This window comes from Podarcis gaigeae, assembly GCF_964106915.1.
Source record: "Podarcis gaigeae genome assembly, chromosome: 14".
NCBI classification, from domain to species: Eukaryota; Metazoa; Chordata; class Lepidosauria; order Squamata; family Lacertidae; genus Podarcis; species Podarcis gaigeae.
Genome location: NC_139690.1, coordinates 44,818,069 through 45,065,661, shown reverse-complemented (window position 1 = coordinate 45,065,661; position 247,593 = coordinate 44,818,069). Strand labels below are relative to the sequence as shown.

The 247,593-nt window shown below is 47.7% G+C and overlaps 7 protein-coding genes across 18 annotated transcripts; 3 read left to right on the top strand and 4 right to left on the bottom strand.

The window, feature by feature from the left end:
- Positions 1-1,367: 1,367 nt before the first annotated feature.
- LITAF (lipopolysaccharide induced TNF factor) lies at positions 1,368-40,845 on the bottom strand. 2 transcript variants are annotated; one of them, XM_083711844.1, is made up of 4 exons: positions 40,238-40,845; positions 7,337-7,527; positions 5,753-5,909; positions 1,368-2,907 (listed from the first exon to the last, which is right to left on the bottom strand). In XM_083711844.1, exons 2-4 carry the CDS (start codon positions 7,521-7,523, stop codon positions 2,799-2,801), a joined length of 453 nt encoding a protein of 150 aa, XP_083567970.1. In that variant the 5' UTR covers positions 7,524-7,527; positions 40,238-40,845; the 3' UTR covers positions 1,368-2,798. The 2 variants fall into 2 exon arrangements, with proteins under 2 accessions (XP_083567970.1, XP_083567969.1); XM_083711843.1 differs by lacking the exon at positions 40,238-40,845 and adding an exon at positions 12,146-12,424.
- Positions 40,846-88,419: 47,574 nt separating this feature from the next.
- Positions 88,420-98,453, top strand: SNN (stannin). Its single transcript, XM_083711920.1, has 2 exons — positions 88,420-88,554; positions 96,536-98,453. Exon 2 carries the CDS (start codon positions 96,627-96,629, stop codon positions 96,888-96,890), a length of 264 nt encoding a protein of 87 aa, XP_083568046.1. The 5' UTR covers positions 88,420-88,554; positions 96,536-96,626; the 3' UTR covers positions 96,891-98,453.
- A 4,850-nt stretch (positions 98,454-103,303) lies between these two features.
- TXNDC11 (thioredoxin domain containing 11) lies at positions 103,304-143,319 on the bottom strand. The gene is made up of 12 exons (XM_083711385.1): positions 142,557-143,319; positions 138,577-138,793; positions 136,710-136,807; positions 134,461-134,590; positions 130,782-130,875; positions 122,260-122,372; positions 118,095-118,295; positions 113,923-114,682; positions 111,610-111,758; positions 111,035-111,144; positions 107,308-107,388; positions 103,304-104,249 (listed from the first exon to the last, which is right to left on the bottom strand). The coding sequence occupies exons 1-12, from the start codon at positions 142,781-142,783 to the stop codon at positions 103,601-103,603; spliced, it is 2,829 nt and encodes a 942-aa protein (XP_083567511.1). The 5' UTR covers positions 142,784-143,319; the 3' UTR covers positions 103,304-103,600.
- Positions 143,320-145,352: 2,033 nt separating this feature from the next.
- ZC3H7A (zinc finger CCCH-type containing 7A) lies at positions 145,353-177,465 on the bottom strand. Of its 2 annotated transcripts, XM_083711369.1 has the most exons (23): positions 177,329-177,465; positions 171,883-171,986; positions 169,293-169,332; positions 167,919-168,116; positions 167,042-167,200; positions 166,575-166,655; positions 166,453-166,491; positions 166,119-166,152; positions 164,752-165,023; positions 162,443-162,650; positions 161,252-161,316; positions 160,757-160,955; positions 159,361-159,522; positions 158,103-158,299; positions 156,942-157,036; positions 154,660-154,841; positions 153,548-153,624; positions 152,856-152,989; positions 151,538-151,643; positions 150,728-150,836; positions 148,599-148,732; positions 148,053-148,216; positions 145,353-146,297 (listed from the first exon to the last, which is right to left on the bottom strand). In XM_083711369.1, the coding sequence occupies exons 2-23, from the start codon at positions 171,948-171,950 to the stop codon at positions 146,108-146,110; spliced, it is 2,913 nt and encodes a 970-aa protein (XP_083567495.1). In that variant the 5' UTR covers positions 171,951-171,986; positions 177,329-177,465; the 3' UTR covers positions 145,353-146,107. The 2 variants fall into 2 exon arrangements, with proteins under 2 accessions (XP_083567495.1, XP_083567496.1); XM_083711370.1 differs by lacking the exon at positions 166,453-166,491.
- Positions 177,466-177,792: 327 nt separating this feature from the next.
- On the top strand, positions 177,793-196,380 carry LOC310831233 (alpha-N-acetylgalactosaminidase-like; the record flags this gene model as incomplete). Of its 8 annotated transcripts, none has more annotated exons than XM_083711683.1 (8): positions 177,793-177,895; positions 180,532-180,703; positions 181,767-181,941; positions 184,133-184,310; positions 184,946-185,040; positions 186,565-186,726; positions 189,553-189,750; positions 195,517-196,380. In XM_083711683.1, 7 exons carry the CDS (start codon positions 180,549-180,551, stop codon positions 195,775-195,777), a joined length of 1,224 nt encoding a protein of 407 aa, XP_083567809.1. In that variant the 3' UTR covers positions 195,778-196,380. The 8 variants fall into 8 exon arrangements, with proteins under 8 accessions (XP_083567809.1, XP_083567811.1, XP_083567814.1 ...); XM_083711685.1 differs by having other exon boundaries at positions 177,793-177,910; XM_083711682.1 differs by lacking the exon at positions 177,793-177,895 and adding an exon at positions 177,900-177,986.
- A 12,442-nt stretch (positions 196,381-208,822) lies between these two features.
- Positions 208,823-227,798, top strand: PLA2G10 (phospholipase A2 group X). Its single transcript, XM_083711921.1, has 4 exons — positions 208,823-209,054; positions 219,807-219,972; positions 224,061-224,167; positions 226,946-227,798. Exons 1-4 carry the CDS (start codon positions 208,988-208,990, stop codon positions 227,092-227,094), a joined length of 489 nt encoding a protein of 162 aa, XP_083568047.1. The 5' UTR covers positions 208,823-208,987; the 3' UTR covers positions 227,095-227,798.
- Positions 227,557-244,801, bottom strand: BFAR (bifunctional apoptosis regulator). 3 transcript variants are annotated; one of them, XM_083711661.1, is made up of 10 exons: positions 244,625-244,787; positions 243,198-243,383; positions 242,584-242,642; positions 240,575-240,902; positions 239,407-239,608; positions 237,770-237,939; positions 237,257-237,401; positions 231,505-231,675; positions 229,156-229,358; positions 227,557-228,523 (listed from the first exon to the last, which is right to left on the bottom strand). In XM_083711661.1, exons 4-10 carry the CDS (start codon positions 240,832-240,834, stop codon positions 228,331-228,333), a joined length of 1,344 nt encoding a protein of 447 aa, XP_083567787.1. In that variant the 5' UTR covers positions 240,835-240,902; positions 242,584-242,642; positions 243,198-243,383; positions 244,625-244,787; the 3' UTR covers positions 227,557-228,330. The 3 variants fall into 3 exon arrangements, with proteins under 3 accessions (XP_083567787.1, XP_083567786.1, XP_083567788.1); XM_083711660.1 differs by lacking the exon at positions 243,198-243,383 and having other exon boundaries at positions 244,625-244,801; XM_083711662.1 differs by lacking the exon at positions 243,198-243,383 and having other exon boundaries at positions 244,602-244,787.
- Between the last annotated feature and the right edge of the window lie 2,792 nt (positions 244,802-247,593).

Here is a 247,593-nt window from a genome sequence, read left to right as displayed (position 1 = left end):
ACACCGAAGTCCAGCCCAGAGGGCCTTCTGGCAGTTCCCTCCCTGCCAGAAGCGAGGTTACAGGGAACCAGGCAGAGGGCCTTCTCAGTGGTGGCACCCTCCTACCAGATGTCAAGGAAATAAACAACTCTCTGACTTTTAGAAGACATCTGAAGGCAACCCTGTTTAGGGAAGCTTTTAATGTTTGATGTTTTACTGTATTTTTAATATTTTTTTTGGAAGCTGCCCAGAGTGGCTGGGGAAAACACAGCCAGATGGGTGGGGTATAAATAATAAATTATTATTACTGCATTAAGACATGATAAAGGGGGGGGGAGGTGGGCAGATGGAGAGGAGAGCCTCCCCATCCTCTGTGCGAATGTGGCAAAATACCTTATTTTCAGCAGCAGCAGCAGAGAAGACATGCCTTGCTGTATAAGACCAAAGGACCATCTGTTCCAGCATCACACACACACACACACACACACCCCATCCTTTCCATGCCACTTCCTGTAGGACGGGAGCGGGGAGCCTTTTTGACTCCGGCGATCAGATCTTTATCATGGTCCCAGCCCAGGTCCAGCTTTGACAGGTGGGTGGGGCAGCACACCTGCCAGTCACATGACATCACAATAAAACCACATGTCTGGCAGGTGGGTTGTCCTGCCTGCCAAAATCCCTTCCCCCCCCCCCCGCCATTGCCAGGTTGGAAAAAAAAACACCTTTCTCCCTATCAACTGATGGGGACGGGGGGGGGGAGCCTGCATTTTGCAAGCACCAGCTGCTTGAGGGCAAAGTCCCTCTCATAGCAGATGTCTGCCCACCCCCACCCCTCAAAAAACAGGGCTGCTTGGCTTTGGCTGTTAGAGAGATTGCGGCCTTTACTTAAGAGGAGATGGGAGAAAAAGTTTGCCACCTGCAGATCTCAAAAGCACACCATACCCCCCCAATTCAGAAAGCAAAATCTAAAGTAGGAAGAGCGTGCAGGATGAGGAAATCAGTCAGGCATCTGTGAAAAGTTTACACGTCAGGGTGGGTGCGTGGGAGACCTCCAGCCAGGGTGTGGGTTCGGAGTGGCTTTCCAGGCTGATTTATTGAGGTCTTGGGGCTCTGGAAGGCCACGAACCCTCCCCTCCAGAGCTGCAATAATGCCAGAACACAATAACAGAAGGCTGCTGGATCAGGCCAATGGCCCATCTCCTGCAGCATCCTGTTTTCCCAGCGGCCAGGTGGGAGCCTGCAAAGAAGACTGCAGTGCAACAGGGCGTTCTCCCCTCCTGCAAGTTGCAGCAACTCGTCCTCCAAAGCATGCCGCCCCTGGAACACAGCCATCCGGGTTAGGAGCCACTGATGGCTTCATCCTGCACAGAACCAGCATTAACAGCCAATTTACAAGATGCACCTTTTTATTTAGAGGACGAAACCGTTGTTTAATTCAAACTAGATCACGTGTGTATAGCCTATGCAAAATAAAACACACACCAAAAAAAAATGTATTTAAAAATCTCCAGCAGTCTGCTTTCCTTTCAGGCTTAGGTGGGGTGAATCTGGTGTAGATAAACTTGCCCAGATCTGCAGCGGCAGAGCTAAGAGTCTTTTGCAAGCTGCATCCTGCTCGTTACAAAAGAAATAAAAGCATCTATCCAATGCTACTACCCACAATTCCTGCAGGCGAGTCTTCAGCTCTCTAATGCGTTGTACTTTTAGTTCAGAATAGAAGTAGGTTTCAAGTATCTCCATCATTGTTGCATCTGCTTGCGATGAACTCGTTTGGCAGCTGCTCGCCTGGCCTGCAACTTGCCCGTGGGGACGAAAGAAAAGCAGAGGTTTTCTCCTGTCGGGTCACTGGGGCAGGAAATTTCCGATAGCTGTCCCAACAGAGAATCTAGCCTCAACATTCACAGCATCGGTTTATCTAGATCACCTATCTGGACATTATTTTCTCTAGGATTTGCTCTACACTCTTTGGATACATCAGAAGCTGGTCCTGTTCTAGCCAAACATGTAAAGAGGAGGGAAGGATCTGAGGCACTGAGATCTTTGGCTCTTAGCAGAAAGATGATCATTTGGATCAGAAAGACAAAATTCTAGGCCTGGAACCTATTTCCTCACATTTACTTCTCGCCGGTAATTTTAAAATGCTTTGGAAATCTCGAAGCACTTATATAAAGCTCCAAATGAATACAAAAACAGATTTTGGAGCGCCTGGGTAGCAAACAAGGGCACTACCAGGGGGTCTCTGAAGTTGAAGAGGCAACCTGAGGTTCTGAGGACCCCTGCAAAATAAAATTTAAAAAACCTGGCCACCAACTTGAAATCAGTTGCTACAGAAGCCCTGAAGTGCCTCATTTTGTTAGAAGCTACCTTTAAAAAATAGGATTTTTTTTCACAGGGATCTCATCAACATTCCCCAGGGAGAGAGAATTTTGGAACCAAGTGTCTTTTGAGGCTGCATGAAAGGCCTTAGCAATTTACACACAGAGAGAGAAGGAAATATCATTGAGGTTTCCAATTGCAACGCTTCCTCTCAATGCCAAAAAAGGAGGAGAATGGGGGACAGTGCCAAAGCACAAAGATGAATTAAGACGATGACCAGTTCAACACTTTTCCGTGGACAGTGCAGGCATGATTTTTGCAAGAAAGAACACGCACTTATTGGACGTGAGGCTGGAGGAACACATCCCACTTCTTGGCCAAAGGTGGTTCTTGCAACCAAATCTTCAGAGGCAAAAAAAGGCACGGCAGAAAAAATTATTTCCATGAACTCCAGAAAAGGGGGGGAAAAGCATATATTTAAAAAAGCACGCGCCTAATGTTGCTCAGAGACGCCTGTAGGTGCCGACAAGAGCGTTGCAGCTGGGACAGTAGTGGTCAACGTCTTGAAGCGAATCCACGCAGAAGGGGATGAGACAGCAGCCGGCGACACACCTGTCGAGAGAAAGCAGTTACAGATAGGTAGCTGTGTTGGTCTGCCATAGTCAAAACAAAAAATTCCTTCCAGTAGCACCTTAAAGACCAACTAAGTTAGTTCTAGGTATGAGCTTTCGTGTGCATGCACACTACTTCAGATAACAAGAGAAAGCAGGCAGCCTTCAGAACACAGACTCTTGCCCCAGGTACTCTGTGACTGCCGTTTCTGGATAAGATCAGTAACACGGCTACAGGTGTTAACAATACTGAGCAAGGGGGAAAGGACCTTCCGGCTCAGCTCAAGGCAGTTTCCTAATGCAATAAAGCACCATCGCATCTTACTCCTGTTCTGTGGATGCAGTGTCTATGAAAACATCCGTGCATACAAGCATGCCTGGTCTTCTGCAGCTGGTGTGACAAAGGGGCCTTATCCCTCGCTCGCCAAGCTTAAGAATGCAAAAAGAGGTCTGCAGGATCAGACCAGTAGCCCATCTGCCAGTACCTTTCCGAGCATAATTCAAAGTGTCGGTGCTGACCTTGAAAGCCCTAAACGACCTCAGCCCAGTGTACCTGAAGGAGTGTCTCCACCCCCTTTTTTCTGCCTGGACACAGGTCCAGTTCCGAGGGCCTTCTTGCGGTTCCCTCCCTGCGAGAAGTGAGGTTACAGGGAACCAGGCAGAGGGCCTTCTTGGTGGTGGCACCCTCCTATCAGATGTCAAGGAAATAAGCAACTATTGACTTTTAGAAGACATCTGACGGCAACCTTGTTTAGGGAAGTTTTGAATGTTTGATGTTTTACTGGGGCAGGTTTTGAATGTTTGATGTTTTACTGGGGTATAAATATTATTATTATTATTATTATTATTATTATTATTATTATTATTATCATCATCATCATCCAGGACTTGCCGTGGTCTCTAGCCACTGTTACTTGGAAGCATTGATGCCTCCAACTGTGGAGGAAGGGCAGAGCTATCTTGGTTGGGAGCCACAGATACGCTTTTCCTCAATGAATTTGTCTAACCCTCTTTAAGTGGTTAGTGTGTCTGACTAGGACCTGGGACCCCACTCAGCCATGATTCCTGCATTGCAAGGGATTGGACCGAATGACTCTTTGGGACCCCCCCTTTTTTTTATTCATTCTTTTATTTATATTTTATACCATTATTTACATTTTTAAAATGTTTACAAAGTAATAATCATAAATAAATAAGAATAAAAATCTGCACCCCACCATCGAGACCGTTCCATTGTAACTATCCAACCTCCCAAAATTTCAACACCTCTTGCGATGGTTTTGACCCCTTTCCGTTTTTACAGTACAAATTCTACAAATGCCCTCCATATCTCCTTAAAATCATTCCTCCTGCCTTTTCTTAATGGCACGTTAATTTATCGTTAATAACTACAGTGGTACCTCGGGTCAAGAACTTAATTCGTTCCAGAGGTCCGTTCTTAACCTGAAACTGTTCTTATCCCTGAAGCACCACTTTAGCTAATGGCACCTCCCGCTGCCGCCACGTGATTTCTATTCTCATCCTGAAGCAAAGTTCTTAACCCGAGGTACTACTTCTGGGTTAGCGGAGTCTATAACCTGAAGTGTCTGTAGCCCGAGGTACCACTGTATATCCCACACCTCTTTATACCATTCTTCCATTTTATATTCTGCTTTCCACTTCCTAGCTAACATAATTTAGGCAGCTGTCAATAAATTTGTGAATGAGGCCTTCATACCCGGCGAACCTTCCGCCTCATCAAAAACCTCTGGACTTTTGGTCAGCTTTAACCCAGTGATTTCTGTTATCTCCTTAAACACCCTTTGCCAAAAAAACTGTACATATTTACACCCCCACCACATGTGAACTTAATTCCCTGTTTCCTGACATCCCCTCAAATGGGACCCCTTCTACCCCGACAACTCCAAGATTCTGTGAAACTCACTGGGTGACCCTGAGCGAGTAACTCCCTCTGGGCCTAAACTACTTTACAGGGTTGTTGCGGACGTTACATGAGGAGTGGGAGAGCACACATACGCCACTTGGAGCTCCTTGGAGAAAGTGGTTGATATATGCATAATAATGATGATGATACAAAAAATTCCTTCCAGTAGCACCTTAAAGACCAACTAAGTTAGTTCTAGGTATGAGCTTTCGTGTGCATGCACACTTCTTCAGATACACTGAAACAGAAGTCACCAGACCCTTCTATATAGTGAGAAGGTGGGGAGGGGTATTACTCAGAAGGGTGGTGGGAATGGGTGATTGGCAGATAGCTGTGATGAGCCTGTTGACGACTCTTAACGACTGCAATAGGTCTTACAGGAAAAAGCAAGGGGTGAGAAGGTGAAAAATGGCTTTGTCATGTATAATGAGATAAGAATCCAATGTCTTTGTTCAGACCAGGTCTCTCCATGGTTTTAAGTTTGGTAATAAGTTGCAATTCAGCAGCTTCTCTTTCCAGTCTGTTTCTGAAATTCCTTTGTAATAGAACAGCTACTTTGAGATCTTGTATAGAATGTCCTGAGAGATTGAAGTGTTCTCCTACTGGTTTCTCTGTCTTGTGATTCCTGATGTCAGATTTATGTCCGTTTATCCTTTGGCGCAAGGTTTGGCCTGTTTGTCCAATATAGAGAGCTGAAGGACACTGTTGGCATTTGAAATGATGATGATGATGATGATGTTGGTTGTGAATGTTCCCCCGATGTAATGTGGGAGCAGCCAAACCTGTGGTCCTCCCAGAAACTGCGAGGCTCCTATCTCCCATCAGCCACAGCCAGCATGCCCAATGGTCACAGCTCAGCAGCCCCCGGCTTAATGCATACAAGAGATCAGCATAGAAAGGCAGCTGACAAGGACCTACTTACCCCACCAGGAAGAGGCCGCCACAAGCCAGCCAGGTCAGCGCCCCAGAGGTGTACGAGAGGCGCGTCAAAATGGTTTTTTGACATGCAGGGCAGTTCATCTGGACGGGACGGTCGTGGAAGACCAGCGGTGCCTGGACGTAAACCGTCTGAACGGTAACTGGGGCAGCAGAGGAGGCAAAGAGACAAGGGTGAGAGGGTCACACTCCTTTCCTGCTCAACCTCAGACTCCCTCCTCCTCAACACCCGGGCGAAAGTGCCTTGCAAATTGTGTCTGGCTCGCCCGAAGCTCAGATCCGCCAGGAGAAAAGCCCCCCCAATGGGAAACCAAAACGAACTGTCTCAAGGAAGAGGCTTCCTCTTCTGTCTCAACTGCTGGCTTTCAGATGCCAACATGGCTGAACCCCCGAGAAGGGAACAGGGGATGTTGCTGGGCTGCAGCTCAGCCTGGGCGACGGTCAGAGACCATGATGGGAGCTGCAGCCCAACCGTGTCTGGAGGGTTATGGGGCTCAGTGAGGGCCACATACTGATGCTATAAGGACCCGGGGTCCCATTTGCACTGTGCATTTAAAGCACTACGCTACTGTCGCTTCAAGGAATCCTATCTCTCCCACGGTGGCAGCCAAGTAGAGAAACAAGAAGAGTTCTTACCAAGTCTTTTACAGTGGTACCTTGGTACTCAAACGGCTTGGCTCCCAAACAAATCGGCTCCGGAACGCCACAAACTCGGAAGTAAGTGTTCCGGTTTTCGAACGTTTTTCAGAAGCCAAATATCCGACGCAGCTTCTGCTTGAGTGCAGGAAGCTCCTGCAGGCAATCGGGAGCCACGCCTTGGTTTTCGGATGGTTTCGGGAGTCGAACGGATTAAGTTAGAGAACCAAGGTACCACTGTATTCAATATTCACAGAGAGAGACGTAGAAATGTCATCGCTCTTAGACAATGGATTTGCTCCAGTTAAAGTTCCACCCCCTCCGTCTCTCCTGTTCTACATCACCCCTGTGCTGGCTGATCTGCGTTTTCTGCCTCTGAGTTTTCTGTTCTCCTACTCTCAATGCCTGCCGGGTCCTGGGATAGTGGGGGGTCAGGAATGCTTTCTAAAGACACTGAGTCTGTCGGCTGCCTCTCCCCTGGTGCTGCTTCTTCTTCCTGCCCCTCTCCCAATATTTCCCAGCTTCTCCCATCTGCAGCCTCTGAACTATGCCCTTCTGCAAACCACTGTTCTGAATCTATACTGTCCTCCTCTTCTCAGGAAGGTTCAGGAGGGGAGGGCGGTCTCCACCATTCCTCCCAAGTCCAGTCCTTGACAGCTACCTCTTTAAACAGCCACAACTCCCACCAAGGAATCCTGGGAAGTGTAGTTTGTTGAGGGTGCTGGGAGTTGTTCGGAGGCCCTGCTTCCTCTCATGGAGCTACAGTTCCCAGAGTCGTGGCTGTTTAAAGAGGTATCGTAGTGCTGTAGATTTAGAGGGGGCTCCAGATCTGCTCAGAGGGTACCAGGGGGACCTCATGTTTATAGCCTTCAGTCTTCCAGACGGAAGGAAAGTGGGGTATAAGTGGACCAAAATGGTGCAATTGAAGGCTTACCTGGTTGGGGACCTCCTATGACTCCAGGTTGCATGCCATATGGTGGCGCCTGTTGGCCTTTCATATTTGGTCCAGGTCCAGTCCCCGGGACGGGATAGGGCTGGGGGTACGGAGCGGAATGGATGCCGGTTGTCTCGGTGTAAGGAGGAGGCTGGGCCCCCTGAAAGCCAGGAGCGGATGGGTCCATTTTTCTGGGAGACAGAAAATGAAAAGGCAAGCATGTTATTATTTCCTCAATATCTCACCCTTCGTCCCAAAGGATGCAAATGCATCAAAAATGCACCTTTAAAAAAAAAAAAAAAAAAAGTATTCTAAACGTAAGCTAGTGTTAAAAGCTTATCTTTGATATATAGATATATTATTAAATAAAATGAAGAGCATAAATAAATGTTTTTACAGGTTGAAATCAGCAGAAAGGATTCGTTCATTTATTCATTCGTCCATTCTCCACCTTTTCCCCTGATGGGATTCAAGGCAGCATGCAGATAAAACCAAGAATTGCTTAAAAACCAGAATCGCTGCAGAATTGTTGGATATTGATAAAGTTATCACTGATCTTCTTGTTCCAAAACATTACCAAAAAAATATCCATTTTTCCATAAATCTTAGGCTGGTTTATATGTATTCTTTTAGCTCAGCCATAGTTACCATGGACCACATTTCCTCAATCCATTCAGATACAGTCACAGATACCGTATTTTTCGCTCTATAAGACGCACCAGACCACAAGACTCACCCAGTTTTTGGAGGAGGAAAACAAAAAAAAAAATATTCTGAATCTCAGAAGCCAGAACAGCAAGAGGGATCGCTGCGCAGTGAAAGCAGCAATCCTTCTCGCTGTTCTGGCTTCTGTGATAGCTGCGCAGCCTGCATTCGCTCCATAAGACGCACACACATTTCCCCTTACTTTTTAGGAGGGAAAAAGTGAGCAAAAAATACAGTATGCTCCACAAAGGGGGAGCCACCACCAAAAAGGCCCTGTTATGCATCAGCACCACCTAGTGGTGACATCACCAGCGAGGTGGGCATAGAATGTAGGTGTCGTTCTTAGTAGCCATTTGTCTTATCCTCCGCTGGTTGTCTTAACTGAAAGAAGGAACTTCAGAATTAAAGGGAGATATGGATAGAGGAAGAAGGTGGTCTGAAGAACATGTGAACCGCCCTGAGACCTTCGGGTATAAGGCGATATAGAAATAAAATAAATAAAAATAAAATCAGACAAGCCATGCTGGACCAGGCCAAAGGCCTACCTACTGTCACAATGACCAATGGTGCTGTCACAATGGGAAACCTGAAAGATGGGAAACCTGCAGTCAGGAGCTTAGGCACAACCACAGTCTCCTCAATTGCGAGTCCCAGGAACTGTTCAGAGGCATCTATCCTCAAACAAGGCTCTGAATAATCCAAAGGAACAAAGGCAGCAGCATTAATTTTAAGGCCAGCTATAAATAGTCATGTTCTTAACTGGCTTTTGACATCATTGTTAATGCTGCTGCCTTTGTTAATTCTGATAAACTAAACAGAGCGGTACTTTGTACAGTAGCTCTGCAGAAAAAGCCATAAACAAAAGGTTAATTTTTTTTCAACCACATTCAAAAAGCCTAGAAACTGTGGGTGCCAACTTAAAGGAAGGAGACGGACTCGCCGGGCGACCAGTCACAGTCTCCTAGCCTAATCTATGCACAGGGTTGTTTTGAGGATAAAAGGGGGGAAAGGGAGGGGCAGAGAAGCACCTCGATCTGTCTGCTGGAGAGGCAATGTGTGAATGTACTACTAATCATAGTGAGAAGTATCCCAAAAGGAATAGAAGAGATTTCTTCTGGCAAGACTCTAAACGTGAATGCATTCCTGGCCTATTAGACCCAGGAAAGGGAACCTGTCACTCTCCAGATGTTGCCCCATCATCTCTGGCCATGCTGACTGGGGCTGATGGGAGTTGGGAGTCCAACAACATCTGGAGGGACACAACCAGGGCTAGAAAGTCATACGCAGGCACCCCCAAACTCGGCCCTCCAGATGTTCTGGGACTACAACTCCCATCATCCCTAACTAACAGGACCAGTGGTCAGGGATGATGGGAATTGTAGTCCCAAAACAGCTGGAGGGCTGAGTTTGGGGACGCCTGGTCGTATGTATAAGCTAATCGCCAAATGCCATCTTAAACCTAGGTTGTGGTCACCACAACGGAATGCCAGGCACCATGTTTTCCTCCAGTGGTGTTGTTGCTGTTGATTTCATTTCTTTTTTTAAAGAAAAAATCTCAAAGCGCTTTACAACACATTAAAACATCAAAGGAAACAATCCAGAATAAAACAAATTCGAGCTTCAGGAAAATGTTTCAGATGCTTCTCTGAGTGAGATTTGGCTTTCCCTATTTACCAACTTAATTTATAGAGCAGCCCCATAGCAGAAGGTAGGGACGCGGGTGGCGCTGTGGGTAAAACCTCAGCGCCTAGGACTTGCCGATCGTATGGTTGGCGGTTCAAATCCCCGCGGCGGGGTGAGCTCCCATCTTTCGGTCCCAGCTCCTGCCCACCTAGCAGTTCGAAAGCACCCCTAAGTGCAAGTAGATAAATAGGTACCGCTTTATAGCGGGAAGGTAAACGGCGTTTCCGTGTGCTGTGCTGGTGCCACTTCACTGGAGCAGCTTCGTCACGCTGGCCATGTGACCCAGAAGTGTCTGCGGACGGCGCCGGCTCCCGGCCTCTTGAGTGAGATGAGCGCACAACCCTAGAGTCGGACACGACTGGCCCGTACGGGCAGGGGTACCTTTACCTTTATAGCAGAAGGACTCTAGGGAGCCAGTGTGGTAAGTGGCCAGAGTGTTGGACCAGGACCTGGGAGATCAGGGTTCAAATCTCCACTCAGTCCTGAAGCTGACTGGGTGACCTTGGGCCAGTCACAGCCTCTTAACCTACCTCACAGGGTTGTTGTAGGAGTGGGGAAAGCCCTGTACTCCTTGGGGGAGAAAGGTGGGGTAGAAATGCAATTAACAACAGACACTCGCTCTTGAGATGTTGAACAGCTGTCTAGCTGTCTATGGGAGATTCAGAACTTCAACATCCAGTGGTTAACCCAGAGAAAAATATGACTTTCCACTTCCAGCTAATAGCCAACCACAACCTTTGCATGGCCGCATCCTGCATTAAGCCAATCTTTCTCCAGAAAGATCAAATGGCTGCATAAGCAAACTTGAGGCAACAGATTTCCCCACCCAGTTGCGCAAAACATAGAGCTGTCTTTGGGATCAGCGGGTTCTTTTATTGCTCATCGGTTCACTGGTATTTTATCTGCAAGTATATCTTACCGTCACTACCCAACAGCTACACATGCAATACTACCCACAAAACCCACGTAGGAAAAAAACCACAAGCTGCAAGATGGAGCAGGTTGGAGCCACAAGCCTTCAAGAGATCAGATCACACACGCAGGCCAGAAGACCCCACGGTGCCATAAGCAGAGTGAAAATGTGTTGTGGGAAGAACTGGGAGAGAGAATATGGATCTCTTTATGGGAAAACCTTGTGTCAGCAGCACCAGAGTCACTTTCATGGGGCACAAAGCTGGGCAATGCGTATGGAGGTCCTGGGCTACCCAGATGACAGCCCCCCCCCCCACCGCCTCGCTGATTATATAATACAGTGGTACCTCGGGTTAAGTGCTTAATTCGTTCCGGAGGTCCGTTCTTATCCTGAAACTGTTCTTAACCTGAGGTACCACTTTAGCTAATGGGGCCTCCTGCTGCCACTGCAGCACGATTTCTGTTCTCATCCTGAAGCAAAGTTCTTAACCCGAGGTACTATTTCTGGGTTAGCGGAGTCTGTAACCTGAAGTGTATGTAACCTGAAGTGTATGTAACCCGAGGTACCACTGAACAGTCATGTCCAACAGGTAGATTGTGGCCTACCGAACATCTGTGGTTGAACACTGGTAGCTCACTGGCTCAACAACTTTGGCTCCCCTAAAAAACAGGCCGCCTTTGTTCCTAAAAAACAACTTTGACCTGAACCCCCCAAAAGCGGGTTGATCACTGTTAGTTTTTAACTCTGAGTAGATCACACAGTCTCTTGGGAATTGGCCACCTCTGATATAATACAGTCATACCTCGGGTTACAGACGCTTCAGGTTGTGCGTTTTTTGGGTTGCACACCGCGCCGAACCTGGAAGTACCGGAATGGGTCACTTCTGGGTTTCAGTGCTTTGCGCATGCGCAGGTGCGCCAAATCACAACCCGCGCATGCGCAGATGCAGCGCTGAGGGTTGCGAACGCTGCAGGTTGCGAACGTGTCTCCCGCACGGATCACGTTCTCAAGTCGAGCGTCCACTGTAAATCCACATACAAACAAATGATCTTAAAAGCTGTAATGTTTAACCAGCTGTATTAGTAAACCAAAATGGGTTTCTTCCCACCAACCAAAGGACCCCACAATCAAATGAAGCGGCAGGTTTATTTTTAACCATTGAATCTTTAAAATACAATGGTACCTCAGCTTACATACGCTTCAGGTTACAGACTCCACTAACCCAGAAATAGTGCTTCAGGTTAAGAACTTTACCTCAGGATGAGAACAGAAATCGCACAGCGGCAGCGGGAGGCCGCATTAGCTAAAGTGGTGCTTCAGGTTAAGAACAGTTTCAGGTTAAGAACAGACCTTTGGAACGAATTAAGTACTTAACCCGGGGTACCACTGTACATAAATGTAAAGGGTGCCATTCGCTTCAGAGCCACATGTAACCAAATAAACACCCTGTGTTCCTTTATCTGGGAAGCAGGCTCAGCCGTTTCCGGAACAAAAAGAACAAGTCTGACCGCTTGGCCTGGCAAGGCACCTGCAGGTGGTGTAAGTCCTCAGCCGTTCCGGCTTCCAAATGTGAAAAGGGGTTTTGCAGAGCACAGCCAGGCGGAGCGAGGAATAAATAATGCAGATGGCACCCAGATGGTTTCAGCAGCCCAAAGTACACAGTATGATAAGAGGATGCAGCTTCCTGTCCAATCTGCTGTGTTTGCTCAGGGAACAGCTCTATTATCTTTCCAAAGATACTCGTCCACCTACCTGGCCTGCAGTGAAGCATAAACTTCCGTGTTGTAGACATTAAAGGTAAAGGTACCCCTGCCCGTACGGGCCAGTCTTGCCAGACTCTGGGGTTGTGCGCCCATCTCACTCAAGAGGCCAGGGGCCAGCGCTGTCCGGAGACACTTCCGGGTCACCTGGCCAGCGTGATATCGCTGCTCTGGCCAGAGCCAGAGCCGCACACGGAAACGCCGTTTACCTTCCCGCTGGTAAGCGGTCCCTATTTATCTACTTGCACCCGGAGGTGCTTTCGAACTGCTAGGTTGGCAGGCGCTGGGACCGAGCAGCGGGAGCGCACCCCGCCGCAGGGATTCGAACCGCTGACCTTTCGATCGGCAAGTCCTAGGCACTGAGGCTTTAACCCACAGCGCCACCTGCGTCCCGTTGTAGACATTGCATATATATAATTTATACATGCAGGCTGAAAAGGCTCCCCCCCCTTTTTTTTTACAGTACGCATTTAGCATCTCTCTAAGAAATTGCCAGTATAATCAAGCTGCTTTGATGGCACAAATGCATCTTATTAAAAAGCATATGTCAGAGATACCAGCCTCACTTCTCTATGTTTTTTTAAATTTTATTTTCTTCCTCCAAACCTTTATTAGGCACTACAGATGTAGACCATCTTAAAACATCCATATGCAACTGTCAGGACTGCCGCTAGGTCCCAGCTCACAGAGGACCAACGCCCAGTGGATGTTATATACAAAAGTCTTTATTAAAGTTTAGTTTCCATTTCCAAGCTCTGGGCGCGCAGACCCACGTCTTGACGCTAGACCGGCTAAGTCCCCTCTGACTCACTGCTCCACCCACACCAGTTTAAGATTCTAGCCCGGCTCCACCTCTTGCGCTGCTCTTTCCTGCGCTGGGTCCTTCTGCCCTCTGGGGCTCCCTCCTTCCTGGACTCCTCTGACGCTGAGCCTCCTGAGTCTTGCCCCTCCCTCCGGTGGGCTTTAGGACCTGGCTCCCTTCCCGGGCTCCCCGCTGTGCCGCGCTCCTGTACATTTGAACTTGGCGCGCGCGCCCAGCCGGTGACTTTCCTTCTGACCGTTTCCCCGCTTCCTGATGTGGGTGTTGCCAAACCTGACTCCTCTCCTCCCTCTGGTGGTGAGGACACTGGTCCCGACTCCTGGGACTCCCCCTCCCCACTGCGCTCTGGTAGAGACGCTGGTCCTGATCTCCAGCTGCTGCTCAGGGACTCCCCGCTGGCCCCTTCCTCCTGGGGCTTCCCCCTGGACCCCCCTTCGCTCTGGCCACCGGCGCTCCCTTCTGTGAGTCCTCCGATTCGCTAGAGAGGCTTGTGGAATAACTCTGGCCACTGTCACTGCCTGCGCCCCCCTCGTACTCCTCCTCCTCACTCTCCATTTGCTCCCCCTCCTGTGTCTCTCCTTCTGAACCCCTGACATCCATCCCCCCCTCGAAGCCCCCCCTTCCCCCCTCCCCCTCTTCAGGTGCGGGTTCCGGGTGCTCTAGAGTTGTCGGGGTGAGTTCAGGATACAGTTCGTCCCCCGAGGCGTGCAGCCATCGTGAGAAGTCCGGAAAGTCCTCCATGGGCTCGTCGACTGCGATTCCCTCCGCTTCCATCTCCTGGGCGGTGTGTTTGAAATCTGAGGCCGCCCCCAAATCACTCACAACCCCTTCTCCCCCTGTCGCCTGAGGTGCCGCCACTTCGCAGGGTCCCTCCGGCACGTCTCTGCGCCATCCCACTTCGGGTTGGTCCTCCCACCAATAAGATCCCCCCGTGCCAAAACCTGAGAGCGATCCCTCTGGGGAGCTGCCTCCCGGAGCCGAGTCCTCCGCTGACGAGAAACCCCGGAAAGTGCTGGCCGAGAGTGTGGGTGTGAACAGACAATCATCGAAAAAGGCCGGCATAGGCTTGTGCGGGAAAAGTGTATGGAATTCTTCCTTGAGCAACTGCTCCTCCAATGCGTAATCCGGCACCCACCTGTTGGCGCTGGCCGGGGTGTCCTCTGTGGCGAGAAGATATTCAATCCCGTCCTCCCCCCACCTTGAGTCTAAAATCTCAGTGGCTTCGTTGAGTGGGCCCCTCCTCGGCGACCCCCCCTTTTGGGGCGCTTCCCTGAGCGGGTCTGGCGCTGTCCCTGGTGCCTGAAACCTGTGGGGCTCTTTGTAGGGTGTGAGCACTGATCTATGAAAGACCGGGTGCATTCTGGACCCCTCCGGGAGTGTTAAACGGAAGGCCACTGGGTTGATCTGCGCCTCTACTTGGTAAGGCCCTAATTGCTTGTGCCCGAGCTTCTTCTTGGCCAACGATCTGGCCGGAACTGCCTGGGCTGCTAACCAGACCCAGTCTCCTACCCGGATATCTTCCCCAACCCTCCTGTGTCGGTCTGCCTGCACTTTGTAAGCCTGTTTCGCCATCTCTAACTGCCTCCTGAGCTGCTCGTGGATCTCCTGCAACTCCGCTGCCACTGCCTCTGCTCCCTGCGGCTCCCCCACCCTCACTTTCTCCAAACCCGGGAAGGTTCTGGGATGCCGCCCATTGTTGGCGAAAAACGGTGTCACCCCCGTGGACACGTGTTTCGTGTTGTTGTAGGCGAACTCGGCTAGCGGTAGGTAGTCCACCCAGGTCGAGGGCTGCTGGTTCGCGTAGCATCTCAGGTACTGCTGCATGATGGCATTGACTCTCTCCGCCTGTCCGTTAGTCTGCGGGTGTCGTGCCGACGCCAGGCTGACCTTGACGTTCAGGAAACCCATCAGCTTTTGCCAGAAGTTGGATATGAACTGGCGCCCCCTGTCGGACAGGATGGACCGTGGTAGGCCGTGCACCTTGAACACGTGGTCTATAAACAGCTTGGCGGTCTGCTCGGCTGTGGCCACCTTCGCGCAAGGAATGAAGTGGGCCATCTTGGTGAACAAGTCTACTACCACGAGTACTGCCGTCTTGCCTCTCGAGCTGGGCAGATCCGTGACAAAGTCCAGGGCCACCCTCTCCCACGGCTTGAACGGTGTGTGTAGCGGTTCCAAGAGGCCCGCCGGCGGCTGGTGTACTGGTTTGGCCCTTTGGCAGGTGTCGCACCTCCTGACGTATTCCGCGACATCCCCCCTCATCTTGGGCCACCAAAAGTCTCTGGCCACTAGGTCCACCGTCTTCTCCTTGCCGAAGTGTCCCGCGCTGGGCGCGTCGTGCAGCTGTTGCAGGACCCTCGCGCAGAGGTTGTCTCCCGGCACGTAGAGGGCTCCTTTGCGGATGAGCAGGCCGTCGCGTATTTGGAAGTCGTCGTCCCTCGCCGTTCCGCTACGCACCTCCTCCATCTTGGCTCGCGCGAAGGAGTCCGTCTGCAGCGCGCGACGCACCGCGTCCAGGTCCACCGTGGCTGACGCGCATGCCCACGCCTTGGGTGCGAAAATATGCTTGGCCGCCGCCGGCGCCTCTTCTTCGAGATACTGCGGTTTCCTGGACAGCGCATCCGCCATGATGTTGTTGTTTCCAGGGATGTATTCTATTCTGAAGTCGAAATCTGCAAAGAACTCCGCCCAGCGGATGTGTCTCTGGTTCAGGAACCTTGCCGTGCGCCAGTACTCCAAGTTCTTATGGTCTGTACGGACCTGTACCGTGTGTTTGGCCCCGACGAGGAAATGCCGCCACGCCTTGAAGGCTGCATGTATGGCCAGTAACTCCCTGTCCCAGATGGTGTAGTTCTGCTCCGACTTGCTGAGTTTCCTGGAGTAGAAAGCGCACGGCCTCCAGTCCCCCTGGTGCAACAGGACGGCCCCCACGGCCCTGTCTGACGCGTCCGTCTCCACTCTCATGGGCCTGCTGGGGTTCACGTGTAGCAGGTGTTCCTCGGACGCGAAGAGGTGCTTGAGCTTCTGAAAGGACTGCTCTGCCTGCTCCGTCCAGATGAACTTCTTCTTCTTGGAACTGAGGGTGTCAGTGATGGCCGCTGTCTGCATGGCGAAACCCTTGATGAACTTGCGATAAAAGTTGGCAAAGCCGACAAACCTCTGGACTTCCTTTCGATTGCGTGGGCTCTTCCAGTCCAGCACTGCCCATACCTTGGTACTGTCCATGGCGAGTCCCTTGTCGGACAGTTTGTAGCCCAGGAAGTCCACCTCCGTCTTGTCGAACTGGCACTTCTCCAGCTTGGCGTAAAGCCGGTGCTCCCGCAGCCGCTGCAGGACTTCCCTGACATCTCTCTCGTGAGCCTCCGGCGACTCCGAGAAGATGAGGATGTCGTCCAGGAAGCAGACGCACTTCTTGTAGAGAAGACCCGCCAAGACATGATGCATGAATGCTTGAAAACAGTGGGAGCCATTTTGTAATCCAAAAGGCATAACTCTATATTCATAGGTGCCCAACGGCGTAAACATGGCCGTTTTCCACTCGTCACCTTCCCTCACGCGAATGAGATTGTACGCTCCGCGCAGATCCAACTTGGTAAAGATGCGACCCTTCCTCACCGTCGCCAGCAGGTCATCGATCTTGGGCATAGGGAAGGCTGAGGGCTTGGTTTTCGCATTTAAGACGCGGTAATCAACTACAAGCCTCTTTTGGGGCGTGTCCCGCTTCTTTACAAAGAATACAGGGCTGCCCCCCACTGCCTTGGACTCTTGGATGAATCCCCGCTTCAAGTTGTGATCTATGAACTCCCTGAGCTCCTGCAATTCATCCTCAGACATGGAATACAGCTTCCCCGTCGGGAGCGTCGCCCCCGGCAGGAGGTCAATCTTGCAGTCGTAGGGTCTGTGGGGAGGCAGCTTGTCCGCTTCCTTCTCGCAGAAGACCTCCAAAAACTCTTTGTACTTGTTGGGTACCGCTTGCAACATGCCTAAGTGCATCTGTGGTCCGTCTTTGTGCCCCTCATCTTCTTGGTTAACGAGGATGCAGTGTTCTGCGCAGTAGGAGGAGCAGAAGGTCAGTTGACGCTGGTACCATGCCAATGCCGGGCTGTGCCTGTCCAGCCAACTCATGCCCAACACAATGGGCATGTCTGACAGGCGGGTGACGTTGAAGCTGATGACTTCGCGGTGATTACCAATGCGCATCACCATTGGCGGCGTCTGCTGCAGCACTTGCCCTCCCAGTAGCTCCCTGCCGTCCACCGTGACGACGTTCAGAGGTACCGTCGCTGGCAGAAGGGCTATGCCATGTTGCTGGATGAAGTCCATGCCTATAAAATCTGCATTGCTCCCAGAGTCAATCGTAATGGGGATTTCCACAGTGAGCCCATTGGGAAGTTGAAGGGATGCGGTGAGCTGCACTACTGGTTTGGGTGGGAGGGGGTCTGTGGGCTGTAACATTACTGGGGATTGCTTCACTGACTTGTCTGGCTGGCCGCCAGTGACTCCATTTCCAGCCAGACAGTGGAGTTTTCCTGCTGTGATTCACTCTGCTGAACTGCTTCTGTTACTGTCGCTGCGGCTGCAGTGTGCTTGTGAAACCGCTGGGGACACTCTTTCGCCATGTGCTGAGCACTGTCGCAGATGTAGCACTTCCTGGTCCCTCTAGGAGGCTTCATTTTGACTGCTCCCGGCGTTAGGGCTCCGGCTGTGGACTGAGCCTTAGCACCACCTATCTCCATCGGCTCCTCTCCTCCTCCCAGCGGAGGCATGGATCGAGCGCACGCCGCTTCCTTGGGAAAGGGGGGTGGTGCTTTCGTTGGCGTGCGGCCCCAATGCACTTCCTCTTTGTCCCAAGAGCGTCCTTCCAGCCTAACCCCAATGGTGAGTGCCCTCTCCACAATGTCCTTGGTGGTTTGGGGTCTCTCCCCCCTTGCAATTTCGTCTTTCACAGCTCCGTTCAGCCCCTCCCAGAACAGATCTCTGACGGCAGGCGATTCTCTCTCCCACCCCAATGCGTTCACCAATGTGAAAAAACGTGAATGATATTGCCTTACAGTGGCTCTACCTTGTCTTAGTCCGTGAATCTGTTTCCTAGCGATATCCACATCAATCTCAGACAAAAAACACGCATCCATCACTTTAAGGAAGGCACCCGCATCTTGGAGGGCTGGATCCTTATCTCTCCAGAGATTGCGCAGCCACGTTTTCGCCTCTCCCCGTAAATGCGAAACAATAAATCCCACTCTTTCTTCCTCATTTTTAAAGTCCTTGTCAAGCAGCTGCAGTGCATATAGTACATCTGCTCTGAAGTTAGGATACTCCTGCAGGTCCCCATTGAAGTGAGACACAAGGCTCCCTCCTCTGTTCCCCAGCCCAATCCCTTCTGGTCTGGTGGCCGGTAGCCTCTGTGTAGTTAGCACTTCTAACCTGGTTCGCAGATCCTGGCAGGCAGCAGCTGCTTCCTGTTCCTTCTTTCTGGACGCCAAAATTTCTGCGTTCAGCTGTGTCACTGCGTTTTGCAGACTCGCTATCTTCTCTTCGGTAGTCATTTCCCTGGTTTTCGTGAGCTCGCGAAGCACCAATCTTCACCCCTTGCTGCTTTCCCACACTCCACGAGGTTTTAAAATTGGTGGAAAATGAGTGAGAGGGGACTTACTGTCAGGACTGCCGCTAGGTCCCAGCTCACAGAGGACCAACGCCCAGTGGATGTTATATACAAAAGTCTTTATTAAAGTTTAGTTTCCATTTCCAAGCTCTGGGCGCGCAGACCCACGTCTTGACGCTAGACCGGCTAAGTTCCCTCTGACTCACTGCTCCACCCACACCAGTTTAAGATTCTAGCCCGGCTCCACCTCTTGCGCTGCTCTTTCCTGCGCTGGGTCCTTCTGCCCTCTGGGGTTCCCTCCTTCCTGGACTCCTCTGACGCTGAGCCTCTTGAGTCTTGCCCCTCCCTCCGGCGGGCTTTAGGACCTGGCTCCCTTCCTGGGCTCCCCGCTGTGCCGCGCTCCTGTACATTTGAACTTGGCGCGCGCGCCCAGCCGGTGACTTTCCTTCTGACCGTTTCCCCGCTTCCTGATGTGGGTGTTGCCAAACCTGACTCCTCTCCTCCCTCTGGTGGTGAGGACACTGGTCCCGACTCCTGGGACTCCCCCTCCCCACTGCGCTCTGGTGGAGACGCTGGTCCTGATCTCCAGCTGCTGCTCAGGGACTCCCCGCTGGCCCCTTCCTCCTGGGGCTTCCCCCCTGGACCCCCCTTCGCTCTGGCCACCGGCGCTCCCTTCTGTGAGTCCTCCGATTCGCTAGAGAGGCTTGTGGAATAACTCTGGCCACTGTCACTGCCTGCGCCCCCCTCGTACTCCTCCTCCTCACTCTCCATTTGCTCCCCCTCCTGTGTCTCTCCTTCTGAACCCCTGACAGCAACATTCTAAAAAATATATATACAAAGAAGCAGCCATATAAGACATATAGTAACAGAAATTGTCATGGGAGTGTCTTCCCGGCTAAATGGTGCCAATAGGAGATACTATTGACAGAAACTCAGCCACCTCCAGCTGAATATCAGATAGGTAGAATTTGATATCTTCATTGTGCCATGATGCTAAGCTACCCAAAAAGGGGGATAACACGTGTTTACGTAGCTGGTTGTACAGTGGACAGTAGAAAAGAATATGTTCCACAGTGTCCAGCACATTCAAATAACTTCCACACTGTCTATCATTTCTAGGGATGTTTAAATATCTGCCCTTAACAAAAGCTGAGGGAGAAACGTTCAGCTAACATAAATGCCCTGCGTTGGACTGGAATTACCATACTTTTCCGTGTATAAGACTAGGTTTTTTTTATTAAAAAATTATGTTCAAAATTGTGGGTCGTCTTATACATGGATACAATCTCCACCCATTTTCTCAATTAAGAGTCCCCCCAAATAGGGGGCATCTTATACATGGGGGCATCTTGTACATGGAAAAATATGTTATTAACTTTGAGTCATCCTGTTATTGGTTGTATTAAAACCATAGAACTTGAGGGAGCAGATTTGATTTACAGCTGACTCAATGTTCTGTTTTTCAATATCCCTTATCTAATTTGGATATTGCAATAAATGTACTGCTCACGAGAATTACACAATAATTCCAAGTCAACACCAATAAATTGAATTTTGCTGTATGAGTTGGAGCCATCTGGATTTATAGGAGTCCTTAAGTAAGTCAGAAAGCAGACTCAACAGTTGGGAACGGAAATGGCAATGAAGTCAGTATTTTATAGTGCTAGTCCATGCTCATCATGTGTATACCTCATTCTGTACACATTGTCTCATACTTGATTGAATTTGGGAGCCCGAGGACAGGCTAAATCACTATTATATAAAGGTAAAGGGACCCCTGACCATTAGGTCCAGTCGCGGACGACTCTGGGATTGCAGCACTCATCTTGCTTTACTGGCCGAGGGAGCTGGCGTACAGCTTCCAGGTCATGTGGCCAGCATGACTAAGCCGCTTCTGGTGAAACCAAAGCAGCGCACGGAAACGCCATTTACCTTCCTGCTGGAGGTATCTACTTGCACTTTGACGTGCTTTCGAACTGCTAGGCTGGCAGGAGCTGGGACCGAGCAACGGGAGCTCACCCCGTCGCGGGGATTTGAACTGCCAACCTTCTGATCGGCAAGCCCTAGGCTCTATGATTTAACCTACAGCGCCACCCACGTCCTCCATCCATATTGGGATCCCAAAAAGTAGAAGGGACGACACTTTAAGCTTGAAAAATCTGAATGGCAGCTGGTATAAACCCATTACATTTCTGAAAATAAAAGTGGGGTATGTTTTGCCTGTTTTATAGCACTTGTGCATTGGTTTGACCAACTGGAGTTGCTCTGGAATAAAATTCTGAAATAAATCTGCATCTTTATTTGCTGGATTTCTTGTCCTCTTATTTTCCATTTCTCTAGTGTCCGGAAATTAGAGAAGACCAGATTTTTTTGTCTTCTCATAATTTATAGAGAGTTTGTTAATTTCACAGTAAGAAACCAAGGAGAGTAAAAGATGATTCAAACCTATCCTCGTCAGTGATAATAAGGTCGCATCATCTGCATACAGTTAAAGGGGGACCGGGTTTTGGTTGATTTGGGGGACATGTGGTTCTATTTTGTGGATGTACTCTGGAAGATCTGATGTGGGGGGAATTAAAGAGAAAAGGGGCATGAATGCACCCTTGTTTTACACCTTTCATTTTAGGGATATCAGGAGAGATGACCTTTGATATTGAGTTTGATTTAGCAAATGTTATAAGGTAACTCTCTATAGGTCAAAACCGTAAGGTGAGGGAAACATAAGGGCCAGACTGAGTCCAAACCAAAGGCCAGGCGGAACAGCTCTGTCTTTCAGGCCCTGCGCAAAGATGTAAGAGGCAGCAGTGACTGAGCAGGACCCTGAATGGGAAGCTGTAACCTTCCCGTCCAGCCAAAGGCACTGCCTTTGCAGATAGGAGCACAGAACTCACTGCGACCAACCCTGCTGTCTTGACATTCCTGCAAGGCAAGTGTGTCTCGCAAGCGAGCTCACCACTCCTCGTCTTAAAAGCTTGGCGGGACAAGCAGGGGAACTCGTTGGGACGTCCTCGCCACTGTGGAACTCCTTATTCTGCTCTTAATTCCTGAGTCGTGACTCCTGGGCCCTGCTATGCTGCTGCCCAGTCTGCCTAAAGGTCAATTTCTTACCCCTAAGAGTCTACGGCCAAAACCTAACTTCCTGCCACAATGACAGTTAACTCATAACTGAGCGGAACCCCCAGCCAATTGGAACTTGCTCTCACCCAGACCAACCAGGCTGAATTTACCTGGCCCAGGCCCCGCCTTGCAATATTGTAAAGTAACAGAAGGGAGAGAAAAAGAGAGACCCTCAGAACCTGTCGCCAAGGACCTGGCTCTGTGTAGCTTTCCAACCTGGCAAGAGTGCAAAACTTCAGAGCAGATGGGTGGGGTATAAATAATAAAATTATTATTTATATTATTATTATTCGGACCTTTACAGTCACAGAAAATTCCTTAACCTCAAAGCATGAGCAGAAAACAAATAGCTTTTTTCCCACGCGGAGGAAAGAATAGCTAACTCAAGTGCTTATGAATGCAAATCTATAGTGCTCTCTGTAAGTCATAAATCATCCTCTTTTGCATGCAGTGGGTCCCAGTTCAACCTTGGCAACACCCCCAGTAAAAAGGACATGTCACCATTAAGAAAAAGAGTTAAGAACAGGCCCATGTATATGTGTGGACTATCCCTGGATCAAGTGACTTTTGTTCTTTAAGTTCTCAGAGTTCTTAACCAAGCTCAAGGTTGTCAAATGAACCAGCCAGATATTTAACTTGTCATCCATCACAGCCGGTCCATCATCTGAACAATAAGACTTGAGAGCCATCCTGCCCAAACATGGCAACTAGACATTCCATTTTGGCAGGGCCGTATTAAGTATATCCGGCGCCGTGGTGCAGAGATCCCTCTGGCACCCCCCTGCCCTGTTTCCCAGAGTTGTGGACCTTGCTGGCAGCTTTGTGGGGCTGGAGGAGGCGGGCAGCGGCTGGAGGGCAGCTTCTCCAGTGGGGAATAGGCGGAGGCTCCGAGTGTGGTGCTGCTTCAGCGAGGCGGGCAAGGGCAGTGAGCTGATGCCAGGAGCCACAGCACCCAGCCTCTGCCTCTTCCCTGGCGCCTGTGCCACGATGGCCACGGCAGGCAAAGGCCCCAGGCGCGGCATTGCTTTGGCGCAGCATGGCAGAGGTGGGCGAGGGCGGTGAGTTGATGCCAGGAGGCGCCGCACCCACCCTCCGCCTCTTCCCTGGCGCCCTCCAGAACTTCGCACCCTGTGCCACCTGCCTCTATGGGCAAGATGCCCCTGCATTTTGGCAACTGCAACCTTGGTTTAAGAAGCCATTTGGTGCCTGGCCTATACAGTGGTTTCTTGGTTTTCAAAAGTAATCCACTCCTGAAGACCGTTCAACTTCCAAAACATTCGAAAACCAAAGTATTTACTTCCAGAAAACTCAATACGGAAGCCGCATGGCATGTTCAACTTCCAAAAAGCGTTCGGAAACCAAAGCAGTTACTTCTGGGTTTTTGGCCTTCGAAAACCGAAACGTTTGACTTCCGAGATGTTCAAAAATCGAGGTACCACTGGATCTGAGTTTCCTAGTGCTGACCAGGAGCAGTGCAAACTGAAATGTTTTTTGCCAGCCTCACTTGTCAGGGATTCTAAACCCAAAGCTCTAAAACGAGGCTGCAGAATTTCATAGAGCAGCGCTCAAATGCAACCACTGAATAGAGATGTTTTGCCAGGAGAGGCCAGATAAGCGATTAGCATCTAGCCAGCCGTGGCAGATGCGCATGCAAGCATTTACTTGCGGTTTTATTCTTAGAACTGATGGAAGCCAGAGAACTCTCCACTCTAATGACTCTGCCTGCATCAGATTTTACGGTTATCTACGCTGCTTCCTTTGCCCCCCCCCCTTGTTTCCCATAATTCTTGGAAGTGTTACTGGAAATATTAACACAAACACACTTGGGATCTTTCTCAGTGGTTCTGGGACTTCATGTGCCAAAAATTAGGCAAGAAGAAACAAGGCCACAAACCAACAACCCCCTCCCTCCCAGTGTTAAGCAACTTGACATCCTCACATGCGATCTGATGCTCAATTATTTTTTAAGGATATGTTTACAGATTTTTTTGAAAATGCAGGTGCAAAAAGATGTATAGCTCAATAAAAAGAAAAGTGTTAGCTATAACTGTGACCAAGCAATATCTTCAGTACAGTTGTACCTTGGAAGTCGAATGGAATCCATTCCGGAAGTCCATTCGACTTCCAAAACGTTCAGAAACCAAAGTGCGGCTTCTGATTGGCTGCCGGAAGCTCCTGCAGCCAATCAAAAGCCACGGAAGCCCCGTCGGACGTTCGGCTTCCAAAAATAGTTCACAAACTGGAACATTCACTTCCGGGTTTGCGGCGTTCGGGAGCCAAAATGTTTGAGAATTAAGCTGTTTGAAAACCAAGCTACTTCTCTATTAGGAAATAATTATTGGTGGTATTTTGTGGTACAGTGGTGCCTCGCAAGACGAAATTAATCCGTTCCGCGAGTCTCTTCGTCTTGCGGTTTTTTCGTCTTGCGAAGCACGGCTATTAGCGGCTTAGCGGCTTTAAGAAAAAGGAAACAAACTCGCAAAACGTTTCGTCTTGCGAAGCAAGCCCATAGGGAAATTCGTCTTGCGGAACGACTCAAAAAATGGAAAACTCTTTCGTCTTGCGCATTTTCCGTCTTGCGAGGCATTCGTCTTGCAAGGTACCACTGTATCTGAAGAAGTGTGCATGCACACGAAAGCTCATACCAATAAAAAACTTACTTGGTCTCTAAGGTGCTACTGGAAGGATTTTTTATTATTTTGTTTCCAAAGTCTCTAGAAGGACTTGTGCACCATTGTTCTGGGTTCTCTCCTCCCTCCTGTGTGTGGCGAGTGAGGGAAGCACCCTGTTGCAACAGTTAACAAAGATCAGGCTTACTAGCTGCTTTGCTTCTCAATATTCTCTGGTTGGCCTCTGTTATTTTCTCCTACCGATAGGGAACCCACTTAAGGATTCTATACTGGCTCTTAGATACCCCATAAGGGAAAGGGGGCAGTTTTTTCTTATAACACAAGGAAGGTGCAAGAGAGGAACTGAAAAGAGTTCCTTCCACTTTGCCAATGTCATCGGACTAGAAAGTGAACATGGGAAGAAGGAGACAGCTGAAGCATCAAGCTTTGAAGTTCCTCTCCATCAGTTTCTGGCTAGCGGTTCCTCTTTGGGGACAGGCAGCCATTCACAGCCCTGCTGAGTCCACAGCCGATCACAGAAATATAGACACAACACGTAGGCTAATAACTGTTAAATCATATGTAATAGAATAGTGGTATCATTCAAAAGGTAGAAATAAATCTACTGGAGTTCATATATATAAGGTATATATAAAGTAACAGACTAGTGGTGCAGAACGTCAAGCCATGCGCTGAAGACAGGCGTCAAAGGTCAGTCTCACAATGGTTATTCAAAGGTTTCAAAAAGAGACGTCTCCAACGTCTAAAAAGTAAGGTTTTCTCAAATGTTTTTCAAAGGTTCCAACAGAAGACGTCCCAAAAGTCTCAAGGACAGTGTTTCCGGAATGATACTACTGTTTCGTGATAGTCTTCATCAGCTGAAAATACAGTGGTGCCTCAGGTTAAGTACTTAATTCGTTCTGGAGGTCCGTTCTTAACCTGAAACTGTTCTTAACTTGAAGCACCACTTTAGCTAATGGGGCCTCCTGCTGCTGCTGCGCCGCCAGAGCACGATTTCTGTTCTGAAGCAAAGTTCTTCAAAACTTGAGGTACTATTTCTGGGTTAGCGGAGTCTGTAACCTGAAGCGTATGTAACCTGAAGCATATGTAACCCAAGGTACCACTGTACAATAACGCCCTTGTTATATTTGAACACATTTTCTATAAACACCAACTTTGTTTGGATACTGATTTGGAATGCGCAGATTAATCTGTATGTGTAAATTAAGATGGATGCAGATGTATTGTACTCTGATGTTTTGTCTTTCTTTCTTTCTTTCTTTCTTTCTTTCTTTCCTCAATAAATTTGCAAAAAGAGAGAGAGAAAGAGAGAGAAGTAAATGTAAAGCTAGCTTAGCCCAGGGCAGTTTTGTACAACTTGACCTACCTCTGCAGCTTTCTGGTGATGTCACATTCTGGAATTAAAAGTCAAGTCGGTCATACCTACACCAACCAGACCTCATGGAATATTTGAGAAGGCAAGTTTCCTACAGTCATGTTTCTGTGGCTTTTATTAGCATGAAACCAGCCTCCACCTAGGAAACTGTCCTTTCAAGGAAATAAGGGCAGAACTCTTAGACGAGGTTGGTAGTGTATGATGCAATGCTGGAGCACCCAGATTCCTGAAAACCTCACCTTTCATTAAGTTGCTAGCTGTCACGGAAGTGTCAGAAGCCCAGCACAGTGGCTGGACAACATTTCCGGCAATCGAGAGGAGAGGGAATTCCATGTTCCAGCTGAACTGGAATGAAACACATCTTCGCTTGACTTGCAAGGGACGAGCAAAGGCTGTAGAATAACCTATGCCAACGTGGTGCACACCAGACATTTCGAACGACAAATTCCACCAGCCTGATGGGAGTTGTAGTCCAAAACATCTGCAAAGGCTGCTGCAGGATTTCCAAGCGTGCACAGGCCAAATAACACCCAGGAGCAATTGCAACCAACATAAGAAAATCTTTAATAAAAACTAGGTGTTATATACTGGGACGCGGGTGGCGCTGTGGGTTAAACCAATGAGCCTAGGACTTGCCGATCAGAAGGTCGGCCGTTCGAATCCCCGTGACAGGGTGAGCTCCCATTGCTCGGTCCCTGTTCCTGCCAACCTAGCAGTTTGAAAGCACCTCAAAGTGCAAGTAGATAAATAGGTACCACTCCAGCAGGAAGGTAAACAATGTTTCCGTGCGCTGGTCTGGTTCACCAGAAGCAACTTAGTCATGCTGGCCACATGGCCCGGAAGCTGTACGCCGGCTCCCTCGGCCAGTAAAGCGAGATCAGCGCCGCAACCCCAGGGTCGGTAACGACTGGACATAATGGTCAGGGGCCCCTTTACCTTTACCTTTACCTAGGTGTTATGTATTCAGTGTGTCTGCCTGAGCTTGAGTCTGGACTAAGAATTCTGAGCTCATGTGTTCTGATTCGATACGTGGTGTCCAATCACAGAACATTTCAGATTTGGGCCTCTGCCATTGGCCCTTGAACTCGGAGTCGTGATTCGCAGCTTGGAAGTTTAGACAGCCAATCACGGGGAGAGTGAGAGTGGCCCAGGCTTTCAGGAATGTATATAAGCAGTTGCATTGCCCCTGTTTCCCAGTTATGTAGTTCAATAAAAGTTCTTGCTGTTATCGCTGTGTCTTGCCTTGTAGGAACCCACCTACACTTCAATTAGTTCCTGGTTTTTTTGTAATGTCAAAAGAATCTGTGTTGACTCTCTCCTTCTCTCCCTCCCGCAGTCCCCAACAAAAAGCAGTCCTATCTCATCACAAGTCCCTGAATCAGGAAGTGCTAAAACTACAGGTATCAGCAATAGCCGCCATGACTCAGACCTGAAGAGGAAGTGGCAGAAATGCATGGTTCATTGCACCTTCACCAAACTTTGCAAAGCATGAGAACAGAGCTCACAGCAGGACAGCCTTGTGAAAATTCTCATGCAGGGGTGGGGAACAGGATTGAGCCACATTGGTTACTGCCCTACCCTCAGCTTGTGGATCAAATCTGACAGGCAAACAGAGCTGTCAGTCCCCTGACATCACAGTGACATCAGGCGATGTTTCTTTGCAAGACCTTTGCGGTTAAAGTGCCGTGTTAAGTGCTCAAGAAAGCACTTGGCGTACGATTTTGCTGTCTTGGCCCATCCAAAATGCCTACACACCTTCCTTGGGCTGAGCCAGGTTTTCAGCCTGGCATCGACTGTGACAACAGGTGTTGGGCAAGCAGGTGTGGCTCGGGTGAAAAGGTATCACAGGCCACACCTGGATGTATGGAATGCAGTTTGGTTATCAATGCAGTTCAGAACAAGAAGGAAGCCGAAGAGAAAAGCGTCATTCATAAAGTGGTGGGCATTTGCATGGTTATCTTAAAAGGAGAAACATTTCTGCCGGAGATCAATCCAGAGTCAGGCACCATTGTAGCACCAGGTAGCTAAAGGAGTCTCTCAGAGGCAGCATGTCCCAACAAGGAAAACAGAGAGGGAATCGGCAACTAGATATTGCCGGATGCCTCAAGGATGCCATCCATTTGACATGCAAATCCAGCCATGATTGGCAGGAACCCAAATGCTCAGACATCACACGCTCTTGCCTCTCTGAAGCAATTTATCAAGCAGCTATAAAAGAATCACTTCTCCCAGTAAGTTACAAGGCAGAAGATTCGAAAAGGAAGCTGGAATTCCCCGAAGCGAAGTTTTAAAGAATGGGCCAAAGAAACAGGCCACAAACCAATGTCCAAATGAGCAACCCACCCCAGAAATAAAAAAACTGCCCCAGCCTCTCCTCGCCGCCTGTTCCTCAAAGTGAAAATCGTGGGTTTCGTTTTTGCTGTTGGACATATGTTTCCTCCAAATTAGGCTCTCACCAAGACAATCATTTCATTCAGGCAGGGGCTGGTCACCCCCCCCACAGTAACTGCAAGCGTGAAAACTATTTTCAGAGATGAGTTGCATGTTGAGCACAGGGGCTTTTTAGTGGTGGCCCCTCAATTCTCGCTTGGTGTCGAATTCTCTTTCAATGCCGTACAAAGTCCCTCTCCCAATAACCTCTGATACTTAAGGCGTTTATATACTTGGGTGTTTCTAAGTGGCCTACATGCCAATAAACCGTGCTGGGAACAAAGCAATTTAAAAAATCACCATAAAACCCAACGGAAGCCTGAACGCTTCAAAAAAATATTTGTACAGTTCACACATTGCTACTTGCAGTTTCTGTTGCTCCATCTGCCTGCTTACAGCGGAAAGCCCCTACACCTGTCCTCACTAACTTAAGAACATAAGAGGAGCCTGTTGGGTCCACCCAATGGCTACTTTAGTTCAGCATCCTCTTCTTGATGAAGTCAATCAGATGCCTCAATGAGAAGCCCAGAAGCAGAACCCAAAGCACAAGAGTTCTCTTGCCTTCTGTGGTTTCCTGCAATTGCTATTCAGAAGTGTTGCTTCCTCCAGCCGTGGAAGCAGAGCTTAGACATCCTGGGTAGTAGCCATTGATAGTTTTCTCCTCCACGAAACTGCCTTTTGAAGCCACCCAAGTTGGTGACCACCACCATTTCGTACTGGAGCAAGGAGGAAAGGTGGAATATAAAGGAGAAACAGCTGGAATAGCTCAGCTGAGAGAGAGAGAGAGAGAGAGAGAGAGAGAGAGAGAGAGACTCTAAATCGCAGAGTCCTGGGTTTGAGCCACTCATTGGGCCAAAATATTCCTGGAAACGATGCCTTATGAGGAACGGCTAAGGGAGCTGGGCATGTTTAGCCTGGAGAAGAGGAGGTTAAGGGGTGATATGATAGCCATGTTCAAATATATAAAAGGATGTCACCTAGAGGAGGGAGAAAGGTTGTTTTCTGCTGCTCCAGAGAAGCGGACACGGAGCAATGGATCCAAACTACAAGAAAAAAGATTCCACCTAAACATTAGGAGGAACTTCCTGACAGTAAGAGCTGTTCAACAGTGGAATTTGCTGCCAAGGAGTGTGGTGGAGTCTCCTTCTTTGGAGGTCTTTAAGCAGAGGCTTGACAACCATATGTCAGGAGTGCTCTGATGGTGTTTCCTGCTTGGCAGGGGGTTGGACTCGATGGCCCTTGTGGTCTCTTCCAACTCTATGATTCTATGATTCTATGATATTCCTGCGTTGCAGGGGGGTTGGGCTAGATGACCCTCAGGGTCCCTTCCAACTGGATGATTCTGTGGTTCATAAGCAAACAATAACATAGGAAAATGGTACTCTGGGGGCTAGACGGGTATGCAAAGCAGACGAGCCTCTTCTCCATCCTGACCAACAGCCTTCACCAAGGACCTCAACAGGAAAGCAGCTCACATGGAAGAGACAACCATCCTTTTTAAAAAACCATGGTTCCAAACCAAGTTACTTATCATTTATTTGCTGTATCGATTAGGTACCTCTTAATTAAGCAAGTCCTCTTTGGGATCTCACAAATCTGTTAAAATGTAATAGATTTTATTATTGGTAAATCAGATTCCTTATATTTACATTACAAAACATTTCAATTCAAACCTACAAACGTTTTCAGATGTTTGCAGTTTTCTTTCGTATAAAATATAAATTTGTTCCAGTCCTTTTGAAACAGTTCATTGCGCTGATGGTAAAAAAGTAATTATAGAAATGTCAAGAACTCAGAATGATGTTTGGAAGTCAGAAAGAGGGAGGGAAGGAGGTCGATGCTCTGTTAGAGCGATGTATGAAGTTATAGATTTATGTACAAAACGTGAATATGACAAAGATGGAAAACTTAATAAAAATGTTTGGGGGGGGGGAATGTAATAGATTTTAAAATCCAATCCTTCAAACCCTAGCAAATGCAGGAGTGAAAACACAAGGGAATAGCCTGTAGCTCACAGGCAGAGCAACTGCCCTGCACCCAGAAGGTCCCGGGTTCAAGCCCCACAGCAACCACGAGGTGGGGCTCAGAGATGCCCTTATCTAAACCCCTGGAAAGCTGCCAGCAAGTCAGCATAGAAAGAGCTGAGATAAATGGATAAAGTGCCTGACGTAGCGAAGGCAGCTTCCTGAATAATCATATTTAGAAATCCTGCCCTTCCGCTTAACTGGAAATGTTACAATGTCTGGTTTATTGTATAGTATGTGGAGGGCGTAAAATAAAATTACGGAACCAGACTGAAGCAGCCCAAGTGTCAACAGGCCTAGAAGAATAAGGCAAAAGGTGCAGTTTGTAAATAAAATAATTTCTCCCCAACTGAGATTAGATAAGCCCCCTCCCTGATGGACTTTCCTCCAGGTGTTTTAAAGGCAGTGTTCAGGCTTCCGTTGGGTTTTATGGAGATTTTTTTAATTGCTTTGTTCCCAGCACGGTTTATTGGCATGTAGGCCACTTAGAAACACTGAGTATATAAACGCCTTAAGTATCGGAGGATATGGGGAGAGGGACTTTGTATGGCATTGAAAGAGAATTCGACACCAAGCCAGAATTGAGGGGGCCATCACTAAAAAGCCCCCGTGCTCAACACGCAACTCATCTCTGAAAGACTCGTTCAGAGGAAGACTTGGAAAAAAGCAGCTGAATGTTTGGGGGAAGTGATAACACACCCACCGGCCCATCAGCCAATGTCAGCTAATGGAGAAGGTTTAATCCTGCTGGGTGCTTATGTATGCCACTACAGCAGCAAGAATGTTGATTGCACAAAATTGGAAGGCTGGAGAAATACCAACTAAAGAAAAATGGCAAGAGAAGTTGATGAACTATGTAGAAGTGGCAAAGATGACAGACTAAGAGAAAAAGACAACAGAGGCTTTGAAAAAGATTGGGAACCATTCATATTATATTTGCAGAAACAAAGAAAGTCAGTAGACTTGATGGCAGGATTTAAATAAACATTCACATTATTATCCTTAGAAAATGTTTAGAAGATAGTGAAATGTGATGGTGTATTTACTGTTGGGAAGTTGGGGGAAGCCTTGGAGGGGAGGGAGGGAGGAATATATAGTAAATGTTAAGAATCTGAGATGTATGTAATGAATGAAAAAGAAAAATATATAAAAGATTTTTTAAAAAAAAATCCTGCTGCGTGCTGTTCTACCAGCATGTTCCGTGTGTGGAATCTGCTCGCAACACAAATCACTGTAGCGATCAGGGTTGATTCTTCCCTTCATCAGCTTGTGGGCAGAGTCCAAACTTGCTTGGTGTTACTTCCTGCACCCCCCAGCTACCCCATGGATGAACTTCTAACAGGTGGGCTCACCTATCAGTCACCTGACATCATCATGACAACCAGTGACTGGCCGGTAGGTGACTCATCCCACCTGTCAAAGTTGGCCTGTGGGTGGGGGAAAGCTAAAGATCTGCCCGGGTGGGCCAAAAATATTCCCCACCCCTGAGATACTGGGAAACTCTTTTGACGCAGAGCTGTTCCTTCGGCCTCGTCATGAGCAAAAGTCATGAGGACGTCATATGATAACTTTGGCCAAGGTGAGCCACACCCAGGCCAGTAGCAAGATGCAGGATCTGCCCCACTGATAAGGCGATGGATCATTAACCCGTGCAGTTTTGCCCCAGCCTTGACAGCTGCAAAGGAGGCAGTTAAAGGAGAGCAAAGGTTCATCTCCCAGAGAGGCTTAAATACCTATATCTTTAAGGGCCAGGCAAAAATGTTTCTCTATAACCCGAGCTTGAGATGACTAACATCCTATGCCCTTTTAAATGTGTTTGTGGGAATGGGGGTTATTGGTTTCCTTGTATTTTATTATGTATTTCGTGTTCTCATTTTGTATTTTTATGTTGTGATCTTTAGATGAAGGGCGGTATACAAATTTAACAATAATAGCTATTTTTCTAGAAAAAGAGGTGCCAGAACTCACCATGGACACTTCCCTTGTTCTCTTATAATGGCAATGGTACCCACCTGAGAGGTGCCGGAACTGAGTTCCTATGAGTTCCAGCTTTCGAAAAGCCATAATAATAATAATAATAATAATAATAATAATAATAATACCAAAGTTCTCATCAGCCCCAGCCAGCACATTGGCAAAGCCTGCTTTTTTGACATTTAAATCAGTGGGGACGCGGGTGGCGCTGTGGGTTAAACCACAGAGCCTAGGGCTTGCCGATCAGAAGGTTGGCAGTTCGAATCCCCGTGACGGGGTGAGCTCCCGTTGCTTGGTCCCTGCTCCTGCCCACCTAGCAGTTCGGAAGCACGCCAAAAGTGCAAGTAGATAAATAGGTACCGCTCCGGCGGAAAGGTAAACGGCGTTTTTGTGCGCTGCTCTGGTTCGCCAGAAGTGGCTTAGTCATGCTGGACACATGACCCGGAAGCTGTACGCCGGCTCTCTCAGCCAGTAAAGCGAGATGAGCGCCACAACCCCAGAGTCGGCCACGACTGGACCTAATGGTCAGGGGTCCCTTTACCTTTACTAAAGCTCTTATGGGGTGTTAGGGGAGAGGTAGTACCTATGGCAGGGGACACATCGTGCTCCTTCTGAGGTAGTTTGTCTACCTTTGGCCCCTCCACTGCACATTGCTTCAACTAGCTGGCTAAACCAGGTGAGGGGAGCTGATGGGTCTCAAATCCTAACTGAGTTAGGGACTCCTCTGTATGTGAAGACTGGCTCTAGCAGATTGAGCGGACAAGACCCATAGCGGGTCCGACGGTCAAGGAAGCTGTGTGACCTGCTTAAGAAAGCTGGAGGACTTCTTTAAATCCTTTAAATAAACAAAGGATTTATTTATGTATGCTACAACAACAGCAAGAGTCTTGATAGTACAAGGATGGAAGAATGAGGAAACCCTGACGAAAGAACAGTGGCAAGAGAAATTGATGAATTAGGCAGAACTGGTCAAACTGACTTAGAAGTTGCGAGACAAGGACAACTGTGAGGAATGGGAACTTTTTACAAACTATCGAAAAAGACAACAAAATGAATTGGACTCCTTGGTAGGTTTTGAGTAAACATCCAGAGTTTTGGATTTGGATTTGATATCCCGCTTTATCACAACCCTAAGGAGTCTCAAAGTGGCTAACAATCTCCTTTCCCTTCCTTCCCCACAACAAACACTCTGTGAGGTGAGTGGGGCTGAGAGACTTCAGAGAAGTGTGACTGGCCCAAGGTCACCCAGCAGCTGCAGGTGGAGGAGCAGGGAAGCGAACCCGGTTCACCAGATTATAAGTCCACCACTCTTAACCACTACACAACACTGGTTAAATAAATCCACAAATTTATTGGGTGATAACATGATGAATAGATAGGTAAGGATATGTACAATTTTATAATATGCAGAGAAAATATGTGAAGGGAAACCAGGGAGAGGAGCTGAGGGAAGTCCTTGGTGAGGGGGGAGGAGAGGGGAAAAACAATGTATGGTTTGATAATTTGTTGTGTGGAAATTGATCAATAAAAAATATTTTAAAAAGAAAGAAAGCTGGAGGAGCCAGCGAAATGGAGATGTCCACTGCCAACTTGGCATTCAGAGATCTCCGCACGGTCGCAATTGCACCTGGCTCCTGGCTATTTTCTAACACTGCCTAAGATGCCCCAAAAGGAATCACAGCTGTGGATGTGGACCCCAGCCCCTAATGATTAGTGGCAATGCCCTCCCAACTGCGTCCCTCACAAACATGCTCCCCATCACTTGCATTTCTGGGAAAGCTCATTTTCGGGAAGTGGATCGGCCGCGGCAGCGGGGGTGGGAATCATTCTTGTTTTTAAAACACAGCATTAATATCCCAGGCGCCCAAGAAACAAAAGGAGCTTTCAGAGCAGCATGAATGCAGGCCTATCAATGAATGCAGAACTGGCACAAGCGCCAGGATAGCCTCCGAGTCTCAGATGACAGCAGATCCACTCGGGGCCAAGCTGGGCACAGACAGAGCTTGCCTTCAACTAGCTATGCCAATCTTGGATCAGCAGCAAAAAGACAAGACCAAGGAGGAAAAGGAAGAGGACTCCAAGTGCTGGTTGTGTCCAACTGTAGGTCTGCAGAGCATCTGTTTCCGATGAAGAAGCATAGAACTGTAGAGTTGGAAGGGGTCCCCGAGGGTCATCAAGTCCAACCCCCTGAAATGCAAGAATCTCAACTCAAGCATTCATGGCAGAAAGTCCTGGGTTTAATCCCCGACATCTCCGGGAAGGGCTTGGAAGAGGTTCCGGCCAAAATCTCTGCACAGCTGCTGCCAGTCAGTGCGGGTAATACTAAGATAGATGGGCCAACGGCATGACTCAGTTTCAAGCAGCACCCTCTGTGTTCCCGCCCACAGATGAGTTATGCCAACCTTACATCTCAGTCCCAACCCCATATCTGCACAAACGTATTATCCCAAAATGCAGATGTGCTTTTACACTTGCAAGACGGGATGTTTTGCCATCTGCGGTACTTGAGGGTCGGTTCCAAAAGATCCGGCCTGAGAAACGTCTTTGCCCTTGTGGAGACGGTAGCACCGAAACAGCGGCACACGTCCTCCTGTCCTATACTCTCTACAAAGACCTGAGGAACGAGATCATCTCCCCACTCGTACTAACCATCCCAGGGCGCTCAACCACTGCCACAATGTCCTTTCTTCTATCAGATCAAAATGAGCAGGTAACAGCAAAGGTTGCTAGGTGCATAGCAGGAGCAATCAGAATAAGGGCCACTAACTGACTGCTGATTCAGGACTTTAATTTGTGCTCTTATATCAAATTTCCTTTTCCGCATATACTGTAATGTTTTACTGTTGTTGTGGCCATTGGCTAATGCAAATAAAGTTTTATCTCTCTCTCTCTCTCTCTCAGTCCCAAACTCCTGCCCCCCCCCCTTTCACCAAGAGCATTACAGAATCTGGCTAACCGGCTAATGAAAATAATTACAGCTTGAAGGTTTCGCAGTTCAGTGCTCTACCCTATCCAAGCTAAATTGGCTGCATTTTTAATTGTTGTAGCTTTTCATAGGCTGTGTTCCGTCCACACTCACTGTACAGTGGTACCTCTGATTACGTACTTAATTCGTTCCAGAGGTCCGTTCTTAACCTGAAACTGTTCTTAACCTGAAGACCACTTTAGCTAATGGGGCCTCCTGCTGCTGCCGCGCCGGCAGAGCATGATTTCTGTTCTCATCCTGAAGCAAAGTTCTTAACCTGAGGTACTATTTCTGGGTTAGCTGAGTCTGTAACCTGAGGCGTATGTAACCCGAGGTACCACTGTACTGGAAAAGTTCCACCCAAAAATAAAGTTCAGAGAAGCAATCCTTTGCTAACAAATACAATCTGGGTATTGACGTCTAAACTTTCTCAAACTGTTCTGCGCTTTGTGACACAAAAAATTGCCACATCCTTGAATATGCAACAGGAAGATTTGAATGTCCTTTAAAAAAAAGGCTATTGAGAACAAACAACTTTCATGACCGCTACTCACTAGCAACCAATTCATTTTTTAAAAAACCCTCCATGGAACGACTTCCAAGCTGCTAATTTTGGTGGAGGCGTCCCAATTTTGCATGAAGCCCCCATCAAGTCATTCCTTCCTTCTTCTAAGCCAGTGGTTTCCAAACTGGGTAGTACCACCCCTTGGGGGGCAGCGGGAATACTTGTGGGGGGGGGGACAGACTAAGAGGCAAGTGAGGGGCCACTGGATGTGCAAATGACTACCAAACTCTGGAAAGCTGGGGTCACTGGATCAAGTTCATTAATTTCGTTGAATTAATTACAATAAATAGTTTGGGTTTTGAATAAACCTGCAATTTATTTTTACTTCTTTAAATTTGATGGTGTTGTTATCTGTCAGGGTGGGTGTTGGAAGCAGGTGAACAATAACTCACAAAGCGTCAGTGAACTTCGTTCTTCATTCAAGGAAATAAAAGGGCTCAGGCCTAGGAAGGACAGCAACTCTTCCCAGGAAATCTCAGCCTAATGAAACAGTTGTGAGGACTGAAGGTCTCTGCCTTTCCATTGCTCCCTAAAGCTCCTCCTCCTCCAGGGTTTTCCCCCAAGCAATCTGAGACTATGCTAGCATGTCTGTCTTTGCTTCTCCCTCTTCATACCTCTGATGGTACTGGGAGAGCTGGCCACAGCAGTGGGTGGGACCCCATGGCTTCTTCAGCAGCCTGAATCTTCTCAGCCTTTTGGCCTCCCTCCTCTCCAGCTTTGACTTCTGCCTCTGGTCCATGACTGCTCTCTGTCACAGCCTCTTCCTGCTCACTAAGCCCTGTTACCCTTTCAGCTTCCAACACTTCCTCCCCCAGTCAGTTTCCTCTTATGACATTGTTGTCCCACCAACACTCCCCGGGCTCTGAGCCTTCTTCCCTTGGGGGAGGTTCCCTAGCTGGTGCCCCCACCCTTCTTCTGCGTCCAACCAGTCCATAACATCACCTTCCTTAATGGGTCATGCAAACTGCTAATTTCAATACTGCTTGTTATAGGGTAAGGGGCACTGGGGGTGAGTTTATGGAACCAAGGGGGTGGTGGCATGAAAACATTTGGGAGCCACTGCCCTAAGCTGTTCAGCCTGTTTGGCAACCAGAGGCATTCAGATTTTGTTTCACCCTTGAACTGATGACCCGCAGAATTTGGACATTTCTCAAGTCAAGCCAGGGCTGGACAAAACTGTCTTTCACAACACAAGGCACCTGCTGCCTACCTTGGTTACAAAAATGGGGTGGACGAAACTGGAACGATTCACAGCAGCACAACCGCGAATGCTTGGAAGAGATTACAAAAGGCAGCTCAGAAGAAAAGGTTTCTGTTGCACAAGGCTTCTTCGGAAATTACATATGACTCAGCTTCCCTCTGCCCATACTTATTCGGGGGTTGCTTTTCCAAGGAGCAGGACCCTTCCCTCAGCCCACAAATGGGGGGAAACCGACAAGAATTACAATGGGGAGGAGGCTGTGCTTCAAGAAAACAGGTTCCTTCGTTGCTCAGCTTCTGCTCATCAATGTGAATTTCAACCTTGGGCTAAAGGCCAGAGCAGCAGCATTCAAAATTTGCCAGGAGCATTTTGCACCTGGCTTTCGGCCACTTGCAACCAAGTGGAGATGCCCGAGTACAAGGATGGTGCCTGACGTCTCTCCACCGTCTGGAGGTGCATGCCTGGGGATCCTTGGATCTGGACCATTTTCATACACTAATTCCTCATCCTGTAGAATTCTATCAGCTCTGTTTTATCTGCACAATCAGAACGAATTTCAGGAATCAAAAAGCCCCCTTGGCCCAGAATGGCATCTAGACATTTGGCACCTAGGTTATATATCCGAGTTTCTAACACTGCGTAGCACATAGGTGGGTTTGCATACAGTAGGTCCCAGGTGTTATCACTGGACCCCTATGTAAGAAGAGTGTGCTGGATCAGGCCAATGGCTCATCTAGCCCAGCATCCTGTTCTCACAGTGGCCAACCAGATGCCTGCGGGAAATCCAAGGCAGGATCTGATCCCAAGAGCAACACTCCCCCCTCCTGTGCTTTCCAGCAGCTAGGATTCAGAAACATTGCGGTCTCCAATGGGGGAGGAAGCACAGGTATCATCTTCATCATCATCATCATCGTCATCATTTTATTTATATGCCGCCTTTCCACAGTTAAAACAATGCTCAAGGCGGCTTACAATACGAAAAGATTTTCATAGTTACATACACAGCAAAGTAGTCATAAAAATAAATAATAATAATAAAATTTTATTTATACCCCGCCCTTTCCAGTTCAGAAAACCGGGCTCAGGGTGGCTAACAACAAATTTTAAACAATTGATACAACAAAACCCCAGCATAAAATACAGTATAAAACTTGAACAACAATAAATTCAGAATTTAAAAAATCAATTTAGGGGGGAAATCCATCTAGTAAACATTAGATGATCACCAGGGCTAGCTGGCTAAATTAGTCCTATTTGGGCCAGCGTGGAGACCAGGGGAGAATTAGCTGTGGGATCCCAGAGCGGGTAATCTTCATAAAAAGGGGAGGGGGAGGGAAGGAAGGGGCATAAAAGATCAGGCTAAGTTCAAGTTGAAAGCCAAGTGGAACACGTGAAAAAACTACATAACCAAACTGAACAATTTCCACATAAAGATACAAAAAACTCATATCAATAACAGCAAAAACTCCCGGCAAAACTTTTCCCCAAAACATTCCAGTCCTTGCTGGGCAGCAGCAGCAGCAGTTCTTATGAAGCCTGCCAGGCCCCACCCTGGACCAGGTGGAGAGAGGCAGGAATGGATGGGGCCCTCAGGCTCCCAGCGGATCGGGCATCCTGGCTAGTAGCCACCAACAGCCCTCTCTTCTATGAATTTGTCTCTTTTTAAAGCCATCAAGGTCACTGCCTCCTGTGGGAGGGAGTTCCACAGGTTAACTCTGCCCACGAATTGCCTTGAAAACACCAGGGAGCCACTGTCAGTTGACAGTATGGAGTCAGATGGATCAACGGTCCAATTAGATGGGTCAATGCATACATTTCATACATTTGAAGCAGCTCCCTACCCCCAAATCCTGGGAACTATAGCTTACCCCTCCTAGAACTACAACTCCCAGCACCCTGAACAAACTACAGTTCCCATGGTTCTTTTCTTGGGTGGGTGGGTGTGCTTTAAATACGTGGTGCGTGGGCAGCCTTGGTTTCTAAACAGGCAGCTTCCTTTGCTCGGAAACATGAAGAACGTTAGCCAAGAGGAGAGTCACCCGTTGAGAAGAAGCCAAGTGCACTCTATGCACCACATATTGCAACGCCACATGGGGCTAGGGCTGCCAAATCCAGCAGAGCCCCGGAGCTATTGCGTATCAGAGCTTAGTTTCACAATCTCCCCCTTCCCCTTGTTGCTGGAGAGAAAGCAGAGCGTCTTCCAAAAGAGAGAGAGAGAGAGAGAGAGAGAGAGAGAGAGGAGTTCACTTGCCAATCTTCGTTTCACCCCCCCCCCCCTCCAACCCCTGCTGAGGATCCCAGAGCCTGGCCAAAGGAGAGCCACTGAAAGGTTGAGGTCAGGTTCTCATTATTCCCTTTAATGAACTCCTCGCTGCCCCCAGAAGCTCCTCGCAAACCGCCTGGCCATCTGGCATACTTGACCAGATGCAAAATTGGAGGAGAGGCTAGCAGCCTAGACACACACACACACACACACACACACGACCCCATCTGCCACTGCTGGGCTTGGGAGGAGCCCCCAAAGTCGCCCCCAAACGCCCTCCTAAGTTGGGAAACAAAACAGAAAAAAAAACCAATCACCTCGAGCTGCCAATTTGGGTCCCTGCATGTCTTTTGGGTAAAACTCCCAGCGGACTCAGTTTGGCAACTTTCAGGTGGGTCCCATTCCGCAGAAAGCTAGGGAAGGATCGAGTTTCTCTGCCCCAGCTCTGAAAAACCCGACGGGGGATGCTGCCTCGAAGTACCCAAACGCGGAGTCCAACCCCGCCCTGGTCCGGGTGCGCGGACTTGTCTTGTCTTCCACATTTAGAGACCCCCTCACCCCCCAACATCCCCCTCCATCAATTTCATCTCTGCAAGCCTCTTCTCCTCCGCGTCCTCCTCACCCCCAAGCTTGGGACTCCTCGACGCGCCTTGAAGCTTCGGCGAAGAAGCCTAGCTGACGCAGCTCTTCGCTGCCACTCCCGTCTAGGGGGCTTTGTTGCTGAGCCTGCTCCGACCCACCTGCCCCAAACCCACGGCACCCCCCAGGGACAGAACTTGGCAGAAAGCGAGCCCAGGAAGATCCTGCAGTTTCGTTAGGGAGCGGAGAGAGAGAGACGCAGAGCTGCATTGGCGGCCGCCACGTCTGAACTTACCTGCCCTAGTTGGGTGGAGCTGCTCTGCTGTGTCCGCTGGGCTTGTTGGGCCGTCGAGGAAGCGCCGGGAGGTTTTGGGAGCCTTCGTGGGGGGGCGGCGCCCAGCCACACCCGGTGATGTGACCGCCCCCGGCCCGCCCCGGCCCGCCCCTTCGTCGGTGGAGAAGGAAAAGCGCACGACGGCTTACCGCTTGCTAGGCTCCGCGCGGGCGCACCGGCTGCGCGCTGCCTTGCGCAGGATGGCAGCCCGGGGGGGGGGAGGTCCTGCAAAACCTGTCTACTCGGGAGTCAGGCCCGGGGAGAGCTTGCTTCTTTCTCGGATTGGGGCTGGCGGGGTCCTCGAGCAATCTGCTAGACGGTGGAGGCGCCGTCCCATCGGGGCTCACTTTGGAGCCTGGCGCGCCCTTCGGACCAGGGCGCGTTGCCTCGGAATTCTGACCCGCTGTGGATTGTTGTTGTTGTTGAGTCGTTTAGTCGTGTCCGACTCTTCATGACCCCCTGGACCAGAGCACGCCAGACACTCCTGTCTTCCACTGCCTCCCGCAGTTTGGTCAAACTCATGCTGGTAGATTCAAGAACACTGTCCAACCATCTCGTCCTCTGCCGTCCCCTTCTCCTTGTGCCCTCTCAGTGGCGTAGCGTGGGTTGTCAGCACCCGGGGCAAGGCAAGTAATTTGCACCCCCTAACCCGTGGATTTGCGCCCCCTAACCCTAACCCCCAGATGTTGCGCCCGGTGCGGCCGGCCCCCCCTACACCCCCCACGCTACGCCACTGTGCCCGCTGTGGATTAGCTGAAAATATATCCAAGCATCCGCTCTTGCCAAAGGAAGGGGGCGCAAAGTGGGATGCTGGCGCCCCTGGAACTGTTAAGAGACTTAAATTTTAAGAACACAACCGCGGGATCAGCCCATGAACCCCGATGATTTGTGTGCTGGAAAACGTACTATAACAACAACAACAACAACAACACAGTGGTACCTCGGGTTAAGTACCGGTACTTAATTCGTTCCGGAGGTCCATTCTTAACCTGAAACTGTTCTTAACCTGAAGCACCATTTTAGCTAATGGGGCCTCCTGCTGCCGCCACGCCGCCAGAGCCCGATTTCTGTTCTTATCCTGAAGCAAAGTTCTTAACCCAAGGTACTATTTCTGGGTTAGCGGAGTCTGTAACCTGAAGCGTAGGTAACCCAAGGTACCACTGTAATAATAATAATAATAATAATAATAATAATAATAATAATAATAATAATAATTTATTTATACCCCACCCATATGGCTGGGCTTCCCCAGCCACTCTGGGCGGCTTCCAACAAAATATTAAAATACAGTAATGCATCAAACATTAAAAGCTTCCCTAAACAGGGCTGCCTTCAGATGTCTTCTAAAAGTCTGGTAGTTGTTGTTCTCTTTGACATCTACTAGGAGGGTGTTCCACAGGGCGGGCGCCACTACCGAGAAGACCCTCTGCCTGGTTCCCTGTAACTTGGCTTCTCGTAGTGAGGGAACCGCCAGAAGGCCCTCGGTGCTGGACCTCAGTGTCCGGGCAGAACGATGGGGGAGGAGATGCTCCTTCAGATATACTGGACCGAGGCCGTTTAGGGCTTTAAAGGTGAGCACCAACACTTTGAATTGGCTTTTGAGACAGGCATCTACACTTCTGTTTCTAGCTGTAGCGAATATAACGTTTTAAGTGCATTATACAAATGTGACACTAGATGGCGATGGTGAGCTTATGGCAAATTCAACATATTTTTCAAAACGCTTTTTTAAAAGAAGCATTTTCACAGTGCTTTTTAAAAAAATATGTGTCTAGATTCCACATGTGATTGTTGTATTTCTTACGCTGGTCATTTAAAATAAGCCAAGAGATTTTTACTTTCGTGCTTGCCGTTTTCCATAGAATCCAGTGCCGATTACTGAGTAGGCAAAGTAGGCCCTGGCTTATGGGCCCCACACCTTTCAGCAGCCCTGCAACAATGGATCTAAATTGATTTATTGCAATTGTTGGTTGGTAAAATAAAAAATGTCTTAGGAGATAATTTGTGAGGCCCACCCCCCAAGATTTTGACAGCCTAGGGGCCTCCCCAGGGTTTAATCCAGCACTGATATAATCACAGAACTGTAGAGTTGGAAGGGACCATGAGAGCATCTAGTCCAACCCCCTTCAATGCAGGAATCTTTTGCTTGAACCCATGACCCTGAGATTGAGTCTCGTTAGCAATTGGGTGTGGATGTATCAGTGGTTAGCCTTGTCTAGGGTACAAAATCACTAATGAATTGCGGGGGGAAATGTTTAAATGGAAATTGACAGGTGTCAAAATGGTTATTTATGTATGCCACTACTGCAGCCCGCGTTTTGTTAGCCCAAAAACGAGAAACGAGCGAGGTCCCAACTAAAGAAGAATGGTAACTTAAACTGTTGGAATATGTGCAGTTTGTGGAACTGGAACTAACATACAGAATAAGAGAACAAGAACATACGTTTAAAGAAAATTGGAAAATGTTTATTGGATATATGGGGGGGATTGTGTACATTTGAAAATGCTGGCAGCATTAAGATAAATTCAACAGTGTAAATAAGTTTTGGTGGATGTAATAATGGAATACTGAATGAGTTAGTTTATATAAAATATGCAGGGATTTATGTTATGCAAAATGAACCATGGAAAGAGAAGAAGGGAAGTTTTTGATATTTTAAGGATGTTTCAATGAATTGTCTAAATTGTAAAATGGAAAATTTAATAAACATTATAAGAAACAAAACAAAATCGCCAAGCACCAGCATTGCGTATATGCAGTGTGTGCTTCGAGAACACAGGTCTCTGCCTGCAAGGAGCCTACACACCAAACCTTTAAAGCATATGATTTCTCCCTCAAGGAATCCTAGACACGTTGGTACTTTAAAGGCTGCTGGGGTTTATAATTCTGAGGAGTAAACTACAGGGTCCAGAATTATTTGAGGAGCTTAGGCTGAGAGGCAGTGACTGGCTCAAGGTCGGCCTGGCTTCTCTCTCTATAATCTTATCGTTACATTTTTCTCTTGCCCTTCCTCTCAAGTTGCTCAGGACAGTCCAAGCGCCCCACTTTTTAAACCTCACAACAACCCTGCGAGGTAGGAGAGGCAAAGAGGTTCAACCCAAGGACACCCAGTGTGACGGTGTGATTTTAGTCAGTTACTTGACATGCCACTTTATACTTCGAGAGGAATTTCTAAGCTGTTTGCAAATCGCAACAAAAAGGAATCAATATAAGAAAAAGAAAAACCCAATACAAATCCCACATTCAAAATGCAACAACACTGCCACTACCGTTCCAGCATATTGCCACATTTTAAGTACCATAATTACACATAGCTAAACAATGTTACATAAGCAAAACGTGTAGGAGCCGCAAGGAAACAGAGATCCTGGGTAAAATTGCAAAACGTATCAAGATACATCAAAATGCAACATCAAATTACAGTAGAGCACATACATTTCTTAAAGAATACCCCCGAAAGGCACATAATTCGGATTCCCCCCAGTCACAGATCAACATTCTCTAGCCACGGTGCTCTGAAATAAAGGCATGATTGAAAATTAGGGGAGGGGAGAGCCAGGATATATGTAATCCAGTACACCCCTAGTCCTCCCCACCCCCTGGTTTCAGTCTTGCTCCAGCCTCTTTGGATGGGATTCTCCCCCCCCCCTTCTCCCCTTCCACTTATAGGAGCCAACTCCAAGGGGCCAAGGTCCCTTCTCCCCCCCCTTAAAATATTGAGGGGGCCACATTACCCCCCCCCCCAAGTTGATGGGCATTGCCATTCAAATGGTGTGTGTGATTACTATTGATTTTGCAGGGCGCTGCTTACCCCCACCCAATATTTAATTCAAGTTGGCACCCCTGCCTTCCAAATAATAATAATAATAATAATAATAATAATAATAATAATAATAATTTATTATTTATACCCCACCCATCTGGCTGGGTTTCCCCAGCCACTCTGGGTGGCTTCCAACAAAATATTAAAAACAATACAGCATCAGACATTAAAAACCTACCTAAACAGCGCCGCCTTGAGTTGTCTTTTAAAAGTAAAATAGTTGTTTATTGGTGAGGGAACCTCCAGAAGGCCCTCAGAGCTGGACCTCAGTGTCTGGGCTGGATGATGGGGGTGGAGGCGCTCCTTCAGGTCTACTGGGCCGAGGCCATTTAGGGCTTTCAAGGTCAGCGCCAACACTTGGAAACGTACTGGGAGCCAATGTAGGTCTTTCAAGACTGGTGTTGGTGTTATGTGGTCCCGGCGATCACTCCCAGTCACCAGTCTAGCTGCTGCATTCTGGATTAATTGCAGTTTCCGAGTCACCTTCAAAGGTAGCCCCACGTAGAGCGCATTGCAGTAGTCCAAGCCCCATTGAGCCCAGTGGGGCTTAAATGGGAATGGGCCATAGCTCAGCAGTGGAGACCTGCTCTGCATGCAGTCGGTCCCAGGTTCATTCCGCAGTGGCAAATCCAGGTTAGAGACCTCTGGCAGAAACCACAGAGAACCACTGCTGGTCACTATAGATGACACTCAGGAGGGTGGACCACATTGGTCTGACTTCCTAGGTTTCTATGGGAACAGAATTTTAAAGGGACCCCAAGGGTCATCCAGTCCAGCCCCCTAAAATGCAGGAATCTCAACTGAAGCTTTCAAGACAGATGCATGACCCAACCTCTGCAGAAAAACCTGGGCTGCAAAGTGGATTGAAAAGAAGACTTGCCTAGGTGTCGGTCGTGGGGCTGGGATTCTTTTAATACTTTTAGAGACCAGCAGAGGTCAGTTCAGCTCCAGAGATGAGGCAGAGGAGGATCTGCTTTGGTGAGCTGGCTGAAGCCCAGCCCTCATCCTTTGTGGATCTAGCAAAAGGCCTGCTTCATTTCAGCTCTAATCGTAACCTTATTTACCTGGGAGTAGATCCCAGTGAGTAGACATGGTTAGGAATGCTCTGCACATGCATTTTTATTTGTTGCAACGTTCATTTCTTCCTCTGAGCCTCACTATGACCCTCCTGCTTTGGAGACCTAGGTTCCCCCCCTAAAGGCATCTACTGGTGGGGTCCCCTGCCTGAAAACCTGGAGAGCTGCTGACATTCAGTGTAGGTAACACTGAGCGAGATGGACCAACTTCCAAAGGGAAGCCTGTAACTCGCTCTACGTGGGGCTGCCCTTGAGACTGACCCAGAAACTCCAGCAGGTGCAGAATGCCGCAGCGAGACTCCTTACGGGGTCCTTGCCGCAGGATCACATTCACCCGGTGCTATACCAGCTGCACTGGCTCCCAGTGGAGTACAGGACCAGGTTCAAGGTTCCTTTAAAGCCCTATACAGCCTAGGACCCCCGTACCTATGGGACCGCCTCTCCTGGTATGTCCCATGGAGGACCTTAAATACGGTCTTCAAATAAAATGTCTTGGAGGTCCCGGGCCACAGGGAGGCTATGCTGGCCTCAACCAGAGCCAGGGCTTTTTCGGCTGTGGCCCCAATCTGGTGGAATGCTCTGTCACAAGAGACTAGGGCCCTGCAGGACTTGACATCTTTCCGCAGGGCCTGCAAGACAGAGCTGTTCCACCAGGCCTTTGGCCAAGGTACAGTCTGACCCCCTCCTTCGATAACCCACATAGAACTCTAGCCCAATGGTGGCCATTAATTTGATTTTGAATTGATTTTAGAAGGAATCTATGCTTTGTACGCCCCTTCATGGATCACTGCCTTGCCGTGGCGAAGGGGCTTGAAGAACTCAGAGAAGCTATGAACTATGCCGAGCAGGGCACCCAAGATGAACAGGTCATAGTGGAGAGTTTTGACCAAACGTGATCCACCTGGAGGAGGAACCGGCAAGCCACTCCAGTATCCCTGCCAAGAAAACTCCATGGACAAAGACAACAGGCATATAAAAGATATGACGCTGGAAGATGAGCCCCTCAGGTCGGAAGGCGTCCAACATGCTACTGGGGAAGAGCGGAGGGCAAGTACAAGTAGATCCAGAGCTGATGAAGCGGCTGGGCCAAAGCCGAAAGGACGCTCAGTTGCGGATATGCCTGGAAGCGAAAGGAAAGTCCAATGCTGTAAAGAAAAATATAGTGTTTTCGAGGTTACCAGCATGAGTTTGAGCAAACTGCGGGAGGCAGTGGAGGACAGAGGTGCCTGGCGTTCTCTGGTCCATGGGGTCACGAAGAGTCGGACACGACTAAACGACTAAACAACAACAACAACATGCTTTGTACGTGGAAGGTTCTAGGTTCAACAACCCACAGTGGTGTTTCCAGGTGAGCCTGGAAACGTCACTAGTCTGAAATCCTGGAAACTGCTGCCAGTCAGTGTGGGAGAAAGATGAACCAGCAAAGTGACCATCTAAGTCAGTTTCCTATATTCCTGTTTTTACAGGAAGGATCAGTGGCAGAACATCTGCTCTGCATGCAGAATGTCCCAGGTTCAAACCCTGTTGCAGGAACCCCCTCCCCATCATAATTCAGTTTGTACAAACACGACACACACAAACACACAAATCAGACGTACATCGGATCTGTACTGTTCCACTCTTTTATTTTACACCATAAAGGAAGGACTATCAAAAGGGGGAAGACTTAACAGAACACAGCCATAATCCCCCAAGCGTACCAACATGTCCTCAGCCAACCCTACCCAGTTGGCATGCCAACCTTGATGGTCCTAGACAGAAGATCATTACACTCACAAAGGACCTGCATATGGAAGTGGATTCAGTACGGACTGAAACAAAGGACAGTGACCAGCCCTTCCCTCTGGGGGCAGGAAACAGTGAACTCCTCTTTGTCCTCAGGAATGAAATCACGGGGAGGGGGAAAGGAGAAACAGGTGACAAGACACTCAGGTTACCACCACAACTCCTCCCTGAACCCCTCCTCTTTGTGATGTGTCAGTGATGTAGTTGTGATGTAGTCTTAGGGGTGTAGCATGAGGATTAGTAGCTAATAAAAGTTGGGGTCTTCTTTTGTTCAGGGCTTCCATCTTGTTCCACCTTGTGGCAGGTGGGAGTCCTGTCACAACAGTCTTCAATAAAGACCAAGCTTACTGGCTGCTGTTTTGCTCTGGTATTCCTGGCTGGTGTCCTTGGTTTTTTTTGTCCAAGGGAGCCCTCAGATTTCTCCGTTAACAACCGCAATGGGGGTGGGAAAGACTCCTTGCCTAAAACCTGGAGAGCAGCTGCCAGTCAGTGTAGACAACACTAAGCTCAAAAGGCCAAAGGATTGGCTGCGCAGCTTCGTAGGTTGCTAGGGAGGTTTGGGAAAACCTGTGCGTCTTTCTTTCCTGCGCAGCAAAGCCAGTATCCTGAGCAGTGCCAGATTTACGAATAAGCTAAATAAGCTATAGCTTAGGGTGGGCCCCCCAAAAAAAAATCAAAGGGAAAAAATATAAGATTAAAAAACAAAAACCTACATACAGTAACAGTGTTTTGTGCTGTGTAGGCTCCTATGATGTAAGTAATGGGCCCCACCTGCTAGCCTTCTCCCTCAAATATCACTGGTTTGCTCATTTCTGTATGATAAAATACATATTTTGTTATGTGCAAATGGCTTTAGATACCTGTTAGGTCCATCAATTACCATACGGCATATATTCAACACAAAAAAACAGGGACAATTTGTTGTTGACAAACGACAACTGGACATATAAAGGGCCCCCATTACCTTCAGTAGCTTAGGGCCTCATCAAACCTCAATCCGGCCCTGATCCTGAGCTGGTTTCACAGCTCTTTGCCTCTTTTTGGCTCTGTGACAACATGAAGTCACCTTGCCCTCTCCCCTCTTTCTGGCGCCTGTTACCTGCACAAACTGTTAAGTGGAGAGGAGATGCCTGTCTTTGAAAGATTTCACCATGCACTAAAACAACCTTCCACGCCCACCTCCCTCGCAGTTCATTCACTTAGTAGCCCAGGGGGCCAACAGCAATTTCGTTTGTTATTGCTGATTGACGCAAATGGCATGTTGGAGGGATAAAGAAAATGTGTTTGTGCTCCACGCCTCCCCCAGCCCAACACATTGCACGTTTTCCTCTAAGTGGAAGAGGTTGCAGCCGAAAATCTCATTGTGAGGCTTAATGGACATCTGACTCACAGCAAAAATGGAGGTCTGTATGTCAATGGATCTTGGATTTTTATGAATGAAAACAGGGTCAGAGATGTCCAGAACTCTTTGCCATCCCTTCAGGACCCCCCCCAGGGGACATAGGGGTTTTTTTGTTTGCTCTTTTGTTTGCTTGCGGTAGTTTATTTATTTGTTATGTACCGTATTTTTCGCTCTATAAGACGCACCAGACCATAAGACGCACCTAGTTTTTGGAGGAGGAAAACAAGAAAAAATAATATTCTGAATCTCAGAAGCCAGAACAGCAAGAGGGATCACTGTGCAGCGATCCCTCTTGCTGTTCTGGCTTCTGGGATAGCTGCGCAGCCTGTATTCACTCCATAAGATGCACACACACTTCCCCTTACTTTTTGGGAGGGAAAAAGTGAGTCTTATAGAGCAAAAAATATGGGATTTATTGCATTTATATGCCACTTTTGCCTCTAAGGGGCCCAAAGTGGCATACAGTCATACCTTGGGTTACAGACGCTTCAGGTTGTGTGTTTGTGGGTTGCGCACCGCACCAAACCCGGAAGTACCGGAACGGATTACTTCCAGGTTTCGGCGCTCGCACATGTGCAGGAACACTAAATTGCGCATTGTGCATGCGCAGAAGCACCGAATCGTGACCTGCACGTGCACAGACGAGGCGCTGTGGGTTGCAAATGCTGCGGTGAAGTGATGGACATTGAAGCAGGAGCTGATAATGCAGGTGAGCTGAGCACAGGTGAGCAGCAAGCAAGCTGCCGGCCAGCCCTGTGGAGCCTCCTTTTATTGAGACAAATATGCAAACCAGGCAGAGACATTTTGGGCTGTGACCTTTACACATCTTCCTGTCCTGAGATAGTGGGGTGGTACAAGGCTATTTTGTCACCTGTTTCCACCGCGTCGTTTTCCCCTTGACGAAGGAGACAAAAGGTCTCAGAGACAAAGGTTGCAGACGCGGCACCGCAGACTACTGAGACCACAAAAGGTTAGACAGAGGGCAAGATGTTCAGACAGCTGTGGCCTTATCTGTGAGGGGGAGTGTGCCCCGCACCCCAAGGTCAAGTGTGTGGGTTCCCTCCGGACCCCACTCCGCGACCATCCGTACACTGCGGGTTGTGAACGTGGCTCCCGCACGGATCACGTTCACAACCCAAGCGTCCACTGTGCATGGTTCTCCCTCCCCTCATTTTGTCCCCACAACAACCCTGTGAGTTAGGTTAGTCTGAGAGACAGTGACTGGCCCAAGGTTTGACCCAGTGAGCTTCATAGCTAAGTGGGAGAGAGGAGGGGACCTAGGCAGCTGTAGGTAGCAAGGAACCTTCAGACTTGGCATGTACTGTACTTTTCCATGTATAAGACTAGGTTTTTTTCCTTTTAAAATTATGCTGAAAAGTGTGGGTTGTCTTAGACATGGATAGTGCATAGGGTGGACGTTTGATTGGTTGCTGCCGTGGCTGTCAGCAGCGATTGGGCGTGTTATTGGTTGCTGCGTCAAGGGCTGTTGTTGATTGGCTGGTGCTGTGGGAATTGGGCGACCGATTGGCCGCTTCTGCAGGTGAGAGGACAGACAAGAGGCAGATTTTGCGCCATGGGTGGGCGAGCAATTTTCAGCAATCCCCTGTAAAAAAGCTCAACAGCCCTGTGCAATCCCTCCCAAAAAACCTCAACAACTCTGAGCCATCTCCCCCCAAATTTGAGTACCCCAAAATAGGGGGTGTCTTATACATGGGGGAGTCTTGTACACAGAAAAATATGGTACTTCATGGGGGCAAGACCTGCCAGAGTTGAGTTGCTCATTAGGCCTGGCACTCCTGTGCATATCCTGTTTTTGCTAATAAAGAGTTAATTCCAACTTGCTTGGTGTGATTTACTGCTGGCTCGCTCCTGTCAGCAGCCCAGATCCACACCCTTCTTGAGTGTTTTTGTCTGTGGGGATGTGTCCTTGAACTCTCTTCCCAATTCATTCATCTTGCATGGCAAAGGATACAGAGAAGCAATGATTCAGAGCTGTGGACAAGTATCTCACTCGTCCAAGAGGCCAGCTGGCCTCAAGTAACAAAATCACCATGCTTTGCAATAGCCATTGCTGGGCTCGTCTTGGCCTAGAGCAGAATTTTCCCTGGGGAAACAGTCAGTGACGCAGCAGTCCTGGTGCGCATTTGAGGGGTGTTAATCTTCCTCTACGCGACTTTCAATTCCAATTCATGCAAAGAGGAGGACAAACAGAATGAAGAGGCTGAAGTAATCCCCAGGCATTCAGTCGCATAAAATATTCTGTGGAAGAAATTTGATTTATCCTCTGCGATGCTCGTGGAATCCAAATGATTGCTATGAATATAATTACCTTGATTAATCTAAGTGCCGTAGCTGATTTCTTGGAATCTGTGAGTTTGGAGGGTTTTGGGTAAATAATATCAACTGTCGTGACATGATTTAACTCAGGCTTCCTCAACCTCGGCCCTGCAGATGTTTTGAGAATACAATTCCCAGCATCCCTGACCACTGGTTCTGCAAGCTAGGGATCATGGGAGTTGTAGGCCAAAAACATCTGGAGGGTGGAGTTTGCCTATGCCTGGGTTAGAGGGTGGTGCTGATAAAGCCAAGGTTGCAGGTTCGATCATAATAATAATAATAATAATAATAATATTTATACCACGCCCATCTGGCTGGGTTTCTCCAGCCACTCTGGGCGGCTCCCAACAGAACACTAAAAACAAAATAAAACTTCAAACATTGAAAACTTCCCTAAACAGGGCTGCCTTCAGATGTCTTCTAAAAGTCATATAGTTGTTTATTTCTTTGACATCTGATGGGAGGGCGTTCCACAGGGCAGGCACCACTACCGAGAAGGCCCTCTGCCTGGTTCCCTGTAGCCTCACTTCTCACAGTGAGAGAACTGCCAGAAGGCCCTCGGAGCTGGACTTCAGTGTCTGGGCTGAATGATGGGACAACTACACATTCCTGCATTGCAGGAGGTTGGACTAGATGAACCTCCTTGTCCCTTCCAACTCCAAAATTCTATTATTCTAATAAGACTGGATAAAAAAGAGCTCGCAATGGCCCTGATTCTGCATCGCTTGGTTGGAGAACTGCATCGCAAAATTCAGAGAACTGCAAATCTGAAAACATAGTTATGCTTCTATTCGCATATTCGTTCAAGAAGTACAAGTTAGGTAAGGTAAAGGTAAAGGGACCCCTGACCATTAGGTCCAGTTGTGGCCAACTCTGGGGTTGTGGCGCTCATCTTGCTTTATTGGCTGAGGGAGACGGCATACAGCTTCCGGGTCATGTGGCCAGCATGACTAAGCCACTTCTGGCAAACCAGAGCAGCGCACGGAAACGCCATTTACCTTCCTGCTGGAACGGTACCTATTGATCTACTTGCACTTTGAGGTGCTTTCGAACTGCTAGGTTGGCAGGAGCAGGGACCGAACAACGGGAGCTCACACCATCGCGGGGATTCGAACTGCGGACCTTCTGATCGGCAAGTCCTAGGCTCTGTGGTTTAACCCACAGCGCCACCCGCGTCCCACAAGCTAGGTAGTTTTCCATTAAAAGATCCCATCCTAAATTGCTTGGGAGAAAGCTCCCATCCCCCGGAAGCATGCGCACACGCAAGGGTCATGTTGGGATCACACTTATGACTCTTCCGTCGCAGCCTTGAGAAACGCCGGTTTTGCTTCTCTCCTCCAGGCACGCCTCAGCAGCAGCAGCATCAGGCAATTAAAATAAAAAATGAAAACCCTATTTACAGCTTAGGTATGTTAGCGTCATCCATGGGCTGGTTTTTGGCTGCTTTAATATGACAGCGGTAGCGTGGTGATTTGGCTAGGATTTGAGATGTCTTACATGCTAAAGCATTCAAGCTGCAACCTCCACTCTGGGAAAATGAGGCCACATGCATGCCCTGACGTGAAGGGTTTGCCGCTGACCCGGAAAAGATTCCTTCCATTCTCAGCCAGCCATCACCCCAGAGCCATTGAAACAGCTCCCTGTGCCTCTTCTGTCTACAAAGCTGGCAAGACTGTCTGGGAAAAATCTGAGACCAGTGAGACCAACCGTTTGACAAAGACTGGAGTAAATTTATTATTTATTTGAAAGAACATTGTAAACACTTCACAACACTAACAGGACTGGCTTAAAGGTTTGTCGGTTAAAATTAGAAACTTATTTACAATGTTAAGGAATTTCAAAGGAAAAGGAAAGTTAGATGAGAAATGCGGGTGAAATTATAATTGGAAGTTGGAAAGTCAATTGGGATGGATGGGGGAAGTCGTTGACTTGAGAGAGTCAGAATACAGTGGTACCTCGGGTTACATACGCTTCAGGTTACAGACTCCGCTAACCCAGAAATAGTACTTTTGCTTCAGGATGAGAACAGAAATTGCACGGCGGCGGCAGGAGGCCCCATTAGCTAAAGTGGTACCTCAGATTAAGAACAGTTTCAGGTTAAGAACGGACCTCCAGAACGAATTAAGTTCTTAACCTGAGGTACCACTGTATAGGTAATGTAAAGTTATGTAAAATCACACGGTATTTTTTGAAAATGAAAATGCCAATAAATATAATAATAATAATAATAATAGAAACAGCTCCCTGTGCCTCATTTGGGCCTCCAAACTCCAGGGTCAAAGCAGCAGCATCTCTTTTGATCCCATAAAGAGCAGGAAGCTGTCTCCTGTGGTATACTGAATGCTGGAGGTGCAGCTGCTTCTTTTAACTGATCTTGCTCGGTGTCCCTAACTGATTTATGCAGACATGTAGCCAGAGAAGCGCTCTGCACATGGAACAGGGCAGGGCCAGCCCAAGACATTTTGGCCCTTGAGGTGGACCACAAACCACACCAGGGAATAAATTTCATTTCACAGTTTTTTTTATCATCTGTATTTTGAATTATATATATATGCGTGCACCAAAATCTTTTAAGGGTTTAGAGGCTCTAAAGGTCTTAATCTGACCCTGGGAGAAGTTATGGGCTTTATAGGTATGTACACAGCCTTTGTGCCTTAGGACTGTGCCTTTTACGTGCTGTGTCCCTGGCTGGGAGCCCGGGTGTCTTTGCAACAGGGTTTTTGTGAGTGGTGTGGGTGTGTTTGTCAGGTGGTGAGATGAACAAGGAAAATTGGGCTGTGCAAGACGGCGGAGAGGTGGCGAGCGAGGAATTCGGAAGCCACATGCCAGCTCATGTCGCAGCAAATGGAAGGCAAACATGGCTTGGTCCCTGAGGACTGGATTAGGCCGTCCTTAATCCCCTCATTAGCTTGGAAGCCATGCGCCTGCCATCAGACCTGATCTGTCGCCTGACAGAAGGCCCGCAGAAGAAGAAGGCTGGTCTGGCTTTGCCATCTCAGCAGAGGAGCAGTGGCGTAGCGTGGATTGTCAGCACCCAGGGCAAGGCAAGTAATTTGCGCCCCCTAACCCGTGGATTTTAGTAGGGGCAGAGAGCTGCGAGTGCAAGCGCGCCCCCCCAGATGTTGCACCCGGCGCAGCCGGCCCCCCCTGCACCCCCCACGCTACGCCACTGATTCAGAGCACATCCAACGCACTTGGAAAGCACATGGCTCTCCTCCCCCGAGAATCCTGGGAAATGTAGTTTGTTAAGGATGCTGAAGGGACGCGGGTGGCACTGTGAGTTAAACCACAGAGCCTAGGACTTGCCGATCAGAAGGTCGGTGGTTCAAATCCCCATGACGGGGTGAGCTCCCGTTGCTCGGTCCCTGCTTCTGCCAACATAGCAGTTCGAAAGCATGTCAAAGTGCAAGTAGATAAATAGGTACCACTCCAGCGGGAAGGTAAAGGGCATTTCCGTGCTCTGGTACGCCACATGACCTGGAAGCTGTACGCTGGCTCCCTCGGCCAATAAAGCGAGATGAGCACTGCAACCCCAGAGTCGGCCATGACTGGACCTAATGGTCAGGGGCCCCTTTACCTTTAAGGATGCTGGGAATTGTAGCTCTGGGAGAGGTGAATTGTACACCTGGGGCCCCACTCAGTTTTGTCCCCCGGCTTCACCCACCCCTGGCTTGTCCTGTGTCCCTCGGGAGGCTCTGAAGCTCTTTCCCTGCTTCAGATCTCCTCTTTTTGCAAGAACACCCAGTTATATCAGCACCCCCATCCTTTCTTGCGCAGGGCTGCCATTCTTAGCTTCTCCAGGCTCTCCTCCCCCTGTTCCTTTCACGCCGCCTGAGTCTGCTGAGTGCGGCATCCAAAAAAAGAGCACCCTTCTAATTAAAGCTTGCTGGTTTGGCTCCAGCATCGCTCCCTCGGCAGCCGGCATTTTCTGACCCATTTTTTTCTCTTTTTCATCTCGCCCTGCAAGGACAGTTTCAATTGCTTGCTGGAAAGAGATGGGAATCTTCCGGCTGCTCTGCGTTGGAGACTGAATGCTGGGGAAGTCAGGTCTTTGGCCAAGCATTCCTTATAAATAATAATAATAATAATAATAATAATAATAATAATAATAATAATATTTATACTCGCCCTCCTCAGCCGAGACTGGGCTCAGGGTGGCTAACACTAAGTATAAAAACAATTGATTAAAATACAACTTAAAAACAAGATTACAATACAACGTTAAAATGCAGCCTTGTCCTGAGTCAGACCATTGCGACCCTCACAGGGCTCAGCAAAAAATTTTCAGCAGGGACCGAGCAACGGTCCACTGTCCCTCAGGCCTTGTGGGGGGCCGGACTATATTTGTGAAATATACTCAGAGTCGCAAGGTGATTTCATGCTCTTTATTCAGCTCATAGTGGTGAGGAGGAATGAATGAAAGTCCCCTCAAAGTATCTGCTTTATATACATTATTTACACAATGGGCTGCACATGATTGGCTAATTCCAGAATTCTACTGTAAGCCAATCAGGTTGTGGACTCACTTCTATCTGGAGCATGATTGGGTGGTTCCTGCCAACCAATCATACTGCTGCATTGTTCTAGGACCAATCAGACTGCTGCATTCTGAATCCTATTGTTCTAGGACCAATCAGACTGCTGCCTTTTGGATCCTATTCAATTCAGTACATAACAATTTGGAAAAATAAAATAAAAACGAATGAATTCCTATGGCCCACAAATAACCCAGAGATGCATTTTAAATAAAAGGACACATTCTACTCATATCAAAACATGCTGATTCCTGGACCGTCCGCAGGCCGGATTTAGAAGGCGATTGGGCCAGGTCTGGCCCCCAGGCCTTAGGTACTATTTCTGGGTTAGCAGAGTCTGTAACCTGAAGCGTCTGTAACCCGAGGTACCACTGTATACTGTGTCCTTGTGTCTTTCTTAACCTCAAGCGGGTGGCGGGTCCTCGACTCACAACTCCCTGCTGGCTGAGGCTGATGGGAAGTTGTAGATGGAAACAGATGGAGGGCTCCGGGATGGTGAATGATGCCTTAGTCCACATGTGGCTGCATATATATTGCAATTTCCCACAGAGGTGGTCCCGTAAGTGTGGTGTGAGTGCCCAGCGAACTCTTGGCAATGTTAAAAACAACAACAACCAACCCGCAAAAGCTTTCCTCCCTCAAATGTGGGAATTCAATGGAGCCGGCTTCCCGCACAAGCGCTGTCGAAGTGCCACACTCAATATTCATCATGCAAGTTTAACTTAATGAGGGTATAAGCTCTGAGATGCTCATGACAAAGGAATACCTCTGGGCAAAGCTGATGAGTTTAGCATCTGTCATGCTTCGGGAACAAAGCTAATAAGGAGATGGGGACAGGCATCCAATCTGTTTCCGTGTTTTTGCTTGCCGCGATTATTAGAGTCCCCAGATATTCCGAATTGCCGTGATCCGATTTGGCACGGTGCCGACTGCTTCCGCGTAGAAGAGGCCACACTGTGCCAAATGGCGAGACTGGGCTCCCGTTTTCCTGGCTGCTTTTGCTTCTAGCAAAAGTACACTGCTGGTCCTGCGGCCCTCTGGAAGTTGGCCTGGAAGGCAGTGTGGCCACCAAGCTGAAAAAGATTCCCTACCACCCAGGGCTGGAACGAATCGCAAGCTGGAATTAAGATTGCCAGAAGAAATATCAACAACCTCAGATATGCAGATGACACAACCTTGATGGCAGAAAGTGAGGAGGAATTAAAGAACCTTTTAATGAGGGTGAAAGAGGAGAGCGCAAAATATGGTCTGAAGCTCAACATCAAAAAACTAAGATCATGGCCACTGGGCCCATCACCTCCTGGCAAATAGAAGGGGAAGAAATGGAGGCAGTGAGAGATTTTACTTTCTTGGGCTCCATGATCACTGCAGATGGTGACAGCAATCACGAAATTAAAAGACGCCTGCTTCTTGGGAGAAAAGCAATGACAAACCTAGACAGCATCTTAAAAAGCAGAGACATCACCTTGCCAACAAAGGTCCGTATAGTTAAAGCTATGGTTTTCCCAGTAGTGATGTATGGAAGTGAGAGCTGGACCATAAAGAAGGCTGATCGCCGAAGAATTGATGCTTTTGAATTATGGTGCTGGAGGAGACTCTTGAGAGTCCCATGGACTGCAAGAAGATCAAACCTATCCATTCTTAAAGAAATCAGCCCTGAGTGCTCACTGGAAGGACAGATCCTGAAGCTGAGGCTCCAATACTTTGGCCACCTCATGAGAAGACTCCCTGGAAAAGACCCTGGGAAACATTGAGGGCACAAGGCGAAGGGGACGACAGAGGACAAGATGGTTGGACAGTGTTCTCAAAGCTACCAGCATGAGTTTGACCAAACTGCAGGAGGCAGTGGAAGACAGGAGTGCCTGGCGTGCTCTGGTCCATGGGGTCACAAAGAGTCGGACATGACTAAACGACTAAACAACAACAACCACCCAGGGTATTAGGGCCTTGTTTTGGCTTCCCGTTACCTGAAAGCACACCCTGCTGGAATCACTCAAGCTGGCATCTCTGTGTAAAAGGATCTTGTAGCATGCTGGCAACAGGGTCCTCCATGATGGTGGCATTGTTGTTGTTGGCATCTGTCTGCCTTGAGAGACAATGGAGTGCGCCTCCGCGGGTGAAGGCATACTATTGCGTAAGCAGCACAAAAGTGGCCTTCCTACGGCACGAGCTTGGGCAATGTTTACGGAGGTTCTGGACTGCCCAGAGACAATAGGACATCCCTCTCTCTTTTTCTTTTCTTTTCTTTTGTTAGAGCGTTTATTAATTTTCCAATAAAAAACATCCAATTAACATATCAAATCACAATCCAATAAAAAATAAAAAAACTAAAATTAAAAAAAATCAAATTGTCTTCCAAATTATAATCTTAAACTTACTGCTTCCCGCAGTCTGAATTTCGAAGTGTATCCAAATCTCAGTCCTGCCTCTTATCTCTCATTGATGTTTTCATATTTCCATATCTCAATTTTATCTCTCCAAGCTTGTCTCTGGCTCTACGATCCTCAATCATATATATATCCATCACCAGCTTGGCTGCAGAGGTTGCAGGAAGGAGGCTTACAAGGCACCGTCCAACCATCTTAGGGACTCTATTCTGGATTTGTGTAGTTTACTCCCGAGCCTTTTCTTCTCCCTAAGATATCCCAGGGGGCAGCAGAAGTTTAGGATCAGAGTTTTCCTTCTCCTAGATGGGCTACCTTCCCAGACTGATGAGCCCCATCTGCCCCTCACTCCCCTCTATGGCACATGCAGAAACCATCCAAACAGAAACATTCATCCAGAGGCAAAAATGACATGGCTGGGAAACCCTATTCCGAAAATTCAGAGAAGTGTGAATTTCAAAGGAAGGCTTTGTTTCAGTTGTGTCTTGTTTCTGAAAGCACAGATTTAAATGCAAACAGGTTGGATTTCTCTCCGCACCCCCATTCCTACTTCTGAGCAGTCGTGGTTCAGATGGTGCTGTCACAGCAGGGCTGGGGAACCTGTGGGGCGCCAGATGTCACCAAACTACAACTCCCACCAGCCCCAGCAAGCTTGGCCAATGCGCAGGGATGACGGGAGTTGTAGTTCAGCCACCACTGGAGGGCCACAGGCCCACCACACCTGTTGTAGAGGCACCCTGCATTTCAACCATTGACTATTGCACACATGACAAATTCACCTTTGCACATGGTGGCAGAAAAGAAGCAACATTTGTGCGCACTGCCTTCATGCCCACGTAGACTCACGCCGTTAAACTTTCATGGCATCCCAAGATTCTTCTTTAATGGAAGTTTAAATTATTTATCTTCCCCCCCCCCCCTTGGCAAGCCAGGCTGGGTTTCGCTCCCCCTCTGAGTCCATCTGCCTCTCGCTGCTGGCGATGTAAGTTGTAGAGAGAGTTGCAGGGGGAATCTTTTGTCTGGGAAACCGATAAGGAGGAAATCTCATGGGGTTTCAGGGGGAAAAAGATCACAGAAGTTTGAACGGCTCCTTAACCAGAGACAGTCTTCTTCGGAGCTGATTCCCAGATTTGCTTGCGAGGACAAAATGCATCTGCCGAGAGCAGATTTCATGCACAGAAATGGGGATTCGGAATATTTTTAGAGCCTATTAATATGTAATGACTCTCACAGGCTAGACAACCTGTCTGAGCTTCTGCAAAGCAGAGCTTTTCATTTCCTTTTGATGTGGAAAAAGTCTAAAGAAGGCAATGGCTTCCTTACATGCCTTGGCCTGGTCTGGGAGCTAGAAGGAAGCTGCTTTTGTTTCTTGGGCAAGCGTTTGCGTAGTAGACCAAGCCTGGGACAACTGGTCCATTTCGGTTTTCTCTCCCTGGCTCATTTCCCCAATCTTAAGTTCGTTTCTCCACATTTCCAAGTCAGCTTGCAAATTTGTTTTTCTAAAAAGCCCCCCGTGAAAATCCACCACCGTTTTGGTGCGAATGTCTCCTAAGAAACACGTTTTTGGCAAGCGATTTCCCCCTGATGTGCATTTTGAAATGGATTCATCGCTAAGAGATGCAGTTCCCTAGATGCACACCTTAAGCAACTTTAGTACACAGTACACAGCTGGAGAACTGGATTGCAAAATTCAGAAAAGCGTGGGTTTTGAAGGATGGCTACGTTTCAGCTCATCCCTTGTTTCTGAAAAGGCAGGTTTGCCTTCAAGAACAAACTTACTTGAGTTTCTCCCCCACTCCTAGTATAGTCTTACTGAGTCCCTCCAGGCTGGTGTTTATTTGCAGGTACTCTGCCACATGTCACTTACACAATAATGATGCATTAGTATTGTCCATCCACATACTCTTCCTCTTTATTAGTTTTTCTGTCATTCTTCCCCAAGGTTACCATCTTATTGTAACCTGGAGGGGCACCTTTGCGCTATAGCACAGCAAAAGAGGAGGGATGTGTGTGTGTGTGTGTGTGGTACCTCGGGTTACATACGCTTCAGGTTACATACACTTCAGGTTACAGACTCTGCTAACCCAGAAATAGTACCTCGGGTTAAGAACTTTGCTTCAGGATGAGAACAGAAATCGTGTGGCAGCAGCGGGAGGCCCCATTAGCTAAAGTGGTGCTTCAGGTTAAGAACAGTTTTAGGTTAAGAACGGACCTCCAGAACAAATTAAGTACATAACCAGAGGTACCACTGTATACTGGAAGATCTGTGGTACGAAAAGTTACAGTACTTCAGCAGGAAAGTACAGAGCATGCACTAACTTGAAATGAAACAGAATGGTCTCCCCAGAATTTTTACCAGTGCGATCAGTATTAAAAGCGGAAGAGCATATAAATGCCCCATTAACATCATGAACACAAGTTATCCTAAATACACCGTAAAAAGGATGTCTGGAAGGATCCATGACATATCTCTGTTTACCTAACAACAGGGCTTTCAGGGGATCTACTCTAACTTAGGCGGCACACTCTTGACTTCCCCCAAAGCATCCTGGGAACTGCAGTTTGTTAAGAGTACTGGGACTTGTAGGTCTATAATGGGGAAGCTACAGCTCCCAGAATTCCTTCGGGGAAACCGTGTGCTTTCAGCATGTGGTGCAGGTGTGATGCATGTTGACTGTTGTCTATTGTGTATTAGGGTCACCGTGTACACCAGAAAGTGCTGCGAGTGCAAATCACGTACCTGAAATGCTCTCAGTTTCCACAGTCGATAATTTGCCTTTCTGAACCAGACACAGGGAAATATGAAAACAGAGGGGGGGTTGAACCCCTTTTTTTGTCTTTGGTGTTCTCAGGTTGCCAACGACATCCTTCCTGAACCTTGGTTCTGAGATCGGAACGCACTCCATGCTGCTTCGAGGCGAGGGCAGAGCATCTGTCTTGAAAGCAGCAGGTCTCTAGTTCAGTGTGTGTCATTGTGTCCAGACAGTATGGGGAAAACCTGCCACTGAAAACTCTGACTCTGTATAATGCAGTTCCCTGTATTCCTATGTCTCACAGGTGCTGGACAGACAGCAGGAGAATGCTCAGACTCCCCTAAGTTACTTACAGTGGTACCTCAGGTTACATACTCTTCAGGTTACATATGCTTCAGGTTAGAGACTCCGTCACGTACCACGGTTGACTTCTCTGTTTCCAAGAATAGAATCAATGACAAGAGGTTCCGGTGAGCCCCGAAGCCCCCACTCATAGGGGGCAATACCTGCTGCATCTCTGTATGAGTCACTGCTCTGAGAGCACCTCCTTCCAGCCTTCCCCTTCTCTTCACTGCAGAAATACTTGCAATTGGATGGCCTTGCAGGAGCAGAACGTTAAAATGGTAATGCAGGAAGTCAAGGTGATAAACATGGTACTCATGCTTAAGTATGTGCTTGGCCACTGAGTTTATGGTCCTCTATAATCAGCATGTTTGCATTTGTTTTGCTCTCATAACAGGATCGATGTTTCTCAGAACGACCTTCCCTGGGAATTCATGACCGACCGCCTACCTAGCATTCTGTTTTTCCCTCATGATCGGTAAATTTCCCCTTTTCTGGTTCTTTCGTCTGTGTTTTGAGGTTAAAATGGATCATCTATACAGTGGTACCTTGGGTTACAGATACTTCAGGTTACCGACTCCGCTAACCCAGAAATAGTACCTACCTCGGGTTAAGAACTTTGCTTCAGGATGAGAACAGAAATCGTGCTCTGGTGATGCAGCAGCAGCAGGAGGCCCCATTAGCTAAAGTGGTGCTCCAGGTTAAGAACAGTTTCAGGTTAAGAACAGACCTCCAGAATGAATTAAGTACTTAACCTGAGGTACCACAGTATTTGCTTTTGGGGAGAGAGAAAAAATGCCAACAGAATATTTCAGTTTTAAAAATAAAAAACGTCTGCACACCTAAGTATGGAAGATGCTTCTTACTGAGTCACCCTGCAACAGAAATCTGCAACTCAATGGGGACCGATTAACGTCACTGCTTTTGGCTGACAGCGAGTTGCGCATCTGCCAGAGTATTGGAAAGCGATTGATTTTGCAATGTTAGAGTCCTGGAGGGACCGAAGGCTGTTATGTGACTGCGAAGCAAAAGTCAGCAGACGCCTTTGTAGAAGGAGGCGATGGATTTTTACCATGTTCAAAAGAGGACATGTAGGACATGTTGCTGAAAGGGACATTGGTTTAATTACTAGCTCTCATCCCCGTGCCTAGGGTCAGGCGGATAAGGGCTCTGGGCAGGTGGGACTCCTTGAGACACTGAAATAGAGCTGGCTGTTGGTGGCAAGCGGTTGGAGAGCAATGGGCATACCCAGTTATTTCAATAAAAGAGGGGTGAGAATCCTCAGTCCTGTGAACAAAACGCAGCCCTTGGTCCCCTTTTTATGCAACGCAGGTGTCAGGGTTGGAGTCATACGCAGGTCAGCACAAAAAAAAAACACAGGACTCTGTTGTCAGTGAAGTTAGTGCTTTTACCTTCAAGGAAGGTAAAAGTAAAGGTAAAGGACCCCTGGGCGGTTAAGTCCAGTTGACTATGGGGTTGCAGCACTCATCTCCACTTTCAGGCCAAGGGAGCCGGTGTTTGTCTGCAGACAGCTTTCCGGGTCATGTGGCCAGCTTGCCTATTTATTTATTTATTATAATTTTTTATTAGGAAATTAAACAAAACATATTATCTTAAAACATATCATCCTTAATCCCCTCCCCATTTTTCTCCCTCCCATAAAACAACCCACCCTCCCTGCCCCCCGACTTCCCTCAGTTCCAATCTCTGGTTTCTCTATAAATACTGTTTTCTGTGTGTTACAAAATTGTATAAATCCTTAATTTGTCTAACTGGTTATTATAAATAAAAAGTTTTTTGAGTGCCAAGAAGCCAAGGTGCCAAGGAATCTAATTCACTTTGTTTTGTTTTTTTAATTTTTTTTTTAATTTAAAATATAACTTTATTGAATAATACCATCAAATTTCCAGACATATCTGCAGAAACACAATTATTTACATATTTGCCAAACATAAAAAGTAAGAAGAAATGAAAAAAGAAAAAGAAGAAAAAGAAAAGGAAAAGAAAGAAAAAAAGAAAGTGCTGTCCAATTCACTTTGTTGCGTCTTTAAATACTTTGTAAAAGGTTCCCATTCATCTTTAAAGTCACAGTTATCCTTGTCCTGTAGCTTATGTGTCAATTTTGCCAGTTCTGCATAGTCCATCAGTTTATCTTGCCATAGTTCTTTAGTCAGGATTTCCTCAATCTTCCATCTTTGTGCTATTAAGACTCTCGCGGCCGATGTTGCCAGCTTGTCTAAACTGTTTCTGGCACAACGGGACACCATGACGGAGACCAGAGTGCACAGAAACGCCGTTTACCTTCCCGCTGCAGCGGTACCTGTTTATCTACTCGCACTGGTATGCTTTGAAACTGCTAGGTTGGCAGGAGCCAGGACCGAGCAACGGGAGCTCACCCCGTGGTGGGAGTTCGAACCGCTGACCTTCCGATCGGCAAGCCCAAGAGGCTTAGTGGTTTAGACCACAGCGCCACCCGCGTCCCTGTTAAAGGAAACAGCATAGAACTCAGCAACACTCTCCAGCAGGTCATGTCCCTGTGGTGCAGATTAGTAGAAACATCTGACCTCCTTCTGCCTTACCTCTTCTTCTTTCCCTCCCAGGAACCCACAGTCGCCCACTGTGATGGCCTGGGAATCTGATTCAGAGGCTGAACCGGAGGAATCCCAGCCTGCACAGGAGTCCCTGCCTCCAGGGCCGGCTGAGCCGGGGCAGGGCCTTGAATATGAAGCGCCAGCACCTGTGCCGGATCCTCAGGAGCAGACACCAGATGAATCCACTCTGGCTCCAGAGGTGATTGAGGACCCATTGCCTGCAGGTGCTCCTCTCCCAGCCCCGTCAGGGGAAGGTGAGGTTGCCTCTGGGTCCAGTAACCCTCCAGCCTCTCCTGAGCTGCAGAGGCTCAGGGCAGAGAGGCGGAGGGAACTAAGTGCTCTCAGGAGGAGTGCTCGCCTTAAGGCCAGGAGAGGTGGGTCACCTGGGGGCCGGGACCGCCCCTGGCCTCAGAGGAGATAAAGGCCAGTCAGCCAGGTCCCAGGTTGTGGGAGCAGCGTAATTGGAAACCTGTTTCTGCCAGCACCCAGACCTATTTTTCCCGACCTTGCCTGGCTCCTCGCTTTGGACCCCGCTTCCCCCTTGGTGGACAGTTTCCAGACCCTCGACCCAGGACCGGACTCTGACCACGCCTCATGGTAACCTTCCCCCCCCGGGACCAGCACACCCACCTGCTGGGAATCTAGCCTAGGGGCCCCAACCTATTTGGCGAGCCACTTATGATCCCATGGGAGCAGGTGGGTTCCATTTGGGTTCTGTGCCGGGAGCCTGAAACCTCTGGCATGACCTTCTCACAGAAGTTCTCCCTCAACTCCATCAACTGTGGAAGTTTTCCCTGAGCCCAGGCAGCATCTTTGTTCCTTATTATGGATTCTGAGGACATCCCTCCTGCAGCTCTTTTTCTGCTAACTCACCCAAAGCAGCCGAGCTCGGGAACCTGAAGTGACCCCTCTCTCAAAACAAAAGCTCCTCTGAGCAACTGTGGGCAACTGAACAACAGCCTTTGAGCAAGGAACCGGATTCTTTTGGAAATTGCTCTCTGCCACAGTCATCCTCTTCTGTTCTCTCTCCAGCCGTGTTTGCGTGTTAATTTATAAAGTGCAAAGGGAGTTCATCGTAACAAAAGCCCTCCCAAGTTTCTAGAACACAATCATGCTTTTTTTAGCGGCGCCACTTCTTCTGGTAGGAGAGCGACGCCTTTTCCTCCCGCAGGAGTTTTAAGTGGTGTCTTCGACCTTCATTCCCTCTCTCTGTGAGGTTTCCCTCACAGTCTTCTTCAGAGGATCAGATCGAGGATTCGGAGTCAGAAGGAGAATTGAACTCAATGCCAGCTCTGGATGTACTTCAGCAGGCCAAGTCCACGGTAGCGGCACACCTTCAACCTGAAGGTGTCAAGCTGTCATGTTCTGACTCTGAGGACTCCATGGCAGAATCCACAAAACAACCAGAGTCTCTCCCACACTCCATTGGAGTAAAAGATGGCTGGAGCAGGCTGGACCCCTTTGACTGAAAAGGTACCTTTCAGTGAAGGTAAAGTTAAAGGAACCCCTGACCATTAGGTCCAGTCGTGGCTGACTCTGGGGTTGCAGCACTCATCTTGCTTTATTGGCCAAGGGAACCGGCGTACAGCTTCCGGGTCATGTGGCCAGCAGGACTAAGCCGCTTCTGGCAAACCAGAGCAGCGCACGGAAACGCCATTTACCTTCCGACCGGAATGGTACCTATTTATCTACTTGCACTTTGACGTGCTTTCGAACTGCTAGGTTGGCAGGAGCAGGGATCGAGCAACGGGAGCTCACCCCGTTCTGTGGATTCGAACCACAGACCTTCTGATCGGCAAGTCCTAGGCTCTGTGGTTTAACCCACAGTGCGACCCGCATCCCTTCAGTGAAGGAGGAGCTTACAATTGGGACAGAGGAAGGAAGGAAGGAAGGAAGGAAGGAAGGAAGGAAGGAAGGAAGGAAGGAAGGAAGGAGATTGTTGCTGAAGCAACGTCAAACTCTGCTCACGTTTAGTATTCAGCCTGAATCAGGCACAAGGATGCTTTTCCTCAGAGGAAGGTTCCAGAAGGACTGAGCTCAAGGCTCTCTGCAGCTCCATACTTCCATGTGCTGCATGTTGGTGTAATGTGAACAATGGGTTAAATTACACAGTGCTTGGCTCATGTACTGAGCCAGCACCCCCACACCCCCACGGAAGACCTCTGCAGGTGATTGCGTGATCGCACTGACGTAAGATAACATGCACTACATCCCATGCTGCAAATTAAAACACGCGCATGTGGTTGTTGGAAGGTCAGGCAAGAGAGCGCATGCGCCTCCAGATTCCTGCAGTGCGACTGGGCAAGCTCAGTGACAAAGCCTCTTGTCCCAGGCCCACCCCCAAGCCAGCACCATCAGATCAGATTGTGAGGACAGTTGCCTTCAGCTGAGATTTTCCAAAGCGTATCTGCATGCATCCATTTCGCAGAGGAGCAGAAATCCATCAGTCCTGTTCTGTTTGTAAGTAAGCAATACTCTTCCATGAGTGAGCTCCAGGCCATTGATTGGCCTGTGGGAGACCACCTGACTTTAGCAAATGGGAAATGAGAATGGAGAGGTGCGACCTACTTCTAAATGTGTCTTCAAGCCCCAAGGTAAACATTGTGAACGCTCCAGTGAGAGGGCAATGTGGTAGCATCTTCTCTCCCTCCCCCTCCTGCTCCCATTCCTGATTTTTCATCTCAATTCTGGCAGCCACAGAAAACCACCAGAGGTTGCATCTCTAACGGCCAAAAACAGACGACAGGTTTTTTAAAGCTACAAAATGCTGCTTGGCGTGATGTGAATGTTCTCTTCCAAGAAAGCTTTGAGGCTCAGAATAAGAGAGACCTGTTTTTAGGAATGGGGGGGGGGGACAGTCGCTTTCTTTTCATTTCTCATTTTCCCACCATAAAGTTCAGTCTGCTACATCTCTGCAACAGTTTGTGAATTCTTATCTCTTTTTTTAATGTCCTCACGAAGGTTTGCCAACATTTTAGTGCAATTTTCTCCCAATAGCCACATTTTCGTATGCAGTTTTGCCTATTGTACACATTCCCCCAAACATAATGGTATTTTTGTGCATTGTTTTTCACTATTATATGCACTCTTAGGCACAGACTACCCTAGTGTATGCACATTGTGTCAAATTATGTGGCTGGAGATATTCATTGCAAAATTCAGAGAAGTGTGAATTTCAAAGGATAGCTCTGTTTTAGCTTCCATGATGATTCAGAAAGTGCCAGTAGACATGTTTGCCTTTAAATGAAAATAGAATCAAATTTCTCCTCCATCCATGATTTGCTGCCTTTCTCTGGTCTGTCCAGCTGAGAAAAAAAACTAACTAAAAACACATCCTGAACTTTTTTGAATAGCCTCGATTCCTCAGGCGGTGAAATTCAGAATGTGAATTGATTTTCTTTTTTAATAGGGCAGCTATTGTGTCACCTTAAAAACATCATAAAAATAAAAAAGGCATATCAAAACAGTGGAAGGCATAAAGAGAAAAATAAAATAAACACATCGATGTTATCGATCCCAGAGAAGGCTGGTTGATGAGATGCCGTGTGTGTGTTCTTCAAAATGATGACACCGGCATACCACTTTGAAAACGTTTGCCAAGAAAACCTCACTGTGATTCCACCTCTCTCTCACACTCCCCCCCCCCATTTTTTTTATTCATTTTATAACACAAATAAACAACACAAACAGAAAAAACAAACAATACAAACAAATTCTTGTCTTATCCTTATTTTTTCTATACATTGTTAGGTGAGCTTCCCCAAGTCCCCCATCTGATTTTCATTTTACCTCATCTTTAGCAGTTTACATATATCATAATTTTGAACCATTTTTAAAAATCACACTTACTTTTACCATAAAAATCTTCACATTTTATCCCTTACATATAATACTATTTTAAAATACACTATCTTCTACTTCTTACAGCCTATATCCACTTCCAAAGCTATTCTAAGATTTAAATATTAACATATTTTTTTCAAATACTCTTTAAACTTCTTCCAATCTTCTTCCACCGTCTCTTCTCTCTGGTCCCGGAGTCTCCCAGTCAGTTTGGCAAGTTCCATATAGTCCATCATCATCTCTCTCACACTTTTGGGCAAACCCGTGGCTCTCCAAATGAATTTTGGCAAACGCTTTGGATTCTGGTTCCCATCACCCGCATCCAACATGGCCAAGGGTCAGGAATAATGGGAACTGTAGTCTCTGGAGTACATGAACTGGTTGGACGCAGAGGAACAGTGAGAAGAACCCACTGGGGAATCCACAAAGGAAGAAGGCTCAGAGCCCAGGGAGTGATGGTGGGATGACGATGACTGGTCAGAAGAAGAAGAAGAAGAGTTTGGATTTGATATCCCGCTTTATCACTACCCTAGGGAGTCTCAAAGCAGCTAACATTCTCCTTTCCCTTCCTCCCCCACAACAAACCCTCTGTGAGGTGAGTGGAGCTGAGAGACTTCAAAGAAGTGTGACTAGCCCAAGGTCACCCAGCAGCTGCATGTGGAGGAGCGGAGACGTGAACCCGGTTCACCAGATTACGAGTCCCCTGCTCTGAACCACTACACCACACTGGTCAGAGGGAGAAGAGGGAGAAGATACCTGAAGGAGTGTCTCCACCCCCATTGTTCTACCCAGACACTGAGGTCCATCTCCGAGGGCCTTCTGGCGGTTCCCTCACTGTGAGAAGCCAAGTTACAGGGAACCAGGCAGAGGGCCTTCTTGGTAGTGGCACCTGCCCTGTGGACCGCTCTCCCACCAGATGTCAAAGAGAAGAACAACTACTAGACTTTTAGAAGACATCTGAAGGCAGCCCTCTTTAGGGAAGCTTTTAATGTTTAACAGACCACTGTATTTTAATACTTTGTTGGAAGCCGCCCAGAGTGGCTGGGAAACCCAGCCAGATGGGAGGGGTTTAAATAATAAATTCTATTCTATTCTAAGATTGGGAAGAGGAGGTGTTGGAAACTAAAGATGTAACAGGGCTTAGTGAGCTGGGAGAGTCTGTGGCAGAGAGAAGAAGTCCAGAAACAGAAGCAGGAGAGGGAGGCCATGAGTCAGGCTGGTGAAAAGGCATGGGTGTCTCCCACTACTGCTGACACAAGCGCCCCTCTGCCCGGTCTCCCAGAACCAGAAGAGGCGTGAAAAGAGCAGAGAAGAAATTGGCTGCACACAGAAACAGTCTCAGATTGCTTGGGGAAAGCCTTGGAGAGGAGGGGACCTGGATGGCCGTGAGGAGGTGGGGACTTCCAGTCTTAGCAACTGACTTTTCATGGCGTAAGACCGCAAGGAATGAGCTCCTTAGTCTGCTGCAAGTCTGTGGAGATCGTGCTTTTGCTAATAAAGAGTTAACTCCAACTCTGAACAGTGTGATCACTCCTGTGGCAGCAGCCAAATTCAGAGGGCTGTGGGTTCCTTGTCCCTGTTTTAAGGAAGTCCCCACACCTAGTTTTGTTGAATAGCGGTGGATTCAGCTCTTTGTTGTTGTTTAGTCGTTTAGTCATGTCCGACTCTTCATGACCCCCTGGACCAGAGCACGCCAGGCACTCCTGTCTTCCACTGCCTCCTGCAGTTTGGTCAAACTCATGCTAGTAGCTTCGCGAACACTATCCAACCATCTCATCCTCTGTCATCCCCTTCTCCTTGTGCCCTCCATCTTTCCCAACATCAGGGTCTTTTCCAGGGAGCCTTTTCTTCTCATGAGGTGGCCAAAGTATTGGAGCCTCAGCTTCAGGATCCGTCCTTCCAGTGAGCACTCAGGGCTGATTTCCTTCAGAATGGATAGGTTTGATCTTCTTGCTGTCCATGGGACTCTCAAGAGTCTCCTCCAGCACCATAATTCCAAAGCATCAATTCTTCGGTGATCAGCCTTCTTTATGGTCCAGCTCTCACTAGGTTAAGGCAATTGTCCCATCAGTGGAAGCATTTCTCTTTGCCAGATGGAACAATCTTCCTCTCTCCCCACTGTGTTCTGGGGGGTTCTCCTGACAACCCCACCAAAGCTTTTTTTGGGGGGGGGGTTGTCATATTGGGAAGAAGAGGCTTCCACTAGTGCAACAATTGAGATGAATCAGGTCCTGGAGATTTCATTCTTCTTTGCTTTTAAGGGATTATAGGCTTAGGCCATAAACAATTCAGTTACTGTCGCTCCGTCTTCCCCAAAGAGGGCAACTTGCCAGCCACTGCCTTCCTCCCACTCCGAGCCCAATTAACTGCTGTGTAAGCAGAACCGCAGCCTTTTTCTTTCCCAGAGCACAGAACCAGCGCTTTGAGAATTAGGGTCACTGCTGTAATTAACAGCTGAGCTCATGGAAAAGGTGGCCAAGCGTCGCAGGCAGCTTTCGAAGGCTGCAAGCAAACGAAAAAGAAAAACAGGTCATTTTTTGCGGCTATCAGGTGGCAGCCCTGATGGCATGAGGTACGTGCAATCTCTTTTGCCACTTCCTACCTCCTGCAGCTGGAAGAGAGACCAGTGAGAGCTGGACCATAAAGAAGGCTGGTCGCCAAAGAATTGATGCTTTTGAATTATGGTGCTGGAGGAGACTCTGGAGAGTCCCATGGACTGCAAGAAGATCAAACCTCTCCATTCTGAAGAAAATCAGCCCTGAGTGCTCACTGGAAGGACAGATCCTGAAGCTGAGGCTCCAAGACTTTGGCCACCTCATGAGAAGAGAAGATTCCCTGGAAAAGACCCTGATGTTGGGAAAGATGGAGGGCACAAGGAAAAGGGGACGACAGAGGACAGGATGGTTGGACAGTGTTCTCGAAGCTACCAGCATGAGTTTGACCAAACTGCGGGAGGCAGTGGAAGACAGGAGTGTCTGGCGTGCTCTGGTCCGGGGGGTCACGAAGAGTCGGACACGACTAAACAACTAAACAACAACAACCTCCTGCAGCAGCTGCAAAGGCTGCACATTCTCTGGACATGAGCAAGCACCAGCAAGTGCCCATATTTTTTCCATTCAGCATTTGCATTTATGTTCATAGCTGGTGGCCATTGCCATACGTCCATACCTTGCAAGTGTCCCTATTTCCCAGGGACAGTCCTGGAATTACAGAAGCCATCCCAGTTTCTGATTTCATCCCAGAATGTCCCAGTTTCCCTTTTTCCTCCTGTCCTCTTTGAGGGGGATCAGGTGCTTTAAATATGCTATTTTATTTATCCATTCTATTTAAACCACCTTTAAAGCACATGGCTTCCCCCACAAGAAACCTGGGACCTGTAGAGTGCTGGGAATTATAGTTCTATGAAGAGGAAACTGCAGTTTCCAGGTGCTTTAAACGCAGTGTTTTTTTCTGGGGGGATGCAGGGGTATGCATACTCCTAAACATTTTGTGAATCTTTGTACGTTTGTCCATTTACTGTATTTATTTTCCCTGATTTGAACTATAAAATGGTGATTTTCTTGAGTCAAAATGAGTCTAAACATTTTTTTAAGAAAAAAAGCACTGTTTAAATTCTTGTGCATACACAGCCATTGGTAGACAATTGGGAGTCAGAAGCATAGCTGTCAACTTACAGATTTGAAAATAAGGAACCAGCAGCCTCAAAAATAAGGGATCAGCAGCCAAAATAAGGGATTTTCCAAGCACAGGTATGTTCAACTTCTGAGCCCCTCCAAGCCAAAGGCAGAAAGCCCAGCCAGCAGCCAAACGAAGCCTCAAGCAGTGGTTCCCACAGCGCAGCAACCTGGCAAAGGGGATGCAGCAAGGAAAACCACCATCACCTCTCTGCTAGGAAGCGCTGAGCAAAGGCGAGTCCCCAGGCAACGCGGCCGATTTGATTGGCACAAGGCATGCAAGCTCCACCCCCCAGTCGTTCTTAGACGCCTTATTGGGTGAGCAACGCAGCCAAGCAACACAGTTGGAGCATCCCTCCTTGGCCAGCAGGGAGGGAGGGAGGGAGAGGAGCTGCTTCCTTTAAAACCCGGGAAATTTAAGGGACATCATCAATAAGGAACAGCAGCGAGACACAGCGCTGGGATAAGGGACTCCCCCACCAAATAAGGGATGGTTGACAGCTATGGTCAGAAGCCTATCTCAGTTTGCTGTAAATCACTCAGAGATTTGCCAATAGATACTGAAATCTACTAAAGAGGACAGCGGTTCTCTTCTCTTGTCATCCTGCTAATTCCCCACAGGCCTTTTTCTAAATCCAGAGTGGCTTTAGGCAGAGCCGGTTTTCCCTCGGCCATGAGAGTCAGAGTTTGAAATATAGTTCATGTCCAGAATTAGGGACAATAAAGCAATCTATAATAGATGGATGTCAACATTATTAATAGTTGTAATTCTAGCAGCGTGGCTTAACTACTGCTGCTATTAGCAAGCCTACAGTTAATAAATACCCCTGCAGATCCGATAATTACTTCCAGCCCAACGCCTTTACACTTGGTAGATTATTAATCCGGCTTCTCTTCGCTGAAGGACTTGCATCTGTCCAGAGATAATGGGAAATGCAGAACGCAATAAGATGAGGGTGGGTGTGTTTGTGGCACGGTGCGTCGTGGCACAACAAAGTTTGTGAAGTTACACACAGGAAGAGGAATCGGGATTTCCATCAATTCCCAAAATTTACACCATTTCCCATGGTGAAATTCATCCATGGTTTCTTCCATCCAAATCTTTGCCCCTTCAAGAATTCGTTGTGTCACAACTAGGGACTCACCAATATTTGCATTTTGGTTTCTTTATTTTCTCATAGTTTCCATTTTAAGTTCGGTTTCCTACATTTTCTGGATCAGTGTGCATTAAAAAAACAATACCTCACCTTTTCTTACTATATGCATGTACGAATGAAGTTTTGCCTAATATGCACATTTTTGCAAACAACTTTCCCTAAAATGCCACTTTTTTATGTGTCATTTTCCTCGATGGCCAGGGTTAATCGGAGTTCTAGTTCAATCACATCTGGAGGGCAACAGGTTTCCCACACCTGATTTTTATGACTGTATTATGTCTTTTTGGGTGGAGGGGGGGGGAGAATAATATGAATGAAAGTGTTCTGATCTATTGTAATTACAATGCATTTTGATATATGTTGATATATTTTTATGTTTTGCGCCTGATTTGTTTTCCTGATTTACTTGTTCTGCCAACGTAAACTGCTTAGAGCAGGAGTCAGCAAACTTTTTCAGCAGGGGGCCAGTCCACTGTCCCTCAGACCTTGTGGGGGGGGGCAGACTATATTTTGAAGGGGGGGGAGTGAACCAATTCCCATACCCCACAAATAACCCAGAGGTGCATTTTAAATAAAAGCACACATTCTACTCATATAAAAACATGCTGATTCCTGGACCATCTGCGGGCTGGATTTAGAAGGCGATTGGGCTGGATCCAGCCCCTGGGCCTTAGTTTGCCTACCCATGGCTTAGAGAGATTTATTTAATTACCCCAAATGTGGGATGAGTAGCAGTAGAAGTAGTAATGTTTGGGTATGGTTTCAAATGCAGAGTTTGTGATGTATTTCTTTTGCCGATGGTAAATGAATGAATGTATGAAATCTCTGCTCAGTGATGAAAGTCCCTGGGTGAACTTGGACCAGTCGTTTTCTGGGCTGCACATTTACCACCCCTGATGCTGTTGGCAAATTTCAATTTTCCTTTGAATTTGACTGCTGATAATCATATGAAAAGGGACACGGGTGGCGCTGTGGGTTAAACCACAGAGCCTAGGACTTGCCGATCAGAATGTCAGCAGTTCGAATCCCCGCGATGGGGTGAGCTCCCATTGTTCGGTCCCTGCTCCTGCCAACCTTACAGTTCGAAAGCACGTCAAAGTGCAAGTAGATAAATAGGTACCTGTCAGGGAACTGCCATCGGAGCCAGAGGTGGAGGGAAGGCTCCAGAACAATGCCGGAGAGGGTCCCAGAAGGGAGAGAGGCAGCCCATCTGCTGGGGAAGGAAATCAGCGTAACACCAGGGGTGAAGGGGGGCAGATGGAGGAATTGGAGAGAAGGCTCCAGGACTCTTCACCGGAGACCAGTGGGGAGAGCACGGGTACTCCGCTGCCCACACCCTCCCTGCGCAGAAGACTTCCGCGCAGGGAGAGTAGGAGGAGACTTGGCGTCAAAGAACTTCTTTGCTAGAAGAAGTTTAAGAAACGCCCACTGACGGATTCTGCCAGCGACTGAGACAGCCACGAGTGCAAGGCTGTCCAGAGGGAAAGGGTTCAACCAGGCAACCTAGCCAGGAGTGGCGGCAACTTACGCACGAGCAACCCCCTTAGAACCATTACAGTACCACTCTGGCGGGAAGGTAAACGGCATTTCTGTGCGCTGCTCTGGTTCGCCAGAAGCGGTTTAGTCATGCTGGCCACATGACTCGGAAGCTGTACGCCGGCTCCCTCAGCCAATAAAGCGAGATGAGCGCCACAACCCCAGAGTCGGTCACGACTGGACCTAATGGTCTGGGGTCCCTTTACCTTTACCTAATCATATGAAATACGCCCTTCCCCAGTGCCCTACAAGGAGTAGGGTTCTTCCGCTGTGTCTTTTTATAGGATCTGATCTCTTTGAAGGAACTAATGCCAGATCCTTAAGATGCTGAGCTCAAGACAATTTCAGCTTCAGGCTGCCTTTTGCAACTTGGCTGTCTCCAGATGTTGTTGGATTCCAGTTCCAGCATATGGAGGGCATCAACTTGCGATGAGGCAGCTTTGGGACATCATATGTCATGGGTAGGCAAACTAAGGCCCGGGGGCCGGATCTGGCCCAATCTCCTCTAAATCCGGCCCACGGACGGTCTGGGAATCAGTGTGTTTTGACATGAGTAGAATGTGTCCTTTTATTTAAAATGCATCTCTGGGTTATTTGTGGGGCACAGGAATGCGTTCATTTCCCCCCACCCTCAGAATATAGACCGGCCCCCCACAAGGTCTGAGGGACAGTGGACCGGCCCCCTGCTGAAAACATTTGCTGACCCCTGTCATACATCATCCCAGCTTGCAATGCACGCAATACTAACTTTCTCGGGCCACATCTTTGCATTTCTGTAACCAATTAATTCCCCCCACCCCAAAGGAAAGCGCCATCTCAGCAGACAAAGCAAAAATATTTGTTTTTGAAACGCAAGTCGCCTGCACCTGGTGAGAAATGCGAGTCTTTGCAATTTCCATCTCTATCCCAGTCTTTTCTTTATTTTGCCCTCCTTCCATTCTGCGGTTGTTCAGGGAAAGGGGGAGCAGCTCACTTATCGGGAACATGCAAAGAGAGAAATCATTTGCATCTTTGAAAGCATTGTCTGGTAAGGTAAACAGGAATTTTGCCATATGCAAAATCTATTCAAGAGGCAGTTTTATACAGCTCTAGAACAAAGGTCCGTATAGTTAAAGCTATGGTTTCCCCAGTAGTGATGTATGGACGTGAGAGCTGGACCATAAAGAAGGCTTGAAAAATTGATGCTTTTGAATTCTGGTGCTGGAGGAGACTCTTGAGAGTCCCATGGACTGCAAGAAGATCAAACCTCTCCATTCTGAAGGAAATCAGCCCTGAGTGCTCACTGGAAGGACAGATCCTGAAGCTGAGGCTCCAGTACTTTGGTCACCTCATGAGAAGAGAAGACTCCCTGGAAAAGACCCTGATGCTGGGAAAGATGGAGGGCACAAGGAGAAGGGGACGACAGAGGACGAGATGGTTGGACAGTGTTCTTGAAGCTACCAGCATGAGTTTGACCAAACTGCGGGAGGCAGTGGAAGACAGGAGTGCCTGGCGTGCTCTGGTCCATGGGGTCACAAAGAGTCGGACACGACTAAACAACTAAACAACAACAACAACAACAACACTGGCAGTGGGATGAAAACTGTACGATAATGTTTTCCCGGGAGTACTTGGGTTCTACACAGTTACAGACCTGATCTTCCTCAAAGATTGCTAGGGGTGAGGACAGAAGAAAGGAAGAAAACTCAGGAGTAGATTCTTCATCAGGGATCAAGAAGAGAGAGAGAAAGCATCATATACACACCTGTGGGAGGCAGAAAAGGAAGCTAGCCGTGTTCCCAAGCACCTACTTTCACTGTGCAACGCACCAGAAATAAATTCTTTATCACTTTCCCTACAGCAGAAGTGGGAGTTTGGGAACCCACTGCCTGAAACCAGTCTTTTTATATCCAGGTGGAAATCTTCTTTATTTCTATTTTGTGCAACATTTGGCAGGGAAGAACACCCCACTTCAGGGCATATGCACTGCTGAAGAAAAAGCAGGGGTCCAAGGGCAGATGGAGGGTTGGAGGGAAGGGGAAAAGTGAGTGAAGAGAACAACACCTGTAGTGCTTGAATCCCTAACTCCAGGTTTTGAATATTTTGCAGTTCGTGTACAAAGCAATCAGGTAAGGACCTGCAGAGGTCGGCTGAGGACAAATGGAAAACAGAGAACATGGGTTTTCAGGTGTGGCGTGGGTGAGCCTTAAATCAACGTCACCTGCTTGCAAGTGAGGACCAGCTGGATAGCTCAGTTGGTTGGAGCCTTGAGCTGATAATGCCAAGGTTGCAGGTTTGATCCCCATAATATAATAATAACAATAATTTATTATTTATACCCCGCCCACCTGGCTGGGTTTCCCAGCCACTCTGGGCAACTTCCAACAGAATATTAAAATACAACAATCTATTAAACATTAAAAGCTTCCCTAAACAGGGTTGCCTTCAGATGTCTTCTAAAAGTCTGGTAGCTGTTTTTCTCTTTGACATCTGGTGGGAGGGCGTTCCACAGGGTGGGTGCCACTACTGAGAAGGCTCTCTACCTGGTTCCCTGTAACTTGGCTTTTCACAGCAAGGGAACCACCAGAAGGCCACCGCCGCTGGATCTCAGCATCCAGGCAGAATGATGGGGGTGGAGACGCTCCTTCAGGTATACTGGGCCGAGGCCATTTAGGGCTTTAAAGGTCAGCACCAACACTTTGAATTGTGCTCAGAAACGTACTGGAAGCCAATGTAGGTATTTCAGGACTGGTGTTATGTGGTCTCAGCGGCCACTCCCAGTCACCAGTCTAGCTGCCGCATTCTGGATTAGTAGTAGTTTCCAGGTCACCTTCAAAGGTAGCCCCACGTAGAGCGCATTGCAGTAGTCCAAGTGGGAGATAACTAGAGCATGCACCACTCTGGCGAGACGGTCTGCGAGCAGGTAGGGACTCAGCCTGCGTACCAAATGGAGCTGGTAGACAGCTGCCCTGGACACAGAATTGACCATGGCAGTGGTTTTCAACCAATGGCTTCAGTGCCATCGATTTCAGTGAGATCACGGTGCAATTTTAACTTAAATCTGGATCGAGCACAGACAGGTTTTGAAGCATGCCTACAGTTGCATGCCTGGGTTTCTGAGCTTGCCTGTAGCTTTGGGCTGGAGGGCTTCTCCAAAACCAGAGACTGAAGTATCCATACAGAATGAAGACTAATAAGAATTGTACTCCTTGCATAGACTCAGGAGCGAGCTGTTGAAATTCAGCCGGGCCTCCTCTGCTTCTCACTTAACACCACTGTTTCTGGCTCTGGGTGAAATTACTCATCTCTACTCTGTAAGCAGATACTCAGCAACTTGCGGTGGAAGCATAATTCTCTTTTTAAAAAGGTTTCCATTTCAAAGGATTCCAGGTGGCAGAGAATTTACAGTGTCCTGAGAACACAGGAAGCTGCCTCATAATACTAAGGCAGGGCCTCTCCGGATGACGTGTGTAGAAAACATTCCTACCAGTTTGCTCACAAAAAAACTTACACAGTATAGGGATGACACTATAACCAGATTTTCCTGAGCATTTGTTCTGATTTGCTAGTGGGACAGTTTTGTGACAATGAGCACTCATCCCGATTGGCTTGTGGGTGTTTCCACATCTTCCCATGAGTCATTCGTTGGTCCTGCACTTTTCTAGGAATTTCCCCATCACTTTCCAAACTGCAATAAGTCATTTCTTTAATTTTTAAAGTGGATTTGTTGCCCTGGGGCAGGAGTGCAGAACCTTTGACCCTCTAGATGTTGCTGAACTACAACGGTTAAACGGTGTCCTGCCTTTTTGAAGCATTTGTCCGGTTGTTGTTGTTTTCATTTTTTTAAAAAAATAGTTTTTATTAATTTTTTTAAAAAAGAAGGTTATACAATATGCTGCAAAATACAATGTTATCAAACAGGATCTGGAGCAGAGGGAAGAAATGTCACAGTGGATCTGTAACAGTGAAACTGGACTCCTTCATTTGCCCCAGCTGCAACAAAACATGTCTCTCCCGTATCGGTCTCTACAGCCACAGCAGGTGCTGCAACTCTCCAACGATTCGACTTTACCCACAAAGGCTCACTCCTCCATTGTCTCCCGAGACAGACGAATGTCAACATATACAACTGACATTTATTCTGATTTGTTAGCAGGGTGGTTCTATGACAAGGAGCAATAATCCTGACTCGCTTGCAGGGCGAATACATATCTTCTTGTTAATTGTTTGTGAATTTCAAACCACAGTGTGTTTTTCTATCACATTCCTAATTGCAAAATGTCTGCTCAATGTGGTCAAATGCTGCCCTGCAGCGAGCAAAACCCACCAGGCCCTGATCCCAGACACTCGGTCCTGTTTTCCTCTTCAGAGTTAGTGGCAGGATTGCATCCTTTGACTTGCTGGTGCCTGTCTTATTTTACTCCACGCTGCATTGTATCTAACTTACTTGATTCTCTTTTCCTTATTGTAATATGTTTTATGAGCTTCCTATTGTATCGTGGACCATAACAAGAAAGATTTGGTTTGAAGTGAATTCGTTGCACAGGTGTAACATTCAATCCACTCTAATTGCAGAAACCTAAATTTCCAAGGATGGGCTTGAAACCGTCTGCAAAATGCCGACAGGCTGGAGGTGCCTGGAGGCTGCCTTTTTAAAAGAAAATTATTTGTGTATATGCAACTGTTCAGTTAACTAATCCCCAGGATGACTCATGGCAATTCAGAAGGGAGGAAAATTATTAGAAAACTCCACGGATGAGCAACAGACGTCAAACTCCAGGTTCAAAGGCAGCCTCTCTCCAAATACATGTTGCTAAGGGACTAAGAGGAAGGGAGATCTGTTTCCTTTGGACTCTGCCTGTGGCCCTCCTGGAGGTATCTGACAGGCCACGGTGTGATAGGAGGCCAGACTAGATCCCCTGATCCGCTCCTGGTGTTGGACCCCAACTCCCGTGAGCCACATCCAACACGGTCAAAGGTCAGAGATGATGGGAATACAACCCCATCAGGTTGAGGGCTGGATGGAAGACTGGTCCCTCAACACGTTGCCGCCTGAGGCAAATAACAAAATGGCGCCCACCTGCTTCCCCATTCCACATACAGAGACCAACCTAACTGCGGGGTAACTCTCAACACTGAGGTGTTTTAATGAGAATTTGGCGGATGAAGCAGGGGGCCCAACTTGAATAAAGCACCTTATTCTTCTGTGTATTAGACGAGGTTTTTTGACTAAAAAATCATGTCAAAAAAACAGGGATCATCCAAGAATAATAATAAGAAAAGTTTGGATTTGATATCCCGCTTTATCACTACCCGAAGGCGTCTCAAAGCAGCTAACATTCTCCTTTCCCTTCCTCCCTCACAACAAACACTCTGTGAGGTGAGTGGGGCTGAGAGACTTCAGAGAAGTGTGACTGGCCCAAGGTCACCCAGCAGCTCCATGTGGAGGAGCGGGGAATCGAACCTGGTTCACCAGATTACGAGTCCACCACTCTTAACCACTACACTATACAAAATAGGGGGGGTCTTATATATGGGGGCATCTTATAGATGGAAAAATACAGTAGTGTGGGGGCCCATATAAGCCCCGCCCCACATAATCAACCACATGATGCAGTGCACACACACCATTTGAATGCCAATGCCCATCAACTTTGTGGGAGCCCAGCCCCCTCAAATATGTTATTATGGGGGCCGATGCACCCCATGGTCCCTAGGAGTTGGCTCCTATGGGAGGGAGGGATGTGGTGGGTATACGGAGATTGCCGATTGGCTCCGACTCTCGTCTGTTCCAGCTAGCGTGGCCAATGGCCAGGGGTGATGTTGGGAGTTGTAGCTGTTCAGCCGCCTCATTCTCGGCCAATCCCTCTCTCTTTGCCTAGCTCAGTGGCATAGCGTGGGTTGTCAGCACCCGGGGCAAGGCAAGTAATTTGTGCCCCTTAACCCGTGGATTTGCGCCCCCTAACCCATAGATTTGCGCCCCCTAACCCTAACGCCCAGATGTTGCGCCCAGTGCGGCCGGCCCCCCTGCACCCCCCACGCTACGCCACTGGCCTAGCTTTACCTCACAAGGTTAAGGTGTGTTGTGGGAGTGGGGAAAACCTGAGAGACTTGGCAGTTTGAAAGCCCTGTGGGTGGCATCACTTTTTCTAGCACAGAGGAGATGATGAGACGTAGCAAAATCTGGATTTTCAGAGACGGAGCCTCTGTCAGCAGTGGAAAGAGGCTTATTTTCCTTCCCCGCTGTCATTGCAGGAAGAGCAAGCACACTTCTCCCACCAAGCCAGAGATATTAAAAGGTCTTTATGAACCTGTCACAGTTTGTTACCGGGGAGATGCTGCTTTGTGACACAAAGTTCCCTTTGCCTGCTTATCGCCCGGAGGCTCAAGGGGAGAAAATCTCTCGCTACTTCACAGCTCTCTGGAGTGATGGGGGAGAGCACCTGCATTATTGCCCGGGGTGGGGGGCTGCTTTGAATCTCGGAATCGCCCTCAACAACATTAAATTTTAAAAAACCTGGAAGACACAAGATCTACCCACCCTGGAAGAATGGAAGATGAAAGTGATAGACTATATGGAACTGGCGGAAATGACTGGCAGAATCCGGGACCAGGGAGAAGAGTTGGTGGAAGAAGACTGGAAGAAATTTAAAGACTATTTGCAGAAACATTGTAAAATTAATGAATGTTAAAATGATGTCGGATTGAAATGAAGCGGTCTTAGCAACAAGGTTAAAAGGAATATGTAAAAATGGATTGATAACGGATGAAAATATAAAGCTATAATATGTTAAGATATAGAATTAAGATAAAAACAAAGAGGGAAAGGATTTGCTGAATTAACCATGCGAACTGGAATACAAAAAGGGAGGTGTGAAGAGGTCAGGGAAACAAGTAAACGAAATATAAGATATGAAAAGATTGGTTTGTTTTAAACTGTTTTTTATTTATTCTTTTTTGTATTTTGTATTTTTTCTCTGTATTTTTGTACTTTTTTATTTTTCTTTTTTCTTCTTTTTTATTCTGTAACTTCTTTTTCTTTGTAAAACTTTAATAAATATCTTTTTTTTAAAAAAAATTAAAAAACCTGGACAAATTTTGCAGCGGCCTGTGCCTTGAATTTTCTCCTACACAATCTGAGCAGGAGACTCTAAGGGTCTCAGCAGGATCCAGGGGTTCTTAGTGGACCAAAAGCTTAAAACGAGTACACAGCAGCAACAAAAGGTTGCATCAACAGAAATGTAGGACTCGGCTGCAAATAAAATGTCTTAAGTGTGCTGCAAAGTGCATTATACAAATGTGACACTGGGTGGCAATGGTGAGCTATGGCAAATTCAATATATTTTTCAAAAAGTTTCCCCCCCCCCAAAAAAAAGCATTTTCACAAATTTTTTTAGTATGTGTCTAGATCCCAGCATACGGGGGACGCGGGTGGCGCTGTGGGTAAAAGCCTCAGCGCCTAGGGCTTGCCGATCGAAAGGTCGGCGGTTCGAATCCCCGCGGCGGGGTGCGCTCCCGTTGCTCGGTCCCAGCGCCTGCCAACCTAGCAGTTCGAAAGCACCCCCGGGTGCAAGTAGATAAATAGGGACCGCTTACTAGCGGGAAGGTAAACGGCGTTTCCGTGTGCAGCTCTGGCTCGCCAGAGCAGCGATGTCACGCTGGCCACGTGACCCGGAAGTGTCTCCGGACAGCGCCGGCCCCTGGCCTCTTAAGTGAGATGGGCGCACAACCCCAGAGTCTGTCAAGACTAGCCCTTACGGGCAGGGGTACCTTTACCTTTACCTTTAGATCCCAGCATAGTGTCCAGATCAAAGGAAGTAATAGTACCGCTCTCTTTGGGCTTTCCTGGCATGTCTGCACCTATTGAACCTCCTCCCTCTCCCCATTAGCTATAATAAAGAGGCCCCTCCCCAGTGGAGGCCAGTCAATTAGGCCAAATGAGGCACTGCCCCTCCAACATTGGTCAGCCCTCACCTTCCTGCAGCCTTACTTCCAACCAGTTGAGGGAGTTGCAATGCCTTATTGAATATATTAATATTGCACAGCTTGAAGCGATTTTTGCTGAAAAACTGACTCCTTTTGGAATGAAACATTGTCCAGACCCACTGGATATCATTCAAAACTTTACTTGCAGAGCTTTCCTCAACACAGAAGAAAAACATAAAAAAATACATTCCATAGAATATCTCGTGCAAGTCCAGCACAGGTTTGCCTTCTTCAAAATAAAAGATAATTCCAAACAGACCTATAAGCAAAGGCCCCTCTCCTTATAGCATCCTTTTTCTTCCCTGAAACTGTTTTCTCTCTCTTCAGGAGACTCATTTACACATCCATACTTCTACAGTGCCCAGGAACAAAGACTGCAGCCACCACCCTTCCAAAATGGCGCATTTGCAATTCAATACCTTTCATGTGATCTAAGGTTAAAGCACCACATCAGAGCTGCCAGACAACAATAACAGCTAATTATTGGTGGTTCCACTCCTCAAGGAGCTCAGAGAGCTCTTCTTGCTTCTCTTTAGCTGCAGTGGAATCCTCCCTTTAAACCCTTTCAGCAATACACACAGGTATTCTCCATTTCAGTGTGAATTAAACAATTGTACTTAACATGCCTGCCAGCTTCCTCCTCAATCTCAGTCTTGCCCTTGTAGAACTCAGCAGGGAGACAAAGCCAGAATGAGTACATTCTGCCTGCTGTGGGCTCTGGCGCCACCTACTGTCGGGTTCCCTGGCTTCTGCCCTACCGGGACCAGCCACCCCTGCCCTTCACCTATTCACCACCTTTCAAATCCAGCCTCACTCTTTCAAAATGCATTCCAACCCTTTTTAATTTGTACCTGGTTTTCGTACCTTAAAAGGAGGACAGTTGGAAGGGGGTTGTCAACATCTGTTGTGATTTAGCTCTTTTTGCATTGCCTGTTGCATCGGGGTCTGTTGTTAACCATGAGAGTAAGGTAAAGGACCCCTGGCAGTTAAGTCCAGTCGTGAATGACTCTGGGGTTGCAGAGCTCATCTCGCTTTACAGGTCGAGGGAGCCGGCGTTTGTCCGCTCCACAGACAGTTTTTCCAGGTCATGTGGCCAGCATGACTAAGCCACTTCTGCTGCAACGGAACACCAAAACCAGAGCAGCGCATGGAAATGCCGTTTACCTTCCTGCTGGAGCGGTACCTTTTTATCTACTTGCACTGGTATGCTTTTGAACTGCTAGGTTGGCAGGAGCAGGGACCGAGCAACGGGAGCTCACGCTGTCGTGGGGATTCGAACTGCCGACCTTCTGATTGGCAAGCCCAAGAGGCTCAGTGGTTTAGACCACAGCGCCACCCACGTCCCCTAACCACCTGAGTAGGTTGTTTTTTCATAATGCAAATTTGCATAGAAACAAACAAACCCTCCTTAAACGTTCAGCTGTGTGGTTATTGGTCATGGGCTGTTTTGGGGGAGAGCGAATAAATCTGCCTTTGTTTATGGACTGTGGGCACGGACTCCTCTCTATTTCCCTCTGGCATCTGTTCCTGGGGGGAATGCAAGCACCAGCCTGCTAATTACCCTTGTTAAGTACAATTTTGTCCCTGATTTGTTATTGGGCTGGCCTCTCCTTTATGCAGAAGCAATCAAGGATCTGCATGATGATCATCTTTGGAGCTATGTCTCCCATAATTGGTTTCCTGAAAATATATTAACTTGTTGCCTTTTGATGTGAAAGGAGAAAAGGGGGGGGGGGTATTTATTTCCCTCTCTTTAAGGCACTTTATATTTAAAGCTGTATTTAGACAGATGTTATGTTATGTTGTTATGTTATGTTATGTTATGTTATGTTATGTTATGTTATGTTATGTTATGTTATGTTATGTTATGTTATGTTATGTTATGTTATGTTATGTTATGCTATCATTACAAGCTTATTATAATATAATATAATATAATATATAATTTATATTATATTATATTATATTATATTATATTATATTATATTATATTATATTATTATATTATATTATATTATATTATCAGCCATTGCTTTCCCCAAAGAAGCCTGGGAACTGTAGTTTATTAAAAGTGCAAAATTAACATTCCTTATCGGTATTTATTTCTACATAATATATAAAGTGCTATATGGCCTCGGTCCTGTATACCTGAAGGAGCGTCTCCACCCCCATCATTCAGCCCAGACACTGAGGTCCCGCTCCGAGGGCCTTCTGGCGGTTCCCTCACTGCGAGAAGTGAAGTTACAGTTTTATATTCTGATTTTATTCTGTGAATAAAATCCTATAAAAAAATTAATAAAATATTTGTATATAAATTCCATAAATAAAATAAAATAAACAAGGCAGAGGGCATAACCAGCTGCTGGAGAAACATCTCAAGGATGATGTGAGGTGGACTGAGGCATGTGCTTTCCTCTCCTTGATCTGGAAACCAAGCCTTACGAGGAGAGGTTGAAGGAGCTGGGTAGGTTTAGCTTGGAAAGCAGGAGACTGAGAGGAGATATGAGAGACATAGTCAGATATCTGAAGGGCTGTCACATGGAAGATGGAGCAAGCTTGTTTCCTCCTGCCCTGGAGGGTAGGACTCGAACCCACGGCTTCAAGTTACAAGAAAGAAGATTCCAACAAAACGGCAGGAAGAACTTTCTGGCAGTAAGAGCTGTTGGAGAGGGGAACGGCGTCCCCTGGAAGGCTCTCCTTCCTCAGAGGTTTTTAAGCAGAGGTTAGCCATCTGTCATCGATGCTTTAGCTGAGATTCTAGCATTGCCGGGGGGGGTTGGACTAGATGACCCTCGGATCCCAGCTCTACAGTTCTAAAATTCTATAATGCCTCATTCTCTCTACTTTCATTGGAGCTACAACAGAGAGATGGAGGAGGGCGGTCTGCAACACAGAAGCTGGCTGAGCAATAATGACACACGTCCTATGCACAGTTTGCCCGAAGCTCGTTCAAGGCCGATGTGACTCTGGCTCCTTGGGCAGTGAACCATGTTGATCGACTTAGTCAGCGGAGCCTGTGCGGAGAAGGCTAACTGGAGGCTGGCAGTGTGACGACGGCGATGATGTTAAACTTGTTCAGCCGCCGGGGAAGGGAGAGCGACCCAAAGGAGGTGTGCTCAGCTTGGTTCTGCATTTTCCCTTTAAGAATGCAACACAACAACTCTCTCTTCTGTTGCAGAGAAGGTGAAAAGGCCTGGAAATCCGAAAGAAGAGCACTTACCAAATTATCACTTAATTGAAAGAGCGAGCTGCGTTGTTGCACAGCAATGAAGCCCACGAAAATGGGAAATGAAAAGCTACAAAATCTCATTCATCTGCAGCAATTTGTCAGGCGATCTGCTTTCATCAAAGGACACATGTCTCAAAGCCTTATAGCAGAGTGGGGACACCCACCTGCTGCCTAAGATCCAAGATACGGCCCTGCCAGAGTGCCGGGCATCCCATAACAGTGCGGCAGATCTGCAAAAGAGGACAAAATTTGAATGCCCTTTTAAACTGTGAGCTGGGATGGTTATTCCACTAGTTTGAATCAATCCATTTGGAGGTTCTGGTCAGGATAGGGTTTGAGCAACACCCTCAGGTACCCAGTGGCAGATCACAAACACAACACACAATTATACAATTATAACAGTCCTGGTGCCATATGGTGCTGGAGGAGACTTTTGAGAGTCCCATGGACTGCAGGAAGATCAAACCTCTCCATTCTGAAGGAAATCAGCCCTGAGTGCTCACTGGAAGGACAGATCCTGAAGCTGAGGCTCCAATACTTTGGCCACCTCATGAGAAGAGAAGACTCCCTGGAAAAGACCCTGATGTTGGGAAAGATGGAGGGCACAAGGAGAAGGGGACGACAGAGGACGAGATGGCTGGACAGTGTTCTCGAAGCTACCAGCATGAGTTTGACCAAAGTGCGGGAGGCAGTGGAAGACAGGAGTGCCTGGTGTGTCCATGGGGTCACGAAGAGTCGGACACGACTAAACGACTAAACAACAACAATCCTGGTTTGTTAAGCGTGCCAAGAACTGTGGCTCTGTGAGGTCAGCATCCTTAGCAAAATACAATGGCACCTTGGTTCTCAAACGCCTTGGTTCTCAAACGCTGAAAATCCGGAAGTAAGCGTTCTGGTTTTCGAATGTTTTTCAGAAGCTGAACGTCCAGTGCGGCTGTCGGCTATTGTTTCCAGGGCAGCTGCACTAATCAGAAGCTGCGCCTTGGTTTTTGAACATTTTGGGAGTAAAACGGACTTCCGGAATGGATTACCGTATTTTTCGCTCTATAACACGCACCTGACCATAACACGCACATCGTTTTTAGAGGAGGAAAACAAGGAAAAAAACATTCTGAATGAAACTGTGGATGTATCATTTTTGTGCTTCATGCTGTGGCCACAGACATGTGATCTGATGGTGAATTTGGGCTGACCCAATGCAAAAATCCTGAGAATCCCTGTGCATCCATGGTTTGTAACCACGTTTTTGCACCATTGCAGCCCCAGGCAACAGTGGGTGCGTGATTTTTGGGGGGCAGGCTGTAGCCATGGACATGCTATGTGCTCTGATGGTGAATTTGGGGTGACCCAATGCAAAGATCCTGAGGATCCATGTGGATCCATGGTTTGTAACCACGTTTTTGCACCATTGCAGCCCCAGGCAACAGTGGGTGCGTGATTTGGGGGGGGGCAGGCTGTAGCCATGGACATGCTATGTGATCTGATGGTGAATTTGGGGTGACCCAATGCCAAAATCCTGAGAATTCCTGTGGATCCATGCTTTTTAACCACATTTTTGCACCATTGCAGCCCCAGGCAACAGTGGGTGCGTGATTTTTGGGGGGCAGGTTGTAGCCATGGATATGCTATGTGATCTGATGGTGAATTTGGGGTGACCCAATGCCAAAATCCTGAGAATCCCTGTGGATCCATGCTTTGTAACCACATTTTTGCACCATTGCAGCCCCAGGCAACAGTGGGTGCGTGATTTTGGGGGGGCAGGCTGTAGCCATGGACATGCTATGTGATCTGATGGTGAATTTGGGGTGACCCAATGCAAAGATCCTGAGAATCCCTGTGGATCCATGCTTTGTAACCACATTTTTGCACCATTGCAGCCCCAGGCAACAGTGGGTGCGTGATTTTTTTGGTGCAGGCTGTAGCCATGGATATGCTATGTGATCTGATGGTGAATTTGGGGTGACCCAATGCAAGGATCCTGAGAATCCCTGTGGATCCATGCTTTTTAACCACATTTTTGCACCATTGCAGCCCCAGGCAACAGTGGGTGCGTGATTTTTTTGGTGCAGGCTGTAGCCATGGACATGCTATGTGATCTGATGGTGAATTTGGGGTGACCCAATGCAAAGATCCTGAGGATCCATGCTTTGTAACCACATTTTAAGTGGGGAGCGAAGGAAAAACAAAGAAGGGACATTAGAGGGGTGTGCAGAGAAGCAGCTGGCTAAGAATGCAGGAGAGGGATTTAACGGGAGGGAGGAAAGAAAGGCAAAAGTTTCCCCCCACCCAAGCCAGCCATCTATCTATCTCTCTCTCTCTCTCTCTCTCTCTCTCTCTCTCTCCCTCCCTCCCTCCCTCCCTCCCCCTCTCTCTCTCCCTCCCCCCCTCTCTCTCCCTCCCCCTCCCCCCTCTCTCTCTCCCTTCTCCCCTCTCTCTCCCTCTCCCCCAGCAGCACCGGAGCTTGCCTGGAGGGGAGGGGCTTTCCCTGCTCTTTGTTCCGTTTCAGCAAACACAGCAACGAAACAGAGGAGGGTGGGCAGTAAGACCCTGAGGCAGAATGCAGGAAAGCAGCCGCTTCCTCTTTTCAGGTTTCGCTTCTCCGTGCAGCGCCGCGATTTGATTTTTGCATGATTTTTTGGCTCCAGGGACCACACATTCGCTCTATAACACGCACAGACATTTCCCCTTCCTTTTTAGAAGAAAAAATCTGCGTGTTATAGAAGGAAAAATACGGTAAGTTTGACGCTTTTGTTTTTTGCTATTTATTTTGCATTTCTGTTTTTGAGGCTTTTATGGTTAATTTGTTTTTGTGACTATGTGGAATCCAATTCAGCTTCTGATTGATTGTGTGACTGCAGAAATGGATAAAAAGCCCCCCACCCAAACAATGACTATCTTCAGCGCAGGTAAGGAAAAAAATTAATTTTCATTTTTATCATCTACAATACTATCGTATTTATTTTATAGTACAGTACATTGATTATTGCTTTCATTTTATAGATCAGTGGTCTCGTTATACAGTAAAATCCATGTTAAATTGCTGCTTTAGGGGTTGTTTTTAAAAGTCTGGAACAGATTAATCTGTTTTGCATTACTTTCCTTGGGAAAGGATGCCTTGGTTTTGGAATGGACTTCCGGAACGGATTAAGTTTGAGAACCAAGATACCACTGTATATTGTTTTAATACTATTGAGGCTTAATTGCTTTTTAACTATTATCGTTTATATGTTTTATTTAGCTTCCTGTGTCTCTGTTGCTTTAATTTGCGTGAGAAAAGCCGAGATATAAATAATGACAATTAATAATATCAGGGGAAATCGCTTTACGTGGCTAGCAATACTGCCTGCCAAAAGAATAGAAACAAAACACGTTATATTAAGTGAAATTCCCACTGAGACGCTGATTCATTTATTTTTTCCTGGGGGCTTTAAAAAGAGTGTTATCCGCCAAACCGATTTGGAAACTTGGAGAAGTGGGGTTGGGAAGGAGAAACCCAAAGAGTGTATTTCTGCATCCTTAACGCCAAAGACTCCTGGCTGGGGAGCCGCTGGGGGCGGGGCAGGCAGGCAGGCAGGCAGGCAGGCAGGTGGGGGCTGTAAGTGGGCGTGGCCTGCTTCGCCCCCGCCCCTCGGCCGTCAGCTGTTGCTAAGCGGGCCGGAGCTCTGCCCGCGGATTGGCCGCTGCGCCGCGGTATATAAAGCGGGCGCCGGCGCGGGTGGCAGCAGTTCGGGGCGCTCGGCAGCGGCGGCTCCGGGATGGTGGCTGCACCGGCGGGGGGGCTGCAGAGGCAACGCCAGCGAGCGAGGGGCAGCAGCGCCAGGCGGGCGTCGCGGGGCGCCTTCCCGGTGAGCTTCCCCGCGGGGGTAGGCGGGTCCTTGCAAGGAATCGCGGCGGGGGGGGGGGAGAGGAAAGCAATGCATGGATGTTTGCTTGCATGTGTGTGTGTGTGCGTGCATGTTTGCATACGGGGGGGTGGGAGATAGGGGCCTCGGCAGAAAGCTAGGCCCGCACCCCAGATCCTTTTGCAAAAATAAAATAAGAGAGGCGCAGTTCAAATGGGAGGGGGCGCGTGGGAAACCCCCTCGCCACCCGCCGCCACCTCTCTCTGGATGAGCCTTGGTGGTTGCGGAAAAGTTGCGGAGGGTGCAGAGGGGAAAAGTGCGGCGCCAAGACGCTCCCCACCCCTCGATCCTGCGGGGGCGGTTGCCCGTTTTTCCCCCCTTCCCCCACCCGCGCCCCTCCTCCGCCACCGCGAACAAAGGAAGAGGCCGGCTCTGCGCACAGCCGAGCTGCTGCGGCTGCAGCCTGGTTGGTGGGGGGAAGGAAAGAGGGGCTGGAGGGGTGGCTGCTGAGGTTGCAAAAGCCGCGCCTGCGTTGCATGCATGCGTAGCAAACCTGACCCCCTCCCCCCCCCAAATATGCATGCAAAGCTCCAGTGCATGGGGCGCGGTTCGGGCAGCCTGGTGTGGAGGGGGAAGGGTCCTCCGTCTTCTGTGTCCCGTCCCCCCACCCAATTGAGAGGCCTGGTATAGCTGGCCGTAGTTGAATTGCAACCCCCACCCCACCCCACCCCGATCCCAGCCCCCTCCAGACTTGCGTGTTTCAGGCATCCTTCTCTCTTCTCCCTCCTCGCAAAATCTGTCGAAGATTTGTGGGGGGGGGGGGAGGTCCCTGCCCATGGCTGTGCATGCATGCACGCACACACACCCCACCACATTCTGCGCCATGTGCCTCCGAGCGCAGAGCCCACCCCCTGCTCACGTCGCCATCCCAGCGCATGCAAAGACATGCGGGGCCACGGCAGCGCACTCTCCTCGCGGCTCTTACTCAGTTGCGTCCTGCTTCCCCAGGGGAAAAATATACAATTGCGCCCAGAATATTTCCTTTTCGTCCTCCTGCAACAGCCCTGCTCCTATCAACCCCAAACCAAACAGACCCTCTGTTTGGACAGAGATGAGGAACCTGTCAAAGAACAGCCTGCTCTGTCTGTTTACGTTTTGCCCCCCCCCCCCAAATGTCACGCACCAAAGCTTCACATTGCCCCACAGCTGTGGTTGCATTTGTGCAGGGGGTGGAGTGTACAGGAAGGGGGTGTCAAGATGCCTGCAGCAGACAACTGCGGACGCTGGGAGTTGGGGGCAGATGGTTGTGTTTATTTCTGGCCGAGAGGGCTGTGCGTTGCATTTCCCCGGGGATCTAGAGAATTTGCAGAATCTGAAGGAGGCAGAGGGGAAACTGAACTGAATACCCCCAGGGTTTGCTTGCAAGGGGAAAGGGGCTTCCCAGGGGGAGGGGAGAAAGCTTTTGATGCCTCCAGCCAGCGGAACATCATTGGCTGGGGAGAGATGCTCAATTTTGGCAGCCTTGGTTAACTGTCGGTTGGCGAGCATAATGAGCCATTGAGCGCTTGCCCTTTCAGCAGAGGCGGTCTGTGTATTGCTTGGTGCTACCCGTCGCTGTTGGTGTGCCGGACGCTCCCCTTGGTCTTCGATGTACAAATGACCTGTCCCCTTGATTTCCTTCTGGCCAATGGGGTTTGCGTGAATCGTTTATGGTGGCAGCTTTTCGGACGCCGGGGACTGCTTTGCCGCAGAGCTGCCGTGTGGCTCGAGATAGCCAGGTTTCTCCTCCACCATCAAGGGCTTTTGGCACGAATGGGATTATGTAATCCTCTTTGCCCGCAGACTGGAATGGACACAATTATAAACACAGCTGGGACCCTTCTGGGAGGAGTTGTGGCTGAGCGGTGGGGCAACTCTTCTGCATGTAGAAGGTCCCACCTTGAGTCTCGGGCGTCTCCAGGCACAGCTGGGGAAGAGTCCCTGCCTGAGAATCCTTGGCACTGAATATTGGCAGTGCCGCCCAATGCATAGAGCAGCTTTCTGTGCACATGGTGACAGCCAAGCGGAGCTGAGCTGTAGACCAGGAGACTTCTAGAGCAGTCCCTTGAGCTTCTGCTGCCTCAGAGGTGAAGTGCTGTGATGTAAAAACAGGGCTTTTTAAGTGAGTGTGGTTTTTTTCTGCCCGTAATAGCGGCCCACCCCTCTCTTCCGAGCCAGGGAATTATTGTGGGACTAGATCCATGCTCGTAAGTGATAAAGCAACCTCAAAGGTCCTGTAGTCCAACCCATTTGAGATGCTGAAGATTCCCACTGCTACAGCATCCCTGATGGGCTGGCATCCAGCGCCGCTGCATAATTGTCTCGATGAACAAGAGACTGCCGGTTTCTGAGATGGCCTGTTCTGCTCTCGAACAGCTCATGGGCTGAAAAATTCCTGCATTGCAGGAGATTGGACTAGATGAGCCTCAGGGGTCCCTTTTAACTCTACAATTCTTCCAGATGCCAAGTCCCCAATTCCCTATTGGTGGCTTTTTTTACTACGATTGTTTAGGGACAGTGCGCCTCCAAATACTAGTTGTCTGGAGGAGAGTTGCAGCACCCCTGTGTTCTTAATCTAGAGGAAAGGTTGCGCAGTGATTTAAACTGTGGTTGTCCCTCCACCTGATAGAAGACTTTGTTGGGGTAAACCCCACTTTTGCCCCTTTCACTGTGGATGTAATGGACTGGTCTCCAACTGGGAGTAAGAGCGGCCTGCAGCCTCTTATCTTCTTTCCCATCTCTTTTTCAAAAAAACATGCTTGCAGAAGCCTTGTGACTTTGTGTCACTGCTGTCTGGGTTGATGACTAGTGCTGTGATTTGTGTGAGTTGTTCTCCTGCCCTGACTTGGTGAGGTTCTGAGAGATTTATGTTCAGTGCCAGGAGAGACTGAGCAGACCCAGCTACCTGGCTTTTATGGGGGGGACGGGACTGCTTTTCCCCTAAGAGAGAGGCTGATGTTCAAAACATGCTCGGGATAAAAAGCGCTTCGTCTAGACCCGATACAGGGTTCTTTCCCTCTTCTTTGCAGTGATTTCTTCAGAGGACAGCGAAATCTACTTCGACATTGCAGAGAGATGACTTTGACACTAGCTGCATTCACATGCCGTTTCGTTTCCCCAGCTGTTAATTTCATCATTATATCTGAGTTTCCTTCACACGGCTTTGGAAATATAGCAGAATATGGCACTCATTTCCGTGTCGTTCGCTTATTTTTTTTCTCTGGAAGCAAGTAACACCGAAATGAGCTCTGCACTTGTGCTATATTTCACTGTATATCTGGAAGTGTTTGGGCATTTTTTCCGTCCGTGTTGCCCAAGCTCGGATATAATGCTGCAATTAGCAGGTAGGGAAACATCAGGAAAATAGTGCTAATGGTTGTGTGAGTCCAGTCACCATTGTGTCGTGGTTCTTAGTCTCTGGGGAACAGCAGCAGGAGAGATGCTCTAGCACTCAAGCCCTGCTAGTGAGCTTCTTAGTTTCTAATACAGTGGTACCTCGGGTTAAGTACTTAATTCGTTCCGGAGGTCCGTTCTTAACCTGAAACACCACTTTAGTTAATGGGGCCTCCCGCTGCCGCCGCGCCGCCAGAGCACGATTTCTGTTCTCATCCTGAAGCAAAGTTCTTAACCTGAAGCACTTTTCTGGGTTAGCGGAGTCTGTAACCTGAAGCGTACGTAACCCGAGGTACCACTGTACTGCTGTGTAAAGGGCTCTTTTCTCTGTCCTGACTCAGCTACCCCAGTTTCCCTGGATGGCTCTGAGTTCTAGTCCTGTACAGGGCGACGACGTCACCTTTTAACCGTGCTCACATTCAAGTTCAGAAACTGCAGTTTGGGTCAGAGAGCCCCCTCCCCCAATGGCTGGCACCCAGCGGCTGTGAAGCGCAACAGCCATTCTGGAAACGTTAAAACGGAGCACCGGAAAATCGAGCTGGCAAGCAGCTAGCATCGATAATGACAGATCTGATTAAGGGATCCCACATTAAAAGCCTGTCAAAGCCACAATGGTCTTAAAAAATGTATAAACCTCTGGCATTTCCATAACTTTAGTCACATTTTTTTCTAGATCAAAAAGCCCAAATGTTGTAAGTCTCATGGACTTGCCAGATCCCCCCCCCTTTTTTTAGATAGGGCTACTATTAATGCCATCTTCAGTGTGGCCATGCCATAGATGTCTCCTAACCTGGGTCTCACTGCTGTGGAATGAAGCCCGGAATGGTTAATCCAGAATGTTTGCTATCCTTTCTCTACCACCTGTTATCTATCACTGCCCTGCCTCCAGCACTTGTTGGGATCTCGTTCCAAGCCCCCCACCCCACCCCACCCAGATCCCATCTGTTATTCCATCTAAGCAGCTGAAAACTCCCATCTAAGCAACCTTATTTAGCTAGTAAGGACACAATAAGCACCCAACTGACTCAAGCCAAAGGCAGTGTTAGAAGCCAAATGGCTCCTTGAACCAAGGTTTCCATTGTCCAGTTGCTATTTGGGGGCAGGACAGCTCTAAAGTCTTATTTTTCAAATGATGGACTGTGACTGATTCTCTATCTAGCTTGTTCAAGAGGACAGATTTGAGCTAGAATAAGAGTGTTGAGAACTTAAAAGAAGAAAAGTCACTTGTCCACATACAGTGGTACCTTGGTTTAAGAACAGCTTAGTTTATGAACAACTTGGATTAAGAACACTGCAAAGTAGGTGTTTTGGTTTGTGAACGTTGCCTTGGAATAAGAACATGTTTCGCTTCCTGTTGAGTGTGTTCCATTTGTAAGTTGAGTCTCCCACTGCTATGGGAAAGCATGCCTTGGTTTAAGAACGGACATCTGGAACAGATTAAGTTCGTAAACCAAGGTACCACTGTATATATTGGCCTATTCCTCTTTTTCTTAATGGTGACAAGGACCATTCATAACATAAGAGTATTCTTCACAACTGTGAGCAGGGCAGGTAAGTGAAGACAAGCGACGGCAATGAACTTAACGTTCACTGCTCCTGCCCGGGCTGTGCAGAAAAAAAGCATTTTGGTTCCTGAAATTCATTCTGATTGCCCAGATAAAATATAGCTGACAGAATTCTACTGGTTGGGGGATTAGTGCGTGAAAACAGTCCAGATCCAATGATCCCCAGTTGGAGATTTCGGGCACCATCCTGGCACCCAGGCACCAATAACTAGGTGCAAAATGTGCCTGGCTAATTTTGATCACTGGCCAAAGGGGACCTACAGCCCCTCCCCCCCCCCACGTCCCGAGGGGCACCAGGTTGACAAAGTCTGAAATAAGAAGCTCCTTCAAGCAAAGCTGAGATATCGGTGGCTTAATACTTTTCAGGGCAGAATTACAGCTTGCAAACACTGCAAGCACATTTTAAAGTTTTTGTGTCTGCACAGCGGTGGCTGGGAATTGCAAATGGGGAGAGCGCCATTGCCCGCCGGTCCTGATTTCTGGCTTTCTGCGGGCATCTGCCTGGCTGCTGTGAGGAGACGGTGATGGAGTTGGGCGCTTTGGGCCTCATCCAGCAGCCTCTGCACCCTCAGGCAGTTGCACCCTGCAGGCCAGACTGGTACCATCTCCCCTCGCATGACAAGAGCAGGTGATGCATTCTGGGGCTCCCTTTCCTTTCTTGGCATGGATCCTGCCAACCGGCAGCGCCTTCTCAGCGCTGTGCGCTTGTGGAGACGCCGAACCTGTTGCGCCAGCTTTGAGGGTTTTGTGTTCTTTGAAGCAGAGGATAGCTACTACTCTCTTTCTCCCTGGCTGTGGTGTGAGGAAGAGAACCTCGAGAGTCCTGTGAGTCAGGATGAGGGAGGAATTGGGCTTGGTTTGCATTTAATGTGCATCTCCCTAATTCATGAGGTCACAGACTTGCTGGATCAGTGACCCACAATCCTGTCCAGTATTCTGTTCTCGCAGTGGCCAACCAGCTGCCTGTGGGGAGACCAGCTGATACTCAAATGCATTGCTGCCTGTGGAGCAAAGCCAGTATGGATTCCAGCCTTCATGACTTTCTCCCATCCTCTTTTAAAGTCGTTTTAAAGTATTGCAGGGGATTGGACTCGATGACCCTTGTGGTCCCTTCCAGCGCTACAATTCTCTGATTTTAAGTGGGTGGCCTTCCCCAAGGGAGTGAATTGCATCGTTTCACTATGTGCTGTGCGAAGAAGGACTTAATCTGTCCTGAATCCATCCAGTTTCCTCTTACTCACTTTCTCAATTTCATGTTTCATTTTATAACTTGAATTTTCTGAAACAGTACGGGATCCAAAATACCCACCGCCCTTCCAGATTTGCTCTTCTCAAGAGTTTTGCAATGCCGTTCTCTAGCCAAGTAACGTGCAAAGTGCGTATACCGCAGTAACGTGTTGCTAAAAAAATTATGTGGTAGTGAAAATAAAATGCAGGCGTGAATGCGTAAGAAATTCACACTCAAAACGCTAGTGAATTTTTATAAGAACTTTGTATTTGGCCCTCGGGAGGCTGCTCGGATCGGATGTGGCCCTCGGGTTGAAAAGGGTGTAAGAGAGGCAGGGCGCTTCGGGCACAAGCAATTGCATGGATGGAGTTTGGTTTATGCCTCCGGAAACTTGTGGGTCTCCATAGGACCGCCTTGAGCATCTGCACTCCACAGTTTTGACACCCGATGCTCGGAGAGCATGGAGGATGCTGGCAAGGTTTCAAGCATCCTCTGGTAATTGCTTGGAATAGCTATAAAAAGCAAACCCGAGATCTTGGAGTGACTGACAAAAGACCAGCAGGAACGGGGCTGGGTGGTGAGCTGACAGCGATACTGCGGTTGAGTCAGGATAAGCCCCTCGGGACCCACCTGCACCTTAGCAAATGAATGGGCAGCATCTCCGCTCCACTAAGGTCTACATCTCCTTGTAGAGACTTTTAGGTATAAAGCACATTGATCTGGGTTTGGATGGCTCTCCCCCCTCCCAGTAGGGCAGTGATGGACCAAATTCAGGCCCTGCCCCAAGGCCCTCTGCCTTTCTTGGCCACACCCCCTCATCCTCCCTGCTTTGCATCCTTGAGCGTTTCTGCCTGACCGGAATTTGTCGTTCAGCTATGATGATGCTTGCCTGGACAGAGGGTACGTTGGACAACAGGGACGCAGGTGGTGCTGTGGTCTAAACCACTGAGCCTCTTGGGCTTGCTGATCGGAAGGTCGGTGGTTCTAATCCCTGCAATGGGGTGAGCTCCCGTTGCTCTGTCCCAGCTCCTGCCAACCTTGCAGTTCGAAAGCACACCAGTGCAAGTAGATAAATAGGTACCGCTCCGGCGGGAAGGTAAACACGTTTCTGTGCGCTCTGGCACTCGTCACGGTCCTCCGTGCACCAGAAGCGGTTTAGTCATGCTGGCCACATGACCTGGAAAGCTGTCTGTAGACAAACGCCGGCTCCCTTGGCCTGAAAGCGAGATGAGTGCCGCAACCCCATAGTCGCCTTTGACTAGACTTAACCGTCCAGGGGTCCTTTACCTCTTAGGTTGGAAGTCAACTTCCATCATCCCCCATGATACGCTGTTCTGTTGGGGGCTGGATTCCAAAACGTAAGCCGATAAAGCACGAGACTCTTAGGGTTGTGGGTTCAAGCCTTGCATTGGGTACAAGAGTCCTGCATTGCTGGGGGTTGGACGCAGTGGTAGAAACTCGTCCGCCGAATGCTAGGCTCCAAATAGCTCCTTCGTAGCCCTGCCAGGAGATGTCGGGAATTACAGCTGTCGCCTTCTGCCACAAAAGCAGCAGCGTTTATCACCAAGCTGCAGCCCTTAGCCCAAGGCCTCCCGGGCCAGGACCCCAATTATAGTGTGTTTTAACACCTCCAACTTAATTAGCGCCTAGCTTATACATCTTGACTTTCTAGCACTGCTTGGGACCCTCTTGTGTGTAGCAAGTAAGGGATTAATCAACCGGAAAACAAGAATTGAAATCTGTTCTCCTTATATTCCAGGAGCTAAGGAGCAGCTGAACGCCTCTTCCGACTGACCGGCTCCAAACGGATAAACCGGCAGCCTGTGGCCGGTCTTCAACAGGAGGCAGCCATGTCGATCATGGACCACAGCCCGACCACCGGGGTGGTGACGGTCATCGTCATCCTGATCGCTATTGCCGCTCTGGGCGCCCTGATCCTGGGCTGCTGGTGTTACCTGCGCCTGCAGAGGATCAGCCAGTCGGAGGACGAGGAGAGCATCGTGGGCGAGGGAGAGACCAAAGAGCCCTTCCTCCTGGTGCAGTATTCTGCCCGCGGGCCGGGCATGGAGAGGAAAACCAAGCTGACCCCCAACGGCACCGAGGCTCACAGCTAACTGGCTGTCTGGGGAAAGGGGGGGTCCGCGTGGCCGGGTTTTGGGGAACCGGTACTGTGAAGCAAACCTCGCCCTCCCGGAACGAGAGGTTTGTCCTGTGGCTATGTATGCACTGAGGACTGCTTCCCCTCTGCCCCTTGAGCATCGCCTCCTTTTTTGGCACAAGGTCCATTGCCGGCAATGGACAGTTGGGGGACACGGGGGGGGGGGTGCGGTGTCAGGAAAGGGGAATGGCAACACTCGGCCTGTTACTTGAATTATTCCACTGAGCCTCTTCGGAACGGAGCTACTGACATAATGTGAACTTCAACTGTGAACTGGCCGTGTGCATAGGCAGCCTCCGTGCGGAACGGGACAGATGCGCTTTTGCTGGGGTGGCAGGGAGAAGAGCAGCACTCCTAGACTCCAGGAAGACGCATGGCCGCCGATGGGATTTCTCCAAAGCCAAACTGGGGGGGGGGGGAGTGTTGGGAAGCGGGGAGGGGGTTCTTTTACACTTGCTTCATTTTGGGGGGAGAGGGCGGTGTTGCAGCTGTGTTCTTAGTTTTTTTTTAATGCTTCAATTTCCTTTTTTAAAAAAACACCACCTATATGCTAGAAAATCGACAATCCATTAAGGCCCAATTTTTCCTTTCCAAGCCTGCTTCCCGCCCCCCAGCCCACCCCACCCCACCTTCCGCTCTCGACAGTCTTTCTTGATTGGAGGCTGCTTCATCGTCTCCTTCCTGGCTCCTGGTGGGATCCTGCTAGATGCCATGTTTTCCCCCAGCGCAAATAAGGAAGTCTTGTTCTCTATGGCAGGCAGGATCTCTTGCTCAGTTATTTCCTTCAAGGCCTTTTCGGGTAGGTGAGATAGGAAGGTGTCTCCTTTAGTTACTAGGTGGGGACCTTGTGGGTCGAAGAGGCTGTCCTTTGAATCGTCCGCTTGTCCATTGGCAAGGAACCCTTCCGAGTCATAGTAGCTTGTTGCAGCTGTGGTTGAAGCAGGGAAGTGGATTTTCTCTGGACTTGGGGGCTGCTCAAAAACTCCTGGAATGCAGGTTGATTGTGGTTTTTTTAAAATGTGTTTTTAAGTAGGGGGGCCGAAGCCAAAAGGCGCAAGGAAAGAAATGTGCTTTTTGGTGACTCTGTGACCGATCGTAGTGCTCTGCAAGCGTAGTGGCTGTGAGGAAGCTGCCACATCTAACCAAGTCCGAAGCAAGCAGCTAATGACAGCTGTGTTTTCTCCTCCCCACCCCCCCACCCCAAAAATATGGGTACATAGTCGGAAGGCTGCTGGTGGACTTGGTAGTTGGTGGCTGAGCAGGCCTGCTTTGGTAGTAAGCATGTGAGTAAAGAAATGCTTTTCCCACCCTGCTGAGGCTCCCACTTTTAAAAGCTGTTCTCATGTAACTAGTCCCTAATTTATCTCCTGGTGCACTGATGGTTTACATGCACTCCTGGCTGCCAGGACACTTGTAGACAACCTCTTGTTTTATCAAGATCCACATGACTTTTCGCTCAGCTGTATAGAGCTCGGGATCTGTGTATTTTGTAAATAAAATGCCGTTTGCGTTCTTAAAATGACAGGGCTCCTGTAAATAACTTGACAGAGCAGACAGAGTCTTTCCTTTGTTCATGTTTCTTTCATCTTTGCCGGTTTTCATAATACCCCAGTTGTGTTTCTTTGGTAAGGTTTCGTGGTAGAAGACAGTCTCTTTCTCCCCCTCCCTTATTTTATTTTTTCAAGCAAGACTGGAGTGGGGCAGAACATTTCCCCCGTAAACTATCCAGTATTTTTCTTCAAAAGCTCATTAAGTAATAATTAAAATATGCGTGCTAACTGCAAATACATCATCAGGCGAGGGTGGCACTTTCGAAGTGCTTAGTTAGCTTTTGTTTGCTAAACAGCAGTAAAATAAAAGTTGCTATATTAGATAGCTCCCCTCGAGTTTTGGACTTTGGCTCCAACCATCCCAGCCCCCATGGTCAGTCGGCTGGGACGAAGGGAGCTGGAGACTAGCCACACATTAAGGGCACCATGTTGGCTACTGTTGTTCGAGGTTACCAGAAACTTCTCTGAATTCTCCAAATGCAAATGACTGTCTGTAAATCTAGAGTAATTTGCACAGAAAAATTGAACTGATTTGTTTTTCTGGGAAAGCCCCCTAATCACCAGTGAGGCTCTGTGCAAAATTGGGTCACCCCCTACTTTTCAGAAACTTCCCCTCTCAAGCCATTTTGCTGTACCTCGAATCGCCTAGCCAGGCCGAAAGAGGAACAGAGAGGGGCATGGCCCATTAACCTCGCTCTTGCCAGGGCCCTGCTGTTCCCCTGCCTGCAGTTCTCTTGGAAGCTGAGGAGGGCCAGCAATATGGTACAATGCCCAAGGTGGCAGACGAAGGTTGCTGCCCTATGGGGTTAGGAGGAGCCAATTCTGAGAACCTAGCACAGAGCTCTTCCCCACTGTCCTATGGACCCGGGACCGATTTGCAGCTCTGCTGGGAAACTTGTGTGTGTCGTAGATAGAAGGCAGGTCCCAGAGAGGGGTGACAGCTGGCATCCCACACTTGATAGCAGAGGGAGATTTGCAGGCCTCTTGTTAACCTCCATGCTTACATTCCTTGGAAACGAAGGTGACTTGTCGCTCACCAGGGAGGAAAACGCAAGGCTGGAGCTGGCTGTAGAAGGGGAGCCAGTTGCAAAGGCCTGTTGTGGTGCTCACTACAGAGTCTTTTGGCTACTGCTGCACCCAAATAATTGTGCTATCAGCTTCCTGCAAATAGTGCCACCCTTTTCCCCATGGGGCTCCTGGTTTCTGATCTACAGAGAGACTGGCAGCAGCTCTCCACTCTTATCAGCCCTTCCTGGAGCCTCCCAGGCTGCCATCTTGTGTTATATAGTCCTCTGTTCCTTTGGTCCAGTTGATTCCACCTTGTTCCCCTTCTAGAATATGTTGCCAGCTGTGTTGCTTAGCAGTAGGAGAGGGCTGCTGCAGGCATGTCGGGGAGAAGGAGAATAGGCAAGCAAGGGTGGGGGAATGATGCTTCCTGGACCAGCTCCTCTGATTTTAGGCAACAGGTGCTTGGGCAGCCCAGGGTGTGATCCAAAGTGGCTCGTGCAGAGGCCAGCAGTCTCATTTTCAGCAGGCCTGCACTATTCCCTCATTCATAGGACTCTCTTAGCTGCTTCTCGCCTGGGACAAGCTAACCGAGAGAGTAGTACAGTGGACGCTCGGGTTGTGAACGTGATCCGTGCGGGATGCACATTCGCAACCCGCAGCGGCGCGTTGCGATTCGGCGATTCGGCGCATGCACAACCGCCGAAACCCGGAAGTAACCCATTCTGGTACTTCCGGGTTTCGGTGGGTCTGTAACCCGAAAAAATGCAACCTGCAGCGTCTGTAACCCGAGGTATGACTGTAATGCTTCTGAATGCTCTCCTGCTGGGAACCGCAGGAGAAAAGAGTACTCTTGCGCTCGGATCCTCCTTGCGAGCATCTGCTTGGCCACTGTGAGTACAGGATGCTGGACTTATTTGGGCCATTGGCCTGATCCAGAGGCTCTTCTTGTGTTCTTGAGCCAGTGTGGTGTAGTGGTTAAGAGTGGTGGACTCGTAATCTGGTGAACCGGGTTCGATTCCCCACTCCTCCACATGCAGCTGCTGGGTGACCTTGGGCCAGTCACACTTCTCTGAAGTCTCTCAGCCCCACTCACCTCACAGAGTGTTTGTTGTGGGGGAGGAAGGGAAAGGAGAATGTTAGCCGCTTTGAGACTCCTGAAGAGGAGTGAAAGGCGGGATATCAAATCCAAACTCCTCTTCTTAACTTCTCGAGTGCTTCCATTGCCAGATCCCCTCCCAGTTTCTGCTAAGTGTGCCAGCTGCCCTTCTGAACATTTGAGCAAATGTGTAGAATTGGGGCACTGTTCTTGAACGCGGCTCTCCCTTGTCCTCCCTGCCCAGATCAATGATTGCTCAACAGGTGCGCATTCTGTGAGTCCAATGCACGGCTGATGCCACACTGTAGGATTAGTGAAGCGAGCGCTGCTCAGCTGACACTGCAAAGGTGGTAGAGCATGAGACTCTTAATATCTGGGTTATGGGTTCGAGCCCCACATTGGGCAAAAGATTCCTGCATCGCAAGGAGGTTGGACTGGATGATCTTTGGGGTCCCTTCAAACGCCACAATTCTATGTAGAAGATTAACAAGGCAGGACCCAGCTCTGGTGACATTTTGTGCTCACTAGAACAGGGTTTCCAAAACTCCACACCCCCCCCGGACCACTTGAAAACTGCTGGTTTTGGTGGACAGCTTAATGATTTTCTTGCCTGTTGCAGCAATTGCAGTGCGCTGCACTAGATGTTTTCCTAATTGCATTAGTGCTTTTATTTCTTGCACCGTATTTTATCGCATTACAATTGACGTTCTGTTGAATTAAAACTGTGGTGCAATAAAATACAATGTGAGAAATATATATATATAAATGCAACAGAAAGTTTGGACTATTTAATGCAGACCTAGTGCAGGTTGCTGGTGGGTCGGTGGGAAGCCTTGAAGGGAGAGTTCCTGATTCACACACCTCTGCTTTTAATGAAGGAGGACCTTGCGTAAGGGAGTTGGGGCTTTCTGTACCCAAAGCCTTGGGAAGTCAAGCTAGATAGACCAGTAGAACATGGGAAGGGCTGCTGGAATATGCTTTCGACTATCTCTCTTTTTCCCAAGTCACCTTGGAGCCATGGGGCAGTCACGCCCTTTGAGATTGGCAGCAGAGGCCCTAAAATGCAGGCCCCTCTGTCAACTGGGGGCATGGCTGGACATTTCTGTTTCAGTTCTTGTTTGTTGCATTTATATCCCTTTTTCTCCACGGAGCTTGGGATGGTCCTCCATAGCTCTTCTGCTCCTCATTTAATTCCCCGCAACAACCCTGTGAGGTAGGTTAGGCTGAGAGAGTGGCCCAAGGTTTCACCCAGCAAGCTTCATGGCTGAGTGGGGATTCGAACCCTGGTCTCCCAGGTCACAGTCCAACACTCTAACCACTGTACTACCACTGGCTTGCACCCTCTTCAGTCCTGTACCTGAGAGTTTCTCGGAATTATTTGCCCAGATGTTTTAGGTATGTGTTTGTCCTAGGGCTGATGGTTTTAAGCTGGCTTTTGGTCCCTGCTGCTGGCATCCCATCTGCTTTGTTGCCTCTTTTAATTTGTACTTTTACTTTAACATTTTTGTGAACAGCTGGAGGAAGTTAATACCCCCCAATATAGAAAAATGCCAAAGAAAGTGCAAAGGCAGCCCTGCTTCAAGACGCTGAAGGTCCATTTAATCCAGATTCCTGTCCCCAAGAATGGCCCCACCGGGTGTCTGCAAGAAATCTCACAAGCAGAGCGCGGACACCCCTTTCCCCTCGTTGCCCCCCAACAACTGGTCACTGCTGGTGCCATTTAGCAGCCATGACTAATAGCCACTGCCTTCTCTCCATGCATTTGTCTTGTTCCCCCTTTAAAGCCACACTCGTACCTTGGAAGTTGAACAGGTTAGTTCCTGAATGTTTTGGCTCCCAAATGTTGCAAACCCGGAAGTGACACTTCTGGTTTGTGAACTATTTTTGGAAGCCAAACATCCGATGGGGTTTCCGATTGGCTGCAGGAGCTTCCGGCAGCCAATCGGAAGCCGTGCTTTGGTTTTCAAATGTTTTCTAAGTTGAACGGACTTCCGGAACGGATTCCGTTCGACTTCCAGGGTACGACTGTATAAGGCTGTGGCCATCACCACTCCTTCGGGCTGCTAATGCGACTTAGGGTCTTCTGCGAGGGAGCATTAACATATATGCACAGGTCCTGGTAAGCAGGGAGAAAGAAGGCTCCATCAACTTTGGGATCATATGCATGCTTGGAGCTTTGCAGACTCTGTTCCCAAAACCCAGGGTTGCCCAGAAAACCACTGCTTTTATATCAGATCTGTGAGTCAAGCTACAGGAAATTTAGAACAGCACAAGTTGTAAGAACCCTCCTCCCCAAATGATAAGTAAGTTGCTAACATCTCCAAACCAGAAAACAGGTTTCGAGGAGGAGGTTGAGCTAGTTTTCTTTTCTGCCTTTTATTTTTCAAGATCTCAATGGACTGTGTATTAAGGGCAATTGTGTTTTTGTTTTAAACGTCAGTAAAATTATCAAATCCAAAAGCTCAGAAAAGGGACTGGGGGATGCCCCCCTGTTTTTGTAAAGTTGAATTTGCAGTGAAGGGGGGAATTGCATGCACCTTTTTAATCCTGTCAATTCTACAAACGAAAGTAGCAAAGGCGACCAATTTGGAAATTACCCAGCAAGCAGAAATCATAATTAATTTGAACTGTGGAGATAAACCTGATGCAGCCAAAAGGGGCTCTGGCTTGTAACTAAGGACAGCAGGGAGAAGAAGAGGAGCTTTTACACTGCCATCCTCCAACCAAATCGTTTTAATTTAGGTTAAATTGATACAAAAGCTATCAAATTAGTGCAATTGTAAAGTGCAAAGAGTCAGTCCCCAGACTGTTGTCAACATCGCAGGCTTCGTCTATCTGGTTCAGTGACTCATTATAAAAATATCCTTTGATTTTTATTTAGTCCAGCCCCCCACCCCCCACAAAAGTCTTTACAATGAAATTTCAATAAAGTTTCCATAAAGATGTTCTCAGTTGAGACTAAACTTGATTTGCATGGGGTTCCCTCTGTGTGTGCGTCTTGCTTTACAAAAGCTATTCTGTCCAGTTTTCTTTGCTGTGCTCAGGAGCTATTCTGCCCTCGATCGTGTTGGCGTTCTGCTCTGCTTCGTGGAAAGTGTCCGGAGCTGGTTCAGCAGCCAAGCCAGCTTCTTCTACCTCCTCCTCCTCCTTGGGAAGGCTGAACTCCGGCTCTGTTTTGGTCCCCAGTTCTCTCTCCACCGAAGCCACCAGCACTTTGAGTAGCGTGTTCTCGGTGAGGAGGTTTTCGGAGGCGTCGGCCAGCTCTTGCAGCTTCTCAGCCATGTCTTCCAGCTCCCGGGTCTTCTGCTCGTACAGCCCCTGCAAATGTTCGCGCTGGCTCTGCAGGGCCCCGTGCTGCTTCCTCAGGGTGCGTGTCTCCTGCTGGAGCCTCTGCCCCTCCCTCCTGGCTTCGGAGAGCTGGCCTTGGAGCTGAGCCTGCGCCTGGTGGAGGGCCTGGATCTCTGCTCGCAGCTTCTCCACCTCCCTCTGCAAGTGGGAGATGTGGCCTTGCTGCAGCATCGCCTCCCGCCGAAGGCAACCTTTGAGGCAGGGCTCCGGGCCGGACGCAGGGGAGGGCTGGCTGGAGTGGCAGAGGATGAATTTGAGGAGGTTGGGAAGGGTGACCGGGAATTCCGCAGGGAACTTCACACTTTGCTCCTTCCTGGGAAAAGTTGATAAAGAGAAATGGGTGAGATCTGCTACAAGGAAAGGGGCACATGGTTTGAACACCAGGTTCCATCTGTGGCACTTCCAGTTTAAAAATTAGGCTCTGGGAACTCGTGTGCTGCTGTGGTTGGCTCTGGGGTGGTGGAATTGTTGATGGCAACAGTCCACCTCCCAAGGGGAGAGGTTGCAAAACAAGGGTTGCTTTAAAAGAAACCACAAGCTGATCCTCCCCTTTGCCCTCAAAATGGTTCTTCCAGTGTGGAAGGGCCATTTTAGTTCAGATGTAACAGTGAGTTACAAGTGTGAGATATCCACATACCGGGGAGGAGGGTATAACACTAACAGGAGAGTTGCTGGAGGAACTGCAACTAGATAAAATACGTAAGAAGCTCTCAGTGCTTCCAGTTGGGCAGGAATGTGTTGGACGGAGAAACTCCCTGCCCTGCTATGGAAGCCGCATCCTAGGATACGATTTTGGAAGAGGTGTTCCTAGTGCGGTCTTGTGCATGTTTCTAAGCACTGGGATCCAAGAGGGAGATAAAAGATGTGTGGCTCAAACATGCCACAACAGGAGCCTCTGGAAAATAGAGCTGGAATCGCCTTACCAAGAAGTCCACATACACCAAACCATTTTTCTAGATGGCTCACTTATCCACAGACACCTGTTTCAGATGTGCTGAGAAGTCCCTGCTTGATTGCTTCGTGGGGTTTCACATGGCAGGCAACCTGGCGCACCGTCTCTTGTGCAATCATGCCAAGCTGGTTCCTCTGGGTGTTCTGGACTACAGTTCCCATCAGCCGTGCTGGCTGGTGTTGAGGGGAGCTGTAGTCCAAAGAGGGACCAGCTTGGCAGTGCAATAAACTGGTATTTCCTTTAGAACTCTGTGATAGATACTAAACTTAAGACAGCTTAATCAAATTGCCTGCAGCATCTGCCCAGGCAGTTTCCATCCCAGAAGCAAGAAGGGCAAGAAATACTGGCTGTGCTCAGGCTGGCTTGCGAAATCTTGCTTGCGAAAAAGCTGCTGCAGGCTGCTGCTCCCCCCCCCCCCCGCCTTGCCTTGCCTTGCCCTGCTCTGCTCCCATGCAATGAGAGGCTGGCAAGCTGAGGATCTTGGCCCTGACAAGTCCAGCCAGCGGCTTTTGCCCTGGCTTGAAGACGTCCCAGTTGCAGCTTTATGGGTCACCTACTGTGAGCTTTGTTTTTCCTATAGGATTGAACTTCCCTTGACTCTGCAACCAGAGCGGGAAGAGAGAGAAAAACAAAGCAGGCGCAAGAACATAAAACACGTCCACGAAAGCAGCTGCGTCAACTTTGGACAAGCACGGTCCAAGCTGCACATCTGTTGAATCCCACATATACATTATATATGTATATGTCCCCAGCCCAGAGTGGCTGGGGAAACTCAGCCAGATGGGCGGGGTATAAATAATAAATTATTATTATTATATCCCTCTGGCAACCTCAAACTTCCCCGTGGAAATGAAATGAAATGAAAATGTTCCTAATCGGCACAATGCTAGATTTGCAGAAGCGTACACTGACTCCATTACTACAGAAAACACAGAACGGACCTCTGGGGCTGTATATGAGCAATAGCAAATGACACGAACTACCACTAAGAAGCTGGGGGTGGGGGAATTCAAAACAACTGCAGGCACAGACAAGGGGACCTGTGGCTGACTGCATTCTTTCTCTTCCAAGGCAATAAAAGCAAAAATAATAATAATAATAATAATTAATTTGTCATTGAACTAGAGTCAGCATTCCCAGCCCCCCTCGAGCACTCCAGATTACAAAGCAGAGAAGGGCACACGAGAAGCATGTCTATTTTTGCACGCGGAACAAGGGGATAGCAGCAGGGTTTTGATCCTGCCACTGAAACTCTGCTGCCTTTGCTCAGAATTCCTCCGGGAAAAATAAAAATAGCAGCTAAAAGGCTGAGGTCCCTGCTTCAGACCTCTCCTCTGCTATGACAAGGTATCCTCGGGCAGCTGCTGAGTCTCTGACTCGGCTCCACCCCCTGGGCAGAGCGACAAGAAGATAATACTGACCTACTTTGCAAAGGTGGTTGTGGTGATAAGGCTGTCTGGAATAAGGTCAACAGAGCTTTCTGAAATCTTCGTGGCTGAGCGCCAGGAGGAAAGCGGCGGTGATAATGGAAATGGAGCCACCTCAATTAGACTGGTTTGTTGCACGTTTCAGGTTATGTATTGCAGGAATTTAAGCCCAGCCTTTGCAAATGATTGCTTTCTGGTAGAGGCCTACATGGACTGAGCTTGGTGCTTTGTTTTTCCATTCAGCAAGGACTTCTAAGCAGGATCTGCTGAGAACTGGCACGAGGCCCGCCTCCCTGAATGGAAAGTTAACACAGCATGCCCGTGGAAAGCCAAGAGAAGCCTTGACCGCTCTATTCTTTTTACAGCTGGGGTGGTTTGGGGCGGGGGATGCAATCTGTGCCCCATGGGCTGCATGCAGGCCTAATTTTTGAAAGCCCTTTGCAAGTGATTGGCTCAGACCAGTGGTGGCTGGTGCCCGTTGGGCGGAAGGCAGAGACATCAACAACAGGTGGAGCCAATGAAAGGCAGAGTCAACTAATTCTTGTTGTCCGCTCAGCTACCTCCCTGCTGAGTTCTACAAGGGGAACTCCAAAGAGGAAGAGGAAGCTGGCAGGCAATGGCAACCCCTAGGCAGCCTCCACTGGCAAGCCACTGGTCAGGGTGGAGAGAGGAGGAGGAGAGAAGAGTGTGTCCCTGCTTTAAGGCTATTGTCAATACAGCGGTACCTCGGTTTAATAACTTAATTTGTTCTGGAGGTCCATTCTTAACCTGAAACTGTTCTTAGCCTGAAGCACCACTTTAGCTAATGGGGCCTCCCACTGGCGCAGTGCGATTTCTGTTCTTATCCTGAAGCAAAGTTCTTAACCCGAGGTACTATTTCTGGGTTAGCGGAGTCTGTAACCTGAAGCATTTGTAACCCGAGGTACCACTGTATAGATGATGCATTTTAACCTCAAAACACAGAAGAAAGAACCAGAAAGGGGGAAATTTACCGATCATGAGGGAAAAACAGAATGCTGGGTAGGCGGTCGGTCATGAATTCCCAGGGAAGGTCATTCTGAGAAACATCAATCCTGTTATGAGAGCAAAACAAATACAAACACGTTGATTATAGAGGACCATAAACTCAGTGGCCGAGCACATACTTAAGCGTGAGCATCATGTTTATCACATTGTCTTCCTGCATTACCGTTTTAACGTTCTGCTCCTGCAAGGTCATCCTTCTAGCAATTATTTCTGCAGTGCAGAGAAGGGGAAGGCTGGAAGGAGGTGCTCTCAGAACAGTGACTCGTAGAGAGATGCAGCAGGTGCTGCCTCCTATGAGCGGGGGCTTCGGGGCTCACCGGAACCTGTCATTGATTCTCTTCTTGGAAACAGAGTAGTCAACCGTGGTACGTGACCTTTGTTTTGACGGGAAGCCCCTCTCTATTGGAAAACGTCAAGATGCCCTAAGGCAGGTACCCCCAACCTGCGGCCCTCCAGATGTTTTGGCCTACAACTCCCATGATCCCTAGCTAACAGGACCAGCGGTGAGGGATGATGGGAATTGTAGTCCAAAACATCTGGAGGGGCGCAGTTTGGGGGTGCCTGCCCTAAGACATCTCTGTGTTAACTGGTTCCAAATTTACTCCCTTGCCAACTGGTTATTAAGGATAAACGGTGCTCCATGCACCCTGAGAAGCCTTTGAAGATCTTAGGCCAGCTGCTAAGTGCCTTAAGGCGATGGTCTCTAGGGTGTACAGTGGTGCCTCGCAAGACGAAATTAATTCGTTCCGCGAGTTGCTTCGTCTTGCGATTTTTTCGTCTTGCGGAGCACGGATTCCCCGGGTATTAATGGTTTTACGAAAAAGGAAGCAAACCCGCAAGACATTTTCGTCTTGCGAAGCAAGCCCATAGGGAAATTCGTCTTGAGAAGCACCTCGAAAACGGAAAACTCTTTCGTCTAGCGAGTTTTTCGTCTTGCGAGGCACCACTGTATACACTTTTGCTGAATATTAAGTATGGGGATGGCTACTGGCATGGGAATCCGATCCTGGCCACCCAGTTCCAGAAACTCAATAGTCTGGCATGTGGTCTCGGGTTTCTCTGTCAGCTACCTCAGCACTCAATAAAGGGGCTATGCTCAAACTGAGCCACCCCTGGCATTGGACACCAGGCAAGCTCATTTACATTAGCTCTAAGTCCCCACTTCACTGGAGGGTATATGAAACACATGGGTTTTATCAATGGTGGGTGTGTTTGGAACTCCACATTTGGCTCCACATTTTTTTCTATACTTAGCTAATTAGACAAACGATTCTGCCTGACGTTCCTCTCCACCTTTTCTCAGGAGACATTCTTCCCCAGATACTGCAAACCATTAGTAATGATATGCTTAGCAGTGGTCAGACTGGAAATTGGAAGGAAGTGGGCAATCTTTCTGTTAAAACATGGTATGAGACAGTCTGGCAATTAGCACTTGATGATAAGCTTACTCAAGAATGCAGGGAAGCCAGGGGAGTGGCTCTGATGGATATTTTTGTTCAAACTTGGTACCTGCTCATCTGTTACACAACTCAAGGGGTGGGGAACACCCCACCCCCACCCCGGACACAACTTTCTGGAGGGGCATTCCTGCAACTTCATTGCCAGAATAGGGTGTAAATACTACACTGCACTATGGTGACATTGAAGTTTCTCTTTTTTGTTGTTTCTTTTCTTGTTTAATTATGGGTTTTCTATAAGCAGTTAATAAATCAACAAACATATGGATTCAGTTCTCCTGACACACGTTACTAGTCTAAAATAACGAGTATGGTACACACGGCCAACAATCATCATCAGCAGAGTCAGAAAGATATTCTTAAAGATACTGTGGAAACTACGGGAAGAGATTAAACTTCAAGCTACGAAAAGATGGAATATGCTTCCTTCAAGGGCAAGCAAAAGAGGAGGCCTGGACGCAGATGGAAAGTTTGAGAAAGCAGAAATAAATGAATAAAATAAGAGAAGAGAGAGATGGACTTGTTATTTATCTTGGAAATAAGGTGGGTGAACAAGCAAAACTTGCCGGGTGGGGTGGGGGTTTGCAGATCATGCATTTAATTAACTGTTCAGCAGTTTCTTCAAAGGGCAGAGCTTAAAATATACATCTGTATAATCTGCCCAGCAATTGTCCTTGAGTCACACTGATGCATCAACACACAGAGAGAGAGGAGGAGGAGGAGGAGAAGAGGAGTAGTAGTTTGGATTTGATATCCCGCTTTATCACTACCCGAAGGGTCTCAAAGCGGCTCACAATCTCCTTTCCCTTCCTCCCTCACAACAAACACTCTGTGAGGCAAATGAGGCTGAGAGACTTCAGAGAAGTGTGACTAGCCCAAGGTCACCCAGCAGCTGCATGTGGAGGAACGGGGAAGCGAACCCGGTTCCCCAGATTACGAGTCCACCGCTCTGAGTCCACTACACCACACTGAAGAGTGTGTCAAGCCCTGAGAGCTACTCAGGGCTTGACACAGAAGAATCTCAGGGCCATCCTAAATGCAAGCTCTCATTCTCGTACATGGAGAAAATTGAACCAACTAAGAGTGAATTACCAATAACCTTTTAAATATCAGAGTGATTTCATAGGGCAGGATGTATAGAATGGAAGGAAATGTGTGCAGGCCACAAATGGAATAGGCCAAGCTTCACAATGGCTGACAGAAACTGACCAAACACAGTTCAAGGTACCCAGGCAGTCTGGACATTTTGCACCAGAAACTACTGTTCTTCCAACCCTCAATTGGAAAACCAACACCACCATCTTCCACTTAGTGATTTGTTCAAGACCTTGGGCACATTTCTCCAAAGCTTGGTTTGTTTTCCATTGCTCATGGCTCTGTAACTTAGGAAGCATCTGGGTCAGGGTGACCAAAGAAACCAGGCTAAGCAAGGCTGCTGGGTTCAGGCATAATGCCAATCCGTAGTTACAACTGTGGTTTCTAAGCCAATGAAACGAGGTTTGCTGACAAAAAAACAAGCCAGCCATGGTACATCTGGTGGGCTGCATTTGCATGTTCAAACAGACCACATCTGTCGAAGCACATCATGACTTAGTATTATGTGTGAATCAATCCAAGCACCAGCTTTTCTCATTAAACTATTGTTATTTGTGGGGCAGTTTCCTCTAGTTCAGCACCAGCATTTGAGCTTAAGCCTCTTGCCCCCACTTGCCTGTGCCCAGTAAAAATTTTCAGTTCTTCCCTTTTTCAAAAACTAGGGATGTTACTCAGCTTAACTGGGGTCTTGTTTATGTTTGGCTTCCAGATGAAAAGCTAGAGGAGGACAGCTGTAGAATTCTTTCTTCTCATGGATGTGTTTCATTCTGCAGTTTCATTTTTTTGTACAGGCAGTGGCTTGGTAAACCCCCAAAAACAGATGGGACTGATGGAGGACTTCCCCAAACCTGGAAATGGGGCTTTGTGGCTCTGCCTGGCTCCACATGCCCACTAAAGACTCACAGAATAAAACACAATCCTCTAACTTGGGCAGCTGATCAAGACATGGAAAGTGTGGTTTACACAGCCTTTCCCAACCTGGTGCCCTCCAGATGCTTTGGACTAAAGCTCCTACCATCCCAGGCTGGAGCTGATGGGAATTACAGCCTTAAACATCTGGAGGGCACCCGGTTGGGGAAGGCTGGCATACAAAGTCCCAAGAGTAACTTAATGTAATGGAAAGAAAAGAGGAAAAACTCACCTCGCCACAAGGAAGTTATCAGCAGGCAGGATCCGAGCGAGCTGGATGAAGATGTGATTGAGAGACATGCAGAAGCCGCACCAAGGAGCATAGTAGACCAGCAAAATGTCCTGAGTTTGATGAAGGGAAGATTAGATGTTGTCGTTTTCTTTCACCGTGGCACCCCATCTCCCCACATTTTTGTTAACACCATTGAGCTATGTTTACAAGGGCCCCTTTCTGGTTTTCCACTTGCGGACACAAACGCAGAAGGGAACTCCCCACTCCAACTCACAAGAAAAGTTGTCAAGTTGGATGGGGGGGGGAATTAAAAATTAACCTTTTAGGGCTCTCAGGCTACCTCTGTTGTGGACCTAGAGCGGGGGTCTGGGGCAGCTAAGCTGTGCTAAATAAGCCTTTCTTTGCACCATGCCAGGTCAGATGAGATAGGTATTGTTTTCCAATTGCGTTTTAGGACATCGTCAAGGTGTGGCGGTTATTCCCCAGGACTTGGCCATGCCATTCAGATGAAAAACAAAGAATCAGCCACGGAGGCAGGCGGAGGCAACCGGCCGCTGGAGCCTAGAGAGCCTTACCTTTTCACTCCTCAACGTGACCTCATGGAAAGTATCGGTGAAAATTTCTCTAATGACATGTTGAGATCGGATGCGGCTGGGCCTCCTGTCGCCAACAAGGTGCCTTTTTAAAGGACTGTACAAAACGCTGTAGTTTTGAATGAAGGTTTCTAAAAAAAAAAAAAAAAAAAAGAGTCCACATTCAGGAGGTTATTTTGAGCTTCTAGGCTTGACAACGTAACATGGAAGCAAGTTTTAGCTCTGAGAAGCATCTTGGCAGGATTATGTCTGTGGGCTGTTTCAGGAGGTCGCAGGAAAAAACAGAAATATCCCCCTCAACTGTTGTTAGGGTGGTGTTATATTTTGGGTTTCCACATGCATGGAATATGGCATTAGGGTGAGTACCCTCAGAATCTCAGTTTAACAATAACAACAAACCTAAGTATCTAGTCCTTAGGTTGTCGAGCAGAACATGTCCAATGCGTAGAAAAATCTAAAGAGGTCAGAAAGGTACTGAGCGCTGCACAGCACCTCCCTGAATCCATTTGCATGGATTGTTCAAATCAAGCTAGAATTGTGCTGAACTATTTTACTCAACTCGCAGGGTTCGGCTTCTTTTTGTCAAAATTCTGCTGCTGCCTCAAAAAAATCAATAGCGTGTCTTCTACTATTATCAAGCAGTTTCAAGGGGGTGGGAGCGTTAAGTGTGTGCGAGTCTCTAAGGTGAGCAGAGAACTGCATTTGATAGGAAAATCTCTTGTTGTGTCAGAGCATGCACACGGATGTATTGCATGGCACACAGTAAGAGCAGGGGCTCCTAAAAGTCAAGCATGCCGTTGGCAATGTAAGCTGTAATTTAGGGACAGATTTCTATCCTGCCTTGCTGTCCGGGGTTGGGAACCCCACACCCCACCCCTACGAGGCATCTAGTACAATAAAAGGAAATGGTGCAACGAAACAGATTTTCTGAAAGGCAACATTTCATGTAATGTTAACAGCAGCCAAAACAGTGATGGCCAAACTTGGCCCTCCAACTGTTTTGGGACTACAACCCCCATCATCCCTAGCTAACAGGACCATTGGTCAGGGATGATGGGAATTGTAGTCTCAAAACAGCTGGAGGGCCAAGTTTGGCCATCACTGAGCCAAAATAAAACCACAAGAGAGATGGACGGTAACTGCTGTGCACTGCACCAATGAGGAAAGAACTAAGCAGACCCTCCTGAAGGAATGAGTTCCAGAGCCTCAGCAGAACCACCAGGAATGCCCTTCCTTGTATGTCCACCCATCACAAAGTGAGATTCAGAGTAGGGTGGACAACCTGTTGGCCTCCAGACGTTGCTGGACCCTCATGATCCTTTTCAACTCTATGATTCTATAACACCAGGAGTGGGGGTGTGGATGGACAGGTTTCCCATCCCTGCCCCTGCCCTTTCCAACCCAGGTTTAGCAGGCTATATGCCTCTTTGGCTATTCAGGCAGCCTTCACAGGGTCTGCTTCACATGCCTGCCTGTTCTGAGAAATCAGAACAGCCTCGGCAGTGATGCTGGCCAAATAAGTTTGAAGAGCAAGAAAAGAATATCCTCCAGCAGGAAGCCACGTGTTGAGATTCCTGCACTGCAGGGGATTGGACCAGATGACAAGTGCCTATATTACCATATTTTTTCCGTGTATAAGATGCCCCCTGTTTTGGGGGACTCCAAATTAAGAAAATGGGGGGAGATTGTCAAGAGTTGTAGAGTTGTTAATATTTTTTGGGAAGGATTGCCCAGACTTGTTGAGCTTTTATTGGGGGGGGGGTGCCGACAGTTGGGGAAAAGCCGCCAACCGCCCGCCCAATTGCCGCAAGGGCAGCCAATCGACAACAGCCATTGCCGCGGCCACCAATCAAACACCCAAGAGCTACTGACAATCTCCTGCTCGTGGCTGCAACCAATCGCCCGTCCACCCTCTGCACTAAGACGACCCCCAATTTTTAGCATAATTTTTAAAGAATAAACCTTGACTTATACATGGAAATATATGGTACTTGCTTTTCTGTGCTAGACCAAAAAACAAAAAAAGAGGTCTTTTATAGTACTTTTAACATACTTCTAAGAATCACTGATTTCATCTTTTACTCGTGGTTTTATATATCTGATGCCTTTTAAAAACCGTTAAAAGTGTCCTGGAATCAAATCTTGATGAGCAGTGGTGTTAAAAACGAAGTAGGAGAGGCCAAACAGAAACCAATTTAAATCTGTAGTCTAATTTCCCTGCAAACTTGTGTTGTGCTTTTAGTAACAGTGACATCTGCACCCAACCTTTGAACTAATGAGGTGGTATTACTATACCTAGGTTAGATTTCAGCAGGGCCTGGTCCTGATCCAGGATATAGTGTGTCTCTTCCTTGAGGTCCACAATGGCAGCAAACTCCTTCACCGGAGTAGACCTTGATGCTCCCAGCCTCTCTGCGTACAACCAGAAGAGATTGGAATCCAGCAGGTATAGGTTCAAGGTCTTGTTAGTCCTGCAACTCAGGCCGGTCACGTAAGTGTCGCAGAGGGCATTTTCCGGGATAAGACCGCTCCTGTCCTCAATGTGAGGAATAGAGCTTTGGGAATCGTCTTTCCATCTCTTCCCATGGGAAGCAAGAGCCAATTCCTCGGAGCCGGCGAAGCCCAGCGGGGTCCCGCTCACTGTCCTGCAGCAGGCGGTGTAGTAGCTGAAAGGGCTGTAAAAGCTGAGGAAGTTGCTGCACAAGGAATCCGTCTTGGACATCACTTGGAAAAAGGTCCGCTCCTTGAGGTAGAACGAGTCCAAGGCTGCTTCTATCTCCAAGAAGTTGCAGTGCAAGCCTCCCAGCCGGCTCGGCCGGACCCCCACTGTCTGGTTAATGCACAGCTCGCAGACATTGTGGGTCCGGGTGATGGAGTGCCACTGGGGAGGCAGCACCACTGTGTTGCAGCAAGGGGACTTGGCGATGGAGATGGCTTCGGCCAGAGGGAGGCGGACGCCAGAAGCTGAGGATGCTCCTCCTTGCAAATGCTCAGCACCCGCTTCCCCTGCATGGCTTCTGTTGCAGCGCTTGTATTCCAAAGCCAATTCCGAGATCTAAGAGGAGAAAAGAAAGCCGTATGGACATTTCTCCTCGTCTTACCAGGCCACCGTTATAATATCAGGAGGAGGGAGGAAACCAAAGACAATTGGCAAAGTTATCACCCTTTCCCTCTCAGTTTGTCCCTCGGAAAAACCCTGTGTGTTGCCATATTCTAGGATACACTCAAACTTCCCCACAGCTCTATGTTATGAGCCTTGCAACCTAGAAAACACCCCATTATTCTCCCCATGGCTGTGCCTTCAATACCAGTATTTACAAGTCCTTGGGAAGCTTCCAAGGAATCTCAGTATTTGAAAACCACCGAGTTTGAGCAATCTCTGCAACAATGCACGGTCGCTCCGCTTCAAATTTCGAGCACCACCTCAGCCCAGAAGCAGAAGCCAGGACACACTTTGGGAAGAGTAAATAGCATCAGCTGACCCAGGCAAGTGAGCTAATGTGTATATTACAGGCAAAGTTCCAGTCTTGCCCACTCCTAAAGTAGTTTTAGGGCTACTTAAATAATTAGCCACCTGCCCCATTTAAGTGTTTGTGTGTGTTTTTCTAAAGAAAGAAGCAAATATTGAATTCCAGGGCTGAGCTGAAGAACGGTCACAGAGAGGCCACAAAAATCTCTCTACCCTTTAGGTCACAATGCATAGTGATTTCTGTCTACTTCTCTGAGCTTGTCAGTTCCAAAGCTGTTTGATCCTGCTCGTATTTAAAGGTTTGTTGTTAAAAATAAAAAATACAGGCAAAGATCCAAACAGCACCTTTAGGCATACCCAATGGGGTGTCTGCCCTGTATACCTGAATATCAGACCACCCTTTCCATTCTGAGCGGGTGCTACCTGGGAGGAGGGCTGCTGGCGAAATGCAAGCCCCAACGAATGACGAAGTGATGCGCGTCTCTTTGGTCACTTCTCAATCCCATGCAAGAGGTGCTGCCGCTGTGCCACGAGGCAAGGGCTGGGTGATGCGCAAGCAGCATGTTGCCACATGCTGCTGGGTTTGAGAACGAGAAAGCAAAAGGGAGATATTGGGTGGTGTCTCTTATGGCATTTAGTTTGGCCCAGATGAAGCTGGTGCTGTGAAACAAGGAGGGATGGCAGAGCAACAATTCCAAGACGGCCTGTGCAGAGGGAGGTGCAGGACCTTCTGAGCTGCGCTGGCAGAGATGCTGGAACGGAGAGTTTTTTGCCATGCGGCCGCCCGGGAAGCAAAGCTCTCCCCAAGCGGGAAGGAAAATCACAAAGCAACCCTTACTGTAAACAAATTACATAAGAGGCCCCCTGAAAGCGAAAGGAAGCCGTGCAAGGCAGCTGGAGTCATCTCTGGCCAGGAGAAGCACTTGGGATTTTCAAGAACAGGATGAGGCCAGGGCAGGTTTTGTTTTTTAAAGTGTTTGGGTTTTTTTTAGTTTACAGATGCTCACGCTACTCCCCACACTTGCACGTGGCAGGGAAGAGGAGCTTGTGGCCCTCCAGAAGCTGAGGGACTCCTGCTCGCATCAGTCAGCCTGGCCCAAGCTGAGGGATGATGGGTGTCTGGAGGGTCACCACCCTGGGGAAACAGGGCGAAACGTCCTGTGAAATTATGTAAGCTTGCTGTGCATCTGAGGCAGACGGGCAAAGATGCACATTTTCTGCTTGGCTTGTCAATAGCTTCTCACCTGGAGGGAGCTACATCTGCCTCCAAGCAACCCAGGAAGGCAGTCTGTTCCTCTGCTTGTTCGTTCCAGGCTCTTGATGTGCCAGAATTGATTTCTGGAGGTGTCTGAGGGCAGGCTGGCTAATAACTATTCTGCTTACACCTCACCTTTCCTCCAAGGAGCTCAAGGTGCCTCAATTAAAAAGCACACACAGAGAGAAGAACACACAACTGCCCTCTGTTTGCCCTGCTTATGCAGAGGCTGAATAAGGACCTCCAGAAGATAGGCAGGCCGTTATCTCTAACCTGCCCTGACAGCTTCATTCCTCTCTCCCTTAGTTCAGGAAACCAATTAAACCAGCTTCAGCATCAGCAACGCTTAAGGCAGCGCAGGAGCGAGTAGAGGGTGGAAATGGAAGCAAGGAATGCAGGAGACCTTGTTCCGATTCCGAGGCTGACCTGCTGTGAGTTATTTGCAAATCCGTTAACCTTTCCATCCCTGCCTCCCAAAACAACTTATTGCTCTTCCAAGAGGGCAACGCGAAGGAATTTGCTTTGGGGACAGCCAACGTTGTTAAATGTCCATGGCCAAAATCGTTTGACTCCTCTGAAGGTGATAAGCGGTGGCTTACCTTCGACCACAGCAAAGCAAAGAAAAACTTGTGCCTGTGTTGAAGTTCACCAATACCCTAAGTGTATTTGCTTTGGTTTCCTCCTGCTAAATGAGAACAGTTTCTCACCTCTGGATAAAGCTTTGCCCAGAATCTCCTACACCGGTTTCATAGGGATACCCTCCCCCCAAACACACACCAATGCCTTCTTTTGCAGGTTGGCCCCACTGAGAAAGCCACAACTTTTCTTCCAGCTACATTTAGATAGAGAGATCACCTATCAGAGCAAGGACTGGTTCAGATCACCATCTGAACTCCCTGGAACCAGGGGCCTGAAGCTCGCACCGAGTCCCATTTTCTGCCTGAGCAAGCCTGCCTACATAGGAGCAAACGATACCCCAGTGACTTTCATTGCACATGAGCATTCAGAGCTGCCTTGTGCCGAGTCAGGTGAGGCATCTCTCGAGCCCAGTCTTGCCTCTTCTGATGCACAGTAGCACTTTGGCACTATAAACAGATAAGCATCACTCCCATCACTTGACCCTTTTAAACAGGAGGTGCATCTTAAATGCAGGCTCCCTCCCCACTCCATTCTATCTGTCATAACCTTATGGGGGGGGGGACAGTTCCAAGCTGGCATGCCAGATCTTCAAAGCTTTGCGGACTGACAATAAGAAAGCACTTCTTCACACAATTACCGTATTTTTTGCTCTATAAGACTCACTTTTTCCCTCCTAAAAAGTAAGGGGGAATGTGTGTGTGTCTTATGGAGCGAATGCAGGCTGCGCAGCTATCCCAGAAGCCAGAACAGTAAGAGGGATTGCTGCTTTCACTGCGTAGCGATCCCTCTTGCTGTTCTGGCTTCTGAGATTCAGAATATTTTTTCTCTTGTTTTCCTCCTCCAAAAACTAGGTGCGTCTTATAGTCTGGTGCATCTTATAGAGCGAAAAATACGGTAAATTATGGAATTTGCTCCCCAAAGAGGTAGTGATGGCCATCAATTTAAAAGAGAATAAGCAAATTCACAGAAAAACCTCTGAATGGCTACTAGCCACGATGGCTACGTTCTCCGAATGCTGGGTGCTGTGGCTCCCAGGTCCTGCTTTTAAGTCTTCCATAGCTATCTGGCTGGAAACTGATCCAGCAGGGTCCTCCTTACGCTCACCTCATCTACAAGGGGATGACTTTCCGCTAAGGGGTCGAAAGGAAGAAACAGGAAGAGTGCCGGTCCCTTCTTCAGCTCGTTGTTCAGCAAAAGACTTTTCCCTCCATGAGGTCTCAGCCAGCGGATGAAGGTCTCGCGATTCTCCAGGGCCCACTTCCAAACATTTTCGGCTGTGTAGTTCATCGCTTCGTGTGGATAGAGCTGGAAAGAGGGAGAAGAGAACTCTCAGCGTTTGTTATCAATTAGGGCAAGTGAAAACTTGGTCATCCCTTAAGGAATGGCAGACTGACAGGGACCCGTTGCACAATTTGGTGGGAAAACGAGGCAGTTATGGACTGCGCCCGTTCCCAAATTCTTTGCTGCTTAACTGTTTGGTCTTTGGCTGAAGAGACACTGGGAAAACTCCAGCAATGGACGCAGAACAAGCTGAGCCAAGTCATTACGTAGGAAGCAGCCCTTGGGAGAATGTTCTTCCCCCTACTGGCCACACACCCTGCTAGGCAGTCTTCTGAGGGCCACATGTCAGTGGTGTGTGGGGCCAGGAGCAAAAGCGGTTAGGACAATAAATATTGGTTCACTCACACACTGCTCTCTATCTTGGCAAGCAAGGAGCATTATCAGGGTTGAAAAGCACACTCGAGCTGGGCAGAAATCCTCAGGGAGAGTGCAAAGCAGGTTCGGTGAGAGGTGTGACCAAGGGCCATACAGAAAAGGCTGCATTCAGCCCCTGGGCCTGAGGTTCCGCATCCCTCGTATAACTCAAGGAATTGGTAGGAAGTAAAACTGTTGAAGTGAAGCGGGTCATGTCTGATGCACAGCTGCAGAATGGAAAGAGCAGGCAGAACTGTTCCCCCCACTCAGAGATAAATTTTTGGTTTTGCTCAAGTCTGACCAAGAATTCATTCCTAAGATTGGTAAGGTAAAGGTAAAGGGACCCCTGACCATTAGGTCCAGTCGTGACCGACTCTGGGGTTGCAGTGCTCATCTTGCTTTACTGGCCAAGGGAGCCGGCGTACAGCTTCCGGGTCATGTGGCCAGCATGACGAAGCCGCTTCTGGCGAACCAGAGCAGCACACGGAAATGCCGTTTACCTTCCCGCCAGAGCGGTACCTATTTATCTACTTGCACTTTGACGTGCTTTCGAACTGCTAGGTTGGCAGGAGCAGGGACCGAGAAACGAGAGTTCACCCCGTCGTGGGGATTCGAACCGCTGACCTGATTGGCAAGTCCTAGGCTCTGTGGTTTAACCCACAGCACCACCTGCGTTCCCTAAGATTGGAAGGGAGGGTAAATCTTGTGCCAACACTGCAATCTTTTAGCTGCTTGACAAAAACATGTTTCAGCAAATATCAATCTGTTACACAATTCTTTTATCTGCTCCTTTTACCATTGCTCGTGTTTTATTCTATTGATTTAATAAATGTATAGAAATGTTTTCATGTTTTTGGGGGGAAATGACGGGGGCTGTGCATTTGGATATTCCACTGTCTGTGTATGAATCTATATATCTATATGAAGGGACCATTTTCTCATGACATGATTTAGGATATTCTTTCAACCACACAGGCTATGAAGCCACTGAAATGTCTCTGCATGTTGTTAATGTGATCCTGAAGACACGGTAAATTTCCTTTCCTAAAACTGCATGTGATGCTTCAGTGTTGCTCCACTGAAAAAGGTGCCTTGAATGCTCTTGGATGGGCTACCTTCTGAGAGGCTGGATTTAAGAGCCCACATCCTTGGAATTAGCAGGCACTCCTCTGTTTTATAAAGTTTATGCTAGCGTGGATCACCCTTCCCACCCAGCCCAGCTTCAGCAAGCCTGGAGATAAAGGAGAGAGGACGAAAGGCTGGGGAGCAAAATGCACTCAAGGAGTTTGCTCATGACACATAAACATTTCAGCAACATGGGATTTTGCTTACCTGAAGAGTTTGGATTTGATATCCCGCCTTTCACTCCCTTTAAGGAGTCTCAAAGCGGCTAACATTCTCCTTTCCCTTCCTCCCCCACAACAAACACTCTGTGAGGTGAGTGGGGCTGAGAGACTTCAAAGAAGTGTGACTGGCTGCACCCAGCAGCTGCATGTGGAGGAGCAGGGACGTGAACCCGGTTCCCCAGATTACGAGACTACCGCTCTTAACCACTACACCACACTGGCTCTCTTACCTGAAATTAAAGGCGGGGGAGGGGGCGGGAGAAAACTACACACACACATACAGTGCTGTACCATCTTCCAGATGGTTCACTAAATTATTGGGCATAAAAGGAGAAAAACCGTCTCAGTAGCTCCAAACACGAAACAAATGCTGACCTTGGCCACTGTTACATAAGTAAGCTAATTTCCTTTATTAGACTCTACCTCTCCTCCCCCTCCATGCAGTAGGTTTTTGGATTACTCATTGTTCTGAGCCCTAGAGCATCGGCCTGCCAATGCAACTGCCTGTGTGACTGACTGCCGCACCTCTGCTGTATAAGATGGCCCTGCTCTGCAACCTCCTTGAGTGGCTTGGCTTGGCCGGAATGGATTCTTGAAAATGTCTCTGACTTGCCTGGATGTAGGATGGAGAGATGTGTGTGCGCACGCATCATCACCATTGTTAACAGTAACAACAACAACCTGCCTTTCACCCTAAGGTCTTAAGCAGGTTACAAGAAGTAAAATAAACACGTTAAAATTACAGAAATAAACTATGCTGAAACCTGGCAAAATTGACCGGGAAAATCAGAAACCAGGAAGAGAAGAACTTTTAAGAAGTTATGGGGAAAATGTTACAATGTATTTAAGAGAACACTGTAAACAACCAAAAACTTTGGAACGATTTGAATAATGCTTTTAATGTACTAAAAACTATGGTAAAAATGGATTATTATTAAAAACAGAAAAAAGTGAAGCAGTGGAAAAAAGATTGATAATGGTAACTGTCAGGGAACTGCCATCAGAGCTAGAGGCAGAGGCAAGGCTCCAAAGCGATGCTGGAGAAGGGCCCAGCAGGGAGAGAGGCAGCTCATCGGCTGGGGAAGGAAATCAGCGTAACACCAGGGATAAAGGGGGGCAGATGGGGGAATCGGCGAGGGGGCTCCAGGACTCCTCGCCGGAGACCAGCGGGGAGAGCACGGGTCCTCCGATGCCCACACCCACCCTGCGCAGAAGACTTCCGCGCAGGGAGAGTAGGCGGAGACTTGGCGTCAAAGAACTTCTTTGCTGGAATTGGTTCAAGAAACACCCACTGACGGATTCTGCTAGCGACTGAAACAGCCACGAAGTGAAGGGCTGTCCAGACAGAAAAGGTTTAACCAGGCAACCTAGCCAGGAGTGGTGGCAACTTACGCACGAGCAACCCCTAGAACCATTACAGCAAGCCAGCCAAGACAACACAAACACATATGGCTCATTCTTTTACTCTTACAGTAACCATGGAAGGGCAGAGAGGAGTCAAAGGATTCAGGGAATTCTAAATGATAATGGTGATGTTTAATGTTTTTATTTAAATTTGCACTGTAAAACTCAATAAAAAAGATGTGACAGTATTTTTTTTACAGAAATAAGGTGGGTCCGAAAAATATACATCTCAGATGTCAAAAGCCAGAGTCAAGGACTGGGTCCTCAGCGTTTGCCAAGAGCTGTCTAAGGAAGGAGCCAGGCTCACCTCTGTGGGAAGGGAGTTCCACAACTTAGGGGCTCTCCCAAGCCTCCAAGCCCCCAAGCGTCTGAAGGCCATGGAACAATCAAGAGGGACCCCTCTGCCATCTTTGCACCTGAGAGGATATGTAGGGAGGGAGGCGGTCATTCGGGAATTTGGGGGCTGAGTTATTTAGGGCTTTAAACACTAGTGTGAGCACCTTAAATTTGGCCCAGAAATGAACTGGCAACCGGTGCAGCTGTTTTAAAACGGGGGTTATATGAGAGCTGAAGGGAGCCCCAGCCAGTAATCCAGCTGCTGCATTTTAGACATAGATTCTTCTAACTTTTGCTTGGCTGGAATGGAGCCTGGTGTACTAAAGTAAGGGTTACACACACTGCTCCACCCACTTTTGTAACTGGCCCCATCCACCATCGGAATGTGGCCCCCAGAAGGTTGCACACTAGTAAATGTGGGCTAAAATGGGCTCCCCAGCCCTGGTGCAGGCGACACAGGCGTGCAAACGTAAAAATGAACTACTCACAAGAGAAGCGTTCACGTGTCTGTGCAAGTAGATGCTGCCTGAGCTGGTCAGTGGGACTTCCTTCGCGATCAGCTTGTCTGTGATCACTCCAAAGTGGATCGTTCCAAGGTAATCTGAAAGCACATGTTACAAGCCTTCAGGAAAGAAAAGAAAGAGGCCCAGCTGACATAACTACACAGCCTCCTTTCTCCAGAAGCCATGCTGCTGGAAGAAAAAGACTCTGAAAAACAAGCAAGCATACACACACACACACACACACACACACACACACACAGAGCACAGCACAGCTTTCCTGCCATTTTACACAGGAAATACAAGCAATATCCTCTTATTAATCCGCACTTTCCACCTGTGGGCAGAATGCTTCGGGGTTAAAATTCTATCTCAATGTTGCGTTTTAAGATTATACAACAGGATTTCGGCTGAAAAACACACTGCAATACAGACAAAATAATGAAATAAAAGATCCTCAATATGAGAAAACAAGAGAGGAGTTGGAGCAGCACTTTTGGATTCTTTAGGCCTTAAGGAGGGGAAAAAAACCCTCCCAGAGCTGGAGTTTTCCTCCCTCGTTCTTCACATCCAGGACCTGAAGGAGGGGAAAGGGGTCTGTGACAACACTGAAGAGTAAAGCCCTAGTCGGAATTAATAAAAATAAGGTGTTAACAGTAGGGACTGACGCAGGCGGTATAAGACAAAGGCTCTCTCCGCCACGTGCACGGCAGTGTCCTTTGTGGTGGTGATCTTGTTTCAAATGAGTCATGCGCTCAATGAGTTTCAACGAGTGGAAATATTGTGGGCGAAATTAAAAGGTGCCAATATGGCAAGCAGCCCACCAGCTCTGCTGTTCCAGAGGCAGTAAAGAAAAGCAAGCGGAACCCAGTCCCTTTCCACGTGCCACCAAATTGGTCCCTGCCACCCACAGCTCTGCCCTGGCCCATCATTTAGAAGTTGATGCGTGAGCAATTGCCCTCAAACAAAACGATGCTTAAGAGCATGGGTAGGCAAACTGAAGCCCGGGGGCCGGATCCGGCCCAATCCCTTTCTAAATCCAGCCCGTGGATGGTCCGGGAATCAGCGTGTTTTTACATGATTAGAATGTGTCCTCTTATTTAAAATGCATCTCTGGGTTATTTGTGGGGCCTGCCTGGTGTTTTTACATGAGTAGAATGTGTGCTTTTATTTAAAATGCAACTCTGGGTTATTTGTGGGGCATAGGAATTTGTTCATATTTTTACCAAAATATAATTCAGCCCTCCACAAGGTCTGAGGGACAGTAGACCGGCCCCCTGCTGAAAAAGTTTGCTGACCCCTGCTTAACAGCATCACATTCATTCCCCAATGCTCTTACTCTCCTCTCTCACCAAATATATTTGCCTGCCTGGAAAGCGCCCTTGAACCCCTTCTGATCCGAATGGAAGATAAGGGTGTATAGAAACAAGCCTGCTGTACAAAGGGAAGATTTACATCAATTGCTCCACCCACTTTTGCCTCTGGCCCCGCCTTTCCCTGGCATGTGGCCCTCGGAAGATTGCCCAGGTTGAAAAAGGATCCCTGGTCTGTAATCTCCAGGGTTTCCTTGGTGGGTAATCTTGGCGGGCAGCTCCTTTTAAAAGGAGGCTGCTGGACTTTAAATGATAGAAGCTTTCTAAGCAATTAGATGCGTCTTGGCTCAGGGGAGGGGGGGGGATGCAAGCCTTTTAATGTTTTTCACCATGTGGCTGATGAAACATTGCAGCAATTCCACATCAAGCCAGACAATAAACGGGAGGCCTGCCCCACAGTAACTGCCTCTCCTTTGAAGCAGTCCCACCCACCCCCACAAGAAATCCTCTCATATTCTTCAACGTGCAAAAAAAGTCAGGTCACTTTTGAGCTCGGGGTATGGAGGAGAGCACAAATACATCTCTGCTTTTAAAAAAAAAACACAAAAAAACTGCCAGCAGCCTTTAGAAACTCCAAATGGCTACAAGTCAGATCATGCATTACAACCACATTTTCTGCCACCAGTGAGCATCTTTCAAAGAGCGCTGCTCCAGGTGATCTTGAGGATTTTGCTACGTGCATAAAAATGCACACAGAGCTGCAAACTCAGCATGAAATGTGTCTAATTATCTGTTGCACTCAATCCCAGAGAGGGCAAGGCTCTATCCATTCACTTTCTTTACAGGCCTGCGACTAAACATTTAAGCAGAAATGGGGCTGTGCCCCACAAGTGTCACGGATCCTTCCTCTTGGTTGGGCTGTCAGGGCTGGGCTACGGTGAGTAAGGAACCACAAACTGCAAGGTGGGTCAGTAGGCAATACCAACCTTGGTCTCCACTTCCTAGAGGAAGGACTTCTGGCAAGAGATGGGTTGCACTGAATAAGAAGTTGGCAAGCATGGATTTGCTAAGAGTCTTGTGAAGCTGATAAGGAGAGCTTTAAACTAAATCCCGAGGGGGAGGGAGACAATAGTACAGATGACAGGGGAACACCTGGTACTGGGGATAATAGCTTCACTGATGCACATGAAACTGAGGTGGTGCTCCAGAAGCCTGCTACAGGGCAGGAAACTTACAAGAAGGAAGCAGCTGGAGGGAATGACTTGTGGTTTCAGTTGTCTCTATACTAATGCACAGAGTATGGGAAACAAATTCAGAGCTGTATTTAGTCCACACTAGCCTACACACAGAGAGACTCACTTTTCAGCATGGAAATGGACCCGATATTCTGAGAATCTCAACTTCCATTTAAAAAAAACAAAACAAAAGAAAGCAGCAGGGTGGTTTTGAAATCATAATTATGGGAAATGGTTTGGAACTGTCTCATGTCCTCTTCACTCTCCTCTGAAAACCATTCCTACAGTGGGGGGAGGAGGAGATGAGGACTATAGGAAGCAAACTAAACTGTGCACGCAGACAACTGGGAAACCCCCAGGAATCCTGTCTTGTTTGAAATTCAGAAGCCCTGCTGCAGCCAGCCCTGCTTCTGTATATGCTTACGACGGTTGCTTAACCTGCCAAGAGCAAGAGGCTTTAACCTGCTACAAGCACACATTACAAAGCTGGCAGGCTCACATTTCACTCTCCCAAACCAGTGTGGGACTCTATAATTAATGAAGCAATCAGAGAGAGTTTTGGCAACAAAGGAGGAATCGAAGAAGCAGTTATTTGCTTTCCAGAAGATTACCTTGGGGGGGAGGGGTGCGGAAGGAAGGATGCACACTCACACACACACACAAGCGTGCTGGTGACATCACTTTGGAGAAAGTCTAGACCTGAGGAATCTGAGCAGAGGAAGCTGCCCATGGATCTGCTTTGCTACCAAACAACAAGCATGGCCAACTGACCTGGGGCGTTTTCCCCAAAGCAGAGCATATTGATAGTGAGGCAGCAATCCATCTCTCAAGGGCAACCAGGTGTCTCTCGAATGGCATTCTGCTGCCCCTTGTGGCCATCCACTGAGAGAAGGCCCCACAGGTTGTCTGCCCAGGTTCCAGCCTGCCACCAAGCCAGCCTGGCAGTCTTGTGGGCTGCCTCTGGCTTGGCTGGCTGTAAATGTTTCGAAATCCAGCCTGGGTCTTTACGCCTGAGCAAAGGCTCCTTTTGATGCTTTCAAAGTCAGAAGAGCCTTGCTGGATCAGAGCAAGGGTCCGTCTTGATGCTACAGATACTAGCCACTACCACCCCTGGAGACGCGCTATTTCCAGCCGAAGGAAAGCCATGGAGAAAGTTATCCATTCATTGGATTCTAAATATTCACTACTCCATCCTGCAGAGTTGAAGACCGCCCCCCCTAAACAATGTAAGAATCTAAGAAGAGTCCATCTAGTCTAGCATCCTGTTCTTACAGTGGTCAACCAGATGCCTGTGGTAAGCCTGAATGCAAGACCAGAGCACAGGAGCCCTCTCCCCACCTGTGATTCCCAGCAACTGATATTCAGAGGCATTACTGCCTCAGATAGTGGAACACAGTCACCATGGCTATTATCTGGAGAATCTGATTACCCAGGAAGCAAATGTTCCACTAACTCTGTTGCATGTTGAGTCAGGATGCAGCCCTAGGAAATGCAGAGTTATTCGAGGCCAGTTCCTTAGATTAAAGGAATTCAGTTCCTCACTTGTCCAAAATATGTAATTTAGAGTTTATTTTAAGTGCACCGCAACCCTGTATTAATGACTCTTCTCTCTTTCAAGGCAATTTGGCACAGCTGCTTTGGAGAGCTGCAGGCATGGGCTCTGTCTCTTAGCACACCGGTCAAGGCAGGAGTCAAACCCAAGGCTACGGACACCAGGGACGAGTTGGTGGGATATGGCTTTTGGCACAGTATCTGGTACATCCTTCTTTCACGCTCTCCTTTTCAAGAGCAAATGTCATGACCCTGTGTTTGCAGGGATAAAAGTAACCCAACCTGATTCAAAAACACCCACCCCACTCACACACGAAAACAAAGTTCAACACAGCCAATCACAAACAAGCAACCGCACCCTAGGCCAACCACAATTTCTCTCACCACCAAAGGAACACAAGCAAAGAGCAATCAGAACCTGCACAAACGATGCTGAAATAAAACCCCACACATACATTAAGCAAAATAGAAATATCGCCTCCCAACCCCACCCACCATGGCCCCTTCCACCTCTTCTCCCCATTTTTCTTCCTAATGTAACCCTAATGTCTCAACAAATGAAAGTGACCTATGGAAAATGTAACTTGAAAAAAGAGACATTGCATATACCTTTGTAAACCAAGAAAACGTTAATAAAATATTTTTTAAAAAATATGGATGGTAAAGGTACCCCTGCCCGTACGGGCCAGTCGTGACCGACTCTAGGGTTGTGCGCTCATCTCACTCAAGAGGCCGGGAGCCGGCGCCGTCCGAAGACACTTCCGGGTCACGTGGCCAGCGTGACGAAGCTGCACTGGTGAGCCAGCACCAGTGCCGCACACGGAAACGCCGTTTACCTTCCCGCTATAAAGCAGTACCTATTTATCTACTTGCACTTAAGGGTGCTTTCGAACTGCTAGGTGAGCAGGAGCTGGGACCGAACGACGGAAGCTCACCCCGCTGCGGGGATTCGAACCGCCAACCATATGATCAGCAAGTTCTAGGCACTGAGGTTTTACCCACAGCGCCACCCGTGTCCCCTAAAATATGGATGGACCTGCACTTAAAACTCCAAGATGGGCAGTGCCTTTGCATCCTCTCAAATACATTGAAGCCACTTCTCCCCTTTTCTTTGCAAGTCATCAAGGGTTAAATAATCAAGTGTACATTTTTTTAAAAAACTGGCACATAATCTCTATGCAGCACTGACTTAAGAGAGTGGACCCTCCTCTCCCAACTCTTTGCCACAAATATAAATAAGGAGAATACGTAAGGGGGGAGGGAAGGGAAATGTATAGTATCCAGGCTGATTTCACCCTCCTTGGGACAGAAATAATAGGAGTAATAAGACTGCATAAAGGAGTTCATTGGGGTTTAGTTTGTTGGCCAAAGAAATGGCAAAAGAAACCAAGCCGAACTTGGTCCAAGATAAACAGCAAACGCAGATAAAGCAACTTGTTGACAGGATACAAAACGACGGAAACGGCATGTTGCAAGCGCGACCTCTGCTCTGCACTTCGAACATACATTTCAGCACTGAGTAGGAGGGCAGAGTGCCAGGACAAAGGTTTGGATGCCCCAGATTGTCATTTAAAAAGCAAATGGCCCTTTCAGAATCTGCATGAGTTTGGGAAAGCGCTTCCATTCGTAAGACTATCACTGCACTATCACTGCAGAACTTTAGGTTTTAAGAGCACCAAGATGGTGGGATCGTTAATGCTTTGTGGTGCCTGAACAGGGAGGGCATGCCCTGCCCACAACTGGTCTTCGTCAGGAGAGAGGGCGAGGCATAAAAGCAACACGCAAACTGCTTTCTTTGCATATGCAAGATGAGTGGACTTTCACAGCCGATGCGAATGCACAGAGCAAGCAATGAATTCAGGAGGGCTTGCTTCCAAGTGAAGAGCGTTTAGGACCAGACTACCAGTAATGCAGTCATACTGATGTGTGGCTGTCTCCTGAAAACGTCCCCAAAGTGGTATAGACTGGGGCGGGCTGGGTCTCCATCTGGGCAGGCATTGAATTCCACAGGACCGGCTTTCTAGTACGTATGCTTAGAAATCCTACAGCTACATCGTTCAAAGCCAAAAGACATGGCTGCAAGGTGCAGAATTTTGAGGAATGGTGTAAACCGAAAGGCCATTTCACACATTACAGGGCAGTGGACCTGGGTTTTCCACAACGCACAACTCAGCAGATAACTTTAGCCCAATCCCTGTTCCTCGATGGATCATTTTGATGCACATTTTGATGTTACATGCATGAGCCGAAAGCCACCAGATCCCATGGTTTTCATAAACTTTCCTGCCCCACAATTCTTTGACTTATAAGGCAGTTACAGTATTTTTCCATGTATAAGAGCCCCCCCCCAATGTATAAGACATCCCTTTTTTTTTTAACCCGAAATTAAGAAATTAAGTTGTTTAGCTTGGGGGGGGGTCACCACCACCAATCGCTCACCCGCCCATCACTCGTCACAGCCACTGCCAATCACACACCTTGCCGCAGTTGCCAATTGTCTGCCCACTCGCTGCCAACAGCCCGCCCACCCACACCACAGCTGATTGCCCACATGCCTCGCCACAGCCGCCAACCACCCACCCAATTGCCGCAGCCACAGCCAATCACCAGAAGGCCTTGCCGCAGCCACCAATCACCCACCCAATCACTGCAGCCAATCTCCTGTTCACTGCTGCCACCAATCTCCTGTCCCCACTCTGCATGCACTATCCGTGTATAAGAGAACCCCCAATTTTTGCCTAATTTTTTTAGCAAAAAACATTGTCTTATACACTGAAAAATACGGTGTTTGTAAGTGGAGAGTTGAGAATAAAAGGTCAAGAGCTGGGTGGAATTAGTAGTAATATGGTCAGCTGGCAGATCTACTCCAGGCAGCGCGATCAATACGTACTTTATTAGTGAGATAGTTCTTCCATTACTAGAGGGTTTCATCTAATGCACAAGGCTGGGCAAACGACGGTCAATACCGATTTTAGTTCTCCCCCATCCTTGTAGTTTCACCACAACGTACACTTTTACCCGGCACCAAACAATTCCTGCCAAGATCTAACTGAGCTAATTGGGAGTATATAAAGAACGCTATGCCCCCAAAATAAGCCACCAGCCGATTTATTATTATTATTATTTTGCAGTCCTGCCCTCTTCTCAGGAGGATGCAAGGTGGCTGTTTCTGTTGTCATGGAAACAACAAAAAGACGTCTCCTTTGGAACAGCAGTTCAACTCCTCCACATCAGTTGCTAAACTCTCCCCGTAGCAGAAAGAGAAGCCTTGAGATGAAGATTTGCAGCTTGTGTCCGTGTGTCCAGTGCTATAAAACTCAAACACTCTATCCTGTATTTTCATCTTGCGAACCGCCCCTAGATCTTTGATGCAGGGCGGTATATAAATTCAATAAATAAAAATAAATAAATCTAGAGCAGGAGAGGGCTGTAGCGCTCAGGCCATGCTTGTGGGTTTCCCAGAGGCATCGGGTTAACAACCGTGGGAAACAGGATGCTTGACTAGATAAGTCCGTGATCTGATCCCGCAGGAATCTACTGATGTTCTTATATTCACAGCAGGGTGCATTGCGTGGCTCGTTTTTGAGAAACTGCTGATGCACACGGAGAGTGTAGTAATCCAACATGTAGCACAGACAACAATGAACAAACCCAGCCCAAATCTTCCCTCTCTCCTCTCACTCCAGTGCCATGTTTTGCTTTTACGACGCATTTTAGAAGAGGCAGCTCCACCAGGAAGGTTACTGCTTCATGCGGTAAAGTTGCTGGTGTCATTACAGGTCATGCATCATCCAAGCGGCAGTATCCCCTGGCCTTAAAACGTCCCCACTACCCAGACTGAAATGAACAGGAGCCATGCAACAACTGCACCATTTCAAAGGGACTTTCACAAGAGAACTTCCCTCAGGGGACTCTGCCCCATGTTAATTAGCGGGAGGGGGCGCCATTTAGATTTTCCACCTCAGGTGCCTAAATGACATGGGCAACGGTATCTTTTTAACTTCCATGTTTTGCAACTGAAGCTTGCTGGCTTTCGACAGAGAACAAAATGTGACAGGAAATTTTGTCAGCGTTTCTGGCTGAGAGCCCCCACCGAGATGTCTTGTGTTATATTTAGTCCATTGTGTGCAAGAAGCCAAAATATATTTTCAACATGCTCCTGCTCAGGAAGTTTTATCATGGCCAGGACTGTGCAGTCTGTCAAAGGCGGCCTGATAACATTGGGTATGGGATTAATAAATGTGATGACGGTGATTGTTTTGAAAACAGCACTAAATATAAAGTCAAATGCATTCTGCAGACAATGGAAAGAAAACCAACGGCATCCCATCATTCCCACCCACAAATTAGGCATGGTGAAATTCAATCAAATGTAACATTAAACAGTGGTTTATACGGGTAATGAATTTACCTTTATTTAATGAATGCAGAGCTGAAGTGAAGAATGTCAGATAACCAGGTGGTTGGGGCGAAGCGTTGAACTCAAAATATCCCAAAACTCCTGGCTGCAAAAACGAAACAAAAACACAAGAGAACAGATGAGAGGTGCTGCACTTATTTACAATTACAGGGAAAAACAACACAATGGGCTTTGGTTTAATTATGTAAATATTTAATCCTTGGGCATTGCTCCTCCATTGTCAATGCAGTCCTGTAGTTTGGAAGGATTGTTAAAATTTCCCATTGAGTACATATTCCTAAATGGAGACACAGAGGGTTGTTCTGACCAGAGTAGCTGCAAACTCCAAGTCCATTCAAAACGTTGTGGTGAGGAAATCCTGACTGGTTTCTGACCAACACAAACAATGGCACACACAGACAGAACTTCATCTCAGCTGGATCCCACCCCCACCTCTAAGATAATGCCTAAATTCCACCTGATTTAACTCAATGGTATCACACCTTTGAGCCTTCACTGGGTTTGACTCCCAGTACATTTCCGAGCACAATTCAAAGTGTTGGTGCTAACCTTTAAAGCCCTAAACGGCCTCGGCCCAGGATACCTGAAGAAGTGTCTCCACCCCCATCGTTCAACCCAGACACTGAGGTCCAACTCCAAGGGCCTTCTGGAGATTCAATCACTGCGAGAAGTGAGGTTACAGGGAACCAAGAAGAGGGCCTTCTTGGTAGTGGCACCCACCCTGTGGAACGCCCTCCTATCAGATGCCAAGGAAATAAGCAACTAGCTGACTTTTAGAAGACATCTGAAGGCAGCCCTGTTTATGGAAATTTTTAATGTTTGATGTTTTATTGTGTTTTTAATATTCTGTTTGGAGCTGCCCAGAGTGGCTGGGGAAACTCAACCAGATGGGCGGGGTAAGAATAATAAATTATTATTATTATTGCACCACTTCCAAGGAGAAAGGCCATAGGTCAGAAGGAAAGCATGAACACTGCATACCACAGCTTCCAGTTTCAAGTCCTGGAATTTCCAGGTAGAACTGGTCAATGGACCTAACTGAGATGATGGACAGTCACTGCCAGTCACTGTAGACTACACTGAGCTAGACTGATCAGTAGTGTGACTTGGTATATGATACTTTCCCATGTTCATAAATCACATTTCCTGAATAGATTTGTAACTCCACCTTCCAAGCAAAACACTTTGCAGGGTGGCTTACAAACTGAAGCTGCTGCCTGAAACCAGAGTTTAATCTGTGGGTGAGATGCATGCCACAACACGCAACTTGACTGCTTCTGTTTTGCTCCTCTCTTCCTCCAGCAGGGAAACAACTACGGATCATCTGGCTTAGAGTGACTGAACTGGCACTTGTTGTCTGTTTCTCTCCAGACAGCCACAATCTGGAGCCAAGGTTTTTTTTCTTGGCTTCCCAGCTGTGGTGTGTTTGCTGGTTTGGACACAATGCTCATCCAGCCACTCTGTGGCTTGACTCCCTACTGGAAGAGAGGAGGAGGAAAGTAGGAGGTTTTTGGAAGAAGACTTGTTCACTACATGTGGCTTATGGCTTAGCAATGTATTTGAACGCAGCCTAAGAATGGTATTTCAAAAAGAATGCAGACGTTCTATCTGCGAAAGGATCATGTATGTTGAGATTCAAAGCACTCAGAACAGGCAAGGAAAGAAACTTCATCCCAGAAAGTGAAGCCACAAATGTTTCTAAGAACAGAGCAGTTCTGCAGCTCATGAAAACTCAGCTCCGAAAGCCTGTAGTCCCCCTTCCTACTGCAAGCCAAGCAGGCTGGTTGAATATGCACAGTGTTGAGAAGAATTTGCTCCAAAGGCAAACAAATAATATTATCACATGCTCCAGGGCAAAGTACAGGTACTCAAAGCAACACAAATCCTGCTCAGGTGATAAGAAACCACCAGGTGACACAACCACAACCGACAGGAGATTCCATGCTGAAGCCACTTTCCAAAAAGGTGGCACCAGATTTTGTGCATGAGTGTTTTGTCTGTTTAAACATGTATAGGATGTTTACATATTTTTAACCCGAGTTAGAGACTAGGATCAGAGGGATAAAATGGGAATGAAAAGACAACAGGAATGAGCTTTAGTAGTTCACAATTATTTGCTGCTGGGAAAGGCTTTAATACTCGCTGTGATCCAAGATCAACACAGAGGCCTTCAAATATTTCCTGCTGGTTCCCCCTTGTGGCTCTAAACTTTATGTCCAACAACATCATCACGGGCAAACTTAAAAACAGTGACTTGGATTTCAAAGTGACGTGGAACTCTGTGCAGATATCCTGGGCCATCTGTGTAAGTGCATCAATCTTAAATCAGCTCATTTTTGAAAAATGACATTAAAAAAGGTCTATGGACTAGTAACTTGCGTGCAACTTCAGCTGGTATGCCCAAATGATGCAGCACAGAGTTCTGTGCTTTTCAGACGCTAGAAAGGCTTTGGGGGAAGAGGCAAGGCTGGAATCACAGACAGGGATAGAGATAAGTAAAGACTACTGCACCTACAGAGGCCCTGTGAAGCAGAGTGAAGGTTTGCTCTAACAAGGGACTCCTTGAGCTTGCTGTAGTTCCCTGTTCTTCCTCTGATGCAGCAGCCCCATCTCTAGTCCTGCTTCCCATTCTGTCCTCTGGGACACTGTGGATCTATCCCTCCCTATGCTTATAGAAAGGCCTGAGCCTGCACGGCTGTTCACACCCTGATCCCTGAAAAGGCAACGTGCAGGAAGCCAAGAGCCAAGGAGCTGACCCATCAGGCCTCCGTTCTAATGGGCCAAAAATGCTTTTAGACAAGGCTGTGCTCCCATAGGGAAAGGCATCCCTGGGGATATCAGAAAGGAAAGCAGAACCTTTTGACACACTCACTGTAGGTTCGACACCCCTCCCCACACCTGACAAGATGAAGAAGCATCAGCATCAGAGCTGTAGCTATGAATTGACCAGGTAGTAAGATCAGGGGTGGCCATGGGCTTCCAGGTGTTGTCAAACTGCAACATAGCCCCAATCAGCAATGACAGCAGCTGTAGTCCAACAACATCTGGAGGACCAAAGGTCCCCCACTCCGCTTAGATTAATTGACTTGAGGGCAGATTTGACGCCCCCCCAATGCATCCTGGTTAACAGGGTAACTATATTTTAAACTTATTTTGAAATTGTCTATGAAAGCTGAAGGTATCAGGCACCATATCATTCCCTCTTTGCTCTCACTTTGGAGAAGGGAAGGCTTATTTTAAGATGGGAAGATGCTGCAAAAGAGGCATACATGTAGCCACCTAACATCAAGGAAAATAATGTTTTCCCCCTTCAAAATGATTGTCCGTCCCCCCCCCCCCAATTTAATCAGTTGATGAAATTCATTTGATATCTTTGGAATGAAAGGATCTAAAGTTATGGGTCCTCTCTGACAACATGCTAGCACACACAGACACACACATACTGCAGATGAGATTTCTCAACACTGCTGCAGTCACTGCCAATCATCTTCAGAATTTTACCCAGGGATCAAGTCAAACAGGAAGCACTTGAAGCAGCACGTCAAAAATACGGTGGCAGAGAATGCTGGCTTCCAGTAACCTCAGAAAGTAACCAGAAGATCATCCTTGAAAGAAACACAAACCTTCCAGGAGTCATCAATGGCTAGATCAAAGAGCAGAGGCAAGTTACCTCATAATTGGAGAGAAACTGCTGAAGTTTTGATCGGGATGAGATGTAAAGCAGGGGAGTCATCACTCGGCGGACAAATTTTTCAATGTAAACAGCATTCATCGGGCCTTTGTATTCGATGGGCCCAAAGCTGGCATCGAAAAGAAAAGAAACCAAATACTGTTAAAAGTTTGAAAAGTTAAAATTGCAATTCCTAAGCTAATAGAGAAAGACCTAGGGCTGGTCAAGGCTAAGAGTGAGCATTTAAGACAAGCTTTTGCCAACCAGGTGCCTTCCAGATGTTTTGGCCAACTGTTTGCCCCAGCCAGCAAAGCTGGAGCTGATGGGAGTTGTCGTCCAAGGGCACCAGGCTGGCAAAGGTCGATTTAAGAGCTGAAAGGTCTGAGGTAGAAGTTTTAACAATAAATGTGAAATGCGGCAATTACTGCCTGAAATGTGGGTGGTCAACACTGTGGCATGGACAGAAGTTCTCTCTGCCTTGCCTGAACAGGAGCACGGGGGCCTCTAGATCTGGCTGAATCCAGAGTTAGGCCTACATTCCTGCCTACCTCTCAAAAGTGGCACCGCTACTCCCCACACCCTGATTCTAGAAGGTGGAGAGGGAAGGCGGAAGGAGCTGAACATGAACCATAATGCACAATAGTATCATATTAGGTCTTTGATTATGGCAAAGGAGACGGCCGTTACCAGCCAAGAATATGTACACGCTGGGCAAAACCAGATAAGGCAACTCAAAAGACTCTTTAAACTGGAACAAAACACATTCCGCTCACCCTGTGGCTTTGTCATCCTAATCTCGAATGGCGGTTTTATTCAACTTTTGTGTAAAGTGACTCAGCACATGCAGACATAAAGATAAATGCAAGGAATTCTAACCCGCTGCTCTGGGGCATTCTGCTACAGTTTTTGACTGACAATGCATATGGAGCAAATAGTTAGAGTGAGGCACCCCCAGCTCTACTGTCTATTGTGGAACTTTAGAGCAGGGGAGAAACAGCAAATTGTAAGCAGCATGGACAAAACAGCCATCACCAGCCTTCTGATTGTCTCATCAGATCCAGAAGCCTTCACTGTCCTTGTGCCAGCTTCCACTATAGCTAATCAGGCAACCATTTGAACCTAAATGCAATACAAGTTGCCTCACTGAGCAGCAAGTTCACCAGGTCTGGAAACCTGGCCAATGGCCCATCTAGTCCCACATCCTGTTCTCACAGTGGCCAGCCAGTTGCCCTTGGGAAGCCTCAAAGCAGGAACTCCGCACATGTGTTCCATAGCAACTGGTATTCAGAGGCAGTCTCCCTCCAGCCGCGGAGGTAGAACACAGCCATTCTGGCTGGTAGACATCGATAGCCTTAGCCTCCATGACAACGCAGGCAATGGCAATTGCAAAATGTTTTGAAAGACCGTGGATCTCTGAGCATGCAATTGCTCTCTCGATAACCCCTCAAAGCTTCCATTTTGCAAACAGAACCGTTCAGCTGCAGTTCTAGCTGACTGCTCTTCTAAGCTAAGCTAACCAAACTGGATGCTTGGAGGCAATAAATGCCAAAGAGCAGAGGGATAGGGAACTGATGGTGATAAGGAACTCGGATCTGTGCAGAGATCCTATTTCCTGCTGCTCTCCCCTTCCAATAGTCTGTCTTCTGATCAACAGAAACAATCTCCATATCATTTCCCAAGTTTCCCACTGTACTCATAAGGCCTAATGTCTTTTTAAATTAGTGCTTAGATATTGGAAAGGCTTCAGATTATGAATTAGAAACCACAATTCCATCACCATGGATGCCTGATTATATGCCTCACAGCAGAACATCACATTCTATTTAGCAAGAAACTGAATTACCAAAGGAAAGGACTGTACAACCTTAACTTAGAACACGTATACAGAGGGGAACTTTCCTGACTTGATGGCAAAACGACACACCCCAGCTCCGTACCTCCAGCAAACCTGACAAACAAGAACATCCTTTAACTCATGAAGCAAAACAAGATTCCTTGAATCTCAGTAGCTGATTTTCATGAGGCATTAGGAAGGAGCAGACAGGATTTGGTCAGGGGTGCTAACCACGCTTAGCAGGAGACAGAGATCTGCTCTGAGCAGAACCTGCTGCCCGGCCCCAGTGATTCCTATGAGCAATGTAAGTTTGAAAACTGGTTCTCAGAGGAACTTAACCAACAAGGCAACCAGCCGATAAAGGCTTGCCACAGTTAACAAGTTCTGACTCTCAAAGAGCACTTAAAAGCCTTACCTCCGATGGTACAAATATATAACCGGAAAGTAAAAGAAATGTTTCTGTTTCCTGCATTTCCCTTGGTTCCACCAGCAGTTGATCGCCACAAACAGCACCTGCAAAAGGGCCGGGGTGAGGGGGGTGGAGAGAGTAAATACAAATGTTTGGCACAACCCGTAAATCACTTCTTGAGGCAAGCACAGAAGTCAGCAAACTTCAAGGCCAGAGGCTTGATTGATACACTGCAAGGAGGACAAGTGCAACCATGGAGAACGCAGTCCAATCACAAGTGGCCTAAGTCTTTCCCTAGCTGCTGGCTATACCTTTACTAGGAGGGGTTATAGCTGTACTGGGGAGCTGCAGACACGATTTAAGGGTAGATAGCCATGTGAATTTAAAGCAAACTACAATTCCCAAAATCTACCCAAGAATGGATTTACTTCCATTTTTCTTGTCATAAAAGAGACCGCCATCTCTCCACTCCCTTTGGCATATTCAACCAAATCCCTGTCAGGGGCAACTTGTCTGTGAATCCCAGTTACTCACAAGTGACGAGAGTGCCGCTGCACTTAGGTTCTGCTTGTGGGCATCTAGTTGGCCACGGTGAGAATAGAATGCCAGACTAGAATGAATTTTGGTCTGATCAAGCAGAGCTCTTCATAGGTTCTTAAATTAGTACAGGGAAAAGTGCAGGTGCTTGGCACAAAAAATGCACATCCTGCAGATCATTATGTAGGTCAAATCAAATATTGATTGTTTAGCCAAGCGCTTTCTCCAAATCATACAATAAAAATGGTACTCCTCTCAAAATTTAATTAAAAGAAACTGATAGCATAATCTGCTGTGGTATCGAATCCACTGGTGTATCTAATGTCTTTTACAACGATAAAATGAAAAACCGTAACACTATTAACTAGGACACTCACTACAAAAAAAAAGGATCAAACTCGTTCACAATTCAACTCAGTGCTTCAACGAGGTCAACAGTCTCCTGTCTTTGGTCTGATCCACATACTCACATTCTTCATTTACCTGCTAGCCCAACAGATTTTAACTGAATCCTGATTTTACAGCTTTAACTGATTTTTTATTGTCGTTATATTGTGCTCCATGTGCACCACTTAAGAGATGGAGTAATTAAGCAGTATATAAAGGTAAAGGTAAAGGTCCCCTGACCATTAGGTCCAGTCGTGACCGACTCTGGGGTTGTGCGCTCATCTCGCTCTATAGGCCGAGGGAGCCAGCGTTTGTCCGCAGACAGCAGACAGCTTCCAGGTCATGTGGCCAGCATGATGAAGCCGCTTCTGGCGAACCAGAGCAGCACACGGAAATGCCGTTTACCTTCCCACCAGAGCGCTACCTATTTATCTACTTGCATTTTGACGTGCTTTTGAACTACTAGGTTGGCAGGAGCAGGGACATGCGCAATGGGAGCTCACCCCGTCATGGTGATTCGAACCGCCGACCTTCTGATCAGCAAGTCCTAGGCTCTGTGGTTTAACCCACAGTTGTCACCCGCGTCCCTTAAGCAGTATATAAATGATATTAAATAAACACATCTAAATCATGCTGGCAAACAGTCCTATGGGAATTCAGCCCATTCCTTCTTAATAAATGAAACCACAAATAGAACCCTAGTTGTGTCAGTCTCTTTTCTCCCCCAACCACTTTACTATAAATTTCTGTCAAGGGCAATTCCAAATTGACAGGGTTTTTGCAGAGTAGAGGAGCCATTGCTAGCATGTACAGCCCTGCCATTTTCAGGGACCTCATGCTCAGTTTGAAATTAGCAGGACATCAGAGTGCCTCTCTCCAAACAACTCTGACGAACAAGAAAAGTAACTTAAAGCAACAGCTGCGTCCCTTCCTGCCCAATCCGCCTTACCTGGTCTGCCAAACTGCTTGCCACTTTCTCAATCTCTTCCCTCACTGCAACAGACTGCCCGCACCACGGAGCGTAGAAAAAAAAGAGGGTGATTTCCGAATCTTGGCGGATGTCCTCTGCACGATCCAGCTGCCCAAGGAAAAGATCGCAGACTGGAGATGTTGAAGAGAAGAAGCTGACTGGAAGCTTTGCTGGCATTGTCACATCTTTTGCGCGGCTATTTGGGGGAGGAAGAGAGATGCATGAGCATATGTCAGGTATCATGGGCGTGCAAATGTTAAGATCAACAGAACTTCACATTCTCTCGCTTGGTCAGTTGGCAAAAGCTAAAAAGCAGCATAGGGACATGCTTCCAGAACTGCAGCATAAACCAGTTACTCTGGATCAGCAGTTGCCTTCTTATGCAGTTGCACCCAGCAGAACTAGTATTCTGAGCCATGACACCTCTGATTCTGAAGGAAGTATACAGCCTCTGTGAACAGCAGCCATTGGTAGCCCTATCCTCTGTGACTTTACAGCACTCTTAAAACCACCATCACCTCATCTTGTGCCAGTGAATTCCATTATGTGCTATATGAAAAATTACTTTCTTTCCCCTGTCCCATTCAAGCAGGCCTCTCAGTGATAGCACCTAGACTTTGGAATGCCCTCTCTCAAGTGATTCGTGAGGTGGAGACCGTAAGGACCTTTAAATGCCTTTTAAAAACTTATATCCTGGACTCTTTGTAAATTATTATTTATTTTGTACACTGCTCAGTTTTATTTGTGAGATATAGCTGAGTTTTGCTTTTATCTTGTTTCTAGGAAATCTTATTGGATACTGTTACCGATATGTTTTTTTGCTTTTACGTAAACTGCGTAGAGATTTTTACTATATTAAGCAGCATAAAATGTTTGTAAGCAAAGGAGGGTCAGAGGAAAAAAAAAGAGTACTTCTTCATACTGGATTGTCCTCAGGCCCAGCATATGGGAATGGCCACTTTGGAAAGCAGGATACTGGGCCAAATAGGCCTTTGGTCTGATTTGGCAGCATTCTCTTTATGTTTACTGTAGTTCTACTCAGTGGGAATTTGAATTTAACTGAGTTTTGATGTTATAAGCTGTGGGAAAAGGGTTGCCTTCCAGTTCTTCTGCACACTGCAGTTTGATGGGAAAAGGCTGCACTTGCAAATTACTCACAGGCTCTTCTGAGGGTGAAGGGCTGAGTGGGAGATGAATACACAACCCCACAGCATGGCCTCATAGCAGCTCCCATTAGCTTTAAAAGAGAAGTCCAGCTGTGTTTCTCAACCCTGAGGCTCCTGCTGCATTACAACAATTAGAAATGCATAATCATACCACCTAATTGTTGTTGTCGCTCTTTTAAGTCCTCTGTTCTAGAGAACTGTATTATGTTTCTATGGATCACATTTTTATCCAGTCCCATTTCTTGCTGTTCACTGACATCAAATAAGACATTTCAAAATGCATTGTGGGGTTTTTTTTTTATCCTACTGAAACCCTTTTCTGAACAAAGTACATGTGAACAGTTCTCATGGCTGCAAACATGATTACGGAAAAAGATGCAGGGCCTGAAACAAGAGCTGCCAACATTTTCGTGCAGTCCTGGCTACCTGAAACCCTCACGCCTGATGCCTTGTACACTAGTCAAAATCAAAACTAGGGACACGTCAAGTGTTACGTGGACACAAAACCGGACTTGCTTCTTATGTGTACACTCCTTGTGGCTTCCTGTTCAAGGTTTCTGCACCACACGCTTGCTTGTAAATATTCTTTTGCCACATTCATATGTTAGATTTTTACATGCACATGAAGATCAATTCACAAGCACATGTTAAAAATGTAAGGACTGAAAGAGCCTTGAATAACATTACCAAACTTCCAAACCCCAAGCAATAGCTTTTAATACGTGAACCAGATACCACAGATCACACACTGCAAGTTCCATAGCACTTCAAATGCAATAGGAGAAATTTCATGTAGCATGTGACCGAATGTCAAGTGATGGCACAATGTGCAATGTAAATGCATCTATGAGTTGCAGAACGGTTGGAGGAGGGAAGGAAAGACCCAACGAAGAGTAAAAAAAGACAGATAGCAGTAGTAACTAATTCATTATAGACAAATTAAAGGTAAAGGTAAAGGGACCCCTGACCATTAGGTCCAGTCGTGGTCGACTCTGGGGTTGCGGCGCTCATCTCGCTTTATTGGCCGAGGGAGCCGATGTACAGCTTCCGGGTCATGTGGCCAGCATGACTACGCCGCTTCTGGCAAACCAGAGCAGCGCACGGAAACGCCGTTTACCTTCCCACCAGAGCAGTGCCTATTTATCTACTTGCACTTTGACGTGCTTTCGAACTGCTAGGTTGGCAGGAGCTGGGACCGAGCAACGGGAGATCACTCCATTGCGGGGATTTGAACCACCGACCTTCCGATTGGCAAGTCCTAGGCTCTGTGGTTTAACCCACAGTGCCACCCGCATCCCTTTTCTGTAGACAAATTACACAGTAGCTAATCCATGTCAAAGGAACTGGCTTGATGAAACCAACAGGACAGCGGTTTTTTCCAAACAGGTGACAAATGAATGCAGGACAAACCTATCAACAGCTGCTAGCCATGACAGCTAAATGGAGCCCCCATGTACTCAGGCAGTATACCTCTCAATGTCAGATCCTGGGACCAATCAGTGAGGGAAGACCGTCACTTTACTGCCATGCTTTCTGGGGGCAGGGGCTTACCAAAGGCATCTGACTGACTGTTGTTGCAAATGGGGTACTGAATTAGATGCAATTAGATTTCATTAAGGGACGCAGGTGGCGCTGTGGGTTAAAGCCTCAGTGCCTAGGACTTGCCGATCGAAAGGTCGGCGGTTCGAATCCCTGCGGCGGGGTGCGCTCCCGCTGCTCGGTCCCAGCGCCTGCCAACCTATCAGTTCGAAAGCACCTCCGGGTGCAAGTAGATAAATAGGGACCACTTACCAGCGGGAAGGTAAACGGCGTTTCCGTGTGCAGCTCTGGCTCGCCAGAGCAGCGATGTCACGCTGGCCACGTGACCCGGAAGTGTCTCCGGATAGCGCTGGCCCCTGGCCTCTTAAGTGAGATGGGCGCACAACCCCAGAGTCTGTCAAGACTGGCCCGTATGGGCAGGGGTACCTTTACCTTACTAGATTTCATTAGGGCTCTTTAAAAAAAAAAAGATTAGATACAATCCTGGTGGCCAGGTCAATCAGGAGCTGTTAACCATGATCCCTAAAGAAGGCAATCTATCCTGGGGGGGGGGGCTCGAGGGTTTTTTTTTGGGGGGGGGGCGACGACCACGATGACAAACAACAGGAAAGGGCTGTTGCCTTAAGCTCTACCTAGAAGATTATGTAGGAAGTTCCTTATACAGAGTCAGACCATTGGCCCCGTCTAGCTCAGTAATGTCCACACAGACTGGCAGCAGCTCTCCAGCATTTCAGACCTGCTTGGGCCAGGACCCAGGACATTCTGCCTGCAAAACAGATGCCCTACCCACCAAGCTGCAGCATGGATGGTCCTCTGAATGGCCCCAACACCCAGCGCTCTGCTTATGCCCAGGGATGCTCTGGCAGTTGCTGCTTGGATGGGCGGGAGAGAGAAGAGAGACCCGGTCCACGGACAGCCCCTTCCTCCTCTTCCCCACACGACCCAACTGCACTTCAATAATAATAATAATAATAATAATAATAATAATAATAATAATAATAATAATAAATACCACCCCTCTCTTTCGCAGGTGAAGCCACTCGGGAGAAGCTGCCACTCCCTTCCACCCCAACACCTCATCAGCTTGCTGGGGCAAGTGATTCGGATTAAACCTGCTTGGACTCCTGCACTTTGTGCAAGGGGAGGCTTTGCATTTTGCACCCCCACGCATTTCCAGATGCCCCCCAACACACCTGGGCATGGGCAGAAAAGCCCAACCTGAGCCCCCCCCTCCTCAGGTGCGCCTTGGCTTACCTGCAGGTGACTTTGAGGGCGACCAGGAAAGCGCAGCTCAGCACCACCGCGGCGCCGCACAGGACCTCGGGCCGCCGGGCCATGCGGGAAGCGCCGAGCCACCGGGGCTGCGGCTTCTTCTCCTTCTCTTCCTCCTCCTCCTTCTCCTCCTCCTGCTGGTGTTGCGGAGCCTCGGGAGGCGCTGAGGGAAGGCCGGAGTCAGGTCCGGGTCCTCCGCATGCCGACATGCCCTCCTCCCTTCCGCGCCGTCCCTCCCGGCCGGGGCCTTGCCTGCCCGCCCGCCCGGCCTAGGCGGGGCCCAGCGGAGCCCCTCACGCTCGCACACGTCGCTCGGCGGCCGGAGCTAGAGGCGCCTCCGCCGCCGCCACGTCTCCCCGCCCCGCCAACCAGCCGGCCGGCCGCGAAGGTGGGGACGGGGAGGAGGCGCGCGAGGCCTACGCTCCGGCCTCCCCCTCAGGTGGCGGAGCTCCTCGCGCAGGCCCGCCATGAGCCGCGGGGAGAGCGCGGGCTCCGTCGGCCGGGTTCGAAGCGAGGGCGGCGGCGCGGCGGGGGTCTCCCGAGGCGGGCCATGGCGAGGAGGCCTGGCTCCTTTCCTAGGCCTCGGGCTCTTCCAGGAAGGACTGCCGGCGGCTGTTCCCTCACACGGCGCAGGGCTACCCCCGTGTGGGAATTCGCTTCCACTTCAAATAAAAATAAATATATTGATCGTTATGTTCCGTTTTTGGCACGCCGGCTCTGGCCCGCAAAGGCCTCGCTGCCTGAGGGTGGAGGGACAAGATGGCGCCGCTCTTGTTCCGTGCAAAGGGCAGACGAATATGGCTGGCCCTTCAACCTCCCTTCAGTGCTGACCCCGGGCTAAGTTAGGGGGCGCAGGCCAGGTACATTTGGGCACGCCCAACCCTGCTATCTAAGGGTGTAAAGAGCAGCCTTGCTGGATCAGGTCCATCCAACCCAGCACCCTATTCTCACAGGGGCCACCAAGATGTCTGTGGGAAGCCAGGATTCCAGCCCAAGAGCTCCTTCCCTCTCCTGTGATTTTGGAAACATTTATGGCCTCCAGCAAAATCATTCAAAAGCTTTTGAATTCTGGTGCTGGAGGAGACTCTTGAGAGTCCCATGGACTGCAAGAAGATCAAACCTCTCCATTCTTAAGGAAATCAGCCCTGAGTGCTCACTGGAAGGACAGATCCTGAAGCTGAGGCTCCAAGACTTTGGCCACCTCATGAGAAGAGAAGACTCCCTGGAAAAGACCCTGATCCTGGGAAAGATGGAGGGCACAAGATGAAGGGGATGACAGAGGACAAGATGGTTGGACAGTGTTCTCGAAGCTACAGACATGAGTCTGACCAAACTGCGGGAGGCAGTAGAAGACAGGAGTGCCTGGCGTGCTCTGGTCCATGGGGTCATGAAGAGTCGGACACGACTAAACAACAACAACAACAACATGGCCTCCAGCTGTTGGAGGCACAGCATAGCTAGCCATCACAGCTAGTGGTAGCCCTTAGTAGCCCTCTCCTCCATGAATCTGCGTAATCCTCCTTTAAAGCCATCCCAAGTTGGTGGCCGTCTCTTGTCACCTGTGGGGAGCGAGTTTTAATTCTGCTCTGCCTGAAAGACACTTTTTGCCGCAGCAAGAGTATGTGATACTGGCTGGCTATGCTTGGTTTAACCATGAAGGAATTTTGTCAGTTCATGGTCTCTGGCAAATCTGCACTGGAAGTTCCCCTACACGGGGCTACAACACACACCAAAAAATCCCAAGCTTTCCTCCTTGCTCACTACGCTTGATCTGGAAGTGGGTACATTAAGCACAGACACACATTGAGCTTTGTTGCATTGCAAGGCTATTCTCATTGCTTCTGTTTTCTGCCCCACATCCAGAGTGCTTTGTACAAATTCTAGGATGGCAGCAAAAGGAGCTAACCTATCTTTCCTTTTACCAAATCGGACCGTTGGGTCCATTTAGCTCAGTATGGTCTACACCGGCAGCAGCTTTCTCCCATGCTAAAATCTGGAACCTGTAGGTCAAGTAGATGCTCTACCACCAAGCTATGACCCCCACACCATTCTAGCTACTGCACTAAAGGGTTTTCCTAGCCTATTTGACGGGGGCTTGTATCCTATAGCACTCTTGAGGCAGGCTGTAATAAAGATTACAACCCACCACTATTAAAAACTTTCCCAAATGTTTTCTTAGTGCTGCTCAGATGTGCTTACAGGTAGGGGCGGTCTGAACGTGCACACCGGAAAGAAACCTAAAAAGTGCAGAGCAGGAAAACCTTGGGATGCCATCAACAATCAAACATTGTGCACCAAGGGGACTTTGGGTCAGCACTGGGGATCGTAGGATAACCAGGTGTCTGCTGCAAGGGTGCGCAGCTTGGCTATATTATGTCTTGGTGTGAATTTAGCAGGAAGTCCACAGTAGAAAATGCTGCTGTGGGAAGAAATGAGCTCGTTTAGCAAACATGCCTTGGATCAGGAACAGGGAATGTACTACACCTCTCACCACTACGTATGTTGCACTACAACTTCCATCCCCTTTGATCACTGGTCATGCTGGTTAGAGTGGGGAGTCGAGAGCATCTGGGAGGTTCCCCATCCCATGTGGGATTAAGAGCGTGGAGATGACAGCTTGCACTCTACCTCAGAAATGCACATATGCATATATTCTACTCTGTTAACATAAAACCGGGAAGTTTGTCTGTGTGTCCAGAATGGCCTCTCTTACCCCTTTTGCTATAGGGCTAATATTAACGATCCTTCAGGAGTCTGAAGATACGTTTAGGAAGAGACTTTATGTAAAGTTATCTTTATTACAGGCAATATTGGTCCATACAATACACAATACTGACATACAAGTGGAATCTTTCAAAATCATCATTTAAACAGCAAAGACCAAGAAACAGAATTTTTAACTACTTGATTTTCAAAAAAAAGTAATACGTGTCTCTCTTCCAAGATCCTTTTCAGCAAGTTATATTGAAACATACAAATAGAGAAAAATACCCCATTCAACATATATTGTAGTTAAATGGTTATTTTGCTTTAAATCTTTTAATAAGAAAATCCTTTTATTATAGCAACCTACATAGAGATAAATAGCAAACTTGTTTTAAACAAATCCTCTCCATTAAAACATCTGAAGAATTTTATCCATCATTTTCTTCTGAGCCCAAAACATCTGTTTTTAGAAGCTTACCTTAAAAAGTTTTCAGCTGAAGGACCAACACTAGGGGCTTTCTAGGCATTACAATACCACTTCAATACCCTTCCCGTTATTTTCCAACTTTCTTCTGTCCAACAGAAGGCGAATAAGCACGTAAGACTTCAGGTTGTGTTTTTATTATAACTTCACCATTCTGTTTCATGAGAGCACAGACAGACCTGCCGACTCCCCCCCTACACATCTACTACATTTTGTTCTTCAGGAGGAACAATACAGGCCAATAAAAGCAGAAAAAATCTGCAGCTTCTGTCACATGCTTTTGATTATTGTCAAATTCTGATTTTATGCTTCCTTCTGGCAACACAAATGCATTGTTATAGTGTTAGTTTAAATCTTTAAACAAAAAACTATATTTTCCAAAGTCATTATCATTTGGAGCAATCAAGTGATCTTTTCTGGCTTTGCTCAGCTTCATTCTTAGAACGTGTCTCCGTTCTTCCCATTCACGGAGCTCAGCAGGTCCATGTGCAAATTTACAGTTGTTTCCCTCCACACAAGTACCAGCCATATATCTGTTTAAAAGAAAGAAGTGCCAAAGGCAATGAGCAAAACGTACTATACCCACAATGCTGGCTCAAGACATTTTGCAGCATAAAGCAGAGCACTGGATGTCCCTCCTCACCAGCAGGCGAGACCCAACCCCTCAAGAGTCTTGGTGTTACCATCAATTCCTGTCTTCACCCAGCCCCCTAAATCCTGTCATGTGAAGCACCCTGCTTCACGGCACAGCCACCCCCGTGCAAACATGCAATTTAAAAGACTGGGTGGGGTTGCATACTTGACCTGGATGGCAGTGATGGGGAGCCTACAGCCTTCCAGAAGATGTGGGGACTTCAGATCTCACCAGCCCAAGCTATAATTCAGCCAATATTTACCTGCAGAGCCACAGGTTCCCCAGCCCCTGGTGAATGGGCCTTAGATTCTGAGAATTTCAGCTTCCAACAGCATATAAAGCCCCTGTTCTCCCAGGGCTAGCTGCAGGTGTCAGCCCCCCACCCCAAACTAATCCAGATAACCTATGTGACCACAGGTACTTTTTGGTCTCTGCCAATAACTAAAGGGGGGGTTGGGGGGGACAACTGTCTTGTATTTTGTCCATTAAAAAAAGGGGGGGGAAGGAATCCAAGACTAATAGTATTCCTGCTACCAAAAAATTGTTGGGAGAAACTGGACATGCAGAGAAAGGGATTAATTTCTTTCATGAGCAGAAATCACCGAAAGTATGAGATAAATAAACAGATGCAAGGTCAGCGTAGCCACTTGCTATGGCAGCGGCCCAGCGCTGACTACAGAAGTGATGAAAGCACATCAGCAAATTAGTGCCGGGGTCTTGTGCTCTGTGTCTGTGTCAGGGTCGGTCTTGAGAAGTGAGTCGGAGTCGCTTGAGCAATCAGATTCCCCCAAAAATGTAACCCGGTGTACAAACTGGTAGGAGTGCTGATGAACAGAGAAGAGAGAGCCCTGCTAGGTACAGTTTTTTGAATGCTTCAGTGTTAAGTCAGGAAGTGCTCGTGTCACAGAGAAGGTGTTACCCATCGCACATGAAATACCCAACAGTGATAGCTGAGCAACTTCATTCCATATACAAAGAGCAGCAATAAAAGCCTTTTTGCAGGTACAAAACATCACAATGAGAAATGGCCTCTTCCCTCCTCTTCGGTTGTAGGGAAGGTGCTTATAACCATGTAACAAAATGGATCAACAACCAGACATCTATTGTGTACAAAACTGGAAACTTTGACTCTACTGCAGAGGTGAGGACGCTCATAAGAGACCAACTTCCATCATCGCCAACTATTGGCCAAGCTGGTTAGATCAAACGGGAGTTGATGCCCAGCAACATCTGGAGGGCTGCAGCTTCTCTGCCCCAATTAGTAGTAGTAATAATAATAATAATAATAATTTATTATTTATACCCTGCCCATCTGGCTGGGTTGCCCCAGCCACTCTGGGCGGCTCCCAACAGAATATTAAAAACATGATAAAACATCAAACATTAAAAACTTCCCTAAATAGGGTTGCCTTCAGATGTCTTCTAAAATCAGATAGTTGTTTATTTCCTCAACATCTGATGGGAGGGCGTTCCACAGGGCGGGTGGCACTACCAAGAAGCCCCTCTGCCTGGTTCCCTGCAACCTCGCTTCTCACAGGGAGGGAACCGCCAGAAGGCCCTCGGCACTGGACCTCAGTTGAACGATGGGGTGGAACCCCAACTCAACCACTGGCTTTGTGTCGAGATGAATACCAAAGAGTCAACATGCACCTACCTATCACAAATGCTGAAATAGCCAGTTGGAAAGCGATGCTGCCAGCAGTTTTGGTCATCTTCTGTGTGGAATACTTTCTCTTTATGCTTTTCTGAGGAGATGTGGCCTTGCCATTGTTTCTCACTGTTACAGTTCTTCCCACACATCCAGCAATGGAAGTCCACCTGGTTAAAAAACGCAAGGGTGAGCCACCGCAGGAGGACAAGGCACGGTATGTAAATCTGGTTAACCTGAGCAACTGATGGCATTTCTCTGGGCATGTCCCGTGGAGCTTTGAAAGTAAGATTGTAGCAGGAAAGGAACAATTATTGTCCCCCTGACAGACCAGTAGGCCTGTTCTTTGCCAGCTCTAGTCAAGGTCGGGCTGGTGGCAGGACAGGGGAAACGGAGCACACTGTCTGAACAAGCTTAGCAGTACACATGTAACAATGGTGTCCACTGCTTTAAGCTTGCAGTGACACCTGAGGATATGTGTGTGTGACTTCCCTCAACCTGAAATTAAATATATGATGGGCCTACTGTCGCCTAAGGTTCCTCGTCTCTTACCGTAACTTCAGCATAATCTGTTGGCATGTGAATTTGCTTCCCATTTTCCTTGTTCGCTTGAGCAGCTGGGTCCTCCCCTTTTTCTGGCTTTTGGCTTTTCAGCCACATTTCATACAACTGCTCCATGTCTTGAACTAAGTGAGAACAGAGCTAAATTAAGTTTGCAGCAATTAAGTTAAGAGTAAGTAAACTGAAGGGACGCAGATGGCGCTGTGGGTTAAACCACAGAGCCTAGGACTTGCCGATCAGAAGGTCGGCGGTTCGAATCCCCGCGACGGGGTGAGCTCCCGTTGCTCGGTCCCTGCTCCTGCCAACCTAGCAGTTCAAAAGCACGTCAAAGTGCAAGTAGATACCGTATTTTTTGCTCTATAAGACTCACTTTTCCCTCCTAAAAGGTAAGGGGAAATGTGTGTGTGTCTTATGGAGCGAATACAGGCTGCGCAGCTATCACAGAGCAGCAAGAGGGATTGCTGCTTTCACTGCGCAGCGATTCCTCTTGCTGTTCTGGCTTCTGAGATTCAGAACATTTTTTTTCTTGTTTTCCTCCTCCAAAAACTAGGTGCATCTTGTGGTCTGGTGCGTCTTATAGAACAAAAAATACAGAAAACAGGTACCGCTCTGGCAGGAAGGTAAACGGCGTTTCCGTGCGCTGCTCTGGTTTGCCAGAAGCAGCTTAGTCATGCTGGCCACATGACCCGGAAGCTGTACGCCGGCTCCCTTGGCCAATAAAGCAAGATGAGCGCCGCAACCCCAGAGTCGGCCACGACTGGACCTAATGGTCAGGGGTCCCTTTACCTTTACCTAAGTAAACTGAACAGGCCAATGCTATGAATATGTCATGGACTCACTGAAAAGGAACAAAGTCCAGATCTTTTATTATGGTGGCATACTTCTCAGGGGAGCAGACGTAGCTCAGTGGTACAGCATCTGCCCTGAAGGCAGAAGATCCCAGGTCCAATCCCTGGGATCTCCAGATTGGACTGGGAGAGACTCCAGCCTGGAATCTCATAGAGCTGCTGCCAGTCAGAGCTGGATGGACCAATGTTCTGACTCAAGACAGCTTCCTGTGTTTCATGGCTTTTCTTCTGGGCAAACTTTGGTTTGGAAAACAAGTCACGGGGACTCAGACATTATCTAGGTCACCTACTGGAGGAGGTAGGAAGAAACAGGGAATGCCTGGCATGGCCATCTTGGAATGGAAGTAACTAAGGAACTTCCAGCTGCACTGCCTCTCTTTCAGCCCACTTTGCTCCCACCAAACATGGCTCACACTGGCAGGCACAGAAGAGCCCATTCATACAGAGGCGTTTAAATTTTACTTCCAAGTGAGCTAACCCAACGCAAAACAAAAACAGAAAAAAACACTTTCCGAAAACATCTTACAAGACACAATCTTCTGGGATCCGAGCAAGAATGTCGTATGTGCAGGATTTGACATGCTCTGCTCTTTGCATAGTTAAAACACATGCACACAAGATGCGACTTATCTTCACATGGAAAAAGCGAGGGGTTATGCAAGAAACTGCTACCAACGCTCTTGAGAATCAGTTTTCACCAACTTTTTTTAAAAAAAATAAAAGATTTTAGTTCTCATGGGTGTAAAATGGGCGCTGAGTGTACCCAACGGCATACCCAGAGATGGTTTGCACGGTTATCTAAGAGATTTGTGGAAGGGTTCACACAGAGATTGTAGAGTATCACTACTATGTAAAAGTCTAATGCAGTCCCAGTCAGATAAAATGGCAGGTGACATCTATTCCGTCATTTTTTTCCTCCACTAGCTTGCCTCAACCCCTAAATCTGCATGCTTCAGTTTCGCATTGCTTGCTGAAACATTCTAGGATTTGATAAAGTCAAAATACCAACAACATTAACGCAGCATGCCAATTAACTTGCACAGGTGTATAAGGCGAATAACCTAAAGCAGAGTTTGGAAACTGGGTTTATGTGGCATTGAAACGGGACTTATCCAGCCTAACTCGCAGACTGTCCTAATCCTATGGATCTGGGCACAGACATAATAAAATCAAGGCAGATAACAAGGAAAACCCATACCTGAGAGCAGGCAAAGGGATCAAAATGCTAACAGGTGTACAGTGTGCTTTCCTGCATTGTTTAAGTTTACTTACTGCCGTTCTCCTTCATATAAGTCCACATTTCTCGCTCTTCATGACTGTGAGCAAAGGAGCAGTTTCCGACATACTGACATTTCTTGCCCGATGCAATATGATTGCACAGCTAGATAAGGAAGAAATAAGCTGCTCTCAGAGAAGCTGCATTCTGCATGAGGAACAATTTGAAGTCTCTCTCATTCTCTCTCTCTCTCTCTCTCTCTCACACACACACACACACACACACACTTCCACTTTGCAGAAGATGATACTAGGTGCAACACCTATTTGTATAAATTGGTATTGGAGGAACACCTGAGTTTGGTGGATTGTGCCCATCCCTTTTACTGATTTTTAGAAAATCAACAGAGCAACCTTAACATAAAGTAATGTCTGGAATCTTCCAGTTCACTTTCTGCAGACAGCAAATGCAGTGAAGGGGTTAAAAAAAATGTTAAGCTTTGGGAAAACCTGGGTTCAACCACCCATTTAGCCATAAAACTGGTTGGAATGACCTGGCACCAGACACCAATCTCACAGCGTTGTTGTAAAGACAAAATGGGACACACCTCACCCCCTTGTATATTACCCTGAGCTGCTTGGAGGAAAGGAAGGATGAAAATTCTTGGCATGACCTTCGTGGTCCAGCATTTTATTTTATTTTTAATGCTTACAGCCATGGAACACTTTAACACAAAAGTACAAGATCAACTTCTTCCCACAGATTGTGTAAAAGAGCCAACTCTGGATTTTCTGTCTCCAAACGAGTAATGCTAGCACTATGAGGAACACAAAAAAGCCAAGCCCAGATTTTAAAGACATGCTCACATCAAACTGCAAAGGCACTTGCTTCTTTGTAGGAAGTGGGCGGATCGTATTCCACTTCTTACGCTCGTTCGACATCACCAGCATCACCCGGCGATCTTTGGTCCATCTGTAAAAGGACAGGGGAAAAACTGAAATTGCACAGCATGGCTGTGGCAGAAGGAAGCTCACACCAGGACTTTAGACCCAAACAGTTCCTACAATATAGCTATCTTCAACCTTTGCAGACCCAGGACCCACTTTTAAACCAAACATTCATTGGGGGACCCATTTCCTAATATGTTATCGTATATTTGCAAGGTGCTGCTATCGTGACCCACCGTGGATCAGGCTGCAACCCACCAGCTGAAGACCAGCTCTATAATACATGCTCTTTTTTTTCCATTTTTTTTTTACACAAGGGATGACAAATTGGTTTCCCAGACATTGTTCAATTCCCATCAGCCCCAGACAGCATAGTCACTAGTCTGGGATGATGAGAGTTGTAATCCAGCAACATCTGCAGGGACAAAGGTTCCCAACCCCGGTTTACATCAAGCGCTGCAAACATCATATGATCAAACAGCTTCAAGTTCCCTTTTGGTGAGTGAACAAAGTGTGTCCAGAGGCCCAGCCTCCTGCTAAAGAAATTTCTACGCTCATGCCTCTGCAAAGAGGAACTGGCACAAACCAAAGAACCTGTGCTTGGGGCAAAAGGATTGAGACAGACCTAGCTGAGTTCTATGCAGGTTGCACCTAACAAAGATTTATTTAAGGGTCTTCTCCCAGATTTCACCTTGAGACTCTTGAGCAGATTGTGATGCCTGGCCTGCTTTTAGGGCACAGTCAAGGTTAACAGGTCCAGGAACTCAAACAAAAGGCTGCTGTTCTTCATAAAAGCCTTATTTTTTTTAATAAAACAAGGATACATTGGTTTAGCTCATGCTTTATCTGCACTAAGACAAACCATTAGCCCAGGGTTCACACAACACACTGAACCAGCAGGCACCAGAGGAGACGCAAAACAGCCATAATCTAGACTCCAGGAACTGCATGTTCATGCTAAGCCACTGTTTGGGCTTGATGTTACATGTGAACTGGGTCTGTATGTTACAGTTTTAATATTGGCAATTCTCCAGCTTAGCTGGTGAGTGGAAGTTTTTACCTGGTAAGGACAACATCACTGTCATGTTCTGCTACAAGGCAAAATGTATCCTGAAATCCTACCTAAAAGACTTAAGTCCCAACCTAGTGATTCCCAGCCAGCAACCACCCCAAGGCCATTCCAACAAGCATCCAACCCCAGCAACTTCGTGGGGCAGAGGGGAAACATGTGACTTACGGATGCCTTGCCTTTGCGCTACAGTATTTCTTGTTTTTGTCTGGCTCACTAACTTGGCCATTTCTCCAGCACTGTGCGCACACAAACTTCATTTTCAGATTCAGAGATCCGTGCTTCACTTGGCTGCTGAGAACCTGGAAACGAAACGAAAAGCAAGACCATTTAGGTTTGCAAAAACAGTCCAACACCCCATAAGCATCCAAGATGAAAGGAGATAACTGTAATACTGTCTTTTCCTGTATCAAGACTGTCTGGAAAATTAACATCTACTTCAGAATGGCTCTTCTGCACCAGGGAAGATTAGGAAAGGGGTGACAAGGGAAACTCTGTACCCCTAAGTCAGGCTTCCTCAACCTCGGCCCTCCAGATGTTTTTGGCCTTCAACTCCCATGATCCCTAGCTAGCAGGGCCCAGTGATCAGGGATGCTGGGAATTGTGGTCTCAAAAACATCTAGAGGGCCGAGGCTGAGGAAGCCTGGCCTAAGTAGTTTGTGACATTTGTCCATCTATCCCAATATGGACTTTCCAGGATCTCAGGCAGAGAAGGATCTTTCTCCTGTTCCTGCTATCTGATCCTTTTTCAACTAGCAATGTAAAGACTTGAACCCAAACTTTTGCATCCCAATCCCTGAACTCCAATCCCTTAATTTTCGTGAGCCAGTGTGCTGCTTGGGGCAATCTGAGAAAAATACCTGTGCTCCATGTGCATTAGACTCCATAGCCTGCCAATATTTTTTTGATTCTTGAACAATAGCCTCATGAGAAATACCTGTGGTGAGGGAGACATGCATTTTAGGAAATTTTGATGTTGCTAACCATTGCACAAGCACTACCGAGACCTTCAAGGCTGATATTTTATGAACATTTCAGTATTAGCGATTGACTTTTTTTAAAAAAAGGTTTAAAACAGTAATATAAAGAAGTTGCCATATCCAATGCGCAGAACAACCTGCATGCATTGTTTTACTCCCAGGTTAAGCGTAGCTTTCCACAAGCGGTTGATTTTGAATAGAAATTAACCTTATAAGACTGAATCATTTTAAGACAGCTCTTCTGCTTGAGCACAATCAGGTTGGAGAAAGTTTACAAGTATCAGGGCACACCTGAAATCTGGCAAGGATGTCTGCAGAAGGCACTGGCATTAGTTGAGTCTTAGCAAGGAAATGTGCTCTGGAATGTTCATTAATCAGAAAACCTTACTAATAACACAAGCCTATGCATGTGTATTCAGAATAGAAATATGCCACACTATAAAAAAATTCCTTCCAGTAGCACCTTAAAGACCAACTAAGTTAGTTCTAGGTATGAGCTTTCGTGTGCATGCACACTTCTTCAGATACACCTGAAGAAGTGTGCATGCACACGAAAGCTCATACCTAGAACTAACTTAGTTGGTCTTTAAGGTGCTACTGGAAGGAATTTTTTTATTTTGTTTTGACTATGGCAGACCAACACGGCTACCTATCTGTAAATGCCACACTATGTTCAGCAGGGCTAACTCCCAAGTAATTGTGCACATGACTGCAGTTTAAAAACACAAAAGCAGAACCGCTAAAAACATGCAGCAAGACTTAGCTCTTGCCGACTTCTTGCTGAAATGCAGTTACACTTCACAGACACATATTTAAAGGATGTAGCTGCAATGCACCCGTTCTCATTGTCAGGAAGGTGTCGTGTTTTACATCACCCGGGAGTTGGAGTGGGAAGACCCCTCTCAAGTTCCAGAGGGGTTAAGCAGTCTGTAAAAATGAACTCTGGCCATGCACAAAGATGTTTTTAGCACCCATTACTGCCCCAGACTTACCTGTCTTACTCTGCATTATCCACACTTGGAGCTCTACAAGACTGTGAGCATAGAAACACTCGTCATCCCGTGAACAGCCATAACGAACTTCATGCCGGCACAAATCTAGCTGACACTGAGCGTGAAAAGGTCGTATCTTAGAATACTTTACTGTCGTTTCCTGCAGAATGTGGACAAGGCACCTAGTTGTTGTTTTAAAAAAGGTGAGTGTCAGTAAAAGAAAGTTTCGGAAAAGCCGCTTCAAAAGATTTTTGGTTTAGGCAATGAATATTTAAGCCACCAACACCAGAAAGAGGTTTATATGCGCCAGTTTAAATAAACAGGAGACTCCTGTCAACATTCACTGTGGTCTACCACGGTTTCCTCTTGCAATGTTGCAGAACCTGCAAAACCCATCACCTTAACCAAGATGAACTTGATTAAATTTGCTTTAATCAATAATACACACCAGGTGTGGGGAGCCTTTGGCCCTCCAGCAGTTGCTGCGCTACGGCTCCCATCATCCCTGGCTATCAGTCATGCTTGCTAGAGCAACATCTGGAGAGTCAAAGGTTCCCCACACCTACTTTAGAACAATTAATCCTACTTAGCATTTGTTTATTACAGAGATGGGGTGTTGGGACTGAGGTGGTGATTTATTTACTCATTCATAGGAATAATTATATACCACCCACACATAAAATATTAGGGCACAATACAGGGGGGAGGGAACGCATTAAGGCAGCAAGAAACAATCACTAAAATGACTAGCTACTCAAGAGAATTTGAGACAACTGCACGGGCCTGCCAGCATAAAAAATAATCTCCAGGAGACACATGATAGTGAAAAGCACGGGCAGGCAAACTAAGGCCCAGGGGCCGGATCCGGCCCAATCACCTTCTCAATCCGGACCGCGGATGGTCCAGGAATCAGTGTGTTTTTACATGAGTAGAATGTGTCCTTTTATTTAAAATGCATCTCTGTGTTATTTGTGGGACATAGGAATTCATTTCCCCCCCCCAAAAAAAATGTAGTCCAGCCCCTCACAAGGTCTGAGGGACAGTGTAGCGGCCCCCTGCTGAAAAGGTTTGCTGACCCCTGGCCAAAAGCAAGGATATCTCTGCCAAATCTCTTGTGGAAGAGTCTTCTACAGCGTGGGACTGGCAGCGCTAAATGTCCTATGTCTGGCCGAGGCCAGTTGGGTCTCTGTATCACTGAGGGCAACCAACAGCACCCCTCCAGATGATCTCCGTGACTGAGTTGGGACACAGTGGCTCAGGCAGTCCTCAAGGGACCCTGAACCCACATTGTTCAAGGGCTTTGCGTAGCAAGACAAGATTCTTGGGCCTGGGCAGCTTCCTTAAGGACACCTAGTGCATTTATGGCAAAGGAGACTTTTCAGTTGGGGTCTTCCTGATCTGTAGCCGAGTCACTATACTACTCCTGGTCCTGTTGTATCATTTGATTCAGGATTCTAGGAAGCAGACCAGAGTATTTGATCCACCAAGCCCAGTCCCAGATGGGCAGGCGCTCTCTCAGCTACCACGAGCCTTTATTTTAGCTGGGGATGCCAGAGATTGAGCCTGGCATGCAGAGCAGCTGCTCTGCCACTGAGCCACAGCCCCCTCCCCATAACTCTTGCTTCAGGCTCACCTGATTGGGGAAACATCTAACATGTGTTCCAGGTCTGTAACACTACGATCCACCTGTACAGCTGACAGAAATCACCCCTGTTCCCACTGAATCCAAGGAAAGCTCGAATCAACACAAAATGTTAGAGGGCCACGAGCCAACCACTGGGGGAACTAAACAGGCCTCGAAATAAAAATGGGTAGGATTTGGAACCTAAATGCAGTCGTTTTTCAACAGCACAATGTATCTATGTGACGAAATGCAGCAGACCACAATGGCTCCTGAATTCAACCTGCCACATATAAAGAAACATTTTCATAGTTGTGCTGTTGCTATGGCTGAAACAATCTAGTTATGCATGGAGGAAGGCCCAGATAGGGACATAGGAAGCTGTCTTAGAGTCAGACCACTGGCCCATCTTGCTCAGTACTGTCTACACTGACTGGCAGCAGCTATCCAGGGTTTCAGGCAGGGCTCTCTCCCAGCCCAAACCGGGCGAGAGATATCACTGGGGATTCGAACAAGGACCTTTTGGATGCAAAGCAGAGCTACAGTCCACACAATTTATTTAACAGTTAAGGGAAACTAGAACACGCACATGCATCTGTAATACACACAGAGAAGTATTTTAAAATTCAGGAGAGACAAGATATAGGGATTATCGACGTACTTGTTGTCTTCAAATTCGTGCTTAGCAGGGTGAGAGCAGTAAGAGGCGTTGTCCTTGTTTTTGCTTATTATTCTTGGTTTATGCTCAAAACATTTCTGAAAAACAAAAACAAAGTGCTTTATAACAAGAAGAGGGGGAAAGGCACCTGCCTGCTATCAGAAGAAGACGACAACGACTTTGGATTTGATATCCCGCTTTATCACTACCCAGAGGAGTCTCAAAGCGGCTAACATTCTCCTTTCCCTTCCTCCCCCACAACAAACACTCTGTGAGGTGAGTGGGGCTGAGAGACTTCAGAGAAGTGTGACTAGCCCAAGGTCACCCAGCAGCTGCATGTGGAGGAGCGGGGAAGCGAACCCGGTTCACCAGATTACGAGTCTACCGCTCTTAACCACTACACCACACTGGCTCTCAGCAAACTCAGGTAGTGAGTGCTGACAGGACTGAAGCCATTGAAGAACTGGAGGGAGGAATGAGCAGGCTCTAGAGAACCCTGGAAGCTTGCAGAAGTAAAAAAGCATCTTTTAAACACCCAACCACCTAAGGACACCCAAACTACACTGCATTGCAGCTCCAACTTGTACAAAGCCTAACAAGGTGGTCTTAACTACTAAAATTGGGGGCTAGAGGTGTAAGTCAGGACATTCAACTTCAAAAACCTAATTATTCCTGGAAGTTCACCTAGCACAGGGCTGGGGAAGAGGACCCACTGGGGGAAATTTTGATAGGCAGGTGGGGCAATCTAACTCTTAATCACCTGAGGCTGCCCACCTTGAAAAGAAAGAATCGGAGGCACATTCAAAGTATGCTCCAGATTTTTCAATTTCTTCTTTTGCAGCCTGGGCCTAAGTTTAAGCAGAGATGCAAAAGGTATATTCCTGCAGCCAAGCTCAGCGGGAATTGAATTAGGCACCAGGTTTAAAAGACACACAACGAGAGCCCCTTTGCAACTTCGTCTTTACCTGGACTATGCCTGCCCTCACAAATGATATGGGGCAGGTGGACATGGGTTGGGGGGGGGAATGGCCCCAGAGGCCAAATTAGGACCCCTGCAGATTCTAATTAGGCCCCTGGGCAGGAGGTCCCTCGGTGCTGACACAACACAACTGTGCTGCATGGAATTCATTTGCCTGGTTCTGCTTAACGTTTGTCGATACGCACCTCACAAAGAAACATGAACTGCCCGTGATGTTCCTGCAGGAGTCGGGACACGGTCAACCTGATCTCTCCACTGCCTTCAAAGAGAGCTTCGCGACTGAAGGCCCCTTTGCGTTCCAGAGTCCAAACATCTATTTCTTCTTGGCAGTAAGCAAAGGTGCAATGGCCAGGATATCTGCACTCTTCTTCAGCAGCAACATCTGGAAAACAACAGGACATTAAAGTGAGCTTGGAAAGCCTTTACGCAGCATCGGCCCTCCTTTCACCCTCACTCATGGCTGTACAGCCTCTGCTTCATTCTGGACCACTGGATGAAAACAGGGAGGGGGGATTTCTTTCTGTATTTCCTGCATCTGCCCAGCCCCGCATTTTGTTTTGGCCACAGTAAAGTTACAGTGCAGGTGGCGCTGTGGTCTAAACCACTGAGCCTAGGGCTTGCCAATCAGCAGGTCAGCAGTTCGAATCCCCGCGACGGGGTGAGCTCCCGTTGCTCGGTCCCAGCTCCTGCCAACCTAGCAGTTCGAAAGCACACCAGTGCAAGTAGATAAATAGGTACCACTCTGGCGGGAAGGTAAACGGCGTTTCCGTGCGCTGCTCTGGTTTCGCCAGAAGCGGCTTAGTCATGCTGGCCACATGACCCGGAAAAACTGTGGACAAATGCCGGCTCCCTCAGCCAGCAAAGTGAGATGAGCGCCGCAACCCCAGAGTCGTTCACAACTGGACTTAACTGGCAGGGGTCCTTTACCTTTAGTTACAGAAAGGGGTTATATACGCCTTACCAAACGGCTGGATGTCGCACCTGAATTCTCACCCACGCCTAACCACACCCCTAATTTCAGAAGCAGCCAGACAATGATAAGCCAGCTTTTCTTTAACCACTCAAAGAAACGGCTATGAGAGTGGTAGTGCTCTGCCTCCATAACTGGAGGCAGTAATTTTTCTGAATACGTTGCTGGAAGCTGCTGGAGGGGAGAGGGCTCTCGTGCTCAAGTCCTGCTTGTGCATTTCCCATAAACATCTGGTTGGCCACCGTGAGAACAGGATGCTGGACTGGATGGGGCCATTGGCCTGATCCAGCAGGCTCTTCTTATGCAGGCAATTGGCTAGCTCCTAGCTTCAGTTTTTCTTTTGAGAAGTGGAAATAACCACATCAATTTGCAGTGGTTATCACAGAAATAATGGCGTTAATACTGCTATCCACATCAAGTCTTCAGGAAAGAATGAGCTTAAAATGCATATACCCACAAGTGAAAATCCTCACCTTTACATATATAATACGGTCCCACATACTGTGTTTTTGTTGGCCTTGGCCTAATTTTCTTCCATGATTTATCTTCAGAGTTCTTTATTCTACCTACTAAGATATCCTTCTTACACATGTGCTCTAGACTGGGAAGGTAAGTATAATCCAATACTTTGGGACCTAGAAGAAAACAACAGGGAGGGCTTAAAAAGTTTGTCTTGTTATTCACAGCCATTAACTGTAGAACTGAAGGAGGCCAAACAGGAAGGTGACCAACCTTAGCTTAGCTTTTACCTTGTATCCTAGAAAGCTAGATCAATATCTATGCTTTTGCAAGGCTCCCATTTTCGGATTCTCCCCAGCCCACAAAGCACAAAGGGCAGCTCGGACACCATGTCAAGCCAGGTTTTAGCATTAAACATGCATGAGCTGCCAAGAGCTTTGGGATCTCATCCTCCTCGTCTCAAAAACTTCCCTCTTTGGCACAGAAATCCCTCTTTCAAACCATAGACTGATGGCAGCAAACTAGTTTGCCCAACACCAGGACAGGAGGGAAGGAACTGCTGTGTCCAAGGGGAGGAAGTGTCAAATCCTAAGGATCTTAACTACTAATCCATCAGACTGAGATATAAAAAAACAACATAAAAAAGCAAAAAAAAACCCAACAAAAAACACGTTGCACTACTGATTCATAGGAGAAGGCAAAGTTCTTAGGCACCATCAGCATCTTGAAAAAGTCTAGATTAGAGCTTTTGGCAGACTGGTTATAAGAGTAACATAAATTATTTTAAACCAAAGAATGATTATTATTCATAGGGAGGAGAACTGTCATAAACTGAATTTAATTCATTCTGACCAAAGTAGCCTAGTCTGATTGAAGAAAATTTTGTACTTTTTTTGTTTAGGGCTACTCTGTTAGTCACCCTGAGAACATAAACTTATGACAAAGGTGCACAGTATAAATTGGCTTTCACCTGCAGATATTGTTGGACTACAGATGTAGTCGGACTACAACTCCCTGCAATGTTGTTGGACAACAACTAGCATCGGCTCAAGTCAGCACTGTAATGGGAGGTGTATCCCAACAACATCTGAGTGCCACCAGGTTGGAGAAGGCTGGTATAAATTATGAAAGTAAAAAGTGATGCTCTTCAGGGTCGCCATTGCACAGAAGTGGTTAAATTATATTGTTCGTTCACAGCAAGTACTTTAAGGATGCTTTTAGGATCCGAACAAGCAATAAAAAGGTAAGCTAAGGTAATGGAAACAGTTGCAAGCCCTCGCCCATCTCTCAAGTATTTTAGTCCTTATCCTAGTCAAGAGAAGCAGAAAAGCATTGACACAGACTCCTGCTATGGTCGCTTCAGCTCCCCCCGCCTCCCAAGTCAAGTCATCAACTGCTTTTGCTCCTTACCCTTTTTGATAAAGCATGACTGGCAGGCCTGTCTTAGCTCATGTGTGTTTTCCAGGGGATTTCTTGCAACTAGGGAGGGCGTTGTCGACACAGGTATACTAGGGGGTCCAGTGCCAAACACGCTAGAATAGTCATTTCGACCTGGGCTGGAAATCCCAATGTAGTTCTCGGACCCAAACAAACTTGTAGGCCCATTCATCTGCCAGAAGGAACAAAACTGGTTTTTTAAAAAAGCATTCCATCATCCTCATTGTCACTACATTTTTATCCCAACGACCCTCCAAGAAGCTCAGGGCAGTGTACATGGCTCTCCCCGCTGAGAGAGAACGCAGTTGGCTCAAGGCCACCCAGTGAGTTTTGAGTCTAAGTGGAAATTTGAACCCAGGTCCCCATGGTCTCAAGCTCATTTGCTAAAAGGAGAATGAACAAACCAGCGACTCAAAGGGATGAATGTTGGAACTGCAAAGCATTTAGAAAGTTAGTAAAGGTACTTACAAGTCGAAGCGGAGAATTACTGTTTAACGCTGACGTGACATCTCTAGGAACAGAATTGGGTATATCTGTTGGGATCAAGAAAGTCACAGTTTGGGCACACATTTCACAGCTAGGGGAAGTGCAAAGGGCAATGGCAATCGGTCAGGTGAAGCAGACATGCTTCATCCTTTCACAGAACCCCGCCAACTCAACCAAGTGTCTTGGCAAGGAGACCCCCAAATTAGTGTGCTACAAGGGGGTGAATTGTGCCTTGGAGAATTAGGCCACTCTGCTCCAAACCATTACAGAGAGGATGCGCCCCACCTCTCAGCCGATACAGGGATAGTATATTGTGCTGTAGCAAACAGGAATGAGAGGAGTATGGAAGACTTGCCACTGCTCAGGAACGACAGTCCCCTCCATGATTAGGTACAGAGGAAGGCCGGACAATGAGAGAGATATTCCTTAGGCTCTCCTGCAGTTGCAAGTAAGATGCCCACTCATTGATCTGGGTAAGTAAACTGAGGTGTAGGTATAGAGGTGTGTGTGTGTGTGTGTGTGTGTGTGTGTGTGTGTCCCTGTCGTTGATTCCAACAGTAACATTGAGATTGGGAAGAAAAACAGAAAACAGAAATTACTGCAAGCATTCCTTCTCCTTGGAAGGGTATCCTGTGGAGTTACTCTACCTATTACAGGATGTCCTTCCAAGTTCACAGAGGCTATCAGAAGTTTAAGAAGCACTGAGGTCAGCAGCTACCTCCATGCAAAAGTATGAGGCCCTTTACATGGAAGCCACCATCTTTTAACTTTAGTTTCTTTAATGGGAAAAATTGCACTCAGTGGTGAAGCATTTACCTAGCATGCAGAAGGTCCTGGGGTTCAATCCCTGGCATCTCCAGGAAGGGCTGGGAGAGACCTCAACCTGAGCTGCTGCCAGTCAGGGTAGAGAATACAGAGCTAGATGAGCCAATGGTCTAACTCAGTAAAAGGCATATTCCTCTGCTCCCAATCCAAAATGGCAACAACAGTGAACTACTTCACAATTCTGTTAGGAAGAAGAGATTGCAAAGCATTCTACTATATTAGAAATTATGGACACTGGGTCCAATGAGCCCCACAGCACTACATTCTACTATTTCTTAGTAAGGTAAAGGCTGCTTAGATTATACAGGCTTCACCTAACAGGGCTTGGTAAATTAAGGCTAGCCTTACCTCTTTTGGAATCACTGATTGAGAAAGTAGTTAAAGAGGAACAAAAGCTGTCCAGGCCAGAAACCAGAGGTTGGGAATACATTTCTGAAAAAGAGGCGGCAGGAACAAATCCAGGCCCGACCGACAATGTCCCGAGCAAAGGCGTAGAGAAAGGTATGCTGGGAGCCATGGTGGCTGTTGGGATGGCTCCTCGGACAACCGTGCTGGGCTAGGAAGAGAGAAGAAAGTTATTTGCTACTAAATGCAGGTAATCGACCTTTCACTTTTAGTGATCTGGTTTTTGTTTTAAGCCTTCTCTGTTGAAGTAGTGCTAGAGCTGGTCTATACATGGAATTATTTTCATGGGAATAATTCTGGGAATTGGCATCTGCTGGCTGCCATGGCTGGGAGTGAGGAAGTTCACAACAGGAGTGGCACCAACATGAGTTCCTGTTCATGATATCACTGGGCAGAGCAATTGCTTCGCATGCAGAGAGTCCAAGACTCAATCTCTAGCATACTCCGATTTGAAAACAGACAGCAGGATTTGTAGAAGACCCTCCTCTGCCAAAGACCTAGGAGAACTGCTGGCAATCAGTAGAAAACTTTAGGCTGAAAACATCAAAGCCCTGACTCTGTATAAACCAGATTCTTACACCCATACCCCAGGCGAAGTGGTAGAACTCTTCCCTTCCCCACAATGACAAAGGACCTGTCCCTGAATTCATCTGCTTAGAAGATTCCAAATAGCATTTTCTATAAAAGATCTGTAACCCCAGAGAGCTGCTGCCAGTTAGAGCAGACAATTCTGGGCTAGATCATCCAGCAGTACAATTACATTTAAGGTAATGTCAAGGAGGAAGTGCCCTGTGGCAAAATTGAAATGCAGACCGGCTCCAACAGACCAATGTTAAGAGGCATGCAAGTCCAGACCTTGAAATCTTGCAAGACTAATATTGCTACCCAGGGTCATAGAATCATAGAGTTGGAAGAGACCACAAGGGCCACCGAGTCCAACCCCCTGCCAAGCAGGAAACACCATCAGAGCACTCCTGACATATGGTTGTCAAGCCTCTGCTTAAAGACCTCCAAAGGAGACTCCACCACACTCCTTGGCAGCAAATTCCACTGTCGAACAGCTCTTACTGTCAGGAAGTTCTTCCTAATGTTTAGGTGGAATCTTCTTTCTTGTAGTTTGGATCCATTGCTCCGTGTCCGCTTCTCTGGAGCAGCAGAAAACAACCTTTCTCCCTCCTCTATGTGACATCCTTTTATATATTTGAACATGGCTATCATATCACCCCTTAACCTCCTCTTTTCCAGGCTAAACATGCCCTGCTCCCTTAGCCGTTCCTCATAAGGCATCGTTTCCAGGCCTTTGACCATTTTGGTTGCCCTCCTCTGGACACGGTCCAGTTTGTCAGTGTCCTTCTTGAACTGTGGTGCCCAGAAATGGACACAGAACTCCAGGTGAGGTCTGACCAGAGCAGAATACAGTGGCACTATTACTTCCCTTGATCTAGATGCTATACTCCTATTGATGCAGCCCAGAATTGCATTGGCTTTTTTAGCTGCTGCGTCACACTGTTGGCTCATGTCAAGTTTGTGGTCAACCAAGACTCCTAGATCCTTTTCACATGTACTGCTCTCAAGCCAGGTGTCACCCATCTTGTATTTGTGCCTCTCATTTTTTTTTGCCCAAGTGCAATACTTTACATTTCTCCCTGTTAAAATTCATGTTGTTTGTTTTGGCCCAGTTCTCTAATCTGTCAAGGTCGTTTTGAGGTGTGATCCTGTCCTCTGGGGTGTTAGCCACCCCTCCCAGTTTGGTGTCATCTGCAAATTTGATCAGGATGCCCTTGAGTCCATCATCCAAGTCGTTGATAAAGATGTTGAATAAGACCGGGCCCAAGACAGAACCCTGTGGCACCCCACTAGTCACTCGTCTCCAGGATGAAGAGGAACCATTGATGAGCACCCTTTGGGTTCGGTCAGTCAGCCAATTACAAATCCACTGAGTGGGTCCTAAACTTGCAAATATTTATGAATTCATGCTTCAATAAATGGCAAGAGAAGCAATAGGAATAGGTGGAGTCAGCAGCGCTTCTTTAAAATGTGCTTTAAAACATTGTATCTTTGTACAAAGCAGCCTCAAAATTCAGCGAGATTAATACTTAAGCTTAAGTAATTTTTAATACCAAACCTCTTGCTCTACTGACACACTTAGAGGCACATCAGTCTGAAGGTATCACAATTTAAGGCTGCAACACATACGTATAACACCGTGTTCCTTCTGTTGTTGTTATAAGAATAAATGAAAGCTGACTCACCATGACACTTTCCCCAGAATCAGAAACGGAATCAAGCAACTCATCTAGCTCATCTCCAATTATATCATCTCCATCCATGCAGTCTAAACAGACTTCAGGTACAATGAAAGATCCTCCATTTGCCAGAGAGGTGGCAGCGAGTGAACTCTTCTCGGCTGGAAGGGTGATCAGAGACGCCATTGGCAATGGAGACAGATCGCTTGAAACTTCAGGTGTAAAACTGGAAGGGGAGGAGGAGGAAGAAAGAATCTTTTCCTTCCAATTGGAAAAATCTGAAACAAATTTCGATCGGGGAAGAGAGGCATCTTAGCACAGGGATTCTCAGGGATGGAGGCAAACCTCCCAAAGGAGGCACAGAAAAAAAAAAGCTTTGGAAGCTGTCTACCAATGGAAGCTGGTCCATGAGAGCAAATGGGTCACTGTCCCACCAACCTCAATCCTGCCCTCTCCTGTATGCCTTCGATGAAGAATCCATGGGGGGTGCTGACTTTCAGCTTCCTCCTCATTAGTCTCAGTGTTGCCCTGGTAGTACTAAGGGGGAAGGGCAGAGCTAAAATTAACTGGCTCTGCCTGTCATTAACTCTGGCTCCACCTAATGTTTTCCTCCCTGCCTTCTGCCATAGCCAATGGGCACAAGACACCATTTGCTACCGCCTCCTTCCTGAAGCCTCACGACATGTGGACTAAAGGCCAGCCTGAGCCCAGGCTGCTTCTCTCTCTGCCCCCAGCAACAAAGTGTCCCACCCCACTTGTCATGCCAATTTTCAACCATTCATGGAAAACACTGGCAATCATCAAGCACGGAGAGAGCTTAAATTGCAAAACTCTTCTGAACCCCTCTGCCTAGGGAGTAATTTCCAAGGTCCTAAAAGAGGGAAAGACGGCGACTTTTTATGAATGGGAAAGAAGTGCAGCATGTGAATGTCTTCCCCCAGAAGAGAGGCAAAGGCCCACATTGTTTAGGTGGCCAGGCTCCCGGGGCAAGCTTGGCTAGCGCTTGAGAGAACGCAGACATTTGAGCAACACATGTTGAACTGCAAGGGGGAACATCTCAAGGAACACATCCACAGGGAGCCTATGCATTTGGCAGGTGCATTCAGAGACAGAGTACGTCTCGTTATGTTTCAGCCAATCATCAGGGGATCGGCAGCAATCTGCTTGCCTATCTGGAAGACAATGTACAAGCTGGGAGGATGCAAGGGTTTCTCCCTCACAATGGAAAATGAAAGGCTAACTGCCATGGAGATTCCCCAAAGAAAGAAAAAGCAGGCAGGACACAGCTCCCGAGAGCTCTCTGAAACGAAATCTGACCACGTTGAAAGCAGAACTTTTATATAACATTCCCCTTTAAATCCAGGAAGCCTCACCTGATTCAATATCTTCTATAGAAGTATTTGAACTCTGCAAGCAAGCAAAATATCTGTCATCAGGATGTTTGCACAGCAAATGCCTCAGGCAGGCATTTTTCTTTTAAAAACGCAAGCGCACAGGCTACTAGGAACCCAAAGGCCATTTACTCTGCATGCTTACACCAAATCAAAGCTTACATCAAAATCATTTTTGCACTGTTCAACAGCGTTGGCTCTAACCCAAATACTTGTAAGATTAAGGGGAATCATATATCTCTTTTTAAGAGTCACATTTTCAATGTACGGACAGGAAAATGAACTCACTTCACACATGGAAGGCACAATACCTTACCTTACTTGATACTTCTCCGGAAACAGGGTTTGGGGAAGGCTGCAATTAAGCATACCATCATAAATAACCAACACAGAAGAGAAAGCTTAATAAACCAGTATGTAAAAAATGCTTCTACTTACTTTTGCTCTAACGTAGGCTTTTCTTATTTTTAATCCAAGTTTCTGAGCAAGCTCTTGGGTTAATTTTATTACACTTTCGTCCTGTTTTTAGAAAAAGATAATCCAATCTAAGGAACTTCTGCATAGAAAGGTTCTCAAGTTTTTCAAGCAGCAGTGTAACCCATAAATACCCCCACCCTTACTCACTAGCACGTGATCAAGACTTTGCCTGCAACCTCTGTCTCAGGATTCTATGGGGGGAGGGGAGCACATGACATTATACACTCGCCAAAGGCTAAGTGTGAGGTGCTTGATGGCCGGCCGTACTTACTGGATTACTGCTACGCTAAAAGTCTATGAACAAACTCCCAAGCTTCCCTAGCAGGGCAACACCCAGGAAAAATATTCCACTGCGCATTGTTCCCACAACACAGGCAATGACCACTGAATGCGATTTCATTTGCCAACACAGTACGTGATCTGCTTACTTGCGGCACTGCAAGAGAGCACTTAGCAACTGCATCATAGGCCTCCTTGTATCTTCCCAATTCTTTTAAGGCTTTAGATTTCCGGTAGAGAGCTCTGAAATTGTTTTCGTTCAGTTTTAAAACTATCCCACAATCTTCCAAAACTTTATCATGCAAGCCCTGCAACAAAGAAACAGGCTTAGATTCACTATTAGAATTGAGGACAGAAGAAATGAAATTGCGTCTGGGGCAGTGTTACCAGGGACGGGGGAGAAACACACTTAATATACCACATACTATTTTCTAGACCAGGGCTGGGGAACCTCTGGCTCTCTGGGTGATGCTGAACTACAACTCCCATCAGCCAATGGCCAAGAGTGATGGGAGTTGTAGTTTGAGAACATCTGGAGGACAAATGGTTCCCCACACCTGTTTTAGGTGGTGCATAGGGTGGCAACATGTGGAAGACCAGGGAGGGAAATGAACTACTGATATGCTGGATCTCTGAGTTCTTCTGATCACAAAAAGATAAGTGGTATTTCATGTTGTGAAACCCCAGCTAAGCTTTCCACCTCCATCACTTAGCAGTTAAGTATGAAGCAAGAATCTGACAGCTTTCAGTATCAAAGCTATATTCCTGGGCTGGATCATAAGTTAAAATCCAGCTCCCTGAGAGGTACCACGTGGTCCCCGATAGGTTAAACTAGATGCAAAAAAATTTTTAAAGCCTCTGTGACAAGTGGTTCCTTAAGCTGCTGACCAACCATCCCTCAATAGCTTTTCAGAAAGGAAATTCAGCTCTTGATGAGGCTTGGAAATATCTACCCAGTTTCTTAATACAGCACTTATTAATAAAAAAAATTATTTTTCACCCTTCTGGTGTCCACACACCACTCACCTTCTTTGAATAACATGCTATGCGATTAACATGCAGCTTCTCTAATATTTCGTCAGAAATGTGAATCCCTTCAGAATTGGCATAATCTGCTATGTTTAAGGCTTCTGAGTAGTGGTTCAGCGATCCTTCCCACTTGCCTTCACGGTACTCATCGTTCCCTTCATTAAACAGATTTTTAACAAGCTCTCGTATAAATATCTGAAACACATTTTTAAAAAGAAAATGAATTTATTAGATTTCTTACCTGCCCTGCACTATGAGGTCCCAAGGGCAGGTTGCAACAGTACAATAACACAATTATAAAAAAATAAGCAATCCAAACAAAAAAGACAAAACTATACAGATTATACAAGGGAGGTTGGTCCCCCAAAACAAAACACCTTAACTATCAAAGGTGAGGGTAAGCTGTAGAATAAAGATGCTAGACACGCCTCTGCAAAGAGAACATTTCACAATTTTGCGTTACGTGCTCCTAGGCAGATTCACATGTTCGAAAATGCAATAGTCACCTTCTAAAGTGGGACTAGCTGTCTTTTTTTCCAAGCAGCACCAGCTGTTTACCAGCCCCTTCTGATGTAATTACGACTGAAGTCCCTTAGCAGGAACTGCTGACAAAGCAGTCGAGCAAAAAAAGCCAGGAGATTAAAAAGGTAAAAACAGCACAGGCTCAGGCTCAGGGCCTCTCCCATGGTTTAGGACAGGGGTCGGCAATGTTTACCTTGCCTGGGCCGGTTCACTCCAGCGGAGATCCCTCCATGGGCCGGATCGCGCATGCGCATGAGCACACACAGCTGCGATTTCTGGCGTCTGTGCATGCGCAGATGCGGTTTCCGGCACCACAGAAGCGAGTCCCCACACCGCGCTGCACCGGTTTAACACAGAGTGCAGGGACTGAGTGGGCAGCTCAGTCGGGGGCGGCTCGGGGGCCGGCTAACTACCCTCACAGGCCGCTTGTGGTTTGCCAGCCCCTGGTTTAGGAGAAGTGACTTCAGGTTCTAGGACAGAAGAAAGGCAATACACTAGAGGAAGGGAACCTTTGGCAGAACAAGGCCAAATTCCCTGCAGTGGTGAGCAGAGCAATACACCAAACCTTTGACATTTATTGCCTATTTTCTACATCACAGCAAGAGGTATATTGCTATCCTCACCGTCGTGTTACTACACTTGATCTTAGCCAAAAGGCCGTCGTGTTCTGGATTACATCTCTCTCAGTGAGCTGCCTCACATCAAACTGGAATAGTGACGTTTTTCACCAAGCATAACCAAACAATAAAGGAAGAATTTAAATCACAAGTCCAAAGAAAGTAATGACTCCCACCCACTGCAGAGTCCCTTATGTCTCTGGTAGAGAAGTTCATAAACGAGCACCATTACCTCATATTGTTCTTGAGTCCCTGGGTAAGGTAAAGTAGACCTGGGGGGAGGGAAGAGAGAGAGAGAGAGAGAGAGTAAAATACAAACAGAGAGTCAGATCTTACCTAGGTCTTGTTCATAGAGAGGTTTTACACATTCAAAAAACTTGCCAGTCAGCTATAGGAATGGTAATACATAAATGGTTCCATTCTTAAAGGTAATGTATTTCTCATCAACTGACTTTCTAGTCTCTGCAACTTAAATCCTCTTCTGGGCTCAGTTTCCGGCAATCTGCAGAGTCCAGAGTTTATCCCTTAATTGATCAGTTAGGCTAATGGATCAGAAGACTGTGGAGCTTTTAAAATGCAACCAATTATCATAGCTACACTCTGGAATCCACTGCAACAGTCACATAAGTTATATGTGGCAAACTGGGTCCTGAAGAGCAGCAGACTATTTTTTAAAAGTACCTTTAAGTGCAGCATCTGCTTTGGACGACAAGGTCTGGAAAGCTCTGCATAGCTCAAAAATGCTGTAGAAATCATTCAGCCCAGAGTTAAGACTACTGGCTAAGAGTATGACCTACAAGTCAGGAAATGCCCATTGCAGATCTCATCTCAGCCATGCACTCTTAAGCAAAACACTATCCTCTTGGCCTGAGGGCTTACACCCAATAATAGTGTCCTGCCTATGGACACTATTGTGGAAAGGGCTACTAAGATAATGTACGTGAAGTGTTCTTGACAAAATAAAATATTTACGTACACACACAAGTATTTTATGTTAAATCAGACGTGGAGAACCTGTGGCCCTCCAGAATATCATTAGTAATTAATTAATTAAAATTCTACACTGCCCTTCATCTGAAGATCACAACGTGGTTTACACTGTAAAAACACAAAAATACATACCACAATAACAACCAAAAACAATATCCTCACACAAACATAGAGTTGAAAAGGCCATAGACTGTTTAATTAGCCAAAGGCCTGGGGGGACATGGATGCCTTTGCCTGGTGCCTAAAGATATGTACCGTATTTTTTGTTCTATAAGGCACACTTTTTCCCTCCTAAAAAGTAAGGGGAGATGTGTGTGCGTCTTATGGAGCGAATGCAGGCTGCGCGGCTATCCCAGAAGCCAGAACAGCGAGAGAGAGCGCTGCGCTGTTCTGGCTTTTGGGATTCAGAATATTTTTTTTCTTGTTTTCCTCCTCCAAAAACTAGGTGCGATTTATGGTCTGGTGCGTTTTATAGAGCGAAAAATACGGTGATGTTCAGGTAAGCCCCCTAGGGGAGAGCATTCCACAAATGGGAAGCCACTGCAGAAAAGGCCCGTTCTCATGTTGTCACCCTCCGGACCTTTTATGGAGGAGGCACATGAAGAATGGCCTCAGATGATGATTGAAGGGTCCGATACTGCTGAACTACAACTCTCATCAGTCCCCACAAGCATGGCCAATGCCTAGGGATGATGGAAAATGTAGTTAAGCAACATCTGAAGGGTCACACCTATGTTAGACAATCAAGCTACCGTATTTTTTGCTCTATAAGACTCACTTTTTCCCTCCAAAAAAGTAAGGGGAAATGTGTGTGCGGCTTATGGAGCGAATACAGGCTGCACAGCTATTCCAGAAGCCAGAACAGCAAGAGGGATCGTTGCTTTCACTGCGCAGCGATCCCTCTTGCTGTTCTGGCTTCTGAGATGCAGAATATTATTTATTTTTTCTTGTTTTCCTCCTCCAAAAACTAGGTGCGTCTTATGGTCTGGTGCGTCTTACAGAGCGAAAAATACGGTATTTTAGAATGTGTTTAAGAGAAAAAGAGAAGAAAGAAGACAAAAGCAGCAAAACTCAGAGGGCTGGGATGCCAAATCTCAAGACCGCAACTGTGGATTTTCATCCCTGTCGTATATTGACTGAAGCATAAGGAACTGACCTCAGTGGCTGCTTGAGAACAGCATATGGCTTAAATAACCCTGACCATAGGGATAAAGTTGAAAAAGACTGAAAGGGAGCTTTCCTGAAAGCAGAGATGCTCTTTAGTAACATGCTCCAGGGCATGAGCTGCTGCTCTGGCTGAAGGGGGAGCATGTCTCTCTGACAGGGGCCCACAATTTAATACAAGCTGGGAGAGCCCCCCTGAGCCTGTGGAGAAGGCTTTTCTGCATCCCTCTGCATGTGCAGAGGAAAACTACCTTTGCACTTGAAAATTTTAATTTCTTTACACCCAAACCCTCTCCCCCCTCAAAAAAAAAAAATGGAAAGGAGATGGAAACATGGTACTGCCTACAGTGATACTGCTGAGCCTGGACAAACCAAGACAGACAGCACAATCCTCTGCATCTTTACTCAGAAGTTCAGTCGCACTGGGTCCGACAAGGTTTATTCCCAAGTAAGTGAGCACATGATTGCAACCCAAGGAGCATTCTTCTCAAAGGCACATGGGACACAGCCAGTATCAAGCAATGTGCTGCTCATGTGAAAGGGCAAAGCTCAATAACTGTTTGATATGACAACCCCCCTTTTTCTAAAGCATCATGTTAATTTAAACCAATGCTACCAATCAAACGTAACCCATCCACCACACAGGTTTCTAGTCGCCAAGGTCTTACTGTATAAACTGCAGCCCTTTCTTAATCTCCTGCAGTCTGATGCTTCTATCCACGGAAACATTGGACATGTTATCATGAACACCCAATTCTTCAGCGTGCAGCTTCTGCAACAGAAATGACAGCGGGTTGTTGGCTTGTATATCAAGCTGTTGGGAGTAATTTATGGACGAGAAGAACAATTGTAATATCTGAAAAATACAGGCTATAGGTTAGTTCACTAAACCAAAGTTTGGTGTTACAGAAATTAGCCTAGCCTCTCTCCTGAGCTTAAGTGCTTCCCTCCACACCCTTCCTCTTCAGGCACGGCTGCAAGAAGGAATGTGGAAGCTTTCACTGCAATTTCTGAGTGACCACAGTTTGTCATGTTGCTCAAATTCCGAAGACCTGTGGTTAGTTTAACTGCAATTAGTAAAAAAAAAGCAAAAAAGCAACTTCAAACCATTGTTAATAAAATCCATTAACCATAGTTTGTGGTCAGAAGATATGTTCAACTGCAGTTAATCTCCTCCATGCAGAAAGCCTAGGGTTGTTGTGACACTAAATCATGGTTTACCTTTACATCTGAATACAGCTTATGTGTTCACAAAATATAAGTAGATAACGTTTAAAAGGAATTCGGCTTAACACATGACACCACCCAACAGCACATAGATACAGATACACCAAACTGGTTAAAAAAAAGACTCCAGAACTGTCCATTGGACAAAAATCAATTAAATCTCATGTAATTATTTTTCCCCCAATGCACGAGAGCAACAATATAGCAGACAGTTCCAGAATGATCAACAAGAGATTGGTATGGTCTCCTTGCACATCACAATACAACCAAGTTAATGACAACTTTGGTCTCTTTGTTCTTCCTTACAAGTACACAAGAGAAACAACCCACAATCCATGGCTTATCATTATATCAAACCAGGGATCATGATTTGTTTCATTCTAAACAAACTACATTAGTAAGCACTCAGAATGCACCCCAACTGCCTCTACCCAAGTATGCTCTTCAGTAGCACCTGGAGGGGTGGGAAAGGAAAAAGACCTCTCAGGACCTACAGGTAGAAACAGTAAACTGCCCCCAGCAGACTCAGACTCTCCCCATTAGTAAGGAAAGAACAAACCATTAAATTTGGTGTACCTGAAACCTGGGCCAATGAAATATTTCTGAAATGCAGCCATAAGTAGTAGCACAATGGAATGAATCATTATAAAGCAGTGTTTCTAAATCGGTCAGTGCATGAAGATTATGGAGAGGGGGATGTATGTGTTTCTAAAAATATGTGCAATATAAGTAAAAAATTAAAAGTCACAAAATTTAAATCCATTTCATAAAATAAAATAAATAGGTGAGCCAGGTTTAAAAGGGTGTGTGGGATTTTTTTATGATAGCTAAAGAAGAAGAGTTTGGATTTGATATCCCGCCTTTCACTCCCTTTAAGGAGTCTCAAAGCGGCTAACATTCTCCTTTCCCTTCCTCCCCCACAACAAACACTCTGTGAGGTGAGTGGGGCTGAGAGACTTCAGAGAAGTGTGACTGGCCCAAGGTCACCCAGCAGCTGCATGTGGAGAAGCGGAGACTCGAACCCGGTTCCCCAGATTACGAGACTACCACTCTTAACCACTACACCACACTGGCTCTCCAGGGGGGCAAGGGGTAGAAATACTGATTTTAGAGAGAAAGAATTATCTGCAATTATACATATCTGGTTTGGATAGAAATTCTGACTTTCAAGGAATTGACAGCAGTCTCAGTTCCAAATTAACTTCCAAAGCAGTCTCTACCAAATGGAGCCATTATTGTCAACTGATTGAGTTAGCAATGATTAGTAAATACTCAGAAATCCTACACCTGCTCTTCTGCATACATCACAAGAATTCTGAGCTGTTTCTTAGTACTGCACTGGAATTCCTCATGCTGAGAGACTTCATGGAAAGGCAGGCAACAGTAAACACCAGACCCTCAGCCACTAGATCGGCTGCTACAATCCCCTGTATAGAATTATTGTGCTTGCAGTTATAAAATCATTGGCAATTCCTAGGCAAACAATCACAACAAAGAGCGGCACCAACACATTGAGAAGAGTCACTTTTTATTCCATTATTGCAAAAACAAATTTAGAAGGGGGGCCCTGCATAACCCTCTTAACTATCAAGAGACAGGAACTATGCCTGACAAAGGGAATGTTTGATGCAAGCAACCTGTTACCAAATTAGCACAAGAGTGGCGCAGGGGCAAAGAAGTTAGAATGGTGCACCAGAAGGTACCAATTTTGTGTTTTATCCCTCAGTAAATTGGTGTGAACGCTGAATTAGGCAACCTTCTAAAATGTCACTCTTCGTGGCAATCATAAACTAACCTCTCACATTTCCAAGGTCCCGATAAAGGTAGCTGTGGTTGTGCATGGGGCAGGAAACCTGTGTTCCTCCAAACACAGGACTACAATGCCTTTTGCTGGCTGGGGCTGATGGGAGGTGGAGTCCAACAGGTTTCTCATCCCTGCTGTAGTGTATGAAATCAGTTAGGCAAACCACTTCATGCATCAGTGGAAGCGAGTTCTGCCCCACAGAAGCTTATTATTACAATAAATGTGTTAGTTGCTAAAATGCCACTAGACTCTAGGATTCTTTTGGCTAGAAACCAAATAATAATAATAATTCCAATTGCTGCAACATAAAACTGAAACTGTTACGAGAAAAATGTGAGAGCACAGAAAACTTCTTCAGAGTCACTATTTTATACTGTTCTTTTTTAAAGTGCAGAAACGCTTTTGTATTGTCATGTGGTTCAGACATACGACATTATTTTATACTGTTTAAGGCTGAAACCACCACTGTTCAGCCCACGAGGGCAGAATAAGCTGCTTGAGGTACACAGAAGTCTCTCTTACATATTATATCCATTTTAAAATTGACTGGAGAGTTCTAGACAGCAAACCTGCCTCGGGGTACAGTAGGAAGATTCAAGATACTGCACTCATTTTGAGATAGGGAAATAATCTAATAATCTCATGAAAGGTCTGCCTTTGAATATTCAGTTTTAATGGAGAACAGCAGCATCAAAAAATGAGCTAAAAGAGAAGCTTGACAGCTGGGAAAAGTAAAGTATTTTTTACAGCTTCAGTTTATTGTGCAGCAATTCCTAAAGCAGTTTCTATTTCAGTTTTGCTTCCTATACAATTCAGTATGCTTTTGTTGTCAACATATGGACAATCCAGAGCACATGAAGTATGCTGGCCTCATTTTACTTAATTTACTGGCGTTCATAAGTTGCCTTGCTGCCAAAGGGTCTCACACAGCAGTATAAATACACTTATTTCACTTCCACCTCATATTTAAGGCAATGCAACAATGGAATAAGGAAACATGTCAGGCAAAATTATATGGAGGAGGCCAGCAATAAAACAGATAAAAAGCTTGGTGGAATAAAACAGTATTTATGGTCTGCTTAAAGCCTATGAGAAAGGCAGCAAAATGAAGTACTTGGAGATGGAAGTCCACGTGTGGGGCCACCAATGAAACCTAATCAATCTTAGAGTAAGGCCAAACAGTACATGAAGTGTCACAATAAAAAAATTACAATGACAAGATATTTAAGTTTAGTAAAGTAAAGGTAAAGGTACCCCTGCCCGTACGGGCCAGTCTTGACAGACTCTGGGGTTGTGCGCCCATCTCACTTAAGAGGCCAGGGGCCAGCGCTGTCCGGAGACACTTCCGGGTCACGTGGCCAGCGTGACAAAGCTGCATCTGGCGAGCCAGAGCCGCACACGGAAACGCCGTTTACCTTCCCACTGGTAAGTGGTCCCTATTTATCTACTTGCACCCGGAGGTGCTTTCGAACTGCTAGGTTCGCAGGCGCTGGGACCGAGCAGCGGGAGCGCACCCCGCCGCAGGGATTCGAACCGCCGACCTTTCGATCAGCAAGTCCTAGGCGCTGAGGCTTTAACCCACAGCGCCACCTGCGTCCCTATTTAAGTTTACATACATGCTAAAAATAAACAGAACCTGAGCAGCAAAAGTAAGCCTGCAGCAGCAAAGTAACAACCAGTTAAGAGGGAATTAAATGATTCCAAACAATGGAGCTGGGTTTTAACTGATTGTCAAAATGACAACAAATGGAGGTGCGGTGGAGAGGCAGATGACACAGAGCTCAAACTTGGGTGCCACAACCCAAAGGGTCCTCATGAACACAGATCTCTCTTCAATTTAGTCTTACAGGAGGGAATTGGTTCCAGTAACAAGTTAATAAAAATGGGATCAGCAAGGACAAAAGAATAACAAGCAAGTAGTAAAGGCACAGTACAAATGAGAAGAATTGGGCCATCAGTTAACACCTTTCTCTCTCATGGGGAATGCAGATATGGTGACATCTCAGATCTGCCCACAATTCAAGCTACAGCTACTTTTCTAGGCCATGAAATCATAAAAACTGAACTGGTGGGAGAAATAGAGGGGTGGGATGGAAGCCACAACAAGAGAGAGCAGCCATACAGAAACTTCAAAAAGTTTCTGTGCCTGTTATTAAATCTAACAGTTTTGAGCTTCTGATGAAAACTTACGCATTCAACCAAATACTATTACGTTGCTCTCTTTTATGCCAGTCGCTTAGGTAGAAGTTTCGGTAACCTAAAAAGTTCATCCTCCAGAGCCTCCACGGGCTGTTATTCACACCACTTCCATATGGGAGTAGTGACATACAAGCGCCTGTAGGCTAGCAATTCTCTTTCTGCCAAACAGCCGTGCAAACTCCCACTAGTGTTCTTCCACACGCGTGTACACACACCCCTTTCAATACATTTCCTTTCGGCATCGCCAGCCACCAGAAGAACTTTGCCGACAAGGCATCCATCTCATTCAACCAGACGCCCTCCTGGCACCTTCAAGGCAGAGGAGGATCGGCGGCAACCGCAGCTCCCGCTATACGCGCGCCCGGGAAACCAATCTGCCCTCGCCTCCAAGGTGCCAACGGGACTTCGGGGAGGTTCTTCGGCCTCGCCCGCATTTGAGCTTCCGCGCGGGAATGCCGAGCACCATCCCGGCTCCCTGCCCCAAACCACCTCCCGCGACGCAGCCTCTTCCTGACCCGTCAAACCAAGGAGCGCGCCTCCGGAAGGGCAAGATCCAGGCTCAGGAAGGCTTGTGCCGCTATTTATTATTATTATCATGTATTATATTTCTAGACCGCCCGTAGCGTGTGTGTCGTCGCCCCCCCCCCAAAAAAATCTGGACATTATTTAAGGCCTGTCTCCTCCTCCGCCCCCCTTTTCCCTGGGGCCACAGGCACCCCTTTCCCTTCCGAAAGAGCAACAAGGGGGCTCCTCAGGAGCCTCGTCCACCTCCCCGCCCCCAGCCCCGGCCCGAGGCGGGAGGCGGAGCCGCGCCACCATCCCGCTCCCTCGCAGGCCTTGCCGAGCGGTGAAGGCCTCCGCTTGCCTCGGGGCGCGGGCCTCACCTGCTCCCTCAGGCCAGGAGGCCGCGTAGCTGCTCCTGCTGCTGCTGAGGAGGCGAAGACAGCGCGGCGGAGGCACGACGAGCCAGGCCCCTTTCTCTGCCTCTCCGTCTCTCTCTCTCCCTCTCCGCGCTTCCTTCCTCTGGCGTGCCTTTCCGGCCTAAGGCCCCCGGCTCCTCTCGCCCGCAGCGCCCTCTACCGCTCGGAGGCCGCCTGGCGGCGCCACAATGAGGGAGCCTCCTCCAAGCGCGGCTTCGGCTGATTGGACAAGGCGGGGAGCGACGTGGGCTCTATGGGAGGCGGGGCCTCGGAGGCCGCGCTCGCTTTCCCCTCACAGAGATGCCGCCGCTTCCCATTGGCTGGCGTTTGATTCCCAGGGCACGCCTCCGCTGCCTCGTTCGCCGCCTCCTCATTGGTCGAGCCGACAGGAGCCCTCCCGCCGTTGGCTGCCGTGCTATGCGTCGGCGCCGCTGATAGGGCGCGTGCGTCCGGCCAACCGCCGATCTCTGCGAGTCCCGCCCTTTCCCTGACCGGGAATTAGAGTTGCTCTGTGTTCCTGAGGGAAGGCGGGTAAATGAGGCGGGGGTGCGGGAGGCTTTCCAGGGGGCGCCGCTGGTAGATGGGGTGCGGGCGTCGCCTGCCATCCTTTTTTACCCGAAGGGTTAGTCACCGGCGTTTGTCTCAGGAGGGGAACGTGACCGGCTGTCAGGTTGAGGAGAAAAGAGAGCCGGCTGTACTGCGCATGCGGGCTGTGGTGGCCTCGCGTACCCTCCCGCCTTCAAACCACCAGGGACAATGCGCCTGCGCACGACCCTCCTGGAACATGGGAGGAGCTTTCCCGAGGGGGCGTGTTTTAAAGGGCCCTCGATTATAAGTGGAGGCGTTTTTTCTCCAACTGACGTCACAGTGAGCCCTTGTGACGTCACTCTGATGACGCTCGAAAAGGCCATTCAAAACCCTAAATGCAGTGAGGGGAATCGCACAGAGAAGGGGTAAAATGGCTCCCTACCCATTAATAATAAAAAAAAAATACGGAAATTCAAAAACTTAAAGGTCATAATTCTGGCACCTTTGAAACCTGTTTTAGTTGTCAGACGTGCTCACTTTTGCAGCCAAATGTAGTGGCTGGCCTTATCCAGACAAGGGCACAGCAGCAGGGGAGCCATCATTGAGAGACTCCCCAGTGTGCAGTGCCATCAGCTCAAAATGGTGTTTTATTGCATACTGGTTTTGGTGGCATGCTTATGAGATTCCACAAGCGTGTGAATGCACTTTAGTGGCTAGGATTGCCTAACCTGATGAGTAGGCAGGGAGGTGGAGGAATTCCGGCAGAAAACTTAATTCAGCAGGGATTTAAGCAGTAATTCATGCCACAAGCCTAAAGGAGTGATCAGAAGTTTTTTGGGGTGATATACAGGGGATGAGATTGTCTCATCATTTATGTTCCCAACCCCACCATTGTGTTCTGCGTGAGAAGGCATTCAGCAGATAACCATCCTATCAGGGGGTTCATTCAGCACAATGTTGGAATCAGGCCTTTAGTATGGTGACACTCGCCCTTTGGAAATATCTGGGTTTTCCAACGCCATCTAGGTGCCCGCCATGAGAACAGGATGCTGGGCTATGGACCTGATCCATCAGGTTCTTGTGTCCTTAACTCTCCCTAGTTTTATATCAGACAGGTGCCTTCTCTGTTATTTTGGTGCCTATTGAGTATGTTCTAAAAGTCTCTCCTAAATGGAGATCTGACTCTCCAAGAGACAGTGGTGTTATTCACTGAGTCCAGAAAATAGCAAGACAGGGTTCTAGACAGAGTAGCACTTCCCTGCAAGGAGTTGGTTCATAGCTTGGGGGTACCTCTGGGTCCAACCAACATTGTTACTTGAGGCCCTGATGGCCTCAGTGACTAAGATTGCCTTTATCCTGCTATACCCCAGCTGCAGATCCTTCCAGAGTGGGTTATTGTGATACGCTGTACCTGGAGCTGTCATTGAAAACAACTTGGAAACCTCAATTGGTCCAAAATGCAGTGGCCAGATTACTAATCGGAGTTCCAATTAGAACCCATATGGTAACCCCTGTTCTAAAACGGCTGCATTGCTTGCCAGTCCCAATTCAAGGTTCTCACCCTTGTGTTTAAAGCACTAAATGACTTAGGCCTCAAGGATCCGAGAGACCACTTCCTTCCTTACAGCCCGTCTTGGGTGTTAAGATAAACAGAGGGAGCCATCTTGATTGTTCCACCACCCTTGGAAGGGTGGGGGTGGGGATGGCCCAGGAGAGGGCATTCTCTGTGGTTGCCCCTAAGTTACAGAAATCCCTCCCTGCAGAGGTGGGTGTGGCATCTTCAGTATATAGTGTTCATCTCTTGTGAATGTAATCTGTTTTAGCTGTTTCTAATTCTAATTTTAAATGATTGTAACCTGCCCTGGGGCCTGCTGGTGAAGGGCGGGTAATAATAATAACAATTGTAATTATCTCAGTAGGTATGTGTTCTGAATTTGAATTTATTTTATATGTGCTTTTGTGTGTATATGGATATGTGTTTGTATGTACAGTATATGTATGTATGTATATAAGAAACTATTTTAATTGGTTTTTATGCATGCAATTGCTTGACGTGTATTTTTATTCTACTGTTAATTGCTCCATGCTGCCTCCTGGGAAGTGAGTCATAAATGGAATAATAAATAAATGCTGTACTAGAGGTGCTTATTGCTTAGTAAAACAACCTGGAATTGGAAAAGGCAGCATGGTGCCTCTTCTTTTGCTTCCCATTTGCTTATTGTCTTTGCCTGTGGTGACCAAAGATGCATATAAGGAGCCTCAAACATCAGAAATTATTTGAAACCACTGAAATGAAGTAATATGTTGGATTATTATAGAATCATAGAATCGTACAGTTGGAAGGAACTCCGAGCATCATCTAGTCCAACCCCCTACAATGCAATAATCTCATATAAAGCTTCCATGACAGATGACCATCCAACCTCTGCTTAAAAGCCTCCAATGGAGGTTCCACCTTCTGAGGGAGTCTGTTCCACCATCGAACAGCTCTTGCTATCAGAACGTTCTTCCTGGTGTTTAGTCAGAATCTTCTTGAATCTAACTTGAAGCCAGTGGTTCAGGTTCTACTCTCCAGAGCAGGAGAAAACAACCTTGCTCCATCTTCCATGATCAGATGTGCCCTCTTCTGATTTTTACAGGGGGTGGTGTCTGAATCATGTTGCACTTTTCCCTGGGGATATTGCTGGGCCTTGCAGCCTGCTGTGCTTCCCTGGATAACGGACTGCTGAAGACTCCGCCAATGGGCTGGGTGCCTTGGGAACGTTTTAGATGTAACACAGACTGCAAAAATGATCCTGACAACTGCATCAGGTGGGGGAAATGCGCTGAAAAAGTTGTACTGAAGCTGTTGACTTGGATGCTGTTATTAAAACAATCGTTTTTTTGGGGTGGGGGAATTGCGGGGAGGGGGGAATGGTCATAAAGTGAGGAATTCCACTGGTTTGGTTTGTTCTTTACATCCTAGCGAACCATTAATGCAATGGTAGGGGTTGTCTGCCTGTGGTTTTTACCTGAAGTCTGCATCAACTGAAGGTGCATGAAACACACATGCTACTCTTTGTGGCTTGAACCTTAAGTTTTTTGGAACCTATCATTCTAATGAGGAAAACTACACCTGTGTCCTAAGGAAATTTTAGCTTACTTGAACAGATGCACCTACAGGCTTATTTCAGCTCCCCACACTTATATCCCTTTGAAACTAAGAACACAGCAATGAGATCTGGCACATTCTTTTCTTTTCCCCTGCTTAAAAGGTCCCCCCCCCCAATACCTTCAGTGATGCTGTCCCGTACCACACCTCTTAGATCACATCAGTGTAGCCACAAGGACAGGAAAAGTAAAGTATTGGACTGGCCATGTCTCATCCCATAATGAGGCAACAAAACATTATTCAGATGGTGGGCATTGCTTTGCTGAGGCTAACTTTAAACAAGTTGTTTCCACTCTTTTAAATAGAGATTGCGAGACTCTTCCATTGTTGTACCTAAACAAACCTAGGCTTCAAGTGCACTGTTGTAATTTGCAGCCTGTTTAATCAGTGCCTTGGTTGCCCCAATGTTAATAATGTCTCCTGAAGATTCCATTTTATCAAAAGGCTTTTTATAACCAGCCCTCTTTTAAAGGGCTTGCATGACAATTCTGTGTTCCTTTCTACGCAGCTAAGCTCCAGCATCATATAGATCATCTCTGAAAATCTTGGTTTTTTATTATTGTTTTCAGCATGTTATGTATTAGTCTAGGCTGATGTTTTTCAAGTTCAATCACATTAGGCAGAGCAGCTCCAGAAAGAGTTGATAAAGGGTGGCTTTTCAAACCGGCCATCTAACATAGCAAGGCCCTGTTCACACTAGCTTTCTAACTTGTTCATTAACAGTGAACACTTGATCAAGGCTATGGCAGACAGGCTGGCTGGCGACGGATGGTTGCGGCTCGGCTACAAGTATGTCAACCTGGATGATTGCTGGGCAGCAAATAAAAGAGACACGCAAGGCAGGTTGCAGCCAAACCCCGAAAGGTTCCCCAGTGGCATTAAAGCCCTTGCCGATTACGTAAGTTCAATAAAATGCATGTGTTCTGAAAGCTTTCAGATTTCTCTAAAAGCTGCAAGAAAATATCTACTTAAGATTAAGCTTCTTCTGTAGTTTACAGAGGGGATAGCTTTATGTATTTCTTACGTTTCCGAGCACAATTCAAAGTGTTGGTGCTGACCTTTAAAGCCTTTAAAGCCCTAAATGGCCTCAGTCCAGTATATCTGAAGGAGCGTCTCCTCCCCCATTGTTCTGCCCGGACACTGAGGTCCAGCTCCGAGGGCCTTCTGGCGGTTCCCTCACTGCGAGAAGCCAAGTTACAGGGAACCAGGCAGAGGGCCTTCTCGGAAGTGGCGCCCGCCCTGTGGAACGCCCTCCCATCAGATGTCAAAGCGATAAACAACTACCTGACATTCAGAAGACATCTGAAGGCAGCCCTGTTCAGGGAAGTTTTTAATATGTGACATTTCAGTGTATCTTTTATCTTTGTTGGAAGCCGCCCAGAGTGGCTGGGGAAACCCAGCCAGATGGGCGGGGTACAAATAATAAATTATTATTATTATTATTATTATTATTATTATTATTATTATTACAGACTTTGTATGTGCAAAGGTGCTTCTACATATGCTATTTTTGTGTGACAATTGGTTAACCAATTTAATTAATAGTATTAATGTATTCTTGGTTTCTTGGCTTGCTAGTTGTGCTTTAATGGAGCAAAATAAACCACGATGCCTAATTCAGACACAGCAAGCCAGGATCATGGTTTGTTTCCTTTTGGCGCAAACAAAAAGGCATGAAAGAGCCCTCTTGTGTATTGGTTTTTATTTATTTCAACAGTATATATGCCACTTAATTGCAGTGTACAAGAAAGTCAATACAATGAAAATGAGTTAAAATGACAAAATCAGTATTCAGTTACAATGCCTGCTAGAGTAAGATTCTTCAACAGGCACCAGACGCCTACTGACTCTGGCAGGTCCTGAATGGGATTGCACAACTTTCTGTGCTGTGCAAATTGGGCCATAAAGAAACACACTTTTCACTTGATTTCAGCCAAAACATTTTAACCAGAGCCAAATGGAAAGCATACACACCACAAATTGAACTTTGGGCCCTCTAAGTCTTTTTCTGCCCTTGAGGAGGAACCCACAAGGCACAATGAGGCAAGTTAGTTGTCTCGGCACCAAGAAGAGCTTCCAGAGAGCAGTGTTCTCCAGCGGGTGCATTGGAATGGGTCCCTGAACTCTGGGAACACCTCTTACTTGTCTGGATGGAGGATAGAGAGGGGTGTGTGAATATGTATAGAAACCGTATAAAGGTCAAAACTGAACTCGCCTCAAAACAGACTTTTCAAGATGACCCTTAATTCAGATGCAGCATATTTAGCAACTGGGACGTGGGTGGTGCTGTGGTCTAAACCACAGAGCCTAGGGTTTGCCAATCAGAAGGTCGGCAGTCCGAATCCCCGCAATGGGGTGAACGCCCGTTGCTCAGTCCCTCCTCCTGCTAACCTAGCAGTTCGAAAGCACGTCAAAGTGCAAATAGATAAATAGGTACCACTCCGGCGGGAAGATAAATGGTGGTTCTCCAGAAGCAGCTTAGTCATGCTGGCCACATGACCAGCTGTACGCCAGTTCCCTCGGCCAATAAAGCGAGATGATCGCCACAACCCCAGAGTCATCCACGACTGGACCTAACGGTCAGGGGTCCCTTTACCTTTACCTTTATATTTAGCAAACTAAATGATTCTGTCTCCTTTGCATTATTTGAAATGCAATGAAGACTTAACAGTTGTGTTTGCTCTCCGGGAAATTTGCGCTTGTACAAATTTTTGTTTTGTTGTAGTCTGTTGTGCTGATTCAATACCTGTGTGCAAAGTAAGCTGATACGACAAAAGCAAATAAGAGAGTTGACAAAAAAAGTTAAAATTTGTATCTTTGCTCCACCCAGTTTTGTCTCTGGCTCCACGAACCAGTGGCACATGGGCTTTGGAAGTCTGCCCAGAAGAAAATGTGGACCTTGAGGTGAAAAAGGTTCATTAACTGTAGGAGATTGCTGAGCCTGCCAGCCTCAGGACCCCCAGCATCATGCTCAGAGACGGGTACATGGCCCCTTTCTTGAGCTGGTATCACTGTAACCTCTGACTCTGTGTCATGGTCCCCACTGGACTCTGGGATCATGGCGCTCCTTCTTGCCCCTTCTCACCCAGGTTCACTCCAAAGGCCTGAAGTTTGGCATCTACAGTGACCTGGGCAGCAAGACCTGCTCAGGCTACCCTGGGACGACCCTGGATACTATTGAGACAGATGCGAAGACCTTTGCCGAGTGGGGGGTTGACATGCTGAAGCTGGATGGCTGCTTCTCCAATTCTTCCATCAAGGCAGCAGGTTTGTGCTTGTCCATAAACAGGAAGGATCCCAGGAAGGAGGGGATTTTCAGTTGAAGCCGGCAAATCCCAGATTGTCCCTTTTTTAAAATGGAGTAATCCACAATGGCAGTGGGTACATTAAATGGTTTTGCTTTGTAGTTCTTTTTAGCACTAGCATTCCTGTTTAGTTGTTAATTGCATAAGATTTATGCACCGCCTGATTCAAAAACTCAAAGTGGTTTACAAAAATAGAGCTACAGTAGATGCTAGTGTTAGATGTACCAGTGTCTGTGGAAATCAGTGGGCTTCAGCATCCCTGCATAGACATTGTGTCATTTTAACAGTGGAGGCTGGTTCATTTGGGCAAATGGGGCCCATCAAGCTCTGTCTGAGCTCAGCCAACCCCCACCTCCCTCACTCACTTCCAGCCAGTGGGGGGGGCACTGCCTGTCACCTTCCTCCTCCTCCTTAGGCTCCCTGTTGTGTTTGTAGAACTTAGCAGGGAAGAGGAAGAGAACAATACCATTTGCTCTGGTGCCACCTGCTGTTGGCCTCCCTGCTTTCCACCCCGCCGGTTCCAGCAAACCAGCTGCCACTGCTTTTGTCAGCATTAAAAACAGCCCGCTGACAGCCCTGTCTTTCTTTATTGCCCAGGCTACCCAAAGATGAGTGCAGCACTGAACAAAACAGGACGGCCCATTGCCTTTTCCTGCAGCTGGCCTGCCTACGAGGGGGGGCTTCCGCCGAAGGTAATTTCTGCACCTGTTTCAGTGTGGTGAAGAGCCAGTGTGGTGTAGTGGTTAAGAGCGGTAGTCTTGTAATCTGGGGAACCTGGTTCGAGTCTCCGCTCCTCCACATGCAGCTGCTGGGTCATCTTGGGCCAGTCACACTTCTTTGAAGTCTCTCAGCCCCACTCACCTCACAGAGTGTTTGTTGTGGGGGAGGAAGGGAAAGGAGAGTGTGAGCCGCTTTGAGACTCCTGAAGGGGAGTGAAAGGCGGGATATCAAGTCCAAACTCTTCTTCTTCTTCTTTCTGTGTCTCTGCCTTTGCCCTGGGACAGGCAACATTCTCAAGACCATGGGACCATTTATTCCATGGGTAGAGATAGGAGACAAGATGTGTTTCATAAATGGGGGCTTCTGTGTCTGGATAGAACTTTTGCCAATCTGGGGGAAGGGGGACGGGGTGATGGCAAACACCACTCCATCGCTGCCCAACAACCAGCCTGGCATTTTCCTCTCTTCACCTTCAGGCTGTGCATGGAGATGGATGGCCACCTTCAAGGGGTGTCAGGGACGGGCAGGGGCCTGAGGTGTGGGGAAATTTGTTGACAGAAGAGAGGAAGTTCCAGGGAAAGGGGCTGCTGGTCTGTGTGGTTCTGTGCCACCCATGAAGTGGCTTCTGGTAGAGAAGGAGTCAGGAGTAGGAGATCAGGCAGCCAGAGCAAGTGGAGAAAGAGCAGGAGTCAAGAGATGAGCTGCAAGAGGGCCTGGAGAGCTCCAAGAGGGGGACATGTCTTTGGAAAACCCCTGGGCATTCCCTCTTCTGTTGTTTCCTCATTAAAGGAAAGGCTTAAGGCAGGTGTCAGCAAACTTTTTCAGCAGGGGGCCGGTCCACTGTCCCTCAGATCTTGTGGGGGGCCGGACTATATTTTTTGGGGGGGGAAATGAACGAATTCCTGTGCCCCACAAATAACCCAGAGATGCATTTTAAATAAAAGCACACATTCTACTCATGTAAAAACACCAGGCAATCCCCACAAATAACCCAGAGATGCATTTTAAATAAAAGCACACATTCTACTCATGTAAAAACACGCTGATTCCTGGACTGTCCACTGGCCGGATTTAGAAGGTGATTGGGCCAGATCCAGCCCCCGGGCCTTAGTTTGCCTACCCATGGCTTAAGGCAATGGGACTGCATCAGCCAGGGGGCAGGCAGTTAAGAAGGGACAGGGGGTGGATTACACTGTTGCTCCAAGCATCTGAGACAGAGAGCAGGTCTGCAATCATAGTTTGCCTAGACAGCTAGTTAGCGAGGAGTGTTATTGTATATCACTTGTATGTGCTTCACCAGTTGCTTGTCTGCATTGGTCCAGATGTGGTCGGGACAAGGGGCTGTACTTGACCCAACAGCTGTTAGTTATAAGATTTGTATCTGTTCATTTGCTCAGCCTGTGAACTTGTACTGCTTGAGTGCAGAAGCAAGCGCACAGGCAGCACCAGATTCCTAGCAACGTCTGTGCCGTTGTGTCCCTGCTGTTTTTATCCAGGTGAATTATACCTTACTTGGCAAAATATGTAACCTGTGGAGAAATTTTGGTGATATTGAAGACTCTTGGGACAGCCTCTTCCACATCATTGAGTGGTACGGAAATCATCAGGACATAATTCAGCCTGTTGCAGGACCGGGAAGGTGGAATGATCCTGATACGGTAAAGCCAACTCTTCCCATACTGCCGTCCCTTCTGCTTAGAATTCTTGTAGGCTGTAAGAGAAACATAAGGGCAGTACTAGGATTGTAGACCATTGCTTTTAGGGAGAAGACAGAAACATAATAGCAACATCGATGCACAGAAGAGACTGCAGAAGGCAGACATCCAAAGGTGTTCTGGAAAAATTTCTGTCCCGAGGCAGAAAATATTAGACATGGGAAAATAGTTTTCTGTTTGGACTTACCGGGAGGTGTGGGGGCAGGGTTCTAACCCCAGTGGGGGGGCATGTTCCAGGCACAGAAGCCAGGGATAGCCAGGTTACAGATTGCCAGCACCACTTCCAGAAAGTCAGGTCAAACCAGGATCAGGCCCCCAGCAAGGCCAGGCCAGACAAGGCAGGGGGCAAGTCTAGGTAAATAAGGTCAGTCAAAGCAGAGGTCAGAAGGCAAGTCAGGTAGCACTCTGGAGAGCTCCCATAGTCTGCCAGTCCGATAAGGAAGGCCTGAATGTTGCTCCAACATCCTTCAAACCCAGACTGAGCCTTAAATCAGCCTGCAGTCTCCTTTTGGCAGCTTTCCCTTCCCATAGTAAGTGGAGCCTCTACTCTTAAAGGGTCCCTGATAGTTTCAACAGCCAGTGGTGTAGGAAGGCCAAGTTTCTACTAGCTCCTCTGAGCTGGTGTTTTTGGAAGGCAACGCTAGAGAGGTGCTGTCACTGTGAACTCCTCTGGTGCTGGGACTTGCAAAGGCCCTCACAGAAGGCACACTATCCTCCCAAGCAAATATAGCCTTGGAGTCCATGTCCTTTTTCCTCCGAGGATGGGGGAGCTATGTACCTTTAGAGGGAGCGCAGCCCTGTCCAGAACAGGCAACATGAATTTGAGCACCGTTTACCCACAGAGCATCTGCCTTGCCAGGATCCAAACTCACTTTATTGCCCCTCATCCAGTCCACAGGTGCCCAGAGCATGAAGGCACCAGTCCAGGTCTTGCATGACCTCTCCTATTCAGAGAACTAGAGCTGCATGTCACCAGTATGCTGATGGCGCCATGCTCCTAAAGTCTGCTCCCAGTGGCTTCCTTTAGATGCCAAATAACATCTAGGACAGAATGTTGCCCTGCAGAACCTTCATGCACAGAAACAGTTCTGAATTCTGGCTGTTGGGAACAAACCGCGAGGAATGGCTGTCACCTTGCGTGCTGCAGTCACGTATTTCCCAGAGATATCTTGAGTGGTTGCTCTGGAGACAGAATGGTCAGTGAGAAGGGCTTCAGTCTGATCCAGAATCTGCACTTCTTATAATAGCTCCAAGGCAATCTGAGAAAAGAAGACTGTAGGTCTGATTTAGGAGGGCATTTGGACTGCAAATGATAAGAGAGGCAGGGAAATCCCTAAACCAAGCTTGACAACCTGCACACTCCAAGTAACCACTAGAGGGTGTTTTCCTTCCTCTGTTCTGCAGAGCTTCCTTTTAATTTCCAGCACTTTTAATTCCTATAACAGTCGTATCTTGGAATTTAAACGGAATCCGTTCCGGAAGTCTGTTCAACTTTCAAACGTTCGAAAACCAAAGTGCGGCTTCTGATTGGCTGCAGCCAGCTTCCTGCAGCCAATCGGAAGCCGCAAAAGCCCAATCGGACGTTCGGCTTCCAAAAATATTTTGCAAACTGAAACACTCACTTCCAGGTTTGTGGCGTTTGGGAGCCAAAACATTCAAGAACTAAGCTGTTCAAAAACCAAGATACAACTGTACTGCCTTTCAAGTTTCTCTGCCCACAGGTAGAAATTTATTGATTTATTTGACACTATTTTTATATACTGCTTGACTGCAAGAAAAACTTCAAAGTGTACAAAAAGAATCAACATGAATTTGATAGGAATCTACCTATCCAAAGGGGACATTGACACAGATCCTAAGAAAGTGGTCTGCATTGCTGGAAGATGCTGTCTTAAGCAGGGATGGGCAATGTGTGTCTCTGCAATTGTGGCAGGGCTCCCAAGCCCCAGCTACCATGGCCAGCAGTCAGGGATGATGGGAGCTGATCAGCTCATTCAGCAGAACTCCCCCATGAATTGTGCCCCCCTTGAGTCAGGGCTGCCCTCCACTCTTAGTGGTGCCCATACTCAGCAGTCCCCAGGGATAGTGGCCCACCTTGAAGGTTACTGCATGGTTTACTGGCGTGTGTATAAACAAAGGGCTTTACAAGCCAGTAATTCATTGTAGAAAATGAATTATTACAAATGGCAAAATAAGAATACCTCATTCTGCAAGTCCTTGGCAGCTAGTAGTTGTAATGACTGACTTGGAAAGGTGCCCTATGAATATTTAAGATGTTGTAGTTATTATTGATTTATATATCGCTTGTTTGCCAAAATGGCTTCCAAGTGTTTTACAGTGATTAAAATCAGTAAATAATTAAAGTACACAATTAACAAATCCATTAAGGCATTAAAACATACAATCAACCATTAAAAAGTGTGATAATGAATACCACTGAACAGTTAAATCAATAAAACCGCATATTCCGTTCAGGGGAACACTTACCTAAACAGGTGTGTCTTCAAGGGCTGGAGGAATGCCAGCACATATGGAGGGCTGTGATGTTTCAGCAAGGAGGGCATTCCCACAACACTGGCACCAAAACCTGCCTCTGTGTTACCACAAGGTAACACCTAATCAGGGATAAACTCGTTCCAATTTGTCTTTACATTCAGGATCCGGTTTCGAAGCTGTAAATCGTTTTTCCCTTTTGTGTTGCTCTTCCTCTAGAAGATGACACTCTGCTGAATAAAATATTCTTTCTCTTGTGTTGTGTCCCCCCCACAGCTGATCATTGGTAACTTTGGCCTGAGCTACGAGCAGTCGAAAGTGCAGGTGGCCCTGTGGGCAGTGCTGGCGGCCCCTTTCTTCATGTCCTGTAACTTGCGGACTATCTCAACCGAGGCCAAGAACATCTTGCAGAACCCACTGCTCATCTACATCAACCAAGACAATCTGGGGATTCAAGGGAAGCGTATTGCAAAGGTACGGTTACTGAGTCACTGAGATGGGGACCTGAGCAGTAGCGTTCTTTATCCTTAGGGTGGTTGCAAGAGCCTGAAAACATGTCATCCATGGAATGGATCGTTCATGCAGCTAAGCTGCATATGGACATACAAAGCCACTTTGTGCCAGGGCCAGATTACTGTATTTTTCGCTCTATAAGACGCACCAGACCATAAGACGGACCAAGTTTTGGGAGGAGGAAAACAAGAAAAAAAATATTCTGAATCCCAGAATCCAGAACAGCAAGAGGGATCGCTGCGCAGCGAAAGCAGCGATCCCTCTTGCTGTTCTGGCTTCTGGGATAGCTGCGCAGCCTGCATTCGCTCCATAAGACGCACACACATTTCCCCTTACTTTTTAGGAGGGGAAAAGGGAGTCTTATAGAGCAAAAAGTACGGTAATCCATCTACCTGAGCATCCCCTATTCTGATTGGCAGCAGCTCTCCAAGGTCTTAAGTCCCCCTGTTCACAATTCCCTGTCCCCCAAGATCCTTCAACTCAGGTCCTGGGAACCTCTTTGCAGTCTGAAAGCTGTGTGCCTGTGGTGGGTGGAGCCAAAGGCAAAATGGGTGTGGTCAATGGGACAGTGGGTGGAGCCAGGGGGAAGTGAGTGAAGCAAGTTATCAGCTGTGTAGGAGTCCGAGGTTACTGTACACACACCTCTCCAGCCAGGCAAGCATGAGGCGTTCTCCTAGTTCAGGAAGACATTCCAACCAGGCAGAATCACTTGAGGGGAGATGGAAAGGAGTATTATTATTATTATTCTCATCATTTAATTAAAATTATATCGCTGCCTTCTTCCCATGCACCCCAGGGCTGCAAAAAGATATACAATTAAAAATCAAAGCAAAAACGTTCCAAAACAGATTAAAGCATTCTAAACGCCAACCACAATAAAAAGTGTACTGTATTGGCCTGAATATAAGTCTCACTCCCCCCCCCCCCATTACAACTGTGAAAAGTTAAAGTGTGGCTTATATTCTCAACCTTACGGTATGCAGCCAGGAACACGGCAAAGCGGCCCCCACCCTGTGCGTGGTCCCCCATCCTCTCCCCCAAGGCCAGGAAGGGAGAGAGGGTGAGGAAGGGGAGAGGCCAATGGCAACGCAGCGCAGCTCCCTGCCCCCCATCCAATATGCAGCCAGGAGCAGCGAGGAATGGAGCGGCTTATATTTGGGTATTTTTTCTTTTCTTTCCCTCCAATCTTAAACGTGCGGCTTATATTCGGGTGTGGCTTATATTCGGACCAATATGGTACTTTCATCTACTGATCTCAGGGTTGCCAGGAACAGTATTCTTCAGTCAGCAAAAGCAGGAGTGTTTTCCATTCCCTCCTGAAGATTAGCAATAATGTAGCGAGGCTGCCTCACCAGAGAGGGCATTCCACAACTGGGGAGCTACCACTGAAAAGGCTGTGTCACGGGTCAGTGCCAACTGGGCAGCCCTCCCGGGTGTGGCCTGGGGAGAGTCTTGAGCACCAGCTAGAGTGGCCTGGAGGGACTCATCTGGTCCCTGGGCTTTCGGTCCCCCACCCTTGCTTTAACTGGAGGTGGCAGGGATAAAACCTGGGGCCTGCCTGCAAAGCAGGTGCTCTGGCGCTAAGATGGGGTCGCAGCAGGATTCCTAGAGTCCCAGGAATATTGTTTCTGTTTTATGTGTAAGTAGCCTTGAGACAGAGGTTTAGAAGGTGATTAATACAATAATACAATGAAGCCTTTGTTGATGTTTCTTTGCTTGCCTACACAGATTGCTTCTTAGCCTTCTCTCTCATGTCAAACGCTGTACTTCGCCGCTGCAGAGTAATTAATAGAAAGCTGCTCTCTGCCAATATGCATCTAAGTCAGTATTGTCTGCCCTGACTGGCAGCTCAAGACTGGTAGGGGTTTCAGGCAGGGGTTGTTCCTTAAACCTCAGGCCTTCTCTTGGCAAAGCAAATGTTCTACCGCTGAGGCACAGCTCTTCCCTGAGTGCTGGACATCTCTATAAACAGCTGAGAGACATGGGAGGGGCGGGAGAGGCTGAGCAATGCCAGTTTGTAAGAAAAACAACATGTGGCATTTTCCAAGTTGGGCAGAAGCTCTAAAACCAGGAAACCAGAAACGGGATGTCCTGCGTAAACAGAGGGGAAGAAAGAGCCACAAATGAGCAGGAGCAGTTAGGAGCAGTTCCCACATGGCCACTGAAGTGCTGGATGACACAGCAGCAGCTGGCTTTGTGGCAGGATCCAGCTTGGGCTTTTGAGTCTCCTGGGGCCACCTTGGCCAGCATCAGGCTCCCGGCTCCTTCTTTCCGTAATTGTCCTCGCACGCACTCATCCCTTGTGGCATGTGAACTCGATCAGCATCGCGACTTAGCGCTTTGCCCTCCCGCTCCTTCCTGCAACCAGCAGGCAATTTGTTTTCTTACCTTCTTGGTCATTAATATTACTCCGGCGACACCCTCCGCCCCCAGATATCTGTCCCTCCCACACACGGGCCACCCTTCCACCTGATCCCAAATCAATGGGAGCCACACCCCATTTTGTAATGAGGCTCCAGCTGTGAGTGTGATACCTGCTGATAGTCACGGCCTGCAGGTTTCCCCCACACACATAACCAATTCCTAGGATTGATAGGCACAGCAGGGTAATAATTAAGCAGAGTATCGAACCTAATAATAGCTCTGTGCACTCTCTTTGTCACACCCCGGATTAGGTTGTGCCAATACTGGGAATTTGGTGGCTATAGCCAGAACTCTGCTTGAGCAGGTTTGGTTGGCCTGCGGGCCTCCAGATGTTGTCAGACTCCCAGTACCCATCAGCCCCAGCCAGCGGGAGCAGTGTTCAGGGATGATGGGAGTTGTAGTCCAGCAGCTTCTGGAGAGCTACAGGTTTCCTGTCCCCAGCTTGAAAGAAGCCCATGTCGTAACCATTCACTGCAGTCCTGTGCTGTCAAGCACTGGCTGGGTGCAGAGGAATGGTCGGAGGAACCAGCCGGGAAGAAGACACAGAGCCCAGGGAGTGGTGGTGGGATGATGATGAGCGGTCAGAGGGAGAAGACTGGGAGGAGGAGGTGTCGGAAGCTGAAGGGATAACAGGACTTAGTGAGCGGGGAGAGTCTGTAGCAGAGAGCAGTGCAGAATCAGAGGCAGAAGCTGAAGTGGGAGAGGAGGGAGGCCAAGAAGCAGAGATGAAGAGTCATGAGTGTCTTCCCCGCCTGCTGTGATGAGCTCCACTCCCCGCTTGTCCCCCAGAACCAGGAGAGGCATAAAAGACAGATACAGTTGCTTGGGGGGAAATCCCTGGAGAGGAGGGGGACTTAGACAGCTGTGGGGAGGCAGGGATCTTTAGTCTCTTCAACTGCTTCATGGGGGCAAGACCTGAGTTGCTCATTGGCCTGACACTCCTGTGCAGATGCTGTTTTGCTAATAAAGAGTTTATTGTCACATCATATGCTACAGCACTGGCCACAGTCATTTTCCTATCGGAGGCAGGCCAGCAAATGCTGACCATCAGGAGTAACACCATCACTGCCTCCCCCAAACTCCTCCACTTCTGTACGTATCACATCCCTGCAGAGTTGCATGGACAGTGACCTCAAGAAGGAGCGGAAGTCTGCATAGCTCTGCCTCGCATGCAAATAGTCTCAGGTTCCATTCCCGCCATTTCCAGGTAGACGTCTTGCCTGAAACCCTGAAAAGCCTTTGCCAGTCAGTGGGTCTGACCCAGTATAAGGCAACTACGAATTTTGTTCGTAGGCGCAGGGCAGAGATTGTGTGCATTGTAGGTCACCAGACCCTTTGAGAAAGCAGACCGGTGCCAGATGGCTTGGGCGGAATCGCTGCCATTTCCTGTACACATTGTCAAGGCAGCAGCTTATGAATGAATGGTAATTGTGGCGATGGCAATGCCCAGTGATAAATATTTATCCAATGTCCAAATGACTGGGCGCTGCACGAAAGTCAATTGTAATGCAGATTGTGAGCTGCAACCATAAAAAAGAAAAGCGTAAACACGTCTAAAACCAGTTACATAAATAAACACAATGCAAACATTTAAAAACAATTCTGTGTTCAAAAACAGCTCTGATGCTGAGTGGCAGAAAGATCTCCACTTGAAAGGCTTGTTGAAAGAGCAACGTATTCAGCAGGTGCCAAAAAGATGACAAAGATGGCGCCTGACTAGTATGCAACATAGGGGTGGGGAACCTTTGGCCCGCCAGATGTTGCCGAACATCAACTCCCATCAGCCCCAGCAAACATAGTGACGAGGGACGGTGGGAGTTGTTGTTCATCAACGCCTTGGAGGGCCAAAGCTCCCTCACACCTGGTGTAAAGGGAGGGAATTCATAAGAGTAGGCTGGATTCCTACATCATATGTGTCAGGACCCGGAGTCGAGCGTAGGTCAACAATAAAGAAAACACTGTCAGCGCAGTTAGCTCTTTATTCAAAGAAACCAAAACAGCTCAGGCCTAGTGATCACAGCAACTCTTCCCAGTAGGTTGTGCCCTCATTGAGGCAGTTGCAAGGGCTGAAGGTCCCTGCCTTGGCACCACTCTCTAAGGCTTCTCGTCTTCAGGGGTCTTTCCAAAGCAGTTGCAGCTGTGTCTATGCACAACCCATCTCTGCTCTGCTCTTTTCCTTTCTCTGCGTGTTCTAGGAGATCAGGGCGGAGGGGAGCTGGTGGCAGCAGGAGGGGGAGACTCCCTGGCTTCTTCAACAGCCTGTCTCAACTCTGCTTCTTTACACACACACCGCTTCTGCTTTTGACTCTGGACTGCTCTCTGGCACACTCTCCCTTCTCACTAAACCCTGTTGCCTCTTCTGCTTCCAACACCTGCTCCTCCCAGTCTGCTCTCTTTTCTCTCCCTGACCACTCATCGTCATCCCACCACCAATCCCCAGGCTCTGAGCCTTCTTCCCCTGGGGGTTCCCCAGCTGGTGTCTCCCACCATTCCTCTGTCTCCAGTCAGCCAGTCCATGACAGACACATTGGAGAGCCAGTGTGGTGTAGTGGTTAAGAGTGGTAGACTCGTAATCTGGTGAACCGGGTTCACGTCCCCGCTCCCCCACATGCAGCTGCTGGGTGACCTTGGGCCAGTCACACTTCTCTGAAGTCTCTCAGCCCCACTCACCTCACAGAGTGTTTGTTGTGGGGGAGAAAGGGAAAGGAGAATGTTAGCTGCTTTGAGACCCCTTCTGGTAGTGATAAAGCGGGATATCAAATCCAAACTCTTCTCTTCTTCAAACTCTTGACCTTCTGACAAGGTGGTGCCTGCAGGAGGTCTTTGATTGCGTTTATAACAGGTGTGGCATTATTTTAGATCTTTAAGGTGTGAGTTACCCAGTAGTTTGAGAGCCAGTGTGGTGTAGTGGTTAAGAGCGGTAGTCTCGTAATCTGGGGAACCGGGTTCGCATCTCCGCTCCTCCACCTGCAGCTGCTGGGTGACCTTGGGCCAGTCACACTTCTCTGAAGTCTCTCAGCCCCACTCACCCCACAGAGTGTTTGTTGTGGGGGAGGAAGGGAAAGGAGAATGTTAGCCGCTTTGAGACTCCTTAAAGGGAGTGAAAGGCGGGATATCAAATCCAAACCCTTCTCTTCTTCAAACTCTTGACCTTCTGATAAGGTGGTGCCTGCAGGAGGTCTTTGATTGCGTTTATAACAGGTGTGGCGTTATTTTAGATCTTTAAGGTGTGAGTTACCCAGTAGTCTCCCAGCATAAAGCTAAAAGTCAGTAACCAAGCCTCTCCCCATCTCTGCCTGACAGAGCCAACACTTGGAAGTATGGAAGAGGCCCCTTGTCAATGGCCAGTTCGCGGTAGCAGTGATGAACAACGGCACTGATGGGGCACCGAAGCCAATTGTGACAACTCTGGGACTTCTGGGGATTTTGGACTGCAAGGCAGGCTACAAGGTCTATGAAGTGCTGGAAAAGTTGTTCATGGGGACCTACAAGCTCAACGACCCCATTCGCACCAAGGTCCCTCCGACCGGCGTGGTCCTGTTCTTCCTCAGGCCTTTGTGCTGATCTTCCCTTTCCGCAAGGACTCAATGTGCTTCAGATGTCACAAGGGAAGCCGACAGCTAAGGAAATCAGCAGCCAAGGCACGAAAGCTTCTTCTTCCTCCTTGTGGAGGGCTTTGGCAACGGGCACAGGAGATAAACAGAACCATGGAAAAGCTGGACCCTCCACCCAATTTCTCTGGGTGTTTGGGGACTATTTAGAAAACTCTCTTGAGAAGTTTGTACCTACCTGTGTGGAAGAGAGTTGCAGGACCCCAAAGGAGCTGCCTCCACGGAAACTACCTTTTCTGGATTAGCCTCACAAAACTGCACAAGAGGGAGGGTGCAATTCCCACTGCTACACAAAGCTTATGCGCATGGCGCAGAATGGCCCAGATCCATCCATTGGCACCTTCAGCCATGCAGAAAAACAACTGCTGCAAAAGTGTTGTGTGTAGCGCAGCCCTTGAAGGTAGCAGGAACCAGGGGCAGTTTGGAAGCTAAACGCATATGCTTCCCTCCATCCTCATTAGGATTACCTGGAAAATCATGGAAGTGCCCTGTCCTTTGTCGCTCAGGTCTCCAGTCCCTCTCCCAAATCAATGAAGTCGTACTGGTTTTAACTGTATGGTTGTGTCCTCTGATGGCCTGGCTCTCTTTCCATTTCTTTCCGTTCAGAGAGAAGGGGTTCCCCCGTCTCCTGGGCTGCAGGAGCACAGCTTTTCTTTCTTACAAACCCTCTTTGTCTCTCTTACTGCAAGACAGCCCAACTCACACTGTGCTGCACATGGAATCTCTGTGCAGGGGGAAAGGGGTTTCTTAACTATATCTTAACACTTGAAAGTAGCTCTCCTAGATAAGTAAAGGAATGCTTTCTGGTATCTGCTGGTTTGATATGGTCTGCATATACACCATATATTTAAAACACATTCCTCCCCCCCCTCCACACGCAAACAAAGAATCCTGGGAACTGTAGTTTATCCCCTACAAAGCTACAGTTCCCAGTACCCTTAACAAATGACAGTTCCCCCAGGATTCCTTGGGGAAAGCTGTGTGCTTTAAATGTATTGTGCACTTGCAGCCTTAATCTGGCAAAAGAGCCTCTTTTACAGCAACATCCCATCACCGAAAAGCCCCTTCAGTCAGTTTTAACTATCTTTCCACCTAACTTCAGGCAGTTGGTAGTAGGGGAATTAATTTACACGATCCGTAGAACCAAAAAAAAAAGTGTTCTTCAGTGACAGAGGTTTGTGCCTTTATAATTTCAGAAGCAAACAGTTGCCCGTTTAATAACTGCAACCAACATAGCATTTTATTTTGTTGTAAGCGGAGCATGTTATTCTGCACTGAAATGTATGGAGCGGGCAAAAACCTAAGAGTCCAGGAGCTGGATCTGCAATGCAGTCTTTTCCTTCATGAGTCTCAGAATAAATAACAGGAGTTGTGCAGAATGCAGGTTCACATCTAAACAAATGTGGCTACAGGGCTGCGTGTGATCATCAGACACAGCCCAGATTTTGGGTGCCCTGAAGGGCGTGAGACAGACAGACCTGACCTCTCTGGGGGCACACTCCCAGTTCTTTCATTGGGGCTTGTGGAGGAGAACTTCGCAGGGAGCTGTGACCCTGTGTTGAGGCAGCTGATTCGGCTGCTGTGGATATAACAGATAATAAACCCCTAGGGTCCAGTTCAAGTGAGGCAGACTCACCTGTCCGTTGCATTCCATCCTGTTTGTTTATGGCTGTCCCTAAAGCCACAGCAATTAACCTGCAGTAAAACATAGGTTTATAATAGTTGCACAGGAGCAATTAACATTGCCAGGAAGTACCGCTGCCCTGCTAATAAAGCTTCTTCACAGAGTGCTTGACTTCAACATACTCCCTGAAACTAAAGCAGGACTACACAGATAATGTGCCGCTTTTAAAAATAGTTGTTGATATCAATTCTAACTTCTAGGGGCCACCTTCTCCCAGGTGTGACCTGTTGTATGCACCAGTGTCTGAAGCTCTACTCTGGGTTTCCCAACCCATTGAGGTTTGACTAGGTGGAGCAGGGACTGTTTGGTTGTGGTGTCCACTGGAATTTGCACTGTTTGGAGCCCTGTATGCCTTCTGGCTCCTGGTGGAAGACTTTGCTCTTTAAGTGTCCTTTGGGGGAAGCTGAAGCAAGGACTTCTTCTTCTTCTTTTTGCTTTTTTTGTTCCAACTGCTGATTGCCTTATTTCAGTGTTGCGTTTTGATATTCTTTTGATAGTTTTGTATTTCAGTGGTGTTTGCTGCTTTTCGTTCCCTAGTGAGAGAAACGACAGCATAGACATTTAAAAAACCCCCACAAATAAACTTGTAAGATCTCCCAGTCCCAAGTTTCACATGTGCTGTCATTTTACTGGGTAAGTGTCCACTTCATGGTGTAAATGTGTCACCTTGTAGTGGTTAAGTATTGGAGAGAGATTTCTTACTCTCTCATAGCAGAGTTAGCACAGGGGTGATGGCTCCAAGCACATCAAAACTCGGTTCGATTTACACCTGCCCTCATTCACCTTTAAACCAATGTTCCCAAGAAAATATTTAGGCTAGAATAAATCATAGGTGAATATTTTACTCATCTGCTGACAGTAAAGCAAAGATAAAAAGGGTTCTGAGCAACTTTTTCAAAAAAGAAAAAAATGGTTTCCTTACAAAGCTATCATGCAATCTTTGGGTTAGCAAAGACGTAGGCTTTAGAATCTCCATTTTGGAGTGATTCAAATCACTTGGCTTTTCTTGAAGTTGGGAGCCATAGTTGCATGGCTCCTTCCTTGCTTGCTGCAGGAAGCACAAATAAAGGAAAGAGACTGAGAAGCTTATCAAGGGCTTATCACAGTGAGGACCAGTAGTGGCAGACCAGCTTCTCTGAAAGTGTCATGCTCTTGTGGGTGCCCTTGGCAAAACAGTGCATCTTAGCAAAACAGTCACAAACAAGGGCAAGGTTGCAGGTGCAACTCAGTCCAAACAAAGCCAAGTTCAAGTTATGCAAGATAAAACACAGAAAGGAGGAGAGGGGGGGTGAAAATCAGGAAAGAGATAATATAATAATAATAATAATAATAATAATAATAATAATAATAATAATAATAATAATTAATAATAATAATATATTATTTATACCCCGCCCATCTGGCTGAGTTTCCCCAGCCACTCTGGGCGGCTCCCAATCGAGACTTAAAAACAATACAGCATTAAATATTAAAAACTTCCCTAAACATCTTGTTTTGTTTCTGGCAAGCGGAAGGCTGAGGAGAGAGATCCTATATCCTCTGGCCGCCTAAGCCACACCCCAGCTCCTGGGATCTCAGGGATTGCATAATATGTTTTCATTTTACAGTCCAGACCTTTTAGCATAAATATTTGGGGGGGGCTGACTCCCACTCCTCTGACATTGCCCAGCGTTTTTCAGCAGGTGTGTCAACACGCAACAGATTGTGTGTCTGGTTCATTCTCTCTGTATCTGCTACCAGGTCAGGGCTAGGAAGTGGTGGGGAGCAGTTAAAGTACAGATCCCCGGATTTTGTTTTTGGCAGGTGGGGGAGTGCTTTAAATGTATGGAGCAGCCTATTGATTATGTTGACTGGAGCTGATGAGAGTCAAATAATTCACCATGGCAAAGGTTGGCTGCAGTTTTCATCATTGTGGAGGAGCACTGAGTGTGTCCAGGGCAAACAGTCACATGATGCAGAGCAGGTCTGACCAGTGCTTCGTTCAGACCGAGCATGTCCCAGAATCCTTTGCAGCACACAAGGATTCCTTGGGAGATGCCCAGAGGATTCCGCAGCTGGTGGACGGTGTCAGTGTGGAAAACCCTGCTTCAAAGAGAATCTCCCGCATGTCAGAAAGCTTGCACGAAGTAGCAATGGGCAAATTCAGCAACGAGGCTTTCCTCCTTATTGAGATCTTCTGGTTAATTGTGAGAGGCTTAAGACTATGCCAAATTATAGGTTTGTCCCCACTCAGCCAATCCAGACAGATATTCATTCAGCAATTATGCTCAGAGCGAGAAGTTACGTAGATCTCTTGGAGTCAGAAATGATGACACATATCTTTGATAATATCCAGATAGATGTAACTGCAAAAACACCAAGGGGAATACCGTAGCGGCTTGGAGTGCATTATTAACCAAGGACAGGCTATGATAATGAAATTAGCAGCTATATTTTGAAATGAGTGAATTGCAAGAAGTAGCAAGTCTCCTGAACTTATATATGTGACGTACATGAATGTAAATATAAACAAAAGGCCATCTAGAGCACAGGCTGGGGGGGGGGCACACCTGTCTTCCTCCTGATGTTGCAGAACCACAAAGCTCATCAGCCTTGACTGTGGCTCTGCACGCACTATACATTTAATGCATTTGAACCCCTCCTGCCCCCCAAAGAATCCTGGGAACTGTAGTTTGTTTAGGGTACATTAAGGAGCCTCTGATCCCTTCTGCTTCACCTCGATCCTTGAGATCCTCTGATGGGCATAGCTGTCAACTTTTCCCTCTTCTTGCGAGGAATCCTATTCGGAATAAGGGAATTTCCCTTTAAAAATGGGAAACGTTGACAGCTATGCTGATGGGGCACTTCTAGTGGTTCTCCACAACCCCAAGGTTTGGTCAGCCTTTATTGGAGAAGGAGCCTGTGGTGCGATAAGCCTTGCCCTGTGGAACTCCCTGCCAGTTGAGGTTCAGCAGGAATAATCCTTGCCTTCTTTTAGACACCTCCTAAAAACAATCCTATTCTGACAGGCTTTGGCGATGTGGTTTTCTTTGTTTTTAACCAACTAGTATTTACCGATGTTCTTCTTCCTCTTAACTGCAATTTTGTATGACGTACAATGCCTCGCTGTGTTGTTATGAAAGTGCCTAAATAAGGAAGGGTGCTGGGAGTTGTAGCTCTGTGGTGGGTGAGCTACAGTTCCCAGAATTTTTTGTATGTGTGGCAGGGTGTGATTTAAATGTATGGTGTGTACAAAGCCTATTGACCGTGCTGGCTGGGACTGGTGAGAGTCAAGAGTCTCACATCTGGAACATTACAGAGTAGATAAAGGTAAAGGGACCCCTGACCGTTAAGTCCATTCGTGGACAACTCTGGGGTTGCGGTGCTCATCTCGCTTTACTGGCCGAGGGAGCCAGCATTTGTCCGCAGGCAGCTTCCGGGTCATGTGGCCAGATTAGATACTCCTGAACAAAAACCTCTTTTAAGGCTGCGGTCCGAGGCACACTTTAGCTGGGAATTACCAGTACTTCTCCGTTGGCTTGCACAGGGTTGCACTGTAGAATCATAGGCTTGGAAGGTACCCTGAATATCACCTAGTCCAAACCCCTGCAATATGCAATATGCAGCTGCCCCTTATGGGGATCAAACCTGCAACCTCGGTGTTATTAGCACCACACTTCAAACAACTGAGCTATGACTCACTTCTCCTATTGCTTGTAATGTTCTGAAGTGTAAGGTGTGAGGCTGCAACCCTTCAATTGATTAAATCATTTAGGTTAATTGATTAAAAGCCTTTCCAATCAACTGAAGAGGCATCACCAGTTTACTGGGCAATCAGTTTTTTTTTATGCAACTAAGAGGGTGCTTGCCCTCTGCAGTTTTTCTTTTAAGTACTTATGATTACAAAAAAACACCCTAACAGGCATTGTAGTATATGGTTGAGAAGTATATGAATCCACCATGATCCTGAAGCTAAGCAGGTCTGAGTTTGGTCAGTGCCTGAATGGCTGATCATCAGGGAATAGCATATGTGCTTCCTTGGGTTCCACGATGGAAGAAAGACTGTCTCTCAGCATAAGTAAATCAATAAGCCCCCATTTTATTACACTTAGGAGGGGAACATTCCTTCCAAGACAGTGCCTGCTGTGATATTTACATGCCCTATTTAAAAACCAAGGGAGGGGGAGTCGGATGTGCCACTTTCAAAACAATAGTTCTAGCCATATGAACATTTATGTATGTATCCACAAGTTTGTGTCTGTTCATAAAACCCCTGTGGTTTGGCTAAGAAGAATAGCATGACAGCTCAGAAATGGTGCGCCAGATCTTTTAACCGCCCTGTCTTTCTACTCAAAATTAATTCAAATGAGTTTCAGCCCCCATTAACACCTTCTTGCAGATTTTCCAGATAAAGTTTTAATGACGCAGATTCCTCACTGTGTTTACTCTCCAGTGAGTCCCGCTGATTTCAGTGGTGCCCGCTGTCTGTTTAGGAAGTGCAGGATAGCGGCATCAAACTAGGGAATTGTGTCAGCAGAAGGGAGGGTTAGATCAGAGATAGGGAATCGCAATTCCAGGGCTCAAACCCAAGCCTTAAATTTGGCTACGCTTCCTCTAGGCCACACCACCGCTTCTTGGGCTGCTTCTTCAGCAGCCTCCCTCTACACTCCTCTTGAGTGCTTTGAGCAGCTGGGATGTGTCCTCCCTCGAAATGGGACCGTGACGCTTGCTAGCCTTGGTGAAGAACTGAGAGATCTTTATGTGTACCAGAGGTGAGCCTGCAGTAAATCACACTGCACAAGTTGGAGTTAACTCTTTATTAACAAAAACATGGAGTGTCAGGCCTAATGAGCACAGCAACTCATCCCCGTTTGGTCTTGAAGCAGTTGCAGAGAGAGAAGGTCCCTGCCTCCCCACAGATTCCTAATTCCCCTATTCTCCAGGGTTTCCCCCAAGCAATCGGAGACTGCGCCTGCGCGTTGCAACTCAGGGTTCCTCCCAGCTTTGGTGTCATTCCAGTGCAAGGTGCATTTCTACGCTGGCACTTGCATGACCTCGCCACATTGCATTTATGCCCCAGATTTTGTCAACCAGGCACCACATTCCTAACCAGGACACCTGAGCAAGAAAGAAGCGTTAGCAAAACAACCTCAGGTTCCAGCTGACGATTGCTCTGGCCGGCAGCCAAGTCCCTCGGGGCCTCTGCCTAAGCGCACACAGAGGCACATGCATCATGCTGTGTCCCTACAGGAAGGAGAGAGGGCAGCACCCAGCGCATGGCGGCTGTGGCTGATAATTTCATGCGTCGTCTCAACCACAGCTGTCAGAAGCTGCTCAGTGCAATATTGAGAATGTGGCAGGTCTTGTGTGAGTGGCTGGTCTCCCCAGCCCCACTCACCTCACAGAGTGTTTGTTGTGGGGGAGGAAGGGAAAGGAGAATGTTAGCCCCTTTGAGACTCCTTCGGGTAGTGATAAAGTGGGATATCAAATCGAAAACAACAACAACAACAACCCCTGTCCTGGAGATTTGCCACAGTGCCCATGATCCCTTAGGGTAAGGTTACCAGATTTTTTTTCAATTAATCCGGGGACACTTTTCAACTTCAATGGATTTTGTATGGGGACTGATTTTTTAATCCGGGGAAACGGGGACACCTGGTAACCTTACCTTAGGGCATTTCCTATTTTAGGGGTGGGATTCAGGCACGCGTATCATCAAATTCTGCTTGCACAATTAACGTGAATGTAGCCACCTCCCACTGTACTGAAAAGAGTGGAATAGTCCTGAGTGCGACTTTGCATAACCTCCCCGCAAATAAGGCAGAATGAATGCTCAGTTGTATAACCTTCCTTGAAACTTGGTGCAGAACAGATTTGGAGGCACTGTAGCTCAGGAGCAGAGCACCTGCTTTGCATGCAGAATGTCCCAGGTTTGATCCCCTGGTGTCTCCAGATGTGCCTGGAAGATACACTTGTCAGAAATGCTGGAGAGGGGCTATCAGTCACTAGTGGCTATCTTGAGTTAGGGGTGGCGGGTGGCACTGCTTTGCAGTGGTTCCAGTCCTGCTTGGATGGACATTTCCAGAGGGTGAGGTTTGGGGCGTGCTATTCAGCCCTGTGGAGCCTTCAGTGTAGGGTTCCTCAGGCCTTTGGCCATTAACATCTTATGCAGTGGTACCTTGGGTTACAGACGCTTCAGCTTACAGACTCCGCTAACCCAGAAATAGTACCTTGGGTTAAGAACTTTGCTTCAGGATTAGAACAGAAATCGTGCGGCGGCGGCGCAGCAGGCCCCATTAGCTAAAGTGGTGCTTCAGGTTAAGAACGGTTTCAGGTTAAGTACGGACCTCTGGAACTAATTAAGTTCTTAACCCGAGGTACCACTGTACCTCTTTTAACAGTGATTGTGGGAGGAGGGAGGGGTTTGTTGGTTTGTTGTTCTTGTTTTATCACATATGTTGTGGTTTTATATTGTATTTTTATGTTGTGAACCGCCCTGAGATCTGTGGATGAAGGGTGGTATGATGACAACAACAACAACACTGAGCTGTGTGCACAATGGCCTAATGTACAGCAACTTCCTGTGTTCCTGTGAATGCTCGACAAATAGGTCACCTGGAAATGAAAATAATCGACCTACTCTACTCTGGATCTGAATAAATATTAATAAATGTTAAGGGTGGGGAGGAAATAGCAGCACTGGGACCCGGGAATGAGGATACAGGTATAAATGCTTTGAACCAGCTGATGGCCCAAACTCTCTTTACGTATACATTAGAGCGCCCATTAGCATCCCTCTTATGCAAGAGATGCAGAGTCCGGTATCTTTTCAATGCAAGGTACAAGTTCTGTTTGCCCAAAGCTGTAATTATGTGGCTGCTCAGGCTACCGCCTGTGGAAACTCTGGATAAATACCTACGTGGTGAAAACCTGGAGAAAGTTTCGGTGTCTCTGCTGCTGCTTATATAGCCCAGTGGGCGGAGCACTGGACCTGGGTTCAAATTCCCCGCTCATCCACGGGTTTTCCACTCTTTTTGGTGCTCCATTTCCTCATCTGTGAAATGGGAGTGGCAATAGACTCACACAGGTGTTTTGGCAATGCTTGGCAGCGAAGCAGGGTGAGGTGGGGAATCTGCAACTCTCCAAAAGTTGCCAGACTCCAGTTCCCATCAGCTCCAGCCACAGTCAAGGATGGTGGGATTTGTAGTCCAGCAACTTCCGGAGGACCAGCAGTTTGCTACCCCTCTTGCACAGGAGGGGGATGAAGACTCCAAAGTTATCCCCTCTGCCCCTTGATGGGAGTATTAGGCACACACCCTGTCTCCTCCAGGACTGCGGGTTGTTGAGTGAAGGATACAGGCCTTTATTGGAAATAAATCCTTCAGGCTGCTATTGCTGTATGTTTTATAGGATCAGAAACTCCCCGCCCTGTCCCTGCCTTTACAAGCTTGGAAGGCAAGCGTGATGTCAGGGCTGGTTCAGCTACAGGTCAGCACGGAGACTCAGAGACAAGCTGTAAAGTTGATTCTTTATTCACGGAAACAGAATACAAACAAAGCAAGACTGGACCCGGCAAAGCAGCTTTCAGAACTGACAATCTGGGCCTCCCACATTCCCCCAAGTCTCCTCCCCGTCCAGCTGTTTTCTCAGCATTCTTAAACTTGGTTGGGAAGGGGTCCCCTGTGCCCTCTGCGCTCTTTGCTCTGCTTCATGCAAAGCCCTCCGTGCCCTTGGAGACAAGGGAGGACTGGCAGGCTCCTGTGAATCTGCTACAGCCTCAGCCCCCACCTCCTCCTCAGCTGCCTGTCTTACGTCTGTAGTGCTTTCTGCCTGTTCTTCCTCTCTCTCACTCAAGCCTGTTGCTTGTTCAGCATCCAACCAATCTGATCTGTCTTCTGTGTCCTCTGATCTGTCTTCCCTGTCCCACCACCGCTCCCCTGGCTCGGAGCCTCCCTCTTCTGAGACTTCTCTAGGGCGTTCTCCTGGTGAGTCTGTGAGGGGAAATAAACATTTTTAAAGAGAACAGCCTTCCAAGTCTGGTTTACGTCCTGAGAGGCGCTCGTTATCCTTCAAAAATATGATACATAGATAGCTTTCCCTGATGCAGGGTTCTCCTAAAGAAGCTGCACATTTTTCTCTCGGTATCAAGATTTTCAGGCATCCTCCCATTTATCAAACAGCATCACAGGCATTCAGTTAAAGTGTGATTCGTTTTCTGAATCTGCCTGTAGTCCTGCGGGTGATTTTTGAGCATTATTTTCCCCCTATAATCATTTTTATTAGTTTTCAATTACAATAATCCAATAATAGCCTCATTATATCAATGCCAAATTACAATACAATTCCCAACATCAACCATTCAAGTACGAAATCACATAATTTAGGTACTACCCCCGTGTGCTAGAATTGATGGTTTGATGATTTACTTTATTTCTGTGTTCCAAAATCATCTTGATTTCAATTACATTCCAGTCATAATAGCAATCCCTTATACAACAGCTGCAATATTTATGACTTCTATTCATATTGACACATTTAATGATTTATTAGTCTACAAGTGAAGATCTTGTACATCCTTGTTCTGCCTGTGTGTGACATTTATTCTGTCCACGTCATTTCTTCCTGTCCTTGTAAAATATATCTATGTTTACCAACTGTTGCTGCTATCCGTCATGCCTTGCGTGGAGCTGATATCCCAATGTTATTCCAAAAATTTCTCCCTCAAGCATTTCTTATTCTAGTATGTCTGAAAGCACACTGCTGAAGATATTCATACTGCAGGTGACACCACAGATACCACCCACCAGAGGTGTGAAACCCAGCAAGCATGACAAATGGCCAGGGATGATGGGAGTTGTAGTTCAACGACACCTGGAGAGCCAAAGCTCTTTCCCCCCTTACCATAGTACACTGGTACCTCGGTTTACAAACTTAATCCGTTCCAGAAGTCCATTCTTAAACCGAAACCGTTCTTAAACTGAGGCACACTTTCTCTAATGAGGCCTCCCGCCGCCGGTGCCCTTCCACTGTTCGGATTCCGTTCTTAGACCGAGGCAAAGTTCTCAAACCAGGACACTATTTCCGGTTTTGTGGCGTTCGTAAACCGAATTGTTCGTAAACAGGGCTGTTCTTAAACCGAGGTACCACTGTAGTGGCTTTCACAAAGTGGTTTTAATCTTCCTAATTTGCATGTCTGCCAAAGCATATATTTAATGATGCAAACAGAAGCCGATTATTATGTCATCCTCAGGTGACTGGACAGCAGCCTGAGCTGCAATCTCCAAGTTTCGGAAGACCTCTGATCTCTCTGGGGATTCCAAGACTTGGGAAATTGCCCTTCTTGGAAAAAATATATATCCCATAACCTAAAAGTGTCCAGTACTTCTTTGCCATGCTTCTAGCCCAGCGGCTCAGCAGCATCACACCCCAAAGGTCTACCTGAGAGTCTGAATTCAGTACAGTTCAACATTAGTTTTCAACTTATTTTCTGTGAAAAGGAAGATGAAAGTTTCCATTCTTCTTTTCGTAAGTGTTTTAATTCATGCCACAGAACCCTTTGCAACCTTGGAGCAGGCATCCTTTTCCTCCCAGTGTGTTTCGTTACTAACTCAGTAAACCCCAGAGCTGTATCCTACACTTCCTTACTGTTAGGCAAGGAGCCTGTCCCAGCCCTAGCTGGAGATGGGATCTGGGACAGTACCCGGTGCAAATTTTTCTAGAAAAAGAGGTGCCAGAACTCACCGATCTGCCTCTCCCTCCCTCACCCCCGTGCCTGATTGATGATGGTAGAATCCTGCATTTGGTGAGGATGGGGAGAAGGGAAAAAAGGAGGAGAGAAAGGGAAGAGGAATAAATGAGGGATAAACAATAAAAAGGAGAAGCATAGTTGTTCTACACCAGGAGGGAGGGTTGATTTGACTATGTTATTATTGAATATTATTGAATATGTATATTATTGATTATGTATACCCAATGTATCAGCCACCTGGGGGATTTGACTGTTTGTGTTTTGGTGGTTGGTAAAAAATAAAATGTTATTTTAAAAAAGTCTGTGGCACTCCAGATGTTCCTGGACTGCAAGCATCAGTCTTACCTGGAGTATGACAACATCTGGAGGGCAAGATGTAGAATGCAGAATTGGGCAGTGGGAAGCTGCCTCTTTAGATTTTTGTTTGCAGGGTGGGGGGAGTGAAATAAACTAACAACAAAACCCACTGAGTCCTGAGGACCCTTAAGGTCTTTGACCCTGGAGGTTGTCTACACTCAGCCACCCAGACTAGGAGCCCTGCCTGTTGCATGTGCCTCCTGCGGTTTCACTTGCCAAAATCATGGAACACGTCCAAATGTCTTGTAATACGTACAGCCAGTAGAATGACTTGATGAAATGAGAAGAAGAGGTATGGCTCTATTCTGGCTTGGTCAGACCACACCTGGAGCACTGTGTTCACTTCTCTGGGCACCACAGTTTAAGAAAGATGTTGACAAGCTGGAACTTACGCAGAGGAAACCAAGCCGTATGAGGAATGGTTGAAGGAGTATGTTTAGCCTGGGAAAGAGGAGACTGAGAGGAGAGATGATAGGGCCCCTGACCATTAGGTCCAGTCGTGACCGGCTCTGGGGTTGCAGCTCTCATCTTGCTTTACTGGCTGAGGTCATGTGGCCAGCATGACTAAGCCGCTTCTGGCGAACCACAGCAGCGCATGGAAACACCGTTTACCTTCCCGCCAGAGTGGTACCTATTTATCTACTTGCACTTTGACGTGCTTTCGAACTGCTAGGTTGGCAGGAGCAGGGACCGAGCAACGGGAGCTCACCCCGTCATGGGGATTCGAACCGCCGACCTTCTGATCGGCAAGTCCTAGGCTCTGTTGTTTAACCCACAGCACCACTCCTGTCCCTCCCATAATAGCCATCTTCAAATATCTCAAGGGCTGTCACGTGGAAGAGGGAGCAAGTTTGCTTTATCCTGCTCTGGAGGGTAGGGCTGGAAACAATGGCTTCAAGTTATAAGAAAGGAGATTCCATATAAACATCAGGAAGAACTTTCTGACAAGAAGCTGTTCAGCAGTAGAACGGTCTCCCTCGGAGTGTGGTGGGTTCTCCATCCTTGGAGGTTTTTAAGCAGAGGTTGGATGGTCCTCTGTCTTGGACAGGGGTGCCAACTTGAATAAAATATTGGGGGTGGCAGGTAAGCCCCGGCTCGCGTAATGGATCACACGATGCGGTGCACACACCCCATTTGAATAACAATGCCCAGCAACTTGGGACATTCCCACCGCCCTCCGGCTCCGCCTCGCGGGCCGCCCCGTCGGACACGTGCAGGGCTGGCTGTGGGCGGGCGGGGAGAGGATATGGGTCCAGGCCGAGCCGGCGGCGGGAGGAGGCGGCAGTGCCAGCCACGTCGCTCGCGGCCAGCAGGAGCTGCAGCAGCGCCTCGACGGGACGCACGGCGGAGCGCGCCAGCCACTTGCCTCGACGCCTTCCCCGAGATCGCTGCTTGATGGGCCCGGCGGGGCGACGCCCGGCGCTGCTGCTGCTGCTGTGCCTGCTGCTCCTGCTGCGGACGGGTGAGTGGGCAGGAAAGCCGACGGGCTCCGGTGCCCCCTGGGCACATGCCCGCCTCGGGCGCCGGCAGATGCGCTGAGCGCCTTGGTTGAAGGCGCGCCACCAAAGCCTCCAGGCTTTGCAGAGCCGCTCTCGGGCGCCCCGTCGGCTCCCAGGGCGATGCAGCCCGGCTCTCGGTCGGAATAGGTCCTTGGTGCAATCTTGGGTATAGGGAGCCCCCCACCCGGTCTGGAGTCCCGGAGAGCAGCTGGCGTTCGGTGTGCGTAAGACGGAGCTTGACGCACCGACGCCCTTATCCGCTAGAAGGCAGCTCCCACTTTCCCCATTTAATTCAGAACTAAGATCTGGGATCTTGACACTCCACTGTCACCATCCTCTGTTTGGCTCCGCCTAGCAGATTCGGAATGAAATGTCTCCCCCACAGTTGTTGTTTCAAGTTACTTTCTTTTGACCCCCAAGGGCTCAGGGGAAGAAAAAAATCTGTCAAAATCTTCAGTCATTTGGAAACTAGGAAGTTAAATAATAATAATAATAATAATAATAATAATAATAATAATAATAATAATAATAATAAAATAATAATAATAATAATAATAATAAACATCGTGGAGTAGCTTTCATGTGGTTATATTTTGCAAAATTACAAAGGACACAACTTCTTTAAATCTCGTTTTCTTAAAAAAAAAATCCAAACTGAAACAAGTTTTCTTGGGTTTGCTGAACACCTTTCCAGCACTTCCTTTTCAAATTGTCCTTGTCAAACTGTCTCCACCACAGTTTTTGTTTCAGATTACTTTCTCTTGACCCCCAAGGGCTCAGGGGAAAAAATATCTGTCAAAATCTTGTCATTTGGGAACTAGGAAGTTTAATAATAATAATAATAATAATAATAATAATAATAATAATAATAAATAAATAAATAAAATAAAAACATTGGGGGTACCTTTCATGCGGTTATATTTTGCAAAATTACAAAGGACACACCTTCTTTAAATCTCGTTTTCTTTTTAAAAAATTCCAAACTAAAACAAGTTTCCTTGGGTTTGTGGAAAATCTTCCCAGCACTTCCTTCTCAAATTCCTCCTTTCGGCCCAAGGCAATTTTTTCTGTGCATGCTCAGTAAGCGTAGCACATGGAGACAATCCCCTGTCCTCGTGGACCTTAGGCAGGTCTTTACTCTCTGAAAGGGACGAAATGAGGGCTCTAGGTACAAGGGGTGCATTGCTGAGCAAGAGAGAGGGGCAGAGCCCTTTAGGCCTGCTATGTCATTTTCAAATATACTGATTATTTCTATTTTTAATTAGATGATGATGATGATGATGATGATTATTATTAATATTATTATTATTATTATTATTTACTTGATTGAGGGGTGCAGCTGCCCCTCTGGCTATGCCCATAATGTTATTGGCAGAACACTTGCTTTGAGATGTTCTTGGGTTCAATCCTTGGTTTATCCAAGTCCCTTTTGGAGAGATGCTGCCAGTGAAGGGAGTCAGTGGGACCAGGCAGCTCAATATATGGGGCAGGGAAAAGTCTGTAGCTTAGGGTTAAACCCCCAGAAAGTCCCAGGTCCAACCCCCCAGCATCGCCATCTTAAAGCATCTCAAGTATACAGAACAACAAACCCCTGTGTTGCAAACTTAACCCAACAAACAGCACAAGCAACACGAAGACCAGAATACTAGATAGTACTGTAGTTCTTATTACATGATTTAGTACAACAAAACCAAAATGTGTACACTTGTAAATTCTCTCAAATATCTGAAAACAAATGAACACACGTCTGTCAATCTTTGAAAGTCTGTAGAAGTACAGTGGTGCCTCAGGTTAAGTACTTAATTCGTTCCGGAGGTCCGTTCTTAACCTGAAACTGTTCTTAACCTGAAGCACCATTTTAGCTAATGGGGCCTCCTGCTGCCGCCGCGCCGCCAGAACACGATTTCTGAAGCAAAGTTCTTAACCTGAAGCACTATTTCTGGATTAGCGGAGTCTGTAACCTGAAGCGTCTGTAACCTGAGGTACCACTGTATAATGAGTCTATGGTTGAAACAAAGTAATAGATGCTATCCTGTGGGCTAAGCGGTAAAACTTTTTAGTTGTTACATACCCTCATGACCACTGCTCCTTGTGCATTTTTCTAATCTATGTGTTGTGCTGAAGAAGATTCTAGCGAAACAGTCAGATTATTCGGGATAATTCACTTACTGCTTCGGCACCATGAACGCTTAAAAAGTTTTACTGCTTAGCCCATAGGATAGCATCTATTACTTTGTTTCAACCATAGACTCATTATACAGTGGTACCTCAGGTTAAGTACTTAATTCGTTCCAGAGGTCCGTACTTAACCTGAAACTGTTCTTAACCTGAAGCACCACTTTAGCTAATATGGCCTCCTGCTGTCGCCGCGCCGCCGGAGCCCGCTTTCTGTTCTCATCCTGAAGCAAAGTTCTTAACCTGAGGTACTATTTCTGGGTTAGTGGAGTCTGTAACCTGAAGCGTATGTAACCTGAAGCATATGTAACCTGAGGTACCACTGTATACTTTTATGGACTTTCAAAGATTGACAGACATGTGTTCATTTGTTTTCAGATATATTAGAGAATTTACAAGTGCACACATTTTGTTTTTGTTGTACTAAATCATGTATATTATGTAATAAGAACTACAGTGCTATCTAGTATACTGGTCTTCGTGTTGCTTGTGTTGTTTGTTGTGTAAAGCATCTCAGGTTGCAGGTAGTGGAGGAAAAACCTCTTACTGAGCCCATGTGAGCTGCTGCCTGCCAGAGCTGGCACTGCTGGAGCTAAAGGGGCAAATACTTTGACTTGGGAAAAGCAGCGGATACCAGTGGGGCCCTTCACTGGTGCTGAGCACCTGCCTTCATGCAGAAGGTGCTGGTTTCAGTACCCAGCATATCCAGTTAAAAGGATGAGTAGCAAGTCATGGGAAAAACTGAGGCCCTGGAGAGCTGCTGCCGGTCAGAGTTGACAATACTGGCTAGGTGGGCCAACATTGATTCTAGGTAAGGCTGCCTCTGTGTGTAAGGAAATGTCCGCAGTTCAGTGGTAGTGAATCTGCCTTGCAAGCAGAAGGTCCCAGGTCCAATTCCCAGTGGCATCTCCTGGTTTGGCTGAGAAAGGATCCCTGCCTGAAATACGAGAGAGCTGCTGCTGGCCAGTGTTGACAATGCCAAGTTAGATGGACCAACAGCCCAACTCAGCATAAGGCAGATTCCCTGTTCCTGATTCTGCCACTACCAAAGGGCAATGTCAGGGACTGGCAGGACACAGATGATGATGGTGATGGTTTTATTTATACCTTACGCCCATCTGATGAGTGTGCACCGGGGGGAAGGAAAGGAATTTGTGGGGGCCTGCACCAACCAGGAAGCAAGAGTCAGAGGCAGGGGGAGCTTCAGAGCTGGAGCACAGGAGGGCTCAGAGGAAGAAGGAAGTTGGGGGCCTCCCCAACCTCTCCTGCACCACTGTCTCCCAGAACCAGGAGGGGTGTGAAACGAGATGAGCAGAGGCAACTTCCATGAAGGAGTTGTGTGCCTGCAGTCTCCAGTTGTGTGCCTGCAGCCCGCTTTCCGGGTCATGTGGCCAGCATGACTCAACCGCTTCTGGCTCAACTGTGACGGAAACCAGAGTGACGGAAACCAGAGTGTACAGGAATGCTGTTTACCTTCCCGCCAGAGTGGTGCCTATTTATCTACTTGCACTGGCATGCTCTCGAACTGCTAGGTTGGCAGGAGCTGGGACAGAACAACGGGAGCTCACCCCGTCGCAGGGATTCGAACTGTCGACCTTCCGATCGGCAAACCCAAGAGCATGAGTAGGCAAACTAAGGCCCGGGGCCCTGATCCGGCCCAATCGCCTTCTAAATCCGGCCCATGGATGGTCCAGGAATCAGCATGTTTTTACATTAGTAGAATGTGTCCTTTTATTTAAAATGCATCTCTGAGTTATTTGTGGGGCATAGGAATTCATTCTTCTTTTTTCAAAATATAGTCCGACCCACCACAAGGCCTGAGGGACAGTGGAGCTGCTGAAAAAGTTTGCCAACCCCTGCCAAAGCGGCTCGGTGGTTTAGACCACAGCGCCACCCACGTCCCTTATACAGTGGTACCTCAGGTTACATACGCTTCAGTTACATACGCTTCAGGTTACAGACTCCGTTAACCCAGAAATATTGCTTCAGCTTAAGAACTTTGCTTCAGGATGAGAACAGAAATCGTGCTCCGGTGGTGCGGCGGGAGCAGCAGGAGGCCCCATTCGCTAAAGTGGTGCTTCAGGTTAAGAACAGTTTCAGGTTAAGAACGGACCTCCGGAACGAATTAAGTACTTAACCCAGGGTACCACTGTATTTGGAGCTGTAGACATGACTGTTCCAACTTTGACAATGAAGAGTTTACTACCTGCTATGTGCATTCCTTTGGCTGGGGAGCCCATGACAGCTGGTGCAATCCTGCCCTTTCTAGTTAAACCCTGTCAGATCCCATCCTCAATTGCAGCCCGTGATTAAGGCTTCAGTCCTTGGGAGGGAAATTCAATTGAAAGCAGCAGCCTTTGAATAGACTTGCCTGGAAATGGCACTGAGCATCTCTCTCGCTGAAATCAATCGGACCCCAGAGTATCCCAGCTGGGACGGATGGGGCCTGTTTGCCTCTTGCAGCCTGATCTTAGCAATGCAGCAGCGCTAAGGACACCAGAATCACCTTTCTGGAGGAGACCAGCTGGGATCCACCACGCTGAAACCACCCCCTTACTCGTACAGGAGCATTTTGGCTGGATGGATTATGGCAGCAGCTATAAATCCAAGGCTAATGATAATAAACTGGGAATAGGAAAGAAGCAGATCAGAGGGAGAAGCTGTTTTAAAAAAAGGGATGGCTATAAAAGGAGCAGGGAGGAGGAGGGATGAAATAAACGGACAGTTTGCGGGTGGACATGAGGTACAGGGATGCTGTCGGTGATGGGATCTGGGCCCTTCTGCATGCAAGGCAAATGCTAAACTACAACACCCCTCACCCGGTCTGCCCCTCTGTTCTGTCGCCCAGCAGCTGGGCTGGCAAGGTGGTCTAGCTACCCTGTGGGTTAGGGTGTCGTTCGTGGCAGACGGTCCGGGATCCGGCTGCTTCGCAAGCCAGCTTTGATGTCGTCGTGGAAAGACGGGAGCCAGGATCTTGACAGAGAGCTTTGCTCTTTTCCTCTGTTTGCCTTTCACCCTCTTGTATTTGCCAGCAGTGTACACAGGGTGGTGCTTCGCCTTTTGTTGACACAACAGTTTATGCCTAGCAAACAAATGCAGATAGGAAAAGCAAGAAGGAAATGAACACAATTCAGCAGTCAGAAATGGAATCAGGGTCTCCCAAGACTCCTGACAGAGGGTGCGAATCTCTAGGTGCCTGGCCCAATGGCAATCTTACTGTTGTTGTTGTTGTTGTTTAGTCGTGTCTGACTCTTCATGGCCCCATGGACCAGAGCACGCCTGGCACTTCTGTCCTCCACTGCCTCCCGCAGTTTGGTCAAACTCATGCTGGTAGCTTCGAGAACACTATCCAACCATCTCGTCCTCTGTCGTCCCCTTCTCCTTGTGCCCTTCATCTTTCCCAACATCAGGGTCTTTTCCAGGGAGTCTTCTCTCCTCATGAGGTGGCCAAAGTATTGGAGCCTCAGCTTCAGGATCTGTCCTTCCAGTGAGCACTCAGGGCTGATTTCCTTCAGTATGGAGAGGTTTGATCTTCTTGCAGTCCATGGGACTCTCAAGAGTCTCCTCCAGCACCATAATTCCAAAGCATCAATTCTTCGTTGACCTGCCTTCTTCATGGTCCAGCTCTCACTTCCATACATCACTACTGGGAAAACCATAGCTTTTACTATACGGACCACTGACTGGGCTCCAAAAAGCTTGCTTGCTTATTTATTTATTAATTATATTTGCATCTCACTTTTCTTCCTTGGAGCTCAAGGTGTCACACACAGTTATTCCTCTCCGCCCCCCATTTTATTTGAGGCAGGTTATTTTGCCCTCACAACAGCCCTGTGAGGTAGGTCCAGCTGAGAAACAGTGAACTTCATGGCTGAGTGGGGACCTGAATCCTGGCCTCCCAGGACCTAGCACGACAATCTAACCACTACACCACGCTGCCTCTCCTGAGGAGCTTCCAAGAGGTCCTACATGCACCCAGTAGTTTTTGGACTCTCTTTCTGTGAAGCGCAATGCCATCCTCCCTGCGCCACATGACAAATACCTATCAGTGGACTTGTGACCATTGGGACTGGGGGTGGTGGGGTGGAATTCAGGGAGTTCAGGTGGTGCTAGAGATGATGATGATAATAATAATAATAAATTTTATTTATACCCCGCTTTCCCCGGCCCAGGGCAGCTAACACCAGTAAAATTACAGGAAAAACATAACAGGAAAAAAACCCCAATTTAAATACAGGTTAAAATGCAATTTAAAATGCAGCCTCGTTTTAAAAGTAGCCCATAGATCAAAACCATAAGGGGAAGGAAACATAAGGGTCAGACTGAGTCCAAACAATCCCTTTGGCACCGGACGGCCCAAATATGCTTTTCTGGCAAACTTGAAATGAAACGTGCGCCTTAGGTGGATGTTTATAAAAGTTTTTGCATGTTATTTGCTGGTTTGCTTTTTTGCTTATGCCAGCCTGAGCTCCTTGGGGAGGAAGGGTGGGGCGGAAATTAAGTAAGGCCACCCACACATTATACATTTCAAGCAGGGATGGGGAACCTTTGGCCCTCCGGGTGTTGCTGAGCTACGGCCTCGGCCCGGTGGACCTGAAGGAGCGTCTCCACCCCCATCGTTCAGCCCAGACACTGAGGTCCAGCTCCGAGGGCCTTTTGGCAGTTCCCTCATTGCGAGAAGTGAGGCTACAGGGAACCAGGCAGAGGGCCTTCTTGGTGGTGGTGCCCGCCCCATGGAACACCCTCCCACCAGATGTCAAGGAAATAAACAACTCTGACTTTTAGAAGACATCTGAAGGCAGCCCTGTTTAGAGAATTTTTTAATCTTTGATGCTTTATTGTGTTTTTAATATTCTGTTGGGAGCCGCCCAGAGCGACTGGGGAAACCCAGCCAGATGGGCAGGGTATAAATAATAAATTATTATTAGTATCATTGCAGCAACCTTGTGAAGTTGGACAGGCCACCCATGAAACTCTGTGGCTGAGTGGAGATTTGAAGCAAAATGTCCAACACAGTAAGCCAGAGGCTGGCAACCCGTGTCCTTCCTGGTGTCATTAGAAGTCCTATCAGCTTCAGACAGCTTGACGTATGGCTAGAGAGGAGAGTGGCACCTGCCCTGTGGAACGCCCTCCCATCAGATGTCAAGGAAATAAACAACTATCTGACTTTCAGGAGACATCTGAAGGCAGCCCTGTTTAGGGAAGTTTTTAACGTTTGAAGTTTTATTGCTATGATGATGATGATGTTGGGAGCCACTTAGAGTGGCTGGGGAAATCCAGCCTGATGGGGAGGGTATAAATAATAAGTTGTTGTTGTTGTTGTTGTTGTTGTTGTTGTTGTTGTTGTTGTTGTTGTTGTTGTTGTTGTCTCCTATCATCCCTGGCCCTTGGCCATGCCTTCTGGGGGCTGATGGGAGTGTGCATGGAGGACCTGGGCTGCCCAGATGGCAAGCACCCCCTCTCAGCCTCGCTGAGGTGATCCGAAGGAAAGCAGAGCAAAATTTTAGCTGCAGGAGTTGCTGGAATTAGGCATACAAGGCATCTAACCACCTTAGGGACAAATCCACTCTGCATTTGTATAGGGTTTACTCCTTAGCCTTTTCTTCTCCTGAAGTTGTCCCTCAAGGCAGTAAGTGGGAATGAGAGAGAGTTCAGAGTCGGGGGCCCTTTGACTCGTTCTTTTAGCTCTGGAGAGCTGTGCTGACTCACACAACTTTTGAGGTTTCTCCAGCTGCTTGCAGCCAGCACACATACCTCCTTTTGAGTAAGTCAGGTTTCAAAAAGTAGACATTGCCCACAGTAAGCAAATAAAAGGTGCATTCCTCAGGTTAGGTTCCCACGCCCTACCGAAAGCAGAGTGACTGAACGGAGCCTCCACTTTCTCCTACGAGGCCACAAGTTCCAGCTTCCATCTAGACAGGGTGAAGTCTCAGATTTCAGGCTGAGCAGTCCCCCACACAGGTCACAGAGTGCTTGCCTCCCCCTGACTTTAGGAAGGTAAGGTAAAGGTAAAGAGACCCCTGACCATTAGGTCCAGTCGTGACCGACTCTGGGGTTGCGGCACTCATCTCGCTTTATTGGCTGAGGAAGCTGGCGTATAGCTTCCAAGTCATGTGGCCAGCATGACTAAGCCACTTCTGGCAAACCAGAGCAACACATGGAAACACCGTTTACCTTCCTGCCGGAGTGGTACCTATTTATCTACTTGCACTTTGACGTGCTTTCGAACTGCTAGGTTGGCAGGAGCAGGGACCAAGCAACGGGAGCTCACCCCGTCATGGGGATTCGAACCGCCGACCTTCTGATCGGCAAGTCCTAGGCTCTGTGGTTTAACCCACAGCGCCACCCGCCTCCCTTTAGGGAGGTACTCTTCTCCTTAAATCACAGTAATTATTTCTAAATGTGCCTCTGAACATAACACTTAAAATATGTGCATTTTGTGCAGACCCACAACATCCTTTTTGGCATTCTACGTTTGCCCCAGCCAAGGGGAATAGTCATTCTCTCTCTCTTTCCCAGTGGCAAAGCACTTACAGCCTGTGGACAGTCTACGGCTCCTTAGGGAAGGATATGTTTTGCGTGCAGGAGATCCCAGGTTCAAGATCTGGGATCTCCAAATGGGGCTGGCATTTCCCCCTGCCTGGAGCCTGGAGAGCCTCTGCCAGTCAGCTCGACGGACGGGTGTTCTCCTTCTGCAAAAGGCAGCACCCTCTGTCCCTGTGCCCTTCGATGTCTTTTATGCTTTGTCAACAAACCGTGTGTGCCAACACATGTGACATTTGGCAGTGGGTGCAGCTTGGGAGAGGTGATTGTGATGTCAGGACTGCAATCAGGCGTAGGTCAGCGCTGAAACAATAAATCGCCCAAGGCCAGCGAAGTTAACTCTTTATCGAAGGAAACAAACCATAGCTCAGGTCTGGTGGTCTCGGCAATTCTTTCCAGGAGGTCTTGCCCCAGTGAAGCCGTTGTGAAGACTGAAGGTTCCCACCTTCCCCCAGCTCCCCTAGTCGTCTTCCTTCCTGAGTGATCTGAGACTCTACAGCCTTGTCTCTTATTGCTCTGCCCTCTTCATTCCTCTGCATGTTCTGGGAGACCAGGGCAGCTTCTTGCAGCAGGACAGGAAGATTGCCTGGCTTCATCAGTAGCCTGGCTTATCTCTGTCTCCTGGCCTCCCCTCCTCTCCAGCCTCCGCTTCTGCATCTGAGTCTGGACTGTTTTCTGGCACAGACTCTCCCTGCTCACTAAACCCTGTGGCCCCTCCAGCTTTCTACACCTCCTCTTCTCAGTCTGCTCCTTCTTCTCCCTCTGAATACTCCTCCTTGTACCACCCCCACTACCTGCTCCATCACCTGGAGCGGTGAACATCCAGGGGTGTGGCTGGCGCACGTCCCAGGGCGGTGGCACACTGCCCGCAGGGGGTGTTACACGCATTGGGAGGGTGTGCAGCAAGTGACATGCGTCCCGGGGCGTGCACGGTGAGTGCTGAGCATCCCAGGGGGCAGTGGCAGCCACGATGTCAACACCCCCCCAGATGACACCGGGGGTGGGCTGCTCACTGTGCCCCCACCTTCGTCTGCCAGTGGCCCCCTGGTGTGGCGGTCACACAGGGTCCCTGGATGTTTAATGGTCTATTGATCCCTGTGCTCGCTTCCCCGCTGCTGCCAACCCGTTACTCTTGGGTAAAACACTGAGTCCAGACAGTTGTTAAACTTGAACCAAATAAACAAGTTTATTTTAAAGCATTAACAAGTTTATGGCTTCTCAGAAAAAAAATTCCTGTCAGTTTCTTAACTTTAGTTTCTTTACCGGCCTATACCTTCCTAATACCTTCTGACTGATTATATCAACTGTTTGACTGACTCCTCTTAACAGATACTCTCACTCTTCCACATCAGACTAGCCCAACCCACAGACTTATCCTCTCTCTGTCTCTTCTCTAACTCCAGACTAACTTCTCAACCCCCCTAACTCTAACTCAAATTCCTCCCCTTGGGTTCCCATCGGTTAGTCATTTTACAATTAGTTAACCCTTTCGTTAAGGGACACGGGTAGCACTGTGGGTTAAACCACAGAGCCTAGGACTTGTGGATCAGAAGGTTGGTGGTTCGAATCCCCGCAACGGAGTGAGCTCCCGTTGCTCGGTCCCTGCTCCTGCCAACCTAGCAGTTCAAAAGCATGTCAAAGTGAAAGTAGATAAATAAGTACCGCTCTGGCAGGAAGGTAAACGGTGTTTCTGTGCACTGCTCTGGTTCGCCAGTAGCAGCTTAGTCATGCTGGACACATGACCCGGAAGCTGTGCGCCAGCTCCCTCGGCCAGTAAAGCGAGATGAGTGCTGCAACCCCAGAGACGGCCACAACTGGACCTAATGGTCAGGGGTCCCTTTACCTTTACCTTAACCCTTTCCTTATGAACCCAGTATGATGTCACACACCTAGGAGAGCAAACGCCACATCTGGCCACAAGAGGCAGCCCGCTGACAAGTTCTTCTTGCGTAGAAAGTGCTCTACAGATCCTGACCCATCTGCTTTCCTTTCCCTAGCTACAGGAAGCCCATTGGGACATGCTGCGCCACGGACCCGCCGGGGACTCATCCAGCTCGCTGGGGCAATCTTATGCACCACACAGCGCTCGCCATTTGCCTATATGCGCTATGGGTGCTACTGCGGTTTGGGAGGGACCGGCTATCCCAGGGACAAAGCAGACTGGTGAGTATGAGACTCGGCAGGTCAAAATATCTGAAACGTTCTGTTCTGGAAATGCATTATTTCCTCCCCTATCTCTATCTAACACTGCAGCCGTACCTTGGTTGGCGAATGCGTTGAGAGTCGAACGTTTTGGCTCCCAGACACCGCAAACCCGGAAGTGAGTGTTCCGGTTTGCGAATGTCCTTTGGAACCCGAACGTCCGACACGACTTCCAATTGGCTGCAGGAACTTCCTGCAGCCAATCAGAAGCCACACCTTGGTTTCCGAACGTTTTTGAAGTTGAACGGACTTCCGGAACAGATTCCGTCCGGCTTCCGAGGTACCACTGTACTTGGGTGCAGAGAAACAACATGAAATGTGACATGCGTCTGTTGAAGAAATTGCACTTGAAAACGATCAAAGGGATGAAATCTCCATGGGCGAAGGTTCTGGGTTTCTGATACACTTACTTTTGAGGGAGGTGTCCTTTTTTCTCTCCTGCAAGTCATTTTTCAGGACACCTTGGAACGCCACATCCCAAAGTTAAGTGGGGAGGAACACACAGTTTTGAGTCTAGAAAGCCTTTCCTGTTCAAGTTTTTTGTTTTATATTTAATTTTTATTTATGAATTTATAAAAGTGCAAAATACAGAACTGAAGAATAAGTGAAAGAAAAGGAAGGAAAAAAGAGAAAACAGATGCATTACATCAGTACTTTTTTTTCTTTAAAAATGTTTAGGGGTACTCTCATTTTGAATCAAGAAAACCACCATTTTATAGTTCAAATCGGGGAAAATAAATACAGTAAATGGACAAAAGTACAAAGATTCACAAAAATGTTTAGGGGTATGCGTACCCCTGCATACCCCCAGAAAAAAGTACTGCATTACATTAATCTATAATTCTATTCCATCGACTTCCCATCTATCCTTCCATGGCTTCCTAAAGTTTCCCATTCCTGCTGCATATTCTATTTTTTTTCTAACTATTTAAACATTCAAATTATTCTCCTTCTAAACTATAACTGCTGAACTTACTCCGAACCGATTAAAGTTCTAACACTTTTACAATGGTTTTCTAAGTAGTCTACAAATGGCTTCCATTCCTCTGTAAAACTTTTCTCTTCTTGCTCTCTAATTTTTTTGGTTAAGCTTGCTAATTTTGCGTATTCCGTTAATTTCATCTGCCACTCCTTTGCAGGGACTATCTCCTCTCTCCATCTTTGTTCATATAGGATTCTCGCTGCTGCAGTGGGCATACATAAACAACTTGGTACCTCGGATCTCATTATACCTAACAGGAAGGCCTCTAGCCTCTCTCCTGTTTACCTTTTTGGGGACAGAGTGCCCATCACACAAGCTTACAACTTAAAAGACATGACACATGAGGGGGAAAGGATGTGAGGGTAGAGGAAAAAAGCAAACTCAGATGCCGATCTTTAAAATTAAATATAATTCTTGGGCCAGAGCAAAGCTAAGCAGCTTCAAACATCTGGATGGGAAGGATGATTTAGAAATCTAAATAAGCAAACAGGAACCAGTTGAAAAGAAAGAGAGCACTCAGTCAAAGGTTTGGAGCTGCCTAGCTTTGGTGTGGCCCCACCCCTCAAGACATTATATTTAACTGTAAGAATTGGTGCCTGAGTTTGATTTTTTCCTCTACCCTCCCTGTAATTTTCCTTGTGTGACATGTCTTTTAAATTATAAGCCTGTGGGTAGGGAATAATTTTAAACGAGACTAGGATGACGGGGGAGGAGTAAGATTAGACCTTCAAGGGTAAGGATGGGGGGGGGAATGCTGTACCTAATTCACACTTTGCAAAACTATACGGAAACTGTAACACAAATTTCAAATTTTCAAATTTAACACAGCTATCCTGTGAAATGGGCCCTTCTCCAAATTTTGCAGATCAGTTCCCAAACCTAATGTATGTAGAATGTAGATATAACGGCAAAGTGTGCATCGAAATACAGTCATACCTCATGTTATGGACGCTTCAGGTTACGTGTTTTCGGGTTGTGGACCGCGGGAAACCCGGAAGTACCAGAACAGGTTACTTCTGGGTTTCGCCGCTTACACATGTGCAGAAGCGCCAAATCGCGCCGGTGCAGATGCAGCACTTCAGGATGCGAATGCTGCAGATTGTGGACATGCCTCCATCATGGATTACATCCGCAACCCAAGGTTCCACTGTACATACAGTATATGTATATGTATAGAGAGCCAGTGTAGTGTAGTGGTTAAGAGCGGTAGATTCGTAATCTGGTGAACCGGGTTTGCTTCCCCGCTCCTCCACCTGCAGCTGCTGGGTGACCTTGGGCCAGTCACACTTCTCTGAAGTCTCTCAGCCCCCCTCACCTCACAGAGTGTTTGTTGTGGGGGAGGAAGAGAAAAGGAGAATGTTAGCCGCTTTGAGACTCCTGAAGGGGAGTGATAAAGCAGGATATCAAATCCAAACTCTCTCTCATTAGTGAAAATAGACAAAAATGCATAGCGTTTAGGGAAATTGCCTGCAAAAACATATACTGCCTACAAAAACTGCATACAAAAAAAACTGCATACCGGGGTGGGGGGGAATTGTGAGGACTTTGTAAAAGAAAGGTGGTGAAACGAACTTAAAGTTGGAAGAATGAGACACGGAAATTGATGGATTCGGCCACCCCTATTCCAGAGAGAGAAAGCCACTGCCACATCAGAATGTGCAAACTTGGAAACTGCACCAGATTCTCTGGCTAAGGCCAAACCGCTTTTCCTGTGTTTGGGGGAAATAACCCACATCCTTAGGCAGTTCTAAAATAAAAAACCACCGCCCAAAATATAGCCATCTATACGGGATATATTTTACGACCACCTGTTGCTGCAATGAAGTTTTTGAAAAACAAGACTTCCATTGCTTCCCACAATCTTGCAAAATGAGAAGATGTGGCTTTAATTGCTATGCTCGTGGCACAACTGGAAGAGTGGGGCACACGTCTCCAGCTGCTTCCACTTCTCCCAGAACTTCTCCCAGCCCCAAATCCAGACTAAAATGTAGGCTAGCAGGTCAGCTTCCCGCTGCTGTTGTTTCGAAGGCATGGAGATGGCAAGCTGGTGCTTTGATCCGCCCCAAAAGAAGGCCCTCCTACGCAACTCGTAGGGCCAGGAGTCGAGAGGAAGGTGACCTTTTCATAGACTTGGAAGCTCTCCCTTTGCCTTAGAGCTTCGTGGCAGAGGCTGGCTGGCTGGCTCCCAGAGAGCTTATGCGTAACTAGGGGCGGGGAATACATTGGGTTCAGTTTGCATTTAAAGACGAACCTGTCCAGTTTGCATTTTATGGGAACTGAAATGAGGCGGTCCTGCAGAAGTCACACTCCTCTGAATGTTGCAATTCAGGAATAATAATAATAATAAATAATAATAATAATCCCCAGCCACTCTGGGTAGCTTCCAACAAAATACAGTGGTACCTCAGGTTAAGTACAGTACTTAATTCTTTCCGGAGGTCTGTTCTTAACCTAAAACTGTTCTTAACCTGAAGCACCACTTTAGCTAATGGGGCCTCCTGCTGCTGCCGCGCCGCTGGAGCACGATTTCTGTTCTCATCCTGAGGTAAAGTTCTTAACCCGAAGTACTATTTCTGGGTTAGTGGAGTCTGTAACCTGAAGCGTCTGTAACCTGAAGCATCTGTAACCCAAGGTACCACTGTATTAAAATACAGTAATGCATCAAACATTAAAAGCTTCCCTAAAGAGGGCTGCCTTCTAAAAGTCTGGTAGTTGTTGTTCTCTTTGACATCTAGTGGGAGGGCGTTCCACAGGGAGGGTGCCACCACTGAGAAGGCCCTCTGCCTGGTTCCCTGTAACTTGGCTTCTCGCAGCGAGAGAACCGCCAAAAGGCCCTCAGAGCTGGACCTCAGTGTCCAGGCTGAACGATGGGGGTGGAGACACTCCTTCAGATATGAATGTGTTGTGTCTCTTCAGTTGTCGATACACGCAGGCAGGGAATGCCTTGCCTTGCTTTAACTGTGTGTGCATCCACACATGCAAGTCGCCCTGAGAGCTGCTCTGGCCGTAGGGCATTGTGCAAATGTTCTAAAAACAAAGCCATCATCCTCTCTTCTGGGGCCGGCAGGTGCTGCTTCCAGCATGACTGCTGCTACGGAGAAGCCGAGAAGGAGGGCTGCTCCCCCAAGTTGCAGAAGTACACCTGGGAGTGCGAGAACAATTCGGCCAAGTGTGGTGAGTGGATATTCCCTTGGTGGGGAGGAGCTTTGCTGCCATAACGGCAGCTGTATCTGACAACCTCCCCTCCTGCCCTCTCTTAAAGGTAAAGGGACCCCTGACCATTAGGTCCAGTCGCGGACGACTGGGGTTGAGGCGCTCATCTCGCTTTATTGGCCAAGGGAGCCGGCGTACAGCTTCTGGGTCATGTGGCCAGCATGCCTAAGCCGCTTCTGGAGAACCAGAGCAGCACACAGAAACGCCATTTACATTCCCGCCGGAGCGGTACCTATTTATCTACTTGCACTTTGAGGTGCTTTCAAACTGCTAGGTTGGCAGGAGCAGGGACCAGGCAACGGGAGCTCAGCCCGTTGTGGGGATTCAAACTGCCAACCTTCTGATCGGCAAGTCGTAGGCTCTGTGGTTTAACCCACAGCGCCACCCGCGTCCCTGCCCTCTCTTAGGGATGCACTTTTAAGAGACTCGTTTTGCAGTTTCCATTTCTTCTCAGAACCAAGGGCAAAGCTTGCCCACTTGAAACCGCCAAGCAGGCATGGCTTCAGAGCTGGGTAGAGTTGGCAGGGCACCCATGCTGCAGCTGGATCGCTGGAGCCCACCCTGGCCTCCTTCAGCTTCTCCAACAGCTGGCCCCACTGACATGGAGACTGGCAGCATTGCAGCCCCTAATTGCCCCCTTCATTCACCCTGGTGGCCATATCTGCTAGTAGCATCAGCAGCCCTCTTTGCCTAGGACCTGAATGCAATGCTCAGCATCCTGACACCAGGCCCTGCACCGCAGGGAAAACAACACGGCCCTGATCCGGCTTGGATTCTTTAGCTGCTATTCCTGAATTGCATGGCTTTGGACTAGATGCCCCTTGTGGCCTCTTCTGATGCTACAGTTCTGTGATTCTAAGGCCCAAGAGATATTCTAGCTGTAAGCAAGGAACATAGCTGTCAACCGTCCCTTATTTGGCGGGAAACTCCCTTATCCCAGAGCCGTGTCCCGCTGCTGTCCCTTATTGATGATGTCCCTTAAATTTCCTGGGTTTCAAAGGAAACAGCTCCTCTCCCTCCCTCCCTGCCAGCCAGGGAGGAGGGAGGCTCCAGCTGTGTTGCTTGGCTGCCCGCCCCGCCCCCCTCCGGCCTCCTCTCACCAGCCTCGGCCCCCGGGAGCCCCTCCCCGCCAGGACTGTCTGGAGCCTCAGGCCCTTCCGCCGCCATCCTCCTCGCGGCCGATGAACTGAGCGTCTCTCCCTGGGGCCTCCCCTCTGCCCGTCACTGCCGCTCCCGCTAGGCTGTACTGCGGCTGTGCTGCCGAAGGACCCAGATGAGATGGGCAGCCTGGCGCAGCCTATGAATTGTTGAGGAGCCTTGAGAGGAGAGCGAGGGCAACTATAGAGAAAGCAGTTCAGAGAGAGGAGGCGGCGGCGCAGGTGCAGGCAGGTGTTCCAAGAGCTAACCATAGAGGGGAAAGCGGATGAAGGACCGCAAGCGCTTCTCCCATAGATTTGTAGTGGTAGACTAGCATCGATGGTCTGATCTGCTGGTTTACTTCTGGGCGCTATTTCCCTCCCCCCTTCCTCCCGCCCCACCTGATGGAACTGAGAGCTGCAGATGGAGCACGAGAGAAAAGATACAGAACTGCAGCAGCATCTTCGTAGCTTGGACTTCGTTTTGCGCAAAAAGCGGTTGCTGCTTGTAATTTAATTGCAGTGTTTCATCAGCTGGTGTCTTGAGCAGCAACCTCTGGAAACGAAGGGCTAAAAACCGGCGCTGCTCTCCCAAATTATCTGGTCCCCTTTAACTTCATATTTCAGCTGGTTGACTAAAATCCCTTATTTTGGCTGCTGATCCCTTATTTTCGAGGCTGCTGGTCCCTTATTTTCAAATCTGTAAGTTGACAGCTATGGCAAGGAATTTCAGAGAGGTGTCCATGTCAGATTAAGCAGATGTGGCGAACCTTTGGCCCTCCAGATGCTGCTGAACGACAACTCGGACGTTGCAGATTTTGTGTGTGACCGCTGTGGAAAAAAGCAAATTCCACGCTAGGGTTCATTAGGAAAGGAATTTATCACCGTGCTGTTATACAAATCTAGGGGGCAACTGCATTTGGAGTACAGTTCTGGTCGCCTTGCCTCAAAAAGGATATGGAAAAGGTTCAGAAAAGGGCAACTGAAATGTTCCAATGGGATGGAGGAAAGAGGGCAGCATAGAGGAGAGGCGACAAGATAGATTTTTTTAGGATTCCACATGGCATGGAGAAAGTGGAGAGAAACTTTTCTCCCTCTTTCGTAACACTGGAACTTGTGGACATCTATCAAAGCTGAATGTTGGAAGATTTGGAATAGATAAAAAGAAAGGATTTCTTCACTCTCTGCATGGTTAAATTGTGGAACCCGCTCCCACAGGAGGCAGTGATACCCACCAACTTAATGACTTAAAAAGATTAGCCAAATTCATGGAGCAGAGGGCTGTTGGTGGCTGCTAGATGGGAACTGGGAATCTAGGGCAGTAGGTTAAGGGAGGCTGCCCTACCCACTTACAGTGGGACTTACTTCAGAGTAACCACATATAGGATGTGCTTCATTCCATTAATGTTTCTGTCATTCCTAAAGACACTGGCCCTTCCAAGACCCTGGGCATCCAGTTTTATTCAAAATATTTAGTATCTAAGTAAGTATTTCATTCTGTCTCGTTCTGCTGAAGGCCAGAAAAATCTGCGCACTCTGGTACCCATTTTGCAATGCCTCGAATCATGGGCTTGATTCCTGGTCTCCCTTTTTCTTTCCACAGAGGATATAGAAGACAAGTGCCAAAAAATGGCTTGTGAATGCGACCGCGAAGCAGCCAAGTGTCTGGCAAGCGCCCCCTACAATTCCCAGTATTTGTTCTGGCCAGATACTTTATGTGGGTCGTTCAACCCTCAATGTGAAGATGATTAAGAAAAGGCGTCACTTGGGCCAGATTTTACGGACATGGGACATTCCCTCCTCGAGTCACTTCTCAAAAACAAATCAAAGCGGCTCTAGATTTCACCCAGCTTTGGATGGGTATTGTCTAGACCAACTTCCAAATAATTTCAGCCATTCTTCAAACAAGAAACAGAAGGAGATAACATGCTCCAACCCAGCTCCTTGGCCCAGGTGACACAAAGCTGCCTACCTAACCTCGGTACATCTCATTTCAATTCAGTATGTGATATTCTCCTCTGGGTTATAAGTCTGAAGTGTCGTCCAGAAAGGACTCAGCCCCCAGAGTAACCATTTCCTTATCTTGTATACCCCAGGCAAAAGTTTGCTTGACCATGAAACCTCAGACCAGCCTACCTCACAGGGTTGCTGTGAAGGGAAGAAGGGGGAGAGGAATAAGGGTTCTTGGTAAAAATGTAATACTAATAATAAATATTAGAAAAAAAATCTTCCGTTTTAATTCTTAAAAATGTTCATATGCAAATCTGAAGATCATATCATTACAAACGCAGAATCAAGTTTAATTTATAGGGGCACATCATTTAAAATAAAGCTAATCTTGGTTTTGGCATACATTTAACAAGTGGCAGCAGGAGGCGTTCATCTACGTACAGGGGAAAAGCCCACCGTCTCACAATCAATTGGTATTTACGTGCAGAACATATTTTCCCTTTTTTCTAAAAGAAAAAGTGGTAGCAGTTGGCAAGTAGATCTAGTAAATCAATACAGCAACAGAAATTACTTCAAATTCACAAACACGACCAGAGCTGTGTGTATAAGGAAAAGGGGTCCGAGTCAGGATCTGAGCCATTTTTAGAAGGGTCAGGTGTCTCTTAAGGGTATACAGCTGCTTAACTTTTGCACGAAAAAGGAGCCTGACTGCTTAGATTTCTCATCAGGCTTCTTGTGCTACATGGCCAGATACAGAGAGTGGCACAGAAAGGTTGGCGCTTCGATTAGTCCAAAAGCAAACATCCTGATTACAGGGAAATTAACTGTTCGTTCTCCTCGAGGAAAAGCAGAGAAGCACCTCCCTTCACTTGTTGCCGCCGTCACAGCTTTGAAAAGGAAGACTTGCTGCAAAAGTAGGTGTGCCATTAAAAAAAAAATCACAAGTTTTGTCACTGTGGAAAGAAAATTAAATTGGCAGCTCCCGGTCACCAGATGGTTCAGGACTGAACAGCACAGTGCCGATCCCAGAACACGCCATCAAAGTACTTGAGTTTCCAAGCGACGGATTTCTTTCACCACAAGATCAATGTTTATAATTGGGTTAAAGTACAAAGCCCAGTAGAACAGGCAGTTGCAAACAAACTGAGGAATAACTGGCCAGAAAATAGCCATGAGGAGTCCCTGGGTGGACACTTTCCAGAAATGGCCCCACATCCGGTGAGGAATTGTCCTAGATGGGGAGGGAAAAGAGCAGATTAGAGCCCTAGATCTCATTTCCGATGAACCTTTGGAACTCTTGCAGAAGCTGCACTAGAAACATCCTTGCGCAACACACAACAGTTCAGGGAAAGCAAATGTGTTCAATCATTTACAGGAAAACACCACCGTAATAGTTTTAAGGAGAGTTTTAAACAAGCTCAAAAGGGAAACTAAGAGAAAGGAGAGAGGGGAGTACCAAAAATGGGGGGTGGGCCTCCAACATGTATAGGAAATGTGTGGTTCATGACGCTCCTTTTCGTTTCAAATGAAGGTTGCTTATCTGGAGCACTGTAAGTCACATGCTTTTCCCTGGAAAGCAATTTGCTCATAAACGAGACACGTCAAGTTAACCTTGGGGACTTTTGGATATCCAAAAATAAAAGATCCCTGGCACACCATTGCACGACTAGCTTTTCCTCCCCTGAGCGGGAAGAAGCTGAGTCACATATGGGAGATGGAAAAAGAGGAATCTCTCTATTCAGTGCAAGTTCTCTCTTTGATTTCCACAAAAAGACGGTGATAAAGAGAGAGAGGAAAACATTTTACAAGTACAAAAACAGGGTTGCTAATTCTGGAAGGTAGGAGGGTCCGAGAGGGACTTACTTCAGCTCCCTTCTTGACCACAGCCTCCAGAAGGAGAAGAGCTCCAGCACAGAGAGCAGCATGGCGTTGACGATGATGAAGCGGGACGTCCAGTAATGCACCTCTAACCAGTCCCAAGCAAACTCAGCTATTAGCTGGTAGGGCAGGAAAGAGTATTTCACAAAGAATTCTCGCCACTGCTTCCAAGCAGGCTCCTTCAGGTCCTGAAAGAGACAGAAAGTGTTCAGGAAAAGCAGGCTGGGCACCACACCAAAATATCTCTGGTTCAAATGTTGCCATCAGAATTTGGTTCTTGCTACTGGCATGCGCAAAATTTATTGACTGCTTTTCCTTGAAAGCAAATAAAAAATATTTCTGCCCATAAGTGGCTTAGGATCTCTCTCTCTCTCTCTCTCTCTCTCTCTCTCTCTCTCTCTCTCTCTCTGTGTGTGTGTGTGTGTGTGTGTGTGTGTGTGTGTTCAGTTTTAGCCCAAAGCAAAGCCATTTCAGATGGACAGCAGGCTAAAAAAGCATGCCCCTCAACACTGGGGATACCGGCATGGCTCTTAAACATGGGTAGGCAAACTAAGGCCCGGGGACCAGATCCGGCCCAATCGCCTTCTAAATCCAGCCTGCGGATGGTCCAGGAATCAGCGTGTTTTGACATGAGTAGAATGTGTCCTTTTATTTAAAATGCATCTCTGGGTTATTTGTGGGGCACAGGAATTCGTCAATTTCCCCCCTGCCAGTCCGGCTCCCCACAAGGTCTGAGGGACAGTGGACCGGCCCCCTGCTGAAAAAGTTTGCTGACCCCTGGTCTTAAACATGATGATGCTGGTAATCTTGGCAGGAAGCATTTTCTTGTCTCAGCATTTAATTCTACACTGGGACTTAGGAGTCTACACTAGGATTTCCCAGGAAGATTTCTGGCAGTGCGATCCCTGGAGCAAGCACATTTTGTCCATATTAGGTATATGCCACTTTTGGAAAACAGTTACTTTTTTTTTGCTAAGAAGCGAGTATCTCTAAGGAAGCATAACATGAAGGAAAGGCACCCTGTATCGCTGCAAATATCTTTTTAAAAAAGGTAAAGGCCCCCTGACAGTTAAGTCCAGTCACAGACGACTCTGGGGCTGTGGCACTCATCTCGCTTTACAGGCCAAGGGAGCCGACGTTTGTCCGCAGACAGTTTTTCCGGGTCATGTGGCCAGCATGACTAAGCCACTTCCGGCACAACAGAACACCGAGACCAGAGCAGCGCACAGAAAGGCTGTTTACCTTCCTGCCAGAGCGGTGCCTATTTATCTACTTGCACTTTTTGGCATGCTTTTGAACTGCTAGGTGGGCAGGAGCTGGGACAGAGCAACGGGACCTCACCCCGTCGTGGGGATTCAAACCACCGACCTTCTGATCGGCAAGCCCAAGAGGCTCAGTGGTTTAGAGCACAGCGCCACCCGCGTCCCTCCAATCTTTATGCGGTGGCAATTAATGTATTTGGCGTCTGCCAAACCTGCAGAGGAACACAGAAATCTGCTTCACACTTAGGCTCCGTCTGCACCATACATTCAAAGCAGTATCATGCTACTTTACACAGTCTTGGTTTCCCCCAAAGGATCCTGGGAAGTCTTATCTGTTAAGGGGGCTGAGAGTTGTAAGACACACCTGCTCCCTTCATAGAGCTATGGTTCTAAAAAATGATTTAGCAATCAATCCCAGTGTGTAGAGATAGCCCACATTTTCTACCAGTGATAAACAGTATTTTTAGTTATTTTTTTCTCTTCTCTATACAGTCGTACCTTGGAAGTTGAACGGAATCAGTCTGTTCGACTTCCAAAATGTTCAGGAACCAAAGCACAGCTTCTGATTGGCTGCAGGAAGCTCCTGCAGCCAATCAGTAGCCAGGGAAGCCGCACCAGACGTCTGGCTTCTGAAAATCATTTGAACACTTATTTCTGGGTTTCGATCGTTTGGGAGCCGATTTGTTTGGGAACCAAGGCGTTTGAGATCCAAGGTATGACTGTAATAGTGTTTTGTAAGAATCATATTTTTCTTTATTATTATTATTATTTTTGAAATATTTCTTTTTGTTATCTTTTTATAAATGTGTTTGGATTCTAGAGCCCAATATGTTAAAAACCTTCAAAAAATTGTTAAATAAAATGAAATACAAAAGCCCTTGGCTTGTTGCCCCCATGATGTTTGCCCCATTTTTGCTCCTGGGGCCATTTCTCACAGAGCTTTTAGCGAGAGACGCTGATCTGCAGCCTCAAAGCATTCTGTCCTGCTGCCCCCACAAAACCCCTTCCTACTTTTTTGGTGTTCGGGAGGGGGGGCATGTTCCCAAGGCGGACGTCTCCTGCTCCTACTTACTAGCAGCTTTGTGAGAATGTCCTCCAGCTCCTCCTCCTGCATGGGACAGATGGTGTGGAGGAAGGGGAGGAAGACGTCCGTGTAATCAAAGAGGTACAAGTAGAGCATGGTGAGCCGAGGGGAGCTCTTCAAGGCGTACAACAGGAACAGTGACTTCCCAGGATGCACCGCCTGGAATGTGAGGAAATGGAGAGACACGGGGGAGAGTCAGCCGTTAGCCAGAACACATGAATACACGAGGAACAGAAACGGAAGCAAGGAGAGTGCAAAGAGTCTTCTGTGAAATGCGGCTTTGTCTCAACAACCTCTTCACCCTCCAGGCGTGTAACATAAGATCTGAGTCATTCTAAGTAAGGCTCACATGAACCCTGCCTAAGTGGGGGAGAGGCTCTATCTTCTTCTGTTCTGGTGCTTCAGAGATCAGAAGCATCATTATAGAGAGCAGAATAAGAGATCAGTGCCCCCACCTGACACCCCAGGGCAATCCTGCTCCCTCACTGCTCAGCCCTAATTCTAGATCACCAATAAACCAGTTAAAAAGAACCGGTCCCAACACCAACCCTCCATTTTCCACATCCCACCACTGAGAAAACTGTCGTACCTCGGAAGTCGAACGGAATAAGTTCCCGAAGTCTGTTCGACTTCCAGAACGTTCGGAAACCAAAGCGTGGCTTCCGATTGGCTGCAGGAAGCTCCTGCAGCCAATTGGAAGCCCTGTCAGACGTTCAGGTTCCAAAGAACGTTTGCAAACCAGAACAATCACTTCTGGGTTCGCGGCGTTCAGGAGCCAAAATGTCCGAGTACCAAGGCATTTGAGATCCAAGGTACGACTGTACTATGTTTCTATTCCTAAGTCAGTCCTGATCCACAAGAGGATCTCTGTGGTTATATCACGACTACTCAGCTTACTCAGGGATAAATTTTCAGGGATAAATTTTCAAAAACCTTTTGAAAACCTAAGAGCCCATTATCAACTGGTTCATCTCTGCTGGCATGCTTGGGGAGGGGAGAAAACCCTCTAGATGTTGAGACGGGATCTCCCCCTGGCAAAAGCCATGCTGATTCTACTTCCGCAAGGCTTGTTCCTCTTGCTTGGCAATTCTACCTGTTTAGTGGTTTCCCCACTACTGACGTTAAGCTAACCGGCCTTTCATTCCCCAGATCCCAATTATAAATTAGTTCCCTGTCATTAATCAGCAGGAGGGGATTTGCTGTGTAGATTTCTCCCTTCAGGCTAGCCCTGTATCAAGCAGCCCAGAGTAACTATGTAAGATACAGTGGTGCCCCGCAAGACGAACGCCTCGCAAGACGGAAAACTCGCTAGATGAAAGAGTTTTCCGTTCTGGAGGTGCTTCGCAAAACGAATCTCCTATGGGCTTGCTTCGCAAGACGAAAATGTCTTGCGAGTTCCTGTGGGTTTTCTTTCCTCCCCCCCCCCTTTTTCTAAGCTGCTAAGCCGCTTATCCGCTAAGCCACTAAAAGCCGCTAAAAGCGCTAATCCGTCAATGGGCTTGCTTTGCAAGACGAAAAAACCGCTAAACGAAGAGACTCGCAGAACGGATTCTTTTTGTCTTGCGAGGCACCACTGTATCATTAGAGTAGACGGGGGGGGGAGGACTTGCCAGGTCCTAGTCCAACACTCAAACCATTACACCGCACTTGGGCGACACAGGCTGAAGACAGGATGGGGACCAGACTCAAGAGCAAGGCTGGGTCGCAGCAGGGATGCCGAGGATCAAAACACCACAGGGACAGAAGAGCACTGTATTTTTCGCTCCATAAGACACATTCCCCCCCCCCCCAAGGGGAAATGTGTGTGCGTCTTATGGAGCGAATGCAGGCGGGAGGCAGGCGGGAAAAGCCCCCAAGAGCCGCACACACGCTCCGTGCGGCTCTTGCAGGCTTTTCCCCAAGGAGGGAGAAGGGACTGACTGGCCGCGTCAGTCCCTTCCCCCAGCTCCCGAAAAGCCCCCAAAAGCCGCACTCCCTTTCACTAGCTGCATGGAACATGTGTGCGGCTCTTGGGGGCTTTTCCCCTGAGGAGGGAGAAGGGCAGTACGTCATGACGGGGCTGCCCTTCTCCCTCCTCAGGGGAAAAGCCTGCAAGTGGTTTTAAATGGTTTTAAATGTTTTAATCGCTTTTAATTTGCAGCACTTTAAATGGTGGTTGTTGTTTTTTATAATATTATATTATTTCATTATTTTATTTTTGCTTGGGGTGGGATAAGCATTTAGTCAGGGCTATTGTTTCTTGCTTTGTTTTGTTTTGTTTTGTTCTGTTTTGTTTTATTATTATTATTATTCTGTTAAATAATTATATAGTTTGTATTTTGCCTTTTAAGGGGAAGGGTCATGGCTGCCTGGGAGTGGGCCTCAGCCAATAGATTGGGTGGGGCAGGTTCCACAGGGGGAGATGTATTGGGACACCCGATCTCAGTGATCACGGGCAGGAGGAGGAGTTATGCTAAGACCAGACCATGTCATTACCGAGGAGGCAGGTTTAGTCGTTGTTTGAGGACTATCCCTGCCTCCAGGTCTGGTCCTGACCGAAAGGATACAGTAATCAGCAAGGGAAACCCACATGACCTGAAAGTGTTGCTGTGCAATGCCAGGTCAATGATTAATAAAACCACTGCCATCCATGACCTGATTGTGGATGGAGGATTTGATCTGGCATGTGTGACAGAGACCTGGTTGGATGAAGCAGATGGGCCTGTCCTTGCCGCTGCTTGCCCACCAGGTTTCTCTTACGCACAGCAACCCAGGTCATGTGGGCGGGGAGGGGGGGTTGCAGTGATTTTTAGGAAGTCATTAGTCTGCACCAGGCGTCCTATTGGGAAGACCCAGTTTTCTGAGTGCATGTTCTGGAAGTTGGGCAATAGGGGCAGTACAGGATTCCTACTGGTGTACCGACCTCCCCGCTGCACCAAGGATTCCCTGCCCGAGCTGCTTCAGGTCGTGGCGGATATGCTCCTGGAGACACCTAGCTTGGTTGTCCTGGGGGATTTTAACATCCATGCCGACACGACCTTACAAGGGGCCGCTCGGGACTTCGTGGAAAGCATGGCCTCCATGGGGCTGTCCCTGAATAAGTCTGGCCCAACTCATAGCCACGGACATGCCTTAGACTTGGTGTTTACCTCTACGGATGTTGGTGATCTGACATTAACTAAAAGCGAAACAAAAGAAGCGCCATGGTCAGATCACTTGCTGGTGCAACTGGACTTCTCCGCAACCCTTCCCCTTCGCAGGGAGGTGGGACCGATTCGGATGGTCCGCCCCCGCCACTTAATGGATCCAATTGGCTTCCAGAGAGTGGTAGGGGATGCTTTATCCCAAGTTGATGGCCTTTCAGCTGATTCCCTGGTGGCCCGCTGGAATGCGGAGTTAACCAGGGCTATTGACTGTCTGGCTCCGAAGCGCCCTCTCCGATTGCATGGAGCCCGGACAGCCCCGTGGTTTTCCCCAGAGCTGAGGGTGATGAAACAATCGTTGATACGGCTAGAGCGCCGGTGGCGGAAAACTCATTCTGAATCAGACCGGACACGGGTTAGAGCTCAACGTCGAGCCTACCAAGTGGCAATGGCGACGGCGAAGAGGGCCTTCTTCACCGCCTCCATTGCATCTGCAGAAAACAGCAGCAGGAGACTTTTTCAGGTGGTTCGCAATCTATCAGAACCACCTGTACCACCGGGGCCTGGTAGGGACCCCAAGATCTCCTGCAATGCTTTTGCAAAGTTTTTTGCAGATAAAATCGCTCAGATTCAGAAGGAGGTAGACTCCACTGTGGGAGCAGGGCCAGGGCGGGAGAGTGCTAGAGTTCTGTCTGGTCCTGTTACATGGGATCAATTCCAATCTGTTACCTCCGAGGATGTGGACAGGCTGCTTGGACGAGTGAAACCGACCACCTGTCTCCTTGATCCTTGCCCATCCTGGCTGATAAAAGCGAGCCGGGAAGGGCTGGGCGATGGGCTCTGTGGGGTGGTGAATGCTTCCCTCTGTGAGGGAGCCTTCCCAGACCCGCTGAAAGAGGCGGTCATTAAACCGCTTCTTAAAAAAACATCTTTAGACCCGGCCAATTTGGCCAACTATCGCCCAGTCTCAAATCTGCCATTCTTGGGCAAGGTGATTGAGCGGGTGGTTGCTGAACAACTCCAAGCACGCCTGGAGGAAACGGACCATTTGGATCCCTTCCAATCGGGATTCAGGCCTCACCATGGGACTGAAACTGCCTTGGTCGCGCTGGTTGATGACCTCCGGCGGGCTAGGAACAAAGGTGAGAGCTGTTTCCTAGTTCTGCTGGATCTCTCAGCGGCCTTTGACACCATCGACCATAACATCCTTCTGGACCGTCTAGAGGGGCTGGGAGCTGGGGGGTACTGTCATACAGTGGTTCCGCTCCTTCCTCCTGGGCCGTGTCCAGAAAGTGGGGGGGGGGGGTGAGTGTTCAGACCCCTGGGCTCTCACTTGTGGGGTGCCTCAGGGTTCTGTCCTCTCCCCCATGCTTTTTAATATCTATATGAAGCCGCTGGGAGAGATCATCAGGGGGTTTGGACTGGGTGTTCATCAGTATGCAGATGACACCCAGCTCTACCTCTCCTTTAAATCAGAACCAGTGAAGGCGGTGAAGGTCCTGTGTGAGTGCCTGGAGGCGGTTGGAGGTTGGATGGCGGCTAACAGATTGAGGTTGAATCCTGACAAGACAGAAGTACTGTTTTTGGGGGACAGGAGGCGGGCAGGTGTGGAGGATTCCCTGGTCCTGAATGGGGTAACTGTGCCCCTGAAGGACCAGGTGCGCAGCCTGGCAGTCATTTTGGACTCACAGCTGTCCATGGAGGCGCAGATTAACTCTGTGTCCAGGGCAGCTGTCTACCAGCTCCACCTGGTACGCAGGCTAAGACCCTACCTCCCCGCGGACTGTCTCGCCAGAGTGGTGCATGCTCTAGTTATCTCACGCTTGGACTACTGCAACGCGCTCTACGTGGGGCTACCTTTGAAGGTGACCCGGAAACTGCAGTTAATCCAGAATGCGGCAGCGAGACTGGTGACTGGGAGTGGCCGCCGGGACCACATAACACCGGTTCTGAGAGATCTGCATTGGCTCCCAGTACGTTTCCGAGCACGATTCAAAGTGTTGGTGCTGACCTTTAAAGCCCTAAATGGCCTCGGTCCTGTTCAGCCCGGACTCTGAGATCCAGCGCCGAGGGCCTTCTGGCGGTTCCCTCATTGCGAGAAGTGAGGCTACAGGGAACCAGACAGAGGGCCTTCTCGGTAGCGGCGCCCGCCCTGTGGAACGCCCTCCCATCAGATGTCAAAGAGATAAAGAATTACCTGACGTTCAGAAGACATCTTAAGGCAGCCCTGTTCAGGGAAGTTTTTAATATGTAATGCTGTACGGTTTTTAACACTGATTGGGAGCCGCCCAGAGTGGCTGGGGAAAACTCAGCCAGATGGGCGGGGTATAAATAATAAATAATAATAATAATAATAATAATTATTATTATTATTATTATAAGTGCCGCACACACGCTCCATGCGGCTCATGAAAGGGAGCGCTGAGCAGAGCCTGGGATGCATACAGGCTCTGCTCAGCGCTCCCTTTAAAAATATTTGTTTCCTTGCATTCCCCTTCTAAAAACTAGGTGCGCCTTATGGTCAGGTGCGTCTTATGGAGCGAAAAATATGGTACTTTGGTGCAGGGGCTAAAGGTCTACGGCCACTGGAGGTGGGACTTCCTGTAACATCCTCTCACCTTGTACTCCCAAAGGTTCTGCGGTGGTTTGACGCCCAACATCTTCACACGTTCCAGTTCCGTCATAATGGCCTTCCTGTGGCTACTGTTCTCTACATTGTAAGGAGCCTTTGAGAAGTCCTCATCCGTGAGCGTCAGCAGGAGCCTGCAAGACCAGGAGTTACTGTTACACGAAGGAAACGCCCTCTGCCCTGCTCCAAATCGTGCTGAACTACCAAGTCGAATATCACCATCAAGACAAGACGGGTCTGTGGATATTTGCACTGAGAGCAAAGCGCATCTGCCTACTCTAGAATTTAGACATGGTCCTAGCAAGATGACTAACAGGGAACTATTGCTAACAGCCACGCTACAGATTAAAAACTTACTTTGAACACAACAAGACTTTTGTTTTGTTTTGCCCCTGTGTTCACATCACCTGAGGAACACAAAACCTTTTATAAGCAAGGCACCAGGTATAATGAAGTTTCTCTCTCAATAATCTCAGAGCATCACCAAAGGGATCTTCCTCACCTCCCATTAACGCGCTCAAGTAAAAACCTCTCCTTGTAGAGGGAAGTCCAGGGTCCCAACTGCTCCAGCCAGTGTACCACCTCCCCAGCAGTCCATTTCGCAACGGGTTTGTGGACGAGGAGGTCATCTTCCGACTCCCGGCTGCTCCAGTGATAGCCGAGCAAAACTACCTAGAAAGCAGTGAAGAGGGTCCATGATGGGTTATGCACAGCGGTGACTGGGGTGACTATAAAACATATTAAACATGTTTCAGATGTTTAATACAAGAGCAAAGCACCCAACGTGGCCCAAAGGATAGTGCTGGACTTGATTGATTGATTGATTGATTGATTGATTGACTGATTTTAATTATATGCTGCTTTTCCATGACGAGATGTGCCCAAAACAGCTTGCAGCAAACATTCAAAACCATCAAAATAGAGAACACTAGAAATACAAATATTCTAAATATAGAGCATGCCAGCGAATTCAAAATTACAAAAATCAACAATTTAGCAAACACAGAATAATTTAAATATTACAACAAAACAAAAAAAACACCACCCAATGTAGGCTTAAGTACAGTTGTACCTTGGTTCTCAAATGCCTTGGTAGTCGTACGTTTTGGCTCCCGAACGCCGCAAACCTGGAAGTAAGTGTTCCGGTTTGCAAACGTTTTTTGGAAGCTGAATATCCAACGCGGTTTCTGCTTGACTGTAGGAAGCTCCTGCAGCCAATCGGAAGCCGTGCTTTGGTTTTCAAACGGTTTTGGGAGTCGAACAGACTCCCGGAATGGATTAAGTTCGAGAACCAAGGTACCACTGTACATAAATACAAAGCAAAAATGAACATTCACCAACAGCTTGGAGGGGGAGATGACATACAGCTGGAAAGTCTGATAGCCAAGGACTCACTGGGCGACTCTGGGACAAGAACACCCTCCCATAACAGCATGGTGGAAGCGCTAGGGAATATATTATGGGAGCCCTGCAGCTGAAGCAAGCACTAAGCTTCATGCACCATGTCAAACATTACTCTTCCCTCTGGGTACCTTTCCACTTTCTAGTGTCCATCCACTGAAGAAGAAAGGGCCAAAGCTCAGTGCTAGGGCATCTGCATTGTGTTTAGAAGGTCCCAGGTCCAATTCCTGGGGTCTCCAAATAGAGCTGGGAATGTCCCCAGTCTGAAACCCTGGAGACTCATGGCCAATCAGTGTAGACAAACTGAGCTGCATGGATCAATGGTCTGACTCAATATAAGGCAACTTGCAAAGGCAGACAAAAACCAAATCTAGTAGCTGCGAACCTCTATAGCAGCGGTTCTCAACCTGTGGGTCCCCAGATGTTGTTGGACTACAACTCCCATCATCTCTGAGCTCTGGCCTTGCTAGCTAGGGGTGATGGGAGTTGTAGTTCAACATCATCTGGGGACCCACAGGTTGAGAAAGGCTGCTCTATAGGCTTCCCTTCACCTTTCCTGCTCAAGGGAACTAAGATGGAGGGCAACAGGATGTCCTTTGAAATTTCTCTGAAGGGGCCCATTAAGTCAGGAGGCTTGTTAAGTTTTCTGCAACTATACAATCAGCTCTTCAAAAACCCATCCTCAGCAAAGCCCTTCATGTCCCACTAGCACAGGGCTTTTTAAAGGGGGAGACTTACAGCCACACAAGTTAGCGCTGTCAGCACGCCGGAGAAGAACCCCCCTCCTCGAGGATTAATTCGCCCCGCCGTTGGAGCTGCAGAGGTCTGATCACTCCCGTATTTCTGAAAGGCGGCGAGGCTGAGGGACGCGTCGCTGTTCTGCTGTATGTCGTCCTTCCGCTGCTCGATAGCATCTGGAAACAGTTTTTCGATTGCATCCCTAGAAGAAGAGAGCGTTACTTTGCAAGACTTCTTCCTGCAGTTTGCGGCCAGGCTGTATCTGGAGAAAGGGCCTTCTCCTCTGCACTGAGGAAAGAATGCTGGACTGGGGAGACCTGAGTCCACCTCATTGGTCATGAAGTTTGCTAGCTGCCCGCGGGCCAACTGTACTCTCTTCTCAGCCTTACAGGACTGATAAATGAGCTACCATGAGCTCCACGGAGGATGAGCTGGGTACAAACAGGTGATAACCGTAAGTCGTTCTGCTGGCTAAACCCTTTTAACCGGGGGGAGGGGGGATCTTTTATAACCACATTATCTCATGGACAGGATTCCCAGGGTGCCTGTGGTGGGCGGAGCTAGAAGCAGAAGGGGGAGGTGCAACTGATGTCAATCTCACCTGCAGACGGGAGGCTGCATTCCAGCTATGGAAAACACACACCCCTCCGTTCAGGGAAGTAAGAGATACCATCACCTTTCAAGGACACATTCTAGCCACACAAAAATGTCTCAAAGAGGGCAGAGGGTGGGATGTGGGGAGAGGCCTGGAGGAGAACATCTGGCTATTAGCCTGGAATTCCTCCTCCAGTGGTTTGAACTGAAACAGCCGCGGAGAGCACCAAGAGAGCTCTACAGTGGTCTTTCTACCCCAGGGAAGACTCATGCAATACTGAAACGCCGAGACCGACAGTGGAGGGCATTTAGAGGATCTAAGAAGCCAGCCTTTCCCAAACCATGGCATTAAGAACAGCAAAAGTAGAGAAGAGGGGGAAATGAGTTCAGGATTTAAATATATATATTGTCAGCTTGCAGACCACCTTGCGTATAGTAATATATACATGAAAAGTGAAATGAAATTAAAAGTATGAAAATTGTAGGACCAACAGTTCTTACTAAAAGGGCAGACTAACACATCTCAACCATGGTATGAAAACCACATATCACAATCCTCGACTGCTACAATCACCTGAGAAGAATGTTGACTTTGGGGAATCCTTCCCATTTCCCCCTGCATTCTGGACACTCGTTCTTCTTGGAAGACGTCCACCATAACGCCAAGCAATGCCTGCAGAAGCTGTGCCCACAGTTCAAGGTGGTAGGATTGACGAGAATATCATAACAGCAATGGCAAGAGAATTCGCTGACTGATATCCGCCGGCTGACCCCGGGAGAAGCAGCTGTCTGAACTTCCAGCCTCTCCGACGGCCACGTCAAACCCTCCTCCATCTCCTCTTTGTGCCTGCAGCAGCCAGCACAACGCCCGCGCGTCCCTAGATCTTGAAGCAGGCCACAAGCTATGGGAAGAGAGTGAGCCCGTTATGTTTCTCTGTGAACACAATCCAAGGTGTAAAGAAAAATGCATTGTTAATGCAATGAGATAGGTGGTGGTGGCTGTTGCTGCTATTAAATCTGTGTATCGCCCTTCATCCGAAGATCAAAGGGTGGTTCACAACATAAAAATACAAAACAAGAACACAACACATAATAAAACAAAAAGAAACCAATAACCCCATTCCCACAAGCTCATTTAAAAAGCCATAGACTATTAATCAGCCAAACACCGGGCTGGAGAGGAACGTTTTCGCCTGGCACCTAAAGATGCATAGTAAAGGTGGTGGGTGAGCCTCCCTGGGGAGAGTGTTCCCCAAAACAGGGAGCCACTACAGAAAAGGCCAGTCATCATGTTGAAACCCTCTGGACCTCTCGTGGGAGAGGCACACAAAAAGGAGTCTCAGATGATAATTGCAGGGTCCATGTCAGTTCATTGGGGAGAGACAGTTCTTGAGGTACTGTGGTATGGAGCTGTTTAAAGCATTATAGGTCAAAAACAGCACTTTGAATTGGGTCTAGAAACTAATTGGCAGGCAGTGCAGTCGGGCCAGAATCGGTGTAATATGCTCAAATCTTCTTGCGCAACCTGGCCGCTGAATTCTGCACTAGCTGAAGCTTCCAAACCAGCTTCAGAGGCAGTGCCACGTATAACACGTTGTGGTAATCTAACCTAAAGGTTACCAGAGTTCAGACAACAGAAGTTAGGCTATCCCTGTCCAGATAGAGGAGCAGCTGGGTCACCAGCCAAAGCTGTTGGACTCTGAACCACTGAGGCCACCTGAGCATCAAGCAACAGCAAAGAATCCAGGAGTACTCCCAAGCTACGTACTCGCTCCTTCAGAGAGAGTGCAACCTCATCAATGGCAGGCAACCTCCCATCCATCTGGTCTAAGGAACCACCCACTAACAGTGCCTCTGTCTTCTCTGGATTGAGCTTCAATTTGCTAGCTCTCATCCAGTCCATTATGGAGGCAAGACACTGGGCCAGCACTTCTACTGCCCCACTTGCAGATGTAAAGGAGATGCAGAGCAGTGTGTCGTCAGCATATTGCTGACCACATACTCCAAAGCTCTGGATGACCCCACTTAGTGATTTCATGTAGATGTTAAACAGCATAGGGGATAAAATTGAACACTGAAGGCTCCACAGAGCCAAAGAGCACAGCTGTAATGGGAGAGGCGATGTCTTCCAGTACTAGGTAACTCTGGAAAGGAATGTTGTTGTCACAACAACAAAGGAATTAAGAGTGGACACAGGCTCTTAATTATCCAATGGAAGGAGTTAATCATGACTAGATCCTTTATTAAATTATAATCTCTATACCGAGGGGGGGGGGGAGAAAGAGGCAAGAAAGGAAGATATGTTGACTTAGAGGGCTTTATGGGAACAAAAATTAGAAGAAACTCCTACCAATAGCCAATAGTACAGCAGTTTCTAGCCACTTAATTATATGCATTTAAAAACATTTCTATCCAAAGCATCATCAGATTATCAAGATTACCCAACAATAAGATGTCTGAACAGGACTGCTTAGGTTTCTCAACTGCCATCAAGGCAGGCCAATATAATTTCCCAGTTGTGCCAATGTTACCATCAAGTCTACATGCTTTCCTCCTAATGAAATACAGAATCACTCTACGTACCTGTGGTTGAATCCACATCTCACACAACTCTATTCCTACTAAGGAAAATTTCGTTGGTTCTAAAGGAAGAGATAAAACAGGTTGTTCACTTCAGCAAACAAAAAAAACCCCTCTTCAGCTGCTGTAAAGAATATTAATCAACAAACCGGCAAAAAGTGTCTCTCGCACACTTTGGAACATGCAAGGGAAATCAAATTAAAAAGTTAATACAACTGCATGCCGAGAAAAGTTGCCTATATCTATATTCTCCTGCAGGAACAGACTCTAATATCCCCTTTAGAAAATGAAGTCAGAGGACCCAGAAAGTTTGTTGTGTTTACTAACAAATCTGGTTTCTTCCTCCCATGGGCTTTATGTAGAATTGGGAAAGTATATTTTAATGCCATGCTTATAACACATGGGGGCGTGGCAGAGAGCAAATATGCTGTTTACATGTAGAAGGGTTACACAATCCACACAAACTGTTTGCCAATGCTACTGCAAAACAAATGCAATCTACCTTTGGATATCACTTGCTGGGGGGGACAGCAGAGGGGGGCTGTTGCCTTCAGGCTGTGGGTACTTGAAAGGCAGCTTTTGGAAATGAAATGCGTAACTACTGTACACAGGCCTACCTTATTATGAGCTAGCAAGGCAGTCTTTTTGCTCTTCTAGGCCACAGGTGGGGAACCTGTAGCAATCCAGCTGCTGTTGGACTGCAACTCCCATCATCCCTGACCACTCTGGATGTGGCTGATGGGATTTCAAGAGTCCGACAACATCCGGACCCTTCCCTTCCTCTGGATTAAGATAGCCTAATCCTGAATTAAGTTAAGATAGCAAATGAAGCCTCCATGCACAAGGAATCAAAAGTACCAAATGCTGGAAACAAAAAACAGTGGAAGGTTGCCGCCTTCCACGCCTCCTCATGAACATCCCAGAAGAATCTGCCAACAATTCTTGGGAGGCAGTTTGCTGGGTAGGTTAGGCACACTTTGGACTGGCCCAGGAAATTTCGCAGTTTTCACACACATACTGCCTCATTAAACCTGGAACCTGTAGTTTAAGGGAACTGTAGTTTTTTGAGGGGAAGCTTCTTGTTGGGGGGGGGGGGTTGCCTTAAACTTACTGTGCGTATGCAGCCCTCCCTTTACAAACTTGTCTGGCACCAACACTGCTGTCGTTCTGGCACCCTTCAAACCTATTTGTTTGCTTAAACGCTTTAAAATTTTGGTTTGCACCCTGCTTTGCTGATTTTTAAAACTGCCTCTTTTAAAAGAGCTCGGTTACTATTTTAATTGTTTTAAAAGTTGCCACTTATTTTGTGCGTGCGTGTTGTGCCTCAACGTGCCCTACCATCATATACGTGCCCTTAGCCTGAGAGGAATCTCTCCACCTGCGCAGGAACCTTTAAATCTCTGTGTCGTCATCCTCTTCCTCCTCCTGCTCCTCCCTGCCTCTGAACTCTCACCCTGCCTGAAGGGGTCGCCCAGAGGGTGGGGGGAGAGCTGCAGGGAGAGAGGAAAGCTCACTTCCTCCCCACACTCTACCAGAGGGTGGGCTGCTTGCTAGCAAACCTCCCATGTCTTCTCTCACCACCACCACACTTTATTTTATTATTATTATTATTATTATTATTTCATCATCATCATCATCATTAGGTTATCTCCAACGTTGTCCTCCTTAAAGTTAGAATCACAGAATTATAGAGTTGGAAGGGAATCTCCATGTAGAATCGTAGAGTTCAAGCTGCTTTGATTTCAATGGGTCTACTCCGAGTATAACTTACTTCTACACAACCCAGAAACGTGTTATATTATAATATCATCATCATTTCTGGGTTCCGCCCATGTAGGCCTTACACACCGCAAGCCCGTCGAAATGAACGAACCTTAGTCCCTCCTCCCATTACTTTCAACGGGTCTACTCCGAGTAAAACAACCTCCACTGACAACAACAGCAGCAGCAGCCGCCGCTTCGGCCTTTCCCTCCCCCGCCCCCTGACCCCTTTGGGGAGAAGGGGTCCGCGCCCCTCCGACTCCCACCTCCTCCTCTTCCTCACCCAGCTTGACAGCGGCGGCATCTCCGTCTCCTCAGCTGAGCCCCGCCGGGATCGGCTTCTGGGCGCGCATGCGTGGTGACGCCCGATGCCCCCTCTTTGGCTGACGTATCACTTACGCACGGGCGCCTCTTTGTCGCCGAGAGTGCAGCGCCGACCTGTACACAAACTGGAGGGGCGTGGTCGAAATCCCGGAACCAACGGCGGGAACTTCCGGTTCACCTCGGCGGCCATCTTTGACCGAAGCGGCTTACTAAAAGTCCTTACCTGCGTCTTGAGCATAGATAGGAGGAAGTCCTAGAGCGGCACGTTCCTTTGTCCGGGAGATCAGATTTCCGGTTTGCCCCCGCGCCATGTTTGAAGTGGGCGAATGCTCCCCAAAGGGAGGGCGCGTAGCTTGAGATTGGACAGCAGCTGGGTGGACGTGTCTCTTACGCCATAGGCATCCGCTGTTGCTCATTTTCTCGGGGGGCGGGGGAGCATAGTGGTTTACGACAGCCCTGCAGTGTAGTCTGGTATTACTTATTTATCCCATTGTATCTTCTGCTTCTTTCAAGTGTAACAATAAAATTTAAGGTCTTATATATATAATAAATGTTCATAAATGTACCAACCAAGCACGTACATAGAAGACCGACCTGAAACCATTTTTACTCCCAAGCTGACCAAATGTTTTCTCTGTAAGGAGGGAGGCAGGAATTGGGTAATCACCATTTCAAAGGAATGGCCAGACTACCAGAAAGGCAATCAGATAAGGCATTATCAGATAACCTGGCAGACAGGAAAAACAACATTCAAATTTCTGTTGTAGACCACATTTTCTGTGATGTAGGTATGATGCTTGTGGGGGTGGTCTTGGGTTACACCCCTTCTATGATGTATGTATGTATGATGTATGGAGGGGTGGTCTTGAGCTCCAGGGCAGGGAATTTAAAATGTCTATATAAGGACAGGCATACCTTGGTTCTGGATCCTCCTCCTTCTGTGTGTGAGGGGAGCACCCTGTTGCAACAGATCAATAAAGATCAAGCTTACTAGCTGCTTTGCTTCTCAATATTCTCTTGTTGGCCTCTGTTATTTTTTCCTACCAATAAGACTCCTACCAATACGGGCTCTTGGATACCCCATAAGGGAAAAAGGACAGATTTTGTTTACAACAGAAGAAACCCAGAGGAAGTTACCTCTCACCTTTCCGTCTCATCTCCACAACAATCCTTTGAGGTGGTTTAGGTTGAAAGATTGACCCTGCCGGGGACATTGAGGCTGAGGGGAGATTCGAACCCAGGTCTCCCTGGTCCTAGTTTGGTGCTTTAACTACTACCACCATAGTGGCAAGGCATTTTACCACTATATTGATGGGGCCTCAAGCTCAGAGCAGCTTCTGACAACCTTGCAGTGTAGTCCAGTGTTGCTTTCCTTGAAGGAAGGTGAGGACAGGTGACCTCACCTAGGCCCGAAGTCACCCCCCACCAAAGCAGGCTCAAAGCTTCTCAAAGCTTTTCAAAATGATTTTCTCAGCAGCTAAGCATCAGAAACATTCCGCTCTGCTGTAACAAAGGTAGGGAACACAGTCCATTGTTTCTCAGGCCTTTCTGATGCCCTCTGGCCTTGCTAAAGAGCCACATTGCAACTTACTTTCTGTCCAGGAACCATGCCAGAACAAGAGATTGAAACATATCTGAACACTCTGAAACCCCTTTCCTGGGAAGGGTGCCAAGAGTCCAATAGTCCCAAGACAGCTTTCTGTTCATGCTCAGAGGAACTCATGGGGCAGGACTCTGGAAGGAGGAGAAAGGGGGAGGGATCTGGAATGGGTATATATGCTTGTGCACATGACTGTGAATTTCGTGCATGCTTTTTGTGACTTATCACACTTGCTCCTTCTACCAGTTCATGGATGGTAGAAATAAAAGCCTTTTCTCCGAAACTATTCCTTGAGTGTCTGTTGACTCCCACTTCCCTTTCCCAGGCGCAATATTTTTCCCACCCGAGGGCAAAGCCTCATAAGGCTACATCCTCACGTTGCAAGGAAATGAAGGGATGAAGCTAAGACTCTGGACTACAACAACCCTGCAGTGCAGCCCACTACTATCCACATTATCATCCCTGGTATGCAGGTGGTGAGCAGAGGGTGTGAGAGAGAGAGAGGATTATGACAGCCCTGCAGTGCAGTCTTATTGATCTCCAGGTCACCAACTGGTACAGGGGTTAGAACAACCCCAGTGATCCATAGGCATCGCGCATGGGCTGAGGCTCACAAACCAGTGTCTTGCCTCTGGCTCCAGCAAAAATAAATCCAATTAAATGGTCATCTCCTCAAACTCCATACCGAAGTTGATGCAGCTGAATGCTTTTGCTGTCCCCTTTTTTCATGCAGACACCTTGTGCTTTTACCTCTATAGAAGTGTGAGGAGGACAGCGCAAATTAAACACAAGAGGAAACTAGGAGGCATTGTTTTATTCCTGGAATCCCTAACCTTTTCAGACCTGGTGGCACATTTGGAAATCTAAAAATCTGCTGCAGGTACCACAAAATGCCCATTTTACAGAAGAAAAACTGGTGATGTGCAAGCACAGGAAAAACACACCAAAACAAAGTTTCCTGCATTGCAGGGGGTTGGACTAGATGACCCTCGTGGTCCCTTCCAACTCTACAATTCTATGAAAACAAATACGACGCAGCAAAAAAACAAGGGATTCCCACCTGGCGGGGTTTGATGTTGCCAGCTTTCAGGTAACGTTTGCCGACATCTTTGTAATGCAGAGTTGGTCTGCCAACAGGCCTGGTGCCTGAAGCTACAGAAAGTGAATGAATGCTTGTATCTTTTTCATATTTGGGTTGCCACTGCTCATTATTTGCTGGTTGAGGTTATGTCACACTGACCTTGCAGTGGTGCCTAAATAAATATCCTGTTTCACAGACCATTGCTGTGTGGATTCTATTGGCCATCCCGGCTTAACCCACAGGGTAT

What these genes read in the sequence shown, in the direction of transcription:
- PLA2G10 (XM_083711921.1), top strand. Translation starts at nt 208,988, where the DNA reads ATGGGCCCGGCGGGGCGACGCCCGGCGCTGCTGCTGCTGCTGTGCCTG. An exon ending in GCTGCTCCTGCTGCGGACGG is followed by an intron (nt 209,055 to 219,806) that starts GTGAGTGGGCAG and finishes TCCTTTCCCTAG; the next exon opens with CTACAGGAAGCCCATTGGGA. An exon ending in GAACAATTCGGCCAAGTGTG is followed by an intron (nt 224,168 to 226,945) that starts GTGAGTGGATAT and finishes TTCTTTCCACAG; the next exon opens with AGGATATAGAAGACAAGTGC.
- SNN (XM_083711920.1), top strand. Translation starts at nt 96,627, where the DNA reads ATGTCGATCATGGACCACAGCCCGACCACCGGGGTGGTGACGGTCATC.
- LITAF (XM_083711843.1), bottom strand. Translation starts at nt 12,408, where the DNA reads ATGCTTCACTGCAGGCCAGGTAGGTGGACGAGTATCTTTGGAAAGATA. An exon ending in GTGCCTTGCCAGGCCAAGCG is followed by an intron (nt 7,528 to 12,145) that starts GTCAGACTTGTT and finishes TCTGTCTCCCAG; the next exon opens with AAAAATGGACCCATCCGCTC. An exon ending in CATAGGAGGTCCCCAACCAG is followed by an intron (nt 5,910 to 7,336) that starts GTAAGCCTTCAA and finishes CTGCTGCCCCAG; the next exon opens with TTACCGTTCAGACGGTTTAC.
- TXNDC11 (XM_083711385.1), bottom strand. Translation starts at nt 142,783, where the DNA reads ATGTCGGCATGCGGAGGACCCGGACCTGACTCCGGCCTTCCCTCAGCG. An exon ending in CAAGCAGTTTGGCAGACCAG is followed by an intron (nt 136,808 to 138,576) that starts GTAAGGCGGATT and finishes GCCCTTTTGCAG; the next exon opens with GTGCTGTTTGTGGCGATCAA. An exon ending in CTGTTTTTCCCTCATGATCG is followed by an intron (nt 104,250 to 107,307) that starts GTAAATTTCCCC and finishes AACTTTTCCCAG; the next exon opens with GAAGGAGCAAAGTGTGAAGT.
- BFAR (XM_083711660.1), bottom strand. Translation starts at nt 240,834, where the DNA reads ATGGAGGAGGGTTTGACGTGGCCGTCGGAGAGGCTGGAAGTTCAGACA. An exon ending in CAGCGCTAACTTGTGTGGCT is followed by an intron (nt 237,940 to 239,406) that starts GTAAGTCTCCCC and finishes ACTGCTTTCTAG; the next exon opens with GTAGTTTTGCTCGGCTATCA. An exon ending in ACATTCTCACAAAGCTGCTA is followed by an intron (nt 229,359 to 231,504) that starts GTAAGTAGGAGC and finishes TGTCTCTTTCAG; the next exon opens with GACCTGAAGGAGCCTGCTTG.
- ZC3H7A (XM_083711369.1), bottom strand. Translation starts at nt 171,950, where the DNA reads ATGTCCAATGTTTCCGTGGATAGAAGCATCAGACTGCAGGAGATTAAG. An exon ending in CACGAATTTGAAGACAACAA is followed by an intron (nt 154,842 to 156,941) that starts GTACGTCGATAA and finishes AACAACAACTAG; the next exon opens with GTGCCTTGTCCACATTCTGC. An exon ending in GATAATGCAGAGTAAGACAG is followed by an intron (nt 153,625 to 154,659) that starts GTAAGTCTGGGG and finishes CCCTCACCACAG; the next exon opens with GTATTTCTCATGAGGCTATT.